The sequence below is a fragment of the Hyla sarda genome, chromosome 4 (genome assembly GCF_029499605.1).
Source record: "Hyla sarda isolate aHylSar1 chromosome 4, aHylSar1.hap1, whole genome shotgun sequence".
NCBI lineage: Eukaryota > Metazoa > Chordata > Amphibia > Anura > Hylidae > Hyla > Hyla sarda.
The window spans coordinates 294,860,834-295,136,522 of NC_079192.1; the positions used below are offsets into that span (position 1 = coordinate 294,860,834).

Sequence of the window (275,689 nt, forward strand, 5' to 3'; positions counted from 1 at the left end):
GAGAAGATGACCCCCGGAGAAGGACAACCCAGACCGGTTCACCCTCCACCCGGAATGCCGCCGGACACTACAGGAAGGATGGATGGCCCGGACCCCCCCCCCCCCATTACGGGTTTAATTTTAAGTTAAATTTTTTTTATTGACTCGGACGATGGGGGAGGGGCCCGACCGGTATAGCGGTATGGGAAAAAATCCATACCGTGGGAGAAAAAAAAACGGTATCCGGTTCATACCGGTATACCGCCCAGCACTATGGTGGGGGGTGCGGTGCAGTGGGTCGGGGGGGGGGGGCGGTCGCAGTGCGGTGCGGCGGGGGGGGGGGGCAGTCACGGTGAGGTGGGGGCGGTGCGGGGGGGCATATATGCTTATAGGCAAGGTCATTGCCGATACCGATAATGCCCAAAATCGTGATTATCGGGCGATAATATCGGCCATACCGATAATTGGTCGATCCCTAATATTAACACTGTATTGTGACTCACAGTACAAGGTAAATATACACAGTGACTTCACAGTACAGGGATAGTGTGCACAGTGATGTCACAGTACAGGGATAATATACAGTGAGTTCACCGTATGGGGATAATACACAGTGATATCACCGTACCGAGATAATACACAGAGATGTCACAGTACAGGGATAATACAAACAGTGATGTCACAGTACAGGGATAATGTACACAGTGATGTCACAGTACAGGGATAATGAACACAGTGATGTCACAGTACAGGGATAATAAACACAGTGATGTCACAGTACGAGAATAATACACAATTATGTCACAGTACAGGTATAATAAACAGAGTGATGTCACAGTACAGGGATAACACACACAGTGATGTCACAGTACAGGGATAATAAACACAGTGATGTCACAGTATGAGAATAATACACAATTATGTCACAGTACAGGTATAATAAACAGAGTGATGTCACAGTACAGGGATAACACACACAGTGATGTCACAGTACAGGGATAATACACACAGTGATGTCACAGTACAGGGATAATACACACAGTGATGTCACAGTGCAGGGATAATACACACAGTGGTATCACAGTACAGGAATAATACACAGTGATGTCACAGTACAGGGATAATACACAGTGATGTCACAGTACAGGGATAATACACACAGTGGTATCACAGTACAGGAATAATACACAGTGATGTCACAGTACAGGGATAATACACAGTGATGTCACAGTACAGGGATAATACACAGTGATGTCACAATACAGGGATAATACACAGTGATGTCACAATACAGGGATAATACACAATGATGTCACAATACAGGGATAATACACACAGTGATGTCACAGTACATGGATAATACACACAGTGGTATCACAGTACAGGAATAATACACAGTGATGTCACAGTACAGTGATAATACACAGTGATGTCACAGTACAGGGATAATAAACACAGTGATATCACAGTACAGGTATAATACACAGTAATATCACAGGACGGGGATAATACACAGTGATGTCACAGTACTGGTATAATAAACACAGGGATATCACAGTACAGGGATAATAAACAGTAATGTCACAGTATAGGGATAATACACAGTGATGTCACAGTACAGGGATAATACACAGTGACATCACAGTACAGAGATAATACACAGTGGCATCACAGTACAGAGATAATACACAGTGGCATCACAGTACCAAGGGGTAGATTTATCAAAATCTGTGCAGAGGAAAAGGTGACCAGTTGCCCATATAAACCAATCAGATTGCTTCTTTCATTTCTGAAAAGGCCTCTGAAAAATGAAAGAACTGATCTGATTAGTTGCTATGGGCAACTGGCCATTTTTTTTTTTTTGCACAGGTTTTCATAAATCTACCCCTAAGTGATTATTTATGGTTTATTTTTATTATCGCTTGCATGTATTATGTTCATGGGGGCCTCATGTCCAAGTTTTGCCTAAGGTCTCAGAAAGTCTAGAGCCGCCTCTGTTTATATACAATCTATGGTTCTATTATGTGCATCACTTTTGCTCCTTTTTAACCCTCTTCTTCTCTCCAGTTATTCTCTTTCTACAAATATCGACATATGCCATCGCAAATATTGATGTAATATCCCTATTATGAAAGCAAACTAAATATTCCAGAAATCAGCCCATAATTGTAGGAAGTTCCTGGAAGTTTAAATGAAAAAACAAACAAGCAGATAGACTGCAGTAACAATATGACTGATATATCTAAAGCCTGGGAATACTTGTAAATCATAACATACACAGTTATTGTGAGAACAGGTTCTGTAAATATCCATCTGTATTTCAATTGCTTCTGCTTAGATAGATAGATATGATATGAGATAGATAGATAGATAGATAGATAGATAAAAAAAAAGGATAAGTTGGCCAGCACATACCGATACCAAACTACTGCATGGAACCGGCATACAGGTTCACGCTGCTAGGCTAAATATACATAAACAGGAGAATATAGCAGCACACTGCTAGCACAAGATACAGATAAAACATGAAATGCTATATTGCTACAATGCAAAAAATGAAAAAATGTAGGTGCTTTGCTCACCATTTGGCAAATAGTTTGGACCATCTCACCGCGATAAGGTGACCTCATTGGGACACACCCTACAATGTCAATGTGCCTCTGTGCAATCAGTTACCATCAGTTTTATCTGTATCCTTGTGCTAGCAGTGTGCTGCTGTATTCTCCTGTTTATGTATATTTAGCCTAGCAGCGTGCACCTGTATGCCGGGTCGATGCAATAGTTTGGTGTCAGTATGTGCTGGCCAACTTATCCATTTTTGTGTTATACATATGGGGGAGTGGCTACCTCCATGTTGGCTCCTGCACCCCACCCATCTTATATGGTGCTGGATGTTCCAGACCTTACAAGCCTGGTAACTGAATGCACAGAGGCACATTCACAGTGTAGGGTCCATCCCAGTGAAGTCACCTTATCGCGGTGGGATGGGCCAAACGGTGAGCAAAGCACCTGCATTTTTTCATTTTTTGCATTGTAGCAATATAGCATTTCATGTTTTATCTGTATCTTTGTGCTAGCAGTGTGCTGCTGTATTCTCCTGTTTATAGATAGATAGATAGATAGATAGATAGATAGATAAGATTCCACATTGTAATGCTAAACTATTGTTACTTTTGGATTATTGAATGATGTCAGGTTAAAACATTTATAGTAGATAGATATTAGAGATGGTTGAGGTTATTACATCATTTCTACATGTGATCCATATACAAAGCAATGTAAAGAAAATATGCTGGAATGTGTAGCTGTGCAACAACTGTTGGCACACTGATATAGATCAAGCTATCCCTGTTGTTCTTAGGTTTACAGGTTAAGGCCCTATGCACACCCAGTAAAAAAAATCCATATATCGCTAAAAACTGTAGATGTACAAAAAATGTATGCAAAACAAAATGGGGCTTTTTATGGTGTATTGCCATGGCCTAAGACTGGGCTCTCACATTATAAAATGAAAAGAAAAAATAAAGCTAACACTGACATGTTATCTTTATTCTGTGGGTTAAAGTGATTAGAATGATACCCATATTTACATAGCTTTTGTATTATTGTACCACATTTTTCATTTTTACACTTTTGTATTTTTGTCCTCCCCTTCTGAAAATCATAACACTTACAATTTTCCACTTACAGACCCATATGCGCGCTTGATTTTTGTGCCACCAGTTTTGATTTGTAATTACATCAATCATTTCACTACAAAATCGACAGAGAAACCCCAAAAAATAATTTGTCCACGCAGTGCACTTTTTGATTAAAATGGCACCTTATATCTGTAGATCTATACGATTAAAATTATACCCTACTTATATAGGTTTGATTTTGTTTTACTTCTGTTAAAAAATATATAACTTTTTGTAAGAATATTAGCATGTTTAAAATTGTCATCTTCTGACCCCTATAACTTTTTCTTATTAATTTTCAATATACAGGGATGTGTGAGGACTAATTTTTTCCCCCATTTTCTCTAGCTTATATCGGTACCATTATTGTATTGATGGGACTTTTTGATCACTTTTTATACATTCTTTTCGGGTATACAAAATGACCAAAAATACGCAATTCTGGACTTTGGTATTTTTTTACGTATATGCCATTGACTGTGCGGTTAAAGCAACATTAGACTTTTATTGTTTGGACATTTATGCACATGGCGATACCACATATATTTATGTTTATTTTTGTTAAAATAATTTTTTATTGGGAAAAGGGGGATGATTTTAACTTTTATTAGGGAAGGGGTTAAATCACTTTTATTAGCTTTATTTTTACTTTTTTTTTTTTTTACACAATTTTATATTCCCCATAGGGGACTATTACATGCAATTTTCAGATTGCATACACTGTTAAATGCTATGCTATAGCATCGAGGGTCAGATCGGATGGCGAGGAGGCAGGTAAGGGCCCTCCTGCCATCCTCTCAACTGAACGGGACACCGCAGTTTCACCACAGTGTTCCCGATCAGCACCGCTGGGCAGCCGGGATGTGGTTTTTAACACTTTAGATGCCGCATCTAAGAGTTTAATGCCATCCATCACCGTCATCGGTGATATCCGGCACTAGACACGGGTCCTGGACCACCCCGCTATGACCCGCGTTCAGCTCCTGAGCACCAGCCATAGAAAGGGAGCGGAACAAGGGTGTACAGGGACTAGAGGTTAATATGCCATCAATAAATTTCTAACACTGAATAATGCTTTGATACTGATAGTCTGCCATGGAACCTTGACACCCTGGTGTGTTTAGGACCAGGCAGCCAGCGCATACAGGTACACTCTGTGTTACCTGCAGGATGGACTTATGTGATCCATCCACTCCCTCCTATATAAGTCTCCTGGCACCGCAGAGACAGTGATTGAAAGCTTTATATGGAGACCAGAGAAAAGCTTGCATTCTATAAGACACATATGTTAGGTATTGTTTATAGGAAATGTCATGTATGAATTTCTAAATTAAATAAAATTGCAGCTAAAGTAATGCGTGGTGTGTTATGTAAACTGAAACCCAATAAACCCCATAAAAGTCAAGAGGGCCCATTCGGTCAATTTGTGTCTGACATGTAAGGTGTGGTCTCCCGATACAGTATTGCATACCGTACCTAGTGTAGAGGTCCCCAAAGGCAGAGTAACTACATTAAGGTAGGGTTCCTCAGGTGGGACAGCCCCTAGTCGCCTCTCCTCAAGTCTATCTCTAATAATAATATATATGTATATATTTAATAATTATATATATTTTATAGTAATGTATAGTACTTACCTTGTTCGGCGTCGCAGGACCTTCGGTATTGTGACCATGCTAATAACCTCTATGTTATGTTGGAGGACCTTTGGAGGTCCTTGGGTCACGTGTTACCCACAAATCTTTGTAATGGTGATTGACATCAGTATGGACCAATTAGCATTAGTCCAGCCGCTGCCCATATAAGGGAGCTGCTTCCAATTATCGCTCTCTTGGGTTGCTGCTCTCATGGATGCCGGACTAACAGGACGGTGCTTCGCAACTTTCAAAAACACGCTAGGCCTCAAAAACCTGCCGGACTCAGCTGAACCAAAACCGTGAGTTCAAATCTTAATACCCGCCAATGCTAGCGTGACCACTGGACCGCAACTAAACCCCTAAATCCAGTGGAATAGCGCACAGTACTAAAATACTCTAAATGCTAAAGTCCCAACCTTTGTCAATCTCCAAGGAAAGCTGTTGTTATGCTGAGAGACTTATGTTATTGAAGCTTGCAGAAAACCTTCAGTAAAAGTTAATACTGTTTCAGAAAACTCTCCAGTTGTGGACAATCTATTCTTATTATCTACCTCCCTATCGCTCTTGGGAAGGGTGGCGGTAGGAAAAGTGTTGTTGTGGAGCCCTCACCCTGGCGTCACGAATAGCAAGGGTTAACAAGCACCCTTTAATTGCTGCACAGCTACACTCCCCATATCCTACATTCCCCAGGCTATCACATAGCTTTTTGGCGTCTTACGAACAGGATACGGGTGTGTGCCTCCAGCTGTTGCCACCAAGTAAAGTGTACTCCCCCTAGGCAAAATACTTTATTGATGTATTGTGAATCTCCTGCTAAACTACGGGACTGTGTTGCTGGTGCGGTGTGCAGAAAGAGAGCACGAAAAGTAAGGGGGGACGCGAAAAATACTGTGGAGCCGCAATTCGCAGCACAAGGGGTTAAGGGCACAGCTAGTCCTTCCCGCGTGCGCGATCCTGAAACTCCGCCCACCGAGGTCTCCGGAGCTGCGGCGGCCATTTTGGCAGAGCCTCGGACAGAAAACCTGCAGAATAGCCTAGCTGGTGCGAAATGGAAACGCAGAGCTGGGCTGAAGACCAAAAGTCTTAAAGAGCCAGTACAGTGTAAAACCCTGAGGCACCAGATCGCTAAGCTGAAGTCTTGGCTGAATTCTATTCAACTCCCGATCGTCGCACCCAAGTTCCAGCTCAGCGCACTCAATTTCCAGATCAATTCACTCAAGTTCCAGATCAAAGAACAGCTACGTCTCTTAAAGGGGCCGGCGTTCCCGAGCTTCATTTAAAGGTACAATTCCGTTTGCCAACATGTCGGATCCAGCAGTTGCAATACCGCTTCCAGGACCTGCTCCACCACCGGATCCTGCTCTGGTACCTTCCCCAGCGTCACCTGCACCCCCTAGTCAACAAGCGGAACCAACACAGCCGGCAGGACAGGTCCAACCGGATTCATCTCCAGCTGCTGCATTAATCTCCAGGACACCTGCTGCCGCACCTGTCTTTCTGGGGAACCCTGTTCTCCCACATTATAGTGGTAATCCGTTTACACTGAGGGACTTCAAGGTGAAGATCTCCAGCCTCTTCGCTTTTTATGCTTTCTCCTCTCATCTACAGGTGCAGTTACTTACTGGACAGCTGCAGGGACCTGCATTAGAGGATTAGAGCACATGGCCATCGGCCGACAAGGCTACAGTGGAGAAAATCTTTGAGGGGCTCTATCAAGTGTTCGAGTCTCACTCCCCCCCCCCGAGGTGCGTCTAGGACTGTATGAGCGACGTCAGAAACCAGGTGAGACTCTTAGGGCCTATGCTGTAGCCCTGCAGAACGCATTAGAAGCGGTACAAAAGCTAGATGGCATCACGCCCGATCAGGGTAACCGGGTGTTAATGGACATATTCATAGATGGGGCCCAGAATTAGTGGGATAAGGTCCAACTCAGGATGTTGGCGGCTCAAAACCCCGATATGGCTTTCCCCGCCTTTAAGAGGTTGGCCATTAAAGTAATTGAGTCAGGGCCCAAAGCCAAAGAAGTTAGTTCCCTTTCTACTGAGTCCTCTGGAGCCCCGGCCCCGGCCATAACTACACCCCAACCTGCCGCTGTGTCATCTCCCTCTAGTCCCTGGGCTAATGACTTACAACACATACGACAGGACATTGACAAGTTAACTAAAGCTGTCAAAGAGTTGCTGGGCAGGGCTAACTCCCCTTCATCCAAAGAGACTGCCCCTCGTCCTTCCAGGCCACCTAATAACCCTCCAGTGTGGCCCCCTGGGACTCAACGGCCTGTTTTTAGCCATTGTAACAAGACTGGACACTGGAAGAGCCAATGTTGGACTTTAAATGGGCATCCCCTGGGGTCGAGGACTGCACCCCGGGAGTAACCACAGGAGGTCCGGAATCAACCAGCACCAACTGTTAGCCTCAATCCTTCAGTGTCACACTCTACCCTTACTAATGTGGTGTGGGAGAGCCACATTAACTCTTTGCCTGCTCGTGATTCTGAGAGGGGTAGAGGCTCTAGGCGAGGAGCAGGACGACATCGCAAGAGTTTCATCTGAGCTGTGACAATTATATTGCTTTAAAAGTTTTTGTTGTCTTCACAGACTTTTCTGCAACAGTTCAAGAAGTGTGCCTAGCAGGACTATGCTAAGACTGTTCAAGCTGTAACATAACCATTAAGCTTTTGTGCCTGGTCCTTAGACCAAGAGACTCCTAGCGGTAGGAGATTTGTAAGTGTGTGCCTGGCTAGAGCTGGTAGCCGTGAAGTTTAGACTCTTAGTGCAGGTGGACTGCTGATCCTTGCACGCTTGTTTACGTGTATATATCTCAATAGTAACGTGACATTCTTCGTGAAAGTTGCACTTATCAGGTGAATGCATCTGAACCCTGTTGGAGTGTTTAATAAATGTTTGTGCTAGAGTAACTAAATGTAAATGGTTCTTGTACACAGAAAAATTAGCCTTGTACATGTGTACATAAAAAAAGTGTAAATAATAGGTAGTAGTTGCTAGTAGATGATTTCCTCAGCTCCTCTGAGGAATAATAATTTTGTCACCCATCACTAACACCTTCTCAAAGGTCCACTCAAGGGAAACTACCCCTAAGGTATCAAGACTGACTTTGCACATAGTACTACACACATAGTACTTCCAAAACAATCACTTAAGTGTACTTACCTCACTTAAACTTAGTACACCCAAAAACAAACAAAAATGTCTCACATTAAAGTAAATGTCTTGGGAATTGTAGCTAATGTAATTTTCCAATTCCTGTTATGTACACTAATTCTCTCTTTTCTTATACGTGTGCGAGATGTTCTGCCTGGCCAGTAGGTACTCTTGCGAGCTAAAAGTAATACACGAAATTAAAGGTAACCTAGGTAAGGTTTATCTGTTGTGTTCTAGGGATAAGAGCGTGTAGCCAATGGACCCTAGTAGCCAGTCTTATTGGTAGAAAGCCTCAGGCAAGCCAATATACCCTCAGTGTACTAAACAGGTAGCTAACATGGCAAAAATGTATAGTGAGATTTAAATTGTCTAGCGAGCTTAGGAAAAATGTTTAGTAGGATGTATCTCATGTGAATAATATCATCCTGTTACTAAATTCATGAACCAATCCTGTTCGTGAGTTTACCCAAACCAATGTATGTACATCAAAGAAAATGTTAAGTAGCTTTCTAGTGTTGTACCCGATCTTCACTTCGTCCCTCTGTCTTAGGGGACTGACGTCGAAGCCGACTTATCTTAAGTAAGGGGGTTTGTGGTGTCTTGGTACAGTATTGCATACCGTACCTAGTGTAGAGGTCCCCAAAGTCAGAGTAACTACGTTCAGGTAGGGTTCCTCAGGTGGGATAGCCCCTAGTCGCCTCTCCTCAAGTCTATCTCTAATAATAATATATGTGTATATATTTAATAATTATATATATTTTATAGTAATGTATAGTACTGACCTTGTTCAGCGTCGCAGGACCTTCGGTCATGTGACCATGCTAATAACCTCTATGGTATGTTGGAGGACCTTTATACCCACAAATCTTTGCAATGGTGATTGACATCAGTATGGACCAATTAGCATTAGTCCAGCCCCTGCCCATATACGGGAGCTGCGTCCAATTATCTTGGGTTGCTGCTCTCGTGGATGCCAGATTAACAGGACGGTGCTACGCAACTTTCAAAGACACGCTAGTCATCAAAAACCTGCCGGCCTCAGCTGAACCAATACCGTGAGTTCAAATCTAAACCCCCGCTAATGCTAGCGTGACTACTGGACCGCAACTAAACCCCTAAATCCAGTGAAATAACACACAGTACTAAAAGACTCTAAATGCTAAAGTCCCAACCTTTGTCAATCTCCTAGGAAAGCCGTTGTTATGCTGAGACTGTTATGTTATTGAAGCTTTCAGAAAACCTTCAGTAAAAGTTAATACTGTTTCAGAAAACTCTCCGGTTGTGGACAATCTATTCTTATTATCTACCTCCCTATCGCTCTTGGGAAGGGTGGCGGTAGGAAAAGCGTTATAGAGGACCCCACACCCTGGCGTCACGAATAGCAAGGGTTAACAAGCACCCTTTAATTGCTGCACAGCTACTGTGGCACCACCATTATTTTTGTTATTCCTATGAAGTAACAACAATATCATGTAACAGCTAAATAAAACAAGAATTTACATTTGTAGCAGGTTACTTTTTTTTTAGCTATTGCATTGGTAGCTCTACCCAATGGTGAATGGAATTATTTACAACTATACATGTAGATGCAAGGTCCTATTATTAAATGTACATAGTCATTGTACATATACAAGTGGTTGTTCTGCCTAATACATTGATTTACAGTACAAGATTTATTTTTACATCCATTAGTAATATGACTTACATAGTCTAAGGAAAAGCTTTACGTCATGAAACCTAATTCCACACATTCAAATGCTTTTTGAAAACCTGGGTCACCGTATTCCAACTAACTGTGCTCTACTGATAGTAGTCCAAAGAAAACCCTGCTGACACTGAAATATGTGAAAAAGATGCCCACTTAGACTAAAATTAAGCCTTACAAAAATATTGAAAACATCTCCTTGGCAACAAAGGTGCACATATGTTTTAGATCTGCTTGGCTCTTAAATGCCTAAATTCAGGATTGAATAATTACACTAAGAAGAAATTTGTCATTATAAGTAAGATACAAAAGTAATATAAAACTCATGTAAAAGGCTGAAATTTAAGTTTTATAATTATTGCCTAATAATGCACATAAAATACTGCACGTATTTGGGGCATTAGGTTTTACTTGTGAAAAGAAAGGGATGTAACAATATTTTTTATCGGAGTATAGGGGTGTGGACTACTCTCAGGACATTGTAAAGTCACACTTAGGAGATCACCAGAATAGGACAATGAGACAACCGGCATAAAACAGCAATAAAGGATTCAAATTGTTAAACTTCAGGTTTAATGGATCCTGGAGTAAACTGATATTTTATTTTCTGGTTCAATATGTAATCCTATTAGTGGAGGAAATAAAGCAAGGTCTAACGTAATAAACAGAATGTAATTAAGGTTCTTCATCCACATTATATTCTCTTTCTTTCCTTCTCCTGTGTATATAGATATAATGATGTAGTCATACAGTCATGTTCTTTTGCTGTCTGTAGCAGTTAGTCATTCAACAATAAACATTTTTGTTTTGATGGTTTGTTGTTATGTATTTGATCAATGTTATACCCTCAGACACCATTTACCAGATCATCTCACGGGAACTAAAGTTTGTCACAGTTCAGAAAGTTTGAGATAATGCTAAATCCAGACTAGAAGCACTGATATGGAAGGGAGAGAGATTGAGAGAGAAATGGCAATTTTAGGTGTAGTACACAGCGACTGTGTGCTGCAGCACTGGTGTGTACAACAAATAAAAAGCCAATAGTTAGAGATGAATGAATCGAAGCTGATGAACTCGAATTCGTTAAGAATTTCAGGAAATATTAGATTTGCAATGAATGCGAACATCGCCACGATTCTATTGCGTAAATCGCTTCATTAAACTCCATTTACTGTGGTGCAGGCTCCAGGGCATCTAAAATGCCTATGATGTCACAACCCTATATAATCGGCAGCCATCTTGCGGCCAGTCACTTCATTACAATACACTGCAATTGCAAGAATCATAGGACACAGAGCCTGTTTGTGTGTGTTACAGCAGAGAAGAGCCCAGTCCAGCAGTGTTTAACATCCTCCTAGTCACATCAGTGTTCTTGTGGACGGAGAGCATTGTTTTTATTACTGAAAAGGATTTTTACTGCAGCTGCAGGCATTAACCTCCCAGTCACTTTCTTCGGCATAGTATTACAGAGAAGGGCAGATAGTTTTGTGTTGCCTCATACATTTCAACAAGCTGCTTCAACTTCATAAACCTTAGCAGAGGAGGCAGGAATAATTTTGTCATCTGCTGGTTATACTAGTCTGTAGACGGTATAATTCACAGCAGTCCATTCCTAATAGTCTTTGACAGAGTGCATTTTTGTGTTTAGTACACAGCTTTTTTTTGGCTGCAGCACTGTTATGTACTGCTGGTGTTTTACAAAGATTCTTTTTTTTTAAGGGTACTGTAGCGTATTTTTCTGCCCTCATAAGTGCATACCGCATACGTACATCTAAGTATTGTACTATTTTGTACCCGTTAACCTGTCAAGGGCCTACATACTGTGAAAGGACAGTCAAAAATAATCAACAGCTGGTGTTTAACAAAAATACAGAGTTTTTAAGCGTACTGTAGCGCATTTTTCTGCCCTCAAAAGTGCATACCGCATATGTACATCAAAGTAATGTACTATTTTTTACCTGTTAATCTGTCAAGGGCCTACATACTGTGAAAGTCCAGGCAAAAGTACTCACCGGCTGCTGTTCTAGACAAATACTGTTTTAAGTGTAGTGAAGCGTATTGTACTCCCCTCATATATGCACTAAGTATGTCAGGCAGAGAAGTGCCAGGACATGCACAGAGGAGTGGCAGAGGCCTAAATCCTTCAGGGAGAGGTCACAGCAGACTAGGGGCGAGTGGCTGCAGGAGTCGCATCGAGAGGCCTGAGCTCCCGTTCTCAGCTAGCGGTCATGTCTTGACCAGCAACCGATCTGCTGTCGTCGATTGGTTAACACGATCATCCACTTCATCACAAGTGACATCTGACAGTCGGTAGGATCCTCAGAAACAACCCTCAGTTGGCATGGCCCGGGAGCAGTCCCTGTCCTCCCATTGCCTCTGTCCCATTCTGTTCCCTCCCCTAAAGAAGTATCTTATGCTTTGGGTTCAGCTCCACTATTCAGTGAAGACGATCTAATAGAGGACAGTCAGCAGCTACTGCCTAGCCAAGAAGTGGAGGAGATATCCGCCGCTTCCTTTGCTAGGCGGGCAAGTAGTGATGATGAGAGTGATGTGGGAGGCGGTGTTGCCAGGGTCCTGAACCAGACACTGTTTAGGAACCTGAGGAGGACATCAGTGACATGCAGACACTTGTTGATGATGATGAAGCCAATTGCAATTGGGAGCCGGGTGCAGAAGGGGCTTCATCATCATCAGGAGAAGAGAGTTGCAGGTTGCCGATGAGGCAGCAGCTGAGCCAGCAAGGTGGTAGCATGGTTGGCAGTGTGGTGGCACAAGTGGAAATTCTGGAGCCAAACGTGCCCGGTGGAGACCCCCTGCTTCGTGGCAGCCTACCTTTCCGGGAGGATGTGGAACAGGGGTTCCTGGAGACGGCGGCAGTAGCAGTCAATTAGTGAGGACTGTTGGTGTGAAAATCAGCTACTTGGCAGTGTGGGAGTTTTTCATCAAGCATCTGGAGGAGGTTCACATAGCCACGTGCAAGATATGTCGGCAGAAGGTGAAGCGTGGCCAGGGTCTCAATGTTGGCATCACGGCCCTGCGTCAACATATGCTTTGCCACCATAAAGCGGCCTGGGAGAACCGTGGCTCCGATGTAGTGGTCCAGCCTGCTGCATCACCCAGTGGCACGCCACTCTCTCTTTCAGCCAGCATAGGCTCCACCACCTCAGCCGAAGGGAGCTGTGTGTCATACCATGTGTGTCATACCCTTCTGTCGCTCCAGATGCTCCTCCTACTTTTAGTCAGCCATTCCGCCAACAATCCATCCGCGAAGCCATGTCCAAGAGACATCAGTATGCGCCCACTCATCCAACAGCGCAAAAGCTGAATTTGCTCATGTCTAAGTTGCTGTTGCTTCAGTCCCTTCCTTTTCAAGTGGTGGACTCTGCACCTTTCAGAGAACTGATGGCTTGTGCCGAGCCGAGGTGGAGAATGCCAAGCTGCCAAGAGTCACACAGGGGAGGAACTGCTAAAAGTAATTCGTAAAGAAATCGGAGCATGGCTTACTCCACGAAAACTGGAAATGGGAACCATGGTGACTGACAACAGGAAGAACATCTTGCATGCGCTGCGACTGGGAAGGCTGAGCCATGCACCCTGCATGGCACACGTGTTTAATCTGGTTGTGAAGCAGTTCCTGAAGTGTTCCCCCCGTTTGCAAGACATCCTAACAATGGGAAGGAAACTTTGCATGCACTTCAGCCACTTGTACACCGCAAAGCACACCCTCCTTGAGCTGCAGTGTCAGAACGGTATGCCACAACATAGTCTGATTTGTGACGTTGCCACACGTTGGAATTCCACCCTCCATATGTTGGACCGACTGTCGCAGGTCTGACTCGGGGGGCCCCCTGCGCTTACCTTCCACTGCCATGGCTGCTGGGGAGGGGAGGGGTGGCAGGAGCACTACCAGCTCCATCAGCAGCAGCCTCAGTCTACATTCGCTGATGAGTAGCTTTCTTCACCCGCATAGTGAAGCAACTTATCAGCAGCAGGTAGACCTGGAGCAGGACCTGAACCAGCAGGTGGTGACATACCTTGACATGACCATGCCAACACACCTTGAAGATCCGCTGGACTTCTGGGAAGCCAAACTTGATTTGTGGTCGCAACTAGCAGAGTTTTCCCTGGAAAACCTGCCCTGCCCGGCCAGTAGTGTGCCATCAGAGCGGGTGTTTAGTGTGGCGGGGGACATAGTCACCGCAAGGAGACCTCGTCTATCCACGAATAATGTGGAGAGACTGATCTTTTTGAAGATGAATCAGGCATGGATCAGCCAGGATTTCCAACCACCAATGCCTTATGCATGAGAGTAGATTGACCATGGTGCCACACAACACTTCACAGGTATGGATAGTGCAAAACAGATTTAAGGTGCTGCTCCCCAGTTACAAACATTCCTCCGCATCAGACCTTTTTTTACCCACCTTCGTCACCGTGTATTGGTATTGCCACCCACGGCACCACTCTGTCACCGGGTCACTTTCAGTACTCCTGATGTTGCTGCTGCCACCTCCAGGTTGTCTCATTCAGCCACTATATGGTCTCTTCTCATGCTTCAGCCAACTCCAGGCTGTGTCATTCAGCCACTATATGGTCTCCTCATGCTTCAGCCACCTCCAGCCTGTGCCATTCATCCAATATATGGTTTACTGATGCTTCAGCCAGCTCCAGTCTGTGTCATTCAGCAACTACATGGTTTAGTGATGCTGCTGGGCCTAGGACATTACCTATACATGTTTATGGTAGCACTAGGTACCATACATATTCAATGGAAATGTCAAAATTCATCTTTTATTCTTAGAGATTGTGAGACCCTATTGTTTCCTCATCTGCCGCCAACTCCAGGCTGTGCCATTCAGACACTATATGGTCTCCTCCTACTGATGCCGCCTCCAGGCTCTGTCATTGTGCTGCCATGTGACATGTGACTCCTTGTTAGATTAGGTCCTTAGTACCCACACGCCGGGGACACTAAAACTTGGGAGTTAAGAGTTCAATTTCAAAACCCTCAATTTCAATAAAAAAAAATCTTAAATTTCTATTTAAAATACTTTAATTTCAATAGTCTTCTCATGCTTCTGCCAACTTCAGGCTGTGCCATTCAGATACAATATGGTCTCCTCATGCGTCAGCAAACTATAGGCTGTACCATTCAGGCAATATGTGGTTTACTGATGCTGCTGGGCCTGGGTCTGGGAATAAAACTTTTGTTATGGTAGCACTAGATACCCAAAATCTTCGGTTTAAATTTCAGAAATCAACTTTTAATCTTAGGGCTTGTGAAGTCCTAGAGTCTACTCATGCTGCTACCAACTCCTGGCTGTGCCATTCAGACACTATTTGGTCTCCTCATGCTTCAGCCAACTACAGGCTGTGTCACTCAGCCAATATATGGTTTACTGATGCTGCTGGGCCTTGGTCTGGGCCTAAAAAAAAATTATGGTAGCACTAACTACCATAAATCTTCAATTTAAATTTAAAAATGTCATCCTTTAATCTTAGGGATTGTGAAGCCCTAGTGTCTACTCATGCTGCTGCCAGCTCCAGGATGTGTTATTCAGCTAATATATGGTCTCCTTCATGCTGTCAACACCTCCACACTGTCATTCAGCCACTATATGGTCTCCTCATGCTGTCAACACCTCCACGCTGTGTCATTCAGCCACTATATGGTCTCCTCATACTGATGCCACCTCCAGGCTTTGTCATTATGCCGCTCTGCGGCAGTTATTCTAAAAGCGATGCCTGTAATCTGCATATCATACAGAATAACAGTATTATTTCACTTCCCCAACACACTCCATATGCGTGTTAGAACACAGCAAAGTGTTCTACACCCCTATTGAGGTTCTCTGTAGGCCAGAAATAGCCGTTTTTAAAATAGATAACATTTTTCAATAGTTCGCTCATCTCTAAACATTATGAAGAATTGTTTCACTGAAGTGTTAGATGCCTTGCATGCATCTCTTCCCCATATGTTCCTGACAGGCCAGCAGGCTTCACAGCACCACTTGAAAGTTCTACAGTTCCCCTTTGCCAACAAGCAAGGTGAAATCTGCATAGTACGAGTTCAAGACATCAGGTCAGTGACCTTACAACCCAATCATCTGGTGTCGTGCACGTCCCAGAGTCGAGAATAGGGACTATCAAGCCCTGCTCGAACCTGTGCAATTGGAATATCATCCTCTTGTTTGAGCTGCGAGAAGCCTTGTCACTGTCACCAACGAGAGAGTCCCAGTTCAGTTAGTAAACCTGTCTGATTCTGCTACTGTCTTACACAAATACACTCTTGTAGTCAGCTGTACCTCCTAAAGTCAAAAGACATTGTGACAGAATGTCTGGTGGCCCAACAGCGTGCAGCTCAAGTGGCCGAAAGATCCAGTGTGAGCCCTCCAGAGCCCTGGTGGGCGCAACGCCAGGTTAGAGATGACACTACCCCAATGGATCAAGTCAATGAAATCATCAAAGCCGTCAAGAGGTACCATGAGGCTTTCAGCAAGCACCCCACAGACTTGGGGCAGACTTCAATAATCCAGCACCGAATCCTCACAGGTGACATCACCTATCAAGGAAAGACACCATCCGGACACACAAGGCATGTATCAGACTGTCAAAAAGATGCTGGCCGACATGAAAGAGAAAGACGTGATTCAAGAAAGTCAGAGCCCCTAGGTGGCGCCACTTGTCCTGGTCAAGAATAAAGATGGAATCATCCACTTCTGTGTCGACTACAGGAAACTAAATAATGTAACACATAAGGACACCAACCCGTTGGCAATGATTGAGGAGTCACTCACTTTTGGTGAAGAAGGTACCAACCCGTCTACGCCGGGCCAAGTGTGATAATGAGCTGAAACGTCTGTGGCAACAGAGGAAGCGACTGTTTGTGTACAAAGGACTGTTGTACTGAAATTCTTTGGCTCTGGTCTCTGGTGATCAACTTCACCAGATTCTGGTTCCCCGAAGAGATGCGACGATGGTCCTCAACACATACCATGACCAGTCGGGACACTTTGGAGTCCAGAAGACTGAAGTTACTCTCAGGTAAAGATTCTATATGATTGGAATGTGGAGTGACATTGAGAAATGGTGCAGCGAATGTGCTGTCTGTAACGTCACCAAGAACGTGCGCAAGGACGCAAGAGCACCTCTCCATTCCATCCAGAGTGAAAGGTCTAACCAGTTGGTTGCACTAGTCCATGTCAAGTTGTCTCCTACCCGGTCACGGTACACTTATGCTCTCACCATGGTGGATTACTACTCTAAATGGGTTGTTGTTCTATCTGTTAAAGGCCTCAAAGCCGAGACAGCGGCCCAGATGTTCTCCAATTGGGTGCAAACCCTTGAGTGTCCGGAGTCTGTTCTAACGGACCGGGGAACGGCCTTTGAGGCCCAACTCTTCCAAGAGCTGTGTCAATTCCATGCCTGCAAAAAACTCTGGAATACTGCTTACCACCCCCAAGGGAACGGGCTTTGTGAGCGCATAAATCAAGTCTTTATCCACATGTTGCGAGCAGCCTCTGTGTCAAGACAAGAAGAGTGGCCCTGAACTATTGAAGATCTATAACAACAGTCCACTGTTCTACGGGGTACACCCCTTTCTACTTGATGATGGGGCGACATGGCAGCTGCCTAAAGACCGAGCATTTGGGCTCCAAGCACCGTTCAACCACTCTCCACAAGCTTCTCTGGAGTGGGTCTCTGACCACCAGAGAAGAATCCACAAGGCCAAAGAAATTGTCAGCAAGAAGATGGGCGAGGCCCAGCAGAGACAACAGGAGGACTATAACCGTCATGCCTCTGTCAAACCACTTCAATTGGGTGATAAAGTCTGGCTGCGGAAGTTTCCAAGGAGACCGAACCATACACGGTGACAGCCGTACCCTATCCGGAATCTTATGTATACGAAGTACAAAAGCCTGGGTACGAGCCGCAAGTTGTTCACCGAAACAGAATCAAGTTATGTCACAAAGAAGATCTACCAGTGCTCCCAGCACCACCTCCTCCAGCTGCCAGATCTGCAAGAGAGTACGTCCCGGGCGAGGGGATCCACCCATCCATGGATTTCCCCATAGTTTCTCCAAGTCTGCCTGCAATCTTCATTGTCTCACCAATAGCGGGCTGGTTCAACACACGCTAGTCTCCACGCCAGTTCAGTCTTGTCACCGTTGGCTCCAGCATATATACCAGTCTCTAGAGTGCCAACCATGTCACCAGCCTCTCCAGCACAGCTGCCAGCAACTTTGGTTCCAGCCAGTCCTGAACTCATACCAGCTCCTAAGTTTGCCGAGGAAGAGCCAGCCGCAGCTCCAGAAGTTCCAAGAGCTCCAGAAGACGCAAGAGTACCAGACTCTCCTGAGGGGGTGTTGCGCAGGTCCCAAAGGTCAGCACAAGGACAAATTCCGGCTAGGTACAATGAGTAAGTCACACTACATTGTATAAAGTTGTACCACATATAGTCAGTATACATATATATATATATATATATATATATATATATATATATATATGTAACTCAGTCTGGTCACATGTAATGTCTAGATTAGATTAGGACTGTAGCCAAGTGTATATTTTCAGTCCACAAGTGTCAAATGTATACATATGTCTAACATCTTTTCCTGTCCATGTGTACAGGGTACTCTACTGGCCAGACGGTTCCCCTGAAAAGCTAAAGTAAGACACGTATAGAGACAGAGTTCAGTATGTAAAGGTTGGTAATGTAATGTTGTTGTACAGCATCACAATATCTATTGAGTTCTGGGGAATAGTGGTTAGTGCCGATGGACCCCTGCAGCTAAGACATTGGGTAGAGAGCCTCCGGCAGCCCAATCCGCAACTTATGTATTTTAGTGTCTCAAGTGTGTTACTAAAGCAGTTACAAAGGTCCATCAACCCCACATGTTTAATACCCTAAAATACAAGAGCCTGTATGGAGATTTTCTGTACGATGCTACATGGACTCGTTTCTATTTTGTTTTCCCCAATCAGACCTGTGAAGGACATTGTGGTGGCCCAGTACGGGAGGTATTACCCTGTACTCTTGCTGCCCTGTCATGCAGCCTCTCTTCCTCTCTTCAGTGTCCCCTGGGCCCCCTTGCATCTGCCTCCCATGTAAATATGTTTATTATGTATTATACTGTGTAATGTGTGAAGAAAGTGTTGTCACTTAAAGACTGTTTACCATGTGATTTGTCATGTGATTGTTACCCAGGTTGTATCAGTGACCAGGTGACTTAAAGGAGTAGTCCAGTGGTGAACAACTTATCCCCTATCCTGAGGATAGGGAATAAGTTTCAGTTCACAGGGGGGTCCGACCGCTGGGGCCCCCCTCGATCTCCTGTACGGGGCCCCTACAGCCCGCTGGGAGACCACTGGACGAAGCGGCGACCGACACACCCCCTCAATACAACTCTATGGCAGAGCCAGAGCACTGCCTTCGGCAATCGCCGGCTCTGCCATAGCGATGTATTGAGGAGGGGTGTCGGCCGCCGCTTCGTGCGGTGGTCGACACCCGCTATCTGGTTGGAGAGCCTGGCCCCCGTACAGAGAGATCGCAGGGGGCCCCAGTGGTCGGACCCCCGCGATCTCAAACATATCCCCTATCCTTAGGACAGGGGATAAGTTTTTCACCACTGGATTACCCCTTTAAGGGTGACCAATGGGACCCCCAGACTCTCCCTCATATAAGCCCTGGGTGGAGCCTCTGCTCTCTCTCTTTCTTCCTGCTGAGGTCCAGTCAATTCGTGCCTAAGTGTGTGTCGAGAGTCATAGGAGGCCTCAAGTCCAGTCCACAAGCTACCAACCTTCAAGTAAGCCACAGTCACAGTCTTGTCAGTCACAAGTCAGTCAAGTTACAGTCATCTGTCTTGTCAAAGTGGCCTGCACTAAATTGTCCACATCTACTACAAGTCCCAGCAAGCCCTTAAGGTCTCTGAAGTCACTGGTCACCTCCATTGGCCTGGCTGAACTGTATAGACTTTTCCACCTGTCTAACCTCAGTAAAGCTACTATTGTCCATAACTTGATGTCGGAGTCATTATTGCCCCCGTGCCTAGCCCAGGATCCAGCGGTATATCTTCGGGTGGTATTGAGCATAAACCACTCCCCTAGGGTAATTCCATCTGCCTTTTGCATCACACCATCTACCACAAGTGTTATCAGACAGGAAAGAGCACAGAGGAGTCCTATCAGAAAGGAGAGAGCACAGAGGAGTCCTATCAGACAGGAGAGAAAGCACAGAGGAGTCCTATCAGACAGGAGAGAGAGCACAGAGGAGTACTATCAGACAGGAGAGAGAGCACAGAGGAGTCCTATCAGACAGGAGAGAACACAGAGGAGTCCTATCAGACGGGAAAGCGCACAGAAGAGTGCTAGCCCACCCTCACTTACTGGACTTTGTCCATGCCTGTGCTTCAGCTTGGATAAAGCCATGATTTTATAAGCCATGATTTCTATAAAAAGGAAATAACATTTTCTTATGAACAGGGCTGCCATCAGAAATTTTGGGGTCCCTTACACAGCTTGTAGTCTGGGCCCCCCCTCCCCACGGCACACACTAGATTTTATCTTAGTATCGGGCTTAGAAACATAAATGTTACGCCGAGCGCTCCGGGTCCCCGCTCCTCCCCGGAGCGCTCGCTACACTTCCCTCACTGCAGCGCCCCGGTCGGTTCCACGGACCCGGGGCGCTGCGTTACCACCTCCGGCCGGGATGCGATTCGCGATGCGGGTAGCGCCCGCTCGCGATGCGCACCCCGGCTCCCGTACCTTACTCGCTCCCCGTCAGTTCTGTCCCGGCGCGCGCGGCCCCGCTCCCTAGGGCGCGCGCGCGCCGGGTCTTTGCGATTTAAAGGGCCACTGCACCGCTGATTGGTGCAGTGGTTCCAATTAGTGTTTACACCTGTGCACTTCCCTATATCACCTCACTTCCCCTTCACTCCCTCGCCGGATCTTGTTGCCCTAGTGCCAGAGAAAGCGTTCCTTGTGTGTTCCTTGCCTGTGATTCCAGACCTTCTGCCGTTGCCCCTGACTACGATCCTTGCTGCCTGCCCCGACCTTCTGCTACGTCCGACCTTGCTTCTGTCTACTCCCTTGTACCGCGCCTATCTTCAGCAGCCAGAGAGGTTGAGCCGTTGCTAGGGGATACGACCTGGTCACTACCGCCGCAGCAAGACCATCCCGCTTTGCGGCGGGCTCTGGTGAAAACCAGTAGTGACTTAGAACCGATCCTCTAGCACGGTCCACGCCAATCCCTCTCTGGCACAGAGGATCCACCACCTGCCAGCCGGCATCGTGACAGTAGATCCGGCCATGGATCCCGCTGAAGTTCCTCTGCCAGTTGTCGCTGACCTCACCACGGTGGTCGCCCAGCAGTCACAACAGATTGCGCAACAAGGCCAACAGCTGTCTCAACTGACTGTTATGCTACAACAGTTACTACCACAGCTCCAGCAATCATCTCCTCCGCCAGCTCCTGTACCTCCTCCGCAGCGAGTGGCCGCTTCTGGAATACGACTATCCTTGCCGGATAAATTTGATGGGGACTCTAAGTTTTGCCGTGGCTTCCTTTCCCAATGTTCATTACACTTGGAGATGATGTCGGACCAGTTCCCCACTGAAAGGTCTAAGGTGGCTTTCGTAGTCAGCCTGCTGTCTGGAAAAGCCCTGGCTTGGGCCACACCGCTCTGGGACCGCAATGACCCCGTCACTGCCTCTGTGCACTCCTTCTTCTCGGAGATTCGAAGTGTCTTTGAGGAACCTGCCCGAGCCTCTTCTGCTGAGACTGCCCTGTTGAACCTGGTCCAGGGTAATTCTTCCGTTGGCGAGTATGCCGTACAGTTCCGTACCCTTGCTTCAGAATTATCCTGGAATAATGAGGCACTCTGCGCGACCTTTAAAAAAGGCCTATCCAGCAACATTAAAGATGTTCTGGCCGCACGAGAAATCCCTGCTAACCTACATGAACTCATCCATCTTGCCACTCGCATTGACATGCGTTTTTCCGAACGGCGTCAGGAGCTCCGCCAGGATATGGACTCTGTTCGCACGAGGCGTTTCTTCTCCCCGGCTCCTCTCTCCTCTGGTCCCCTGCAATCTGTTCCTGTGCCTCCCGCCGTGGAGGCTATGCAGGTCGACCGGTCTCGCCTGACACCCCAAGAGAGGACACGACGCCGCATGGAGAATCTCTGCCTGTACTGTGCTAGTACCGAACACTTCCTGAAGGATTGTCCTATCCGTCCTCCCCGCCTGGAAAGACGTCCGCTGACTCCGCACAAAGGTGAGACAGTCCTTGATGTCTACTCTGCTTCTCCACGTCTTACTGTGCCTGTGCGGATGTCTGCCTCTGCCTTCTCCTTCTCTGCTGTGGCCTTCTTGGACTCTGGATCTGCAGGAAATTTTATCTTAGCCTCCCTCGTCAACAGGTTCAACATCCCGGTGACCAGTCTCGCCAGACCCCTCTACATCAATTGTGTAAACAATGAAAGATTGGACTGTACTATACGTTTCCGCACGGAGCCCCTTCTAATGTGCATCGGATCTCATCACGAGAGGATTGAACTGTTGGTCCTCCCCAATTGCACTTCTGAAATCCTTCTTGGACTTCCCTGGCTTCAACTCCATTCCCCAATCCTGGATTGGTCCACTGGGGAGATCAAGAGTTGGGGGCCCTCTTGTTCCAAGGACTGCTTAAAACCGGTTCCCAGTAAACCTTGCCGTGTCCCTGTGCTTCCTCATGTAACCGGTCTCCCTAAGGCCTATATGGACTTTGCGGACGTTTTTTGCAAAAAACAAGCTGAGACTCTACCTCCTCACAGGCCTTATGATTGTCCCATTGACCTCCTCCCGGGCACTACTCCACCCCGGGGCAGAATCTATCCTCTGTCCGTCCCAGAGACTCTTGCCATGTCTGAATACGTCCAAGAAAATTTAAAAAAGGGCTTTATCCGTAAATCCTCCTCTCCTGCCGGAGCCGGATTTTTCTTTGTGTCCAAAAAAGATGGCTCTCTACGTCCTTGCATTGACTACCGCGGTCTTAATAAAATCACGGTTAAGAACCGCTACCCCCTACCCCTCATCTCTGAACTCTTTGATCGTCTCCAAGGTGCCCATATTTTTACCAAACTGGACTTAAGAGGTGCTTATAATCTCATCCGCATCAGAGAGGGGGATGAATGGAAAACGGCATTTAACACCAGAGATGGACACTTTGAGTATCTGGTCATGCCCTTTGGTCTATGCAACGCCCCTGCCGTCTTCCAAGACTTTGTTAATGAAATTTTTCGTGATCTCCTATACTCCTGTGTTGTTGTATATCTGGACGATATCCTGATTTTTTCTGCCAATCTTGAAGAACACCGCCAGCATGTCCGTATGGTTCTTCAGAGACTTCGTGATAATCAACTCTATGCCAAAATAGAGAAATGTCTGTTTGAATGCCAATCTCTTCCTTTTCTAGGATACTTGGTCTCTGGCCAGGGACTACAAATGGACCCAGATAAACTCTCTGCCGTCTTAGATTGGCCACGCCCCTCCGGACTCCGTGCCATCCAACGTTTTTTGGGGTTCGCCAATTATTACAGGCAATTTATTCCACATTTTTCTACCATTGTGGCTCCTATTGTGGCTTTAACAAAAAAAAATGCCGATCCCAAGTCTTGGCCTCCTCAAGCGGAAGACGCCTTTAAACGACTCAAGTCTGCCTTTTCTTCGGCTCCCTTGCTCTCCAGACCTGACCCATCTAAACCCTTCCTATTGGAGGTTGATGCCTCCTCAGTGGGAGCTGGAGCTGTCCTTCTACAAAAAAACTCTTCCGGGCATGCTGTTACTTGTGGTTTTTTTTCCAGGACCTTCTCTCCGGCGGAGAGGAACTACTCCATCGGGGATCGAGAGCTTCTAGCCATTAAATTAGCACTTGAGGAATGGAGGCATCTGCTGGAGGGATCAAGATTTCCAGTTATTATTTACACCGATCACAAGAACCTCTCCTACCTCCAGTCTGCCCAACGGCTGAATCCTCGTCAGGCCAGGTGGTCTCTGTTCTTTGCCCGATTTAATTTTGAAATTCACTTTCGGCCTGCTGATAAGAACATTAGGGCCGATGCTCTCTCTCGTTCCTCAGATGCCTCTGAAATTGAACTCTCTCCTCAACACATCATTCCTCCTGACTGCCTGATTTCCACTTCTCCAGCCTCCATCAGGCAAACTCCTCCAGGAAAGACCTTTGTTTCTCCACGCCAACGCCTTGGGATCCTCAAATGGGGTCACTCCTCCCATCTCGCAGGTCATGCGGGCATCAAGAAATCTGTGCAACTCATCTCTCGCTTCTATTGGTGGCCGACTCTAGAGACTGATGTGGTGGACTTTGTGCGAGCCTGCACTATCTGTGCCCGGGATAAGACTCCTCGCCAGAAGCCCGCTGGTTTTCTTCATCCTCTACCTGTCCCCGAACAACCTTGGTCTCTGATTGGTATGGATTTTATTACTGACTTACCCCCATCCCATGGCAACACTGTTATTTGGGTGGTCGTTGATCGATTCTCCAAAATGGCACATTTCATCCCTCTTCCTGGTCTTCCTTCAGCGCCTCAGTTGGCTAAACAATTTTTTGTACACATTTTTCGTCTTCACGGGTTGCCTACACAGATCGTCTCGGATAGAGGCGTCCAATTTGTGTCTAAATTCTGGAGGGCTCTCTGTAAACAACTCAAGATTAAATTAAATTTTTCTTCTGCATACCATCCTCAATCCAATGGACAAGTAGAGAGAATTAACCAGATCTTGGGTGACTATTTACGACATTTTGTTTCCTCCCGCCAGGATGACTGGGCAGATCTTCTACCTTGGGCCGAATTCTCGTATAATTTCAGAATCTCTGAATCTTCCTCCAAATCTCCGTTTTTCGTGGTGTACGGCCGTCACCCTCTTCCCCCCCTTCCTACCCCCTTGCCCTCTGGTCTGCCCGCTGTGGATGAAATTTCTCGTGATCTTTCCACCATATGGAAAGAGACCCAAAATTCTCTCTTACAGGCTTCTTCTCGCATGAAGAGATTCGCAGATAAGAAAAGAAGAGCTCCTCCCATTTTTTCCCCTGGAGACAAGGTATGGCTCTCCGCTAAATATGTCCGTTTCCGTGTCCCGAGCTATAAGTTGGGACCACGCTATCTTGGTCCTTTTAAAGTTTTGTGTCAAATTAATCCTGTCTCTTACAAACTTCTTCTTCCTCCTTCTCTTCGTATCCCTAATGCCTTTCACGTCTCTCTTCTTAAACCTCTCATCCTCAACCGTTTTTCTCCTAAATCTGTTCCTCCCACTCCTGTTTCCGGCTCCTCGGACATCTTCTCTGTCAAAGAGATTTTGGCCTCTAAAAAGGTCAGGGGAAGAACTTTTTTTTTAGTGGATTGGGAGGGTTGTGGTCCAGAAGAGAGGTCCTGGGAACCTGAGGACAATATCCTGGACAAAAGTCTGATCCTCAGGTTCTCAGGCCCCAAGAAGAGGGGGAGACCCAAGGGGGGGGGTACTGTTACGCCGAGCGCTCCGGGTCCCCGCTCCTCCCCGGAGCGCTCGCTACACTTCCCTCACTGCAGCGCCCCGGTCGGTTCCACGGACCCGGGGCGCTGCGTTACCACCTCCGGCCGGGATGCGATTCGCGATGCGGGTAGCGCCCGCTCGCGATGCGCACCCCGGCTCCCGTACCTTACTCGCTCCCCGTCAGTTCTGTCCCGGCGCGCGCGGCCCCGCTCCCTAGGGCGCGCGCGCGCCGGGTCTTTGCGATTTAAAGGGCCACTGCACCGCTGATTGGTGCAGTGGTTCCAATTAGTGTTTACACCTGTGCACTTCCCTATATCACCTCACTTCCCCTTCACTCCCTCGCCGGATCTTGTTGCCCTAGTGCCAGAGAAAGCGTTCCTTGTGTGTTCCTTGCCTGTGATTCCAGACCTTCTGCCGTTGCCCCTGACTACGATCCTTGCTGCCTGCCCCGACCTTCTGCTACGTCCGACCTTGCTTCTGTCTACTCCCTTGTACCGCGCCTATCTTCAGCAGCCAGAGAGGTTGAGCCGTTGCTAGGGGATACGACCTGGTCACTACCGCCGCAGCAAGACCATCCCGCTTTGCGGCGGGCTCTGGTGAAAACCAGTAGTGACTTAGAACCGATCCTCTAGCACGGTCCACGCCAATCCCTCTCTGGCACAGAGGATCCACCACCTGCCAGCCGGCATCGTGACAATAAAATAATATCGCTACTCTGTATTAATTTTGCTGTGTAAGGAAATATAACTGTAAGGAAATAAAAGTCACTATACGCAGACCAGTATCACTAATAACACCCCAATACAAGGGACATATAATTCCGCCACACCAAGACCACTACCATGACCACTGACTAATACTCCTATATTGTTATTGAATAAAAACCACTATACAAATACCAATATCCCCCATACAGTGACCATACAGAAATAGATACCGGCTGTACACAGGGGCTGCAGACCATATAAGTTATATAAAGTATAAATTATAGTTACATACTCACGGGGGCGTCTTCTCTGATCTGAGTCGTTCATTTTTCTCTTTCTTCTCCATCTGTCCTGGGTCATCGTGAAGATTTCTCCCGATCACGATTTGTCTTCACCGAATCTGCCAGACAAACATTTTAGGCTTCTCGCTACAGAAAAGTCCTCACCTCTATACAAACCCCCTATATGTATTACACTGCCCCATATAGTATTAGATCCCTCTGTGCAGCTATATACTATTAGGCCCCAACATTGTCCTTATAGATTAGCAGGCCCAAACATTGCCCCCATTCTATTTTATGCCCCTCATATTGCCCCCATAGTATTTTATGCCCCTCACATTGCCCTTTACTGTACATTATGCCCCTCATTTTGCCCCCATTGTATATTATTCCCCTCATATTACCACCAATTGTATATTATCCCCTCATATTGCCCCCATTGTATATTATCCCCTCTCATTTTGTCCCCATTGTATATTATGCTGCTCATAATGCTCCACCTTTCTATATTACCCCCCTCATATTGCTCCCCAGGGGCGTAGCTTGAAACCACAGGGCTTCGATGCAAAAAATGTCCCTGGATAGTGTAGTAGGTAGCTAGCCAGTCAGGTAGGTAGGAAGACAGCCAGGTAGGTACGCAGTTAGGTTGCCAGGTAGTTAGGTAGAGAAATAGCCTGGTAGCCAAATAGGTAGGTTGCTAGGTTGGCAGGTAGTTTGGTAGAAAGATAGCCAGGTAGGTAGTCAGGTATAAAAACAGGTAGGTATAGCCAGGTAGGTAGATAGATTGCCAGGTAGGTATGAAGACATGTAGGTAGGTAGATAGCTAGTTTGCCAGGTAGGTAGGTAGCCAGTTAGTGTACTATGTTGCCCGGTAGGTGGGTAGCTAGGTAACAAGACAGTAAGACAAGTAGATACGTAGGTGGAAATACACTCAGGTAGGAAGGCAGCAGGTTGTGGAATAAAACTCTCAGAAAGTAGCATGGGTAATACAGTGTTTCTCAACCAGGGTGTCTCCAGCTGTTGCAAAACTACAACTCCCAGCATGCCCCGACAGCCAAACGCTGTACGGGCATGCTGGGAGTTGTAGTTTTGATACAGCTGGAGACAACCTGGTTGGGAAACACTGCTCTTTGTTTGTGAAATACTCAATTGGCTAGAACAGTGTTTCCCAATCAGTGTGCCTCCAGCTGTTGCAAAACTCCAACTCCCAGCATACCCTGACAGCCTTTGGGCATGCTGGGAGTTGTAGTTTTGCAACAGCTGGAGGCACACTGGTTGGGAAACACTGTCCTAGCATATTCAGCATGCATACACATTGTGTTAAACCAATGTTTCCCAACCATTGTGCCTCCAGCTGTTGCAAAACTACAACTCCCAGCATGCGCAAAGGCTGTCAAGGCATGCTGGGAGTTGTAGTTTTGCAACAGCTGGAGGCACAGGATGAAGTCGGACAGGAGCTTTGTAAACATTTTTTTTTTTTTTTTTAACCGGTGAGTGGGCGGGCGATAGGGAGGGATTAGTAGTTTGACCTTCCGCCGTCCACTGCAGATTTAAATAGGCAGTGACCGCAGGCATGTGTGGCAGAGGAGCCCTGCTGCATTCTGACTAATTGGCTGACTGTATGTAGTCAGTCTATCAGTCAGCAAGCAGCGTACAGTGGCGGGCCCCCAGCGGTCAGTGAGTGACAGACACGGTCACTCACTGACAAGCAAAAAAAAAAAAAGGACAGGGCCGGCCGGGCTCCCCTGAAGCTCTGGGCCCCTTAAAGGAATATGGGTTGTACCCCCCCTAATGGCGGCCCTGCTTATGAAGTATATTAGAAAATGTATGTTTTGCCAAGATATGCAACATATAAAAAGTTTTTGTACTTGATAGTGCCCATTTAAGAAGTCTTAATCACAGCCCTGTTGAAAACCCTAGTTTCAAATAATATTTAAGAACAGTATTTTATTGGTATGCATTAAAATTGTTATAACACCCAATTGTGATAATTACTCGTGAACACCAAGAACAAAAAATATTATAATAATAATAGTAATAATGAGGTGCTAGACCAATAATAATTCTGTACCTGTTTTTCAATAAATAAAGTCAATCTTGACTAATATTGTGTGGACCAACAGCCGACCGGGACGCTGATCGGGCTGATGTCTCTTTGACAGTCAATAGGAGTAAGGTAGATCTATGCTGAACTTGTGCCAGTTGTAACTCCTGACACTAGTCCCTACCTATGGGACATCCATGTCACATGTTCCTTGACAAATCCCGTCATCTAGGGAAGAAACGCGTCAGAACTATTGGACCATTAAAACTGTAAAGTAGACTTTATCATATCTTTCTCATCAATTTCTGCCCATGAGGTGAATGTGAAAAATTGTACCCTATTTATGGTGAGTTTAGCCCTTTATTGCCTAAACTTAAGTAGCGTTATCTGTCTGAGAGGACATTAAATACATCACGCTGGTAAGTTTGGGCTAATAGAGGGAGTAAGGTGTTACGCTTGTTCTGTCTGTGCAGCTTGGAAGACAGCGAAGCGCTAACCTCTCACCTGTTTCATGATCCTTTGAAATATTAGTCAAGGTTGACTTTATTTATTGAAAAACAGGTACAGAATTATTATTGGTCTCGCACCTCATTATTATTATTATATATATTTTTTTTTGTTCTTGGTGTTCACGAGTAATTATCTCAATTGGGTGTTATAACAATTTTAATGCATATCAATAAAATACTGTTTTTAAATATTATTTGAAACTAGGGTTTTCAACAGGGCTGTGATTAAGTATTTAAGTGACCCTTTGAGCTATCTTTCTGAGTGCTATATACCATTTAAGAAGTCTGTCAGATTTTTGTCCGATTAGCAGCTCAATGGAAGGAAATGTGAAATGAAGACTATTTTGCATTCAGGAACCAAATAACAACAAACAAGGACTAGCACCCTCACTCCTCTTTGAATAAAGAGGAGTGAATAAATTAGTTTGTAATTCTGTCATGTCTAATTATGTATCCCAAAAATTGTAAAGTGTGTAGGGAACAGTTTACACGGTGGGGTCGGCAATGACAGTATTCACACAGGCAGCAGGTTTCAAACGTCCAAGAGGATGTTTTATTTAAATGATTTTAGGCACAAAGCATAGTGCAAACAAAACCTAAACCTGTAACTAAACATCAGGATACCTCATTATCCTACTGTGGGCCTAATGTCTTGCCCCAAGCAAACTCACAAAAATGTCCCGGTAGGTTTGAGCTGCAGTCCTGGCTGTGTTTTTGTTTTACAATCTTTTTATTGGGTTTTCAAAACATAAACATAACAGACATTTATAACATAGAGTTAAACAGTCATAACATCTCTTACATGGGGGATCCGTCACATAATATAATATACATGCATATTACAAGGATATTATTGCAAGATTATGCGTATGCGACAGTCAACCCCTGGCTGTGGCAGCTTCTCATCTCAGTCTCTCTCTAGCAATCAGGCCGGAGGCCTCACCTGAGAAGACCTTACATAAAGGAAACTCGTAGTGGACTAGGGGTGCGGACTGGAGCACTCCCACTTCCAACCTGTGCTCCAGTCCAGGAAATCCAGCCCATGCAACATAAACAAAATAGCCCCAGCAGACTAGGCTCTGCTAAAGCAACATAACCTTCTGGATTTCCTTTATCGTTCCTGGCAGAGGAAACCAGGTGAGATATACACCCCATCCACCACTTTCCCATACACTTTACCACAAGTGCTACAGAATATCTGGACACTATCAGGGAGTTTTTTTTGCTTACAAAAGTCGCACAAAAAGTCGCACCCAAGGCACTCACGGTATTGCGGTTTCTTTTACTTTATTTTCAGTTGGGTCAGAGTAAAAGTTGGCCAATGGGCCGTTTCTCGCTCACAACAGTGCTTTCTCAAGTACTTTCACATTCAGGGCTCCAGGCGGGAAATATGAAATTACATTGCCTTACTTTAATATTTCTGTGAGTCGGCCAGCTCTGCTCCCCAGCCACCCGCCCCCATCTGCCACTTGCCCACTAGCTGTTCAACTACAACTCCTAGCATGTCCTCACTATAAGGGCATGCTGGGAGTTGTAGTCTTGCAACAGCTAGCCCGTGCAACCCGCTAGCTCTTGCAAGACTGCAACTCCTAGCATGCCGTTACAGGGAGGACATGCTGGAAGTTGTAGTTGAAGAAGCTAGTGGGCAGGTGGGAGATGCGGGCGGGTTGCCGGGGAGACATTTTAACACCAGGGTGCCTCCAGCTGTTGCTAAACTACAACTCCCATCATGAGAGCTGTAGTTTAGGAACATTGAGACTCCAGCTGGTGCTTAACCTCTTAAGGACGCAGGACGTAAATGTACGTCCTGGTGCTGTGGTACTTAACGCACCAGGACGTACATTTACGTCCTAAGCATAACCGCGGGCATCGGAGCGATGCCCGTGTCATGCGCGGCTGATCCCGGCTGCTGATCGCAGCCAGGGACCCGCCGGCAATGGCCAACGCCCGCGATCTCGCGGGCGTCCACCATTAACCCCTCAGGTGCCGGGATCAATACAGATCACAGCATCTGCGGCAGTACGCGATTTGAATGAATGATCGGATCGCCCGCAGCGCTGCTGCGGGGATCCGATCATTCATAACGCCGCACGGAGGTCCCCTCTCCTTCCTCCGTGCGGCTCCCGGCGTCTTCTGCTCTGGTCTGTGATCGAGCAGACCAGAGCAGAAGATGACCGAAAACACTGATCTGTTCTATGTCCTATACATAGAACAGATCAGTATTAGCAATCATGGTATTGCTATGAATAGTCCCCTATGGGGACTATTCAAGTGTAAAAAAAAATGTAAAAAAATGTAAAAGTAAAAGTTAAAAAAATGTGAAAAATCCCCACCCCCAATAAAAAAGTAAAACATCCGTTTTTTCCTATTTTACCCCCAAAAAGCGTAAAAATTTTTTTTATAGACATATTTGGTATCGCCGCGTGCGTAAATGTCCGAACTATTAAAATAAAATGTTAATGATCCCGTACGGTTAACGGCGTGAACGAAAAAAAAAAGTCCAAAATTCCTACTTTTTTAATACATTTTATTAAAAAAAATTAAAAAAAAATGTATTAAAAGTTTTTTATATGCAAATGTGGTATCAAAAAAAAGTACAGATCATGGCGCAAAAAATGAGCCCCCATACCGCCGCTTATACGGAAAAATAGAAAAGTTATAGGTCATCAAAATAAAGGGATTATAAACGTACTAATTTGGTTAAAAAGTATTTTTTTTAAGCGCAAAAATAATATAAAAGTATGTAATAATGGGTATCATTTTAATCGTATTGACCCTCAGAATAAAGAACACACGTCATTTTTACCATAAATTGTACGGCGTGAAAACGAAACCTTCCAAAATTAGCAAAATTGCGTTTTTCGTTTTAATTTCCCCACAAAAATAGTGTTTTTTGGTTGCGCCATACATTTTATGATATAATGAGTTATGTCATTGCAAAGGACAACTGGTCGCACAAAAAACAAGCCCTCATACTAGTCTGTGGATGAAAATATAAAAGAGTTATGATTTTTAGAAGGCGAGGAGGAAAAAATGAAAACGTAAAAATTTAATTGTCTGAGTCCTTAAGGCCAAAATGGGCTGAGTCCTTAAGGGGTTAACTGGAGGCTCGGTGGTTAAATTACAACTCACATCTTTCCCAGACAGCCTTGATGGGGGGGTGTAGTTTAGCGACAGCTGGAGGCTCCCTGTTTGGAAAAACCCTACTTTATGGGCGTTCTCCCCAGGGGAGAGTGCCATAAATGTAGTAACCATTTTTTTGTGTTTAAGCACTAAGCTGTAGAGCGACACTGGCACCAAAGTCTTTTGAATAGCAAATTTCCAAAATTCTTCAGACATCAAAGTAAACAATCTCGATAATATGTCTGTATGGCTCGTGTCACACAGTTCACATTGGATGGAAATACCGCAAGGAGAAATGAAATAATGGAGCACTAACCCACATTTGAAGTCTTGAAAGGGTAGTTTTATTCCAGCCTAGGCATCACATTACACGACAAGGAGCGCAGTTGGGGGTACGGACATGAGGCAAGAGGTGGACGGACAGGTGGAGGAGCGACAATTGTTTCACGCTGTGTAGCGCTTCATCGGGCTCCAGACTAACGTCACTACGTTGAAGCACGTATTATATGCAACAGGTAGACGTCACTCAAAATTAGCATACCCAGGTGAGTGAAAAGATAAACACAAATAAATGTATGCGAACAAAGTCAGTGGCATTGCGACCCGGGTGCGGGGGGTGCTGCCCGCATCGGGTGACACCAACCTAATGGGGTGACACCAAGATGCTCCGCAGCACCCCCTATCTGTGCCCGACTGGCTTTGCGTCCTTCAGCAACCCCCCTCCTTCACCTGCGCTGTCCGTCAGGTGCACCGCACAGCGCTGCCTCCTGCTCCTTTTTGTGCCCCTGAAGTTGCTGCCTACTGCTCCTTTTTGTGCCCTGCCCTGCTCCGCTCTGGCTCACCTTCAGTTGGTCCGGGATTTGTATTTCTGCGCGTCACTGCTGTCACATGACCATCATGACGTCACGCTGAATTCAAGGATGCCGGCCCCAGAGCGTGACGTGTCACGTGACGGTACGCGGCTCGCAGGATTACCGTGCTGAGTGAGTGAATGTTATTTCAACCTGCCTACTGGGTCTGGGGGAAGGGGTTAATCTGTGGCACCGTACTATCTTCCTACAGGGGGGAGAGGGTTAATCAGGGGGTACTGCATTCCTACAGGGGGGGGAGGGGGTTAATCTGGGGGGTACTACCTTCCTACAAGGGGGGGGTTAAACTGGGGGTACTACCATCCTACTGGGGGGGTGTAATCTGGGGGTACTACCTGCCTACTGGGGGGGAGGGGGTTAACTTGCCCCCCCAGTAGGCAGGTAGTACCCCTAGATTAATCCCCTCCCTCCAGCAGGCATTTAGTACCCCCAGATTTACCCCCCCCCCAGTAGGACGGTAGCACCCCCAGATGAACCCCCCTCCTGGGTTAATCTGGGGGTACTACATGCCTGCTGGAGGGAGGGGGTTAATCTGGGGGTTACTACCTGCCTACTGAGGTGGGAGGGTTAATCTGGGGGTACTACCTGCCTGCTGGGGAGGGGGTTAATCTGGGGTACTACCGGCCTATCGGGGGGGGAGGGGGTTAATCTGGGGCCCCGAGTAGGCAGGTAGTACCCCCAGATTAACCCCCTCCCCCCAGTAGGATGGTAGTACCCCCAGATTAACCCCCCGGGTAAGAAGGTAGTACCCTCAAATTAACATTCTCTTCCCCCAGTAAGAAGGTAGTACCCTCAAATTACCCCCCTCTTCCTGCCAGTAGGAAGGTAGCACCCCCAGATGCTTGGGGACTCCATGTCTATTTTGCTTTTGTGGGGAACTGTACTGCACCTAATGTGGGGAATTATACTGCACCTAATGTGGGGGAACTATACTGCACCTAATGTGGGAACTATACTGCACCTAATGTGGGGGAACTGTACTGCACCTAATGTGGGGAACTATACTGCACCTAATGTGGGGGGAAACTATACTGCACCTAATGTGGGGGAACTGTACTGTACCTAATGTGGGGGAAACTATACTGCACCTAATGTGGGGAAACTATACTGCACCTAATGTGGGGGAAACTATAGTGCACCTAATGTGGGGGAACTGTACTGTACCTAATGTGGGGAACTGTACTGCACCTAATGTGGGGAACTGTACTGCACCTAATGTGGGGGAACTGTGCTTCACCTAATGTGGAGAACTAAACTGCACCTAATGTGGGGGAACTATACTGCACCTAATGTGGAGGAACTATACTGCACCTAATGTGGGGGAACTATACTGCACCTAATGTGGGGGAACTATACTGCACCTAATGTGGGGGAACTATACTGCACCTAATGTGGGGGAACTGTACTGTACCTAATGCGGGGAACTGTACTACACCTGATGTGTGGAACTGCACTGCACCTAATGTGGGGAAACTATACTGCACCTAATGTGGGGAACTATACTGCCAACCTAATGTGGGGAACTATACTGCACCTAATGTGGGGAACTATACTGCACCTAATGTGGGGGAACTATACTGCACCTAATGTGGGGAACTATACTGCACTTATGTGGGGAACTATACTGCACTTATGTGGGGAACTATACTGCACCTAATGTGGGGAACTATACTGCACCTAATGTGGGAGAACTATACTGCACCTAATGTGGGGGAACTGTACTGCACCTAATGTGGTTGAACTGTACTGCACCTAATGTGGGGGAACTGTACTTCACCTAATGTGGGGAACCATACTGCCAACCTAATGTGGGGAACTATACTGCACCTAATGTGGGGGAACTATACTGCCAACCTAATGTGGGGAACAGGTTTATGTTTACTATTCTATGGTTAGTATGTTATTATGTTTTATCATTTATTTTATGTACATTTTGTACAAAATTTTTTCAATGCCCTTTTGCACATTTTATTTATGTTCAGTAGCTCTTTCTAAGGGAACTTTCTAAAGGTATTTTCATGTTCAGTACTGGGGCGGGTGTGGCGTCAGGCTGGGGGGGGGGTGTAGTCGGGCTGGGGGGGGTAGGAGCACTGGCACCTAATAGAGTACCGGCACCTCTTTTGGTCCACTTAAAGCACTGTGTATGACTCTGTGTGTGTATGTGACTCTGTGTGTGTGTGACTCTGTGTGTGTGTGTGACTCTCTGTGTGTGTGTGACTGTGTGACTTTGTGTGTGTGTTTGTGCGACTGTGTGTGTGTTTGTGTGACTGTGTGTGTGACTGTGTGACTGTGTGTGTGTCTGTCTGTGAGTGTTAGTCTCTCTGACTGTGTGTGTGTGTTTGTGTGTGTGTCTCTCTGTGTTGTATGTGTATTTTTTTTTGTGGGGGGGGGGGTGGTTTGAACCAGCGATCTAATGTGGGGAGACTTTGACCCATTGTGGGGAACCTGCAGCCTAATGTGGGGAAATTACTACCAAATGTGCGGAGTCTGTGCTACCTGATGTGGGAAGTCTATGCTACCTAATGTGGGGAAACTGCTACCTAATGTGGGGAATCTCTGCTACCAAATGTGGGGAGTCTATGCTACTGAATGTGGGGAATCTGTGCTACCGAATGTGGGGAATCTGTGCTACCGAATGTGGGGAATCGGTGCTACCTAATGTAAGGGAAATTGCTACCTAATGTGGGGTAACTGGTACCTACCTAATGTGGGGGAACTGGTACCAAATAAGGGGAATCTATGCTGCCTAATGTGGGGAAAATATGCTACCTAATGTGGGGAAACTGCTGCCTACCTAATGTGGGGGAACTGCTGCCTACCTAAAGTGTGGGAACTGCTGCCTACCTAATGCTACCCCCCTGGCAGTAGCACCCTCATCATCCACCAGCAACACCCCCCCCCCCAGCAGTAGCACCTCCATCAGCAGATCCTGATGGTGGATGATGGTGGTGCTCCTGCCAGGGGATGATCCTGCCGATGGATGATGGGGGTGATACTGCCAGGGGGGATGGCCAGTAGCACCCTTATCATCCTCCAGCAACACCCCCCCTGTAGTAGCACCCCCATCATCCACTAGCAACACCACCAATACCCCCCTCCCGTGGTAATAGCATCAGCTCATGGATGTTGAGGAGTGTTACTGCGGTTGTGGTGTTATATTCAGAGGGTGCACTGTATGGCAACGTTATATTCAGAGGGCGCAGTTTGTGGTAGTATTATATTCAGAGGGTACAGTGTGTGGCGGTATTATTTTCAGGGGTACAGTATGTGGCAGGTTTATATTCAGAGTGTACAGTATGTGTTGGTATTATATTCAGAATGTACAGTGTGTGGTAGTATTATATTCAGTATGTATGGTGTAGGGAAGGTTTATAATCAAAGAGTATAGTGTATAGTAGTATTATATTTAGAGGATACAGTGTCTGGCAGGTTTATAATAATACTTGTTTTCATATAGAGGATGCGAATGCGCTGACATAGTGAGGAGACGTCTGGGCGTCACATTCTGCAGAGAGAAGTTTTAGTTGCAAAAAGTCCTGGCGGTATGTACCATCTGAATTAGATAAGGAAAGACTATAGAGAAGACGTAACCTGTAATCACTGATATCATTTTGTAATCTCCTCACTATAGAGAAGACTTCACCTGTAATCACTGATATCATTGTGTATTCTCCTCACTATAGAGAAGGCGTCACCTGTAGTCACTGATATTATTGTACATTCTCCTCTCTATGTCCTATCAGAGCTGTAGTCGCTTGTCAGTTCTACAGTTATGGTGAGTGAAACTACAACTCCCAGCATAACCTCACCACTGCTCAAAGGGGTACTCTACTGGAAAAAAAAATGTTTAAATCAACTGGTGCTACAAAGTTAAACAGATTTGTAAATTACTTCTATTTAAACATCTTAATCCTTACAGTACTTATTAGCTGCTGTATAAGCAATTCACAGGAAGTTCTTTTCTTTTTTAATTTATTTTCTGTCTGACCACAGTGGTCTGTGCTGACACTCTTTTTTATTATAAAAGTACAAAACTTAACAAAACACAAAACAAGTTCATTTCACTGTAACAAAATTAACAAAAATTAACATAAAAACAAACTATCTGTCTCAAAATAACAACTTAAACCTTCCTAACCGGCCAGCCCAGATAAACCAAAATAAATAAATAAATTTAAAAAAAATTTAAAAAAATCATTACCTACTACAGTCCAACACACACACACACCTAATGAACATAAATAAAGCTTTCTTCGCTGTGATAAAAAACTAAAAATATCCAAACTAGGAAATATAACCTCACACATTTTTTTCCCCCTCCCCGTAACAAAACAAAAATATGGCTAGCTACAGTAACTAAAATAATCCAACTTGGAAAACAATTTTTTTTTTTTTTTTAAACTAAGAATAAAGTGCCCCGATCTCGGCCACCCAGGGTCCTGAATGAACGAAACCTCCCTCTTGACTAGGTTCATTCTGTTCCCCCATAACAGTTGGAAAAACAGGCTGTAGATCCTAGTGTAGTAAGCCTCTGGCAAGATACATACGGCATCCTGGAGCTTACCATCCCAGTTTTTGGTGGGATAATCATCCTGGCCGAATGTGATGCCTAAGACTTTTGCTGATTCTTGGGGCCCTGGGAGGGTGTCCAGGAGATCAAACGAAAATAGTGACATCATCAGCGTACGCCACCACTCTCTGGGTGACATCCAGCTCCGCCAGACTCATCCCGACTCCCACCAATGGTCCACGACTCACCCTCCTAAGGAAGGGATCGATCGCGAACACATATAAGAGCGGGCTCAAAGGACAACTCTGACGGACTCCGGACCCCGCCTCAAAAGAGCGGCCAGACCACCCATTCACCCGCGGGAAACTCTCTGCCCCTGCTTACAAGATCTTAAGCCAATTAACAAAAGTACTCGATAAGCCATATCTCAGGAGGACGGACCAGAGGTACTCGTGGTTCACCTGATCAAATGCTTTGGCCTGATCCAAGGACAGCAAGTACCCCTTCCAGAGACCTGCACTACTCCGCTCCACTGCCTCCCTGACACTAAGGACAGCACTTAAGGTGCTTCGAACTGGAACAGTGCAGTGCTGGGCCTCCGAAAGGAGCCGGGGTGCAAACTTCACCAGCCGATTAAACAGTATCTTGGCCAGAAGCTTCCTGTCCGTATTGAGAAGAGCTATGGGCCTCCAAGTCTCAATACTGCTGGGATCTTTACCCAGAAGAATCGGGGCTTACCTCCTCATTGACTTCGGCAGAGTGCCTGAGGAGAGAGTCATTGAATACCTCAGTCAAGAGGGGAGCTAAAGACTCCTTATAGGTCCTGTACCACTTGGATGTTAAGCCATCCAGACCTGGCGACTTCTTAGGGGCAAGCCCCTCGATCGCCAGTCTCACTTCCTCTTCCCTGATTTCTTCTACCAAAACATCAAGAGAGGGGTCTACCCCTGGCTCAGGAATGGTTTCAGTCAGGAAAACCGACATCTTGTCTCGATCTAGATCTTTCCTCCCCAAGAGGTGTGAGTAGTAGTATCTGACAACCTCCAAGATTCCTGATCTGGACCGATTCAGAGATCCTGTACTATCAATCAGTCCTGAAATTATTTTACTACTCACTGACATCTTACAGTTTCTGTAAGGATCGGGCGAGTGGTACTTCCCGAAATCCCTCTCAAAAACCAAAGATGCGTGCCTATCGTACTGACACCACATCAGCAAGGATTTCACTCTGGAGATATCCTCTCGGCTACCTCCAGTCGAAACGAGAAGCTCGAGTTTCCTCCTCAGACCCTGATACAAGCGATACCTGTTCAGAGACCTGAGGCTTGAGAGCTGGCGGAAGAACCCCGCAACCCGCTTCTTGAACCTCTCCCACCACTCTGACTTACTACTACATAGGCCCAGTAAAGGTACCTGACTGTGAAGAAAATCCTCAAAGGACTGTCTTATCTCCGCTTCCTCCAGGAGGGACGAATTCTGCTTCCAATAACCTTTTCCCATCCGGGGGGTCTCCAAAACATTCGGGGAAAACAAAATCATACAGTGATCGGAGAACTCCACCTCAACCACGGACACTGCGGAAGAGACGGCTTCCTCCTTTAAATAAAACCTATCTATCCTAGACATGCGACTACCTTGATGATAGGTGAAACCCACGTGGCCTGAGGGGCTCCGGATGTGGGCATCCTCTAGGCGAGCTTCTCTAGCTATGCTAATCAGTGCCACACTATCGCAAGTCAGCGGACCATTGGAGCCTCTCCTATCTTGGGACCTTGTGACATTATTGAAGTCCCCTCCAAAGATCACCTGCCGACTCGTAAAAAGAAAGGGCTTAATCCTCATAAAGAGATCTTTACGACCCTGTTTAGTTTGCAGGGCGTAGATGTTAATGAGCCGGAGCTCCTGTCCCTTCATGGAGACATCTAAGATTAGGCACCTCCCCATTTCTAATTCAATAACCTGTCGGCATTCAACAGGAGCGGTAAAAAGGACCGCCACCCCACTATACGGCTCAGCCGCAAGAGACCTGTGGGAGGGGCCGCGCCTCCACTCTCTTCTGGCTTTTACCAGAGAGGCTAGATCTGACAACCTGGTCTCCTGTAAAAAGAAAATGTCGGCTTCAACACGGCCGAGAAAATCAAAGGCTGCGAATCTAGCCGTATCCGACTTTATGCTGGCACAATTAATAGATGCCAGCGTCAATGGGGTGAGTGCCGCCATACAGGGTGATTAAATTAGACGGCCACACCCTTTACCTTTGCTTCCCTTTCTTTTTGGTCCCCTCATCCCCGGAAGAAGATGAGAGGGCAGGACCACTCTTAGTTCTTTTTTTAGATTCAGATTGATCCATATGGTCCCCTTCTCCGTCCGGCCCTGGTCGAGCCCTGCCCTCTGAGGAAGGTGCCTCAACAGGACAGGGCCCAGTTCCCCCCAGAGGCTCCTTCTCCCTTGGCACCTCGCCTTCCCCCTCCAAGGAGGGAGAGGAGATGGTATCGAGGACGAGGTACCGGTTTGAAAGGTCTCAGAGGGGGGGCAGTCAGGCTTCCGTTTTGGACCTGGTCCGCAGTACAAGGAACAGAGGGCTCTGACCTCTTCTTTCTCCCTTTCCTTTTGCCCTTAACTTTCTTTTTGGGTCTCACCCCACTCTCTTCCTCCACACTTTCATAGTGGGAGGAATCAGAAGGGTCGGCCATATTGCCATCCTCTCTGTGAAGTCTCCTGATCTCCTCATCCAGCACATTCTCCTCCAGGGCTTCAGCAATTACAGGGCCAGCTTCAGGAGCAGGGTCCGGAGCTACCCCCCATCACCTGGGCACTCTCCAGCTCCCTACTCCTCCTCCGATTTTCTTCCCGCCTTAGTTTGGCAGGGCCCTTTTTCCTCCTCACTAGCCCTGTTGCGCCCCCATCCCTGCTCGTACCCTCTCCAGCCGAGGCAACTTCACAGCTCTCCTCAGCCGGAGTGGCCGCTGCACGGGCAAAGGCGCTAGGACAACCACACAGGTGGCACCTGATCTGTCTACAGGAGGCGGCCAGATGACCCACCCCACCACACAAAGCGCAGACCTGCACAGCACAGGCTGCGCTAAAGTGGGTGGTTCTGCCACACCTGTGACAGACCTTTGGCGGCCCCTGGTAGAAGGCGGCTGACGGAATGTGGGCAACCGTACTCCCTGAACGCTTGAGTTTGACGGAAAACGTCCAGGCCCTGATCCCGTGCTCATCAAAGTTTTTCTTGGACATGTCCCTCACATCCCCATACCGACCGAGCCAGGTCATGATGTCATAACAAGAAAGCGACTCGTTACGGGTCAAAACGGTCACTTTCTTGACAGAGTTCTGACGGGAAATCGCCTTAACAGCGAAATCACGCCAGCCGGGCTCATTCTTCGCCACTTCGTAGTTTGACCAGAAGAGTTCAAGACCCTCCGGCCGAACGAAACTGACGTCAAACTCAGACGATCCGTAGGGGTGAATCAGGGCAAAGATGTCACTCGCCCTGAATTCCATCTGGAGGAGGAGCTCAACCACTTTAGAGCGAGGTGGACACGCATCCTCGCCCCTCCAAATCAGACGGACCACATTCCTACGGTTATTGTCCTGCCCGGGTGTCAGGAGGGACCAGACCACCTTCCCATTCTGCTCTCGTAAAGCCCCCAAACCGTGCCTCTCTATCCAGAAAGACAGGTCGACCTCACCCCTTCCCTCTACCTGGATCGACCTGTCACCCCTGCGTAGAGCCTCCAGGAGGCCCCCAGGGCCGGACAGAGATGGGGACCCCCCTGAACCCCCGGCAGTGACATTATCATAGCTCCTAGGAGCAGTCACTACCAGGGGGGGGCAGCCGGACCAGACCCAGAACCTGACCCAGAACCACTAATAACACCATTCACAACACTACTCTCATCATCTTTCTTCCTATCCATACCAGACTTTCCATTCATACCACTACTACTCCAACCATCATTCACTGCACTGACACTCCCGCATACACTCCTCTCATCCGCAACACTTCCACACTTAGCATTCTCACATCCTGCACTCTTATCCTGACTAACAGATTCTGGGCTGGCTGGGACTTGTGGTGTTGCAGGTTTTATTACACTCTTCTTTACTGGCTTAGCTGCCGGGGTTGATGCTGGTGGTTCCTTCTCCATAGCTGAAGTCACTTCCGGAGTCTGGGGCTGCCCCTCCGGGCGCACCCCAGCTCCTCCCACAGTGCCAGCACCCGTTTTGCCCGACTGCACGGGTTCTGGGGATGATGCCGGCGCCCGGACATTCCCCCCCCCCCCTCACAGAGGAGTGCCCCGCAGCGCCCACAGAATACACAGTACTCGGAGGACTGCCCCCCAAGCACACAGACCTACCACTCTGCTCCACCGGCACCCGGACACTCCTCCCCCCCCCCCTCACAGGGGAGTGCCCCGCAGCGCCGGTAATGCCCACAGCACTCGGGGAACCGCCCCCCAAGCACACAGAAGCATAGCTTACCTCGCCACTGCCCACCATGAGCCCATCCTGCCCCTCCCTACTGGCAGGATGCGTGGGCTTCACATCTATTGCATCCACAGCTTTACATGCTAGCTCCATTCCACCACAGAAACGGGGTCTGGCAGTCTGGGGGCCCAGCCTTCTGAACCAGCTTTGCAGCTGGCCCAGACTGCTGGAAAGGAACAAACACATATTTTATGGATTCCTGGATCTTCTGCCTCTTTGACCTGAGCTTTACTGCCACATCCTCGCACAGGTCATCACCAAAAGTAAAATTCTGGAGGTGGGCTGGGGACTCCTGCATCACTATAGCCCTCAGCAATCCCCCAGCCTCACTCTCCATATCTTCCTCTTCGCTTTCACTAAGCGGCAGCGCCACCTGTGCCGGCTCGATGTAACTGTCCTGAGTCCGGGTGTCACAGGGAGCAGGGACAGGCAATGTGTCCTTATCTTCCACAACCTTCACACTTTCCCCCAACTTCTCCTCCTCCTCCTTTACACCATCACCACCATCCTCCCTTTCTTCACCGACACTTCTCTCCCCAGCCTCCACCTTACCTGGGGATTTCATGGCGGCAAACCGGTCTCTATTCTCCAATTTCTCTCAGAAGAGACTGCTCCCCTCCAGGATCTCTGCCCTGCTTTCCTCCAACTTCACGATTTCACTTTTCAGTGCCGTGACTCTTCTCTTCAACTCAGGCCGGTTCTTTTTGGAACACGTGTTTGCAAGATTCTGTGCCCCATGCAGGTCCTCTCTGGCCAGCCTGAGCTCTTTACCACACTGCTCATAGTCCGCAAACCGTGCGGTCATGCAGGAGCAGTATGTCGCACTTGTTTCCTTGGGTCCTCTTTCAGCCCACAACTCCAAGCTTTTCCTCCTTGCCTTCCTTCCACCGCCGGATCTCTGGCTGGCACCCATTGCTGGGGGAGCAGAGCCTGCATTACTGCAGACTCTGCCAGATCTTCTCCCCCCGGCCATAAAGGCTGTTGCTGTTTGCTCTACACCCCCCGACAGCCTTGAAGAACGGGAGGTGGAGGCCAGGGACGCCATGCAGGGAGGCTTTCCCGAGGAGGCTGCCACACTTCTGGGGAGGCTGATGAAACACCTGCTCTGGTCTGCTGGAAGTCTCTGGAGTACACACAAAGAGACACACCCGTATGAGCTGCACACTGAACTGCTCTGAACTACAGGATGTGCTCTGTGCTGACACTCTTTTTTATTATAAAAGTACAAAACTTATACAAAAACGCAAAACAAGCTTAACCAGCTATAACATAAATAAGAAATATACTGGTACCAAAGAACAAAAACAAAACCCTGCCTAACCGGCCAGCCCAGCTTTACAAAAACCTAAAATATGCCAACCCACCTAACCGAACCAAACAACACACTCACACGCATACCAAAAATGAACATAAAAATAGCACTTGGCTTATCAAAATATGAAAATAAAATTTAGCACTACCTGGCTACAACTCAAAACCATCCATATTCGGGAAACACAACAAGAAAAATAAATAAATAAAAAAAATAAAAAAATGCACAATTTGGCAAAATATAAACATAAACATAAAATTTAGCACTACCTGGCTACAAAAAAAAATAAAAACTCAAATAAACAACGTAACAACATATAATAAACTCAAATAAACCACGTAAACCATGTACCATAATAACTGGTCCGACTGCCATAACTACTGTAATGCTGTAATATAAAAAATAATATATATATATATATATATATATATATATATATATATATATATATAAACAATATACATACAAAATCACATGAACATAATAATATAGTATTTAACTAAAAATAAATATATATACACTACACAAAACCTACAAAAACAATAGAAAACCCTACCAAAATCCCTACACTAAAACTGTACCCTCTCCCACACCACCCCTCCTGCACATGGGTCAGAGTCCATACCGTTCGTACACAAAGTCCTGTCCCTAACTGACCCATGTCAGGTCCCCAAAAGAAAAGCAAAACACCACCACCCACAAATACACCCTCCCCACCTAGCACTCCTCCCAACCAACTTACACACAAACTTATACATACTAACATATACACACTGAACCAAAGCTACCTTAGGCCCAAGTTCGGTCGCCTGTAAGCCCTTCATAGCATATCAGCTTAAAACAAAACAAAAAGCTAGCGTGCACATGCATTAGCCCTCCACCAGGAACAAGGATGGCAGACTTGATACATGAAAATTTTAAACTCATTCCCTAACTCCCCCCCTACAATTTTCCCTAATTGTATCCCTCCATTAAAACTGACCCTGCTCTCACCCTATCACTATCCCTATAACACTGCCCCTAACCAAAATAAAGGAACTCTACCTAAAAAGGTCTAGTACCTAGGGCACATCAAAAGAAAAACCTCTCCACAGGAGAGAAGCCCTACTGGTACCAAGACTGCCATACTCCAAAGACCAGATCTTCCGGAGGTCACCGGTGATGTTCATACAGACCTCCACCTCAGAGAGGATTTTCTGTTGGGTCGACACTAAACACCGTGCATTCCACGTTTAGTACCTAACCACTAAACTAACTAAGAATAAAGTGCCCCGATCTCGGCCACCCAGGTTCCTGAATGCCCCATAAGCCCACTCCGGATAGGTTAGGCCGGCAAGTTGACTCCAGCCGATGGAAGCACCCACCCTGTTGTAAACCCCTATATTAAAGGGACAATGAAGCAGGAAGTGGTCCATGCTTTCCAGCGTGTCCCTGCACTCTTCTTGGGGACATCCCCGGTCATCAGAGTTCCTGCACTTCAGGTTGTCCCTTACATATAGCTTCCCCTGAAAGCAGCGCCAGGCCAAGTCCCAAAACTTCTGGGGGATCCTTTTCATGTTTAAAAGGTACAACCCCACCCTCAGATCCCGACCTGGGCAGTCCCTGAGCGCCAGAGGCTTCTGGAAATGGGTCAACAGAACCCGTTTGTCAAGGAAATGCCTTGACTGGGTCCTGATCTCCCACACTCCCAGACCCCACCGACGTATCACCTTCAGAGTCGGGGTAGCGTAAGCCGGAAGATATCCATGGGGCGTACGGAGGTCCTTCACTTGCCCTCCTGTCTCCCATTCCTGGAAGAAAGGCCGAAACCATTCCCTGCAGGAGATTACCCACGGAGGAGCCCTCTCTTTCCAGAGGTTTGCGATGTTAGCTTTAAAGAAGGTGTTCGTAAAGAACACCACAGGGTTTACCATAGATAAACCCCCTAGTCTCCTCGTGTGGTACGTAACCTCCCTCTTGACTAGGTTCATCCTGTTCCCCCGTAACAGTTGGAAAACAGGCTGTAGATCCTAGTGTAGTAAGCCTCTGGCAAGATACATACACTGCCCAGATAGATAAACAAGGGGAGCAGGTACGATTTGATAAGGTGTACCCTTTCCCTGAGGATCATAGACCAACCCTTTCACTGGTCCACCTTCTGAGCGGCATCCTGGAGCTTACCATCCCAGTTTTTGGTGGGATAATCATCCTGGCCGAATGTGATGCCTAAGACTTTGCTGATTCTTGGGGCCCTGGAAGGGTGTCCGGGAGATCAAACGTGGGATCCCCCCCTCCCAGCCAGAGACTCTCACACTTATCCCGGTTGATCTTAGACCCGGATGCCTCCAAGTAGCGGTCCACCTCCGACATCACCACATCGACCTCCTCTCTCGAGGAGACGAAAATAGTGACATCGTCAGCGTATGCCACCACTCTCTGGGTGACATCCAGCTCCACCAGACTCATCTCGACTCCCGCCAACCGCCCACAATCTACCCTCCGGACGAAGGGATCGATTGGGAACACGTATAAAAGCGGGCTCAAAGGACAACTCTGAAGGACTCCGGACCCCACCTCAAAAGAGCGGCCAGACCAACTGTTCACCAGCGGGAAACTCTCTGCCCCTGCATACAAGATCTTAAGCCAATTAACAAAAGTACACAGTAAGCCATATCTCAGGTGGACGGACCAGAGGTACTCGTGGTTCACCCGATCAAACGCCTTGGCCTGATCCAGGGACAGCAAGTACCCCTTCCAGAAACCCGCACTACTCCGCTCCACTGCCTCCCTGACACTAAGGACCGCACTTAAGGTGCTTCGGCCTGGAAAAGAGCAGTGCTGAGTCCCTGAAAGGAGCCGGGGTGCAAACTTCACCAGCCGATTAAACAGTATCTTGGCCAGAAGCTTTCTGTCCGTATTGAGAAGAGCTATGGGCCTCCAATTCTCAATTCGGCTGGGATCTTTACCCTTTGAGAGAAGAATCAGGACTGACCTCCTCATTGACTTTGGTAGAGTGCCCGAGGAGAGACACTCATTGAATACCTCAGTCAAGAGGGGAGCTAATGACTCCTTAAAGGTCCTGTACCACTCGGATGTTAAGCCATCCGGACCTGGCGACTTCTTAGAGGCGAGCCCCTCGATCGCCAGTCTCACTTCCTCTTCCCTGATTTCTTCTGCCAAAACATCAAGAGAGGGGTCTACCCCTGGCTCAGGAATGGTTTCAGCCAGGAAAGCCGACATCCTGTCTCGATCTAGATCCTTCCTTCCCAAGAGGTGCGAGTAGAAGGATCTGACGACCTCCAAGATCCCTGATCTGGACCGATTCAGAGATCCCGTACTATCAATCAGTCCTGAAATGACTTTACTACTCACTGACATCTTACAGTTTCTGTATGGGTCGGGTGAGCGGTACTTCCCGAAATCCCTCTCAAAAACAAGCGGTACCTGTTCAGAGACCTGAGGCTCGAGAGCTGGCGGAAGAACCCCGCAACCCGCTTCTTGAATATCTCCCACCACTCTGACTTACTACTACATAGGTCCAGTAAAGGTACCTGACTCTGAAGAAAATCCTCAAAGGACTGTCTTATCTCCACTTCCTCCAGGAGGGACGAATTCAGCTTCCAATAACCTTTTCCCATCCGGGGGGGGGGGTCTCTGAAACATTCAGGGAAAACAAAATCATACAGTGGTCGGAGAACTCCACCTCAACCACGGACACTGTGGAAGAGACGGCTTCCTCCTTTAAATAAAACCTATCTATCCTAGACCTGCGACTACCTTGATGATAGATGAAACCCGCGTGGCCTGAGGGGCTCCGGATGTGGGCATCCTCTAGGCGAGCTTCTCTAGCTATGCTAATCAGTGCCACACTATCGCAAGTCAGCGGACCATTGGAGCCTCTCCTATCTTGGGACCTCGTGACATTATTGAAGTCCCCTCCAAAGATCACTTGCCGACTCGTAAAAAGAAAGGGCATAATCCTCATAAAGAGATCTTTACGGCCCCGCTTAGTTTGCGGGGCATAGATGTTAATGAGCCGGAGCTCTTGTCCCTTCATGAAGACATCTAAGATCAGGCACCTTCCCATTTCTAATTCAATAACCCATCGGCATTCAACAGGAGAGGTAAAAAGGATCGCCACCCCACTATACGGCTCAGCCGCAAGAGACCAGTGGGAGGGACCGCGCCTCCACTCTCTCCTGGCTTTTACCAGAGAGGCTAGATCTGACAACCTGGTCTCCTGTAAAAAGAAAATGTCGGCTTCAACACGGCCGAGAAAATCAAAGGCTGCAAATCTAGCCGTATCCGACTTAATGCTGGCACAGTTAATAGATGCCAGCGTCAATGGGGTGAGTGCCGCCATACAGGGTGATTGAATTAGATGGCCTCACCCTTTATTTCTTTTTACCCTTCTTTTTAGCCCCCTCATCCCCCGAAGACAACGAGAGGGCAGGACCACTCTTACATCTTTTTTTCGACTCTGATTGGTCCATAAGGTCCCCGTCTCCGTCCGGCCCCGGTCTAGCCCTGCCCTCCGAGGAAGGTGCCTCGACAGGACAGGGCCCAGTTCCCCCCAGAGGCTCTTTCTCCCGAGGCACCCCGCCCTCACCTTCCCCCTCCTAGTAGGGGGAGGAGATGGTATCGAGGACGAGGTACCGGTTTGACAGGTCAATCAGAGGGGGGGGGCAGTCAGGCTTCCGTTTTGGATCTGGCCCACAGTACAAGGAACAGAGGGCTCTGACCTCTTCTTTCTCCCTTTCCTTTTGCCCTTGTCTTTCTTTTTGGGCCTCTTCCCACTATCCTCATCCACACTTTCATAGTGGGAGGAAACGGAAGGGTCGGCCATATTGCCTTCCTCTCTGTGAAGTCTCCCGATCTCCTCATCTAGCACGTTCTCCTCCAGGGCTTCAGCACCCCCGCCACCTGAGCACTCTCCAGCTCCCTACTCCTTCTACGATTTTCCTCCCGCCTTAGTTTGGCGGGGCCCTTTTTCCTCCTCACTAGCCCTGTTGCGCTCCCATCCCTGCCTGTACCCTCCCCAGCCGAGGCAACTTCACAGCTCTCCTCAGCCGGAGCGCCCGCTGCACAGGCGAAGGCGCTAGGACAACGGCTAAAAGGGTGCCCGAGGACACCGCACAGGTGGCACCGGATCTGCCGACAGGATGCGGCCAGATGACCCACCCCACCACACAAAGCGCAGACCTGCACAGTACAGGCTGCGCTAAAGTGGGTGGGGCTGCCACACCTGTGACAGATCTTAGGTTGCCCCTGATAGAAGACCTGAATCCTATCACATCCAAGGAAGGCGGCTGACGGAATGTGGGCAACCGTACTCCCTGAACGTTTGAGTTTGATGGAAAACGTCCAGGCCTCGGACCAGATCCCGTGCTCATCAAAGTTTTTCTTGGGCATGTCCGTCACATCCCCATACCGACCGAGCCAGGTCATGATATCATAACAAGAAAGTGACTCGTTACGGGTCAAAACGGTCACTTTCTTGACAGAGTTCTGACGGGAAATCGCCTTTACGGAGAAATCCCGCCAGCCGGGCTCGTTCTTCGCCACTTCGTAGTTTGACCAGAAGAGTTCAAGACCCTCCCGCCGAACGAAACTGACGTCAAACTCAGACGAACCGTAGGGGTGAATCAGGGCAAAGATATCACTCGCCCTGAATTCCATCTGAAGGAGGAGCTCAACCACTTTAGCGTGAGGTGGGCACGCATCCTCCCCCCTCCAAATCAGACGGACCACATTCCTACGGTTATTGTCCTGCCCGGGTGTTGGGAGGGACCAGACCACCTCCCCATTCTGCTCTTGGAAAGCCCCCAAACCGTGCCTCTCTATCCAGAAAGACAGATCAACCTCACCCCTTCCCTCTACCTGGATCGACCTGTCACCTCTGCGTAGAGCCTCCAGGAGGCGCTGTTGCAAGTGGCCTCCAGAGCAGGACGGAGACGGGGACCCCCCTGAACCCCCGGCAGTGACATTGGCATAGCTCCTAGGAGCAGTCACTACCAGGGGGGCAGCCGGACCAGACACACACCTAGACCCAGAACCAGAACCATTAATACCACCATTCACACCACTACTCTCATCATCTTTATTTCCTTTCATGCTAGACTTCCCATTCATACCTCTACTACTACTACCACCAACATTCATTCCACTGACACTCCCACATACACTCCTCTCATCCACAACACTACTACACCCATCATTCTCACATCTTGCACTCATAGCATCCTGCCTAACAAATTCTGGGCTGGCTGGGACTTGTAGTGTTGCTGGCTTTAAATAGATTTTCTGTTCTGGCTTAGCTGCTGGGGTCAACGCTAATGGCTCCTTCTCCATGGGTGATGTGAATTCCGAAATCTGGGGCTGCCCCTCCGAGCGCACCCCAGCTCCTCCCACAGTGCCTGGACTTAGTTTGCCCAGCTGCATGGGCTCTGCCGCTGATCCTTGCGCCCGGACACTCCCCGCCCCTCAAAGAGGAGTGCCCCGCAGCGCCCGCAGAACACACAGTACTCGGGGGACTGCCCACCGAGCACATGGACCCACCGCTCTCTGCCACCGGCGCCCGGACACTCCCCCCCCCTCACAGGGGAGTGCCCTGCAGCGTCGACAATGCCCACGGCACTTGGGGAACCGCCCCCCGAGCACACGGCAGCATAGCTTGCCTCGCCACTGCCCACCATGAGCCCATCCTGCCCCTCCCTACCGGCAGGATGGGTGGGCTTCACATCTATTGCATCCACAGCCTTTCCTGACGCCATGCTGTATCCCCCATGCTGGCTCCGTTCCACCACAGAAACGGAGTCTGGCAGTCTGGGGGGCCAAGCAGCCTGAACCAGCTTTGCAGCTGGCCCAGACTGCTGGAAAGGAACAAACACGTACTTCACTGATTCTTGTGTCTTTTGCTTTTTCCTCTTAACTGCCACATCATCACAGAGATCATCACCAAAGGTGAAATGCTGGAGGTGGGCTGGGGACTCCTGCATGACTATCGCCCTTAGCAATCCCCCAGCCTCACTCTCCACATCATCCTCCTCGCTCTCACTTGAAGGAAGAGCCACCTGGGCCGGTTCAATATAGCTGTCCTGGGTGGCCTGGGTGTCACAGGGAGCAGCCACAGACACAGCGTCTTCCTCCACATTCTCATCCTTTTCCTCATCACCACCATCCTCCCTTTCTTCACCGCCACTACTCTCCCCATCATCCCCCTCCACCTTACCTGGGGATTTCGTCGTGGCAAACCGGTCTTCATTAATCAGCTTTTCCTGGAAAAGACCGCTTCCCTCCAGGATCTCATCTCTCCTCACCTCCAGCTTCACAATCTCGCTTTTCAGCGCTGTGATCCTCTTTCTTAGCTCTGGCCTGTTCTTTTTGGACCCCGTGCTCACCAGATTCTGAGCCACACGTAGCTCCTCCCTGGCCATCCTCAGCTCCTTACCGCACTGGTCATATTCCGCAAAGCGTGCGGCTATGCGGGAGCAGTATCTATCGTTCGACTCCTTGGGCCCTCTCTCGACCCACATCTCCACTCTTTTCCTCCTCGCCTTGCTTCCTCCAGATCTCTGGTTGGCCCCCGGTCGCTGTGGAAGCAGAGCCTGCATTGCTGCAGACTCTGCAGGATTTTCTTCCTCCTGCCGGAACAATGGCTGTTGCAGTTTTCTCTCCACCCCCCGCCAGCCTGGAAGAACGGGGAGTGGAGGCTCGAGATTTCCGGGGCTCCATGCAGGGGAGGCTCTCCCCAGGAGTCTGCCACCCTCCTGGGAAAAGCAGTTAGAACACCTGCCTCTGTAGTCCTCTTGGAAGTCCTGGAGAGCTCAAACAGGGACACACCCGCACGCTTCTCACACTGAACAGCTGTGTTTCACAGGATGTGCGCTGTGCTGACACCTCTGTCCATGTCAAGAACTGTCCATAGTAGGAGCAAACCCCCATAGCAAACCTATCCTGCTCTGGACAGTTCCTGACATGGACAGAGGTGTCAGCAAATAGCACTGTGGTCAGACTGGAAAGAACTACACAACTTCCTGTGGAGCATACACCAGCTTATAAGTACTGTAAGGATTAAGATTTTAAATAGAAGTAATTTAAAAATCTGTTTAACTTTCTGGCACCAGTTGATATAAAAGAAAATGTTTTCCAGTGGAGTACCCCTTTAAGTAATTCTGGGAGCTGTATATTTAAATGGTGAAAACTTCTTTAACACTTTCCTATTCTGTGGCAACTGGTATATCTGGTTATTATACTGGAATTTCTCATAATGTGCTACAACAGTGGTGTCTGTCATAACAGGCTAAAAACTTGCTGGGGGGAGGGGGTAAGTATGGGGGTGACACCATTTTCTACCGCACCGGGTGACACCAACCCTAGCCTCGCCACTGAACAAAGTGACTGGTGCAGATAATAGGCAGTGCTAAAACCAATGTTTCAATTCAGCATTTTAAATGACATCTCCTAGCTCATTTTTATCATTAAAGCCTAGAGGTCCCATGGCTTCAAGGCAAATTATCCATTTGGCTTCTGCCTGCAATAGTGCCCTGTGTCTATCGCCGCCTCGCACGGTTGTATCCACCCGTTCGATGACGGCGAATTTTAGACATGATATATTGCCTGCATGGGTATTCCTGGTGTGGTGTATAAGATTTTGCACACCTATCCCTGTTTGGATAGAAAGTAAATGTTCTTTAATACGCACAATCATCTGCCTCTTGGTCTTCCCAATATAGAAAAAACCACAGGGGCAGATAAGACAATACACTACATTAAAAGTCTTGCAAGTTATGATTTGTTTAACTTGTATATAGTTACCTCCCAATTTCAGAATATTATTGGAAATAATATTATTTGTACTGTTAATTAAGTTCCTAAGAGTTTTGTTTCTATGATAGGTAATAATCGTTTTTTGTAAGGAGGCATTCTTCAAATCGTCATCCTGTTCTAATATAAACCAATTTTGTCTTATAGTTTTTCTCATAGGAGAGTTACTAAAAGAGAAGGTGAGAATCTTTGTGGACAATATTTTTGTTATTTGGGATGGGAGTGAAGACGAATTTTCCAATTTTGTGTCCCATCTAAATAAAGTTAATGACGTCAGCATGACCTTTACTTCAGTTTTTAGGAATCTATCGCTTGATTACCTTGATGTAAACATAAGCATTATAGAGAATAAGATCATTACTTCATCTTATAGAAAATTTACCTCCAAAAACACACTGCTGCACTTTGAAAGCTCACACCCAATGCACATCATTAAAGAATTAATAATGATAGGGATACTTTTTTTTAAAACAAGCACAAGAGCTTTCTACTCGCTTCCTAGAACGGGGCTATCCCGCGACAGTGATTAATGAAGCTTTTAAAAAGTGGAATAAAAAAACAGAAAAGAACTTCTACGCAATAACAAAAAAGTTTTTAAAAGTAAAAAACAATCAGACAGATTCACCTTCTCTTTTAATAACTCTCCTATGAATGCAATTATTAGAAAAACTATAAGACGCAATTGGTTTATATTAGAACAGGATGACGATTTGAAGAATGCCTCCTTACAAAAACAGATTATTACCTATCGTAAAAGCAAAACTCTTAGGAACTTAATTAACAGTACAAAAAGAAAGTGTAAACAAAAAAAAGTAACTGGTTAGCCGATTCAAGACCAATAGAAAACATTAAATGTGGCAATTGCTCCCCATGTCATTCTAATATTTCCAATAATATTCTGAAATTGGGAGGTAACTATATACAAGTTAAACAAATCATAACTTGCAAGACTTCTAATGTAGTGTATTGTCTTATCTGCCCCTGTGTTTTTTTCTATATTGGGAAGACCAAGAGGCAGATGATTGTGCGTATTAAAGTACATTTACGTTCTATCCAAACAGGGATAGGTGTACAAAAACTTATACACCACATCAGGAATACCCATGCAGGCGATATATCAGCGAGTCGGCGATAGACACAGGGCACTAATGCAGGCAGAAGCCAAATGGATAATTTGCCTTGAAGCCATGGGACCTCTAGGCTTTAATGATAAAAATGAACAAGGAGTTTTGATTTAAAATGCTGAATTGAAACATTGGTTTTAGCACTGTTTGTTATCTGCACCAGTCACTTTGTTCGCATACTTTTTTTAATGTGTTTTAAATATGTGTTTTTCTTTTCACTCACCTGGGTATGCTAATTTTGAGTGACGTCTACCTGTTGCATATAATACGTGCTTCAACGTAGTGACGTCAGTCTGGAGCCCGATGAAGCGCTACACAGCGTGAAACAATTGTCGCTCCTCCACCTATCCGTCCACCTCTTGCCTCCATTATTTCATTTCCCCTTGCGGTATTTTTTTGTGTTTGTTTTTCTTTTCATTTCCGTTCAGTGTATGCAGAGGACTACTTCAGATTTGGTGGACTACGACGATGACAGGAATGTTTTTTGTTTACTGTTAATAAAATGGTTAACGAAGGCTTGTGGAGGAGTGTTTTTTGGAATAAGTTTTTAAAACATGTTGTGTTTTTTTATTTATTTATTTGACAGGCTTAGTAGTGGAAGTCATCTTTTAGACGGAGTCCATTACTAAGCCAGGGCTTAGCGTTAGCCCCAATTACAGATAGCGCTGTAATGAACTCACCCCACGGAGGAACTGCGCTCGGACGTCCGAGACACCCAGTACGGGAGGTTTATGTGTGCGGCTTAAAACGGAAAGTGGTTTGGATCAGTCAGATAGGGTGTGGAGGTAGGTAACCAGGCATCAATTGGCCAAGTACATGGATGTGTAGTCCGTGGAGGTAAGGAATAAGGTCCAGGGACGCCATACTGTGACATATTTAGCCAATTGATTAGGGGAGTCCGCAAGCAGCTCCTCCATCCTATGTAGGTGCACCACTTCCCAAAGCCAGGGTGGATGGGGGACTTCCACAGACTAGCTAACTTCACAATTCTAGCTGCCAGGTGGAGGAAAGAAATTAGTCTGGCTGTACCCCGTGGCAATTGCGACGGCAGTATGGAGAGGAGCCGGGTTTCAGGTGTATGTGGTAAGTTTATGGACGTAATACGGGATATTATCTATCAAACATGTCTCCAGAAACTAGAGAGTAGGGGGCACGATAACCAGGTGTGGAGTATCGAGCCACCAGTGCCCCCGCACCTCCAGCACGTGTCGGGAACTCCGGGGTAAAATTTATTTTTCATTTATGCTGTAACTGATAAATATAGGGGGAATTTCTGTTAGAACCTATAACTATAGGGGTAATTTATTATTTCCTGCACCAGTGCAGAGTGGCAATTTTGCACAAGTTTTTTTGTGCGTAAGCTCAGTTTTGCGTAACATTTAATGCACAAAGTAGGAATATGCACAATAAGTAGAGGCTTGCGCATAAAATTCTGCACAATTTTCAACTCTGTTGGTGCACGGAGTGTGATATCATATATGACTTTATATATTCTTTATAATCTATGTAGCAGCTGTTACAGCTGCTGATGAACTTATTAAAAAAAGTACATATAGTCAATCATCAGATGGTACGGGAAAGGGAACTTCCTGCAAAAATGATCTACTGTGTGAGACTCATCTCTTTATAATTTTCAGATTTTGACTTTAGAATACAATCTTTACACAAATTATTTGTCGATGAAACTTTAACAAACAAATAAATGAGCAAATTGTAAAGGTGTTTATGGGACTTATATAAAACTGGTCTTTGCCCTAAACGTGTAAAATATTGAACTGTGTCCCAACTAAATCAACATAAAGACTGTGTTTCTGCCCAGTATTGCATTAAATAAATGTTCAATGTATTTCACAAAATGTTCATGTTCCGTAAAAACAAATATTTTATGTCATTAAAGCAAACAATGGACAATAATTCACTTGCATTTTACTTAAAATAATTATATTCCTACTAAAGTGACAGAATACATGTTGCATCATTTAGTAAAAAAAAAAAAACCCCAGGATATGTTTTTCTAAGGAGAAGGAAGCAAACCAGATGAAAAAGAAAATAAAGGAAATTTGCAAAGGTTTGCAATATGTGGCCTTTTGTTAATCTAGACTATGTTTATAAAGAAGCAGTGAGTATGTCTGATGTCTCTGTTTGTCCACAGTCTTCTGTAGACCAACTATAAAATAGCCAATCTGCATATCATTCAATGTCTTGAAAATTTCTGTGCTGAAGACTAGCCAGGATAATACCTAGAGATCAAAAGAGAAGCACTCCATGGTGTGACAACTTCCAAGCAGATGAGTGAGCCAGTTTTGAAGCCACTTATAACCTCATGCACAACAATGGTACTCATATGTAGAGGCAGGGGCATTGTGAAGGGGAGGGGGGGGGGCTAACAGGGCTATAGCCCCAGGTGTCAGGCCAATAGCCCTGGGTTTCAGGCCAGAGCTTTTTTTTATTTATTTATAATTAATGCCCCCACTGCTTTAAGACAGCTTCTGGGATGATAAGACATAGCATGACACGTCAGATGCTGTGCAGGAGCCTCCCTCTGGGCCATTACACTGGCCCCCAAGTCCCATGAGATCGGGATGAGTAGCCTTAGGCAGGGGAATGTGTGACAAAGGAGCCTGTAGGAGGACAGAGGAATCTGGAGGAGGAGGAGGACAGAGGAATCTGGAGGAGGAAAGAGGAGCTGGGAGAAAGATTAAGGTGTCTGTAGGAGGCGGACAGAGGAGTCTGGAGGTACCGGACAGAGGGGTCTGGAGAATGTGGGGGCAGAGGAGTCTGCAGGACGAGGACAGAGGGGTCTGGAGGAGGTGGACAGAGGAGTTCGGAGGTGGTGGACAGAGGGGTCTGGAGGAGGAGGTGGACAGAGGGATTTGGAGGAGGACAAGAGGGGTCTGGGGAAGGGGGCAAAGGAATCTGGAGGAGGCGAAGGACAGAAGGGTCTGAAGGAGGAGGACAGTGCAGGGGTGGGATTTATCCAAGCTAAGAAGAAATAGTGTGTGGCAGTATTATTATTATCATTGTTATTATTAATATGGGTACAGTGTATGGCAGGGGGCACAGTTTCAGGCAGGGTTTTATTCAGGGGTACAGTGTATGGCATAGTTATATTCAGGTGGTACCGTTTCTGTCAGGGTTATAATAATTTTTTTCATACAGAGGATGAGGATCTGCTATCAAAGTGAGGCACCAATGATGTCCAGGTGTCAGACTCTACAGAGAAGATAAAGCTGTAAGAAGTCCTGGTGCCTGGACCAGATAAGAAAAAAAGGAAAGACAACAGAGAAGACGTCACTCAGGTCACTTATACTATTGTGTATTCTCCTGACTGTCCCATCACTGCTATAGTCACTTGTAAGTTCTGCAGTTATGATGGGTGACAATGTACTCCAATCTGTGGCTCCCTAGCTGTTACAACACAACTCCCATAATGCCTGAGGCTCTCCAGGCATGCTGGGAGCTGTAGCTTTGCAACAGCTAGTGAGCCACTTGAACTAAGGTGATCAGTTGCGGTCTCTGCAGTCAGACCCCCACTAAAAGATGACATGTTCATTCTAAAATGCCTATTTCCCAGTCTTACCCTGCCTTGTAAGTCTCTATGACTATTACTTAAGAGGAGTGGAGCACACCACAAACATAACACAGGGACCCAAGGGCATCAGCAGTATGCTCACACTCACCAGTCACAACAGGTACAATGTGACTGTCATATTTTTAGTACTATCACCCACATCATGCTATACCAGTGCTACATGTATCAGTCATACTACTAGTAGTAGTAGGACAGATATTTATAGTGCTGGTAAAGCATGATGTAGATGATAGTAGTAATAGTATGAATGACACATATTGCTCTAGTATAGTATAATGGGATAGTCTACTAATATTATCTCCATTATACTATTGTAGTGCTAGCTGGGTGTGTGTAGTTACATAGTTACATAGTTACATAGTTACATAGTTAGTACGGTCGAAAAAAGACATATGTCCATCAAGTTCAACCAGGGAATTAAGGGGTAGGGATGTGGCGCGATATTGGGGAAGGGATGAGATTTTATATTTCTTCATAAGCATTAATCTTATTTTGTTCCAGGAATGTATCTAATCCTGTTTTAAAGCTGTTAATTGTTCCTGCTGTGACCAGTTCCTGAGGTAGACCGTTCCATAAATTCACAGTCCTCACGGTAAAGAAGGCGTGTCGCCCCTTGAGACTAAACTTTTTCTTCTCCAGACGGAGGGAGTGCCCCCTCGTCCTTTGGGGGGGTTTAACCTGGAACAGTTTTTCTCCATATTTTTTGTATGGGCCATTAATATACTTATATACGTTTATCATATCCCCCCTTAAACGTCTCTTCTCAAGACTAAACAATTGTAACTCCTTTAATCGCTCCTCATAGCTAAGATGGTGTATACTATAGAAGTGCTGGCTCAGTGTGTGTATATATATATATATATATATATATTTATATATATTTAAAAAATTATATATATATATATATATATATATATATATACTGTATATGGCCTGTGGTGGTAAAAATGGTGGTTGTTGTCAGTCTGTCAGTATACTAGGTCCTCCTAAGCTCAGGTGGCAGGCTGATAACGTGTTTACTTCAGAGGTTCTCCCAAAAGTGAAAGTGTTGGTCGCGTGCATGCAGTGTACAGTACAGGGAGACTATTAACCTGTTGGGGACCACGGGCGTATGGATACGCCCTTGAGTCCTGATACTTAAGGACCAAGGGCGTACCTGTATGCCTGTGGAAATTTCGATCCCCGCCACTAGGCGGACGGGCATCGGAAGGGGATGCCTGCTGAAATCATTCAGCAGGCATCCAGTGCAAATGCCTGGGGGGGGGGGGGGGTTCAATTCAGATTGGCGATTCGCGGCTATTCTAGGCTGACCGGAAAATAGGGATGATCGGAGCAGGGGTGCCACTTCCTCCCATCCCCTGCGATTGGCTGATGTGGCCATTCAGCGAATTGCATGGCAGGAGCCGGGGGGGGGGGGGGCGTGCAACGTTCATTTTCCCTGCTCTGCCCGGCCCTGGATGTCGGGGGAGAGCAGGGGAAGATGGCGTCGATGTGCGGGGGCCGTTGCGGGGACAGGAGGCGCAGGCAAAGTAAAGTGATCTTCACTGCTGTATCTAGGAGTTTCAAAACTACAACATCTGGAGGGCCACAGTTTGGAGACCACTCTCCTTCCAGATGTTGCAAAACTACAACTCTCAGCATGCCCAGACTGTCCAGGCATGCTGGGAGTTGTAGTTCTGTAACATCTGGCCCTTCAAATGTTGCCGAATTACAACTCCCAGCACGCTTGGACAGTCTCGGCATGCTGGGAGTTGTAGTTTTGCAACATCTGGATGGGCACAGTTTGGAGACCACTATACAGGGGTGTCGAAACTGTAGCACTCCAGATGTGAATTCAAAGCATGCCGAGACTGTCCAGGCATGCTGGGAGTTGTAGTTCGGCAACATCTGGCCCTTCAGATGTTGCCAAACTACAACTCTCAGCATGCCTGGCCAGTCTGGGCATGCTTGGAGTTGAAGTCTTGCAACATCTGGAGGGCTACAGTTTGGAGACTGTAGCCCTCCAGATGTTGCATAACTACAACTCCCAACATGCCCATCAGCTGTCTGGGCATGCTGGGAGTTGTAGTATTGCAACAACTGTAGGCGCACTGGTTAGGAAACATTGTCTGTTTCCTAACTCGGTGTTTCCCAACCTGTTTGCCTCCTGTTGTTGCAAAACTATAACTCACAGCATGCACTGACAGACCATGCATGCTGGGAGTTGTAGTTTTGCAACAGCTGGAGACACATGGGTGGGGAAACACTGAGTTAGGAAACAGACAGTGGTGCGGAAACACTGCGGTCTGTTACCTAACTCAGTGTTTCCCAATCCCAACCAGTGGGCCTCCAGCTGTTGCATAACTACAACTCCCAGCATGCATGGTCTGTTAGTGCATGCTTGGAGTTGTAGTTCCCCCCCCCCCTCTCCCACATGAATGTACAGGGTACATTCACACGGGAGGGGGTTTACAGCAAGTTTCCCGCTTCAAGTTTGAGATGCGGCAAATTTTTCGATGCAGTGGGAAACTCACTGTAAATCTCCGCCCGCATGAATGTACCCTAAAAATACTACACTACACTAACCCTAAATAAAGAGTAAAACACTATATATACACTACACCCTTACACTGTGCCCCCCCCCCCCCCAAATAAAAATAAAATACATCTTGTACGTCAGTTTTTCCAAAACGGAGCCTCCAACTGTTGCAAAATAACTCCCAGTATTGCCGGACAGCCATTGACTCTCCAGGCATGTTGGGAGTTTTGAAACAGCTGGATGCACCCTGTTTGGGGAAAACTGACGTACAGTATTTTTGGTGGCGGAGGCAAGTGTAACGCTTGCATCCGGGTACACCCCTATGAAAATCCCTAATTTAGGCCTCAAATGCGGATGGCGCTGTCTCACTTCAAAGCCCTGTCGTATTTCAAGGCAACAGTTTAGGGCCACACATGGGGTATCTCCGTATTCGGGAGAAATTGCGCTACAATTTTTGGGGGTCTTTTTCTCCTTTTACCCCTTATGAAAAGGTAAAGTTGGGGTCTACACCAGCACGTTAGTGTTAAAAAAAAATTATTACTCTAACATGCTGCTGTGGCCCCATTCTTTTCATTTTCATAAAAGGTAAAAGGAGAAAAAGACCCTCAAAATTTGTAACACAATACCCCATATGTGGACATAAAATGCTCTGCGGGCGCACAACAAGACTCAGGAGTGAGAGAGCGCCATGTATATTTGGGGCCTAAACTGGTAATTTGCACAGGGGTGGCTGCTGGTTACAGCGGTTCCGACATAAGCGCAAAATAAACTAATACCCACATGTGACCCCATTTTGTAAACTACACCCCTAATGGATCGTAACAAGGGATATAGTGAGCCTTATCACCCCACAGGTGACTGACAGATTTTAAGAATGTAATTGTTCATTTGCACAGCCCACTGTTACAAAGATCTGTCAAATGCCAGTGGGGTGTTAATGCTCACTGAACCCCTTGTTACGTTCTTTGAGGGGTGTAGTTTCCCAAATAGTGTGCCATGTGGGGTGTTTTTTGCTGTTCTGACACCATGGGGGCTTCCTAAATCTGACATGCCCCCCAAAAACCATTTCACCAAAATTCGCTTTCCAAAAGCCCAATGTCACTCCTTCCCTTCTGAGTCCCCTAGTGCACCCGCAGATCACTTTACATCCACATATGAGGTATTTCCTTACTCAAGAGAAATGGGGTTTCAAATTTTGGGGGACATTTTCACCTATTACTCCTTGTGAAAATGAAAAATTTGGGGTAACATCAGCATTTTATAAAAAAATAAAATTTTTCATTTTCACGTCCAACTTCAACGCAAAGTGGTCAAATACCTATGGGGTGTTAAGGCTCACTGTACCCCTTGTTACGTTCATTGAGGGGTGTAGTTTCCCAAATAGCATATCATGTGGGGTGTTTTCCGCTGTTCTGGCACCATGGGGGCTTCCTAAATGAGACATGCCCCCCAAAAACCATTTCAGCAAAATTCGCTTTCCAAAAGCCCAAAGACGCTCCTTCCCTTCTGAGCCATCTAGTGCACCCGCAGATCACTTTACATCCACATATGATATATTTCCTTACTCGAGAGAAATGGTGTATTAAATTTTGGGGGACATTGTCACATATTACCCCTTGTGAAAATGAAAAATTTGGGGTAACATCAGCATTTTAGTGAAAAAAAATAAAATGTTTCATTTTCACGTCCAACTTTATTGAAAATTCGTCAAACACCTGTGCCATGTGGGGTGTTTTTCGCTGTTCTGGCACTGTAGGGACTTCCTAAATGCGACATGCCCCCCAAAAACCATTTCAGCAAAATTCGCTCTCCAAAATCCCATTGTCGCTCCTTCACTTCTGAGCCCTCTAGTGCACCCACAAAGCACTTTACATCCACAAATGAGGTATTTTTCTTACTCGAGAGAAATTCAGTTACATATTTTGGGGGCATTTTCTCCTTTTACCCCTTGTAAAAATAAAAAATATGGGTCTACAAGAACATGTTAGTGTAAAAAATTAAGAATTTTGCTGCTATTCCTGTGAAACACTTAAAGGGTTAACAAACTTTCAGAATATCATTTTGAATATGTTGAGGAGTGTAGTTTTCATAATGGGGTCCATTATGGGGTATTTCTAACATAATGACCCTCAAATTCACTTCAAAACTGAACTGGTCCCTAAAAAAATTCACATTTTGAAATCTACTAGAAAAATTGGAAAATTGCTGCTGAGCTTTGAAACCCTCTGGTGTCTTCAAAAAGTAAAAATATGTCAACTTTATGATGCAAACATAAAGTAGACATACTGTATATGTGAATCAATATATAATTTATTTGGTATGTCTATTTTCCTAACAAACAGAGAGCTTCAAAGTTCTAAAAATGCTACATTTACTAATTTTTCATGACATTTTTGCATTTTTCACCAAGAAATGATTCAAGTATGGACGAAAATTTACCACTTACATAAAGTAGAATATGTCACGAAAAAACTATCTCTGAATCAAATTCATAAGTACAAGCATCCCAGAGTTATTAATGCTTAAAGTGACAGTGGTCAGAATTGCAAAAAATGATCTGGTCCTTAGGGTCAAAATGGGCTCGGTCCCCAAGGGGTTAAATAAGGAGATTGGGTGTGGTTAGGGGGCATGCTTGAGGGTGTTGTTAGGGGTATGGCTGAGGGTCTGGTTAGGGGTGTGGCTGAGGGCATGGTTAGGGGCATGGCTAAGGGTCTGGTTAGGGGTGTGGCTGGGCTTTGGGCTCTAGACCTGAGTCTTTTGGAGACCTAGCAACACCCCTGTGTAGAGGTATACTTGGGTCCTATCTGCATCCTTCCTGCTCAGAGTATATACAGGAGCAGAAAGGAACTTCACAACCAATGAAGGAATATTTCATCGCTGTCCAAGATCAACGCCTGAGGAAGCTGTCCATGGGCAGTGAAACGCATTGCATGACGAAAAATGTAAGTTTATTCTACCATTCCTGATGCGTTGGTCCTGGTCAGCGCCGAAATATGCCCTAGCTTTGACTCACACCCTAATCGTCATACCATCCAGGACATAATCATTTCCAACTGCAGCATCCTGTTATTCCCTGCTAAAGCACAGTCTAAGATAAAGTGTATGAAGTGAGGGCGAGACTTGCACTCATCAATGCTTACTACTAGAGATGAACGAATTTTTCGCCAAATTTTCCCCCAAAATTTGTTTTGGTCCGAATTTATTCGCGGTGACTTGCGATTAAAAACAGCTATTTCTGGCCTACAGAAAGCATCAACAGGGGTGTATAACTCTTTGCCTTGCTGTAACACGCATAGGGTGTGTGCAGGGTTAGTGAAATAATACTGTTATTCAGTATGACATGCAGGTCAGAGGTGTCGCTATTAGAATTACTGTCACAGAGCGGCACAATGACAGAGCCTAGAGGTGGCATCAATATGAGGAGACCATATAGTGGCTGAATGACACAGCGTGGAGGTAGTGGCAGCAGGAGGAGACCATATAGTGGCTGAATGACACAGTGTGGAAGTGACAACAGCATGAGGAGACCATATAGTGGCTGAATGACACAGTGTGGAAGTGACGACAGCATGAGGAGACCATATAGTGGCTGAATGACACAGCATGGAGGTAGTGGCAGCAGCATGAGAAGACCAAATAGTTGCTGAATTACACAGCCTGGAGTTGGCGGCTGCATGAGGAGACCATATATATTTGCTGAATGACACAGCCTGGAGTTGGCGGCAGCATGAGAAGACCATACAGTGGCTGAATGACCCAGCGTGGAGGTGGCGGCAGCATGAAGAGACCATATAGTGCCTGAATGATACAGCGTGGAGGTAGCGGCAGCACGAGGAGACCATATAGTGGCTACATGACACAGCGTGGAGGGGGCATCAGCATGAGGAGAACATATAGTGGCTGAATGACAAAGCCCGGAGTTGGCGGCAGCAGGAGGAAACCACATAGTGGCTAAATGACACAGCCTGGTGTTGGCGGCAGCGTAAAAAGGCTGAATGACAGAGCCTGGAGTTTATGGCAGCATGAGGAGAACATATAGGGGCTGAATGACACAGACTGGAGGTGGCAGAAGCATGAGGAGACCATATAATGCCTGAATGACACAGCTTGGAGGTGGCTGCAGCATGAGGAGAACATATAGTGGCTGAATGACACAGCCTGGAGTTGGAGGCCGCATGAGGAGACCATATGGTGGCAGTATGAGACAGCTTTGAGCTGGCATTAGCATGAGGAGAAGATTTGGTGGCAGAATGAGACAGCTTGGAGCTGGCATCAGCATGGGGAGAACATATGGTGGCAGAATGAGACAGCCTGGAGCTGGCAGCAGCAGCATCAGGAGTCTTGAAAGTGACCCAGTGACAGAGTGGTGCGGTGGGTGGCAATACCAGTACCCGGTGACGAAGGTGGGTGAAAAAAGGAGAACTTGGCATCAGATGTGTGGCATCAGGTGGGTGGCAGGATTAGAACAGTAGCTAAGGCAGGTATGCAGAAGAAAACGGTTTCTTTTGTAAAAGTGTTAGTGTGCACAAGTAAGTATTCAGGATATAAAATAAAGTAACACAATTCTAACCCTATACCTCAAGGGGAATACCAGGGTTACTGGAACATGATAGAAATTATAGAAATATTAATGTATGAGACTGTGCTTCAATTAATGTATTTTATTAAAATTAAATATGTGTAAAGTTAGTGCCTCCTATCACAGGGCCTTTGTGGCAGGGATAAATGCACAACTATAAATACACATATTAGTACATAAAATAACAGAACAAAAAATTAAAAGGACACTTAATTAGAATCCAGCGTGAGCAAAAATGAAGAGTTCTATAAATTATCCTGATAAATAGTTCATATGCAGGAGTTTCCCCTATCAATGGTATTAGTAATTGTCTGCCGATATTACCTGCAGAGTTAGATGCCCCGTATGAAGAGATGGTGTTAGTAGCTTAGTTCGGCACGCTGGATAGTGCTGGCGGGCGCAGCTGAGGTTTATTTAGGATCCAACCGCAGCTGCGCCCGCCAGCACTATCCATCCAGCGTGCCGAACTAAGCTACTAACACCATCTCTTCATAGGGGGCGTCTGATTCTGCAGGTAATATCGGCAGACATTTGAGGTATAGGTGTAAAGCATAGTACACCTTGGAGAATTAATTGTGAGCTGCACTCCCCCCAAAAACTTTCTTTTAGTATTGGGGATATGCATTACATAAAAAGGTAACTTTTAACAATATGCTTAGGATAAAATATATTGACCCCCAAATTTTTCTTTTTTTAATCAAACAAAAGGAAAGGTGTGCAAAAAACACCACGTGCCACCTACACCATCAAGTATTGATGTGATGCAAAGACCTCTAAAAGGTGGAAGGAAACAACGTATGGTCCATTTAACCGATGGGGGTAAAAACTTCCCCTGTAAGGCCCTGCTTTCGCATTATTAATTCCCTTCTTGGCAAGTGTTACTCGCCCTAAAAAGGGTGGCCCCACACAGGAACCTCTCCCTATTTCCACCTACAAACACTGCCATTTCCCAGGGTTTTTAGATGGAAATAGGGAGAGTTTCCTCTTTGTGGACACCCTTTTTAGGGCGAATAACACTTGCCAAGAAGAGAATTAATAGGGCAAAAGTAGGGCCTTACAGGGGAATTTTCACCCCCACCTGTTACAATGGACAATACGTTGTATTACTCGTGTTACTCGTCTTAAAAAGGTTGGTCCCACACAGGAACCTCTCCTTACTTCCACCTAAATACCCTGGGAAGTGTTTGTAGGTGGAAATAGGGAGAGGTTCCTTTGTGGGCCCACCCTTTCTAGGGCGAGTAACACTTGCCAAGAAGGGAATTGATAATGCGAGAGTAGGGTCAAACAGGGGAAGTTTTTATCCCCACCAGTTAAAATGAACTATACAATGTTCCCTTCCATCTTTTAGAGGTCTTTGCATCACATCAGTACTTGATGGTGTGGCAAGTATTATTCGCCCTAAAAAGGCCGGGCCCCACTTAGGAACCTCTCATTATTTCCACCTACAAACACTGCCATTTCCCAGGGTTTTTAGATGGAAATAGGGATTGGTTCCTGTGTGGGGCCGCTCTTTTTGAGGCGAGGAACACTTTCCTTGAAAAGGAGGAAGGGAACAACGTATTGTCCATTAAAGCAGGTGGGGGTAAAAACTCACCCTGTAAGGCCCTACTCTCGCCCCTTTTAATTCACTTCTTGGCAAGTGTTACTCATCCTAAAAAGGGCAGCCCCACACAGGAAACTCTCTCTATTTCCACCTACAAACCCTGGGAAATGGCAGTGTTTGTAGGTGGAAATAGGGAGAGGGTTCTATGTGGGGCTGCCCTTGTTAGGGCGAGTAACACTTGCCAAGAAGGGAATTAATAAAGCGAGAGAAGGGCCTTACAGGGGAAGTTTTTACCCCCACCAGTTACAATGGACCATACGTTGTTCACTTCCACCTTTTAGAGGTCTTTGCATCACATCAATACTTGATGGTGTAGGTGGCACATGGTGTTATTTGCACACATTTCCTTTTGTCTGTCCCTATCTATTTCTCTGCAGTGAAAGGCTGAAATGACTGGCCACAATATGGCTGCCAATTATATAGGGCTGTGACATCACAGGGGTGACTGGCTGGTGATAAGGCTGCATGTGATTCAGGGTCATCCTGCCTACCCTTGTTCCAGCCTTCCCAGGATTCCTTGCCCAATGTCCTTACATGTGGAACTGACATTTTTGATGCCCTGGAGCTTGGACCGCACTAAATTGAGTTTAATGAAGCGATTAGCACGATTGAATTGCAGCGATATTCACATTCGTTGCAAATGTATAAATATATAATATATATATATATATATATATATATATATATATAAAAGTATTAAATAAAAATATATGTAAAATAAACAATAAATAGGGATATAGTGTATCGCAAATATATATGTAAAATATAGAGAGGGATTACAGATGCATAAAATATTCAAAGTATAATATATAGAGAAAGGGACCACAGATATATGGAACCTATATATGTGCTATATAAAGTATTATAAAGGTAATTATGAACCAAATACAAATAGGAGTGAGCAGGTACAATAGATATACAGTAGATCTTAAATGTATCGATGATGGAGGGGGTTGTAAATGCTGTCTTTAGGAAGGCTCGGGTAGACAAATAGATACACATGATAATAATAGGGGTGTGGAGGTACGTAATAAAAAAATTTGAGGAAATATCATAAAGAGCATTCTATAAGCTCATTTAAACCGGCCGGTTCGCAGTTTGTAGATCCAGAAGTTTTCTCTTCTACGAAGCGTTTTAAACTTCTGGGGATTATCTACTGTGATCGCTTCAATGGGAGTTAATAGGATGCACTTGAAATCTTGGTTGTGGTGTTCTGTTACTTGCCTAGATACACTGTGAAGGAGAAAACCATTGGTAGTATTTCTTCTGTGTTTGTTAATTCTTTCTCTAAGGCATCTAACAGTTCTACCCACGTATTGGAGTCCACACAGACATTCAAGCAGGTATATGACTGTCACGATTCGGCAGGCTGGAGGTGGATCCTCTGTGTCAGAGAGGGTTTGGCGAGGACCGTGCCGGTGGACCGGTTCTAAGTAGCTACTGGTTTTCACCAGAGCCCGCCGCAAAGCGGGATGGTCTTGCAGCGGCGGTAGCAACCAGGTCGTATCCACCGGCAACGGCTCAACCTCTCTGACTGCTGAGATAGGCATGGTACAAGGGATAAGGCAAGAGCAAGGTCGGACGTAGCAGAAGGTCAGGGCAGGCAGCAAGGATCGTAGTCAGGGGCAACGGCAGGAGGTCTGGAACACAGGCTAGGAACACACAAGGGAACGCTTTCACTAGGCACAAGGGCAACAAGATCCGGCACGGGAGTGCAGGGGAAGTGAGGTATAAGTAGGGAGTGCACAGGTGGAAACTAATCAAGCTAATTGGGAAGATTGGGCCAGGCACCATCATTGGTGCACTGGCCCTTTAAATCTAGAGAGCTGGCGCGCGCGCGCCCTAGAGAGCGGAGCCGCGCGCGCCAGAGCATGACAGCCGGGGACCGGGACAGGTAAGTGACTTGGGACGCGATTCGCGATCGGGCGCGTCCCGCTGCGCGAATCGCATCCCCGATGGCCATGTCAGTGCAGCGCTCCCGGTCAGCGGGACTGACCGGGGCGCTGCAGGGAGAGAGACGCCGTGAGCGCTCCGGGGAGGAGCGGGGACCCGGAGCGCTCGGCGTAACAGTACCCCCCCCCCCTTGGGTCTCCCCCTCTTCTTGGAGCCTGAGAACCTGAGGATAAGACTTTTGTCCAGGATGTTGTCCTCAGGTTCCCAAGATCTCTCCTCTGAGCACTCAAGTACAAAGGGTCCAAGATAACATGGTCCGAGATTAAAACTGGGGACACGGAAGCGGATATACTTGGTGGAGAGCCACACAAAAACAGGAGGAGTTCTTCTTTTTTCTTCGGCAAGCTTCTTTACCCGGGATGAGGCTAGTATGAGGGACTTTAGAGTCTTTTTCCAGATGGTGGCGAAGCCCCGGGAAACCACATCAACAGCGGGCACACAAGAAGGCGTGGGGGTGGGGAGGGAGGGAAGAGGGTCAAGCTTGGTACGGGGCAGAGTGATAACAGGACGGGGGCTGTGAGGAGGAGACACAGCATAGTCTAGATAGGCCTTGGGGAGACCAGGTAAAGGGGGAGACACAGAGGTTTGACTGACGGGAGTGGGAGCAGACGTGAGACATTTTCTTTGGCAAGAAGCACCCCAGCTCATGATCTCCCCGGTGGTCCAGACAAGGGTAGAGGAGTGGCGTTGGAGCCATGGCAGACCGAGGAGGAGTTCAGAGGAGCATTTGGGCAAAACAAAAAGTTCCATGCTCAAGAGCAGGGGTTCTGTGCGATAACGCACAGTGCAGTATAGAAGTAAATCTTCTTTCTTTCTGCGGCGAGTCCTCTCTTCAGGGGTCAGGCGAGACCGATCCATTTGCATAGCCTCCTCGGCGGGAGGCACAGGGGTGGATTGCAAAGGATACTGTGAGAGAGGTGCTCCGGGCGGTGTGGCACATGGCAGGGCCTTCCCAGGCAGGAGACCACGGCAGAGTCTAGAGTCCCCATCAAATTTGTCCGGCAGGGACAAGCAGGGGTTAGGAGCGGCCGGTCGCTGCGGAGGAGTTGCAGGAGCCGGCGGAGGAGATGGTTGTTGCAGCTGCTGTGTCTGTGACTGAAGTTGCTGTATCTGCGGCAGCAGCTGCTGTATCTGTGACTGAAGTTGCTGTGTCACGGTGGTCAAGTATGCCAGCTGGTGATTTCGTTGGGTGATCATTAGGGATTGCTGGGCGATCACCGTGGAAATGTCGGCAAGACTTGACAGCGGCACCTCAGCGGAATCCATGGCCGGATCTACTGTCACGATTCGGCAGGCTGGAGGTGGATCCTCTGTGTCAGAGAGGGTTTGGCGAGGACCGTGTCGGTGGACCGGTTCTAAGTAGCTACTGGTTTTCACCAGAGCCCGCCGCAAAGCGGGATGGTCTTGCAGCGGCGGTAGCAACCAGGTCGTATCCACCGGCAACGGCTCAACCTCTCTGACTGCTGAGATAGGCATGGTACAAGGGATAAGGCAAGAGCAAGGTCGGACGTAGCAGAAGGTCAGGGCAGGCAGCAAGGATCGTAGTCAGGGGCAACGGCAGGAGGTCTGGAACACAGGCTAGGAACACACAAGGGAACGCTTTCACTAGGCACAAGGGCAACAAGATCCGGCACGGGAGTGCAGGGGAAGTGAGGTATAAGTAGGGAGTGCACAGGTGGAAACTAATCAAGCTAATTGGGAAGATTGGGCCAGGCACCATCATTGGTGCACTGGCCCTTTAAATCTAGAGAGCTGGCGCGCGCGCGCCCTAGAGAGCGGAGCCGCGCGCGCCAGAGCATGACAGCCGGGGACCGGGACAGGTAAGTGACTTGGGACGCGATTCGCGAGCGGGCGCGTCCCGCTGCGCGAATCGCATCCCCGACGGCCATGTCAGTGCAGCGCTCCCGGTCAGCGGGACTGACCGGGGCGCTGCAGGGAGAGAGACGCCGTGAGCGCTCCGGGGAGGAGCGGGGACCCGGAGCGCTCGGCGTAACAATGACATATTGAGTGGAGCAGTTAAGAAATGATTTTATCTGGAAGGACTCTCCTGTAATCTTTGATGTAAATGTTTTACACCAGTTGTTAATGATGGTACAGCATTTGCACTAATACCACACAACTGCTGGTTGTGGATAGAACGTTTGAGCTCTTGGATGCAGTGGTTCTTAGCTGACTGGGGGCTATGATGTGGCGTAGAGTTTTTCCTCTCCTAATGGTGATTGATAGCTTAGGTGGAAGTAGGTCATCGATATAGAGTTCTTGTAATAGTATCTCCCAGTGTTTAGACAAGACCTTTTTAATTTGCCTCTGTTCAGCAGAGAAAGTGGTAATGAAGGATGCCGATCTGTCTTGTTCTGTGTCTCTCTCTCCGCCTTTCACCAAACAATCAGATTGTGAGAGGGCCAATGCTCTATTGTAAGAGGATTCATTTATAGTTTTAGGATATTTTTAAGCCTTAAATCGTGATTTCAGGATATTGCTGTTACGTTATGCGCTCCTGCCACACACTCTGGCCATGAGCGCTTGGTCCCCTTACCTTCTGCTGCCGACGGGGCTGGGACTTGCATCCTGGGAAGCGTCCACATGCGAGCGCCAGTCCGTCATTCTCCGGGTGTTTCTCCTGCCTCTGCCTCTCTACTCCAGTGTGTGTGTCCCCATCCCCTAGGGCTCGAATGCGTCAGAACGTTAAGATTTAAAGGGCCAGTACTCTCATTAGTGTAATCCACCTGTGGCTCATTTACAAATTCCTCCACCCTCCTCAGTTCCCTGCCAGATCTTTGTTGCCTTGTGCCTTTGAGAAAGCCTTCCTCAGTATTGCCTTGCCGTGTATCAGATCTCTTGCTCTTGTGACTTGACCTTGCTCCTCTGCTGCCTGCCTACTGAACTCCTGCTTCACTTTGACTATGCTACTGTGCCGCCTGCCCTGACCTTCTACTATCCAGACTACGAGTTGCCTTATCCCTCCTGTGCCTCGCATTTCCTCAGCCGCCTGTGTGGTCGAGGCCTGCCAGGGGTAGCGACCTGGGTGCCGCCTGCAACAACAAGTCCATCCTGCTTTGCGGCGGTGAAAACCAGAGGCTCCCTGGTATGGTCTGAGTCATCTGCCACACAAGTCCAGCGGATCCACAACTACCGGGGTTCCTGTCTTCAGAAACGTGAGTGCTACAGTTAGATCCGGCCATGGATCCCGCTGAGGTACCCCTGCCTGAAGTCGCGGATCTTCCCTCCATTGTGGTACGTCAGTCACAGCAGTTGGCCCATCAGGAGCAGCAAATTTCTCAACTTTCAGCCATGATGCAACAGCTTTTGGCCTTGCAACAGAAGCAGGTACCACAATCTGGCCCACTCCCACCTCCAGCTCCTGCAGTGTCTTCTGGCTCCCAGCTGCGCCTGCCTTTGTCTTCCAAGTATTATGGGGATTCCAAGTCGTGCAGAGGCTTTGTTACACAGTGCTCCATGCACTTGGAGCTCATGTATGAGCTGTTTCCGACAGACCGTAGTAAGGTGGCCTTTGTCATTAGTCAGCTCTGGCTTGGGCTACACCCCGTAGTGCAATTTGTCGGCATTCTTGGCAAAATTTCGCAGTGTCTTTGAGGAACCCGCACGTGCCTCTTCATCTGAGATGGCGTTGCTGAACCTCTGTCAAGGGAATTCTACCATTGGTGACTACTCAGTTCAGTTCCACATTCTAGCCTCTTAACTTACCTGGAATGATGAGGCCTTGTGTGCCACATTCAAAAAAGGACTGTCAAGCAGGATTAAAGATGCCCGTGATCCTCCATCTTCTTTGACAGAACTTATCCATTTGGCCACACGCATTGATGTGCGTTTTGCAGAGAGACAGGAGGAATTGCGCTTACAGAGGGAACCTGCCCCCCTGACACCAGTGTTTCAACGTCCACCTCTTCAGCTTCTTGCGCCTCTTGCCGAAGAGGTTATTCAAGGAGATTGTTCTCGTCTTAAGCAACAGGAGAGGTCACAACGACACAATGAGAATTTGTTTGTATTGTGCTAGCCCAGAGCACTTTCTCAAGGACTGTACAGTTCGCCCACACCTAGGGTACGTGAGAGAGGCGTCCCTGGGTGTGAATACTACCTATCCACACTTAACTATTCCTGTACAAGTCTTCGCTTCAGCCAAGTCTTCCTTCAGCGCTACAGAATTTTTGGATTCTGGATCAGCAGGTGATGATACGGCTTTAGTCCACAAGTATCTTGTTCCCCTTACTCGGCTTGCCAAGCCGTTGTTCATCTCCTCTGTTAATGGACAAAATCTGGACTGTAAGGTTCACTTCCGTACTGAATCTCTCGTCATGCAAGTGGGATTATCGCATAAAGAAAAGATTGAATTCTATGTTCTGCCACACTGTACTTCTGAGATTCTTCTTGGCCTTCCTTGGCTGCAACGCCATTCCCCACAACTGGATTGGAGAACTGGAGAAATTATTCGCTGGGACAATCCTGTCAAAATGTTTGCCTTTATTTAACAGCCTAAAAAGGTATTTTTTTTTATTTGTACAACTATCACACCAAATATGATTTGCACTAGTGTGACAATGAGCAAGAAAGCTTGCCAGCGGAGTTCCCCTTTTAAGCAGTGGTCCCCAACCAGGGTGCCTCCAGCTGTTGCAAAACACACAGACTGATATATTTCAGCCCTTTGAATACTGTAGTAGTTAGTTGCTTTAAAGAAAAAAAGCTTGCCAGTGGAGTTCCCCTTTCAAGCAGTGGTCCCCAACCAGGGTGCCTCCAGCTGTTGCAAAACACACAGACTGATATATTTCAGCCCTTTGAATACTGTAGTAGTTAGTTGCTTTAAAGAAAAAAAGCTTGCCAGCGGAGTTCCCCTTTTAAGTAGTGGTCCCCGACCAGGGTGCCTCCAGCTGTTGCAAAACACACGGACGGATATATTTCAGCCCTTTGAATACTGTAGTAGTTAGTTGCTTTAAAGAAAAAAAAGCTTGCCAGCGGAGTTCCCCTTTTAAGCAGTGGTCCCCAACCAGGGTGCCTCCAGCTGTTGCAAAACACATGGACTGATATATTTCAGCCCTTTGAATACTGTAGTAGTTAGTTGCTTTAAAGAAAAAAAGCTTGCCAGCGGAGTTCCCCTTTTAAGCAGTGGTCCCCAACCAGGGTGCCTCCAGCTGTTGCAAAACACACGGATTGATATATTTCAGCCCTTTGAATACTGTAGTAGTTAGTTGCTTTAAAGAAAAAAGCTTGCTAGCGGAGTTCCCCTTTTAAGCAGTGGTCCCCAACCAGGGTGCCTCCAGCTGTTGCAAAACACACGGACTGATATATTTCAGCCCTTTGAATACTGTAGTAGTTAGTTGCTTTAAAGAAAAAAAGCTTGCCAGCCGAGTTTCCCTTTTAAGCAGTGGTCCCCAACCAGGGTGCCTCCAGCTGTTGCAAAACACACGGACTGATATCTTTCAACCCTTTGAATACTGCAGTAGTTAGTTGCTTGAAGGAACTTAAGTTTTATTCTGGAGTACCCCTTTTAACCAGTGGTTCCCTCCCAACCAGATGTAAGCAAATCTCCAGGGCCGGATGGACTACACCTAAGAGTTCTTAGAGAGGTAAGTCCAGTAATATCTGTACCCTTGTTCATGATATTTAGAGATTCTCTGGTGTCTGGTATTGTGCCAAGGGACTGGCGCAAGGCTAATGTGGTACCAATCTTCAAGAAGGGCTCTAGGTCTTCGCCAGGCAATTGTAGACCGGTAAGTATAACGTGCATTGTGGGTAAATTGTTTGAAGGACTTATAAGGGATTACATACAGGAATACATAGGGGATAATAGTATTATAAGTGATAGCCAGCATGGGTTTACTAAGGATAGAAGTTGTCAAACCAATCTAATTTGCTTTTATGAAGAGGTGAGTAGAAGCCTTGACAGAGGAATGGCTGTGGATATAGTGTTTCTGGATTTTGCCAAAGCGTTTGATACTGTCCCTCACAGACGTCTGACAGGTAAGTTAAGGTCCTTGGGCTTGGAAACTTTAGTTTGTAACTGGATTGAACACTGGCTCATGGATCGTACCCAGAGAGTGGTGGTAAATGATTCGTACTCTGATTGGTCCCCGGTTATTAGTGGTGTACCCCAAGGTTCAGTACTGGGCCCGCTGCTGTTTAATTTATTTATCAATGATATAGAGGATGGTATTAACAGCTCTGTTTCTATCTTTGCAGATGACACCAAGCTTTGTAGCACGGTACAGTCTATAGAGGATGTGCATAAGTTACAAGATGACTTGGATAGACTAAGTGTCTGGGCATCCACTTGGCAAATGAGGTTCAATGTGGATAAATGTAAAGTTATGCATCTGGGTACTAATAACCTGCATGCGTCGTATGTCTTAGGGGGGATTAAACTGGCAGAGTCACTGGTAGAGAAGGATCTGGGTGTACTTGTAGATCACAGACTACAGAATAGCATGCAATGTCAGGCTGCTGCTTCCAAAGCCAGCAGGATATTGTCATGTATCAAAAGAGGCATGGACTCAAGGGACAGGGACATAATACTCCCCCTTTATAAAGCATTGGTACGGCCTCACCTGGAATATGCTGTTCAGTTTTGGTCGCCTGTTCATAAAAGGGACACTGCAGAGTTGGAAAGGGTGCAGAGACGCGCGACCAAACTAATATGGGGCATGGAACATCTTAGCTATGAGGAGCGATTAAAGGACAATTGTTTAGTCTTGAGAAGAGACGTTTAAGGGGGGATATGATAAACGTATATAAGTATATTAATGGCCCATACAAAAAATATGGAGAAAAACTGTTCCAGGTTAAACCCCCCCAAAGGACGAGGGGGCACTCCCTCCGTCTGGAGAAGAAAAGGTTTAGTCTAAAGGGGCGGCACGCCTTCTTTAACGTGAGGACTGTGAATTTATGGAACGGTCTACCTCAGGAACTGGTCACAGCAGGAACAATTAACAGCTTTAAAACAGGGTTAGATACATTCCTGGAACAAAATAACATTAAAGCTTATGCAGAATTATAAAACTACATCCCTTTCCCTTATCCCCTTACATCCTTCCCTTCAATCCCCTGGTTGGACTTGATGGACGTATGTCTTTTTTCAACCATACTAACTATGACTAACTATGACTATGATAACCAGGGTGCCTCCAGCTGTTGCAAGACACACGGACTGATATTTGAGCCCTAAAAAGGGCTTTTTTGGGTGCTGTCCTTAAAGCAGATGTTACACTAGTGCTTTGGGAGTAAACTGGACCCTGAATACACCACCTAGCAGCAACCTAGCTATCGCTTTCCCTATACAGCAGGAGCAGCTTCTCTGACCCTCCACTTCCTAAGCCTGCAGCCTGCTGAATGAGGCTAAAATGGCATCCGTGCAAGAGGTAGGAGGGTCTGGAAGGGAGGGACTGCTGCTGATTGGCTATAATGTGTCTGCTGACTCTGACTCACAGGGTCAAAGTTTAACGCAATGTTAAAGTATAGGGGGTGGATCGAACTTCACATATGTTCGCCCGGCAAGGCGATGTATATTGAGTTAAGTGTAGAGTATATGGATATATATTGTGCATTATATTGTATTGATCTGATATGTGCCATATTTAATGGTTTTAGCGTATAGGTACATGAGTGTAATTTACAATCTCTCTAAGCCACAATAGGTCATGTGAATACGCATATTTCTATTTAAGCAGGTTAAGAATATATAATAGAAATGAATTTATTGTACAGAGAGGTCTTTTGTGCAACATAGATGTATATGTTGCCAAGGGAAACGGCACAGGTCAGACGAATGTGTTGCATGTGCATGCACAGATATGTATAGAGCTAGAAAATATGAGGCGCATGCGCAGTGCATGATGTGTTGGTTGGAGCGTGGATGCGCACGCGCATTTCGCGCTTATGAGACTGATTGAATAAGGGGAGCGTGGATGCGCGTGCACGGTGTTGTGCACGTGCATAGTCCGTGTTTTGGATATCATAGATGAAATGCGCACGCATGGATATATGCAATGAATAGAGGAAGTGATGATTTGACCTGGAAGCACAAGCCAGCCATTGCCGCCATTACTGAACGAGGTATGCATGTGTTCACATGATCTACCGGCACCGTCCATATGCTAATTAGACAAGAGGTGTGTATAAGAGATAAGGGTATGGATCAAACCATAACACCCCTGAGGAAGTCACTCTTAGGTGACGGAACGCGTGGGGTTCAGGAGGACACCTGATGCACCATTACTAATTTTACTGCCTCTGGTTCTTGCATTTTCTACTTTCCTACCCTATATATAACTGTGGGACTGCTGATTGCCAGGTCGTTTTATTGGTAACAATTTGATAGTGGGGATAGGATACAATCCTTGTTTTTCTTAGGTATTTATATATTGCATTGAGCCTATAACATTGTTTTGGAGGCAGTGTAGAAGACATTTACATACAGGTGTCCTGGGAGAGGCCTTATGGGTTTCTCCCTGTTGTGGGAGGACACATATGTGTCTTTTAAATGTTTTTAGTGGGGAAACATGTTGTAAATCATGTCTTTTGTTAAAGGACATGTCCGGTGCTCACTTTTCTTATTGTATCTGTTCCGGGCTGCAAAAAAAAAGAAAATAAGCTTTCTCTTGCCTGCCTACGCTCCCCCGGTGCTCCGGTACAGGCGTTTGGTCCCCGGGCTGTATTCTTCTTACTTCCTGTTAGCCCGGCACGTCACACGGAGCTTCAGCCTATCACTGGCCGAGGCGGGACATCGCTGCGGCCGGTGATAGGTTGAAGCTCCGTGTGACGTGCCGGGCTAACAGGAAGTAAGAAGAATACAGCACGGGGAACAAACACCTGTACCGGAGCACTGGTGGAGCCTAGGCAGGTAAGAGAAAATTTGTTTTCTTTTATTTTTCAACCCGGAACGGATAAAATAAGAAAAGTGAGCACCAGACATCTCCTTTAATTCAATAAAGATTGTTATACTTACAAGATTGGGTGTGCGCTATATGGTGCCGCCAGCTGCAGGCTGTGCCATTGAGCCACTATATGGTTTACTGATGTTGTTTGGCCTGGGACATTACCTAAAATAATTTAATGGTAGCATTAGCTACCATAAATCTTCAATTTCAATTTTAAAATTAATCTTTTAATCTTAGGGATACTGAAGCACTATTGTCTACTCATGCTGCCGCCACCTCCAGGCTCTGTCATTGTGCCGCCATGTGACATGTGACTCATTGTTAGATTTGGTCCTTTGTAACCACACTCTGGGGCCGGCACATTAAAACTTGGGAGTGTAATCTAAAATTTAAATTTCCAAATCTTCAATTTCAATTTTAAAATTCATCTTTTAATTTTAGGAATTGTGAATCCCTATTGTCTACTCCTGCTGCTGCAAGCTCCAGGCTGTGCCATTCAGTCACTATATGGTTTACTGATTCTGCTGGGCCTGGGACATTATGTAAAAATATTGCTATGATAGCACTAGCTACCATAAATCTTCAATTTCAATTTTAAATTAATCTTTTAATCTTAGGGATTGTGAAACCCTATTGTCTACTCATGCGGCCGTCAGCTCCAGGCTGTGTCATTGTGCCACCATATGGTCTCCTTATGCTGTTGGCACCTTAAATTATACTTTAAAAATTGTAATATATCTAAAGTCTTCAATTTAACATTTCTAAAATATCTTTAATGTTCTCTATTGAGAGGCCCTATGGTCTTGTCAGGTTGCTGCCACCTCCAGACTGGGTCGTTCTGCCACTATATGGTCTCCTCATGCTGCCACCAATTCCAGGCTGCGTCATTCTGCCAGATTATGGTCTCCTCATGCTTCTGCCACCTCTAGGCTCTGTCACTGTGCCGCCATGTGACTCCTTGTTAGATTGGGTTTTGTGGTCATACAGTATTAGTTCAAAGTAAACACCGGGACATTAAGCTTGGGAATCTAATATGAATCTTACATTTAAATTTAAGTAAATCAATGTAATCTTTCAAGATTGAGGCCCTATGGTCATCTACGTCATATTATCTGTGGAATTATCACAAGAATCCAATGGAACAGCTTGGAGCGATAACAATGAACCATAACTGATTAAATGAAACATTTGCACTTTCATAGTCGGGGGGGGGGGGGGGGGGGCCTGAGAGGCAGGGGCTGGAACCGGTGGTATCTCACCTGGCGAAGGACCAGAATGGGTACTCAAAAAAAATGTATGAATTCAAATAAAATTTAATTAAATTACATAAAAAAATCTCTTTATTCTCTTCAATTTTGACACCATATGGTCTCCCTGCTGCCACATCGACGCTCTGCAGCAGTGATTCTAATAGCAATGCCTGTAATCTGCATGTCATATTGAATAACTGTATTATTTCACTAACACAGTACACTCTCTATGCGTGTTAGGACAAGGAAAAGCGCTCTACACCCCTATTGAGGCACTCTGTAGGCCAGAAATAGACGTTTTTAATAGCGATTTGCCACAAATAAATTTGGTCCGAAACTATTTTTTGGGGAAAATTCGGCGAATTGTCTGAATCAAATTTTTCAAAAGTTTGCTCATCTCTAATAATAACAATACCAAATGTGTGTGTATATATATATATATATATATATATATATATATATATATATATAGATAGATGCAAATCATAACATGTTGCAGTATCTTGTAATACCTTTTATTTATTGGACTAACAGAATTTTGTAGAGACAAACTTTCGGGATTCCTCCCTTTATCAAGTCCAAAGCAAATCTAAGCTCACAAGTAGAAGACACAGGTTACATCTCACAAATATGCAGGGGTTAAGACAATAGATGTGGAGAATACACACTAAGATGGGCCATAAATTGTCCTGTTATGGGAACATAGACTAAATAGATAAGAATGAGAAAAAGGGGGAGGGAGGGGGGAGCAGGGGAGAGACTGATAATTAGCAGGACAAAGTGAGATGCAAAAGAGAATACAGTACAGTACAGGTTATAAGAGAATACAGTACAGTACAGGTTATAAGTAATTTTGATAAATTACTCGTCTTAGTGTGAATTCTCCACATCTATTTTCTTAACCCCTGCATATTTGTGAGATGTAACATGTGTCTTCTGCTTGTGAGCTTAGATTTGCTTTGGACTTGATAAAGGGAGGAATCCCGAAAGCTTGTCTATACAAAATTCTGTTAGTCCAATAAAAAGGGTATTACAAGATACTGCAACATTTTTTGATTTGTATCTGCATCACTGGACTAATACGGCTACTCAAATTTACTTCTTTCCTTCTGGAGAAAGAGTTCTGGCTTGGCATTAATGATGGGTACTCTTTCCTTCTGGAGAGAGAGTTCTGGCTTGGCTTTAATCCCGATTAGCTTTTTATATTCCGTAACTGGAGCTAAGCTGATACCAGGGAACATCGCCTGAAAAGGTGATGTAATGAGCTGATTTGCATATTCCCCTACCCAGAATGCCTGCGGAGTGCTTAGTGGCCCTTGAAAGCTCTGTCACACCAGGAGTGGTGAACTCTCCCTGAGTTAAATACTCATCCCGTTTAGTTGGTCTAAGGCCCCTCATCTCCGCCAAGCCAGTTCACCCTGCTCTGTACTGACGAGGGGCAAGCACCCCGAAACAGCTGTCTGCAGATGGGTACTGTTTCCTTCTGGAGAGAGAGTTCTGGCTTTGCATTAATCCCGATTAGCTTTTTATATTCCGTAACTGGAGCTAAGCTGATACCAGGGAGTCCTGCGGAGTGAAGTTTTGCCTGTGCTCCAGTACACCGCACAGGCCTGGCCTCCCCATACCACCGTTTGCAAGGCCATCACCCGGACAGTGTTTTGCTTCATCTGGGGCAAAATGGACAGAGTCAAGAGGACTGTGATGTACAAGGAGCCCCGCAAGGGTGGGAAGGGAATACCCGATATCCCCACTTTGCTGAGGGCCACCTTTGCATGTGTCACCGTGCAGCGGACTCTTGTTGAAAAGACTGGCTCAGCGGGCAGGTCCATGTCTCGCTTGTTTCTCATGCCCCTCTGGAGACAGCTGGGCTGGAACAAGTGGGACACTCCCTGGTTCTATGGGGATGTTGTCCGGTTTGTGAGGGAGCACCAGCTGGAAGGACTGAAACCCGACCTATGGAAGCCGAAGACAATCTACAAGCTCATCCGAGCTAAGGACTTGACCGAGCTGGTTCCGGGACTCCCGGCAGCCACTGCAGAGACAGTTTGGACTAATGTGGCCTCAAAGCGGCTTACCAATGGACACAAGGACTTGTCGTGGATGGCCGTCAAGGGAGGACTTTCTCTCAGGTCATTCATGCATGCCCGCAATCTGTGCACAACCCGGTACTGCCCCTGGTGCCCCTACGTGGAGGAAACATCTTTTCACGTGTTTTGGCAGTGCCCCTTTGCACAGGTTCTGTTGGACGCCCTGGAACATGAACTCAGAAACTCTGTACCCAGGAGCTGCCTATCGTACCATTCGGTGCTTTACGGTCTGTTCCCTGGGACCCACGACGTGGAGGCCATCCAGGAGGCCTGGCGCCTTATGAACAGTTTTAAGGACGCAGTGTGGCTTGCCAGGAACCACCTCGTGATCAACAGGGAAAACATGTCCGTCCGGAACTGCCGCAGGTTCATCAAGAGCCTGCTTAGAGACTATTCCATCTTGGACAGCCCGGCCGTTGATGAGGAAGAAGAGGAGTGAAGACCCCTCTCCTTCTCCCATGTCTCCCTGAAGATATAGCCCAGCAGTTTGGCCCTGTGATCTGCCCCCCCACATAGTTGCCCACAACCCTACCCCGATCACAGATTATATTGTTTTGTTGTTCGATCTGTTCTGCTTTTCTATTACAGGATTGAGCGGAGTGTTAGAGTAACATGATGTGGGATGTATAGCTTAGGGAACCTTTGCTGTGTATTGTACTGTCATGCTTCGTGTGACTGTAATTTATTGTATGACTTGTAATGACTGAACGGACAATAAAGCTCTTTCAATCACCCCGAAACAGATGTCTGCAGATGGGTACTCTTTCCTTCTGGAGAGAGAGTTCTGGCTTTGCATTAATCCCGATTAGCTTTTTATATTCCGTAACTGGAGCTAAGCTGATACCAGGGAACATCGCCTGAAAAGGTGATGTAATGAGCTGATTTGCATATTCCCCTATAAATTCTTACTGATCTGGCACAATTCATATTTGTATATGTGGCTCATGTTGGACACAGTATGGGTTCATCTCAAATTGTGGTTTATTGCACCCAAATCTCTCACATACTTTACGGCCCAGATTTATCAAACTGGTGAGAACTTTCACTTTTAGCTTTCACTTTACCAGAGCTCTCTAGCGGAGCTGTGATTGGTTGCTGTGGGAAAATCACTCTACTTTTTCTCTCACACGGGTTGATAAATCTGGGCCTACATGATGCATCTTTACCTCATAGCTTAACCACTTAAGGACCCAGGGCATACCTGTACGCCCTGAGTCTGCTCCCTTTCTATACCAAGTCGGGCTCAGCCTCTAACAACAGCCGGGACCCGTGGCTAATAGCGCGCGGCACTGATCGCGGTGCCGTGCGCTATTAACCCTTTAGTCGCGGCATTCAAAGTTGATCGCCGCATTTATAGTGAAACTAAACTGCTGCCGGTTAGCTCAAGTGGCTGTTTGGGATCGCCGCGTCGAAATCACAGCGTCCCAAACAGCTGTAGGACACGAAGAGGGTCCCCCTACCGGCCTCCTGGTGTATGATCGCCAGATGACTGCTCAGTGCCTGAGATCAAGGCATGAGCATTCAAGTGGCAGTATCATTAATCGATGTTATTTTATGGGATAACAAAGATCAATGTAAAAGATCAGTGTGTGCAGTGTTATACCCACTATGGGCGCTATAACATTGCAAAACAAAAAGTTAAAAAAAAATAGTTAATAACGATCATTTAACCCCTTCCCTAATAAAAGTTTGAATCACCCCCCTTTTCCCATTTAAAAAAAGAAAAACAGTGTAAATAAATATTAAAACTAAACATATGAGGTATCGCCGCGTGTGGAAATGTCCGAATTATATCAATATATCGTTAATTAAAAACAGTGTGAATTTGGAAAGAAGAAAAACAGGCATGGTCGCACATCTACAATCTTGTATAATGATCTGATTGCTTCTCAGCATAATATCAAAAACTAACAGGTTGTTAGTATACATTTTTGATCAAAAAGTACAAGCCCACTCGCCATGTCAAGGCCACCTATTTAGAGTGGGTCCCTAACGTCCCTAGCATAAAATGGCGTAGCATCGGGCGGCGACCACCACCGCCGCGACACCAGTGCCCACGGGGGGAACAACCCACTGGCAGAGCGGCCCCAATGCCACTCAAGCCAATCTATGGGTCGCACCTCCCCACAGACACAGCGCCACGGCAGCAACGGACGCCGCACAACACCACACCCGTGTGAACAAGGTGTAATAGCACACTTACCAAGCTCTCTCAGTCAGACTGGGAGGCTGCTTGGAAAGAAATGGCCCTTGTGTAGCTAACTACTACTTATATAGGGTTGGGCTGAGGGGGTGGGGAAGAGTGCAGACACATGTTCATGTGCAGACAAAATGTATACTAACTACCTGTTAGTTTTTGATATTATGCTGAGAAGCAATCAGATCATTATACAAGATTGTAGATGTGCGACCATGCCTGTTTTTCTTCTTACCGAATTCGCACTGTTTTCTATCCCCTCCTTTTTTTTTTTTTTTTTGAACATGGGTCTGCACTCTTACCCACCCCCTCAGCCCAACCCTATATAAATAGTAGTTAGCTACACAAGGGCCATTTCTTTCCTAGCAGCCTCCCAGTCTGACTGAGAGAGCTTGGTAAGTGTGCTATTACACCTTGTTCACACTGGTGTGGTGCTGTGCGGCGTCCGTTGCTGCCGTGGCGCCGTGTCTGTGGGGAGGTGCGACCCATAGACTGGTTTGAGTGGCATTGAGGCCGCTCTGCCAGTGGGTCGTTCCCCCCGTGGGCACTGGTGTCACGGCGGTGGTGGTCGCCGCCCGGTGCTACGCCATTTTATGCTAGGGACGTTAGGGACCCACTCTAAATAGGTGGCCTTGATGTGGCGAGTGGGCTTGTATTTTTTGATCAAAAATGTATACTAACAACCTGTTAGTTTTTGATATTATGCTGAGAAGCAATCAGATCATTATACAAGATTGTAAATGTGCGACCATGCCTGTTTTTCTTATCGAATTCATATCATTAATTAAACCGCACGGTCAATGGCATACGCGCAAAAAAAATTCAAAAGTCCAAAATTGCGCATTTTTGGTCACTTTTTATATCATGAAAAAATTAATAAAAAGCGATCAATAAGTCCGATCAATACAAAAATTGTACTGCTAAAAATTTCACATCACAGCGCAAAAAATGTTGCCCTAATATCCCCCCATACGCGGGTATAGGGGTCAGAAGATGACAATTTTAAACATATAAATTTTCCTGCATGTGGTTATGATTTTTTTCAGAAGTACGACAAAATCAAACCTACATAAGTAGGGTATCATTTAAACCGTATGGACCTACAGAATAAAGAGGAAGTGTCATTTTTACCGAACAATGTACTGTATAGAAATGGAAGCCCCCAAAATTACAAAATGGCCTTTTTTCTTCAATTTTGTCGCACAATGATTTTTTTTTCCATTTTGCCATAGATTTTGGGGTAAAATGACTGATGTCATTACAAAGAAGAATTAGAGGTGCAAAAAAATAAGCCATCATATGGATTTTTAAGTGCAAAATGTAAAGAATTATGATTTTTTAAAGGTAAGGAGGAAAAAACGAAAGTGCAAAAATGAAAAAAACCTAAAGGGGTTAAACTCTATGAAAGAGGAAAGATGGAGGCTCGTGTCACTGAATGTGGAGACTCCAGGAATTCACCTCAGGCCATATCCACCATTTTCAAAGGATCCATGGGGACACATTTTGCTCAGAAGGATTAACCTATGTGCTAGTGTCTCCAGCAATAAAGATGTGACCCCATCTACAAGTACAACCATAACAACAGCAGTAACCATGGTGGCTATGGTGAATCCTTGTGGTAATGAGGAAGATGGAGGATGTGCCTCACCAGTTCAGCAAGAGTTGGATAAGAAGATAAAGAGAAAGATAATTTATTATTGAGGAGGTATGTTTGTAATTTCTTCCATGTATATGTATATATGTAAATGTATGTTGGCATCTGTGATACAGACTCCATAGCTCCCACTTAAATAGGTTATCCAGGATTAGAAAAACAGGGATGATTTTTTTCAAAAACAGCACCACATCTGCCCTCAGGTTGTTTATGGTATTGAAGCTCATTTCAGTTGGAGCCAATTTGTAATACCACACAAGTATAGGTGTGGCACTGTTTTTGGAAGATATTTGCTATTTTTCCTGTTCTTTATAACCCCTTCCCCCCTCTTGCATTTTTCCTTAAAGAGTAGCTCCCACCATCTGCTTTTTGTTTTCTTCTGTCCCTACCTATTGTTAATCTATCCCTAACCCCCTACCTGCCTTTAAAAAAGAAAATTCGTCACAAACTCGTCATCTTCATCTCTTCTTTCTTGCTGCGCTGTCCTCTCCCGGAAGCCGGCTTCTCCAGCAGACGCGACGTCACTGTCGCCTGCTGGGGGCCGATTTCCGCCCTCACTTCATCTATGCCGCATTCCTGTCGGAAGCGGGCATAGATGATCAGCGAATCGCACGGCAGGCTGCTCGGGTGTCTCCTCCTCCCTGTTTAGCAGTGCATGTGCTACTTAGGGAGGAGGAGTATAGGAGTAGCCTGCCTATAAATATACACCTGCCGAGACCCGGGACCGAGATTTTACATATAATGGTTAGTATTATTTCACTGTCTACACTCTACATTATTTCACTGTCTACACTGTACATGCATAGGCGTGCGCAGCCTATTGCATTAGGGTGTGCACCCTAAAGCACAAACTCACGCCGCGCGCGTGCATATATGTATATATACGCACACATACACACAGTTAGTATAGTTCCCCCACATTAGGTGCAGTATAGTCCCCCCACATTAGGTGCAGTATAAGTCCCGCCACATTAGGTGCAGTATAGTTCCCCCACATTAGGTTGGCAGTATAAGTCCCCACACATTAGGTTGGCAGTACAGTTCCCCCACATTAGGTTGACAGTACAGTTCCCCCACATTAGGTTGGCAGTACAGTTCACCCACATTAGGTTGGCAGTACAGTTCCCCCACATTAGGTTGGCAGTACAGTTCCCCCACATTAGGTTGGCAGTACAGTTCCCCCACATTAGGTGCAGTACAGTTCCCCCGCATTAGGTGCAGTACGGTTCCCCCACATTAGGTTGGCAGTACAGTTCCCCCACATTAGGTTGGCAGTACAGTTCCCCCACATTAGGTGCAGTACAGTTCCCCCACATTAGGTTGGCAGTACAGTTCCCCCACATTAGGTTGGCAGTACAGTTCCCCCACATTAGGTTGGCAGTACAGTTCCCCCACATTAGGTGCAGTTCAGTTCCCCCACATTAGGTGCCACCTAATGTGGGGGAACTGTACTGCACCTAATGTGGGGGAACTGTACTGCACCTAATGTGGGGGAACTGTACTACACCTAATGAAGGGGAACTGTACTGCACCTAATGCGGGGGAACTGTACTGCACCTAATGCGGGGGAACTGTACTGCACCTAATGTGGGGGAACTGTACTGCACCAGTACAGTTCCCCTACATTAAGTGCAGTACAGTTCCCCCACATTAGGTGTAGTACAGTTCCCCACATTATGTGCAGTACAGTTCCCCTACATTAGGTGCAGTACAGTTCCCCTACATTAAGTGCAGTATAGTTCCCCCACATTAGGTGCAGTATAGTTTCCCCACATTAGGTGCAGTATAGTTTCCCCACATTAGGTGCAGTTCAGTCCCCCCACATTAGGTGCAGTACAGTCCCCCCACATTAGGTGCAGTACAGTTCCCCCACATTAGGTGCAGTACAGTTCCCCCACATAAGGTGCAGTACAGTTCCCCCACATTAGGTGCAGTATAGTTCCCCTACATTAGGTGCAGTATAGTTCCCCCACATTAAGTGCAGTATAGTTCCCCCACATTAAGTGCAGTATAGTTCCTCCACATTAGGTGTAGTATAGCTCCCCACATTAGGTGCAGTATAGTTCCCCACATTAGGTGCAGTATATCTTTCCACATTAGGTGCTTTACAGTTCCCCCACATTAGGTACAGTATAGTTCCCCCACATTAGGTGCAGTATAGTTCCCCACATTAGGTGCAGTATATCTTTCCACATTAGGTGCAGTACAGTTTCCCCACATTAGGTGCAGTATACTTTCCCCCACATTAGGTGCAGTATACTTTCCCCCACATTAGGTGCAGTATAGTTCCCCCACATTAGGTGCAGTCTAGTTTCCCCACATTAGGTGCAGTATACTTTCCCCCACATTAGGTGCAGTATACTTTCCCCCACATTAGGTGCAGTATAGTTTTCCCCACATTAGGTGCAGTATAGTTTCCCCCACATAGTTTCCCCCACACCAGCTCGTGTTGGTCACTTACCATTCCGGCCGGCGCGCGCATCCTCTTCCTTGAATCTCCGCTCCTCTGTTGCTATGGGCGCACGCACGGGACGTCAATGACGTCCCTGCGTGCGCTACTTCCCGGCGGCCCCTGTGTTTTGAAAGTTAACACGGGGGCCACTGTAGAAAGGTAACCGGGACATCCTTGTGTCCCGAAAAGATCTTTCGGGACACAGGGATGTCCCGAATGTGACGGGGGGGGTCCTCTGCGGGCTGCTCATGGTGGCCTCGGATGCCTCCCTGGGCTTGATTAGGGTGTGCCTGGGCACACCCGGCACACCCCGTGCACACGCCTATGTGTACATGCCAAGGGCAGGGACGGGCTGCGTGCGAATCCAGTCAGCCAATGAGCGCAGCCTGAAGGAATTAGGAAGGATTGCCTGGCCCGCATCGGTCCGAATTCAGGCGTGACATCACGCCAGGCTGCAGCCGGCCACTAGGAGGGAGACCCCCTAGTGGCTGGTTTTCAAATGTAAAATATACCATGTTAATAAAAAAATTATGAAACTATATTAAAGATATGTTGTAGTACATAAGTACTACAACATATAAAAAAAAAAAAGTTGGTGACAGTGCCCATTTAATGCTAAAGCATTCTATTTCCGCCTTTCTAATAAAGTAATTAATATATATATATTTTTTTTCATTAAAAAGCCTTGTGAGGGTCTTTTGCCTGATAACTTGAACTTTTAAATGCCCCCATTTTGGAATATATATATCCTATTGTTTAATTTTTGTTAATTATTTTATATGCCCTGATTTACTTTTGTAAACCCGACCTGTTTTGTCGAGTTGTGTGCCAGAATTTGGGGCATTGCACCACTAATTGTGTGTGCACCAGAATTTGCGCCAAGAAATGCAAAAACCCAACTAAGTCTCCATTTTACTCAGAAAACCTGAAAAGGGGACGTGGTCTCTGAAAGGGGCGTGTCCCCGACATTTTCAAAAAATCTCAACATATTTACTAAGGTTTCCACAGAAAATGTGGTGGATTTGAACTCTGGAAAACCTCACAGCTCAGAGCATGTGTTAAAAAAAAAAAAAAAGCTAAATGTAGGAAAAAGTGCAAAACATTAGTAAATACCGTGGAAAAATACTTGTAGGGAATTAAAACCCACAATGCTAAATTCACTCCACTCTTAGTAAATCAAGGCCAATGTGCAGGAACTGTCTCCCAATCCTAGAAAAAAGTGTGGGTTTCACGATAACAAATCCCCGCCATCATTTATTTGCATATTGAAGTGTGCCAGTTTTTAGTAGTGCCACACAAATAAGTAGGGAAAAGCAGTGGAAAAAAGTTAATGTAATTTTTCAAAATTCCAAATAAACATGTTTGCGTTCCTTAAGGTTGGACAAGAATAGGATAGAAAAAACAACACCCCTGCCTTGTCTTGTTGGTTGGTGGCAGTACCAGCCCTGTGGGCACCAGCCATGTGCCCAGGCCCAGGACAAGATGCAGTAGCTGACTGTCCTCACACAACTCCTCCTCATCACTATTCTTGTCATTTGCAACTGGGGTGCTGTCTCTTCAGAGAAAAGGTCAGGCCCCAGAGATGATGAATGAGAAGGGCATGCCAAATACAAGTAGAAGCAAATATTTGCCTAGGCCCAATAGTAGAAGCTTTGAGAGAGATTTATCAAAACCTGTGTAGAGGTAGAGTGGTAAAGTTGCCCACAGCAACCAATCACATTGCTTCTTTTATTTTTAAATTGCCTTGGAAAAATGAAAGAAGCTATTTGATTGGTTGCTATGGGCACCTGGTCAACTTTTTCTCTCCATAGGTTTTGATAAATCTCCCCCTTTGTGCTTGGTAGTAGCAGAATCAGCCACAGCTGTCCAGGAAACATGGTATTTCACATGATATGGCTATGGTGGACTGGTTCTCAGTTATCACATGAGATGATAAGAAAAGGCTATGACATTGAGTCAGATGTCAGTGGATTCTTCCTCTTCAACAGTTGTTTGCCACAGTAAAAGAAGCATTTCTGCCCTTTCCAAGTCTGCCTTAGCTATCCCCACCTTTTCTCAGAGGAGACAGCACCCCACGCGCTAAGGACAAGGACAGTGATGAGGAAGAGTTGTGCGGGGACAGTCAGCTTTTGGAGTGTGTTTCAGCAGTGGTGAAGGTGGAAGCAGTGACCAAGACTTGTATCTGTGGTTGTGAGTAGTGTTGGGAGCGAATATTCACAATGCTTCCACCTTCGCGAATTCACGAATATTGCGAATATAGCACTAAATATTCGTAATTATGAATATTCACTTTTTTTTTCACAGTACACATCACAGTGATCATCCCTCCCTGCTTCCAGCTTGTGGTGAAAACAAGGCTCCAATACTAGTTACTGTGTCAGACTGGTGAGTGGCCAAAAATTTGCATATGCCAATATTGGCATATGAGAATTTTCACGCATATTGATCCCTCCTTTCTTTTAGCTCTTTTATCACTCGATATTGCGCATGCAAATTTTATAGCCCATAGTAAAAAAAAAAGGCTGTGAATATTGCGAATATGCAAAGCTTGCGAATCTATGACGAATATTCGTCCATATATTCGCGAAATATCGAATATGGCCTATATGCTCAACACTAGTTGTGAGATTGGTAGAAGATGTGGTCAGGGTGGCAGTCATGAAAGTGGATATGGTGAGGGGGCAAGAAGATCATGAGACATCAATACAGACTGAGAGAAGTGGCATGGATAATGAGGACTCTGGTAATGTGGTTTTGCACAGGACATGGGAACTACGTGACAAGGAGGTGACGTTGTCAGAGCAAGAGGGTAAAGAACACTTGCAGTGATAAAGATCTGAGCCAAAGTAGGACCAAAACATCGGCAAAACATCGCCGAGGTAGGCCGGGTAATATGGTTAGCTCAGGTAAATTTTTTGTACCTTTGATAATTTAGTCACTTCCTGCTGAAACGTGTTTCACCTTTGTCTTACCATTTTCCTTCTCACCCCCAGATCCATAATATTTTTTTATTATTCTATTGACAGAGCTGTATGAGGACTTCTTTTTTGCAGAATTTGTTGTACTTTTTAACAGTAGTTTACACTCTAGTACAAATAACAAGGTAGCTTAGTTCTGCAGGTCAGTGTAATTACAAGAATACCAAATGTAGTTGCATGCTTTGTTTTACTATTTTAAAAAAATAACTAACTTTTTTTTACTAAAAGCATTGTCTCATCATATTCAGATGAGAGCATATTGCTCATTGTATATTTTAGTGGAATATCATAGTAAAGTAATGACATTTTATAAATCACAATAAAAAAGAGGGGAGTTTATATAAGGGGTTTTATACCCTGAGGTCCTTTTGGATCTACAGGGTTTGGTACATAAGTTTCGTTACCCCATTCCCATCCTTGGGCATTTTCTGGCATTATAACATGATTTGCCAAGTTTCTGCAGCATGATCCAAAATGTGTACATAATGCACTATAAACAAACTTTGTTGTCAAGGCTCCTTACGTGACCGTCGAGACTTACCTACTCCAGTAGATAATACTTCTTCGGTGGTTCCTGTAACGAAACTAATTAACACATATATATATATATATGTGCCCAAAAACCGCGACCGAGGGTTAGTCTTAAGTGGGCAAAACATAAAACCTGTGTAGGAATAAAATAATTTGTTGGCATTACAATACCAAGTGGGACATAGGTAGCATAGCAGCCTGGCTTCCATCTGCCTAACTTCTGTATAATGAGCGGAGGAACCTAGTGTCGTGATGCTGCCGATGCTGCCCCAATGCGAACAAGGTGACCTGAGAATTCCCGATGATTATCTCCCCAAGTGGTTATCAATGATCTTGTTTGAGAACGAACTGTAACATGGCAAGAGCAACTTCCCCTCGTGTTCACGTCACGAACGTCCTGCGGACCTGAGAGGGCCAAAACACCTTACCTGGCAGTTAAATAGTAGAAAGCATGAACCTCATTAACACCCCCACCCCCTAACTTCTCTACCCCTGAAACCCTGATACAGACCCTGACAGTGGAATCAACTAACTAATTATGAATGGAGGCTCTACCTAGTGATGGATAACTATGACCACTATACCTTCTCTGAGTAATAAACCAGCCCTGACTCTGGACCATGCTAGCATACAGGCTAACACACTGACAAGTTGTAGAACCAAGGGAACTGATGCTGCCTATCAGGCCTAAACTATACTAACCGGTCCCTATTTCAAAGGCCAAAACCCCAAACTGTTGGCCCATTGACACACGGTAACCTGACCCCATGACCGACCTTGATCGTGATGAGCATATTCACCTATAACCAGGACTAAACTTGAGAACTTACCTGACGACTTCCCAAACTGTCCGGCCATGCCATGAACTACCCACCGACTGTACTTTGAAACATTGGCCTGTTGCAAATAATCAAACCTTACATCCCCATCGTACCTGTAGACAGGCCGGGACTGAGCTTGGACAATGTGCTATCAACTATACTCAATATCCCCCTCCTGGACACTAACCCAACCTCAAACCGCCGAACTTTTGCCTCAAAACTGAACTCCGGGGTGACATGCTGCCGCGATGGGCAGATAACTCCGTATCCAGCTTGCCTCAAACCGTGACAATGCCTTGCCTAATCCACGAAACCTGTAGTTCTATCGAGAACCACCATGCCTGAAGCTTTACAAGGTCTTTTTGTAATAATCATACCTGTGTGACAGTTATCTGCGTACCCTCGTGCCTGTACACGTGACAAGTCCAGCATAACCATCGTTTTTTTTTTTCATATTTGGCATGAAACTGTAACTACGACAGTGTGTTAGTGACAATGACTACGCAGTGTGGCAGGTATGAAGGGATTACAACCCTATGCGCCATGCCGTTGTGACTTTGACAGCGTGTCATTGACAACCACTCAACAGAGCATCCTCCTCCAGCCGTGTTAGATACAAAGAGTGTACAGCTACCTGTATGTCATGCTGTTGTTGCCCTGAAGATGTGTCAGTAACAAGTGCGCAGTGAATTCCTCTGCACACGTGGCAGGTATGATGTATAAACCACCTATGACTACTGTCTATGAGTCGTGATGTTGTTGCTCTGAAATGTGTCGGTAACCACAACTATAAAGTGTATGCCCTGTAGGCATGGCAGGTATGACGGGAATACCACCGCCTATGTGCCATGATGTTATTGCTCTGAGACATGACCATGCAACCACTGCTCAGTGAACTCCCTTGCAGCCAACACACATATGATTGGTATACAACCGCCTATGTGTAGTGAGGTTGTCACTCTGCAAATGTATCAGTAATAGCCACTGTGCAATGAATCCCCCTGCAAAGGTGGCAGGTATGGTGGGTATACCACTGCTTATGTGTCGTCGTGTTATTGAAAACTGGAAACGCAACCACTGCTCAATCACTGCTCAATGAATTCCCCCGCAGCCAAGTCACGTATGATCGATATGCAACCAACCCATGTGCGTTAATCTTGTTACTATGAAAGTGTGTCAGTAACAGCAACTAAGCAACGTATCCCTCTGCAAATGTGGCAGGTATGGTGGGTGTACCAATGTTTATGTTGTCATTGTTACGCCGAGCGCTCCGGGTCCCTGCTCCTCCCTGGAGCGCTCGCGGCGTTCTCCTCTCTGCAGCGCCCCAGTCAGACCCGCTGACCGGGAGCGCTGCACTGACATTCACGATGGGGATGCGATTCGCATAGCGGGACGCGCCCGCTCGCGAATCGCATCCCAAGCCACTTACCCGTCCTGGTCTTCAGCTGTCACGTTCTGGCGCGCGCGGCTCCGCTCTCTAGGGCGTGCGCGCCAGCTCTCTAAGATTTAAAGGGCCAGTGCACCAATGATTGGTGCCTGGCCCAATCAGTCTAATTAGCCTCCACCTGCTCCCTGTCTATTTTACCTCACTTCCCCTGCACTTCCTGGCCGGATCTTGTTGCCTTGTGCCAGAGAAAGCGTTTAGTGTTGTCCAAAGCCTGTGTTCCAGATCTTCTGCTATTGCCATTGACTACGAACCTTGCCGCCTGCCCCGACCTTCTGCTACGTCTGACCTTGCCTCTGCCTAGTCCTTCTGTCCCACGCCTTCTCAGCAGTCAGCGAGGTTGAGCCATTGCCGGTTGATACGACCTGGTTGCTACCGCCGCAGCAAGACGTTCCCGCTTTGCGGCGGGCTCTGGTGAAAACCAGTAGCAGCCTAGAACCGGTCCACCGACACGGTCCACGCCAATCCCTCGCTGACACAGAGGATCCACATCCAGCTAGCCGAATTATAACAGTAGATCCGGCCATGGATCCCGCTGAGGTGCCGCTGCCAAGTCTCGCTGACCTACCCACGGTGGTCGCCCAGCAATCGCAGCAAATTGCCCAACAAGGACAGCAGCTGTCGCAGTTGACCGCCATGTTACAGCAATTTCTGCCACTGCTACAGCAGCAACCATCTCCTCCGCCAGCTCCTGCACCTCCTCCACAGCGAGTGGCCGCTCCTAGCCTCCGCTTGTCCCTGACGGACAAATTTGATGGGGACTCTAGACTCTACCGTGGCTTCCTGTCTCAATGTTCCCTACATATGGAGATGTTGTCGGACCAATTTCCTACAGAACGGTCTAAGGTGGCGTTCGTAGTTAGTCTTCTGTCTGGAAAGGCCTTGTCTTGGGCCACACCGCTCTGGGACCGCAATGATCCTGCCACAGCCACAGTCCAGTCCTTCTTCGCTGAAGTCCGTAGTGTCTTCGAGGAACCAGCCCGAGCTTCTTCTGCCGAGACTGCCCTGCTGAACCTGGTCCAGGGTAATTCTTCAGTAGGCGAGTACGCCATCCAATTTCGTACTCTCGCCTCCGAATTATCTTGGAATAACGAGGCCCTCTGCGCAACCTTTAAAAAAGGCCTATCCAGTATCATCAAGGATGTGCTGGCCGCACGAGAGATTCCTGCCAACCTGCAAGAACTTATCCATTTGGCCACCCGCATTGACATGCGTTTTTCTGAAAGACACCAGGAGCTCTGCCAGGAAAAAGACCTTGATCTCTGGGCACCTCTCTCACAGTATCCTTTGCAATCTACCCCTGTGCCTCCCGCCGAGGAGGCTATGCAAGTGGATCGGTCTCGCCTGACCCATGAAGAGAGGACTCGCCGTAGGGATAAAAATTTATGTCTGTACTGCGCTAGTACCGAACATTTCTTGGTGGATTGCCCTATTCGTCCTCCACGTCTGGGAAACGCACGCACGCACCCAGCTCACGTGGGTGTGGCATCTCTTGGTACGAAGTCTGCTTCTCCACGTCTCACTGTGCCCGTGCGGATTTCTCCTTCTGCCAACTTCTCCTTCTCAGCCGTGGCCTTCTTGGACTCTGGTTCTTCTGGAAATTTTATTCTGGCCTCTTTGGTTAATAGGTTCTGCATCCCGGTGACCCGTCTCGTCAAGCCGCTCTACATTTCTTCGGTCAACGGAGTGAAGTTGGACTGCACTGTACGTTACCGCACAGAGCCCTTGCTTATGAGCATTGGACTGCATCACGAGAAAATTGAATTTTTCATCCTGCCCAACTGCACCTCTGAAGTCCTCCTCGGTCTGCCATGGCTCCAGCATCATTCTCCCACCCTTGACTGGACCACCGGGGAGATCAAGAATTGGGGTCCTGCTTGCCGCAAGAAATGCCTCATGTCTGCTCCCAGTCCCGTCTGTCGGGCCTCAGTGTCTCCTCCTGTGCCTGGTCTCCCCAAGGCCTATCAGGACTGTGCTTTGCCTCCTCATAGCCCCCGTCCTGGTGACACTCTGCCCCGTGACAAGCTTCACCCTCTGCCCCCCCTCCCCATTCCCACTTCTTCTAGATTACCGGCCGCTGATGTAGCTACCCAGGACTTTTTTTTTCCGGAAGGAAACTCAAGAGGCGCCCCCTATGTTCTCTTCTCATTTGAAGGGACAAGGAGACAAAAAGAGAGGGGAGACCTAAGGGGACTGTTACCCCGAGCGCTCCGGGTCCCTGCTCCTCCCCGGAGTGCTCGCGGTGTTCTCCTCTCTGCAGCGCCCCGGTCAGACCCGCTGACCGGGAGCGCTGCACTGACATTCACGATGGGGATGCGATTCGCATAGCGGGACGCGCCCGCGCGCGAATCGCATCCCAAGCCACTTACCCGTCCCGGTCCCCAGCTGTCACATTCTGGCACACGCGGCTCCGCTCTCTAGGGCGCACGCGCGCCAGCTCTCTAAGATTTAAAGGGCCAGTGCACCAATGATTGGTGCCTGGCCCAATCAGTCTAATTAGCCTCCACCTGCTCCCTGTCTATTTTACCACACTTCCCCTGCACTTCCTGGCCGGATCTTGTTGCCTTGTGCCAGAGAAAGCGTTTAGTGTTGTCCAAAGCCTGTGTTCGAGATCTTCTGCTATTGCCATTGACTACGAACCTTGCCGCCTGCCCCGACCTTCTGCTACGTCTGACCTTGCCTCTGCCTAGTCCTTCTGTTCCACGCCTTCTCAGCAGTCAGCGAGGTTGAGCCGTTGGCAGTGGATACGACCTGGTTGCCACCGCCGCAGCAAGACCATCCCGCTTTGCGGCAGGCTCTGGTGAAAACCAGTAGCAACCTAGAACCGGTCCACAGACACGGTCCACGCCAATCCCTCGCTGACACAGAGGATCCACATCCAGCTAGCCGAATCATAACAGTCATCCTGTTATTGAACTGAAGACTTGACCATCACAATAACTGCTCAGCGAAATTACCCTGCAGCCATGTCAAGTAAGATCGATATACAACCGCCTAAGTGTGATGATGTTGCCGCTCTGAAAACGTGTCAGTAACAACCACTATGCAATGGGTCCCCCTGCAGACGTGGCAGGTATAATGGGTATACCATCGACTATGTGTCGTGATGTTTGTTACTTTGAAGACATGTGAGTAACAAGAACTGCACAGTGTGTCCCCCTGCAGAGGTTTCATGTACAAAGGATAAACCAGCCACCTATGTTATTATGTTGTAGCCCTGAATAAGCGTCAGTACCAGCGACTATGCAATGTATCCCCCTGCAGATGTGGCAGGTATGAAGGATACACCCCTAATGTGTTGAAATGTTGTTGCTCTGAAAAATGTGTAAGTAAACAACAAACATCACGATGCATCCCCCTGCATGCGTGGCAGGTACGAAGGGTATACAACCGCCTATGCGACGTTATTCTATTGCTCTGAAAAACATGTCAGTAACGAACAACTATGCAATGTATCCCCCTGCGGACGTGGCAAGTATACTGGGTATACCACCGCCTATGTGTTGTGATGTTGTCACTCAGTAAACGTGTCAGTGGTAACGACTGTGCAATGTATCCCTCTGCAGTCGTGGCAGATATGAGGGCTAAACGCTGGCTATGTGTCGTAATGCTGTTGCTCTGAATATGCATCAGAATTGAACCACCATGTCGACCGACCCCCTGCATAAAGTGGGAGGTATAATGGGAAACAACCATGATACTAAGAATATATAAACTATATAATGCCATGAGCAAAATAAATGCTCTGAGTGTCTAAAAACCAATTCACAAGCGCATGTGCAGCATAAAACACCATGAGTACGCGTACCGCATGACAGCTATGAGTGTGTAAAGAACAGGAGCGTAATAACAGTGTAACTACCCTGATCGGAAGGCCGTAAAACCGCCATAAATGTAAGTGCCGCACGAATGCCACGAGTACTTGCCAGTAACTGCTAAGAATGTATGAACAGTATAGATGCTATGAACGTGTGAACGAAATATGACGAAATGAGTGCCGTGAACATATGATCTGTATGATTGCCAAGAGCATAAGGGCATTATAACTGCCACGAGCGTTATGGACAGTGCCACGCCATGAATGTATAAAACAGTATAAACTGCTATGAGGCTATGAGATGTATATCATGAGCACAATAATCGTGTAAACACCAAAATTGTCTGAACAATATAACTGCCACACGCGTATGAACAGTATCAACGGCCCAATTGGGTCATAACAGGTACTCTAAGCTGGCGGACAAAATGAATACTGTGGGCTAATGAACAGTATGAATGCCATAAATGTGTATATACCATGAGCATATGAAAATTGACAATGCAGTGAGCTTAGAACGGAATGACCACCACAGGCATAAGTAGCCACTCGGCCCTGAGCGAATGAATAGTACGGATGCCATAAACATGTAAATGCCATGAGCGTATGAAAGTATAAATGTGAAGAGCCTGAATGGTATCACCACCACAAGCGTATGTCCCGTATGTGGCCCTGAGTGAATGAATAGTATAGAGGCCATGGGCGTATTAAAAGTAAACATGTCATAAACGTGTGAACATTGTAAACTGGATAAATGAAATTACCGTACTGTAAATGCTATCATGGAAACACACCTTATGACTGCTAAAATAGTTGTGCACATAGATAAATCTATCAATAACCAAATGTATTGCTATTAACAAAATGTAATACCATATCACCATTTATAACATCGAACATGTGGACAGTATGTAGTGCTAGGAACGTGTGTACTGAATACATACCTAAAACCGTGCCCTCCACATGTAACACTGTGTGCCTGTACTGTATGCAACACTATACCTGCAAACACCGTGACAGTATGAACTGTATACCTAGGGCCAGATTTAGGCTGCCCAGAAGACGGAAAACTTCATTATGATGATCCCCCCCCCCCCCCCCCACCGTCTGGGGGCGAAGCGAACAGCGAAAATGCATTCGGGGTAGGTGAGGTGTTCCTACATAGGGTGTATGACTGGGTAAACTGTTGTTTATTATGCTGTGATTCCTTTTCAGTCCCCCTTAATAGAATCCTTTTATACTACTTGTCTCTTTGTGTGTCCCCTGCCCTATTATATTCTTCATACCTGTGCTGTATAGCTGGTTACCCTTTATAATTGAGGGACACACTCTGGAACATGGATTAATTATTGTACCCCTTTTTTTGTCCATTAATTGGAACAAGCTCACCCAGCTTTTCAACGTGTATTCTGATCACCATTCTACTATTTTTGTGATTTTATCAATTATAACGTTTTTACTTAGTGTTTAATAAAGATTATACATTTGTTTAAATACTTTACCTGTATGGCCTCCATTTTTCTGTGAGAATATTGATATATGGCCGAGGTTATTGTGCCATTTGTTGTTTTTTGTTACTAACAATCATAAAATGACTCACAGGAGACATCTTCTCTGTTGTCTTTCCTTTTCTTCTTCATCTGGTCCAGACGCCAAATCTTCTTCCAGCTCCTTCTTACTCTGTAAAGTTTGACGCCTGGACATCATTGGTTCCTCACTTTGCCAGCCGATCATCATCCTCTGTATAAAGACAACAATCATTATAACCCTACAAGAGACTGTGCTTCCTAAATATAATACTGCCAAACTCTGTGTACCCTGTATATTATACTGCCAAACCCTGTGTACCCTGTATATTATACTGCCAAACATCATGCCCTCTAAAAATAATACTACCACACACTGTATCTTCTGTAGTGTGCACAGAGCAGCAGCATCCCATTGAAAACAAGCAAAATTCTGCTGGCGGAAATTCGTAGTGTGGACGAGCCCTAATTCCCCCAGACCCCTAAGTCCTCCTCCAGACTCCTGCTCCCAGAGACCCCTAAGGCTATGTTTCCCCCTTTTTTTTACCTGCAAAAACACTGAAAAACTGCTACCTGTGTTATGGTAATTTTTTGGCATTTTTTTCTTGTACTTTTGCCTTCTCTGGAAACTTAGCCTTATTCCTCCCCTGGTCCTTAAAGGGGTACTCCACCCCTAGACATCTTATCCCCTATCCAAAGGATAGGGGACAAGATGTCTGATATAGCATGCAGCACCCACCTGTATCTGCTTCCGGCAGCGCTGGAAGCTCTGGCTCCCGACCACGAGAACGGAAGATTGTGACGTTACAACTCCGCCCCTGTGTGATGTCACGCCCCGCCCCCTCAATGCAAGTCTATGGGAGGGGGCATGACACTTCCCCCGCAGTAGGTTGCAGTTCCCCCACATTAGGTTGTAGTCCCCCCACATTACGTTGGCAGTGTCCCCCACAGACATACAGCCTCCAGCCATATACAGTGTATGGCTGGAGACTGTATGTCTGTGTACTGCCCCACTTCAGTGCTCCAACCACCACTCCTCTGGTCCGGGGTCATGATCTACTGCTATGGCCTAGGGGCCATAGCAGTAGATCCCGGGACCGGAGGAGCGGTGGTCGGAGCACTGAAGATGATGTGTAGGTAACTTACCATGCGGGCATCCTCGCTGCTCCGCTCCTACAGGCGCTCGCACGGGACCTCCTGGCAGCCCCTGCGTTTTTAAAATAACGTGGGGCCACAGAAAGGTAACCGGGACATCCTTGTGTCCCGAAAAGATCTTTCAGGACACAGGGATGTCCTGCTGAATGTGAGGCGGGGGGGGGGGGGGGAGAGGGGGAATGACAGTATTCATCTGCGTATAACATGCACTGGCATATAACACGCACCCTCATTTTCACAAGAAAATTTGAGGGGGGAAAAATAAATGTAAAATAAATGACTTGGAAGCTCTTAACTATATGCCTTATCATCCCCCCAACTTTGATTCCCTTGATCCTCAGTTTGCCCCCCTCCTTCCTCCCCCTTTTATCAGCCCCTGTGCCATATTTACTCCCCGCCTCCTTTCCCGTGTTTTCCCCTGCTCATCCTCCCCCCCCTGCTCATCATCCCCCCCTGCTCATTGCTCATCATTCCCCCCCACTCATCATCCCCCCCTGCTCATCACCCCCCCCCTGCACTGCTCATCATTCCACCCCCCTGCTCATCATTCCACCCCCTGCTCATCATTCCACACCCCTGCTCATCATTCCACTCCCCTGCTCATCATTCCACACCCACTGCTCATCATTCCACCCCCCTGCTCATCATTCCACCCCCTGCTCATCATTCTCCCCCCTGCCCATCATTCTCCCCTGCTCATCATTCCCCCTGCTTATCATTACCCCCCTGCTCATCATTACCCCCCTGCTCATCATTCTACCTCCTGTTCATCATTATCCCCCTGCTCATCATTCTCCCCCCCTGCTCATCATTCCCCCCTGCTCATCTTTCCCCCCTGCTCATCATTAACCCGCCCCTGCTCATCATTACCCCCCTGCTCATCATTACCCCCTGCTCATCATTACCCCCCGCTCATAATTACACCCCCCCCCCGCTCATCTTCACCCCCTGCTCATCATTACCCCCCCATACTCATCATTACCCCCCCATACTCATCATTACCCCCCCTGCTCATCATTACCCCCCTCTGCCTCATCATCCTACCCCACTCATAATCCTCCCCTGCTCATTGCTCCACCCTCCTCCTGCTTTTTCTATTTTTCAGATTTCCTTACCTGGCCACGCTCGGCACGCTCAGGTGATGTGTCGGGTCTTGTGGGCTGTGACGAATGACGTCTCCTGCGGCTCCTCTGCTCGGCGTCAAGGACATTACTCATCATTTCCTGCAGCCGCGGCCACTACAGGGCACAGTTTTCTTCATTATACCCCAGTGCTGCAGGAAATGAGGAGTGACGTCCCTGACGCCGAGCAGAGGAGCGGCAGGAGACGTCACTCGTCACAGCCCACAAGACCCGACGCATTACCTGAGCCTGCCAAGCGCAGCCAGGTAAGGAAATATGAAAAATTGAAAAAGCAGGAGGAGTCCGGGCCCACAGGAGCCGCCGCTGGTCACTGTTTTAAAGTGGCCGCGGCCAGGCTGCTCTGCGGCCACTTTAAAACAGTTCCCCCCCCCGATCCACTACTGAGCAGCCCGCAGGGATGTCCCAAATGTGATGGGGCCCCCTGCAGGCCCGGGGCCCAGAGCACGTGCTCGAGAAGCGCCCTGTGTATACCGCCATTACGAGTATTAGTACCGTACAGAAACCATGATTGTACCTATTTCACATAACTCTGCAAAGAATGTATCGTAACACCTCATGACTATGCTCAATGTGTATGCTAATTGGAGTGTAAGAATCGTAAAAACAAAACCTTTTCCCTTTTTTTTTTCATCAGAAGTACACGCTATAACATTAAACATTTAACTTTTTTTTCTTTTTTTTTGTACATAACGTGATATCGTGGTAATGATTCTACCTAATTACCTATACACCATAATGCTAAAACCCCTAGTTTTTCTTTTTTTCTTTTTACTTTGTGTGTAACAACTGAATAGCGGTACACGTGCGCAGACAGCGCCACCTAGCACTGTTGTCCGTGTACTGCAGTCAGCCGCACTGGCACTGAAAACACGCCGGGAGCCCTGCAGCCCCCGACACCTAAGGACCCCCGCAAGACTGCCGATACACGATGGTAAGCGAAAGCTACTGGTAAGCGTACCGTAGAAGCCACATATGACCCAACAGCCGGCAGCACCCCAGAGTCAGCGCTGCATCACTCAGCAGCATTGCAGTCCCTCGCCCCCGTCCACCGTGCGATAGCATGGAAGTAAATTAACGGCCCCGAACGCCTTGCCGGACACTGGCACTTACCCAACGCCGCCAGACTCTCACCGGAAAAACCTCTGCCACCAACTCCGGCCTGCTAGAGGGGATGTCCTAGCTACCTGCGTGCTGAGTAAACTGAGACGCCGCCGAACGCAATGCATGCACCTGTGGACAGGGAGCGTGCGCTAAAAGCCAACCCCCCTCCCCCAAGTACGCATGCACCTGTGTGCCGGGGGGGGGGGGGCATGCAAATTATTCTACGCCCCTCCCACAAATACAGCCAAATAGGCTTATCACATACCACAAACCTGCAATAAATCAACTACGTCTGAAATTGGCCTTTAGGCAAATACAAAAATTCTAAATCAGTAGATGGTCCCTTGTGTTTAGTCACTGTTGCTGTGTTTTATTAACAAACCATGTTTCTATCTCCATACGATTAAATGGCAAGCTCTAGTTTCAGCCCTGACTTTTATTTCCTGGAGTTTTGCATTACATCAGCAGGAAACAGGCGCAGAAAGGCAAGCTATGATTAATCAAATTTATCCCATTTGCTGCTCCGATTTGCAATTAGCTTTGCTTGAGCTCTACCCATGCTATTACATATAACATTTCCAGAACTCAAAGTTATGTTTTAGCCATTTGGAAGTGAATTTTAAATTGGTGATTCAAGCCGAATAATGTACTTCAGCTCCTCCGGGAGGCAAAAAGCATAAGTGGTTTGCCAGGGGCAATGCTAAAGTTGAACATGCTAGTATGTGTTGATTAAGAATTCACTGCCTAGATCCCTAAAGATTGAGATGTGAGAAATCTTTACAGTTGGTCAAAGAAACAGCATGTTTTAAATCTGTCTGAAGTGTGTAATGAGTCAATAGTCAGCAGGGGCACCAGACTATGGATTCAGTCCAACATTCTTCCAGCAGACATGTGTTTGGTCTGCGCAGCACATTTGCTTGGTCAAAGAATTCTACTGTATTAGTAGATACAGTTAGTAGGTTAGTGTGATACAGTTTTATCAGATTAAAGGAATCTGTTACCACCATAAGAAGATTTTAGTTTGTACATGCCAGACAGTAATAGACATGCTTAGGAAGAATCCGTGCTTGTCTTAAAGCTAAATGGCTATGTTGTGAGATTACCATAACGCTGTGGCTATCTTTTTGTATACTGGGTATTTCCTGTTGGAGTTTGTTCTCTCAAACTACATGTCCCATGATTCCTTGTTTGTGAGTGTGAGGGGACTTTTCTCTCTCCCACACATCAGCCACCCCACCCTTTGAAACATACCTGTGATCCTTTCCATACAATAGACCATTTTTTTTCTGACCAGAGTGCCTCAAGCTGTTACAAATATTTGCAGAATGATCTCTCACCCAGTAGTCGCTCCACCCATTGAAGCAAAGACAGGCTCCCTCTGATCACCTGACTAGTAATGTAATGTCTCGGGCCACACTGAAACCTGGGAAAACTTGAGACGACACTCATTTTGTATGCTGTTAAATATAGACGTTGGGGCAAACTTCACAGAAGAATTACAAGACCACCGTCACACACAGGTACAGACACTATTTAATGTACTACACTTAGCCCATGTAGCATAGTCAAATAAAAAAAATCCTGGAATAGCCTTTTAACCCCTTCAGGACCAAGCCCATTTTGGCCTTAAGGACCAGAGCGTTTTTTGCACATCTGACCACTGTCATTTTAAACATTAATAACTCTGGAATGCTTTTAGTTATCATTCTGATTCCGAGATTGTTTTTTCGTGACATATTCTACTTTAAAATAGTAGTAAATTTTTGTGGTAACTTGCATCCTTTCTTGGTGAAAAATCCGTAAATTTGATGAAAAATTTGAAAATTTTGCATTTTTCTAACTTTGAAGCTCTCTGCTTGTAAGGAAAATGTATATTATGAATCATTTTTTTTAAATTCACATATACAATATGTCTACTTTATGTTTGCATCATAAAATTGACAAGTTTTTACTTTTGGAAGACATCAGAGGGCTTCAAAGTTCAGCAGCAATTTTCCAATTTTTCACAAAATTTTCAAACTCGATATTTTTCAGGGACCAGTTCAGTTTTGAAGTGGATTTGAAGGGTCTTCATATTAGAAATACCCTATAAATGACCCCATTATAAAAACTACACCCCCCAAAGTATTCAAAATGGCATTCATTAAGTGTTTTAACCCTTTAGGTGTTTCACACGAATAGCAGCAAAGTGAAGGAGAAAATTCAAAATCTTAATTTTTTACACTCACATGTTCTTGTAGACCCAATTTTTGAATTTTTGCAAGTAGTAAAAGGAGAAAATTTTTACTTGTATTTGTAGCCCAATTTCTCTCGAGTAAGCACATACCTCATATGTCTATGTAAAGTGTTTGGTGGGCGCAGTAGAGGGCTCAGAAGTGAAGGAGCGACAAGGGGATTTTGGAGAGTACGTTTTTTTTAAATGGTTTTTGGGGGGCATGTTGCATTTAGGAAGCCCCTATGGTGCCAGAACAGCAAAAAAAAAACACATGGCATACCATTTTGGAAACTGGACCCCTCGGGGAATGTAACATGGGATAAAGTGAGCCTTAATAACTCACAGGTGTTTCATGACTTTTACAAATGTAAAAAAATTTTGCCTAAAATGCTTGTTTTCCCCAAAATTTTACATTTTTAAAAAGGGTAATAGCAGAAAATAACCCTCAAAATTTGAAGCCCAATTTCTCCCGATTCGGAAAAAACCCCATATGGGGGTGAAAAGTGCTCTGCTGGCGCACTACAGGTCTCAGAAGAGGAGTAGTCACATTTGGCTTTTTGGAAGCAAATTTTGCTCTGGGGGCATGCCGCATTTAGGAAGCCCCTATGGTGCCAGGATAGCAAAAAAAAAAACACATGGCATACCATTTTGGAAACTCGACCCCTCGGGGAACGTAACAAGGGGTTAAGTGAACCTTTATACCCCACAGGTGTTTCACGACTTTTGCATATGTAAAAAAAAAAATTTTTTTTTTTACCTAAAATGCTTGTTTTACCAAAAATTTCACATTTTTAAAAAGGGTAAAAGCAGAAAATAGCCCCCAAAATTTGTAACACAATTTCTCCCGAGTACGGCGATACCCCATATGTGACCCTAAACTGTTGCCTTGAAATACGACATGGCTCCAAAGTGAGAGCGCCATGCGCATTTGAGGCCTAAATTAGGGATTTGCATAGGGTGGACATAGGGGAATTCTACGCCAGTGATTCCCAAACAGGGTGCCTCCAGCTGTTGCAAAACTCCCAGCATGCCTGGACAGTTAACGGCTGTCCGACAATACTGGGAGTTGTTGTTTTGCAACAGCTGGAGGCTCCGTTTTGGAAACAGTGGCGTACCAGATGTTTTTCATTTGTATTGGGGAGGCGAGGGGGGCTGTGTAGGGGTATGTGTATATGTAGTGTTTTTTACTTTTTATTTTATTTTGTGTTAGTGTAGTGTAGTGTTTTTAGGGTACAGTCACACGGGCGGGGGTTCACAGTAGTTTCTCGCTGGCAGTTTGAGCTGCGGCAGAAATTTTGCCGCAGCTCAAACTTGCAGCCTTATACTTACTGTAAACCTCCGCCCATGTGAGTGTACCCTGTACGTTCACATTGGGGGGGGGGACATCCAGCTGATGCAAAACTACAACTCCCAGCATGCGCTGACAGACTGTACATGCTGAGAGTTTTAGTTTTGCAACAACTGTAGGCACACTGGTTATGTATCACTGAGTTTGTGACCTAACTCAGTGTTTCACAACCAGTGTGCCTCCAGCTGTTGCAAAACTACAACTCCCAGCATGTACGGTGCATGGTGTACGGTGACTGCTGAGAGTTGTAGTTTGCAACAGCTGGAGGCACACCGGTCGTGAAACACTGAGTTAGGAAAAAAAAACTCTGAGTTTCACAACCATTGCGCCTTCAGCTGTTGCAAAACTACAACTCTCAGCAGTCACCGACAGCCAACGGGCATGCTGGAAGTTGTAGTTATGCAACCAGCAGATGCACCACTACAACTCCCAGCATGCACTTTAGCTGTTTGTGCAAGCTGGGAGTTGTAGTTATACAACAGCTGAAGGTACACTTTTCCATAGAAAAAATGTGCCTCCAGCTGTTGCAAAACTATAAGTCCCAGCATGCCCATAAGGGAATGCTGGGAGTTGTGATTGTCTGCCTCCTGCTGTTGCATAACTACAGCTCCCAGCATGCCCTTTTTGCATGCTGGGAGCTGTTGCTAAGCAACAGCAGGAGGCTGTCACTCACCTCCTACTGCTGCCGCCACACAGGTCAGTCCCTCGCCGCCGCTCCTGGGGCCCCGATCCCAACATTGATGCCGGGGATCGGGGTCCCCAGCTCCCGGGGTCTTCTTCCCGGACCCGCTCACGTCCTCCGGAAGAGGGGCGGAGCGGGTTGCGGGAGTGACACCCGCAGCAGGTGCCCTGATTGGTCGGCCGACGAATCGGGGCGATCGTGAGGTGGCACCAGTGCCACCTCACCCCTGCTGGCTATGGCTGTTCGGGGCCGTTAAAAGTTATATGTTCTATTTATTCTGTAGGTCAATGCAATTCAAACGTGCAATATATATATATATATATATATATATATATATATATATATATATATATAATGTGAATACAAATCTGTATTTTTGGTGTTTGGTATTTTTTTTTACATTTCTGCTGTTTACCAGGCAGGCCATAAACATATTTTAATGGTTAGGATAATTACATTTATTATTATTTTATTTTTTTTATATGTTTTTGTAAAATGAGAAAATAAGGGTGAATTTTTTTTTTATTAGGGATCGGGATTTTATTTGTTTTTTTGTTTTACATTTTTTAAGTCCTTAATAAAGTCTATATATGGGACTTTTACATGCAATTATTAGACTGCATGCACTACAATGCAATAGCATATCATTGAAAAGTGAGAGTGGCACTCCACTAATACAGCCTGGCTCTACCCAGGCTGCATCACTGTAGAGCTGGACAGGCGGCTTGAGACAGGTAAGGGGACCCTCTGCCACCATACTTAAGACACCATGATTGGTATTGATCACGGCATCTGAAGGGTTAAAGGGGTACTCCCGTGGAAAACTTTTTTTTTTTTTTATCAACTGGTGCCAGAAAGTTAAATAGATTTGTAAATTACTTCTATTAAAAAATCATAATCCTTCCAGTACTTTTTAGGGGCTATATACTACAGAAGAAATGCTTTTCTTTTTGGATTTCTCTGATGACATGACCACAGTGCTCTCTGCTTAAAATCCCCATAGCAAACACATGCTGCTCTGGATAGTTCCTAAAATGGACAGCAGAGGTCAGCAAAGAGCATTGTGGTCGTGACATAAGAGAAATCCAAAAAGAAAAGCATTTCCTCTGTAGTATACAGCCCATAAAATGTTTTGGATTTTTTAATAGAAGTAATTTACAAATCTGTTTAACTTTCTGGCACCAGTTGATTAAAAAAAAAAAGTTTTCCACAGGAGTACCCCTTTAATACCGCTGCCTGTCATTAGCGGTAAGTGTCCTGCTGTTGATAATAGCTGACACTCACCACTATGAAGCAAGTGCAGCTCCTGGCTGGCTTCAAAGTTACCTAATGCTCCAGGGCGTAAAGGTACAGCCTGGTGCGTTAAAGCCCAGGAGGTAAGGGAGTATCTGTGTGCCTAATGTCCAAAATGGGTTAAAGGGGTATTCCAGGCAAAACCTTTTTTTTATATATATCAACTGACCTTAATTCCATAGAAAATTTATAGTCAAACTGAAAAAGTATGTATAAGCAAGGAGACCTACCATTCTGAATCCTGAAGGGAGCAATGTAATATTTAAGTTATTCCACAGGATCATAGATAACTAGCTGAATCCTTACCACCAAAACAGAGATCAGTTGCCCAGCCAACACTCCATTTACTCTCTATGGGACTTAGCCGAGTTCAGTTTATGGCAATGCTCGGAAGTCCCTTAGAGAAAGAATGGAGTGGTGGTCAAAAATGTTGGCAACAGCAACATGTCAATAACAATATAGTGGTATTGAAAGCTATTGGGGACAAATTAGTGGGACTGTGACACACAGCTCGCAGAAATGGAATTTATAAAGAGTCCCAATACTATATTAGATCCGGTATTTCAGTGTCTTGTGAAGACCTGAGGCAGCACGGTTCAAAACACTTCTGCATTAACCAGGGGTGGGTGGGAGGGTTTGTTGTCATACTCCGGTTAGTTTGGGTCTACTTATTTATAGAAAACATTTACCATGTCATAGCGACACATCAAAAGTTTTCATCGGTGGGGTCCAGGGGCTAAGTCCACCACCAATCACTAGAACAAGCAGGGAGATGCTCTGAGCTGAGCATGGCTGAAAATAGCTCCATAGAAAATCGGTGGGCTTGTGAATGGGCTTGCTACCTACAGGAAGCTGCTACTTACAGGGAGCTACTGCCTACAGGGGAGGGGATACCTACTTACATAGGGCTGCTATCCACAGGGGAATGCCGCTTACAGGGGCTACTACCTACAGAGGGTTGCTACCTACAGGGTGTTTCTTACTACAAGGGGCTATGATCTACAGAGGAGGGGGATGCTACTACCTACAGGGTGCTGCTACCTGCAGGGAGCTACAATCTACAGAGGGATATTACCTACAGGAGGTTAAATTTGCCATTTCCATTCCCATATAAAGTTACCACATAGTTTAAGAGATTATCCAGGAAAAAAAAAGCAGATCTTTTTCAAGAAAACACCACACCTGTCCTCAGACTGTTAGTGGTATTACATTTGGGCTCCATTTACTTCAATGGAACTGAGCTGCAATATCCCTCACAACTTTAGGGCAGATGTAATATTGTTTTTGTAAAGAAATAAACTCTATTTTTATAATCCTGGATAATCCCTTTAGGATCATTCAGTATTTTCGGACCAGTAAGTAGACTTTCCTAGACAACCTGCAGTTTGCTTTACCACAAAGGCAAAGGCACTCTGTGTCCCACCTCAGACATTCTCACTCGAGCATCCCAGTCATACTATTGCATCTGCTGGGACTGAGCTGCTTTCATACTTTAATTCACCTCCCCAATTACAGCTTGCATGGGGTCTCCAAACCACATAACATTTTCAGCAACAGTCATTCTAAAGAACCCCAACTTTCCTTTTCACCCCTCTCAGATGAGAGACAAGGGGCCCTGCTCTCTATGCCCATAGAAGAGTTTAAATGGGAAGAAGGCATTGGATATCTGTGTGTGGGAGCTCCCTGTAAACTAAGAGAATATGTGCCAGGAATCCCTCCCAGTCTGCCTATAAGGCTGGTATGGTCTAGGTGACTAGATGTTTTACCATAACTAGAGATGAGCGAATTTTTGAAAAATGTGACTAGGCCGATTCGTCGAATTCCCCCCCCCCCCCCCCCCCCCGCCCCCCAAAATGTGTTTTGTTTTGCGAATTTATTTGTAACGTCTATTTCCCGCCTACAAAAAGCCTCAATAGGGGTGTAGAACACTTTGCCTTGCTGTAACACGCATAGGGTGTGTGCTGGGTTAGTGAAATAATACTGTTATTCAGTATGACATGCAGATTCTTTTGGAAATGTCCTTCATGCCATAAGAATGTAATGACAAGAGTTACCTTCCATTCTGGACTTCTTACCTGGCTTTTATGTATCAAAATTATTTATTTAAATTCCATTAAACTTTATTACAAAATTTACAAGTCACTTTTCATAAATTATAAAAAGTCTTTAAACAAAGTCTGCAAACTACAAGGTGATCACATAAGTGCTAAACACTGTTACATGCACATTACAGACAGAGCTTTAGCTAGCTCTATTTGCTCCAACTGGCACATGACATCATGTAACCTGCAACACAAGGCACTGCACTTTTCCAGCATTATCCTCCCCTTTTCCCTACAAAAGACTCCAGCCTCCTCCAAACCCAATGCCACCAGCCTTCCCACAACACACATTAAATTATGATTATTGATTAAATTATGAAACATCTTTAACCCCTTCAGGACGGAGCCCATTTTGGCCTTAAGGACGGGAGCGTTTTTTGCACATCTGACCACTGTCACTTTAAACATTAATAACTCTGGAATGCTTTTAGTTATCATTCTGATTCCGAGATTGTTTTTTCGTGACATATTCTACTTTAACATAGTGGTAAATTTTTGTCGATACTTGTATCCTTTCTTGGTGAAAAATCCGTAAATTTGATGAAAAATTTGAAAATTTTGCATTTTTCTAACTTTGAAGCTCTCTGCTAAGGAAAATGGATATTACGAATACATTTTTTTTTGGTTCACATATACAATATGTCCACTTTATGGTTGCATCATAAAATTGACGTGTTTTTACTTTTGGAAGACACCAGAGGGCTTCAACGGTCAGCAGCAATTTTCCGATTTTTCGCAAAATTTTCAAACTCAGTATTTTTCAGGGACCAGTTCAGGTTTGAAGTGGATTTGAAGGGTCTTCATATTATAAATACCCCATAAATGACCCCATTATAAAAACTACACCCCCCAAAGTATTCAAAATGACATTCAGTCAGTGTTTTAACCCTTTAGGTGTTTCACACGAATAGCAGCAAAGTGAAGGAGAAAATTCACAATCTTCATTTTTTACACTCACATGTTCTTGTAGACCCAATTTTTGAATTTTTACAAGGGGTAAAAGGACAAAATTTTTACTTGTATTTGTAGCCCAATTTCTCTCGAGTAAGGACATACCTCATATGTCTATGTAAAGTGTTCGGCGGGCGCAGTAGAGGGCTCAGAAGGGAAGGAGCGACAAGGGGATTTTGGAGAGTACATTTTTCTGAAATGGTTTTTGGGGGGCATGTTACCTTTAGGAAGCCCTTATGGTGCCAGAACAGCAAAAAAAAACCACATGGCATACCATTTTGGAAACTAGACCCCTCGGGGAATGTAACATGGAATAAAGTGAACCTTAATACCCCACAGGTGTTTCACGACTTTTGCAAATGCTTGTTTTCCCAAAAATTTTTTATTTTTAAAAAGGGTAATAGCAGAAAATACCCCTAAAAAATTTGAAGCCCAATTTCTCCCGATTCAGAAAACACCCCATATGGGGGTGAAAAGTGCTCTGCTGGCGCACTACAGGTCTCGGAAGAGAAGGAGTCACATTTGGCTTTTTGAACGCAAATTTGTCTCTGGGGGCATGCCGCATTTAGGAAGCCCCTATGGTGCCAGGACAGCAAAAAAAAAAAACACATGGCATACCATTTTGGAAACTAGACCCCTCGGGGAACGTAACAAGGGGTTAAGTGAACCTTTATACCCCACAGGTGTTTCACGACTTTTGCATATGTAAAAAAAAAAATTTTTTTTTACCTAAAATGCTTGTTTTCCCAAAAATTTTACATTTTTAAAAAGGGTAAAAGCAGAAAATACCCCCCAAAATTTGTAACACAATTTCTCCCGAGTACGGCGATACCCCATATGTGACCCTAAACTGTTGCCTTGAAATACGACAGGGCTCCAAAGTGAGAGCGCCATGCGCATTTGAGGCCTAAATTAGGGATTGCATAGGGGTGGACATAGGGGTATTCTACGCCAGTGATTCCCAAACAGGGTGCCTCCAGCTGTTGCAAAACTCCCAGCATGCCTGGACAGTCAACGGCTGTCCGACAATACTGGGAGTTGTTTTGCAACAGCTGGAGGCTCCGTTCTGGAAACAGTGGCGTACCAGACGTTTTTCATTTTTATTGGGGAGGGGAGGGGGGCTGTGTAGGGGTATGTGTTTACGTAGTGTTTTTTACTTTTTATTTTATTTTTTGTGTTAGTGTAGTGTAGTGTTTTTAGGGTACAGTCGCACGGGCGGGGGGTTCACAGTAGTTTCTCGCTGGCAATTTGAGCTGCAGCAGAAAGTTTGCGGCAGCTCAAATTTGCAGCCAGATACTTACTGTAATCCTCCGCCCATGTGAGTGTACCCTGTACGTTCACATTGGGGGGGACATCCAGCTGTTGCATAACTACAACTCCCAGCATGCCCGTTGGCTGTCGGTGACTGCATAGAGTTGCAGTTTTGCAACAACTGTAGGCACACTGGTTATGTATCACTGAGTTTGTGACCTAACTCAGTGTTTCACAACCCGTGTGCCTCCAGCTGTTGCAAAACTACAACTCCCAGCATGTACGGTGCATGGTGTACGGTGACTGCTGAGAGTTGTAGTTTGCAACAGCTGGAGGCACACCGGTCGTGAAACACTGAGTTAGGTAAAAAAAAACTCTGAGTTTCACAACCAGTGTGCCTTCAGCTGTTGCAAAACTACAACTCTCAGCAGTCACCGACAGCCAACGGGCATGCTGGGAGTTGTAGTTATGCAACCAGCAGATGCACCACTACAACTCCCAGCATGCACTTTAGCTGTTTGTGCAAGCTGGGAGTTGTAGTTATACAACAGCTGAAGGTACGCTTTTCCATAGAAAGAATGTGCCTCCAGCTGTTGCAAAACCATAAGTCCCAGCATGCCCATAAGGGAATGCTGGGAGTTGTGGTGGTCTGCCTCCTGCTGTTGCATAACTACAGCTCCCAGGAGGCTGTCACTCACCTCCAACGATCCAGACGCTGCAGATCAGTCCCGCCGCCGCAGCTGCTCCTGGGGCCCCGATCCCAACAGGGGCGCCGGGGATCGGGGTCCCCAGCACCAGGGGTGCACGTCCCGCACCCGCTCACGTCCTCCGGAAGAGGGGCGGAGCGGGTGCGGGAGTGACACCCGCAGCAGGCGCCCTGATTGGTCGGCCGGTAATCCGGCCGACGAATCAGGGCGATCGTGAGGTGGCACCAGTGCCACCTCACCCCTGCAGGCTCGGGCTGTTCGGGGCCGTCAGAGACGGCCCCGAACAGCCAGTAATTCCGGGTCATCGGGTCACTGGAGACCCGATTGACCCGGAATCGCCGCAGATCGCTGGACTGAATTGTCCAGCGATCTGCGGCGATCGCCGACATGGGGGGGCATAATGACCCCCCCTGGGCGATATGCCGGGATGCCTGCTGAACGATTTCAGCAGGCATCCGGCTCCGGTCCCCAACCGGCTAGCGGTAGGGGCCGGAATTCCCACGGGCGTATGGATACGCCCTCGGTCCTTAAGGACTCGGGATGCAGGGCGTATCCATACGCCCTATGTCCTGAAGAGGTTAAACAATGGCTGCAATCTACAAGGCGATCACATAAGTGCTAAACATTGTTACATGCACATTGCAGACAGAGCTGTAGCTAGCTCTTCTTGCTCCATCTGGCACAGGACATCATGGAACCTGCAACACAAACATATTAGTATCAGGCTCTGCACTTTTCCAGCATGATCCTCCCCTTTTCCCTACAAATGACTCCAGCCCCCTCCAAACCCAATGCCCCCAGCCTTCCCTCAACACACAATAAATTATGATTATTGGTTACATTTACAAGTCACTTTTAATAAATTATGAAACATCTTTAAACAATGTCTGCAAACTACAAGACTCTTAAAACCAGCCTTACCCCACACAGTGACAGAGGGGTGTACATGGGAAACAGGGGTGTAGAGGGGAGTACATGGGTGACAGAGGGGCATACAGGGGTGACAGAGGGGTGTACGGTGTAACTGTGGGGTGTACAGGGGTGACAGAAGGGTGTAGAGGAGTGCAAGAAGGGTGGGGGTGCACTACTTGAAGCTGAGTAGGCCTTTGACTTCCCTCCCACCTGCCCTGCAGGCCTGTGACTCACAGGCCAATCAAAATACGTTAACGCCATTTTTCCCACCAGAGTGTCCTGGCACCCTGGTTGGGAATCAATGCCTCAGTGAAATGTGTGCTGGACCCCCCTTGCGCCCCCTTGCAACAGCACACCTGAGGCAATTGCCTCACTCACCTCATCAGAGCTACAGCCCTGATTACAGAACATACAAGTGCTAAAAACACAAACTTAAAAAAAACACTAAAATCTGTGATAAAATTGCTATAAAAAAAAGAGGTAGTATTATATGTGACAAGGTCATCAAGGGTTGATTTAAAAAGGAGGCAGTTTAAGATGTAGAAATTTCTGCAACAGTCTGTTCCATAAACCAGAGGGGAACTCTGAGAACAATGCGCTCCAGTACGCTTTAAAAGGTATTTGTGTACAACACTAGCCAGTGTGTACTTTTTCCTGGCCTTTCACACAGGAACAAAATTGTTCACCACTGAGATGTATGTATGTGGTATGCATTTATGAGGGGAGTACAATGCGCTCTAGTACACTTAAATAAGTATTTTTGTGGAGTCGGGGTGCGATGTGAGATGTAGGGGCAGATGGTGTTGCCCAGGGGTCGATGGTGTTAATCCCTTAGTGTTCGTGACACCAGGGCGAGGGTTGCCTATGTAACCACCCGAAGGTAGCACCGCTAGTCCTAGGTTAGGCAGGGCAAATAATAGTCCAAGGCCAAGTTAAGGTTAACGGTAGCTTTTACTGAGGTAGACAGATGGTACAGTCTTTACAGCTCGGCAAGGATCCCAGAGAGGTGACCCGTAACACAGGGGACCTCGCAGCTTGCTGGGACTTGCAGTGACTTGACAGACTTTCCCACAGCCACACTAACTATAACTGATCTAAGTGATCTAAAAGAGTACACTGGCAGCTTTCCGCTTATAACCTTCAAAAAAAAAAACCTAGCAGGGACCATTTGGTCTCTAGCAAATTAAAAACAAAAAAGAAAGAAAACTGTCTGGGTAAAACTTTAAATCCCGGAAACTATCGGTGTGGGACTTGCAAATGGTGCAATTATATTTGCACAGATAAGAATGTCAACATAGGTGGTATCTTACATAGTTTTAAGGATGTTATGTGCTGTAGATCAAATCATGTAGTGTATGCTATAATGTGCTCCTGCAAGAGGTTTTACATTGGATGTACTATTAGGGCACTCCACACTCGCTTTAGGGAAAAGATTTTGTCGGTTAAAACCGCTAAAGGCTCCCCGAGATTTATTGCTCATATTAACGAAGTGCACGGAGGTTCAACTTCAGAACTAATATTTTTTGGTTTGGAAAAAGTTGAATGAGTGGAAGGGATTGATAGACGGAGAGCACTCCTGCAGAGAGAAGCCAAATGGATCTTAACAACGGATGCCCTATGCGGACTCGGTCTGAATGACCGCCTGGATATGAGCGTTTTTAGGTCGGAGCGCCACTAACTATGCCCCCGCATCTCCAAGTAGAAGAATGCCTCCAGCACCTCGTTATTATGTTGTGTTGTCTGTTACGATGAAAAGTACAGGTTAACTATTGTTTTTTTTACATTCTATTGTTTTTACTTCTTTGACTGGTTTAAATAAAGATGTAAACGCCCCTACCCTGGGGTGTCACGTGGTATCAGGTATTTACCTGTTCACTCACCTAAGGGTAGGCGTGGTCTCATGAAGCGCCGAAGATAAGGCGCGATATGGCTATTACCACAGCTTTGATTCTGCTCCGGCGTCCCGCATATGGATATAAGGACATTTTAAGTACTTCGAAATAAAGAAACCTGCACAGCAACGATAATCGTGAGTGCCTTCTATTCTTTCTACTATATGACTAACTATAACTGACTTGACTGAAGATAGTGACAGCAGACAAAGATGACTTGACTTACTGACTTGTGGCTGAAATTTAGGCTTGAGGCCTCCAGATGTGCTGGACACTAGCTCTGAGACGTCTGGACTGGACTCAGGATCTAAGGAAGTGATTGTAGTACCTCCCCCTCGTATAACGGGAGGATGAGCAAGGAGCCCATAGGCTAGCTGCAGGTCATCTGGTCACCTGGTGCTCTCTGGGTAAAAAAACATATGACTTAAACATGTGACAACCATTATCAGGCGACTAACAATCATGTGACCATATCAAAGGTCCTTTACGCTAAATATACAACCGATACACAATATGGGGGAACACTGCAGGAGAGCCCTAAGGACGTTCAGGGACTCAATCTGACAGGACTGTAGGAGCATATCCTGTACTGGGAAATCACATTTGTGTACAACACTAGCCAGAGTGTACTTTTGCCTGGCCTTTCACAGTATCTAGGCTCTTGAAACTTTAAGAGGTACAAAATAGTACACCACTTAGATGTACGTATGTGGTATGCACTTATGAAGGGAGAAAAATGTGCTACAGTACGCTTAAAAAAGTATTTGTGTACAAAACCAGCCGGTGAGTACTTTTGCCTGGCTTTTCACAGTATATAGGCCCTTGAGACTTTAACAGGAACAAAATAGTACACCACTGAGATGTATGTATGTGGTATGCACTTATGAGGGGAGTTAAATGCACTCCAGTACACTTAAAAAAGTATTTGTGTACAACACCAGCCGGTGTGTACTTTTGCCTGACCTTTCACAGTATTTAGGCCAGTGTTTCACAACCAGGATGCCTTCAGGTGTTGCAAAACTACAACTCCCGGAATGCCTGAACAGCCAAAGGCTGTCCAGGCATGCTGTGAGTTGTAGTTTTGCAACATCTGGAGGCACCCTAGTTGGGGAACACTGATCTAGGTCCTTGAGACTTTAACAGGAACAAAATAGTACACCACTGAGATGTAGGTATGTGGTATGCACTTATGAGAGGAGTACAATGCGCTCAAGTATGCTTAAATAAGTATTTGTGTTCAACACAAGCCAGTGTGTACTTTTGCTTGGCCTTTCACAGTATCTAGGCCCTTGAAACTTTAACATGTACAAAATAGTACACCACTTAGGTGTAGGTATGTGGTATACACTTGAGGGGAGAAAAATGCGCTACAGTAGGCTTAAAAAAGTATTTGTCGAAAACACCTGCCAGTGAGTACTTTTGCCTGGCCTTTCACAGTATCTAGGCCCTTGAAACTTTAACAGGTACAAAATAGTACACCACTTAGATGTACGTATATGGTATGCACTTATGAGGGGAGAAAATGCTCTACAGTACGCTTAAAAAAATGTACCGTATTTTCCGGCGTATTAGATGACTGGGCATATAAGACGACCCCCAACTTTTACAGTTAAAATACAGAGTTTGGGATATACTCGCCGTATAAGACTACCTCTCTACTGCAATACTGTACCTTACCATTGTTCCCCCACACTAGGTTGTCAGCATAGTTCCCCCCACACTAGGTAGGCAGCATAGTTCCCCCCACATCAGGTTGTCAGCATAGTTCCACCACATTAGGTTTTCAGCATTGTTCCCCCCACATTAGGTTGTCAGCATAGTTCCCCCACATTAGGTTGTCAGCATAATTCCCCCACATTAGGTTGGCAGTATAGTTCCCCCGACATTAGGCTGGCAGTATAGTTCCCCCCACATTAGGATGTAGTTCCCCCTCATTAGGTTGGCAGTATAGTTCCCCCCTCATTAGGTAGGCAGTGGACCCCACAGACATACAGCCTTCAGCCATATACAGTGTATGGCTGGAGGCTGTATATCTGTGTACTGCCCCCACTTCATGCCATAGCAGTAGGTCCCGAGACCGGAGGAGCGGTGGTCGGAGCACCGAAGATGACGTGCTGGTAACTTACCATGCCCGTGCATCCTCGCTACTCTGCTCTGCTGTTGCTATGTGCGCACGCACGGGACCTCCCAGCGGCCGCCCCTGTGTTTTTAGAGTCACAGAAAGGTAACTGGGACATCCTTGTGTCCTGAAAAGATCTTCCGGGACACAGGGATGCCCCGAATGTGACGGGGGAAGTTAATCTCGGCCGGGATGCCCGAGGTATAGATAAATCATACTCGGGGCGTACTGGCCGACTGCACACCTGACGTATAAGACGACACCCGGCTTATAAGATGACCCCGACTTTTGAGAACATTTTACAGGGTTAAAAAGTCATCTTATACACCGGAAACTACGCTATTTTTGTACAACACCAGCCGGTGTGTACTTTTGCCTGGCCTTTCACAGTATATAGGCCAGTGTTTCCCAACCAGGGTGCCTCCAGGTATTGCAAAACTACAACACCCAGAATGCCTGGACAGCCAAATGCTGTCCAGGCATGCTGGGAGTTGTAGTTTTGCAACATCTCGAGGCACCCTGGTTGGGAAACACTGATCTAGGCCCTTGAGAATTTAACAGGTACAAAACAGTACACCACTGAGATGTACGTATATGGTATGCACTTATGAGGGGAGAAAAATGCACTAGAGTATGCTTAAAAAAGTATTTGTGCACAACACCAGAAGTACACACCAGTGCTGCAGCACAGTCGATGTGTACTACACCCAAAATTGCACTTTCTCTCTCAATCTCACTCCCTTTCCCATCAGTGCTTCTAGGCAGCATTTGTGCTTGAGCTGAATCTCTGCTGTTCTGTGAAACACACTGTGCAACACACTGTTCTCTGTGCAACAGAAAGCTGACTTGGCTAGGAGGGGAATCACTGGTGGCAAAAGCTTTTCTGTGCAACACACAGGGCTGTCTGTCCCAATCTATCTCTCTGCGGTGAAAGGCTGAAGTGAAGGGAAATATGGCTGCCGATTATATAGGGCTGTGACATCACAGGGGTGACTGGCTGGTGATAGGCTGCATGCTGCATGTGATTCAGGGTCATCCCGCCTACCCTTGTTCTTGCCTTCCCAGGATTTCTTGCCCCATGTCCTCACATGTGGATCCGCCATTTGCCCTGGAGCCTGGACTGCACTAAATGGAGTTTAAAGGGGTATTCCAGGAAAAAATACATTTTAATATATATATATATCAACTGGCTCCAGAAAGTTAAACATATTTGTAACGTACTTCTATTAAAAAATCTTAATCCTTTCAGTACTTATGAGCTTCTGAAGTTAAGGTTGTTCTTTTCTGTCTAAGTGCTCTCTGATGACACCTGTCTCGGAAAAAGCCCAGTTTAGAAGAAGTTTGCTATGGGGATTTGCTTCTAAACTGGGCGTTTCCCGAGACACGTGTCATCAGAGAGGACTTAGAAAAGAACAACCTTAACTTCAGAAGCTCATAAGTACTGAAAGGATTAAGATTTTTTAATAGCAGCAATTTACAAATCTGTTTAACTTTCTGGAGCCAGTTGGTATATAAAAAAAAAGTTTTTTCCTGGATAACCCCTTTAATGAAGCGATTTGTGCGATCGAATCGCGCCGATATTCGCATTCATTCACTACGAATCAAATTTTTCCTGAATTTCGTAATTAATTCAGATTCGTCAGATTCGATTCACTCATCCCTAACCATACATTTTGGACAAGGACTCTGTATCAGATCAGAAGTAAATAAGGGCCCCTGATCAGTCAGAATCTAGTTGGGAAACCCTACACGAGAAGAGGCTTAACTGAGCATCGGTACCTTATCAGCCCTGATAGAAGACAATGCCACGGCCTCTGAATATCGACGACCCCCCTTTGCCCCAGTATACCCGCTCCTTATCAAGATCTATAGGAAGCTGTCTAGTTCAGTCTCTCAGTTTCTCTAAGGTTTCATCTACTGGGGCTGCCAGAATTCTGGGTTTTATACCTCAGGGTCATTAATGGGCTGTAGTTTAGAGTCATTAATGTGCTCCAGTTCAAAGTAAACAATCATTGCCCTGATGTATTCCATTTTAAAGACTAATGCATAGGGCATTTTCTTTCTTGTTTCTGTGACACAAATCCACACATGCACCTTCATCAGTAGTAGAGTGATTGTACACGTAGTGGCTGTGTCACAAAAATGCACACAGTCTACCATGTGCTTCACCTGTACTTACCATAAAACAGTGGCAATTAGCAGTAAACCATGTGCAGTTTCACAGCTGCGGGGCAAGTATTGCTACACACGTTCAGTTACTCTATGTACCATAAGTGGAACCCACATGGCAAATGCACATTGCTATAGAGCCCAGAGGTTAAAGGGACCCACTCTGGGAAAAGAACATTCATAGGTAGTAACAAGTTGGTGGCTTTCTTTTTACCAACACTACCACTGGGTTCTCTGATACTGTAAATGCCTCTATTGTCCATACCTTTCATTATTGCTAGTTATGCTTTTAATTGCGTTTCCCGTCAGTCAGTGGAGTGGCCAATCTCATTTTGGTTACAGGGCCCCAATAATTTTAGTTACACCCCTGTAAATTGTGCAATCCAGTGGAGCTTTCTATATACATAGGGTACATTTTCTGCTCAGCAACCAAAGGTTACTTCTGCACTTAACTAGGAACCATTATGACACTGGTAAAAAGTCATATCATACAGCTATAAAATTATATAACTTAAAGGTTAAACATTGTATACAGCTAAGTGCTGTACTATATAAATAGAAAAAAAACAGCTGACTTGAGCTTTCCTAGCAGTAACATGGAATAAATGACATCATAGCCTGCGATCGCCTATTGACAACCAGCTGCTATTATTTAAATGATGCCGTTATTGTTGTTTTATATGCAATTCAAGTTCAACATTTGTCAAATATTTACTATTTCTTGGAATACATTATACATTTCCGATGGCAAGTTATGTGATTTCATATGGTAACCTATTAGGGTTGTTTATAAAAATAGAGAGAGAGAAAAAAATAACATCTGTCATTTCTATAAAAGGCCTACCATATCATATTGCATATTGCGATAAAAAGAAGTCATCATTTTTTCCTGGTAAACTTTTATCACTGTGTACGTCAAACAGCCTGTACTGATTGTTTGCAGAATTCTACCTACATCATGCAGGCTTCATAAAAAAAAGATGTGAGACATGCACGGCAGCAGCCTCCCTCCTGTGAATTTTTTCTTTCTTTCACTATGTCACCAAAGTGAATTCCTTTAAGTAAAAATAAATATGCTTTGTGATCCAGCCCCGCAATACTAAGGTATGATGATGTTATTTGTCAAGCAGCCCAAAAAAAGTCCTTGCTTAAAAAACTTGCCAGAAGAGGGAGAGAGAGAGAGAAAACACAACTGTTCTCCCAGCTGTTTCCTGTCTACAGTGTGTAAATGTAGATAAATGTGAGGATTTTCTGTAAATCCTTCTGTTTGCTAAATCTGACTGTCACTGCTAAAATCAGAGCAGATCCTACGCAATGGAGTAAAGTCCTTATATTCAAATGTGACATAGCTTTGAATATCTCTCTGGATTTCTTTTTTTTTTTTTTTTTCCTTTTTTTCCTTTTTCTTGTTATCAGCTAGCAATCTCATTTGCAGACTGAGTACTTAAAGAAGCTATGGAAAAAAACAACTCTCTCTCATCACAATTATTAAAGTGCCACTTTTGTGATATCTTAAAGGTAACCCATTTCTTATTTCATCTACTTTTAGATTTCTGCTTTAAAGATTTGCTGTGTCTCTTTTATTTCTTAGAATGCTTGAACTATTTTCCCCATCTGTCATTGAGCAGTGAATCTGCAATTTCCAAAATGCTGAATGTGCATTTTTTTTTTCTGCATGTGACTATTTTTCTATCTGCTAGCTGTAAATCAATGGACTAATATCTAAGGCATAGATGCTAATAGATAGAATCTGTTTTAATGTCATATAGGGGCTTTGTAGTATAGTCATTCTGTTGTGTATAGCTTGTGATTATCTGCGAAACAATGCATTTCTGGATTTATTGTATTACTTTGCATGCCTAGTATAGTGTTCTGCAATTGCTATTTATGCATACAGTTTGCTGTCAGATGAACAATAGATTTATGAAAATTGATTAACTCATTTAGGCTTTTTATACTATTATTATACTTAATGATGTCATGCTTTAATAACATATACTTACACCTGCTTTCAGTGTGACTATAGAATATTCAGGTAGTAAAAGTACTTTATTTTAGAGATTTTTTTGCTTGTAGATTTTATCATCATTTCTGTCTATAGATATTTTATTATATCTTTTTTTTCTTCTTTTTATTCACTCACTGCTAACAGGGGATGTCAAGTTGTGTTTGATGAGTTATAATACTATAGAATATGCTTTCAGGTTTTTTTTTTCCATACCATTGAGATCTTTTGTGTTCATGCTTATTTGATCAATGAGGTTTTAGTGACCTTTCTTGCAGTTACTGGCCAGTCTTCAAGTTTCCTTTCTCAGCATTAAAAGTTCTTAGGATTGTTTTTTTTTATATAGCTTGGAATGAGCTCATGATATTGGATCAGCCACTGCAAGTGTTCACTCTAGGCCCAATCCATAAAACATGCAATTGCTGCCCATTTGTAATTTATGTGTTTTAGGCAGAAAGAAAGTGACAAACACATTATAACAAGGATTCAGATAATCTCTCTGTTGGCTGCTAGAATTCGGTATTGTTCTGTTTCTGCATGGGAATTGGGGATGAAATGAACTTGGCTTGACTTTGAGTTCAAAATGTTAATGTGATAGTCCTCGATGGTTGGTTAAGTAAATGTGCTCATTTTCATGCTTAAAATGTATATGCCATAACCACAAAATGAATGGGTCTTCAGAATTGTGTTATCAAATGTTGTGAACATATTGTCTATTTTCAATAAAATAGGGAATATGTGATTTCGAGAAGCCAGTTTGGTTGTTGCCCAGTATGTCTTGACTGGCAATTTTTCAGATGCCTTGTATTGAAAATTCTTTATGACATTTTAGATTCAGAATGAAGACACTTAGAAAAACTTTTATATTAGAGAAACTCTGGTGTATTGAGCATCGATGTTCTATAGTGTAGAATGGGCCATGTAATGTGAATCTAGACTGTAGACATACTGGCTCTGATTTACCATTAGATTTCTATGCAAATTTTGCCTATTTTCCGACCATTCTGGATTTATTTTAGTTTTTTCCCGAAAATGTGGGCGTGGTTTACATTTTTCCGCAATCTGAGGCATTTATTACATTTTTGACTCAGTTTTTGGTTTATTTTCAGGCCGTGATTTTTCATTTTTAACAGGTTAAAAACCTTGGCGCACTTTGGCCCATTGCAGATGCACCAAAGTTTTCCTGGCATGGGTAAACAAATTCATACATTTCAGGGAAAAATTTAACAAAATTCACTAATTCACCTAAAGAGAGGAAAAGGGCAGTTCCTGAAAAACATGCCATTGGGGAGATTCCGTTAAATCCCCCCAACCTTCCACCCCCCCCCCCCCCCCAATATTTGATATGCAGGGTTACTAAGCCCTATGGCCCAAATTACTCTTCCCATCCCCACAGTATAGTGTCAGCTTCTGCAATGTAAATTTGGCATATATTTTAGCAGATTGCGACACTTGGTAAACAACCCTACAAATTGCACTTTTAGCCCTATAAAGTAAAACCCTACAGATTTATTATTGAAACCTAGACAAAAATGCTAAGGTCAGAACAATTCAGCAGAATGATGTAGTTTAAAAATAGCAAAAATGTTTCCTGTGAATGATTTGCTTAAACTTGATTGGAGCACAATGCATCACTTTTATCAGTGATGTAAATGTGCGTCCTGGAGCGTTAAATGACTTTAAAGTGAGCCTTGATGCTGCGCTTGCTTCATAGCATGAGTGTCGGCTACTATCAGGAGCCGGACAATCACCGGTAAAGATGGGAAGTGACGATCCCACCACTCCCAGTCATTAACTGTGATCAATGATGATCATGGCATCTAAAACACTTAATCATGAATGCCAGTTAGCTCAGGGGGCTCACCGGTCCCCCGCTACGTGACCGTGGAGGTCCAATGGGGTGTCAAAATGGGAGTGGAGGGTCCCCTAACCAGCTTAGCCAAAATGTATCAATGGAGCATTATACAGTGAATGCAATCTAATGATTGCACGTAAAAGTCCCCTATGAGGCCTTAAAGGGGTACTCCAGTGGAAAAAAAAAATGTTATAGCAGCTGGTGCCAGAAAGTTAAACAGATTTGGAAATTACTTCTGTTTAAAAAATGTTATCCTTCCAGTACTTATCAGCTGCTGTTTACTACAGAGGAAGCTCTTTTCTTTTTGAATTTCTTTTCTGTCTGACCACAGTGCTCTCTGCTGACACCTCTGTCCATGTCAGGAACTGTCCAGAGCAGGAGAGGTTTGCTATGGGGATTTGCTCCTGCTCTGGACAGTTTCTGACATGGACAGAGGTGTCAGCAGAGAGCACTGTGGCCAGACAGAAAATAAATTCAAAAAGAAAAGAACTTCCTCTGTAGCATAAGCAGCTGATAAGTACTGGAAAAATTAAGATTATTAACTTGAAGTAGTTTACAAATCTGTTAAACTTTTTGGCACCAGTTGGTTTAAAAAAAAAATGCTTTCCACCAGAGTACCCCTTTAAACAGTGTAAAAAATGCTTTTAAAATTATATAAACACCTCTCCCCTAATGAAAACACAAATTCACCCTTCATTTCCCATTTTTACCCCCTCCTCCAACCCAAAAAATACATAAAAATAATAATCATATTTGGTATTGCCACATGCATAATTGTTCAAACTATTAAAAAACATGTTTATGAATCCGCATAGAAAACGTTAGCGTAAAAAAATACCAAACATAAATGATGTTACATTTTTTTTATTTTTTGTCACATTATATATCAGAAACTTTTTTATAAAAAGTGATCAAAAAGTCCCATCAAAACAAAAATGGTACCAATAAAAACTACAGATCATGAAAATGCAAAAATGAAAATTGTCTTTGTCTTCAAGGCCAAAATGGACTTTTCCTTAAGGGGTTCATATCTGTTGAGAAAAACACAGAAAAAATTCAAACAGGAAAAAAAAACTACAAATATAGTAAATCTGTGCCCATGTATGGTATATTCCCTTAATTATTACGTTTTTGTCTTTATAAATGCTTGTGTTTAGGCAAACCATGCTGGGGGGCTCTGTTTTATGTTTATTAGTGATCCTTACTTAAACAGTGTTGTTTATAGATACCATTTAAGGTAAAATTGGTCAGAAAAGGAGATTGACGAGTGTAGCACTGGTCTCGGTGAATATATATATATCTGTACAGAGGCATAACTTGTAGCTTCTGGGCCCTGATGCAGAATCTGCAACAGGGCCCCATCTGCAAATAATAATACTGTTCTCTTATGGGGCCGATGTGCTTTTGGGGCCCCCTTAGGCACCCGGGCCACCCAGTGCGACTGCTACCTCTGCACCCCCTATAGCAACGCCTCTGCATCTGTATATAGTAATCACAATTGTAAATACTGCTTAGTGATGGGATTATTTAAACCATCTGCATGAAATAATATAATAATAATAAAAGGTAACTTTAGCAGGCAAAGAGGAAAATAATTAAGTATCCATTATTTCAACATGTTTGGTTGCCTTATTGTTTGGTTACATTTGGTTTTAGAAAAAACTGAGGCATAGTCTGAAGAAACACCATTATGTTTGCCTTTGAGAGTCTTGTCCCCAAAATGAGCTCCCCCACTGGTGGGGTTATTATGGAGTCGTTCCTTGTACGCCAACATGATTCATTTCAACAATAAGATTAAAAAATATATCTCTATATTGAAGTTAACCTGGTGGAATTAACTTCTAACTCAAAGGCTTTATTGGAATGTAATATTTTACCCTCTCAATTTTCGTTGATCATTGGGTAACGCCCCTCGCCCTTTTATACCCTAAGCACAGGGCTGTAAGTTAAGTAGAAGAATTGACAGTGATACAGGGATGTCTTAAAATCAATACAGGCCTGAAAATAAAAAGGTAAGGGCATGATGTGATAAATGTAGAAAATAGACTTTATGATCATTATTTAAGTTAAGTCACTTGGAAAGTAAATTTGCAAGTGTTGTGTTCAAGGTTCAATGATTCATTTTGGCAGATAGACTTAGACTTAAAGTGGGCAAGGCTTATCGATAATTTAAAAAAAGTAGCAATTCAGTTATTTCGATTCATATACTAAAGGTACTTTAATGTCTTCCCCTTCTTTTGTTCTATTATTTTACTTTTAATCTATAGTTTTTAAACAAAGCATTTCACTCTTTTGACGGTGTCTTCAAATAGCACCGCAACACTCACCAAGGGCAATTATAGGGGAGAACTATTTACATCATGTTAGCCTTCGATCTGGCAACAATGAAGCCATATAATGGAGCAAGAACCAATATGTCCCTAAGAGCTCAAGGCTTCAGTAAAATGTACGTCAATGACAAGTGTTAGCAAGGATTTAAAGTCAACCCTATAAACTTACAAACATTTTAATCGGACTTGTATTGAATAAACTGATTGCAGCAGAAAAATATAAAACATCAGATCTTTCTAAAAGTTCCAAACATCAGAGACATACACATAAAATACATATTTTGGAGATGTTGTATTGAATCTTCTAGAAGTACCTTTTGCAATGGTATAAGCTAATAGAGCCAACACTTTTTAGTTCAATTATTTAAATAAAAAATAAAAAAAACTGTGTTTGAGGAACGTTGTAATGCTGTAATAATAGTAATAGGTTTTGATTTCATGTTTTATAACATGTATTAAGAGTTAAAGGGTAAAAGCAAAACCTTATTGGCTATATTTGTTCACCTTATCATATAGTTTTTCTGGGACTACTTGGCGGTTGCTGTCAATAACTATATGGAGGCTTACTTGTCATTTTAGCAATAAATGGTCTAAACCATGAGTTAAATTAAAGAATGTTTTTTAAAAAGCAATACCTATGCATTTTCCACAAATATATTGTTGGTCTGTTTTGGTTATGAGGCGGTTTGTATCCTAATTAAATCAGGCAGGCCATGGTGGTCCTAATGTTCTGCATAAACAACGGATGTTTCTGAATGTAAAATCTGTAAAGATGGTATGTACACCATGGCTACCCCCGCTCCTCATCTTATTTCTTACGGAAACTTTTTGAGGAAACACCATATATAATCATGTGCTTGCACTGATGAAACGTGTATAGGTAGACACACCTAGTCGTATTGTAAAGTGTACTCTTGGAAAATATATGGGTCCAGATGATATCCCACATTCCATATAATAATATTGGGTTAATATTGGTATAAAGAGATATATAAATATCTTGCAACCCTACTGTTCAGGCTTTAGAGCACTTCTCTAAGCAATGTTATGTCTGTGTTTGTTTTACAGGTGAAGGCACACACAATGTCCTATCTTCATCTCTTTTACCTGGGTTTTTGTCTACTCACTTTAACCCATTCAGCAGCTGCTGGCCAAGAGACACTCTGTGGCGCTGAGTTAGTGGATGCTCTTCAGTTTGTGTGTGGAGAAAGGGGCTTCTTTTTCAGTAAGTTTTTTGTTGATGCTTATATATACTTAAATTATAAACTCAGCTATGTATTACAGATGTACTGCACAAAATTGAACAATGTATTTTTTGTAAGAAGGGTTGTCTAATCACAAGCTACCCTAGCTTATCCTACTGTTGGATATTCCATAATGTGTGTTTGGGGGGGGGGGGGGGACCTTGGCAACAAGTGTGCAATACACCCCCCCCCCCCCCACACACACACACACACACACACTCTCCTCCCAACACCACTGTAGGTTAAATGACTCAGTACACAGTGCACAGATGTGTTGAGTAATTCAGATGAACATTCTGATCTGTGATCTCAGAATACCCTATTTAGAGGTGGGATTTCTAAACCAGGTAACCGGTTAACTTTCCGGATCACCATGCTATATATTTATGGTGGAGAATACCATGGTTGCTGCCAATTCCTCTTCCAATGCACACTGCCAATCAAGTGTTACACTGCATGGGTGAGTCTTAATTTAAGACAAATTAGTTGATGAAGACACCATACCTAAGTGCTCGTACAGATGGTCGTAGATGATTTATGAACACACAACCTTCACGCATTATAAAATGTCCTCTGTCGGGCAGTGTATACATTTTCTCCAGGAGTATCCACTTACATAGGCTCCTTTCAGCTCAATGGGTTTACCCACGGATGCATTCACATACAAACATAACTAGCAATGAATCAAAGGTGTTTTCCCACTACAATAAATTATAACTAATTCATGTAAAAAACTGATCACAGAAATCTATTCCACACCTAAGAAAGCATCCATCACTCTATTTAAACATCTTGGCTTAAGGGTGCTATTACACTGTGGAGTTTTTGCTGCAGCTTTGAAACCAAAACCAGGTGTGGATCCTAATGAATTAGATACAATAAAGAGCAGATGCTATTAATACTCTGTTATAAATCCATTCCTGGTGTGGAATGGATTCAAACAGAACAAACAGAGAAGAAGTTATACTATCTAACTCATTTTGTTTAATGCCTAGTTTCGGCACTAAAGTTGCAGAAAAAACTGCACTGTGTAGGAGCACCCATTCTATTGTGCAGGCACAACCACTCAAATAATTGCTGGATAGTTCTCACAGCATGTTACATGTTTATGTTGCCAGGAGTGTTAACCCACCACACTCAAAGGTAAAGGTTGCCAGTGCCAAGGGCCGGATAAGGAATACTTCAAATTCCAGGTTAAGATAACCACTTGAACTTTACTTGAGCAATTGCAGGAAGGTAATACCGACAGTTCAGTACAACAGATGTGCAATTGTAATGGTGGCTGAAGCAAGAAACCCCAGTTGCTTTTATGAAATTGTTGAGACTTGACTTGACTGGACTTGACTTTGGGAGTTGACTAACACTGCCTTGCGCTGCTTCACAGTAGAAATTCCAATTTTGGTGCTTACCGCCAGGGTGGACTGTAATGGGCAGGTGCGGCCTGAGGATCTTCACAAGTCTATCCTTGGGAGCTATGGGGCCCACCAGTTTCTTCTATAGTCCCCAAAGCTTTGACTTAGACTGGACTGATGAACTGGTCAGTGTAATCTGTGTGAAGAGTGTAGACACTCTTAATTCAAGTTCAGCAACTGGGTTTTGAGCCTGTCCCCATGAAGGAAGAGACAGGTGAAACAGCAGAGGTCTTGCCTCTACCTTCACAGCAAGAAATACAATAAAGGCATTTGCCATGACATAATACATTTTGACATGGAGCTGGAGTGGCAGAAGCCAGCACCATGTAGGGAAATCCACCTGACAGGGCAAGCAGACAAGGGTGTTCTGCTCTGAGACACTACATTATCACCCTTTGTAATAGGGTCCTAAGTTTAATTCATTGCCATAAGTAGAGACCACTTGCTCTCCTGTAAACTAGTGTAAAATGTTCAATCTTCAGAATTGTTGGAGCTCTGACCACTGGGTTAACTGATAGGTCGCAAACTATTGAAGTGGAATAATTATTTAAATTGCAATGTCAATTACTGTGTTCTTGCTGATTGACTAAGACTGGAATTGATCTCATAAGAATCAGCGGCTCTGACCACATAATGGATCCCTAGAATAACATCATTTATCTGTACTATAGGCCCAGAAAATAATGAAAATCCCTTCTTTTCTATCAGTGATAAGTTGCCCTTCTGGATGAATTACGTTGTAGATGGAATTTTTATGTGCAGTAAAGTTACAAGTTACAATGCATCACTATCAAGAAGTATTAAAATAATTACTCCTAGTGGAAGAAGATAATCAAAATGGTACACAGTGACCAAATAACAGCAATATGTATTAACAAAAACATTTGAGGGGGATAATAAAAAAAAACTATCTTTGTTACCCCTAGCAACTACTTAGAGCTGAGCTTTCATTTTACCAGACCTCAAATAAAATATTCAAGTATTTTGGTTGCAATGGGCAAGGAAATATGCGCAAATTAAATATGAAAGTATCCCATGTGCCATTTCATTAATTCCCTCTCCCCTCTGTGCCATTTCATTAACCCCCTCCCCTCCTCCCCCTGTACCAATTCATTAAACACCCCCCCATCCTTCCCCCTGTGCCAATTCATGAACCGCCCTCCCCTCCTCCCCTTGTGCCAATTTATTACCCCCCCCTCCTCTCTGTGCCAATTCTTTAACCCTCCCCCCTGTTCCAATTCATTAACCCCCCTGTTCCAATTCATTAACCCCCTCCCCCCCACTGTGCCAATGTATTAACTCCCCTCCCCCACTGTACCAATTCATTAACCCCCCCTCCTCTCCTCCCTACTGTGCCAATTCATTAACCCCCCCTCCCCTCCTCTCCACTGTGCCAATTCATTAACCCCCCCTCCCCTCTGTGCCATTTAATTAACCCCCCCCCCCCCCCTGCGCTGCTGCCTCACCTTTACACACACTCACCTGGCCTGTGAGTCCAGCAGGCTCAGGTGGTGCACGGTGTCCGCAGTATGCACACGTTCTTCTCTCCTGCGGCGGCCGCGACTGACGTGTGACGTCAGTGACGTCCTCCTGCACGGGTCAGCAGAGGAACGTCGTAGACGCCAGAAAGTTAAACAGATTTGTAAATTACTTATATTAAAAAATCTTAATCCTTTTAGTACTTTTTAGCAGCTGTAAGCAACAGAGGAAATGTTTTACTTTTTGAATTTCTTTTTTGTGTTGTCCACAGTGCTCTCTGCTGACACCTCTGTCCGTGTCAGGAACTGTCTAGAGTAGCATAGGTTTGCTATGGGGATTTTCTCCTGCTCTGGACAGTCCCTCATACGGGCATCAGGTGTCAGCAGAGAGCACTGTGGACAACGCAAAAAAAGAAATTAAAAAAATATTTTCCTCTGTAGCAAACAGCTGCTAAAAAGTACAGAAAGGATTAAGATTGTTTAATAGAAGTAATTAACAAATCTGTTTAACTTTCTGGCACCAGTTTATTTGAAAAAAAAAAAGTTTCCACCGGAGTACCCCTTTAAGTGAATGTTAACAAAATCAGAGATCCTGTGTAGATTCACATCACCCACTGTGGTTTGGGGTCACTCTGAGCTGGGGTTTACTTGTAAATGAGCTTGTATGGACACTCTTTGGACACTAAGCTCTAATTTAGTGCCATGCTGAACCATGAACCTTTTTTAGATAAGCAGCTGTTCTATGTTTCTAAAGTATATATATCATATCTATTTACACAGGTCTAATTCCAATGCCATATACCTAGCAGAAAAGCAGCTAATTGAATTGCTTGTGCTAAGGTATAAGCTTTGTGTGCATCATTTATATGTCTCAGAATTTTTGTATGCCCTATCAGGTAAAGCAGAATATTACAGTATATATATAGCCAATACATTTTTATTTACAACTCTGTAACAGAATTCATAGACATCTTGGAGAAGGGGCTAGGTAATATAGATATGAGCAGACGTAAGGAGGCAAAGGGTGTGTGCTATCTATCATATTCTACAATAACGGATTACACAGTATGGAAATCTAGGGTGGTGGGAATAACAGCTTTGTTTGGTCACATCCTTGCTGCTGCCTTAAATATGAATAATACATTTGAAATTTAAAATGATATCACTTAGATATAATCAGAAAAAGGTGACACTTGCTCTTTCAGCCAAGTATATTGATATAGGAAAATGCGCCACTTTTCCTCTGCACTGGTTTTGATAAATCTCCCCCTATGTCTTTTTTTTTTTAGTAAATACTTGTATTCTTCATAATAGCAATGTTGGAGCACCTCTTGTTAGAACTGCAGTGAGATGTCTCTGTGTCATTCCTTCTCAAACTGTATGAATAAATTGACAACCAGCTAATGCATGTATTGTAACAAATTGTATTGATTTTTACTGCTGCTTATGGGTGACAAAATATGCAAGGTAAACACCACAAATTGTGTCTTTAATTAAATAAATAAAAAGTCTGGAACAATCTTCTCATTCATTTGGAGAAAAAGTTATTGAGTATAAATGGAAAGTTATGGAACAGACCAAAATTGGATTCCTTATTGCCAAACATTATACAGTAACTACACCAAATATCTAGAGAAGTGTCATTCCCATAACAAAAAAATAACTAGATCTCCCTTATAGTACTTGTTTACTATCCCCAAAAGCCATCCCCATGGAGCTATAATTCAGTAATTAATACAAAAAATCTCTGTGGATGCCAGGCCATGTAGGTTGGGTATTAATAATATACTTAAGAATATACTTCCTGACAGAATATCAGATGCTCCAGCATTGTTATTTTATGAGGAATAGAAGAAGTTACTGAAGCAGACATGTCAGGATAGAGTAGACAGGTCCCCTTTAAATGTAGCCGAGACCAACATGATAACTTCTTAAAACTGCAGAGTGTATCCTGAGATATATTTGGCCCCACAATTCCTCGGGCATCCCTTTTATTTATTTTAATACACAAAAAGTCAGACATCAGACCAGACCTGTAAATAAATTAAGACTACAGATTAGACCCCAAAACCTTAGACCCAAGACTAAAACCAAACTTCATTTAGACCTCTGACTACTGTCCAAAATGAATACACAACCCAAACAAACCCCGAAATTATTCCAAACCCTAGGCCTAAATATAATAATAAATTAGCTAAAAAAAAACAAAATATATATTCAAATCAACTGGTAACAGAAAGTTAAACAGATTTGTAAATGCCTTCCATTTAAAAATCTTTTTCCTTCTAGTACTTATCAGCTGCTGTATACTACAGAGAAAGTTGGGTAGTTATTTCAAGTATGACCACAGTGCTCTCTGCTGACACCTCTGTCCATGTCAGGAACTGTCCAGAGCTATAAGGATTTGCTCCTACTTTAAATGGGCACTATCAGATATAGAAACTTTTGATATGTTGTAAAGCATGTATAACCAATAGGTTTTGCAATAGCTTTCATTAGAAAGTTTTCAGTATTTCATACTGAAAAAGCCAGTCATAAGGAATTCATCACCTACTTCATCATCATACTGACAGATAGCCGATCTATCATTAATTCTGTAAAGAGAGCCGTAGTATATATACTGATGCTGTATACATGTAACCCCTCAGAGAGAAATTTTGAAAAAAATACACATAAGAAATATGCTCATAACGGAAACAAATGTATCCATGCAGCTTGTGTTGAACAATACCAGTGTTTTCTGGGAATTTTAGTTACACATCTGTTTATGGAAGAAATGTTTTCATCACATAGATTTTTTTATTTTTTATTTTTTTGCAACTGTGGATTATGGATTTATTTTTTCTGCATTAGCACTTCAAAAATCTGACAGCGCAGATGACATGTCTGATTTCCAGTTATTCAGAATGAGGTCATGTAGAAGACATTCTCTATAATGTCTGTTACTAGGAGAAGAGAGGCAGCTAGGACCTATCGGGTTTAGAAAAGTGCTGCTAGTGAGCCACTATTGTCCAATATTGAGTAGGTAAAGTTTTCAGGTAAGGTTACCTTCCTCACCCTTGCTACTGAAAACCTGACCAGGATACGAGGATACGCCTTTGCTAGCAAACAAGCAATAAGGAAGCAGAACAAAGGTCATATAGTGTGGACACAAATATAAAGACTTTCCATCCTGATGGCAAACCTTGCTACTTGGGGGCACATATGAATCATTGCGATCATGCTCACTCTATTTTAACACTACATATAAACAGGAGCTGTGGTCAGTCCCCCCCCCCCCATTTTATAGCCTCCATTGCCCTGATTTCGATGTTTTTTTATTTGTTGTTACAACCCCCTGTTACTAAGATATAAAGATTTATTTGCCTGTCTATGTATACTTTTACATGAAATAGTCAGATGGGTGGAAACTTTATTGCAAAATGAAATGTAAAATACTATGATGTTCACGGAGGTGTCAAGTTCCTTAACCCCTTAAAGGGGTATGCCGGTGGAAAACTTTTTTTTTTTTTTTTTTAAATCAACTGATGCCAGAAAGTTAAACAGATTTGTAAATTACTTCTATTAAAAAATCTTAATCCTTCCAGTACTTATTAGCTGCTGAATACTACAGAGGGAATGGTTTTCTTTTTGGAACACAGAGCTCTCTGCTGACATCATGACCACAGTGTTCTCTGCTGACATCTCTGTCCATTCTTAGAACTGTCCAGAGTAGGAGAAAATCCCCATAGCAAACATATGCGGCTCTGGACAGTTCCTAAAATGGACAGAGATGTCAGCAGAGAGCACTGTGCTCGTGATGTCAGCAGAGAGCACTGTGTTCCAAAAAGAAAAGAATTTCCTCTGTAGCTTTCAGCAGCTAATAAGTACTGGAAGGATTATGATTTTTTAATAGAAGTAATTTACAAATCTGTTTAACTTTCTGGCACCAGTTGATTACAAAAAAAAAGTTTTCCACTGGAGTACCCCGTTAAGGACTAAGCCCATTTTGAACCTTAAAGGGGTACTCCGCTCTAAACATCTTATCCCCTATCCTATCTGCAAGAGACCCCAGCAATCTCCGGGCCAGCAGCTGCGCGTCCATAACACATAAGCTTGCAGCTTCCGCGTTCATGACGTCACGCCCACCCCCTCTATTCATGTTTATGGAAGGGGGTGTGACGGCTAGTACATAGCTGTCATTCTCACTCCCATAGACGTGAATGGAGGGGGTGTGGGTCAGGCATTGCCAGTCATCCGGCATGAAGTGGAGTTGGCTCCATGCACCTTATGACAGGGGTCCCGCAGCACAGATCGTGGGAGTCCCCAGTGGCAGGACTCTTGCGATCTAACATCTTATCCCCTATCCTTCGGATAGGCAATAAGATGTTTTCAGCAGAGTACCCCGTTAAGGACCAGGCCAATTTTAGATTTTGCACTTTTGTTTTTCCTCTTCCCCTTCTAAAAATAATAACGCTTTCAATTTTGCACCTACAGACCCATATAAGGGCTTGTTTCATGTGTCACCAATTGTACTTTGTAAAACCATCAGTCATTTACCACAAATGAAAAAATTTATATTTGTTGGGTGAAATTGAAAAAAAAACACAATTTTTTAACTTTTGAGGGCTTCCGTTTCTACACAGTGCAATTTTCGGTAAAAATGACACCTTATCTTTATTCTGTAGGTCCATACAGGTAAAGGATACCCATTTTTTGTAGGTTTTATTTTATTTTACTACTTGCACCAAAATTAGTTATCTTCTGACCCCTATAACTTTTTTATTTTTCCGCATACAGGGCTATATGAGGGCTAATTTTTTTTTTATTTTTTTTTTTTGCGCCGTGGTCTGTAGTTTTTATTTGTACCATTTTATTTTTATGGGACTTTTTGATCACTTTTTTTTATAAATTTAATTATGGTATATTAAGTGACCAAAAATGCACAATTTTTTTACGTGTACGCCCATGTGGGGCAAAAAAGTATTTAGTCAGCCACCAATTGTGCAAGCTCTCCCACTTAAAGGGGTATTCTAGGCCAAAACTTTTTTTTATATATCAACTGGCTCCGGAAAGTTAAACAGATTTGTAAATTACTTCTATTAAAAAATCTTAATCCTTCCAATAGTTATTAGCTTCTGAAGTTGAGTTGCTGTTTTCTGTCTAACTGCTTTCTGATGACTCACGTCCCGGGAGCTGTCCAGCTCCTATGGGGATATTCTCCCATCATGCACAGCTCCTGGGACGTGATATCATCATTGAGCAGTTAGACAGAAAACTTCAGAAGCTAATAACTATTGGAAGGATTAAGATTTTTTAATAGAAGTAATTTACAAATCTGTTTAACTTTCCGAAGGCAGTTGATATATATACAAAAAAAAGTTTTTGCCTGGAATACCCCTTTAAAAGGCCTGTAATTTTCATCATAGGTATACCTCAACTACGAGAGACATAATGAGAAGAAAAAACTCCCTTAAATCACAGTGTCTGATTTTTAAAGAATTTATTTGCAAATTATGGTGAAAAATAAGTATTTGGTCAATAATAAAAGTTAATCTCAGTACTTTGTTATATACATTTTGTTGGCAATGACAGAGGTCAAACGTTTTCTGTAAATCTTCCCAAGGTTTTCACACACTGTTGCTGGTATTTTTGCCCATTCCTCCATGCAGGTCTCCTCTAGAGCAGTGATGTTTTGGGGCTGTCGCTTGGCAACACAGACTTTCAACTCCCTCCAAAGGTTTTCTATGGTTTTGAGATCTGGAGACTGGCTAGACCACTCCAGAACCTTGAAAAGCTTCTTATAAAACCACTCATTCGTTGCCCTGGCGGTGTGTTTGGGATCATTGTCATGCGGAAATACCCATTGCTCTTCTTCTCTCCCCCCCCTCCCCCCCCCCCCCCAATGAATTGTCATCCTCAGCGCTCTGTCCCCACATTAGGGAACTAATCATATGTGACCCGCAGGCGCTGCTCTGCTTCCTTCCCTCCCCTCTCCCCCCCCCCCAAAGCAATGTCCCTGCAAGGGTTAAAGAACATCTGCACTGATGAATTTTACATATTCCTGTGCCCAGACTGCAAAAATAAACAAAATAAACTTTGACTCATCTTCCTGCGTTCCCCCGTTGCTACGGTAATGGCCTCATGATCCTCATGCTGCTTCCTGGGGGCTGGAACGTCACATAGCCGTCAGTGTATCACCGGCCGCAGCAATGTCCCACCTCGGCCGGTTATAGGCTGAGCACACTGTCATGTAAGGACCAAGCTTTTTTGCACTTTTGTTTTTTCCTCCTTACCTTTTAAAAATCATCACCCTTTCAATTCTGCACCTAAAAAATCCATATGATGACTTATTTTTTGCGCAACCAATTCTACTTTGTAATGACATCAGTCATTTTACCCAAAAATCTATGGTGAAATGGAAATAAAAATCATTGTACGACAAAATTGAAGAAAAAACGCCATTTTGTAAATTTTGGGGGCTTTCGTTTCTACGCAGTAAATTTTTTTCGGTAAAAATTAAATTTGATCTTTATTCTGTAGGTCCATACGATTAAAATTATATCCTACTTACATAGGTTTCATTTTGTCGTACTTCTGGAAAAAATCATAACTACATGCAGGAAAATTAATCCATTTAAAATTGTCTTATTCTGACCCCTTTAACGTTTTAATTTTTTCGCATATGGGTCTATATGAGGCTCCTATTTTGCGCCGTGATCTGAAGTTTTTATCTGTATCATTTTTGTTTTGATCAGACTTTTTGATCGCATTTTATTCTTTTTTATTCTTTGGAATTTTTTTTCCGCGTACGCCATTGACCGTTAAGTTTAATTAATGATACATTTTTATAGTTCGGACATTTACGCACGTGGCGATACTACATATGTTCATTTTTATTATGTTTATATATTTTTTATATGGAATTTCGGAAAAGGGGGGGGATTTAAACTTTCAATAAGGAAGTGTGTGTGTGTTTTTAAACTTTTTAAAAACTTTTTTTTTTACACTTTTAGTCCCCTTAGGGAACTTTTAGGATGAATCATTTGATTCTTCATATAGATCAATCTGGTTCCATAAAATCACATTGATCTGTGTGCTCTGCGCCCGATTGAAAAAGTCTGGTCCTGCCAGGCTTTATCATTCTCAGCGTAGGAGCTGGCATGGTAGGAGAGGTAAGCCCCCAGGCTACCTCAGAGCAGTGGATCCCCCCCCCCCCCCCTGCGATCGTGCTGCAGGGGGACCACCAGGTACGGGATGAAGGCAAACATATAGACGTCCATGGTCGTTAACCGGTTAAGCAAGAGGTCATTTTCTGATGACACATTCCCTTTAGCAAGAACAAGACTGCCACCTAGGGTAGTTTAGAAGAAAAAAAACATCAACATGCGCCAAATAATACATCTTAATAATCAAATTATTTTAAGAGAATTATGTAATTTAATATATTCACTTAGATGTGCCAAGGCTTCAAGCAGATGTATGAATATGTTGAAATATTCTCAGTCAAATGTTTGAGTCCAGTCAATAACTCTGCAATAACATTGCAATAAACTTTGTAATAAGCCTTGCTGCATTCACTCAGGGGCGTAGCTAGAAACCACAGGGCCCCAATGCGAAAAATTGCCCTGGGCCCCCCTACCACCTGATGACCTACTTCCCCAATCCCGGATGACCCATTACTCAGCCGCACAAAGATATCAGTGAACACAGCACTGATGGGACACAGTCAAGAGACTACACAACTATATAAGTGACTAACAGGCAGGGCCAGACAGACAAAACAGGCATTGAAGAATAAGCAGCCCATTTTTCTGGTGGGGGTCCAACGCATCATTCATACACAGGTCACCACCGGACCCCCCCCCCAACACATGCATAATACATACATACACACACATCATACATACACATTCATCATACATGTCCACATATCATACATACACCCGCCGCCTCCAGATCCCCGATCATAATACATGTCCACACATCATACATACATCCTTCTAGCTTACACACATCATACATACATACATACATCTTGCTTACACAACATCTATCATTCATACACACACATCATTCACATATGAAACATACAGTACATACACACACACATCATTCATACACACACCGCCTCCAGACCTCAAATCTCCCCCCCCCATTCCCGCTCTTCTGAACCCCAAATCTCATATCACCCCCACTCCTCCAGACCCAAAATCCCATAAGGCCAGCCACAGAGCAATACCCCTCTCCTCCTCTGAACCCCAAATCTCATATACCACCCCCCCCCAGACCCCAAATCTCATGAACCCCTCCCCCCACCCCCGCTCCTCCGGACCCCAAATCTTCCTGAACCCCCCGCTGTGCCGCCTCCTCACCTGCACCCGCCATTAAGATCAGTCCATTGTCCATCTTCCATTGGTTCAGGCTAACGCTGGGGGGTGCCTCAAGGGTAGCGCTGGAGGGAGGGGGTGTTGAGGTTAGCGCTCGGGGAACGGGGCGGGGGGTTTGGTCACGTTCTGCGGCTTATGGATTGTGGTTCAGGCTAGCGATGGGGGGGTGCTTTGAGGCTAGCGTTGGAGGGAGGGGGTGTTGAGGCTAGCACTGGGGGAGGGGTGTTGAGGCTAGTGCTGGGGGAGAGGGTGTTGAGGCAAGCGCCGGGTACTGCAGGTTGGGCTGTGCCTGAGGGCCCGACCTGCAGCTGTAGTATAATGTCGTGGCAGGGAGGCCCTGCGGGCCCCCTGTGCCATGGGGCCCAATCACAATGGCAACCTTTGCGACCTCTATAGCTACTCCACTGCATTCACTATATGCAATGCTGCTCACTTTACCTTTACCAGGCTGGATGAAAGAAAACAACCTTTCCAGCAAATGTACAGTGTACAGTAGTGAACACTAATTCATGCACTGAATGCATTGAATCTCACTTTACATTCAGCCATTCATATATAGACATTGTAATCAAATTTCCCCTAAGATGTCTTTTCTCCAAACTAAATAACCCTAAGCTTGATAACCTTTCTTGTAGTAGTACCTGCAGTTAAAGTGCCGCTGTCATGGATTTTAACCCCCATAAACTAGAACCAGGAGGAAAAAGTTGCTATAAATTACAGTTCAGTTCAAGCATAAATTACAGTTCAAGCATAACTTTTGCTGCTTTCTAGCAGCTTTAATCGGGCTAAAAAATGCTTTTTATAAAAGTCAGTAACAGTCGGATATCCCCTGTATTTCAGCGCTGGGACCGCTGTGTGATGGACACACAGGTCCCATCGCATAGGCCCCTTATTCTTATATGTGGGTGGTGAGAAACCTTCACCTGGGGCCTAAGTAATGAGTCAGCAGAGAGGGGAGGTCTTCATAAGGAAGAGACTCAGTGTGAGCTAGGCTCTCCCTAGGAAACCGCAGGCTGGCTGTAAGGGGAGACACAGGCCCTGTTGAGGAAACACAGAGCAGGAGCTGTGAGTGGTCCAAGTACTGGCGTGAACTGTGAGTAGCAGGTTGCAGGAGGCACATGTTTTACTGGCTGAGGGTAGCTCACCAGTTAGTAGTCAGGGCATGCTGATACATCTAGTCAGAGACCAGACAGTCTAGCATTTTATTTTGTTCCTGTGTTGAGTTTGTTTTTGCCTGCAACCTGTATAAATAAAGCTGGCGAGGTGTTGTCTGCTGAGTAATTAAGATGAAATGTGTCTTGTGGCAGTGACCAGGACGATCCCAGAGCTATCCCCGAGGTGGAAACCTTACATTTGGTGGAGGATGCAGGCAAAGACAAACACAACACAGGAACAAAAATAAAATTCTAGACTGTCTTGTCTCTGACTACATGTATCAGCATGCCCTGACTACTAACTGATGAGCTACCCTCAGTCAGTAAAACATGTGCCTCCTGCAACCTGTTACTCACAGTTCAAACCAGTACTTGGACCACTCACAGCTCCTGCTGAGTATTTACTCAACATGGCCCATGTCTCCCCCTACAGCCAATCTGCTGTTTCCTAGAGAGAGCCTAGCTCACACTGAGTCTCTTCCTTATGAAGACATCCCCTCTCTGCTGACTCATTACTTAACCCCAAGGTGAAGGTTTCTCCAGAGTGAGCTAAGGAAATGCACCCTTTCCTTGCCATTTTATCACAATATATATATATATATATATATATATATATATATATATATTATTCCACAAGAGGACCGCACTCCCAGTGGATGATGCAGGTGCAAGCTGGCCAAGCCTGGGTCAAAGGCTCCCACAGATAACCAGTCCAACAGAAACAGCAGCACATTGGTTGAAATGAATATGTGTCAGGTTTTATTCATCAGATGCAGCGATGTTTCAACCGTCTCACACGGTCTTTGTCAAGCAAGTAAAGTGTACAAGGGTTCACATTATATAGGGTGTTCACATGTGCAAAAATTTAGCATAATTAATTGTTACAATACAATAACAATAGGCATTACAGTGATCATAAAACATTGGTTACAAAGTCGTGCATAAAATCCACACTAGGACGCCATAAGGGCAATATCAATAAAACATCCGTCTTTCACATATTGTAGTACAGTGTATAAAGTGCAAATTAATACATAAAAACAAATCAGGGGGAGGAGCTGGTGAGCTGCCTACTCACCAAATTACTGTCATGAATAAAAGTACATCGCACGAGAGACGCAATGGTTACTTCAGGTCTCTGCATTGGAAAGACGCCGGACGCAAAGCCCCGGTCATGTGACCTGTCATGTGATAAGTGGTTAATGCGCAGGCGCATAATGCACCAGGCAGGTGTTTGTGGCTAGAAACATGGTATAGAATGCTCAGTTATCTCGGGCACGCGCGCTATGTTCGAGCTACTTCCACAGCGCCTTATTGAATAAGGGAAAATTCTCTCATAATGCCAATACTTCAGGTCCACATCCATGCAATCCAATCTCGCGGGCACAGCAATCTCCCTCATCCCTGGCCCAGTCCTATAATACCATAGCTCCAGTAACTGGTTGACACAGCATGTCTGAGAATGCCTAGGCAACCAGTTACTGGAGCTATGGTATTATTAGACTGGGCCTGGGATCAGGGTGATGGTTGTGCCCGCGAGATTGAATTGCATGGATGTGGACCAGAAGTATTGGCATTATAAGAAAGTTTTCCCTTATTCATTATGGCGCTGTGAAAGCGGCCCGCAGATAGCGCGCATGCTCGAGATAACTGAGTATTCTATACCATGGTTCTAGCCACAATCACCTGCCTGGTGCATTATGCACCTGCGCATTAACCACGCATCACATGACGGGTCACATGACCGAGGCTTTGCGTCCAGCATCTTTTCAATGCAGAGACCAGAAGTAACCATGGCGTCTCTCTTGCGATATACTTTTATTCATGACAGTAATTTGTTGAGTTGGCAGTGACTATACCTCACCCAGCTCCTCCCCCTGATATGTTTTCATGTATTAATTAGCACTTTATACACAGTACTACAATATGTGAAACACGGATGTATTATTGGTATCGCCTAGTGTGGATTTTATGTACAATTTTGTAACCAATGTTTTATGATCACTGTAATGCCATTTTTTATTGTATTGTGACAATAAAATTAATTATGCTAAATTTTTGCACGTGAACACCCTATATAATGTGAACGCTTGTACACTTTACTTGCTTGACAAAGACCGTGTGAGATGGTTGAAACGTCGCTGTATCTGATGAATAAAGCCTGACACATATTCATCTAGACTGGGGTGCTGCTGTTTCTTTTGGACTGGTTATGTATATATATATATATATATATATATATATATATATATATATATTGTATGTATACTGTATATATTCAAATTGCTACCTTTTCTTTGGTTATTCTCTGGCATTTTGATTAAGGATTAGGTCCAAAAGTGGCCCCTCTTTTCTATGCTGGACCTGCAGGGGTAGTTGCTGCCCCATCTGTTTGTTTTTATTAGAAAGTTTTCTGCTGCTTCCATTATACTTACCAACTTGTAACTATGGGGAGAGACGCGCCACCTGTGTAGTTGTCCTTATATCTATAGACAGATTTAAACATAACTCTGCTTATGTAGGCAAAGATATACATACTTAAAACAAAAAAGGGAAAAGGTATCAGTTCCTGTTTAGTATCAGGACAGAATGTATTCAACAATACTGATCAGTCAAGTAACAGTGTCACAAGGATCTACATTAGTCACTGACTATGTTCTGTAAACTTTGACCATCTATATACATTGCAACATTGCACTGGTGTTGGAAATAAAGATTAATCTTTGAATTAAAGATATATGCTTTGGGTGTTTTTTCGGTGAACAACTGGGCTGATATATCAGATAAAATTCCTTCCAATGTGATGCTAAATTGAGTGGAAAATACAGCACAGAATGATTACTTGACATGGTTATTTAAACTACTGTCAGTTTTATTCAGATTTAACGCATTGTTTAGTCTCTTATTGGCAAAACTCATCTAAAGAAGCACTTGGCAAGCATGGAAATGATTCTTGGCACATGGACTACTTTTACTTTTCTCTAGACCTAAAATACCAAGAAAAACCCTTGAATTACTTGACTTCTGGCAAATTACATCGAGCAATTGGACAGAAGGTTCTTCATATGGTCTTGTGCCCCGGTCTGACATAATGAATTGCTTTGCGATTTCTGATTAGCCGTCTTCATCGCTCGGCCAAGTCATACAGTTGACAGAGACCACACAGTCTTTTAATTGAAATCATTTGCCGCTGTGATCATACGAATAACCAAGTGACCTGCGTAGTGAGTGTTCTGTGGAAAGGGATCAATATTCCACATGTTGGAAGCAAACAATGAATAAAATGAACCCAGTGTTACAATTCCCTTTGTACATGCTGAAATTCTGCAGTAATTCATGACACACAGGGCCATATATCAAAAGACTGAGGCAACAAGAATTAAGTTCCTCTTAAGTACTTTCCAGGGAACATTTGAAATCATTTTTCATGTTGTCAGTCTTTCCTGGAATGTGAGAACTTTAGTGAAAACTGGTATGGAGTGAAGAAGTCTTAGAGCAATGCTCATGAGTTGCTGAGTTAAGACGACTGTTAATGCTTAAAGTGGTACTAGATGGTTAGACAGCTTATATTAAAGCAACTGTGTGACATCATTTTGCGTGTGATCGGTATTGTCAGCCCTAATATGCTTTCCTAAAATCCCCTACTGCAGTCTTGGCAGTAGTTATGGCAAGTGATGTCTAAATGACTTCCGATGGCTGCTTCCCCACAGTGGCAATATGGAGGAAGTGATCGTTTGAGATTCTCATTACATTATAGTGACATCTGTAATTCCCAGGTTTCACGGCTGCAGCTGCTTTAGTGTCCCCTGTTGGGCTCAGTGAGATGATCTCATGTACATTGTTCATGTGATGCTGCAGCCAATCACTGCTGCATACTGGGATATTGTCCAATCACTGCTGCACACTAGAACATTGTCCTATCACTGCTGTACACCATGATATTGTTCAATCACTGCTGCACACTATGACATTGTCCAATCACTGCTGCATACTGGGATATTGTCCAATCACTGCTGCATACTAGAACATTGTCCTATCACTGCTGTACACCATGACATTGTCCAATCACTGCTGCACACTAGGGCATTGTCCAATCACTGCTGCACACTAGGACATTGTCCAATCACTGCTGCACACTATGACATTGTCCAATCACTGCTGCACACTAGGGCATTGTCCAATCACTGCTGCACACTAGGGCATTGTGTAATTACTGCTGCACACTATGACATTGTCCAATCACTGCTGCACACTATGACATTGTCCAATCACTGCTGCCCACTATGACATTGTCCAATCACTGCTGCACACTAGGGCATTGTCCAATCACTGCTGCACACTTGGACATTGTCCAATCACTGCTGCCCACTATGGCATTGTCCAATCACTGCTGCACATCATGACATTGTCCAATCACTGCTGCACACTATGACATTGTCCAATCACAGCTGCACACTTGGACATTGTCCAATCACTGCTGCACACTATGACATTGTCCAATCACTGCTGCACATCATGACATTGTCCAATCACTGCTGCACACTATGACATTGTCCAATCACAGCTGCACACTTGGACATTGTCCAATCACTGCTGCACACTATGACATTGTCTAATCACTGCTGCACACTAGGGCATTGTCCAATCACTGCTGCACACTATGACATTGTCCAATCACTGCTGCACACTATGACATTGTCTAATCACTGCTGCACACTATGACATTGTCCAATCACTGCTGCACACTATGACATTGTCCTATCACTGCTGTACACCATGATATTGTTCAATCACTGCTGCACACTATGACATTTTCCAATCACTGGTGCACACTAGGGCATTGTCCAATCACAGCTGCACACTTGGACATTGTCCAAACACTGCTGCACACCATGACATTGTCCAATCACTGCTGCACACTAGGGCATTGTCCAATCACTGCTGCACACTAGGGCATTGTCCAATCACTGCTGCACACTATGACATTGTCCAATAACTGCTGCAAACCATGATATTGTCCAATCACTGCTGCACACTATGACATTGTCCAATCACTGCTGCACACCATGACATTGTCCAATCACTGCAGCACACTATGACATTGTCCAATCACTGCTGCACACTATGACATTGTCCAATCACTGCTGCACATTAGGGAATTGTGTAATCACTGCTGCACACTATGACATTGTCCAATCACAGCTGCACACTTGGACATTGTCCAATCACTGCTGCACACTATGACATTGTCTAATCACTGCTGCACACTAGGGCATTGTCCAATCACTGCTGCACACTATGACATTGTCCAATCACTGCTGCACACCATGACATTGTCCAATCACTGCTGCACACTAGGACATTGTCCAGTCAGTTCTGAAAGTTTCAGACTGTGTAGGGACACACAGAATTGACAATGGGAACTATAACACTAATTTGTCAGTTTATTCATACATTAATGAAAGTACAGGAAAGTACAGGAGAAAGGACAGGTCCTCTTTAGAGTAACAACAAGGAACACTTGTATGCCTTGTTTTAGCCAACATGAGTGGATGCAATAAACAAACCTTTATTTATGCTTTTTCTTAATTTTGGATTTGCATCTAGCTTAGGCAAAAAAAAAAAATGCATCTGTGAATCAAGCTTAAATGGAATGTATCACTAAATGTTTTTTTCCAAAACAGAGCCAGAAATTGAAACATGTTCTTTTTTTAAATCTGTTTCTCTTTTCTGATTGTCATTTTTTTTTTTTAAACAGTTTTTAACGACATTCAGTGATATGCTGTATGGCAGGACTCAGGGACTAGACAATAATTGACAGGACCTTAAAGGGGTACTCAGGTGAAAAACTATTTTTTTAAATCAACTGTTGCTAATGTTAAACAGATTTGAAAATTCCTTCTATTAAAAAATCTTGACCAGTACTTATCAGCTGCTTTATGCTTCACAGGAAGTTCTTTTCTTTTTAAATTTATTTTCTGTCTGACCACAGTGCTCCCTGCTGACACCTCTGTCTGTGTCAGGACCTGTCCAGAGCAGGAGCAAATCCCCACAGCAAACCTCTCCTGCTCTGGACAGTTCCTTAGACAGACAGAGGTGTTAGCAGAGAGCAGTGTGGTCAGACAGAAAATAAATTTAAACAGAAAATAACTTCCTGTGGAGCATACAGCAACTGATAAGTACTGTAAGGGTCAAGATTTTTAAATAGAAGTAATTTACAAATCTGTTTAACTTGATGGAAATGGTTGATTCCAAATTTTTTTTTTTACCGGAGTACCGTTTTAAACCAACACACAGGGTTATAGTGTGAGTGAAAAGGATTGAAATGAGGTATAACTTATTTCAATTGGTGCCACCATTTAGGAGAGACAAGAAGTATTAGGGTCCATTGTTAACATGCTAATGCCGTCTTTTGCACAATGAAGGTGGATGACGGCAAGCCTAACCACAGTGCGCTCACATAGGTGAATGTTCCTTGAGGTATTTTTATGAGGTGGGTGGGCATATCAGAGTAGAGGGGATAGAGGCAGGGAAGCTCTGTATGTTGGCTTCTGCCTCCATTTTACATTAGCATATTAGCAATGGACCTTAAAGGAAAACTGTCAGTAAGCTCCCCCCGCACTAACCAGAAGTACTGGCTGGTTGGAGTGCAGGGCTCGCTGATCAATTAGCTGCCTACCATGCCCAAATCCGTCCTGCCATTTGCCCGTTATCATCTTTTTTGTGGATATGCAAATCCTCTGCTAACTGACACGGGCGGGGTTACAAGGCACCTTCGGGCACTCTGACGTCAGCACCGCTCATCTGCCGCACCACCTGGCTTATAAATATTAGTCCCCTCCCTCATCAGTGGAGTCCAGTACAGAGCGGGGAGGGGAGGAACAGTTGAAGGGAGGCATGAATATTCATAAGCCGGGTGGTGCGGGGTACGAGCAGTGCTGATGTCAGAGTGTCAGAAGGAGCCTTGTAACCCCACCAGAGTGTGACCCTGCCCGTGCCAGATAGCAATTCATTTGCATATCCACAAAAAACAAGATAATGGGTGAACGGCTGGACGGATCCGGGCACAGTAGACAGCAAATTGATCAGCATCCCCCGCACTACCAGCCAGTACCTCCGGTTAGTGCGGGGGGAGTTTACTGACAGCCTCCCTTTAATACTTCTTGTATCTCCTGAATGGCAGCACAGATAGATTGGAATAAGTTATTTCTCATTTTAATCCACTTCATCCACACTATTACCCTGTGTATTGGGTTTAGTGCAGTGAACCGGCTGACAGTTGCTCTTTCACATAATAACTTGATTTAAACAAAACGTTCATTCTCTGATGACACATTCCCATTAACACTACACACAAAGCCTATGGGGGAGATTTATTAATACCTGTGTAGAGGAAAAGCTGTACAGTTGATCCATAGCAACCAATCAGATCGCTTCTTTCAATTTTCAGAGGCCTTTTTAAAAAGAAAAGAAGCGATCTGATTGGTTGGTATTGGCAACTGCATCGTTCTTCCCCTAGGCAGGGTTTAATAAATTTCCCCCATGTTCACACACTATTTTTGGGCGTACTTTTCTCCCTCTTTTTTAACTATTTTTCTGTTCACATGCAGGTTTTTTTTTTAACTTTTGGTAAATTTTTCAGCCCTTTATGATTAGATTATTAAAAACTGAATTTAGAATATTATCCCACAATAGTGCTGTTCTTGTCCATAGACATGAATGGATGGGGTGTGGTGTGACATCACAAGGGGGCGTGGCATGTCACTCCACCCATTGAAGCAAGGACACCTGACTGCACACCTGACTAGTGAGGTAATGTCTCGGCCACACTGAAACCTGAGCCAACACTCATTATATATGCTGTAAAAATAAATGTAGGGGCAAAAATCACAGAAGAATTGTGAGACCACCATGAAACACAGGTACAGACACTATATTATGAACTACACTAACTTTACAGCCCGTGTAGCATAGCCAAATAAAAATATCCCAGAATACCTGTTACGCCGAACGCTCCGGGTCCCCGCTCCTCCCCGGAGCACTCGCAGCGTTATCTTATTCGCAGCGCCCCGGTCAGACCTGCAGACCGGGTGCGCTGCGATATTGCTCCCAGCCGGGATGCGATTCGCGATGCGGGACGCGCCCGCTCGCGATGTGCATCTCGGCTCCCGTACCTGACCCGTTCCCCGTCTGTGTTGTCCCGGCGCGCGGCCCCGCTCCTTAGGGCGCGCGCGCGCCGGGTCTCTGCGATTTAAAGGGCCACTGCGCCACTGATTGGCGCAGCAGGCCTAATCAGTATCCTCACCTGTGCACTCCCTACTTATACCTCACTTCCCCTGCACTCCCTCGCCGGATCTTGTTGCCATTGTGCCAGTGAAAGCGTTTCCTTGTGTGTTCCTAGCCTGTGTTCCAGACCTCCTGCCGTTGCCCCTGACTACGATCCTTGCTGCCTACCCTGACCTTCTGCTACGTCCGACCTTGCTCTTGTCTACTCCCTTGTACCGCGCTTATCTCAGCAGTCAGAGAGGTTGAGCCATTGCCGGTGGATACGACCTGGTTGCTACCGCCGCTGCAAGACCATCCCGCTTTGCGGCGGGCTCTGGTGAATACCAGTAGCAACTTAGAACCAGTCCACCGACACTGTCCACGCCAATCCCTCTCTGGCACAGAGGATCCACCTCCAGCCAGCCGAATCGTGACAGTAGATCTGGCCATGGATCCCGCTGAGGTCCTGCTGCCAGTTGTAGCCGACCTCACCACGGTGGTCGCCCAGCAGTCGCAACAGATAGCGCAACAAGGCCACCAGCTGTCTCAACTGACCGTGATGCTACAGCAGCTACTACCACAGCTTCAGCAATCATCTCCTCCGCCAGCTCCTGCACCTCCTCCGCAGCGAGTGGCCGCATCCAGCCTCCGATTATCGTTGCCGGATAAATTTGATGGGGACTCTAAGTTTTGCCGTGGTTTTCTCTCGCAATGTTACCTGCATTTGGAGATGATGTCGGACTAGTTTCCAACTGAAAGGTCTAAGGTGGCTTTCGTAGTCAGCCTTCTGTCTGGGAAAGCCCTGTCATGGGCCACACCGCTCTGGGACCGCAATGATCCTGTCACTGCCTCTGTACACTCCTTCTTCACGGAGATTCGAAGTGTCTTTGAGGAACCAGCCCGAGCCTCTTCTGCCGAGACTGCCCTGCTGAACCTGGTCCAGGGTAATTCTTCTGTTGGCGAGTACGCCATCCAATTCCGTACTCTTGCCTCCGAATTATCCTGGAATAACGAGGCCCTCTGCGCGACCTTTAAAAAAGGCCCATCCAGTAACATTAAAGATGTGCTGGCCGCACGAGAAATTCCTGCTAACCTGCATGAACTTATTCATCTTGCCACCCGCATTGACATGCGTTTTTCCGAAAGGCGTCAGGAGCTCCGCCAGGATATGGACTTTGTTCGCCCGAGGCGGTTTCTCTCCCCTGCTCCTCTCTCCTCTGGTCCTCTGCAATCCGTTCCTGTGCCTTCCGCCGTGGAGGTTATGCAAGTTGACCGGTCTCGCTTGACACCTCAAGAGAGGACACGACGCCGCATGGAGAACCTTTGCCTTCACTGTGCCGGTACCGAAAATTTTTTGAAGGATTGTCCTATCCGTCCTCCTCGCCAGGAAAGACGCACGCTGACTCCGCACAAAGGTGAGACAACTCTTGATGTGAACTCTGCTTCTCCACGTCTTACTGTGCCTGTGCGGATGTCTTCTTCTACCTTCTCCTTCTCAGCTATGGCCTTCTTGGATTCCGGATCTGCAGGAAATTTTATTTTGGCCTCTCTCATCAACAGGTTCAACATCCCGGTGACCAGTCTCGCCAGACCCCTCTACATCAACTCTGTTAATAATGAAAGATTCAACTGTACCGTGCGTTACCGCACGGAACCTCTCTTAATGTGCATCGGACCCCATCATGAAAAAATTAAATTTTTGGTCCTCTCTAACTGCATTTCAGAAATTCTTCTTGGATTACCGTGGCTTCAACGCCATTCCCCAACCCTTGATTGGACCACAGTGGAAATCCAGAACTGGGGTACTTCTTGCCACAAGGACTGTCTTAAACCGTCTCCCAGTACTCACAGTCAAGACCCTGTGGTTCCCCCGGTATCTGGTCTTCCCAAGGCCTATCTGGATTATGCTGATGTTTTTTGCAAAAAACAAGCAGAGACTTTGCCTCCTCACAGGCCTTATGACTGTCCTATTGACCTCCTCCCGGGTACTACTCCACCCCGGGGCAGAATCTATCCTCTGTCTGCTCCAGAAACTCAAGCCATGTCGGAGTACATCCAAGAGAACTTAAAAAAGGGGTTCATCCGCAAGTCCTCCTCCCCTGCCGGAGCTGGATTTTTTTTTTGTTTCCAAAAAAGACGGCTCCCTACGCCCTTGTATTGATTACCGCGGACTTAATAAAATCACTGTAAAAAAAACGCTACCCCCTACCTCTTATCTCGGAACTCTTTGACCGCCTACGTGGCACCCACATCTTTACCAAGCTGGACTTAAGAGGTGCTTATAATCTCATCCGCATCAGGGAGGGGGACGAATGGAAGACTGCATTTAACACCAGAGATGGACACTTTGAATATCTGGTTATGCCCTTTGGCCTTTGCAACGCCCCTGCCGTCTTCCAAGACTTTGTAAATTAAATTTTTCATGATCTTCTATATACCTGTGTTGTGGTTTACCTGGACGATATTCAGATTTTTTCTGCTAACCTAGAAGAACACCGCCAGCATGTCCGCATGGTTCTACAGAGACTTCGGGACAATCAATTATATGCCAAAATGGAAAAATGTCTCTTTGAATGTCAGTCTCTTCCTTTCCTAGGATACTTAGTCTCTGACCAGGGACTACAAATGGACCCAGATAAACTATCTGCCGTATTGGATTGGCCACGCCCCTCCGGACTCCGTGCTATCCAACATTTTTTGGGGTTCGCCAATTATTACAGACAATTTATTCCACACTTTTCCACTATTGTGGCTCCTATCGTGGCTCTAACCAAGAAAAACGCCAATCCTAAGTCCTGGTCTCCTCAAGCGGAAGACGCATTTAAACATCTCAAGTCTGCCTTTTCTTCTGCTCCCGTACTCTCCAGACCTGACCCATCTAAACCCTTCTTATTGGAGGTAGACGCCTCCTCGGTGGGAGCTGGAGCAGTTCTTCTACAAAAAAATTCTTCCGGGCATGCTGTTACTTGTGGGTTTTTTTCTAGGACCTTATCTCCGGCGGAGAAAAACTACTCCATTGGTGATCGAGAATTACTGGCCATAAAATTTTCGCTTGAGGAATGGAGGCACCTGCTGGAGGGATCCAAATTTCCAGTTATTATATACACGGACCACAAGAATCTCTCTTATCTCCAGTCTGCCCAACGGCTGAACCCTCGCCAGGCTAGGTGGTCGTTGTTCTTTGCCCGTTTTAACTTTGAAATTCATTTTCGCCCTGCTGACAAGAACATTAGGGCCGATGCCCTTTCTCGTTCTTCAGATGCCTCTGAAGTGGAAGCCTCCCCGCAACACATCATTCCTCCGGACTGTCTGATCTCCACTTCTCCAGCTTCCATCAGACAAACTCCTCCAGGGAAGACCTTCCTTTCTCCACGCCAGCGCCTCGGAATTCTCAAGTGGGGACACTCCTCCCACCTCGCAGGCCATGCTGGCATCAAAAAATCCATCCAACTCATCTCTCGATTTTATTGGTGGCCTACTCTGGAGACTGAGGTTGTTGATTTCGTGCGGGCTTGTACTGTCTGTGCCCGGGATAAGACCCCTCGCCAGAAGCCTGCTGGTCTCCTTCATCCTCTGCCTGTTCCTGAACAACCTTGGTCACAGATTGGTATGGACTTTATTACTGACTTGCCTTTATCCCATGGCAACACAGTTGTTTGGGTGGTCGTTGATCGATTCTCCAAGATGGCACATTTTATCCCTCTTCCAGGCCTTCCTTCGGTGCCTCAGTTGGCGAAGCAATTTTTTATACACATTTTTCGCCTTCACGGGTTGCCCACGCATATCGTCTCGGATAGAGGCGTTCAATTTGTGTCTAAATTCTGGAGGGCCTTCTGTAAGCAGCTCAAGATCAAATTAAACTTCTCTTCTTCTTATCATCCCCAATCCAATGGGCAAGTAGAAAGAATTAATCAGGTCCTGGGTGACTATTTGCAACATTTTGTTTCCTCCCGCCAGGATGACTGGGCAGATCTTCTACCATGGGCCGAATTCTCATACAATTTCAGAGTCTCCGAATCCTCTGCTAAATCCCCATTCTTCGTGGTGTACGGCCGTCACCCTCTTCCTCCCCTACCCACTCCCATGCCCTCTGGTTTGCCCGCTGTTGATGAAGTGACTCGAGACCTTTCCACCATATGGAAAGAAACCCAAAATTCTCGTGACAATACCCCTTTAAGCAATAAACCACACTAAAATGATATGACATGTCACTTTATTTCAGTGCGTTTTCCCGGATCACATTGTAGTTAATGGAAACAGAGTTTTGGGCAGTGACACCGTACCGTTTTGAATTTGGAAAGAAACACGTTTTCCACATTTAAAACTGTGCATTTTATGCTCATGTGAACATATCTTTACTTTGGTTTGTAGGGTCCTAAAATTAACAGAAATTATATGCAAGGCCCCAGTTCTATGACACTTTGACTATAGGGTATTTAAATATAGATGGTTCAGCACTACTTACAAAAAGCCATAAGCTTCTATCTTTTCCACGGCAGTGAACAAAATAAATGTGAATTAGTACTGAAGGCCATATGTATGTTACTTGACACATACTGGATGAGTTATTTTTATATCTTCTTAAGATCCAAAAAGGTTTTTAAAAATTGCTCGGAAACCCAATATAGTAATTATAAAACTACTTGCAATAAGGTTGGAAACCATTTGGCAGTAAAGAAATACTTCTTATATCAAATTTCTTTATTTTAAAAAATTGACGTAGTTTTGATATAAATTAATTTTTCTTGGCCTAACATTTTGGTCCCGTTCCCTATAAAATTGTACTTTACATTGGTGCCAAGATAAAGGAAAGTATTGCATTTTATGATTCCCTACATGTACAAGAAAACATTTAATTTTACCCCATAATAGTTTCTGATGTATTGCACAGTAGTAAGTACACATGCTATATATTCTGCCAAATGAAGAATATTAAAAGGATGCTGCTAGTGAATTGGCCTTAGTCATTAAGTCATTAAAGGCTTTGTATAGCCTTACGTTAACTACTTGTATTGTACTGTTTGATGACAAGTTATCCAAATTTGTGTTTGGAAAACTTGCCTGACCTAGGCCTGCTCTCACAGCAGTTGGAGTTACGACGTAGCCTGGAGCTCATTGCAGGAAGGAAATGATGTGCTGTTTCAGATGTTTAGCATACATTACACTGCTTGCAAAAGTCTAAACTGTTAACAAAACCATAGTTTACATTAGCAGGATTGAATATTCACCTATTTGTCTATAGAGAAGCTCGAATTCGACAAGGTACTAGAAACATTGAAAATGATGGTCCATGCTGATAATATACCATCACATTTTTTTATTTTAAAAAGGAGAAAAAGACGTAAATGAAAGTCGGCACTGCAGAGTACTGCACTAGTTAGTCCCGGTCAGATCAAATGCAGACAACCGTTTCGCACCCATTAGGGATGATTTCTCAAACATTAAGAAAGCATTGCTAACGGGTACGAACAGTCGAACTGCTCTCCCCCTCATTTCTACCCAATCTGCAAAAGTTTTTAAAGGGGTACTCTGGCACTAAGACATCTTATCCCCTATCCAAAGGATAGGGGATAAGATGCCTGATCGCGGGGGTCCCGCCCCCGGGAACCCCCGTGATCTTGCGCGCAGCACTCCATTATAATCAGTCCCCGGAGCATGTTCGCTCTGAGTCTGATTACTGGCGATCACGGGGGACGGAGCATTGTGACGTTGCGCCCCGTCCCCTCAATGCAAGCCTATGGGAGGGGGCGTGACAGCTTTCATGCCCCCTCCCATAGGCTTGCATTGAGGGGGCGGGGCGTGATGTCACAAGGGGGCGGGGCTGTGACATCACAATGCTCCGTCCCCCGTGATCGCCAGTAATCAGACTCGGAGCGAACATGCTCCGGGGACTGATTATAATGGGGTGCTGCGCGCAAGATCACGGGGGTTCCCGGGGGCAGGACCCCCGCGATCAGGCATCTTATCCCCTATCCTTTGCATAGGGGATAAGATGTCTTAGTGCCAGAGTACCCCTTTAAAAACTTCTGCAGAATATATATATATATTTGCGGGGGGGGGGTGCTGGTTTTGGTACCAAGACAAGCAAATACCACCCCTCATCACACAAGGATATTAATAAGTGCCTAGTACCTCAATGCCACCATCCCACCATGCAGGGCCGGCCCAAGACATTGTGCTGCCTGGGTCCGGGAGTGAAATGCTGCCCCTTCTCCACCCAAAAATGTACTATGCCATTGTGTATCAGGAGGACATGATCAAAAAACACCATTCTAGGGGTTTGTATTTTTTTACTTTACCGTACAGGATTAATAGTATAATATTTTCATAGTTTGTATAATTACGCATGCAGTAATACCTAAAATGTTAATTTTTTTATGTTTACATTTTTTTATATGGAAAATGGGAAAAGGGGGTGATAAGAACTTTTAATATGGAAGGTGCTAATGAGTGTTTTTTAAGCTTTATTAAACTTTTTCTTTGTTTACACTTTATTAGTCCCTGAGGGGACTTTTAGGAGGAATCATGAGATTCCTCATAAAGATCAAGGCAGTCCCATAGAATTTCATTGATCCGTGTTCTCTGCAATCATTTGGTAGAGCCTGGTGCTGCCAGGCTCTATCAAATGAAGAGCCATGGACCAAAAAGAAGGCTACCTCTACAGTGGATCGCCCCACCCATAACCCATGCAATCATGCTGCGGGGGGGGGGGATCCCTTTATATAGTAAACACAACTTTTGCAGCGGCAGAGGTAAGAACCTTAAAGGGGTACTCCAGTGCTTAGACATCTTATCCCCTATCCAAAGGATAGGGTATAAGATGCCTGATCGCGGGAGTCCCGCCACTGGGGACCCCCGTGATCTTGCACGCGGCACCCAATTTGTAATCAGTCCCCGGAGCGTGTTCGTTACGGGACTGATTACCGGCGACTACAGGGCGGGCGGTGTGTGACGTCACGCTCCGCCCCTCAATGCAAGCCTACAGGAGGGGGCGTGGCAGTGGCGGGACTCCCGCGATCAGGCATCTTATCCCCTATCCTTTGGAAAGGGGATAAGATGTCTAAGCACCGGAGTACCCCTTTAATAAGAGGAGGAAAAAAAATGTTTTTGCCTAATAAGATATATATTTATATTCACTTGTACTATTGATTTATGCAAGGTTTGCCAAAACAATGTGACCATTATAGCACCTACTGAGCCTACTTTTGGTTAGGGACCTGTCTTAATGACTAAAATAATGTAGCAAAGGGAAACCGGCACTGTAGAAATGACTTCAAGTCAAGTGCTCTGCTCTACAGGTTCAGACTCCAAAACCGTCCATAACATGTCAGATAATAAAAGTGGCACTCCAAGCTTGCAATTAAAGGGTCTTTTATTCACCCATCAAGGTGCAAAGTGCGATGTTTCAGCCTCACAATGAAGCCTTTCTCAAGCAATTCAATAGTGTTACATCACTTCCTTATATATGGTAATCATCTGTGACATCACACAACTTCATTTATATAAATTATGCAAATACACAGAAAAATATATACAATCTCTAATAACAGTGCCTCAATAAAACATGTAAACATTATCGCATCTAGTGAAAATCCATATAGTGTATTCAAATTTTCTCTCACCTATGTGTTCACATAATCAAAACTTGATTGGCTGTTCCCACATCACGTCGTTCATTGACAATGTCCATGCTGTTTGTTGCTTCACCTTGCGTCCAGATCGATGCAAACTACCAGCGCATGCGCATTCGCTGGTCATAAGTTCCGGCTGCCATGTTCATTAAGGGCAAATAGAATAGCTATTGGGTATGTGTTTTCTCACTCCAGAGACTTAAACAGCCATCATAGTTACTGGAAAATAGCCCATAGCATGCTCTATATAATAAACTAATATAAACACAGTAACTATATCTACATCACTATGATAAAACGGACTCAAACCAATTGTCAGACATATCCTATAACTATCACCATCTCCACATATGTCACTGGGTGTGAAAAAAGGTAAGTGGTAACCTATGTGGCAATTAGGGAGCCTCAAACCTACCAGACCCATCCAGAGCAAAAGCAATATATAGAATCAAAAAAATTATATGAAAATACAAAATATATTATAAATTTAATCCGGCTAATAGGGATCCTGTTCATCAGCATCCCAATAAAAGGGAGTATATACATTCATACTGACACACCAAAACTGATATGCGTCAGTACAGGATATATAATCACATACAGCCCGGATATATAAATATATATATTTAGTACTCCTCCCCTATTCGTCCATGGGAAGACCTAACCTCTCAAGCCCATCCATCTGGGTTCTGGAGAGTATATCTATAGGTAGCGAGTGAAGAGAGCCCATATCCAGGCTTCACCACTCAGAACCTACCAAATAAATTTTGCTCATCACACTTATATCATGACCCCTTAACCAAATATAATAGCTCAAGGATCAGGACTGACCACATACTTACAGACCAGGATCTCCTTAGGCCATAACATTTTAACTGACAATTTATGCTAATTCAAACTGGATTGGTCTGACAGGCTAAGAGGCAACCCCAAACAACCAACCAGTTTCCACCCACTTTCAAAACAAACCTCCAGATGTAACGTACTGTTGACAATAGGACATTTTATTCCAAATCTTATATATCTTGTATAATTATATTATGAACAAGGCACAACTCTGCACTCGGTCTGGATGCTTGTATATTCCTTTAAGAAATCATTAAAATTCTTCCATCGACATGACGTATGCCCAGTAGCTGTTCTATTTGCCCTTAGTGAACATGGCAGCTGGAGCTTATGGCCAGCAAATGCACATTCACTGGAAGTTCGCATCGATCTCGACTCAAGATGAAGCAATGAACGGGAGGAGAAATCCGGAGGATGATCGCTCTTCCAGTCCTGTGCTCTACATTTGTTTACAAACGAACAACATGATGTGGGAACAGCGAATCAAGTTTTGATTATGTGAACACATAGGTGAGAGACAACCCACTGACAGATGTATATATGGAAGTACATATGAGATCTGATGTTTTATGATAATCGGCGAGAAAATTTGAATACACAATATGGATATTCACTAGATGCGATAATGTTTACATGTTTTATTGATACATTGTTATAAGAGATTGTATATAATTTTCTGTGTATTTGCATAATTTATGTAAATGTAGTTGTGTGATGTCACAGATGATTACCATACAGTATATAAGGAAGTGATGCAACACTATTGAATTAGATAATGGACATCCTTTACAGACATAAGGCAGAATTCACTATAAGACACCTATGATACATTGCTGGCAGCTTTAGCATGGTGTACAGGGATACAGTGGTACAACATAAGTTTATCAGGAAAGACTTATGTTATTATCATTGTACAATCTCAACTTTTGACAGGTCTGGGCAACATGTCAAAAATTGTTCAGACCTGTCGAAAGTTGAGATTGTACTGGTCTCACTGCTGAGATCCACTGCAATCGAAAGTTATAAACCGGTGAAGTGCGGTGCAGTGCACTTCACTCCCTGGCCAGATCCAACCTTTCACTCCATAGACTTATGAAAACAAAAGGTCGGATTTGATTGACAGCCGGGGAGTGCTGTATGCTTCTCACGGCTGTTACTCACAAAGGCAGCAATCTCAACTTTTGACATGTCAGGTCAACATTTTAAAAGTTGTTTAAAATTACACTAATGTTTTAAATAACTAAATCTAGTCTTAAGGAAAGTAGTGAAAGGGGAGGCATGATCAAAACCTTTGAATATGTTTAAGAGTTACAAAAAGATCAAGATGGAAGAGTTTGTAATGAGAAACTAAACACAAGAACAAGTAGCCACAAACTGAGGTTAGTTGGGTGAAGATCAGAAACAATGTGATAAAATATTATTTTACTGAAAGAATAGTACATGCTTGGGATAAACTCCCAGCAGATGTGGTTGGTATATCTACAGTAAGTTAATCAATACATGCCTGAGATAAACATATATCTATCCTAAGATAAACATAAAAAGAATGTCACGCCGAGCGCTCCGGGTCCCGCTGCTTCCCCGGAGCGCTCGCGGCGTGCTTCTGTATGCAGCGCTCCGGTCGGCACCGCTGACCGCGAGCGCTGCTTCCATGTTCCCGGAGGGGACGCGATCCGAGGTGCGGGACGTGCCCGCTCTCGGATCGCGCCCCGTGTCTCTCACCCACCACGTCCTCCTTCACTGCCCCCCCGGCGCACGCGGCCCCGCTCTCTAAGGCGTGCGCGCGCCGGCTCTATGAAATTTAAAGGGCTAGTGCACCACTAATGGTGCCTGGCTAAATCAGTTTTAAACATATAAAAACCCACCTCCCCTTCCTGTCCTTACCGGATCTTGTTGCCCTAGTGCCCTGAGAAAGCGTTTTGTGTATCCCAAGCCTGTGTATCCAGGTCCTTGCCATTGCCCCTGACTACGAACCATTGCTGCCTGCCCACACCTTCTGCTACGTCCGACCTTGCTCTTGCCTTGTCCTTGTGTACCGCGCCTGTCTCAGCTGTCAGTGAGGTTGAGTCGCTATCGGGTGGAACGACCTGGGGGTTACCTGCCGCTGCAAGTCCATCCCGCTTTGCGGCGGGCTCTGGTGAAAACCAGTAACCCCTTAGATTCCGTTCCCCTGGTATGGCCCACGCCATCACCTCACTGACACAGAGGATCCACCTCCAGTGTCCTCTCTGCATACCAGTCCGGATTCTAACAAAGAAAATAGTAGAAGGGCAGAATAGATGGACCAGATGGTCCTTTTCTATGTTTCTATAGTGTCTGGCACAAGGGATACTAATCTGTCAGTCGTCCTTAACCTGATTAAAGGCAACTTGTCAGCATGTTTACCATGATATAACTGCCAGCAACAGGTAATGGTGGTCATGGATGAGATATGGTAAGAAAAGGGGATGATGTGGGTGCTGTCTGCCTTGTCAGCGGCAGTGGTATGACAGTTCAGATAAGAAAGGGTCTAGGCCACCGAGGGATAAGAGGGAACCGCACCATGGTTCCCCAACTCATCAATCAAATCTTCAGAACACCAGTCAGTGGGGCATGTAGCTGTGCACACTGCCTGTTGATAGAGTGGCAGGTGGTGCGTGGCAGTGTAAGCTCCGCCTCCTCCTCTAGATCGAGCGAATGTCAATCTCCTGTCTTGCTGAGAGTGCAATGCGCACAAAGGGATGGAGGTGAGTACTGAGCCTACTTGTGGTTAGGTACCTGTCATGATGACTAGTTAGCCATAATTTCCATATAGTGTAAGCTGGAATAATAGTTTATTTTCTGAAGTACTACATAATGGACATCCTTTACAGACATAAGATAGAAAACACTAAGACATCTATACTACATTGCTGGCAGCTTTAGAATGGTATACAGGGATACAGTAATGCAACAAAAGTACTGTCTGTATATGGTATGTAAGTGGTTAGCCATATACGAAAGTCCAGATTTAACCAGGGTATAACCAATATAACCAGAAGGGTTTGCATGTGCTATGTAATACCACACTTTCCCTGCAAAGGCTACTGCAGCGAAAATATGTGGTTGGCCAATTCCAATACTTTCCCTGACAATATCAGTTTGCGTTTAGCACCAAGAGCTGAGTTTGATTCTACTAATACATGGATATTCATAATATGCATTATAAGTAAATGAAAGTTGTTGGTGAATGCTGCCATATAGATTACTTCAAATCTCACTTACCATGTCAAACCCATGTGACACCTTTACAAGAAAACCAGATTAAAATCTTATGTCTGGAAGAAAGTAAATTTGACCAGTAATGTGACATAAGTTACGAGTTCATTATAACACACCCCGTCTGGTACTGTGATTTATGTAGACGGATGCACCAGCTGAGAATCTCAGTATTAGGGGATTATACTGTGGGAAAATTTAGCGAAGGGCTGAACACGTATCAGTGTATCCTTAGCAAATGATTTAACAAGCTCGGTGAAGACATTTACAGTCCACAACTCCCTAATGTCAAGCGGCTGATTGAAAATTCAGATTCAGATGTATTTATAGACAGGCACTGATCCATGGCTGGAAAGTCTTATTTTTAGTATACAGTGCATTTGGAAACGTTTTAGACCCTTTTACTTTTTTCTCATTTTGTTACGTTGAGGCCTTGTGCTAAATTAAGAAAAAAATTCAAGTTTTCTCCCATTATTCCCTATAATGACAAAGTGAAAATAGAATGTGAGAAATCTTCGCTCATTTATTGAAAAGGAAGAAAGCTAAAAATATCGAATTCACCCTACTCTAATGCTTCAAGGTTTGCATACCTGGATTTGGGGATTTTCTGCCATTCTTCTCTATGGATCCTCTCAAGCTCTGCCTGGTTGGACAGGGACCATCAGTGGAAGCCATTTTTTGGTCTCTCCAGAGATGTTCGATTGGGTTCAAGTCAGGGCTCTTGGTGTGTCCGACATTCAAAAAGATCCAAGCCACTCCTGTGTTTTCTTTGCTGTGTGCTTAGGGTCATTGAACCTTCAGCCCAGTCTAAGATCCACAGCACACTGGACCAGGTTATGAATGCAAATAACTCTGTACTCTGTAGTAGGGAAAGCTTTGTACTTTGCTCCATTCAGCTTTCGCTTAACCCTGACAAGTCACACAGATATGCTGTCTTAAAACTACGGTTGGTTCTCTTCGGGCTGGGCGGTATACCTGTTCATACCGAATACCAACATTTTTGTGCTGCACGATATGAATTTTAACCCATACCGCAATACCGGTTTGGACCCTCCCCCTCGGCAATGTATGAATTAGCCCAGTGCTGCGCTGTCCCCACATCGGGGAACTACTCACACGTCACCCACGAGCGCTGTTCTGCCCCCCCCCCCCCCCCCCAATTAATTATCAGCCCAGCACTGGGCTGTCCCCATCGGGGTAAATACTCACATGTCACCCGCAAGCGCTGCCCTCCTCTTCCCCCTGTTTGTTGTGGTCGCTGGCGCTGACACTCTATACCAGTGGTCTTCAACCTGCGGACCTCCAGATGTTGCAAAACTACAACTCTCAGCATGCCTGGACAGCCAACAGCTGTCCGGGCATGCTTGGAGTTGTAGTTTTGCAACATCTGGAGGTCTGCAGGTTGAAGACCACTGCTCTATACTGCAAAAAATAAGCAAAATAAACTTTAACTCACCTCCCGCTGGTCCGGTACCAGCCTCACCTGATTCTTGGGGATGGGAACTTTGGAGAGCCGTCAGCCTATCACCGGCTGCAGCGATGTTCCGCCTCGGCCGGTGATAGGCTGAGCCCACTGTCATGTAAGAAGCCGGCCAGAGATCCTTACATGACAGTGGGCTCAGCCTATCACCGGCCGAGGCGGAACATCGCTGCAGCCGGTGATAGGCTGGCTGCTCTCCAAAGTTCCCGTCCCCAGCGTAAGGCCGACTTCAGAACATGCGTTAGTTTATTTTGTTTACCTTTTGCAGCCCGGGCATAGGGATACAGCATAGTATAGAGTGTAAGCGCTGGCGGACGCAACAAACAGGAGGAAGAGGAGGGCAGCGCTTGCGGATGGCATGTGAGTCTTAACCCCAATGGGGCAGTGCTGGGCTGATAATTAATTTTGGGGGGGAGGAGGAGGAAATACCGTTATATACTGTGGAACCGCCAAAAGTTACAAAAATACCGTGATACACACATTTGGTCATACCGCACAGCCCTAGGTTCTCTATTGGGTCAACTGACAGAGATAGAATTCTTAATATAAGTTTCCCTTCCCAGGGTATTGAATATCCCAAATTGGTAGCAGTAAAATAGCTTACTATAGACTGCATATAAGACCCAGACTATAGCTAATTGGGGCTAAGGTCAACCGAAATTAGAATTTCACTTTTGCACTCAGGATAATAATTCTGGATTACTACTGTAGCCATAGGGAGTGATCTCCAAAATACGATTTATGTCTGTGATTTCCTAATATTTTCTGTGGCCATGATGCTGTCTGTCCCTGACACTTTATATTTACTGAGTGATAGAGTAATGTATTGTCCATACAGACATAGAGACGACATGTCACAAGATTGTGCAGGTGACCCTAGTCCAGAATGCTTGAAGTCCCACCAATTAGTTGAATTAATTTCCAAAACTTTACTAAAAGTTGTATTTTGTTTTGTTACTTTATCTCTGTTGTATGACTTTTAGAACTAGTCAACTAGTGAAGCACTTGCCATCGATAAAGGTTCCTACTGGACTTTCTGGGATGGATCTCTGCAGCCATAAATAAAATCTGAACATTGCAATTTGAACATCTTTAAAGTGTAAGAGACCTAACCTCTTCTATGACGTCAAACTAGACACTCAAGGGAAAAGTGTGCAGCTCCAGAAATTATACAATTCATAATACTGACAAAGGCATTATTTATCTATTCAATGTGGAGGCACAGCTAAGCACAGGTTTAAAGACCGAACTGATACAAATCACTCTCGAAATTTATGAGCAGAATTCTCAGCTGTGTCAAAAATCACATTGCAAACCTGTTCTAATTTGCTTGGCAAACAAAGTGAGAGTTTTATAGATCTGTTTAATCTGGAACTGATAAAACATCAGGACCTGTGTTTTTGGAACACCAGGGGAATAGATATTTACTTGGCAATTCATGACTGAGTTTCTTAATCCTGCTGAGCAAGTTTCGCAGACATGATTTAAACATGCAGGACCATTTAAAATCAACATTTGGAACTATAACACTTTTGGCTTCAGGGCAGTGATGTTCATATTATTCAATAAATGTTGAGCAATAGAAGCCGAACTTCAGAATCAGCTGTTCTTCATTGAGTGATATTGTAACAAGTACCTCGGTTATATGTGCACCAATCTGATATTTAGTTAAATTGTGTCATATTTAATTACACTTTTTACTGGTTGTCACAAAAATGAATCAGTAGGCGTCCTTTACCTGATGCCAGCAACAAGCCTCTGCTGTTTCCAGCCATCTATGGATATCGGTTATGTATGTGCAGCCATTCTTTCTTGAAAAATACAGGGGGTCACAAAAGTAAGAAAAGACCAATTTAAAATGTAAATGAGTTGGTGGATTGTGGTCCAATATACCAATAAAACGAAAACTGGCAAACTGAACTGTGTAAAAAAAAAACTATGCCTCATTTATCAAAACTGTCTAAAAGTAAAACTGACTTTGCGACCATAGCAGGATATGATACCTTCTGTGGCAGGTTGCCGTCTCATCCGGCTACTCCGCATCCAGCTACTTGTGACCATAGTAGCCAGGCACAATACAGCTTTCATTACATATTCTGCTCCTGACATACGCAAGCAGCGCTGTTATTGAATGGTGGTTTTTTGGACACATTCTTAAATTTGCCCCACTGATTTGGTAAAAAGTTACCTAGAGTATGACTTGTGTTTGCTTGTTTGTATAAACTATTATTTATTATTTTTTAAACTTAGTATTAGACTGGACTAAGGTTGTACCTAGTCAAAGTGGGGCCTGGGCAAAATGAGACCCCCAAATGCTGAAGTATTGTAGCAAAAACACAATCACATTTAGTGCAGAAGATAGCTGCTTAACTGATCTCTAGCCCTGCCATGCGGTGTTGCTAGAGCCATAAAAGATCAGGACCACAACCCCTAAGGCATGTGAACCCCAACACACACACACAAATGAGATTAATATACATATATTGTTATCAAATAATAGCACTATCGAGACCAAATACGCTTCCTGTCAGTCCCTTTTGTAGCAAGAAGCTGAACATTGTTCATCTCCCTGTTTCCTCCCTGCACTGATGTCTGTGATAGAGAGAGGTACTAAGCATTGTAAACCAGTAGTTAAACAGCTAAACATTCTTTTCCAAGATTAGGTAGAGAGGTTTATAAGCAAAATGCCCAATCACATAGGGCAGAAATCATGTGGTCTGAACAGTAGCAGACTTTGCTTGACCTGGCAGAAGTTTTTTTTACACTGCGTGGCCCTTTTTAATGCTACTATTATCATTACAAAGTTCTATTGTTTGTAAAGCCGTAAAAAGGCATATGTTCATCCAGTTCAGCCTATTACTATTATAGTGTTGATCCAGAGGAAGGGAAAAAAACTAAAGATAGAAGCCAATAGCCCTAATTTTTGGAAGAATGATTCCTAATCTGGATCAACAACTCTTGACCAGAATATATTAACTATAACATAAAATATTATTACTCTCAAGAAATGTCTAAACAATCTGATGCATGGCAGTCCACGTGCTGTAAAGAAAGGCAACATTGAAGGGTTACTGCGCTCCCCAGAATCCAGAACATTGAGTTCCGAACAATGTGTGCAGGCTTCCATGTTCACGCCCGCCTGCCCCCTCAATGAAATTCTATGGGAAGGGGGCACGACGGCTGTCACGCCATCTCCCATAGACTTGCATTGAGGGTTCGGGATGTGACGTCACATGATGGTGCGTGATGTCACGAGGGGGTAGGTGTGAACACGGAAGCCCGCACACAGCGTTCGGAACTCAATGTTCTGGATGCTGGGTAGTGGAGTAACTCTCATCATGCTCTTTCACTATGGTGAATATAAAAATGTAAGGGAACAAAAAGCCAAATACTTAATTAGAGATGAGTGAACTTTTTAAAATTTGGGTTCTGCCGTTTATCTAATACTGATCATAGTAGTTGTGTCCGAAGCTATACTTTATTAATAGCCCAAAAATGTGTCTAAGAGCCCAAAAAGCCCTGTATAACACTGTTGGGTCATCTAGGAGTGTATCTATCTATTTCTGTGCTGTTTTAAGTTAATTTCAGAATAAATGGATATTACCCAATGGTAACTAATAGGTTGAATAAAATACACTGCACTGCACTATTTTTAATGCTTTTTAAAATGAATGTTCAAACATTATCTCTTATCCTTGCCGGAGTTCATATGCACAGAGCGGTACTGAAAGAAGCAATGGCTTTGTCCAAGTGGTCCAAAAAAATATGCCTTTTTTAGGAGTAGCAACAGGTTTTGTGAAATGGAAACTAAAAAAGCAATGGCTTTTCATAAGCGGTGAAAAAAATTTCATAATATGGGGCATAGCAATAGGATTTACACAAATGTGACACAAAACCCTCTATACCCGACTTTATCATGTTTAGTGTAAAACTAATTACATTAATTATATATGTGTGGTCCTACACCTAACTGTGTTGTTGTTTACTGCTTACTGTCCCTCACAGAGATCTTCACCTACTACCTGATATCTCTAAAATGGCTGATGAAGCTATGTGAATAGGTTTTTATTGTGGCTTTAAGATCACTGCTATGCTGTTTCCTGATTGGCCGGGAGAGCTGTTTGAAAGGCATTATGGAATTTTCAGAGTTTCTCCTTCTCCTTTCTGCTACATGGCTTATGCTATTTTAACAGGTTCTGCCAAACTGCCTGAAGTTGGAGTTCTAGCCGAACCAAACTTTTAGCAGAGTTTTGACAAAACTTGTATTGTACGGTTTGGTTTGCTAATTTCTATACCTAATATTACTGTGGTGCCCCAATACAGAATAAGGTGTTGTTCTCTACTCCTGCCCACCCTGTGTGGCAAATGCTGCTTCAATGTCTGTCTTGGGCTCACTCTTCTCAGGACTCTCTATAATTCACTGTAAAATACAATGTTATATAATGGTTAATGTATGAGTATTTTCTATGCACCTGTCACTTTAAAGATCCTGTTGTTATGGACCTTGTTGTTAGGGGATTATGCAAAGGTGAACCAGGTGACTTATCTGGTTAATGAGATCTCACTAAATTCCTCCCATATATATAGTAAGGTCAGAGTTCAGTTCAGTTTCTTAGTGCTCTTGCTGTGGTACAGTTTTGTGAAGTGTGAAGTCTGTCTGTGAGGTAATTCTGAAGGAGGCCTAGTCCAGCAACCACGCATCTACTACAAGTCAACCCCTGCGCCTGGGTGAAAGTGAAAGCCTGGCGGTAAGCACAACAGTCTGGGGGATTTATTTCAAGTCAAGTCCAGCAAGTTAGTCATGTCCAAGTAACTACTACAGTTGCATACAAGTCAAGTTAGTCATATACAGCACAATCAACCATAAGTCCCAGCAAGCCTATAAGCTTTCCAACGTTCACCCTGCATCTCCTTCACACTAATCTGAACTGTAACGGATTTTACCTTCTTTCCAACCTCAGTAAAGCAAACCAGTTATCCGTAACCTTGTGTTGGAGTGATTATTTGCCCCGTACCTGGCACAGGAGAAGCTGGTCTCTATACTCTACCGCTGGTGGTGTATAGGTCAACCACGCCCTGGCATCACGAAACGGTTAATTACCGACACCACATTACCCCATATTACATATAAGAAAGCTAGAAGCACATGGAGGCAGTACACTGATGAGCTCCTGTAAGTCACAACCTTTTACCTCTATAAATACATGGTAAAAACAGTTCACAAGTTGCCTGATTTTATAGTGGTTATCAAGTTTTCTTTTGCATATACCCTATTAGAAAATTCTGAGTTATGAAAGAGGTCCATTGTTCAGGATCCTAATTTATTACGAAAATATTTATCTTGTCCTGCCTTACACAGGCAACCCATTGTAACTGTTACGCCTAGCGCTCCGGGTCCCCGCTCCTCCCCGGAGCGCGTACGGCGTCTCTCTCTCCGCAGCGCCCCGGTCGGTCCCGCTGACCGGGAGCGCTGCACTGTCATGGCCGTCGGGGATGCGATTCGCACAGCGGGACGCGCCCGCTCGCGAATCGCATCCCAGGTCACTTACCCGTTCCCGTCCCCTGCTGTCATGTGCTGGCGCGCGCGACTCCGCTCTCTAGGGCGCGCGCGCGCCAGCTCCCTGAGACTTAAAGGGCCAGTGCACCAATGATTGGTGCCTGGCCCAATTAGCTTAATTGGCTTCCATCTGCTCCCTGCCTTTATCTGACCTCCTCCCATGCACTCCCTTGCCGGATCTTGTTGCCTTGTGCCAGTGAAAGCGTTTTGTGTGTCCAAAGCCTGTGTACCAGTACTTCTGCTATCACCCTGACTACGAACCTTGCCGCCTGCCCCCGACCTTCTGCTACGTCCGACCTTGCTTCTGTCTACTCCCTTGTACCGCGCCTATCTTCAGCAGCCAGAGAGGTTGAGCCGTTGCTAGTGGATACGACCTGGTCACTACCGCCGCAGCAAGTCCATCCCGCTTTGCGGCGGGCTCTGGTGAAAACCAGTAGTGACTTAGAACCGGTCCACTAGCACGGTCCACGCCAATCCCTCTCTGGCACAGAGGATCCACCTCCTGCCAGCCGGCATCGTGACAGTAACTGTGCAATGCTTGGTTTTCCCTGTTGTGACAATACAGGGAAACTGAACACTTTTTACTGCCAGGTTTTCCAAAAAATAAAAAAGGAAACAGCTTATAGTTGTGGGATATGTAGTGGACTGCTTATTCCAAGGGGTCCCTTGTAACAAGAAGTAATTGGCTGAAGCGGAGAACTCATTTAATGGCCTTCATCTCTCTTCCTTGTATCATCTATAACCAAATGTTAAATGGAACCTGTCATTAGTAATAAAAATGAATATGTTGTAGATTAGCCTATTTGAATTAAAACATTTGGAACCTTTTTGTGTTAAATAAACCCCTAACAGCTCGGCAGAAGGGGTCTTCCTTCTGGTCCTGCCTACAGTCCTGCTTGCAGCAGCCTTGCAGGGACAATAGTCAGGAAATGCAGGTGGATTGAGTATAAATAATTGAATATTTCAGTCCCTTTGCAGGTTGCTGGGATAGAGCTGACATACTGTAGAGTTCAGTGCCAAGAGCTGAGGGGGCGGGGGGGGGTGCAGCCTGAGCCAATCTCAGCCCATCTCTCACTAAATTGCTCTTGGTTGTGTGTAGCAGAGTGATAGAGGATGTTCTCCCCAGCACCAGCAGGGCTTCAGATGATGTCACGCCTGATGGGTAACTGGGCGTTTCCTGTTTCCCAGTCTGTAGAGCTCACTGAGAATGAGCAGAAGATACAGAACAATATCAAGGTAGAAAAGTGGAAAAAAAAAAAAATAAATAAAGGCAGGGGATGAACTGGGGGGATTAAAAAAAATTTCAATCTCATGACAGGTACTTCTAAGGTTGTAAACATTCTTCCTGTAAGACAAGAGCCTAATGTACATTATCAAAATCATAATAGGTGTGCCTTAAAGATTTGTATAAGTTTATATAATGTTTATTGAGCAACACAGTTTTGTTACTACAACAAGTTATATTTGGGTGAAATATTTGTAATAGGGATAATATTAGAGTGATTTAGAGATGACAACATGGCACCAAAAATAATCATCAAGTAGCGTCAATAAGATTTTCTGGGACAAGCTTTTATATTAAAGGACAATATATGATTATTTCTTTTGCCTAATTTGAAAGTAAAACTTTTGTAAAAACAAACTCAAACAAAAAGGTCATTGGGAATTGAGAAAGTGCATCCAGGAACCATCTTGAGCTTTGAATTTGTGCCCAGATTTTATTAGTCTTCTTTAGGCTATTATTGAGGCCATAGTGTTTGCTAAGTTTTGTTTCCTTGGAGGTCAGATCAGCTGTATTAATTTATGTGTCTATTTATATGACTGAATTCAGGTTTGTAAATTTCCAAGCAATTTTTAGAACAATATTAGAATTACTTTTATTTAATAGCTGTAATGTGCTTCTAGGGGTAATGTGCTAAACAAAATACAATAATCCCCCAGAGTTTTACAATGGTATAAAACTGAATCATAAAATATCTAATAGTACAATGTTGCCTAATTTACAATTAGTAAACACATAATTGAATTCAAATTGTATTCATTATGAGCATTTAGTTGAGTCAGCTCTGGTAATACGCATGGGGGAGATTTATCAAAAGTTTTGCCGAGGAAAAGTTGACCAGTTGCCCATAGCAACCAATCAGATTGCTTCTTTAATTTTTAAAAAGGCCTCTGAAAAATAAAAGAAACAATCTGATTGATTGCTATGGGCAACTGGACAACTTTTCCTCTGCACAGTTTTTGATAAATCTCCCCCTTAGTCTTTCTCAATTTCCTTCATCTGAGTGATTTAAAGGTGTACTCCATTGCAGATAATCTTATCCCCTATCAATGTCTGCTCGTGCACGGATTACAGTCGATCACCACACAAAGGGGTGGCTGACACGTCCCTCCATGTACTGTAGCTCTATGGGAGAGCTGTAGATACATAGTTCATGTTACGCCGAGCGCTCCGGGTCCCCGCTCCTCCCCGGAGCGCTCGCTTCACTCCCTCCGCTGCAGCGCTCCGGTCACGTCCTCTGACCCGGGGCGCTGCGATCCCGCTGCCAGCCGGGATGCGATTCGCGATGCGGGTAGCGCCCGCTCGCGATGCGCACCCCGGCTCCCCTACCTGACTCGCTCCCCGTCTGTTCTGTCCCGGCGCGCGCGGCCCCGCTCCCTAGGGCGCGCGCGCGCCGGGTCTCTGCGATTTAAAGGGCCACTGTGCCGCTGATTGGCGCAGTGGTTCCAATCAGGGTTTTCACCTGTGCACTTCCCTATATTACCTCACTTCCCTTGCACTCCCTTGCCGGATCTTGTTGCCTTAGTGCCAGTGAAAGCGTTCCTTGTGTGTTCCTTGCCTGTGTTTCCAGACCTTCTGCCGTTGCCCCTGACTACGATCCTTGCTGCCTGCCCCGACCTTCTGCTACGTCCGACCTTGCTTCTGCCTACTCCCTTGTACCGCGCCTATCTTCAGCAGCCAGAGAGGTGAGCCGTTGCTAGTGGATACGACCTGGTCACTACCGCCGCAGCAAGACCATCCCGCTTTGCGGCGGGCTCTGGTGAAAACCAGTAGTGGCTTAGAACCGGTCCACTAGCACGGTCCACGCAATCCCTCTCTGGCACAGAGGGTCCACTACCTGCCAGCCGGCATCGTGACAGTTCAGATATCTGTGGCTTTCCCATAGAGCAGCATGGAGGGGTGTGTTGGCCACCGTTTTGTGCGGTGGTGGAGAGAGACAGGGTTCCAGGCAGGATAAGATGTTCTGCAAAGGAGTACCCCCATTAACTTACTCATTGTTGTTGTAAAAGGCCTCTTAGTGGCCTGTCTCACCAGTACCCTGCTTCTATGGATACGCTGTGCCATATCCTTTATTACATAAAGAGTTTGTCTCTTTAAGATAATATCTTTCCCTGGGGTCCCCCACACAGGATTCCCCTTTTAAGCCAGAGTTGGAACATGTGTATTACATGAACAGATATTTCTTTGAATTTCTGCCATGCAGTACTTATTTCTGAATATAAAAATGTATAGTTACAAAATTAATGTTTGCATTGAGGGTGATACATCACTTAAGACAATAGGTGGTTTCATGGCTAATCAACTATTGGACCATCGACTACATAAGTTTCAGGGGCTTCATATTTGGTATCTTTAATGTAAGCTATAAAAAGATATACAAAACAGCACAAAGCTAATTTCTCCACAGTATATACAGTTGGGAGAGACATGATTAAGTGTTGGATTTAATTTAATCTGTTCAATTCCTAATCAACAGCAACTTCATGAGCGAGTTATTTTCATTCGTATATTTGCTGCTTATTTTTATATCCATTCTTTTTTTCCAAGAGATATATTTTGCTTGGCATAGGGGAATTTGTGACTCACAGCATGTAGAGATTCAGCGGAAAGCTACTGAAAATGGGCTTTATTCCCTTGAGAGTATAAAGTGAAACATGATATTGACATTAAACCGCTTTTCCTTTATGAAATGATGAGCATTATCAGCTGGTACTTATATACTGCAACATTCCTTGCTTCTAAAAATGTTGCCATGTGCACTCTGCAGGTGACAGTGCAGGGTGCTGTCATTTTTTCTAGGTGGTTAAAATTCATCTACCATTTTTACCATTATTCCTGTCGGTGCTCTGTTTCCATCCTCACAGAGACAGGAAATCCCTATTGTGTCATTCTCCATACTTTCCATCAGTAAGGCTGTAGATGGAATGCGACATTAAGACTTTCAAGCAGCTACACTAGTGTTTTTCCATCTCACTTTTCATGTTTCTTAGAATTTGAATGCGTATACTGAATACTTAGAGGACTTGCATGGATAGCTTTTACAGTATCTCACATAAGTGAGTCCACTCCTCACATTTTTCTAAATATTTAGTATATCTTTTTAGGTAGAGGATAAGATGTCTAGCAACGGAGTACCCCTTATAGCCCCTTGGGCATGGAGTTCACCACAGCTTCACAGGTTGCCACTGGAGTCCTATTTACTCCTCTGTGATGACATCAAGGAACTGGTGGATGTTAAAGACCTTGCATCTGTTCGAGGATGCCCACAGAAGCTCAATAGGGTTTAGGTCTGGAGACATGCTTGGCCAGTCCATCCCCTTTACCCTTAACTTCAGCAGTGGTAGTCATGGAGGTCTGTTTGGGGTTGTTATGTTGGAATATTGCCCATCCGGTCCAGTCACCAAAGGGTGGGAATAATGCTCTGCTTCACTATGTCATAGTATATGTTGGCATTTATGGTTCTCTCAATGAACTGTAGCTTCCCAGTACCTGCAGTACTCATGCAGCCCCCACACCATGACACTCCCACCACAATGCTTGACTGTAGACAAGACACACTTGTCATTGTACTCCTCACCTGGTTGCTGCCACACATGCTTGACACCATCTAAACAAAATAGGTTTATCTTGGTCTCATTGGACCACAGGACATGGTTCCAGTAAACCATGTCCTTAGTCTGCTTGTCTTCAGAAAATTGTTTGCAGGCTTTCTCGTGCTATATCTTTAGAAGATACTTCTTTCTGGGATGATAGCCATGCAGACCAATGTGATTTAGTGTGCAGCGTACTGTCTAAGCACTGACAGGCTGTTTTCCCCCCAAGCCTTCAAATTCTGTAGCAAAGCTGCATAGCACTCATACATCTATTTTCCAAAGACAACCTCTGGAAATTATGCTAATCATGTGCACTCAACTTCTTTGGTCATCTGTGGCGAGACCTGTTTTAAATGTGAAACCTGTCCTGTAAAACAACTGTATGGTCTTGCCCACTGTGCTGCAGCTCGATGTTAGGGTCTTGGCAATCTTCTTATAGCACATGCTCTCTTTATATAGAGCAAAAATTATTTTATTCAGATCCTCAAAGAGTTTTTTGCCATGAAGTGCCATATTGAACTCTCCGTGGCCAGTATAAGAGAGCATGAGAGTGATAACACCAAATTGATGACACCCACTAACCATTCACACCTGAGACCTTATAACAGTAACAAGTCACATAACCAGGGGAGGGAAAACGGCTAATTGGGTCCAATTTGGACATTTTCATTTCGGGTATACTGACTTTTGTTGCCATGGTCTTATTTTGAGTGGACACAACATTAAACACTGTCATATAGGCTGTGCACTCACTACTTGTAGCAGAGTGCCATTTCTTCAGTGTTTTCACATGAAAAAATCCAATAAAATAGTAACAAAAATGTAAGGTGTGAACTCACTTACCGTATATACTCGAGTATAAGCCGACCCGAGTATAAGCCGAGACCCCTAATTTCAACCCAAAATCTCAGGAAAAGTTATTGACTCGAGTATAAGCCTAGGGTGGGAAATGCATCATCCCCCCCTGTCATCATCCAGACCCGTCATTAACATCCTCATCATCATCACCGCCTGTCATCATCCAGACCCTCATCATCATCACCTGTCATCATCCCCTTGTCATCATCCCACACATCCCCCCCTTCATCATCCCCTTGTCATCATCCCCACCCCCCTTCATCATCCCCTTGTCATCATCCCCACCCCCCTTCATCATCCCCTTGTAATCATCCCACACCCCCCCCCTTCATCATCCCCTTGTCATCATCCCCACCCCCTTCATCATCCCACACCCCCCTTCATCATCCTCTTGTCATCATCCCACACCCCCCTTCATCATCCTCTTGTCATCATCCGCCCTCAGTGGTCTTCAACCTGTGGACCTCCAGAGGTTTCAAAACTACAACTCCCAGCAAGCCTGGGCAGCCATCGGCTGTCCGGGCTTGCTGGGAGTTGTAGTTTTGAAACCTCCGGAGGTCCGCAGGTTGAAGACCACTGCGGCCTTCGACATCATCCAGCCCCCTCTCACCCCCCTTTAGTTCTGTACAGTACTCACCTCCGCTCGGCGCTGGTCCGGTGCTGCAGGACTGTCTGGAGAGGAGGTGGTCCAGTGGGATAGTGGTTCCGGGCTGCTATCTTCACTGGGGGCGCCTCTTCTCCGCGCTGCGGGCCCGGAATAGAGGCGTTGCCTTGACAATGACGCAGAAGTACGTTGGCAATGAACGTACCTCTGCGTCGTTGTCAAGGCAACGTGACTATTCTGGGGCCGGGCCCGAAGCGCTTAGAAGAGGCCTCCCCGGTGAAGATAGCAGCCCGGAACCACTATCCCACCGGACCACCTCCTCTCCGGACAGCCCTGCAGCACCGGACCAGCGCCGAGCGGAGGTGAGTACTGTACAGAACTAAATGGGGGTGAGAGGGGGCTGGATGATGTCGAAGGCCGCAGTGGTCTTCAACCTGCAGACCTCCGGAGGTTTCAAAACTACAACTCCCAGCAAGCCCGGACAGCCGATGGCTGCCCGGGCTTGCTGGGAGTTGTAGTTTTGAAACCTCTGGAGGTCCGCAGGTTGAAGACCACTGCGGGTGGAGAGTTCACTCGAGTATAAGCCGAGGGGGGTGTTTTCAGCACGAAAAATCGTGCTGAAAAACTCGGCTTATACTCGAGTATATACGGTATGTGAGATACTGTACTTAAAGAAAGGCTACATGGAAGAAGTTGTAATGTTAATCTATAAAGAGTTACTAAGAGTGCTTCCTGTAATTAAATTACCCATTGCATTAGTCAATTGAAATACTAATTTTTTTTTTCCTGTGTCTATATATTATATATGTGTTTCCATTTAATATATATAGACATGTACAAGTCAGCCACATGAATGAATGATTGAATGAATGAATGGTTGAGAATGAATGGCAGTTACAAAGACACAAAAAAATATATCATCAAAAGTCAATAGCAACCTAGAAACAGTAAAAAAAAAATAATAATAATAACAGTTCTTATTGCCCATAACAAATAACAGTGCAGTGTCATTAATTGTTTTCTATTTTTTTTATTTTTTTTTCCAATTTAAGAAAATGTACATTTAAGGGAATAAAATGTGTACTGTCTTTGTTTGCTAAGGGTAATATTGTTAAATAAATATTGATAGATGAGGGCCAGTACTTATCAATGGCACTACGTCCAACTTACTGAGCACTATGTTTCAGCAAGATAGCACTTGAATTAGCAAAACCTAGTTCAAGACAAATTATCATAGGTTGTGTACTGTATAGAGTACAAAACTAAGTCATATTGTAAAAGCTTTTCCTATGTTTATTTCACAGTCAATGAAAAACATGTAAAACAACTGGTGAACACAGAAAATTAAAAATGCAACTAAGAAACTCACAGAAAACTTGAGTTTGATTTAGCGTTGTCAAAAATCCCTTCACAAAAAAAATTCTAAAACGTAACCTTTAATAAACATTAAAATCACAAATTAAAACACCAACAAGGGAATCTCATGTTGCTATGAGAAAAAAACTGAGAATTAATCCAAAATCTCAATCAACAACAACCTGATATGTCAATGGTAAAGATAAAAAAAAAACACAAGTAACTTTTCCCATGATCAGAAGACTTGTAACAAATGCTCCTGCAATCAGTAGACTTACTGAATCCAGGGAAGTACAATTTTCTAGAGGATAAGATGGGGGTGTGTGGGAAGGAGGAGGACAGGAAGGGAGGACCTAGGGAAGTATGAGGCCTGTGGTGAATGGTCACTACCTGATAAGCCCTGTTGCTATGCGCCCTGTGCTACCCCTATTCCTAGGCGGAGTTGAACGTCCTTATAAGGAAGGCCCCGCTCTGGAACCTATCCCTTGAACTCCTTCCAATGCCCTATGATACAGACAAAAAGGAGGCTCCCTGTCTCACTCAACAGTCCCTGTCTGACTGGATTGGGATGGGAGAAGGGTATGGCTTATTGCCAACAGTAGGTCTGCTGTGATGGCAAGTCCTATCCTGGGATCACCCACATAGAGAAGATCTCTTATTGATAGGTCTGCATGCAGATGACCCATAAACCAAATCTCATAATATGCGCAATTGTGATATATACATGATATGCAGATAGAAAATGTTGATATTCTGATTAAAGTAGAAGCACACAGATAACCAAAAAACCAGATCTCATAATATAGATATTTATGGATGATCTATCAATTTGTGTAACACAGACATAAAGAGTGACCAAAAGATGCACAGAGATGCCGGATGTTCCGCAGCCATAGTGGAGGAGGTAACTGCCTGCTCTTTATATGGTACTGACAGTAGTGTTGACCAATCCGGTTGTCTTACCTTGCACTGAATATGCCTTCAATCCAATGAACTCCCTGGACTGTACTTGGATTCAGTAAGTCTCCTGAGCATTTGTTACAAGTCTCCTGATCATGGGAATAGTTACTTGTCTTTTTTTGATCTTTACCAATGACATATCGAATTGTTGGTGATTGAGATTTTGAATTCATTCTCTGTTTTATTCTCATAGTGACATGAGATTCACTCATTGGTGTTACAATTTGTGGATTTAATGTTTATTAAAGGTCAAGTTTTAGTATTTTTTCTGTGAAGGGATTTTTGACAAAACTAAATATTTACAAAGTTTTCTGTGAGTTTGCGGTCTGCTTTAGTGGCATGGCTGGGTGTTTGGATTCAACAGCTAATAACGAGTCATGACTTAGGAGTGCCACATCTGTATTTTCTGATCAAGAGTGGATGCCCTCAGACTCAGAGGTCCCCACATTGAAAAAACTGTTTTCGTGAACACCACCAATGCTATAAAAATAAAATGAAATCCTTGTGGGAAGTTCAGACATTGGAGAATTACATCAAACACAGCATTGTCCCTAAAGGCCTTCGCATTAATATAAGACCAGCTGAAAGATGCCGTACCCCTGCCCTCCTTGAAAGATGGGAAAGGAGGCTACTGAGTGCTCAGTTCGTTTTATGTGGATCCTTTTGGAGGAAGAATCTAACACTCTATCTGCCTCCTCCAAAGTACTAATAGAAGTAGCTCAGAAGGCCTTGACATTTAGGTCCGATCCAGATTATAACCAACAGGAATCTATCCTTCAGGATTCAATAAAAAAAATGTCATAAATACATTTGTGAAAGAAAACACAAACAATTTGTAAGGGATTTGTCGGGTTTAAAAAAAAAAAAAAAAGAAAGCCTATAATTTTGAAAAGGATCCAGCGAGGACAACTAACTCTGCTTCGGAGGTGTCATCCTCTAATTAGGATACCTCTGATACAGAACACAGTAGGTTGCCAAAACCCGGTGGCAGGGGACAAGTAGCAAGGAATCATAAATGGGGGGACAGAGAACCCCCCCCCTGCGCAACCCCAGATGAGGGGCCAATATGAAAGACTTTTCAAACACCAACTGGAGTAGTCTATGCCTCTACTCCTTCCTCCTCTTTTTTTAGAGACGGAGGTGGCACAACATCCACCACAACAAAATCGTCACTAGAGCAGGATAATCTGAAGGTTATCAACTTATCAGGATTTCCGTTATCAGATAATCAAATCAAAGTATTACAGAAAGGCCTATCTTTCATACCTATCAGTAGACTGGACAAGTTTTATTGGGTCAAAGATCTCAATTTGTTTTGTAGAAAGCTCAAGTGGTATAGATTTTTTTAGGCTACATGATAAGAGAGAATGGCTCGACAACAGATCCCACCTTTTGTCATCTTTAAGAGCTTAAAGGGGTACTCCGCCCCTAGACATCTTATCCCCTATCCAAAGGATAGGGGATAAGATGTCAGATTGCCGCGGTCCCGCTGCTGGGGACCCCCGGGATTGCCGTTGCGGCACCCCACTGTCATCACTGCACAGAGCGAGTTCGCTCTGCACATAATGACGGGCAGTACAGGGGCCGGAGCATCGTTACGTCACGGCCCCGCCCCTCGTGACGTCACAGCCCGCCCCCTCAATACAAGTCTATGGGAGGGGGCGTGGCCGTCATCACACCCCTGCCATAGACTTGTATTAAGGGGGCGGGCCGTGATTTCACGAGGGGTGGAGCGATGATGTCACGCTGCTCCGTCCCCTGTATCGCCCGTCAATACGCACAGAGCGAACTCGCTCTGTGCAGTAATGACAGCGGGGTGCCGCAGTGGCGATCCCGGGGGTCCCCAGCAGCGGGACCGCGGCGATCTGACATCTTATACCCTATCCTTTGGATAGGGGATAAGATGTCTAGGGGCGGAGTACCCCTTTAAGAGCTTATTGATGGAGGCTAAACAGAGCCATTTAATTGACTCCAAAGAATTCAACTACCTTTGTCCTAAGTATCCTCGGTTGGCAAAATTTTACTGCCTCCCTAAGATTCACAAATGGGTACAAAAACTCAAAGGAAGGCCAATTATTTCAGGCAATGGTTCCCTGACTGAGGCAATAGGAGTTTATGTGGACAAAATACATGGGAACTTTCTTACATCACTACCTTCTTACGTCAGAGATACAATGGATCTCTTAAAACGCATTGAAGGGGTACAGGTAGATGATTCTGTCCTCCTCATCAGTAACGATGTGGAGGCACTTTATAGTTCTATTTTGCACGAACAGGGCCTAAAAGCAGTGGAATATTATTTAGCTTTCAGAAGTAATTTCTTCCAAGCATATAATAATTTTGTCATCAAACTTGTCGAATATATCTTGACCCACAATGTCTTCACTTTCGATGGGAGGAACTCCCACAGCTCAGGGGGCCCGTGATGGAATTTCTTAATGTTAACCAACTAGGTCTGAAATTTACATACGAGATTGGCCTAAAACTCGCTTCCATGTCTTGATGTCCTTATCCAATAAGGGGAGGAGAGTAATCTAATGACCACACTGTATTGCAAAGACACTGCGACTAACAGTCTTGTACATTGGTCAAGTTTCCACCCTCGAGATCTCAGAAAAGGCATCCCGAAGGGGCAATATCTCAGATTACGTAGAAATTTCTCCTTGGAAGTGGAGTTCCACAATGAAGCCAGAAAATTGCCGAACAGATTTCAGCAACGGGGTTATCCCAACCGTGTTCTGAAACCCGCATTTACTCATGCTCGAGACCAGGTGAGAAAAGATCTCCTAACACCGCGACCACAGGTGCAGGGTAATGGCCTGACCCGAATCATTGCCAGTTTTGATGACCACTCTAGTGAAATGTATAACATCTTATGCAAACACTGGTCCATTTTACAGGCTGATCCTTATTTGGATAAAGTTTTCTCCACACGTCCACTCATCTCTTACCACAAAGGTCAGAGCCTACAGGACCGGTTGTTACACAGCCACTACACTAGACCCCCTTTGGCTTCATATTGGCTTCAACACCGCATATGTGGAAATTTCAAGTTTAGTGGCTGTCGTGCCTGCCCATTTATGTCCAAAACTGTCCCTTGTTCTATGACAGGAATTTCTTACACCATTAGGGACTTTGATAATTGTCGGTCAAGGGGATTTGTTGTGACTGCTGTTTTGACTACATAGGCAAGACGATACGTGAATTCCACAGACATATCTGCAAACTTATAAATGATATCAAACATGCACATGCCACTCCTATATCAAGACATGCTCATGAGTTCCATCAGGGAGATCCCCAATGTCTGAAATTTTCCATTGTGGAAATTGTACGCCCATCCAATCAAGGGGGTGATTTTGACAGGAGAAGAAATGGTGGATCCACAGATTTAAATTGGTGGCCCCACCAAGGCCTTAATGAAATGTTGTCCTTCACTAGTTTTTGTACCGCTGAGCACTCCAGGTCCCTGTCCCTCCCCGGAGCACTCATGGCGTTCTTCTGCCTGCATCGCCCCGGGCAGTCCCGCTGTCCAGGAGCGCTGCTCTGGTGTCCCGGGCGGGGATGCAATCCGCGTGGCGGGACGTGCCTGCCCGCGGGTCGCATCCCGATCCTCTCAGCTGCCCCGTCCTCCTTCGGCTCCGTCCCGGCACGCACGGCCCCGCTCTCTAGGGCGCGCGCGCGCCGGCTCTATGAAATTTAAAGGGCCAGTGCCCCACTAATTGGTGCCTGGCCCAATCAGTGTAATTACCTCCAAACACTACATAAACCGTCTTCCCCTTCCTGTCCTTGCCGGATCTTGTTCCCCTAGTGCCCTGAGAAAGCGTTTTATGTGTATCCCTAGCCTGTGTATCCAGACCCTTGCTGTTGCCCCTGACTACGAACCTTGCCGTCTGCCTTGACCTGCTGCTATGTCTGACCTCGCCTTGCCTTGTCCTTGTGTACCACGCCTGTCTCAGCTGTCAGTGAGGTTGAGTCGCTATCGCGTGGAACGACCTGGGGGGTTACCTGTCGCAGCAAGTCCATCCCGCTTTGCGGCGGGCTCTGGTGAAAACCAGTAACCTCTTAGATTCTGTTCCCCTGGTACAGCCCACGCCATCGCCTCACTGACACAGAGGATCCACTCACGTGTCCTCCCTGCATACCAGTCCGGACCCTGACAGGTTTATTTAATAGCTCATGATTTTAATAGCTGCTACACCGCAATGGCATAATATTGTCTTATGCCTGTTGCATAAGGGTGGTTTAATATTCCAAAAATTCCAGGTCTTGTCTTATTAGCGCTGAATGCGCAAACGACAAATTATTTTTTAACCTTTTTAGGTTACGAGATTTATAGAATCTGAGTTGGCCCTGATCATTATCAGTTGCCTCCCCAGCTCTCCCTGTTTTATCTATCTGTGATTTTTGTTTAACTTTTGTCTCAATTTTTTCACAAGGGTCTACATGTACTCACTCGCAGAGTGGAGGGTCTAAAAATAATGACTTATACTTATCTTACTGACATTGGCACTTACATCATTATTAACAACTATCTGCTTCCTCTAAGTGTTCCCTGTATTTTTACGGGTCCCACTATAATTGTTCATAGATATTGTATTTGTCATTATCTTCATTGTATTAGATATATGAGATCGTGATCATCTCCAATGCTGCGCAACTAACAGGTCGGTCATGTGATGTGCCAGATTGTTGTGGTCATGTGATCTGTTGGACCGCCTTCTGGCTAATGTTCTACCGTTTGGGTTACATGACTTGTAACATCAGCTGACCTCCCATTCAATCCACTACATCGGTGACTGCTTATTGAAGCCGCATCTCTCTGAGTCACATGACACACAGCGTCAGCTGATTATTCAGTATACTATACTGTTGTCTAGGAAGTGACGTTGTACTCGCATAGGTCACGTGTTTGAACATGTGATCGGAGTTAGGAGCTATGCCAAACTGCCTCTTTCCACTGACGGGAGTTCATTGGATTGAAGGCATATTCAGTGCAAGGTAAAACGACCGGATTGGTCAACACTACTGTCAGTACTGTATAAAGAGCAGGCAGTTACCTCCTCCACTATGACTGCTGAACATCCGGCATCTCTGTGCATCTTAGACCAGCCATCATTTCTCATGGTCCTCATCATGAGACCATTAATGACCCCCACTGTCTCCTGATGAATGGGGCAAGAAACGCACTGAGACCTCCTTTTTGTCTATTTGCATGGGCCAGAGAAGTACATATAACTACTAGCTAACTTATGGTACATTCTGTCTGTGTTTTTGAGGCATATCCTGTGTCTGAGCTACATATACCCACATGCTTATTATATTTACCCTCATTATTTGGTGAAACTTTATGTCTGTGTTACACAAATTGATCTGTCATCCATAAATATCTATATTATGAGACCTGTTTTTTTTGTTATCTGTGTGCTTCTACTTTAACCAGAATATCAATATTGGCTATCTGCATATCATATGCAGTTTCATATGCACATTCACCGAACCCCTCTTAAAGGGGTATTCCAGGCAAAAACTTTTTTTATATATCAACTGTCTCCGGAAAGTTAAACAGATTTGTAAATTAAAAAATAGTATTGATTGTGTGCAGCTCACAAAAAACAGGGGACGAGGTTAACTGAGATGCTTTTTCACCAGAAAAGCAAAAATGGTATAAATATAGAAAACAAGAGAGTACTCAGTCCTCAGTCTCCCACCTGTACAAACAGGTATGTGATCGAGGAATGGATTCACTAGACAATAATTATAAAATGTATTTATACAAATATAACCAATCCACAAACCGCAGGGCCCTACGGATGTGGAATGGGATTACAATAAAATATTATATTCAATAATGACTTCTGCCCATATTCAATCATGCAAAGATTCAATTTAAATAATGCAAGTAATAAGCGATAATCTACTAATGACAAGAGAAAAAAAATGAATAAATAAATAAAATAAAATAAAAAAGATTAAAAAATTTTTTTTTAACAGAAAAAATAATATTTTGGTAGCCGTCCTGTAACAAAAAAGAATGATGTGGCAAATCTCTGGATATCGTATATCAGTTTCATAGATAGCTTGTGACAGTTCCGTAGACAATTTATATCCAAGGATAAATTATAACAGTTTTCAATCCTGGAAAGGAAACATATAATATTTCTCCTGTGCGATAATAGTATTAAACTGTATATTTTATGGCACGATCAAGTATATAATCGTCTACGCTATTTAATCCTGAAAAGGAAAACGTTCTCGGCACTGTGTGCCACTCACCACCCTTAAAGTTTGGGGTCCCGGTATCTAGAAGTTCAGTCCAGAAGTTCAGACCTTCTAAACTCTGTGTACGAATTCCCACTTATTTGTATCATCATTAAAACCACCCTTGGAGCTTCTATCTACCTGCCTGTATACGGCTCATACCGGCCCTAGAGGTCAGCTGACTGAAATCAGCTGACCCGTGACATCACACGCCACCGGGGATTACCGAGGAACACGCTGTGAGCAGCGGCTGCATTGAGACACAGTACCTCTGCATCCTCCAGCGTATGGACTGAACTTCTCGATACCGGGACCCCAAACTTTAAGGGTGGTGAGTGGCACACAGTGCCGAGAACGTTTTCCTTTTCAGAATTAAATAGCGTAGACGATTATATACTTGATCGTGCCATAAAATATACAGTTTAATACTATTATCGCACAGGAGAAATATTATATGTTTCCTTTCCAGGATTAAAAACTGTTATAATTTATCCTTGGATATAAATTGTCTACGGAACTGTCACAAGCTATCTATGAAACTGATATACGATATCCAGAGATTTGCCACATCATTCTTTTTTGTTACAGGACGGCTACTAAAATATTATTTTTTCTGTTAAAAATTTTTTTTAATCTTTTTTATTTTATTTATTTATTCATTTTTTTTTCTCTTGTCATTAGTAGATTATCGCTTATTACTTGCATTATTTTAATTGAATCTTTGCATGATTGAATATGGGCAGAAGTCATTATTGAATATAATATTTTATTGTAATCCCATTACACATCCGTAGGGCCCTGCGGTTTGTGGATTGGTTATATTTGTATAAATAAATTTTATAATTATAGTCTAGTGAATCCATTCCTCCATCACATACCTGTTTGTACAGGTGGGAGACTGAGGACTGAGCACTCTCTTGTTTTCTAGATTTGTAAATTACTTCTATTAAAAAATCTCAATCCTTCCAATAGTTATTAGCTTCTGAAGTTTTCTGTCTAACTGCTCAATGATGATGTCACGTCCTGGGAGCTGTGCATGATGGGAAAATATCCCCATAGGAGCTGCACAGCTCCTGGGACGTGAGTCATCAGAAAGCCGTTAGACAGAAAACAGCAAGTCAACTTCAGAAGCTAATAACTATTGGAAGGACTAAGATTTTTTAATAGAAGTAATTCACAAATTTGTTTAACTTTCCGGAGCCAGTTGATATATAAAAAAAAAGTTTTGGCCTGGAATACCCCTTTAATTGGAAAAATAAAATAGGATTTTTTCAAATTCAAAACATAGGAGGCATATATTTAGGTATATATTTATACATAGGTGCACAAAATGAACAAAACCATTGAAGAACAAAACCATTAAGACCCATTAGGCGCAGGCAGTGTTCCCCCACACATTAGGTGCAGGCAGTGTTCCCCTACACATTAGGCGCAGGCAGTGTTCCCCCACACATTATGCGCAGGCAGTGTTCCCCCACACATTAGGCGCAGGCAGTGTTCCCCCACACATTAGGCGCAGGCAGTGTTCCCCCACACATTAGGCGCAGGCAGTGTTCCCCCACACATTAGGCGCAGGCAGTGTTCCCCCACACATTAGGCGCAGGCAGTGTTCCCCCACATTAGGCAGGCAGTGTTCCCCCACATTAGGCAGGCAGTATTCCTCTATCCTACGGTCCTCGGCACCTTCGTTTCTATGGGCGCACGCACGGGACGTCAGTGACGTCCCGGCGTGCGCTATGTCCCGGCGGCCCCAGCGTTTTTAAACTCAACACGGGGCCGCAGGGAGTTAATAGTGATGGGGGGAATTGCCCCGTCGCTACAAGATGGGCAAACACCTGCTCTACTCGGGGCCCCGTGCCAGCTCGGGGTCCCAAGCATTTGCTTGGTTTGCCTGTCCTGTTGGGACCTCCCCCGCCAAACCCGCAAGACTGACTCTCCGAACCCCTGGGGTTCGATCGAACCCAGGTTTAGAACCACTGGCCTAGATACTGTGGAAGGCCAGCCAAAAGTACACACTGGCTGGTGTTGCACACAAGTACTTTTTTAAGCATACTGGAGCACATTGTCCTCCCCTCATAACTGCATACCACATATGTACAAATAAGTGGTGTGCTATTTCGTTCCTGTTAAAGTCTTAAGGGCCTAGATACTGTGAAAGGACAACCAAAAGTACACATCGGCTGGTGTTGAACACAAATACTTTTTTAAGCATACTGGAGCGCATTGTCCTCCCCTCATAACTGCATACCACATACGTACATCATAGTGGTGTACTATTTTGTTCTTGTTAATGTCTTAAGGGCCTAGATACTGGACTGCCAAAAGTACACACCTGCTGGTGTTCTACACAAATACTGTTTTAACTCCTTAATGATGCCGGATGTATATTTACGTCCTGCGCCGGCTCCTGCGATATAACGCGGGGTCACGCAGTTATCCCGCATCATATCGGGACAGTCCCGTCGACCATCAATGGCCAGGACCCGCGGCTAATACCGGATATCACTGATCGCGGTGATGCCTGGTATTAACCCTTCAGACGTGGCGATCAAAGTTGACCACCATGTCTGAAGTGAAACTGAAAGCATCCCGGCAGCTCAGTCGGGCTGTTCGGGACCGCTGCAGTGAAATTGTGGCATCCCGAACAGCTTGCAGGACACCAGGAGGAACCCTACCTGCCTCCTGCATGTCCGATCCCTGAATTACTGCTCCGTGCCTGAGATCCAGGCAGGAGCAGTCAAGCGCTGACAACACTGATCAATGCCATTCTATTGCATGGCAGTGAACAGTGTAAGAGATCAGTGTATGCAATGTTATAGCCCCCTATGTTAATAAATGTGATTTAGAAGGGAATTAATAGGGCGAGAGGAAGGCCTTACAGGGCCTTACAGTTTTTACCCCCACCTGCTACAATGGACAATACGTTGTTCCCTTCCACCTTTTCTAGAAAAGTGTTACTCGTCTTAAAAAGTGCGGCCACATCAATACTTGGTGGTGTAGGCGGCACATGGTTGTTACGCCGAGCGCTCCGGGTCCCCGCTCCTCCCCGGAGCGCTCGCAACATCCTCGCTACGGCAGCGCCCCGGTCAGACCCACTGACCGGGTGCGCTGCGATACCGCCTCCAGCCGGGATGCGATTCGCGATGCGGGTGGCGCCCGCTCGCAATGCGCACCCCGGCTTCCGTACCTGACTCGCTCTCCCTCGGTCCTGTCCCGGCGCGCGCGGCCCCGCTCCCTAGGGCGCGCGCGCGCCGGGTCTCTGCGATTTAAAGGGCCACTGCGCCACTGATTGGCGCAGTGGTTCCAATTAGTGTCTTCACCTGTGCACTCCCTATGTATACCTCACTTCCCCTGCACTCCCTCGCCGGATCTTGTTGCCCTTGTGCCTAGTGAAAGCGTTCCCTTGTGTGTTCCTAGCCTGTGTTCCAGACCTCCTGCCGTTGCCCCTGACTACGATCCTTGCTGCCTGCCCCGACCTTCTGCTACGTCCGACCTTGCTTCTGTCTACTCCCTTGTACCGCGCCTATCTTCAGCAGTCAGAGAGGTTGAGCCGTTGCTAGTGGATACGACCTGGTCACTACCGCCGCAGCAAGACCATCCCGCTTTGCGGCGGGCTCTGGTGAATACCAGTAGTGACTTAGAACCGGTCCACTAGCACGGTCCACGCCAATCCCTCTCTGGCACAGAGGATCCACCTCCTGCCAGCCGGCATCGTGACAATGGTGTTTTTTGCACACCTTTACATTTGTTGGATTAAAAAAAAAAATTTGGGTCGATATCGGCGTATAACACGCTAACATTTTTAGCCTAAAGTCTATGTGCGTGTTATACGCCGATACACCCCCAGGAAAGGCAGGGGGAGAGAGGCCGTCACTGCCCGCTTCTCTCCCCCGGCCTTTCCTGGGGTCTAGAGCCCTGCTGCCGGCCCTTCTCTCCCCCTGGCTATCGGCGCCGCTGACCGTTCTGTCCCCCTGACTATCGGTGCCGGCGCCCCATTGCTGGCGCCGACAGCCAGGGGGAGAGAAGGGGCAGCGGCACCCATTTCCGGCGCCGCTGCCCCGTTGCCTCCCCCATCCCTGGTGGCATAATTACCTGTTGCCGGGGTCGGGTCCGTGCTGCTGCAGGCCTCCAGTGTGCGTCCCCTGCCTCGTTGCTATGCACGGCGTGGCGCACTGACGTCATGCGCCGCGCCGTGCAGCGCATAGCAACGACGCAGGGGACGCACGCCGGAGGCCTGCAGCAGCGCGGACCCGACCCCGGCAACAGGTAATTATACAACCGGGGATGTGGGGAGGCAACAGGGCAGCGGAGCCGGCAATGGGTGCCGCTGCCCCTTCTCTCCCCCTGGCTGTCGGCGCCGCTTCTCTCCCCCTGGCTATCGGCGCCAGCAATGGGGCGCCGGCACCGATAGTCAGAGGGACAGAACGGGCAGCGGCGCCGATAGCCAGGGGGAGAGAAGGGCCTGCAGCAGGGCTCTAGACCCCAGGAAAGGCAGGGGGAGAGAAGCCGGCAGCGACGGCCTCTCTCCCCTGCCTTTCCTGGGGGTGTATCGGGGTACACGCGCACACACGCACCCCCTTATTTTACCATGGATATTTGGGTAAAAAAACTTTTTTTACCCAAATATCCTTGGTAAAATGAGGGTGCGTGTTATAGGCCGGTGCAGGGTATACCCCGATAAATACGGTATTTTATCCTAAGCATATTATTAAAGGTTAAGTTTTACGTAATGCATATCCTCAATACTTACTTGTGCACACTTTTACAAAAGAGACTGTTTTCTTCTGCCTACCTGCCTCTGCTTCTATTCTGATCCTGCCACCTGCCTGATGCCACACATCTGATGCCAAGTTCTCCTTTTTTCACCCACCTTTGTAACCGGGAACTGGTATTGCCACCCACCGCACCACTCTGTCACAGGTAACTTTCAGGACTCCTGATGCTGATGCTGCCACCTGCAGGCTGTCTCATTCTGCTACCATATGTCCTCCTCAGGCTGATGCCACCTCCAGGCTGTGTCATTCAGCCACTATATGGTTTCTTCATGCTGCCACCACCTCCACGCTGTGTCATTCAGCCACTATATGGTCTCCTCACGCTGCCGCCACCTCTATGCTGTGTCATTCAGCCACTATATGGTCTCCTCATGCTGCTTCCAACTCCAGACTGTGTCATTCAGCCACTATATGGTCTCCTCATGCTTCAGCCACCTCCAGGCTGTGTCATTCAGCCACTATATGTTCTCCTCATGCTGCCGCCAACTCCACGCTGTGTCATTCAGCCACTATATGGTCTCCTCATGCTGCCAACACCTCCACGCTGTGTCATTCAGCCACTATATGGTCTCCTCATTCTGCCAACACCTCCACGCTGTGTCATTCAGCCACTATATGTTCTCCTCATGCTGCCGCAAACTCCAGGCTGTGTCATTCAGACACTATATGTTCTCCTCATGCTGCCGCCACCTCCACGCTGTGTCATTCAGCCACTATATGGTCTCCTCATGTTGCCAACACCTCCACGCTGTGTCATTCAGCCACTATATGGTCTCCATATACTGCCGTTACCTCCAGGCTGTGTCATTCTGCCGCCATTTGGTCTCCACTGGCTCATGTCAGTTTTTTATAGCTTTTCGACCAAAATAAATTCATTTCAAACAAAACATTTTCTGAAAATACTGCTAACGGGACAAATGAAAATTTTACTAAAATTCAATCGTTAGTCCTCATATGTTATCTTTGGAATTACCACAAGAATCCAAATAAACAGATTGGAGCAAGAAAATTAAATCATAACTGATTAAATGAAAGATTCAAAGTTTGATACGCAGTACCAGCCGTGCTTACTTAGGCGTGCATGGCTTGACATCTATCGACAAGCATTTGATACCGGCAGGAGCCCTCCTGGGTCAGGCCTGCACCACTGAGAGGGAGTATAAACTGACACATTGCTTTAAAATTGTGCTGCTCTGCAGCCTACATAGGCTGCCGCCACCTCCAGACTGTGTCATTCTTCCGCCCAATGGTCTCGTCATGCTGCTGCCACCTCTAGGTTCGTCATTGTGCTGCCATGTGATCTCCTTGTTATATTGATCTTGCAGTTTGACAGTATCTTTTCAAAGTAAACGCTTTGGGCACCCAGGACATCAGTCATAATCATGGGGGGGGGTTTAAAGGCATGGGCTGGGATAGGCAGTAGATGGCTTCGCGGCAGACCGCTAGCTTGATTTTAAGATACAACTAGTAGCTTTTCCATAGTTTACACTGCAGCAATTATACACTAATGGAGCTAGAATTACCGCGGCTGCTGGCACCAGACTTGCCTTCCAATGGGTCCTCAAAAAAGGTTTTAAAGTTTGCTTGTTCCAGTTACCAGGCTCTGTTATTGTGCTGCTGTGCGGCAGTGATTCTAATAGCAACACCTGTGATCTGCATGTCATACTGAATAACAGTATTATTTCACTAACACAGCACAATCCCTATGCGTGTTACGAGAAGGCACCCCCCTATTGAGGCTCTCTGTATCCCGGAAATAGCTGTTTTTAATAGTGATTGGCCGCAAATAAATTTGGATCAAAATATGCTGATTCATATGGAATTTAATATGGAATTTAAATTGTGAGCCTTAATGAGACAGGGACCAATGTGAGTGAAGACAAGTTCTATACAGCATGTGAAATAAGGTCATGCCATTGTTTTCCGGTACTTGGTGTCATAGCACTGGTCGTAGCTTTTCATCTGTTGTTTCATTTTGCCAGTTGTAGCAATTGAACTTTTGGCACAATATTTTCCTCACACAACTTTGTCCTTGCTACAGCCTTTAAGTATTACAAATATTATTAGTCTTGTCAGCTTTATGACTATAAATTCATATTTCATTATAAAACATTTTCATGGTTGGAAAACAAATCAAAAGGCAAGCCAAGCATGGACTCATGATGAGCGCGCATTTTCACTACAGAGGTCAAAAAAAGCTACAGTTACTGCTTCTTTCTTCTGAGAATTGCATAACTTTCCCAATGTTTTATTGGCTATTAAACACAATCTGGGGCATTCTGATTATTCATTGCCAAGAGCCAAACACAAGTTCCATTAAACAATCCACAAATCATCTATATCATGTGATAAATAAAAAGATAGATGGATAGATAAATAGATAGACAGACTATAAGAAGTAGATTGTAAATTAGTTCCCCAAATATCCAACAGCTTGTAACTCAGCTCTGCTGGTTTCCTGAATAGTGCAGTTTTGGTTCATTCATTCGGGTAAAAAAAAAAGATCAATTTTGTTGACAAGATGGACTGACGTCTCACAGTGGGATTAAGTTATGTGCTGCTTATACAAGTCTATGGAGAGGATAGGGCAGAGGAGGGAGTTGGGACTGGGACTGAATTAAAGGGGTACTCCGCTGAAAAACATCTTTTTTAATCAACTGGTGCCAAAAAGTTAAATTACTTCTTAATCCTTCCAGTACTTATCAGCTGCTGTATACTACACAGAAAGTTCTTTTTTTTTTCTTTTTTACTTTCTGTCTGACCACAGTGCTCTCTGCTGACACCTTTGTCAATGTCAGGACCTGTCCAGTGCAGGAACAAATCCCCATAGCAAACCTATCCTGTTCTGGACAGTTCCTGACATGGACAGAGGTGTCAGCAGAGAGCACTGGGGTCAGACAGAAAAGAAATTCAAAAAGAAAAGCAACTGATAAGTCCTAGAAGGATAAAGATTTTTAAATATAAGTAATTTACAAATCTGTGTAACTTTCTGACCAATTGATAAAAAGAATGTTTTCCAGCAGAGTACCCCTTTAAGAAATAGCAGAGACTACAAAGAAACTGCACAAGAGCTTACTATGAGTATTAGCTCATAGGGTGTATATAAGAGATATAAAAGCAAAAATCCCTTTTTTGTGTGCAGTGTAAGGGAGACAGCATAGTAACTAGTCTCAATCTACTAGTACAGGGACAACTAAATATTAGAGATGAAGCCTGCAGAGAAAAATGCGGTGTAAAAATGCCATATAAGTTATGTTAACTTATATAATGTCCAGAAATAGTGCTTACCCCATGAACACACGCATTCACTTATCCTGAAAAGTTACCTGAAACAATAGGTCCTCTTTTTTACAGTATGGTTCCCAGCCTGCCTGATAAAATAATAAAAACTTTATCTCGCCTTCCTATGGTCCCTTGTAGCTTTGGTATCAGGGCGCTTTGTCCTCAGTTGGTGACACTGGTTTCCCTGAAGCTGCAGAGCAACGCGCCTGCTGTCAGACAAACTGACAGTGCCGCTTGCCAATCACTGGCCGAGGCGGGACACCGATGTGGCCATTGATTGGCTGAAAGATGCTGTGATGAGACCGGCTGCATATGGGGCATCCTGATATCAGAGGCTAAAATGAAAACGAGTAAGATAAGTTATAGTTATTATTATTTTATTAGGCAGGCTGGGGACATTACTGTAAAAGTTTTACACCAGACAACCCCTTTAAAGAGTACTTGTCACCAAACTAAACTTTTAATATATTGTTTCTTGTGTAATTATAAGACACTTTGCTATTTACTTGCTGTTAAAATTCTCAACCTTTATGGCCCAGATTTATCAAGCTGTGTGAGAGAAAAAAATAGAGAGATTTTCCCACATGAACCAATCACAGCTCAGCTTTCACTTTACCTCAACTAGTTACCTGAGCTGTGATTGGTTACTGGGGGAAAATCACTATATTTTCTCTCACACAGTTTGATAAATCTGGGCCTATATGTTTTTAATGTGATTTGGTGGCTCTGTTCTTTTACCTGCGCAAGTCAAACAGTTAGTTTGGTCTCCTTCCGGCCTGGCAGGAGACCAAACTTAGGAAGTGCCTGCTTCAGTGGCGTTGCGCCTGCTGGGGAACGCCCAGTTTCTCCACAATGTAAGCAAGGGGAAAGGTATCATACAGAGCTTAAAGCTCAGAACATTTTTTTTAAAGGGCAGGAGGGGTGTTAGGAGTAGTTAGAGAATATAAATTGAGTTAGTTTAGAAAACATGGTTTAATGACAGGTACTCTTTAAAGAGGTTATCCAGGAATAGAAAACAGAGCACATTTCTTTCAAAAGCCTAGGTGTCTTTAGGTTGGGTGTGGTTCTGCAGCTCAGTTCCATTGAAGTGAATGGAGCCAAGTTGTAAAACCACACCCAACCTGGGGACAGACATAGAGCTGTTTTTGAAAGAAATTAGCTCTGTTTTTCGATAACTCCTTTAATGTTTGCCATAAGGATATATTCACAATTGAACTGTATATTTATAACCTAAATGTGTTGTCTTATATTTAGTTTCCCCAAATTCTGCTTAGTTTTCCTCAATGGTATACACAATATAGAAAAAAAGGAGCAAATGATTTACGAGAGTTACACTAAGGCAATATCCGGACCCCATATTTGACATCACTCAACGCTCTCTAGCTATGAGATCAAGCAGCACCTCACTTGCTGATTTGCCTTGTTACACTCTAAGGGTACGTTCAGACGTGCAGATTTTCGCAGCGTATTTCACTGCGGATCAGCCGCTGAAGGACCTCCTATATGCTGCCTTTATTTGTGCCTGCTTGGAGTGGCAATACGCCGCTACAAGCAGACACACTGTGATGTGCGAGTCGCCGCACGCATGCGCACTATACGCGCACATCACGGCAGCTCACGGCCTAGCTCATTGAGCAGGGGAAGTGGCCTCGATGTGTGCAAGTACACCACGCATGCGCGGCAACTCGTACATCGCAGTGTGTCAGCTCGGAGCACGTATTGCCGCTCCAAGCAGGCACATTTAAGGGCACCATACAGAGATCCTTCAGCGGCGAATCTGCAGCGTAAAATACGCTGTACATCCGCACGTGTGAACGTACCCTAAGGGTATGTACACATAGGCGGATTACCTGTGGAATTTCCGCAGCATATTTGCTGCTCAAAATCCGCAGCGGATTTTGCTACCATTGACTTTGATGGGTCAGCAGAAAATCCACAGTAGAGGCAGATTGCAGACTGTGTGACAGAGGCCCCAATGCGAGCCTCAGATGCATGAGGCCTAATTCCAAATATTATACATTAACTACAGAATATAAGTTGAAAGGGCCACCCTATTAATCACTTCTTGATACAACTGAAACCCTTCCTGCTCTGTGCCATTATAGTACGTTGTGGGATCTACATAGTACCAATAAGCCAACATACTATTACTGCATAGTAATGGCACAGGTACAAAAGCTTTTCCCTGCTATTAACTACAGGTGTCAGCTGTATTATACATTTGATACATATGAAATGTATCTAATGCATCTACATGATTATAAACTGTATGACTGACATGTTGGATTCCCTGTAAATCACATATGTTGAAATTAAGGAATTTTTAACTGGAATGTTTAACAGGGCCCTCTGGCAAGAAGTGCATTCAAGTATGAAGTATGTGCCCAGTATCAGATGTACTAAATTTATAATCCATTGAAATCAAAATAGACCATGATATAGACATCGACAAGCTTAGCCAAACCACCGCTGACTTGTATAAATATAACCGATGATGGACACCGCTGTATGCCTTACACGTGGCATTATTTATATACCCAGAAAATTACCATGGAGCAAAGTGTTTAGTAAATACAAGCAGGAATTGTTTCCACTATCTCAAATTGGTTTTCATAATAGCAGGATTATATTTAATATGTATTTACACTATGTGTGTAACTATGCAGTAGTTTGGGAAAACAACATAATAAACTTTAGCAGGTTGTTTATAGATGGACTTTACAGATTTCTGCTTTACATTTTGCTTTATTTGCAAATGATGTTGAGTTACTTGGGCAGCTTTTGTTTATTTAGTACATAAAGACAAGCACAATGCAACAAAGCATGTAAAATAGTGAATTCTATGTATTACCAAACATTATTTTACTGATATAATATGACCAAATTGGGGCATACATCTACAATACTATGTACTGTAAAAAGCTGTTCAGAACTTGGCAGTCATCCTGTAAGCCATGTGATGTGAAAGAATGTCAACTGTGTGAAAAACAACCAGCAAAGGGACTGCAGTTGTCTTCATAAAATAGCATAAGGGCAAGTAATATTCTACCTGTAGGAGATGTCTATGAGACCGCTATCGCTATGGTATGCCATCACTTTCTGACCATCTATCTGTCAGGACCCCCATAGTTTTAGCGCTGCATCCCCTTTAAGGTTTCTGCCAGCTATATAGGGAGCTCCACCATAACCCCATTTATTAAATGAACATGTGCTGTAACATCCTGCAAGACAGGAGGCAAGAAGTGCCACTGTACAGAGAATAGCTTCCATTCTTCCATCCTTTATATTGGGGGAGGATATGCCATCACTTTTTTTGTGTTGGGAATTACTCTTTAAGGGTAGGGTTACGTGTAATGGATCCGCAGTGTATCCGCCAGTGACCCAACCCATAGTGTGCCTCCAGCTGTTCCCCCGCCTCACCCCGTCCCTGGGCCGGCTTGCAGCGCCATTCTGCCGCTCCGAGCACCCACAGAGAGGCCTGCGAGCCGCAGATATTCGGCTGCGGAATTTCTTATGCGAAAATTCCGCCACAAGCCCCATTGAAGTCAAGAGGGTATGTGGTTCCTTTTCCACAGTGGAAATTATGCAGCCGAAAAATCTGTTATGGACAGCCGCGGAGAGCCTTCCCCCTTTCAAACATGCAGCTGGAAACCCGCAAATAAAACAAGCCCTAATGGTGGTTTTCCAAGTATTTATTATGTTTTATGACTTTTTTTTTTATAGATCAACTGGCTCCAGAAAGTTAAACAGATTTGTAAATTACTTCTATTAAAAAATCATAATCCTTTCAGTACTTATGAGCTGCTGAAGTTGAGTTGTTCTTTTCTGTCTAAGTGCTCTCTGATGACACGTGTCTCGGGAACCGCCCAGTTTAGAAGCAAATCCCCATAGCAAGCCTATTCTCCTCTGTGCAGTTCCTGAGACAAGCAGAGATGTCAGCAGAGAGCACTGTTGCCAGACAGAAAACAACAACTCAACTTCAGCAGTTGATGATTATTGAAAGGATTAAGATTTTTTAATAGAAGTATTTTACAAATCTGTTTAACTTTATGGAGCCAGTTGATATAAAAAAAAAAAAGTTTTTTCCTGGAATACCCCTTTAAAGTTAATGTGTTATTAGCTTCATACCCCTCCCCCATAAATGACCACCACTCCCATAGGGTTATTGTTTTCTGAAAATTACTCTATATTGCAATGGAGGTGGATGGTCCCTGTTTGTTGTCTCTGAAAGTCATGGTGGATGGTTCCTAAACACACATACACATTCTTGCATGTTTACGCCATCACAAGCCAGTTCTAATTCCCCATCTTGGTGAAGTCAGTGAATCAAGACAAGAAAAGTATAGGGATCATTCACATTGACAGATGAGCAGCACCACCTCCATAGCGTACAATGTGTGTCTTTAAATAATCAAAGTGCTCTTTAAATAATGTTTCCAATAATATTTATGGGGTCATGTTCCGATGGGCAATGTGTGTGTGCGTGGGGGTGTTATAGCTAATTCATGTTCCTTTTAATAAATTCCCAAACTTCCTATTAAAATGTTAATATCTTTTTACCAAAGCCACGTAAACATTAGAAAGACTCACAAACACAAAATTCTTAGAAGTTAGAAAAGTTTCTATAAACAAATTGTTCCTATGGGTGTTTTTTCCAATAAATTTGTAAGTTACCAATAGCGGAGTGACCCTTTACTACTAGAATACTACTAATTTCCTGTCTCCTAAGTACAGGGTTGACCCTTCTTAGAGATCCAACTCTGCTCCCAGCTGTGCTTAGCAATAGCTGAGCAATGCACATTTTGATATAGCTGTCAATGTGAAGCTTACTTTCTAATAGTAAATTTGTGTAAATTGCAGTTTAATATAGGACTTCCACGGCCAAGAGGGAAAATCTACCAATATGTTTGTCATGGAGATTGATAACAAAACAAATACGTTTGCATGCTGTCAGCATACATTTGATAATGAGCTCTTCATGTCTACATAAACAAGTGGTGTTGGGTACTGGCATCTTGTAAGGAGGGAACCAGATTGGGTGTATCACATGTCAGTGATCTGAAGCCCCAACATGTATTCCATGTTGTATTAGTGGTCCTAGGAGGGGCTGCTTAGGCTTGAGCTTTTTTAAACTAACAAAAGATAATAAGAAAGCAAGGAGATTTGAGAGACGCGAAGACAGCCAAGCATTTGACGTATCCCAGTAATAAAGTTTAACCACACGAGGAAAAAATCAGATCAGACTTACTCAGGGATTAGTCCTTTAATATTTAATTGCAGGGAAACACACTTTAAAAGGGCTTCACGGAACACACATGCTTTGCGGGCCTGGGCTTACATCTACAAGTGTGCATTCTTTGGACCTTTCCCAATATGTACTTGAATATCATACAACAGCAAAAAATGGGAGCATAGCTAATTTGTGGATTGAAGAAATGACCTTGTGTTTATAGTTAAAGGAACATGGCTGCCAGAGATGCAACAGGGCAATTCCTCCTGAAGTTTTTGAGTTTATATTGAAAATGAAATATAAATTGTTAAGATAATCCTTGATGATTAAATTGTATAGCTTCTCCACAACAGATAGTTAATTGGCATCAGTCCATAACATCTGCAGAAAATCTAAGGGTCGAGGCTCAGATTCCTGGCAATAGTGACTCATCTTTTTTTTTCTGCTGTGATAGACAAAAAAAAAGTCTTCTTTTTCTTTGCTCTGCTTAATAGAAAAGTAATGTGAATGTGTATGAAATGTTATCAATCATTACTTCATATCTGTCACTCACCTGATGCATATTATCTGAAATATATATTTACAGACAAAAAGAAAGCAGCGCTCCTCATAGGGCAGTACATCTGGTAAATGGAGAAAAATAAAAAAGGAAGACCCTCTAGAGGGTCTGCTCACTTTTTTTGGTTGTTTAACAGGCACAACCACTATGCGGGCACAGCATAGGGGGTGCAGCCTTCCGGATTTAGGCATGGAACACAAATCTGTCAAATGGTACAGTGGTCCAGTGAAGGGAAGAAAAACTAGCTATATGGCCCAATCCACCAGTCGAGCAGTGATAGATAATATCACACATTTTTTGTATTGTAGAACCAAACCACTACGTGTTTCTGGGCATGGGAGCCCCTTTGTCAGGTGTACTGGCATGCATTTGCATCTGCTTTTAGTAAAATCAGTGATTGTTTTGAAGCATATTTGGCTTTTCTGAACCCTGAATCTATGGTCTGTTCACACTGCTGCTGGATTCCAGTTTAGCATAGCCTGCAACTATATTAAAAACACCATAATCCCAACAAAAACCTGACATCCCCCTCCATTGTAATTCTAAATCTAAATTAGTTGGGGCTCATTTGAAAACAATACTGTCACAGTAGTCATGGCTCATGTAAGAAGGGAAGCCTCAGATTACTGAAATTTTTCTGGTAATGCCCCTAATATGAGGAATCAGCCAATGATACATGTAATCATTTCAAACAACTGCCATACCTATGTGTACTTCTCATAGGATATGTCGAAGTAAGACCGGACAGCCTATGGTGGGCCTAGGCTCCAGCACTTTAATGAAGCAGATTACTTATTTGCTGCCAAAGCTTATTCTTATGAGCTAATTCATAGATATTACAATGTGTTCAGTGTGCACACTGATAACAGTATAAGGCTCCTTTTACATGGCATTAAAGGGGTTATCCATCATAAAGTGATTTTAGTACTTACCTAGATAGTCATGGACATGCTTAAAGGAGTAGTCCGGCATGCACTTTTCACTTTTTTTCCCCCCGGGCTGCAAAATAAAAGAAAAAAAACTCTCTTACCTGCCAACGAGCCCCGGGAGCTCCGGTACACTCCGGTACAGGTGTTCGGTCCCCGGGCTGTATTCTTCTTACTTCCTGTTATCCCGGCACGTCACACGGAGCTTCAGCCTATCACCAGCCGAGGCGGGACATCGCTGCGGCCGGTGATTCGGTGATAGGACCAAACAGCTGTACCGGAGTCTACCGGAGCTCCAGGGGCTCGTTGGCAGGTAAGAGAAAGTTTGTTTTCTTTTATTTTGCTGCCCGGACGGGATAAAATGAGAAAAGTGCGCACCAGACTACTCCTTTAAGAAGGACCCATGCTTGTCTTGGGGCTAAATAGCTTTGTTGTGAGTCCACTATAATGCTACTGCTATCTCTTTGTGGAATGGCTATTTCCTGTTTGAGTTTCCTCCCTTCAACTACAAGTCACATGATCCTTTGTTTGTAAGTATGAGGTCACTTTTCTCTCTCCCACACATAAGCCACACCACCTATTGAAGCGCAGGAGTGCTGCCTTCTATGCTGTGCTGTAAACAATAGACCCAGCAGTCACTTCACCCATTGAAGCAGACCAGCTCTTTTTATCACCTGACTAGTGATGTAATGTAACCTTGGAAAACCTGAGACGACACTCATTTTGTATGCTGTTAAAAATAAACCTAGGGGCAAAGCTCACATAAGAGACCACTATCAAACACAGGTACAGACACTACAGGGTGGGCCATTTATATGGATACACCTTAATAAAATGGGAATGGTTGGTGATATTAACTTCCTGTTTGTGGCACATTAGTATATGTGAGGGGCAAACTTTTCAAGATGGGTGGTGACCATGGCGGCCATTTTGAAGTTGGCCATTTTGAATCCAACCTTTGTTTTTCAATAGGAAGTGGGTCATGTGACACATCAAACTTATTGGGAATTTCACTAGAAAAAACAATGATGTGCTTGGTTTTAACGTAACTTTATTCTCTCATGAGTTATTTACAAGTTTCTGACTACTTATATAATGTGTTCAATGTGCTGCCCATTGTCTTGGATTGTCAATGCAACCTTCTTCTCCCACTCTTCACACACTGATAGCAACACCGCAGGAGAAATGCTAGCACAAGCTTCCAGTATCCGTAGTTTCAGGTGCTGCAGAATGGGCAAAACAAAAATTGGAACAGGACCCTCAGTTTACGCAGAAGATTTTGTTCAGTGATGAGGCAAACTTTTATGTGAATGGTGAAGTTAACAAACAAAACCACCACTATTGGTCTGACACTAACCCACATTGGATAGATCCCTCCAAAACTGTTGGAACACAAAAATGAACGGTATGGTGTGGTATATGGGGTACAAAGATAGTTGGGCCATTCTTCATCAATGGAAACCTCAAGGCCACTGGATATGCGAAATTGCTACATGATGATGTGTTTCCCTCTTTATGCACTGAAGCTAGCACATTCCATGAGTTTTTCCAGCAAGATGGTGCACCACCACATTATGGGTGTCAGGTCCGAGCATTCCTAGATTAACAGTTTCCTGGAAAGTGGATTGGTCGTCGTGGGCCAGTTGAATGGCCCCCAAGGTCTCCCGGTCTGACCCTCTTAGACTTTTATCTTTGGGGTCATTTGAAGGCAATTGTCTATGCTGTGAAGATATGAGATGTGCAGCACCTGAAACTACGGATACTGGAAGCCTGTGCTAGCATTTCTCCTGTGGTGTTGCTATCAGTGTGTGAAGAGTGGGAGAAGAGGGTTGCATTGACAATCCAACACAATGGGCAGCACATTGAACGCATTTTATAAGTGGTCAGAAACTTGTAAATAACTCATAAAAGAATAAAGTTATGTTAAAACCAAGCACATCATTGTTTTTCTTGTGAAATTCCCAATAAGTTTGATGTGTCACATGTTCCTCTTCTTATTGAAAAAACAAAAGTTGGATTCTAAATGGCCGACTTCAAAATGGCCACCATGGTCACCACCCATCTTGAAAATTTTCCCCCATCACATATACTAATGTGCCACAAACAGGAAGTTAATATCACCAACCATTCCCATTTTATTAAGGTGTATCCATATAAATTGCCCACCCTGTATATTATGAACTACTGTACCTGGAATACCCCATTAAGGAGTGTCAGTCAAACCTACACCTCTGGGAATTGCGGGAAGTGCACATCCGACATAAACTTATGATGGATTCTACTTAATGAGATCTGTCTGAAAACGACTTAAATTAGAATTGTATCTAAAGGTAGATGTACACATAATAGTAACATCAGTCTGATATTAAAGGGGTAGTTCACTACTTAAATTGTATCCCCTCTCTGCAAGATCAGATAGTATCAATAAATGTTATCATCCCCTAATAATATTATTGATACCTATTGATACATATTTTGCTATGGCTACACATTTTGTAAATAATGAGACACGGGGCCAAGCATTGCAGAATTCCTACATGAAGTAGGCATTCATTTTCATACATAGAGTGATCTTTAAACTTTATGAAAGGAAATCATTTTGTGGCTCCTTTGGCAGTAACTTCCCATAATGGCTACTGGAATTGCAAATTAAGTTTCCTTCATCACTGTGTCTATGAGGATTAATGCCCATCACAAGAGCCTCTACAAATCCTGTTTAACAGAAGGAGCAGCTAAGTAACATGCTCATGTGGTAATATCTGGTTATTCTAACTATATTAAAGTGAAGTAGCTGTCAAAAATCCATTATGAAAATAAGCAGTCTTCTGCATTCTCCATTAGATCGCTTCAGGTTTACTTAATGCATTTAACAATTTCACTCTATAATAATGCCAGCGTCTGTTCAAAATGAATGAACTTTGTTTTCAAAAGGAAATGTGTTCTTTTGCCAACCTAAAATCTTAGAACTATATTGTACTGTATTCTCATTATGCAGAGTCTCTTTTACCAGAGCACGTAATTATAGAAATGACACGAAATTATAAAAATGACATATAAGTCACCAAAGGGAACATAACTGAAGTCTATGACAGCAAATCAACTATCCATACAGAGCAACAGGACATGGTTAAATCCATCAGCAACAGTGATTACTTTAACGTAAGCAAAAACATATTCCAAAAATATATCCACATTAACATGAGGGCAAGAAAAGTGATGTGATTAAGTTTGGCACCATTATTGGAACAGAAAGACAATGCAAATAAGTTGGTCACTATTATTGAGAGAAAGGGTGATGTCAGCAAGTTGGCCAAGATATTTGGAAAATAAAAGCGATATGAATTAGTTGGGCACCATTATTGGAACAAAAAGGCGATGTGAATAAGTTGGGTATCATTATTGGAACAAAAAGGTAATGTGAATAAGTTGGGTATCATTATTGGAACAGAAAGGCTATGTAAATAAGTTGGGCACCCTTATTGGACAGAAAGGTAATGTGGATAAGTTGGGCACCATTATTGAAACAGAAAGGTAATGTGGATAAGATGGGCACCATTATTGGAAAAGAAAGGTAATGTGAATAAGTTGGGCATCATTATTGAAACAGAAAGGTAATGTGAATAAGTTGGGCACCATTATTGGAACAGAAAGGTAATGTGAATAAGTTGGGCACCATTATTGGAACAGAAAGGTAATGTGAATAAGTTGGGCACCATTATTGAAACAGAAAGGTAATGTGGATAAGTTGGGCACCATTATTGAAACAGAAAGATAACGTGAATAAGTTGGGCACCATTATTGGAACAGAAAGGTAATGTGAATAAGTTGGGCACAATTATTGAAACAGAAAGGTAATGTGGAGAAGTTTGGCACCATTATTAGAACAGAAAGGTAATGTGGATAAGTTGGGCACCATTATTGGAACAGAAAGGTAATGTGAATAAGTTGGGCACCATTATTGGAACAGAAAGGTAATGTGAATAAGTTGGGCATCATTATTGGAACAGAAAGGTAATGTGAATTAGTTGGGCACCATTATTGAAACAGAAAAGTAATGTGGATACGTTGGGCACCATTATTGAAACAGAAAGGTAATGTGGATAAGTTGGGCACCATTATTGGAACAGAAAGGTAATGTGAATAATTTGGGCACCATTATTGGAACAGAAAGGTAATGTGAATAAGTTGGGCACCATTATTGGAAAAGAAAGGTAATGTGAATAAGTTGGGCACCATTATTGAAACAAAGGTAATGTGAATAAAGTGGGCACCGTTATTGAAACAGAAAGGTAATGTGAATAAGTTGGACACCATTTTTGAGTGAGAAAGGTAATGTGAATAAATTTGACACTATTATTGGGACAGAAAGGTGATGCAAATAAGTTGGGCACCATTATTGGGACAGAAAGGTGATGTGAATAACTTAGGAACTATTCCAGGAGGGTTAAATAAAAAATGTGTTGTATACAAAACTATGCCACCCATATTGTAGTGGGTTGCCAAAAATATATTTTAGGCCCCAGACACTAAAGCTAAACGAGTTTTCGACATTTTCACTGACATGATTGATAAATCTCCTTTACTTTATTTGGACTTTTGCATCCTGATTGTGTAGTGCAGTGGCATGGCTAGAGGGTTGAACCTGAGTTGTGGTGCCAGAGTGGGCTTAAGGTCACCAATCAGATCGCTTCTTTCATTTTTTTTTTATTTTTTTTTTTTAAACGGCCTCTGAAAAATGAAAGAAGCGATCTGATTGGTTGCTATGGGCAACTCACCAACTATTCCTCTGGACAGGTTTTAATAAATCACCCCTATACAGTATTATAAAGGGCAATGTGGCAGGGAGTGGCACTATTGCAGATTTTGTCCAAAAGCTTCTTTATGCCCCTGGTGTAATCCCCCAGAGATAAGTAAGCACAGCAAATAACCAAGGAAAATGGCAAGCTAACAGTGGTATTTGGAACCTGCGTACACAGATAAAACAGGGAAGACATATGGGATAACAGCAGTGATAATATTTATGACATAATCAAGCTGGAAACATTTTAGAAACAAAAGTAGAACAGGACAATGCACAGCAAGCCATACAGTAAATGCATTTAATGTATGAAAGAAAGTTGCTAGAAATCACTATTGGGAGAGCTTGTTAACACACTATACAGGAAACAATAAAAAGCTGATACCAAACCGCAACATCCGATCAAATACAAAACGTAACATAATATGGTGCTGGATCATCTTTTACTTTCTGAACAACTGATACTTAAAAGTAAACCACTGCCGCTACCTCGCCAAGGATGACAACAAGGACAGAGGGGCTGTGCTAATATGGTTATTGCTAACAGCACTTGTGTACACTTCAAGCCAAGGAGAGATATTTTGTGTATTTTGTATATAATTACAACACAGACAAACATGTGACTGCCCAAACCTAAAGAATAGAAAGTTAACCAATTTATTGCTGAAATTATTAGCCGCATATATGACTAATGACATATTTTCTACTGTAAAAATTGGACAGGATAGTTGGTGAGAATTGTGTATACTTTATTAAATGGCTCGTGCCTCATAATAAATCTGGGACTTTTGGAATTCTTACTGAGTTTTTATGTTAACTGGTGCCAGAAAGTTATACAGATTTATAAACTACTTCTATTTAAAAATCTGTATGCTCCAGAGGAAGTTGAATTGTTCTTTTTAGTCTGATAACAGTGCTCTTTGCTGCCACCTCTGTCCGTGTCCGGAACTGTCCAGAGAAGGAGAGGTTTGCTATGGGGATTTGCTTCAACTCTGGACAACTTTCTGAATAATTTTCTGGTACCAGTTGATTTGAAAACATTTGTTTTCCACCGGAGTACCCCTTTAATTTGAACTTAAATGTAGATATGGAGCGTGACCATGCACACTGTTCCCTCCTGCTTAAAGCATATCAGTAATGTCACAGAAAATATAATGCTTCTATATGTTACTCATAAGGTCATGCAGATGCTTTACATTTCTTTTTTGTGTGTCTAGCTTCTGTATGTCGATCCACACAAGTCCTTAAAATAACAATGGGATCATCAAGTGCATTGAGTCTCAGCGTCTTTGAGAATCCCATTGCTATTTGGACAAATCGTTTTAATTGCATTGGATGGGAAGGCTGCAGGGAGATGGAGGTTCGAAGTTGTGTTTGGTCTGCACAATCATCAGTAGCAAGGGCAAAATCCCTTTAAGCGGTAATCTATATTTATGGCAGTACACCATGGAGCGCTTTTAGTTTTTATTATATTTAGCTTCTGTTTTTGGCTCACAAATCCCTCGGTTTTGCTGCTTACTCATTCTGACATCCACTGCTCAGGAAGGGGTGTGTCATGGGCAAGCACTAAGTCTTCCCTCATTCACCATAGATTCTTTTTTTTCATCCAATCACTGCAGGCTGCTCTGTAACACCACTGCTTTTAGACAGAAATCTGAGTCTGGCTGTACAGGAGTGAGCACAGAGGAGTGCTAATCACACCCTAGCTTCCTGGAATTTGTCCTAGCCTGTGCTCCAGCTGGGACAAAGAAGTTTCTGCAGCTAGACAGGATTATGTTTGCATTGGTGTGGGGACCCCTAGTGGTCTTTTTTTTATAAGCCATGTTTTCTATAAAAAGGAGATTAAAATGTTTTATGAAGTACGGTATATTAGAAAGGCTAATGTTTTGCCAAGATGTGCAACATATAAAATGTTTTTTGACAGTGCTTATTTAAATGGTGCAAATTTGGCTTATGAAAGTCACTCCAAAAGCTTACAAAATAAATGTACTTGTTCGCCATGTCACCAAGCCTGCTGTTTTCTTAAATTGTAATTTTTTATGCAATTGTTAAATGCTTATCAAAATAATGTTGTTTAACAGAGAAATGGTTTGATAGGTTTCTATAAGGCTTTACAATGAGCCAGTTAAAGTCTATTGAGAAAACTGCCATACCCAGAGCAGGCCAGTGACCAAATAATTGCCCAAAAAAACACACCACAAACCAAAGAGCTCTGTGTGCACAGGTGTTAATATATTTCAACAGATTATCATCAAACATGTGACCAAAAAGCAACCAAAATTGAAATGATACTTTAAGGCTAAGTTTCCACTTGGTTTTTGTTCCTGTATTTTTTGGTGTGAAAAAAAAAAATGCCAGTAACAACGCCAGAAAAGATGCCAGTGCAATTTCCTGCGTCTGACGTTTTTTCTGGAATTTTTTCTGGCGTTTCTGCATTTGAGTGGAAATAGCATTTTTGGCCCCTTTTTTTTGGCGTTTTTTTTTTTTCAAAATTTGCTGGGCAGCAAAAAAAATAAAATAATTGTATTTAACGAAATTAAATTTTTTATAACAAAATTTTTATTAATTTTTAGTAAAGTGTGTGTTTAACTTTTTTCCTCAATTTTTTACATTTTTTTAGGTAGTATTACTACTCCCAGCATGGAACTGACTGTTCCATGATGGGAGTAGTAGTACCTGTACTAACAGACATATCGCCCCGGGTGTCAGTCCTGAAAACCGATGCGATCATCCATAATTTAGCAGAAATGCGGATTGGCTCTATACAGAGCTCGCATCTCTGCTCTGTATTCCGGCCGGCCAGTGATGTGAATAGAAATTCACATCACTCATTCATATTTTCCGCCCAGAGTTGGGATTGGCGGCATGGTGGCAGCTAATCACCGCTCTCAGCGGGAAATATGAATGAGCGATGTTCTATTCATATCACTGGCCAGCCGGAGTATAGTGCAGGGATGCGAGCGCTGTATAGAGCGGCTCCACATCTCTGCAATAGATAGGACGATCACAGCGGATGTCAGGAGTGACACCCACTGTGATCTGTACTTAACTGCAGGTACTACTACTCCCAACATGGAGCACACTCTGCTATATGCTGGGAGCTGTAGTACCTGCATTAATAGACAGATCGCAGTGAGTGTAATTTCTGACAACTGTTGTGATCTGTCTATTAATGCAGGTACTACAGCTCCCAGCATTGAGCAGAGTGTGCTCCATGTTGGGAGCAGTAGTACCTGCAGTTAAGGAAAGATCACAGCGGATGTCACTCCAGACACCCGCTGTGATCCTCATGTATAATTCATAGATGCGGCTGGCCGCTCTTCTATGATCCCCTGCACTGACGTATATATACGTGATATACCTAGTACCATCTGGCAGGGGACCATAGAAGAGCGGTCGGCCGCATCTATAAATTATACAGAAGGATCGCAACAGACCTGTGGATATCTGTCAAATAGTACAGAGTGTTCCATGCTGGGAGTAGTAGTACTACCTAAAAAATGTAAAAAATTAAGAAAGAAAGTGAAAAACATACACACACTTTTTATTATTGTCGGCTACATGTTTAGTGCCCTGCCTGCACACATAAATTAATAAAAATTTTGTTATAAAAAAAATACATTTCGTGAAATAATTTTTTTTCCATTACTACTGTATCTTTTTTATTATTATTTTTTATGGTACCCTACGAAATTTTATAAAAAAAATGTATCTCCATCAAAAACCGCCTGCAAAAAAATGCCAAAGTTAAAACCCACATGGCGTTTTTCTTGGTGTTTTTTTACTCCCATAGACTTCTATGGGAGAAAAATGCCATAGGCTCAACATGCTGCGACTTTACAAAACCGCCAAGGAGCTGAAAAACGCCAAAAAAGAGTGAAAAAACGCCAAAAGAATAAAAAAATAAAAAAAAACTGGAAAAATAATTTAGCTTTTTTTTCATTGATTTACAGCTAACATCTGACCGCAGCATTTTTTTCAATGAAAATATGCCATGGGGGCCTTTTCGGTGTATTTTTGGGGCAAAACACCAAAAAAACTAAGTGGAAAATTAGCCTAAGAGAATAAAATAAGGCATTAGAATACAATGGGTGATCTTTTTCAAAGGGCTGAAAGTGTAAAACTATTTAAAACTACAAAAAATTACTACATTTTTGGGGGGCATTTATCATTGTCTTTAGTGTTGTTTTTGTGTGTAGATTTGTCTCTATTTAGGCGCTGCACCTAAGGCTATTTTTTGTGCCTTTACGATATACACTTTTTTTTTTTTATTGCGTGCAGTGGTAATGAATTTACTTCTGGTAAGATACAAGCCATGAACACTGAAATGAGTTTACACAATTGTTTCTTAAACCCAAAGACAGTATGGTGCTATTGCATATACACAACAAGAGGTCGATTTCACATATGATATTAAAATTCTTGTAACACACAGTAACATCTTTTGAATTCATCAGAATGGACACGTGCATGAGCTTAATATATACACTGACACTATGGCCTGTTAAAAAAATAAAAAAAAGTAAACTAAGCAGAAAAAACACTATCTAATTTTCTTATCTGAGACCTTGAATAATTTAGTCTGTTTCCTAGAAAAGTGATTTTGTCATACAAAGCATTTTTGTTGCCAACAAAAATTTCTTGGCTGTTGCTCTCACATTCTACCCTGGAATCTGACCTGGTCTAGAGAATAATGTGGTGTTTGAGAGGCTCTCGCCCTCTAGAGCACAATTTTTTTCCAGTTATACACTGCCACAAGCAGACTCCCTAACACACCTCTTTTGTGTCATGCTTACTTTGCTTTGGGTGATTATCTAAGGATGCCACAGAAGTTGATGCCAGGCATGCCCACACATTTAGGTGACTATGCTGGAGTGTATCTGAGGCCATACTTGTGATTTTTCTGTGACATGTAGGGAAGCAAGAGGAAATACATGAGAAAGTAAAACCTTTATAATGTATATTTAAAATAAATAATTAAGATGGATAGATAGATAATAGATATATAGAATATTGTTCTGTTATTAGGATTATACCAAGAACAAATGTTATCCCCTAGCCAAAGGAAAGGTGATAGCTATCTGATTGGGGGGATAGGGCTGCAGGGACCCCAATCAATCAAGAGAATAAAGGACCCTTATCATCTGGGTGAAGTGTTTGGCCATCTTCTCAAGTCCTATAGAGAATGAATGGAGTAGAACTTAAGTATGCCATCGCTCCATTTACCTGGATGTGATCACTGGAAATCCAAGCATCTGATAAGCCAGTTATAATTTATTCTGTGGATAAGTGATAACTGTTAATATCAGGGGAAAAAAACTTACAAAAAAACTTTTTGATGACCATAAAGTTACTTTTTGTAGCCCGTAATAAATGGTATCATGCTTGTGCTATCCCTTCTTAATGACATACTGGAATTGTGTCTCGCTTTCTATACTTTTAACTTAGTCCATCATTTTATCATGTCAAAATTTAATTTATGTAACTTGGTTGAATTTGACAGACGTGTCTTTTTTCAACTGTACCGCTTTCTATGTAACTATATACCTATGTAACTATATACAGTGGGGATCAAAAGTTTGGGCACCCCAAGTAAAAATTTGTATTAATGTGCATAAAAAAGCCAAGGAAAGATGGAAACATCTCCAAAAGGCATCACATTACAGATTAGACACTCTTATAAAATGTCAACAAAAGTTAGATTTTATTTCCATCATTTACACTTTCAAAATAAAAATTGTATCTGCAAAAGTTTGGGCACCCTGCAGAGTTAATATCTTGTACTGCCTCCTTTGGCAAGTATCACAGCTTGTAAACACTTTTTGTAGCCAGCCAAGAGTCTTTCAATTCTTGATTGAGGTATCTTTGCCCATTCTTCCTTACAAAAGTCTTCCAGTTCTCAGAGATTTCTGGGCTGTCTGTCACACACTGCTCTTTTAAGGTCTATCCATAGATTTTCAATTATGTTGAGGTCAGGAGATTGTGAAGGCCATGGCAAAACCTTCAGTTTACGCCTCTTGATGTAATCCCCCGTGGATTTCGAGGTGTGTTTAGGATCATTATCCATTTGTAGAATCCATCCTCTCTTTAACTTCAGCTTTTTCACAGATTTCATCAAGTTAGCATCCAAAATTTGCTGAAATGTTATTGAATCAATTTTTCCTTCTACTCGTGAGATGTTCCCTGTGTCACTGGCTGCAATACAATCCCAAAGCATGATTGATCCACCCCCATGCTTAACAGTTAGACAGAGGTTCTTTTCATTCAATTCTGTTCCCCTTCTTCTCCAAACGTACCTTTGCTCATTCCGGCCAAAAAGTTCAATTTTAACCTCATTGGTCCACAGAACTTGTTTCCAAAATGCATCAGGCTTGTCTATATGTTAATTTGCAAAGTTCAAACGCTGATTTTTGTGGTGAGGGCATAGAAGAGGTTTTCTTCTGATGACTCTTCCATGAAGACCATATTTATACAAGAATCTCTTTATAGTGGAATTGTGTACCACAACTCCAGTGTCTGCCAGATCTTTCTGGAGGGATTGTGCAGTCAAACGTGGGTTTTTAATTGTTTTTCTCACAATCCTGCGAGCTGTTCTGTCTGATATTTTTCTTGGTCTTCCACATCTTGCTTTAACTTCCACTGTTCCTGATGACTGCCATTTCTTAAAGGAGTTCTCCAACTGAAATATTTTATCCCCCACTGTGCCCGGGATGTAAAACTATACATAATAAAATTTCACTTACCTGCCTACAATCCCCCGTTGTTCCGATATCGCCGCCCGTGCTCCGGTCCCTGTCAGCTTCCTCTTCCTGCGGGTCGGTGACTTCACTCTGCACTCAGTCTATCAGCGGCCGCGACGGGACATTGCTGTGGCTGCTGATAGGCTGAGCGCAGAGTGAAGTCACCGACCCGAAGGAAGTGGAAGAGACCGGGACCAGAGAAAGGGATGACGATATCGGAAGAATGGGGGATCGTAGGCAGGTAAGTGAAAGTTTATTATGTATAGTTTTACAGTCCGGGCACAGCGGGGGTTAAAAGTTTTAGCTTAGAGAACTCCTTACATTCCGAACAGAGGATATTGACATCTGAAAACGTTTTGCTATCTTCTTATAGCTTTCTCCAGCTTTGTGAGCGTCAACTATTTTCAGTTTCAGATTTCTAGACAACTGCTTAGAAGAACCCATGGTGCTGATTGCTGGGGCAAGGTCAGATGGGCATTTAAAAGCTTTGAGATTGACATGACCTGGTCTTCCCAGATGATGATTGAGAACAATGACACTGGCAGGTCTCAGCTTTGCAAAGGGGGTAGTGCATGCTATAAATTCTGCAGGATGCCCAAACTTTTGCAGATGCCATTTTTTTGTTTTCTGTTATTTTAAAAGTGTAAATGACGGAAATAAAATCTAACTTTTGTTGACATATTATAAGAATGTCTAATCTGTAATTTGATGCCTTTTGGAGATTTTTCCATCTTTCCTTGGCTTCTTTATGCACATTAATACAAATTTTTACCTGGGGTGCCCAAACTTTTGATCCACACTGTATGACAACCAAGTCAGAGAATACATGGCCTTGTTGATGGCCTAAAATATAGACCTCATCACAATGCAAAAAACTTGAGTGATTTGCCCGTAGCAACAAATCACAGCTCAGCTTTCATTTCTTAATCAGCTCTGGTAAAATGAAAGCTGAGCTGTGATTGGTTGTTATTGGCAAAATCAGAGCGTTTAATAAATCTAGGCCTTTGTATTTTAACCTCTGATGTCAGCCAGTTTGTAAAACTGGGGCGTTTGGGTTAAATATGCACATGACTTGGCTCTGTTGACTAGAAGTATTAAGTCCACTATTATGGAGTAATCAGAAAGTGCACTAAACATAGAGCATTCTGATTACTCCATAATATAATTTTTTTTAACTTTCACAAGAAGATGGATTTTAGGTTAAAAAAACTGCCCCGCAATGGAACATCTGTTGATTGAATGAAAAATCCCTGGACTAATTAGTGAGTCATGTATTCTTTCACTTGGACCCCTTAAGGAGCCACCCCATTTTTACCTTAAGGACCCGGGCATTTTTTTCACATCTGACCACTGTCACTTTAAGCATTAATAACGCTGGGATGCTTTTACTTTTCATTCCGATTCCGAGATTGTTTTATCGTGACATATTCTACGTTATGTTAGTGGTAAATTTTCGTCGATACTTGCATCATTTCTTGGTGAAAATTCCAAAATTTTATGAAAAAAGCATTTTTTTTTTACTTTGAAGCTCTCTGCTTATAAGGAAAATAGACATACCAAATAAATTATATATTGATTCACATATACAATATGTCTACTTTATGTTTGCATCAAAAAGTTGACATGTTACTTTTGGAAGACATCAAATTTTATAATGGGGTATCTCTCTAATATGAAGGCCCCTCAAATCCACTTCAAAACGGAACTGGTCCCTGAAAAATTCAGATTTTGAAAATTTTGTGAAGAATTAGAAAATTGCTGCTGAACTTTGAAGTTCAGCAGCAATTTTCTAATTTTTCACAAATTTTCAAAATCGGAATTTTCCAGGGACCAGTTCAGTTTTAAAGTGGATTTGAGGGGCCTTCATGTTAGAGAGACCCCATTTTAAAAACTCTCCCCTTCAAAGTATTCAAAATAACATTGAGTAAGTGTGTTAACCCTTTAGGTATTTCACAGGAATAGCAGAAAAGTGAAGCAGAAAATTCTAAATCTAAATTTTTTACACTTGCATGTTCTAAGGGGTATAAGGAGAGAAATCACCCTAAGATTTGTAACCCAATTTCTCTAGAGTAAGGAAATATCTCATGTGTATGTCAAGTGCTCTGTGGGTGCACTAGAGGGCTCAGAAGGGAAGGAGTGACCGTGGAATTTTTCTGAAATGGTTTTTGGGGGGCATGTCACATTTAGGAAGCCAGAACAGCAAAAAAAAAATAAAACATTTTGGAAACTACACCCCTCAAAGAACCTAACAAGGGGTCCAGTGAGCCTTAACACCCCACAGGTGTTTGACGACTTTTCATTAAAGTTGGATGTGAAAATTATAATTTTTTTCACAAAAATGTTGGTTCTCCCCAAAATTTAAAATTTTTACAATAGGTAGTAGGAGAAAATGTCCCCCAAAATTTGTAACCCCATCTCTTCTGAGTATGGAAATACCCCATGTGTGGATGCCAAGTGCACTGTGGGGGAACTACAATGCTCAGAAGAGAAGGAGTAACATTTGGCTTTTGGAAAGCTAATTTTGCTGAAATGTTTTTTGGGGGGCATGTCGCATTTAGGAAGCCCCTATGGTGCCAGAACAGCAACAAAAAAAAAAAAAAAAAGAAACACATGGCATACTATTTTGGAAACCACCCCTCAAGGAATGTAACGAGGGGTTACATTTTTCATTTTTTACAATGACATTTTTCATTTTAACGGACCACTGTTCCAAAACTCTGTCAGACACCTGTGGTTGCATAAATGCTCACTGTACCCCTTATTACATTCCGTGAGGGGTGTAGTTTCCAAAATGGGGTCATATGTGGGGGAGTCCATTGTTCAGGCACTATGGGGGCTTTGTAAACACACGTGGTCTTCAATTCCGGACAAGTTTTCTCTCCAAAAGCCTGATGGCGCTCCTTCTCTTCTGAGCATTGTAGTTCGCTCGCAGAGCACTTTACATCCACATATGGGGTATGTTCATACTCAGAAGAAATGGGGTTACACATTTTGAGGGGCTTTTTTCCTATTTTCCCTTGTGAAAATGAAAAATTTACGGTAACACCAGCATTTTAGTTTTCATTTTTTTCATTTTCCCATCCAAATTTAACAAAAATTTGTCAAACACATGTGGGGTGTTAAGCTTCACTATACCCCTTGTTACGTTCCGTGAGGGGTGTAGTTTCCAAAATGGGGTCACACGTGGGTATTTATTTTTTTGCGTTTATGTCGGAACCACTGTCAAATCAGCCACCCCTGTGCAAATCACCAATTTAGGCCTCAAATGTACATGTGCGCTCTCACTCCTGAGCCTTGTTGTGCGCCCGCAGAGCATTTTACGCCCACATATGGGGTATTTCTGTACTCAGGAGATATTTGGGGGCCTTTTTTCCCTTTTACCTCTTATGAAAATAAAAAGTATTGGGCTGCCGATCGCCGATGGTAAGGGACCTCCGGCACCAGTCACCACCGGTTCCTCCGCTCTGCCCGGACAACAGCCGGTGGGAACCGAACTTTAACACCCCCCCCCCCCATCTGTTATTGCTTGGTCGCTTCTGATCAATAATAGGTATAGGAGGGGTTGCACCCCTGCCACATCACGCCTATCCCTTCAGGGTCATCAGGTCACCGGAGACCCGTATGACCCTGAATCGCCGCAGATTGACTTCAGAATTGAGGTCTCAGGACCCCCCAGGGGTTTGCACGGGATGCCTGCTGAATGATTTCAACAGGCATCCAGGTCCAGGAATTCCCAGAGGTGTACAGGTACGCCCTGGGTCCTTAAATACCAAGGAGCCAGGGTGTACCCATATGCCCTGGGTCCTTAAGGGGTTAAACGGGGCCTGTTACTGACCTGATGTAATAAACTCACTGTTTTGTGTGGGATTTTGATAAGATGATTCAGAATTTGCCTACACTATCCTCATCTACTAGAAGAATTTTTCCGTGATGCAGATTGTATACATTTTTGAAAACACTTACTAAGTCAGAGAGTTAGGCTGCATTCACACCACGTTTTGTACATACGGGTGCCGGATCCGGCGAGGGGGAGGGCAAACCGGGCGCTCCCGTCCCCCAGCCGGATCAGCCCGTCACTCCATTTACTTTAATGAGCCGACCGGACAAAAGGGGTGTGAATGCAGCCTTAGCTTGGTTCACAGCCTCCAGCCAATAGCTAACAGTTGCTGACAGTATATATATATATATATATATATATATATATATATATATATTCACACACACACAACAGTGCAAGGTGGGGGATAGTGATTATATAAACTGTGTGGTATGTAGAGGTTAAATTGGCACTTTTTATATGTTGTACATCTTGGCAAAACATTAAACTGATATATTTCATAAGAAAAGTTTATTTCCTTTTTTAAAGTAATCATGGCTTATAAAATCATGGCTTTGTCCAAGCTGAAGCACCGGCATGGACAAAGTCCAGTAAGTGAGGGTGGGCTAGCAATCCTCTGTCCGACAGGACAGGAGAGAGCACAGAGGAGTGCTATTAGACGGGGAGAGTACAGAGGAGTACTATCAAACAGGAGAGAGCACAGAGGAGTGCTATCAGACAGGAGAGAGCACAGAGAAGTACTATCAGACAGGAGAGAGCACAGAGGAGTACTATCAGACAGGAGAGAGCACAGAGGAGTACTATAAGACAGGAGAGAGCAAAGAGAAGTCCTATCAGACAGGAGAGAGCACAGAGGAGTCCTATCAGACAGGAGAGAGCACAGAGGAGTGCTATCAGACAGGAGAGAGCACAGATGAGTCCTATCAGACAGGAGAGAGCACAGAGGAGTCCTATCAGACAGGAGAGAGCACAGAGGAGTACTATCAGACAGGAGAGAGCACAGAGGAGTGCTGTCAGACAGGAGAGAGCACAGAGGAGTCCTATCAGACAGGAGAGAGCACAGAGGAGTGCTATCAGACAAGAGAGAGCACAGAGGAGTACTATCAGACAGGAGAGAGCAAAGAGGAGTCCTAGCAGACAGGAGAGAGCACAGAGGAGTCCTATCAGACAGGAGAGAGCACAGAGGAGTACTATCAGACAGGAGAGAGCACAGAGGAGTCAGTTTTTTTTTTCAATTGATCATCTATGAGTGGAATATAGGGTAACCACTAGTCCAATAGCAGTATACACAAAAATTGTGAGTTTTCCACCTCTGTTCTGCACACATCACGGCGACCAATTTCTGCCCACACAGTCATTTGTAACATATAAGAATGTTAACACAGTAGATTGCTCATGAACATTTGCCACATCAGGACTTTCCACATCAGAATGCCCAAGCTGTACCATACTCTCCATACCACAAGGTGGATGAGGAGTAATAGCTAAAATAAGTGTTCATGTGGTGGCGGGGTGTGTGGTGCAGGACAGATGTTGTTGCCCTAGCGGCAGATTATATTAACCACTTGTATTCGTGACACCAGGGCATGGTTTAGCCTATAACCACCCGAAGGTATACAGCTGGATCCTGGACTAGACACAGGGCAATAAAGACTATGATGCCAAATTACGGACAATGGTAGTTTTACTGAGGGTAGACAGTCGGTAAAGTGTATATAGTGCAGCCAGGGCCCAAGGAGGTGACCATTGATGCAGAGACCTTAAGGGCTTGCTGGGACTTGTAGTAGGTATGGACAATTTGGTGCAGACCATGCTAACTTGACAGATGACAGGGACTGACTTGACTTGACTCATAAAGCTGTGACTTTAATTTGCTTGACTTGATGGTGGCTTGACACATATCTCCAACACTCTGGACCCACACACTAGGCACGACTGCACTGGACCTCAGCTTAGCAGAAGAGCAGAGCTCAAAGAGAGAGAAGCTAGCTCCACCCAGGGCTTATATGGGGGAGAATAGCAGGCAGCCCATAGGTCACTCTTGGGATCACCTGGTCACTGGTACCTCCTGAGTAACAATCACATGACATATCACATAGTATAACTCTTAAAGCAACATTACAGTTTATAACAATTTACATTGTAAAACACATTTACAATGGAGAAACAAGTGCAGGGGGGCTTGGGGACTCTGAAGGAGGCTGCCTGACAGGACAGCAGGAGCACGGGGCAACACCTCCCGTACTGGGCCACCTCATTCATATAAAAGTGCTCAGCAGAATAATATTTCCTAATCAGGCTGGCCCTTCATTAGCACGTAAGGGAGGTCCCATGTTAGACACAGGTTTTTTTTTGTGTACAGGACACAACACTTAAGTGCAGTCCTTAAACAGAGGTTGGGGTCTTTGCCATTGTTCCCTTCAAATCAGGCTTCACTAGGGTGGCTGAAGACTGCATGACCAGTTCCTCTTACGGCCCTACGGGTCTCTGTGAAGCTGCCATCTAACACAACTTGCTCCACTGAAACTCCAGTCATAGTTGTACAGCAGTGACCTCCAAGGGATTCATTCTATGCCTTCATAGTCACCAAATACCCCAAAACGTGGTCACTGCAACATTCCATGCCCTTTCTGTTTCCTCCTTTATTACTGTCTTTATGCTGCTCCCATGGCAGTGCTATGGCATAGCATTTGGCTCTTCAACACTGACTCAGCTTCAGTGTCATTCTCCACAGATCCCGCACAGACACAAACTTGAGCTGCTCATCCTCCTTGCTGAAAGCCAGGGAACCCCATCTGGGACATTGTATGTGTTCATTGGCAACCCCACTTACAGTGGCCTGCCAAACAACGAACAAGCAAACACAAGGAAAAAGACAAAATGAAAATAGTAACTGTAATGAGGATAAACCCCCCTTCCAAGTAAGTAACTGGATTTCTATAGGGTTGCCTGCAGGAGTAAATAGTTGTGATTATGTGCTATTCCTACAGTTACACCAACTATGCAATCTAACAGCTGTAGACAGCAAAGAGGCGAATGCCTTTTTAAGCATCAAGGTCAAAAACAGAGAGCTTAGTTATGTCTGAAGCCATGTTTGGGGTCAAAGGCATTAGCGACAATTGTCAGATTACAGGCATGCTGACGTCACATGCACAGAGTGATGAGTAACAAGCTGAGGCTGACATAATAAGATCAAATAAAATAGCAATATGGAAAACATGAGCAAAAGGACATGTAATTTGGTACACAGAGCCATCATTGCAGGAAGCATTTGCTATCAGGTAGCTAAAATCTAATGTTTGTTCAGCTGACTCCCAATGTGCACCCTTAAGAGTTTGGTTGGAATCACACCTGTAACCTATTTTGAAACAAACCCTACAAGAAACAAACCCTAGAAGAAAATACCTTTTTTCCCAATCTTCTTAAACTTCTTTTATAAATAGATAGGGAGGTTATATCTTCCAGTACTCCACATTAAATAAATTTTACTTTCCATTACTTATAGTGCACCAGAAGAGATGTAGTAGTTAGGTATGGATGGTGAATCTATCATGAATGATCATAGATGCTGCTCACTCGCTCTTTAGCGTCTCAATCCAACACAGATAAAAACTATAATTAAGATTTGCAACTTTTTCTGTGTTTTGGACCCTCTCCTGGTTTTGACTAAAAATACTGACCGAAATACTATGTGTGAACCTAGCCTAAAGCTTTAGGGTGAGTTCACACACTGTAAGTAGCAGCGGGTTTCCCGCTACGGGAAACCTGCTGAGTGTTATTCATTTGAATGGGATCGCGGACAGTCCACAAATCTGACATTATTGCGGTCTATCTGCGGACCCATTTAAAAATGGTAGCGTAACTCAGCGTGGGGAAACCTGCTGCTAGTAACAGTATGTGAACATAACCTTAAAGGGGTACTCCAGCGCTAAGACATCTTATCCCCTATCCAAAGGATAGGGGATAAGATGCCTGATGGCGGGGGTCCCACCGCTGAGGACCCCCGTGATCTTTCATGCAGCACCCCGATACCATCAGCCCCCGGAGCATGATCGTTCCGGGTCTGATGACTGCCGATCAAGGGGCCGGAGTATTGTGACATCATGGCTCCGTGTGACGTCACGCTCCGCCCCCTCAATGCAAGCCTATGGAAGGGGGCATGGATAGGGGATAAGATGTCTTAGCGCTGGAGTACCCCTTTAAAGGTAGACTGGTTTACCCGTACTAAACCTACTACACAGGGTTACAGTACAGAAGAAAATCTTTTTTCTGATCCATGGTCCGTGGTTCCAGAGATACATGCAATTTTAGCCCTTGCTGCTAATATGTTAATAAACCTTCTTTGCGCAATGGAGGCAGAAGTCAGTGTTCTGAGCATCCCTGCTGCATCCGTCCTCTTTACTCTGATATGCCCGCCCACCTTGTGCGTACATGAGTGAAGACTCTATGAATATTTCTGAGGTGGGCGGGCATATCAGAGCAGAGAGGATGGAAGCAGGGAAGTTCAGAACACTAGCCCTGCCTTGTTGATTAACAAGGGGTTGATTAACATACAGTCATGGCCATAAATGTTGGCACCTCTGAAATTTTTCTAGAAAATGAAGTATTTCTCACAGAAAAGGATTGCAGTAACACATGTTTTGCTATACACATGTTTATTCCCTTTGTGTGTATTGGAACTAAACCAAAAAAGGAGGAAAACAAGCAAATTGGACATAATGTCACACCAAACTCCAAAAATGGGCTGGACAAAATTATTGCCACCTTTTCAAAATTGTGGATAAATAAGATTGTTTCAAGCATGTGATGCTCCTTTAAACTTACCTGGGGCAAGGAACAGGTGTGGGCAATATAAAAATCACACCTGAAAGCAGATAAAAAGGAGAGAAGTTCACTTAGTCTTTGCATTGTGTGTCTGTGTGTGCCACACTAAGCATGGACAACAGAAAGAGGAGAAGAGAACTGTCTGAGGACTTGAGAACCAAAATTGTGGAAAAATATCAACAATCTCAAGGTTACAAGTCCATCTCCAGAGATCTAGATTTTCCTTTGTCCACAGTGCGCAACATTATCAAGAAGTTTGCAACCCATGGTAGCTAATCTCCTGGGCGTGGACGGAAGAGAAAAATTGAAGAAAGGTGTCAACGCAGGATAATCCGGATGGTGGATAAGCAGCCCCAAACAAGTTCCAAACATATTCAAGCTGTCCTGCAGGTTCAGGAAGCATCAGCGTCAGCACGAACTATCTGTCAACATTTAAATGAAATGAAACGCTATGGCAGGAGACCCAGGATGACCCCACTGCTGACACAGAGACATAAAAAAAAAAAAAAGCAAGATTACATTTCGAAATGAACTTGAGTAAGCCAAGATCCTTCTGGGAAAATGTCTTGTGGACAGATGAGACCAAGATAGAGCTTTTTGGTAAAGCACATCATCTACTGTTTACCGAAAACGGAATGAGGCCTACAAAGAAAAGAACACAGTACCTACAGTGAAATATGGTGGAGGTTCAATGATGTTTTGGGGTTGTTTTGCTGCCTCTGGCACTGGGTGCCTTGAATGTGTGCAAGTCATCATGAAATCTGAGGATTACCAACGGATATTGGGTCGCACTGTACAGCCCAGTGTCAGAAAGCTGGGTTTGCGTCCGAGATCTTGGGTCTTCCAGCAGGACAATGACTCCAAACATATGTCAAAAAGCACCCAGAAATGGATGGCAACAAAGCGCTGGAGAATTCTGAAGTAGCCAACAATGAGTCCAGATCTAAATCCCATTGAACACCAGTGGAAAGATCTTAAAATTGCTGTTGGGAAAGGCATCCTTCCAATAAGAGAGACCTGGAGCAGTTTGCAAAGGAAGAGTGGTCCAACATTCCGGCTGAGAGGTGTAAGAAGCTTATTGATGGTTATATGAAGCGACTGATTTCAGCTTTTTTTTCCCCAAAGGGTGGGCAACCAAATATTAAGTTAAGGGTGCCAATAATTTTGTCCAGACCATTTTTGGAGTTTGGTGTGACATTATGTCCAATTAGCTTTTTCTCCTCCCTTTTTTGATTTAGTTCCAATACACACAAAGGGAATAAACATGTGTATAGCAAAACAGGTGTTACTGCAATCCTTTTCTGTGAAAAATACTTAATTTATCGCAAATAACGTAAAATAGTAAAATACAGTTACCAGGGTAGAAAAAACATTAAATATTCAGTAACTCCTGTCACATAAGTTCTTGGAAGGGTTATATGTCACTTCATGTTGTGATAACTGGAGCATAAAGGTTGTATTATTTATCATTAACAATCTAGAGCTCTTGGTCTGTATAAAAAATGAAAGTCATAAGGATATACCGTATATGGCCAATAAAAAGACAAAATTAAAATGACCAATATTCAAGGTCTACATATATTGATAATTCCACGAGTACCACTGCTTCCGGTGCTATTACTACTTATGAAGTAAGGCAGTGAAAGACTTTATTTACAAATGAAGGTCCACACTTGTATCCATTTTACGTAAATAAGTTAATAACAATCCTATGAGTTAACAGGATAGCTACAAACAATGTCATTTATAACAGGGTGGACTATTTATGCATTTTTTTGTGGGAATTTTGTCCTTTACTTTCATTTATTTTTTGTTGTCTTTTATAATGAAATTACATTGGGCCTCTGGGGAACTGCACAGTGGTGCCCTTGTTTATAGTTGCTATTTTTGCACTAATGTATTGGTGGGTGTGGTGTGCACGCTGTGTATATGTTGACTATGTTTATTGCTGGACAGCAATCTCTGTGCCAGCAAACCTTTCATGTTGGATCAGTGTGTCTGGCATTGGCAGTGATGATCTTCTATAATAAGCAAAGTCCAAGCTGTGCAAGCCAGCTTACCCCTGCAGTATGACTAAGGCCTGCTAGTTGGCCGAAACACATCACCTTCACTTGTTCTGATGTACCTTGTACGTTTGTATGAATAAAGAAGCATCGTTCTCAAGAAGTTGTAGTGCTGGACATTTTCTCTTTGTATTGTATCTTCTAGACTGAGAAGCACAAGAGTAGGTACAGGTGCCTGCATTGGCTATAAAGGAGCCTGATGCTAGGAAAGGGGAATATCCATGGTGGCTCTGATTCCCCAAACCTTGATGCTAAGTAAAAGTAGTCTTACGAGACATTTAGGAAAATGTTTGCCATCAATAATGGAGTGTGTGAAACATCAATGATAGGTAGATTGAACCATCAATGATAGTGGAGAGTAATGTTGACATGTGTAGAGAAGAAGAGTAGGCCAAAGGCAGAGTGTATAAAGAGAGCAAAAGTAGGATCCAAAGTATTAAATCAACTGGTGCCAGAAAGGCTTGATTAAGACTTGTTGATAAGTCTAAACGCGTTGGTGCGTTTCGTTTGTGATTTTAGCCATCATTTTTTTCTAACTTGGATCTTAATATGTTATAATAAACCTATGAACTTTTATCCAGTCCTGGGAGCCGGATTGACTTTTTCCTTTGCTTGCCAGAAAGTTAAACAGATTTGTAAATTACTTCTGTTTAAAAATCTTAATCCTTCCAGTACTCATTAGCTGCTATATGCTACTGAAGAAGTTGTATAGTTCTTTCAAGTATGACCACAGTGCTCTCTACTGACACCTGTGTCCATGTCAGGAACTGTCCAGAGCAGTAGCAAATCCTGACATGGACACAGGTGTCAGCAGAGAGCACTGTGGTCAGACAGAAAATAAATTCAAAAAGAAAAGAACTTCCTGTGGAGCATACAGCAGCTGATAAATACTGGAAGGATTAAGATTTTAAAATAGAAGTCATTTACAAATCTGTTTAACTTTCTGGCACCAGTTGATTTAAAAAATATATATATTTTCCACCGGAGTACCCCTTTAAGTCTTTCCTTCTGACAATGTTGTGAGGGGATCTTATGGAAGACCATATAATGGCGTAGTAGTTCCAATGGAGGGATATAGCCTTCTATTATTAGAAGGATAGGACTCTCTGAAACCTTGACATACCAATCTATTGGTTAAATGCCATATTGGAGCTCAGCTCCAAATATATATATATATATATATATATATATATATATATATATATATATATATATATATTTATTTATTTATTTTTATTTTTTTATCTTGGACAACCCTCAAAGTGGACCTGTCAGCAGGAAAGCAGGAATTTAACAATGGCCAGGTAGGGCTCCTTATCTGGATTCTGCATATCTTTATCTTTATTTAAAGGGGTATTCCTGGAAAAAACTATTTTTATATATATCAACTGGCTCCAGAAAGATAAACAGATTTGTAAATTACTTCTATTAAAAAATCTTAATCCTTTCAGTACTTATGAGCTTCTGAAGTTAAGGTTGTTCTTTTCTGTCTAAGTGCTCTCTGATGACACCTGTCTCGGGAAACACCCAGTTTAGAAGAGGTTTGCTATGGGGATTTGCTTCTAAATTGGGTGTTTCCCGAGACAGGTGTCATCAGAGAGGACTTAGACAGAAAAAAACAACCTTAACTTCAGAAGCTCATAAGTACTGAAAGGATTAAGATTTTTTAATAGAAGTAATTTACAAACCTGTTTAACTTTCTGGAGCCAGTTAATATATATATATAAAAAAAGTTTTTTCCTGGAATACCCCTTCTTTCCCAGAACCTAGATTTTTCTAATATTTAAAAGAGGCTCAAAAGCCCAGGGGGGCGTTACCCAGCACGGCAAATGCCCAGAAGTCTAGCCCATGTACTCTTATTCTTTTATCCCATTTGACTGACAACCAATAGACAAAGGAATACTGCAGTGTAAGACACTTATCCCTTATCCGCAGAATAGGGAATAAGTGTCTGAACATGGGGGCTCAGCATTGCCACGGCTGTGCGTAGTTAATGCGCGTGTCATCGTTCCCCCCCCTCCCCCACCCCCATACAGGTCTATGCATGAACGCTGCCTGTCCGCCATTCCCATAGAGATACGGGAAGGGGGTGTCGGCCGCAGCGTCATGCGGCGGCCAACTGCCTCCTGCACAAGAGAGCCGCGGCAGAGCCAGGGCCCTAGACAGGAGATCGTGGGGGGTCCCAGCTCTCGGCCCCCCACCCCGCGATCAGCCACTTAACCATGCTAGGGAATGCCCCCTGGCTTTTGAGCCTCTTTTAGATATTAACAAAATGTCTTATATCTTGGCACTGGAGAGGAGTATGGAGATTATAAAGGTATGTCCGGAATCCTGGGTCATGGGTCACACCCCTTGTGATGTTAGGCCACACCCCTCAATTCAAGTATATGGTAGGGGGTGTGACTGCTGTTACGCCCCCTCCCACAGACTTGTATTGGGGAGCATGGCCTGAAATCGCCAGGGGGGGGGGGGGGGCAGACCTCCGCAGCACGCGCACAGCATTCAGAATTAATTGTTCCAAACTCAGACGGAAGCCTGGCCAGAGGAGTAACCCTTTAACTCTGTATTCTATTGCATTAATTTAGCTATTATATAATTTTACTTTGCATAATTCTATATTGTAAAATTTATTTCTCCCTCAGGTAAACCATTAGGTTATGGATACAGCAGTCGGCGAACACAAAACAGAGGGATAGTAGAGGAATGCTGCTTCCAAAGCTGTGATTTAAGAAGGTTAGAGATGTACTGTGCACCTGCCAAGCCAGTGAAATCGGCACGATCCGTGCGTGCCCAACGTCACACTGATATGCCAAAGGCTCAGAAGGTAATCCAGCTCGATAAAAAGACTGTTAGATGCTGAAGGCTGTAATAGAAGAAACACATACATGCTTTCAAATTAAGTTATATACTTATTGAGGAATATTTTTAATCTTAATCTTTCCAGTACTTTTTAGGGTCTGTATACTACAGAGGAAAGGGTTTTCTTTTTGGAACACAGAGCTCTCTGCTGGCATCATGACCACAGTGCTCTCTGCTGACATCTCTGTCCATTTTAGGAACTGTCCAGAGCAGCATACGTTTGCTATGGGGATTTTCTACTACTCTGGACAGTTCTTAAAATGGACAGAGATGTCAGCAGAGAACTCTGTGTTCATAATGCCAGCAGAGAGCTCTGTGTTCACGATGTCAGCAGAAAACCATTTCCTCTGTAGTATTCAGCAGCTAATAAGTACTGGAAGGATTAAGATTTTTTAATAGAAGTAATTTACAAATCTGTTTAACTTTCTTGCACCAGTTGATTTAAAAAAAAAAAGTTTTCCACAGGAGTACCCCTTTAATCTAATCAAAGTTATAATAACACGGCTGCAGGAAGTATTACAAATGTATGCCAAATGTAACTAGTGTAGTTATCCCTGCTCAGCAATCCATGTACATCAATACTCAACATTCTTCAAAAGTCATGTGATCTAAACAATCTTCTGCCATTCATGTAAATATAAATATATATATATATATATATATATATATAGACAAAGTAAATATGATGCAGCACAGGTAGCAAAGAAGGTGGTTTTTATTCCTTCATGTGCATTGACAACGTTTCACCAGTCTCACACTGGCTTTTCCACTTGAAAAAGCCAGTGTGAGACTGGTGAAACGTTGTCAATGCACATGATGGAATAAAAACCACCTTCTTTGCTACCTGTGGAGTGCTGCATCATATTTACTTTGTCTGGATTAAGGAACCGGCGGACCCAGGTTCCAGATATGCGGGCACCCCGAATTTCTTCTTTACTCTGGATATTGGTAGTGCCGTTTTTATGTGATTTATATATATATATATATATATATATATATATATATATATATATAATCATTTTATGTCCAATCTTAGTGTCCAGCATGTTTGATGGTTTCATAGAGTCCTTTTATTCTAAAATTCAATGGGATTTATAATTGGAATCTCTCCTATTGCATGTTTTGCCTTCCCTGGTTTTCACCCATACCATAAAATTACTTTTAACATGATATAATGTTGTAGCTTATTTGTTATGCATTTGAGTAATACAGTATTTCTATATGCTATTAGGAAGTACATCAGAAGAATGCAAGTAGAGGAAACACAGGGAGCCGGAGTTTCAGGATATAATACTAATGCCACTCAAGTCTTGAAGAATGAATGTGCCATCTGCAGGATACATCACTGAAATTGAAAATCAGATAAAACAGGGAAAGACTTTACTTCTCTCAATCAATGGGCATTCTTCCTCTGCGCAATGCAAATACACATTCCAATATAATGTATTCCATACAGAATCAAGATATCTTACATAGCTGATCTAATACTGTGTAATCTTTCACCTGTTTTATACATCCTGCACAAACATTTCTTTTAATAGCCTGTGTCCCCTAGAAGTCCAAAAATAAATGGCCTTCTTGATGGCTCCAATTGCACTATACTTAACTAATGTTTCATGGGTGCTGGAAGAATGACCCAGACATGTCTATATTTGCACTTCTCCTCCTGGGCGGTTTATTATCCAGCGTCCAATAACATTGTTTGCCTGCCCTTCTGTATTTGCACAGTTTAGCTTTTCAGTAGCAGAACATGTTTTTATTCCTCCCTCTATGTTCATGAATCCTATCATCCCAACATATGTTGATTGTGAACCAGGTTTTCACATTTCACCATGGCTTGATCCATCCACCTTTTGCTGAATATGTTATGATGCAACAGTTAAACACGTCTAGACTCATAGAAATCACACATCTCTCTAGGTGATAAGCTAGTTTTTTGTCCAACAGTATACATTTGTGCTCAATTCATTCAATATCTGTATATCACTAATGCACATATATCATTTGGTATGTAGAGCTGTAAAATAGTACAATGGTGCTACCTTATGTTGTAGTGAGTGTTGTATAAGGATCTGGCCACAAATGTTAACTGGTAAAAGCAAAGACATCCCTTAAGGACAAACCAGGGCCGTACTGTAAGTGTCCATGCCGTTTTATTGAGTTTTACCTTTGACTTGGACTGAACTTGAATGAAAGAAATGTGAAAATAAATATACTGATTATTTATCATTGAGAGAGGAAATAGATGTAAAAATCACATTGCTGAAGATACCCTTTTTTCAAAAATATTTTTTTACACACTGCCCACTATTCAGAGTTTATTTTTCTTTTTCTTTTTTTTTTTCTTTACCTATTTAAGGGACTTGTAAAACTATGACAACCCATTCCAGTTAGAAGCCCTCCAGATGATCAGTGGTGATCAACTGGGAAAGCTGTAACCACTGCTAAGGAAATGCAGTATTACATGCCGGCCATTTACACTAAGATCAATAGGTAATAAAAGGAGGTCTTAAGCAGGTTAGCCTTTCTACAAGACCCATATGCTCCATTCTTATTTTCAACTCCTTGAAGCAGTCCTTTAAAGTGTTAACATTGATGTTGAATGGCACACAATGCTTTACATCCTAACATGCAACAAGATGGACAGGGGTATAATTATTGGTTTAACCCAATGTCTTCTCCAGGCTACTGCCATAAATTGTCTGATTCTTGGCTCACAAGTATTAGTGCAGCAAACAATAAGCCTTTGTGCTGATATATTACAAAGCCTTTCAAATTTTTAGCCCCTCGTAGACAAGGAATTTGCCATGTGGACAGCTTGATTATAGGGCTGCGCTGCTTTTCTAACCACACAATGTATAGGAATATTTTCCTAGCAGTTACAAAATATGCTTGTTTTATCTTAACCCCCTTTACTTGTGTGTATTGAAAGGCATTTTTTCAGTATTCAACAATGAAAAAGTGTTAATAGCCACTAACTCGTACCATATGGAAAGAGTTCTTCTCCAAGAGGGTCCTGTCATAATAATAAAATGATTGCTTCAGTCATCTCCCAGTAAAGAATCTCTTCACCATTTAACAGTTTGGTTGTGTTTAATTTGTACAGCAGATGTCAAAAAGGACAAATCCCCTGAGTCAATTTACGTCAGTTCATTGAATCATGACCCTTATTCCATATGTGACTTGAGGAGGAGGTTCACTTAATTTATGGGAAAGGAAACGCCTGCTTTCCTTACATATATAATGCTATTTTCAGAGTTAATAATTCTACCATAAATGAACAGTGTGTCATTTAGATACACTAGTTACTGTTGACCCAATAATGGGAATTACTAAATGAAATCTAAAAAACAATGTTTAACAAATAATAATAACTTATAATGTATTCTCTTTGGACACCAGTCCCAATAAATCCAGGAATAGGTGTCTATGCTTTAACGTAATAGGTAGTTAAGTAGAACAGAATATTCTCTTTCAATTCATAGGCAGGTGACTATGTGTTAAAAGCTTTCCAAGTCTTTCCAGTCAACACTGTGGGGGAGATTTATCAAAACCTGTCCAGAGGAAAATTTGGCCAGTTGCCCATAGCAACCAATCAGATTGCTTCTTTCATTTTGCAGAGATCATGGTAAAAATGAAAGAAGCGATCTGATTGGTTGCTATGGGAAACTAGACAACGTTTCCTCTGGACAGGTTGTGATAAATCTCCCCCTGCATAAGGGTAGGGTCGAAGAGAGGGTAGCATTAAAAATACTTTTCCTTGTGTAAACTAGACAAAAGAATCCTTTACCATCAAGTTTTCCACACAGAATTTCTCAGTTTATGGGATGTAAAATGACTGTTTTGCAGCTCAAAAAGCAGGCTGTTTGTTCAGACACACATTCTTTATGAACATAGTTGTTTTGGGCCAATTTTGTAATGGGCCATTCACAGCTCAAAATACATCTATATATATGACCCAATTTTACATGTATTATGACTCAATCACAAACAGCTACTTTTTGGTCATAAAACAACACAAGAAACATCTAAATGTTTCAGATGTTTTTTGACTGAAAAACGGCCATTACATTACAGTTTAAAAAGCGGTGAGGGAGAATAAGGCTGGGTTCACACCACGTTTTGTTAAATACGGTTCCCGTATATGGCTGGGAGGAGGGGGCGGGGCTTAATTGCGGCGCCCGCACTCAGCCGTATTCGGGAACCGTATTTAATGCATGTCTATGAGCCGACCGGAACCTCAGCCTCCGGTCAGCTTCGTTTTTGTCCGTATGCGGTTTCCCGACCGTAGGCAAAAACGTGATTGGCCACGTTTTATGCCTGCGGTCGGGAAACCGCATACGGCCGAAAACAAAGCCGACCGGAGGCTGCGGTTCACTCCGGTCGGCTCATAGACATGCATTAAATACGGTTCCCGAATACGGCTGAGTGCGGGCACCGCGATTAAGCCCCCCCTCCTCCCAGCCGTATACGGGAACCGTGTTTAACAAACGTGGTGTGAACCCAGCCTAACCTAGAACTGATGTCTGATGTGACAGATGAATCTTAGGTCTCCCCCAGGTACCAGAGCCCAGTTGTGAAAGCTTCCTTATAAACCCCCTAAATCTACACTTCTATTTCAGAATCATTTCTATTACAGCATTCTAATATTAGAGATCACTATAAATGATGTATGTTGCACTGGAGAGTGATGTTTTTGCAAGATTAATGCAAATATATTTTGCTACATTTTGCTATATCATCTTCATCCAATTCATTTTAGTAAAAGAAGCCAACTTAGACTGCTCCTCAATTTTGCACTAGATTTTTTGCTATTACAAAGTATAATACAAGTATGCTAGTAAAAAAAAAACACTAAAATATAAAGGAAACAGTTTAGCCATATACTAAAACATGTTCTTTTTTTCTAATCTGTTTCTGATTTGTGACAGCATTTTACTGCAGCCCCATGGACATAGGAAACAATAGGCTGTAGGGGGTCCTATTGAAATCTGTGGGAAAGTTTTCTAGACATGCTCTGCGACCTGTGCAAAGATCTTTGTGTAGAAGGGGAGGAACTGATCTGTGACCACCACCTATTGTAAATGTCCAGATCCTATTATATCTATAAATTTGTGTCACCTTTCGCTATAATCCTATCTGCGATAAAGAGGACACTCTTGGAAAGTGATCTTTACAGAACAGGAAGTATTAGCTTATTATTAAAGTTAGTGGCCAGGACAATCATTTTATAATCTAGATGGTAAGTTGAAAATGAGAAAGAATATTACCTAAAATTATTTAAAAACATAAAAACGGGATAGGTCAGTTTCGGATTTATGACATTCCTCTATGTAGCTCAATGCAATTTTTTAAAATTTTGATAGGAAAGAAGTGTGCAAACAAATCTTCTTACAAACTAGAAACTGTCAATAAGCTACTGATTAAGTCTTAGGTCTCATGCACATAGCAACACATTGGGGACTATATTCAATACCTTGTGAAATTTCCAAGTGTGTTCATGTTCATGTTAACAGTTACTACTACCACATTTTTAAAAGTGGCATGCACTGCTTTGAAAATTTGATGTTTACGCCACATTGAGATTTTTTGCATCAAAATTTTATTTATTTTTTGGGCAAATTTTTATGAAATTTACTTTTGGGCAGGAAAATACAAATTAAACAATCAATTTATTGCTGTAAGCAGTCAGGTAAATTACCTGTGTCATCTGATCTGAGCTTTCCAGCTACCAATAGTAGTGATATGCAAACCTGTCCACCATCTAAACACTGTAGAACAACAATCATAAAGTTATGTCCCCTGAGGATGAATCAATGAATGCCAATGTTTCCAATACTATGAATTTAAAATTAAAATTGTAAAAAAAACGATCAAAAGAAAACAAATTGGCTACGGCAGCGTAAATTTGGCCCAAAAAAAAAAAATGATTTATGAAAAATATGAAATTTGTGACTTTTTGACACACTTAGCATGGCCAAAAAGGGCCTAAGGTTTCTTAAAGGGGGCATGGCAAAGTTGTCATGGCATATTTATTATGATTTACACTTAAAATGTGTAAATTCATGGCTGAAATCTACACCGGCTTAAAGATGGTGTTAGTCAAAAAGTGCTGCATCAGCAAAGCTGCTCTAAGTTCACCCCTATTAACATACCACAAAAAGCTTAAAAAAAAGGATAGAAACTGAAGGTACCTCTGGTGGCTCTGGTGCCAGCTTATCCCTCCCAGAACAATAGAGTTGGGCAGAAAAAATCCAACTCGCCCAGTTCATCATCTGTTGGTGGAGAGTTGGGAGACCACCACTGACCTTAAACAGTGGGCCAAAGTTGCCAAAGGCAGTAGGTTAAGTGGGTTGAGGTGTATGGACACCTTACCAATTTCTGAAAAATCTGTATTTATTAACTATTTAACATACATAGCATTGCCAAGCCAGGGGCTTTACAAATTTAAAATACCATGGTGTCCTTTCACACACAAAAAAATTCTATGAATAAAATAAGTAAGATTTTCATCATTAGCACATAATGCAAGTTTTGTGACAGAAAAATACACACGTTTAATATTTTTAACTCTGGTAAAAGTCGTGCCACAATTCATATGAAAAACATATTTTTGAGCTTTGAAAATGTCCTACATTAAAAGGATACTCCACCCCTAGACATCTTATCCCCTATCCAAAGGATAGGGGATAAGATGTCTGATCGCAGGGGTCCCCAGTGAGCTCGGCTGCGGCACCCTAGACATTGAATGTAGCCGCCGTAGGCTTGTGACATCATGCCCCGAAAGTGACATCATGGCCATGCTCCCACAATGCAAGTCTATGGGAGGGGTGTGACGGCCATCATGCCCCCTCCCATAGACTTGCATTAATGAGGCGAGACCGTGACGTCGCTCCCAACTCTCTAAACAAATGCCAGGTGCAGCAGGGAGATCACAGGGGGCCCCCAGCGGCGGGACCCCCACGAACAGACATCTTATCCTCGATCCTTTGCATAGGGTATAAGATGTCTAGGTGCGGAGTACTCCTTTAAGTGTAGAAAACTGACGAACGTGGTTTAAAGAACTTAAGATCAAATTATTTTTTGCTGCGAAAGCTTTCAAAAATGTAGTGTAAGTGTAAATTTTGGCATGAAAGTTAAGAATGACTAATTCCCTTTTGAGTATGTCCCACTTGTAAAACGGCATACTGACTCCATATTTTGTCATATTACAAAGCCATAGGCACTCTATGTATTGAAGTACCAAACCACTGTAACACAGCTTGCAATGACACGTGCTACAATTTGTGGTTTCTAAACAAATCATTGATAAAAATGTTCTTTGTGACACCATATAAAGTCCCACACAATGTACAATAGTGGCCCATAGATTCCTACAACAAAGATCAGTAATATGACCATGTGAATGAGCCCTATTGTTTTGTGCCAGTTTAGTTCCTTACAGTTGCTTAGTAAAAAGTAATGAACTGCAAAGTAACCATTTGGATCAGTCATGAATTACTTCAGAATTAAGTTATTAGGTCTTGAATTACAAGAATAAGAACATAGAAGGGATTTGACTAGTCAGCATTACTGCTGCAGGCAGGCATATTCATTGATAGGTAAAGCGGACATTTTTATATAACATTTATTTATTTCCTTATTTGGCGACTAACCAGGAGAATAAGATTTGTGCCTTTTAACGAAGTTAAGTCACCTATGTAGAGACAGCAAATGTTGAACTCATGATTTCACCGTTCTACAGCGAGGGGAATACCGTTATAATAATGCCATGATCTTTTTTAGCACCCCTATATTGCATTGCATAATATACACTGATATGTAGCATATTTGCTTTTACCAGTTACTTATTTGGTCAGGAGTAGTAAAGTGGTGCTATTGTTTTTTTCTTTAAATGAAGTACTTGACTAAAATATAAAAATAAAGCGTATAAAATATATATTTTTAAACAAAGGAAATGACAATCCTTGTGTAAATAGATTACTTATTGAATTGTTTTCTTTTTTTTAATGTCGATATATCTTGAATTTTGTGCCATCTGAAATTTTACTAATGTCATCTTAATGTGTCAGCTGGAGCCAAAGCTTTACAAGGTTCCGAATGTTTCAGATATGTGGACTTTAATGTCTAATATAAGACCAAAAGCTGTGCAAACAGACCTTTTGCCTTTGTTGGTAATGTTTTATTTTTTATTTTTTATATAGTGCTGACCAAGCTTCCTGCACTTTATAAGATATATTTGGAATATAATGTGATTTTGTGGCAGACTGGTAAAGTGAAAAATACAGATGGAATCGGTCTTCTGTCAGTTGTCTTGTATAACCCCATGTATGCCTGGACAGACCACTAGACAAAGATTTTACTGCATTTTAGGTCACATAATACACATTGTGAGTGATCTTATAGTGATTGCTGTGGCTGGATTAAAGTAGATTTTCAAAGAAATTGCTGTTTGTTGAAAACATTGATGTCAATAAAGGGGTTTACCAACTTCATATCATTGATCAGTCGCTGAATATATTCTTACAGATCAGATAAATCTTATAGACCAGGGATACTCAACTGGCGGACCACAGTCCAATTTCAGACCGCGGCCGCCAGTCATGCGGACCGCCTGCCTCTCTCCCCTCATTCATTTGTATAGGTGTTTTTAAATTAAAACACCGATACAAATGAATAGCCGCAGCCGGAACAAGGGAACACTGTACTCCCTGTCTGGCCACCCGGCGCTTTTCCTGTGAGGCAGGCAGCGCGATTAGCACTCCGTGCATCATCTGCTCTGGCCAGGCCTGACAAGAAGAGGCCGGAGCAGCGCAGGATCTGGGACGGGGAGCCTACGCTGTCAGGTGAGCAGTCATTCCCCCACCTGTGACTCTCCAGTTGTTACAGAACTACAACTCCCATCATGACCGTCTGTCTGTGCATGATGGGAGTTGTAATTAGCAGCAGCTGAAGAGTCACAGTGACACAAATTATGTGGTGGTACAGTTACTTCATTTATTCTGGGGGCACAGTGACTTTATTTATTCTGGGGTCACATTGACTTGATTCTGAGGATGCAGTGACTTTATATATTCTGGGGGTGCAGTGACTTCATATATTGTGGGGGCACAGTGGCATCATTTATTCTGGGGGGCACGGTGGCATCATTTATTCTGGGGGCACAGTGATTTCATTTATTCTGGGGGCACGGTGGCATCATTTATTCTGGGGGGCACGGTGGCATCATTTATTCTGGGGGCACGGTGGCATCATTTATTCTGGGTGGCACGGTGGCATCATTTATTCTGGGGGGCACAGTGGCATTATTTATTCTGGGGGGCATGTTGGCATCATTTATTCTGGGGGGCACAGTGGCATCATTTATTCTGGGGGGCATGGTGGCATCATTTATTCTGGGGGCACGGTGGCATCATTTATTCTGGGGGGCACGGTGGCATCAATCATTGTTTTATGGTTCAATTAGGCAGTATTATATTCAGGGGTACAGTGTGTGGCAGTATTATATTCAGGGGTACAGTATGTGGCAGTATTATATTCAGGGGTACAGTGTGTGTCAGTATTATATTAAGGGGTACAGTGTGTGGCAGTATTATATTCAGGGGTACAGTATGTGGCAGTATTATATTCAGGGGTACAGTGTGTGTCAGTATTATATTAAGGGGTACAGTGTTTGGCAGTATTATATTCAGGGGTACAGCGTGTGTCAGTATTATATTCAGAGGTAAAGTGTGTAGTAGTATTATATTCAGGGGTACAGCGTGAGGCAGTATTATTTTCAGAGGTACAGCGTGTGGCAGTATTATATTCATGGGAACAGCATGAGGAAGTATTATATTCAGGGGTACAGCGTGTGGCAGTATTATATTCAGAGGTACAGCGTGTGGCAGTATTATATTTAGGGGAACAGCATGAGGCAGTATTATATTCAGGGGTACAGCGTGCTTCAGTATTATATTAAGGGGTACAGTGTGTGGCAGGATTATATTCAGGGGTAAAGCGTGTTGCAGTATTATATTCAGGGTACAGCGTGTGTCAGTATTATATTCAGGGGTACAGTGTGTGGCAGTATTTTATTTAGGGGTACAGTCTCTGGCAGTATTCAGAAAATACAGAAAACAGTACATTTACATCCTCCAGACTTCAGTCGTTTGCTATTTCCTTCATGGCACTGTGTCCACTAGGTGTGAATCAGGTCTCAGGGCTTTGCTCAGACCTTTACCAGTGGCAGACCTAGGTAAGCGGACCATCACTAAGAATAGTTGAGTACCCCTGTTATAGACGCTCAAAAGCTTAGTTTGGTCATGACAAGAGATGAGCGAATCGAAGCTGACGAACCCGAATTCATTACGAATTTCCTGAAATATTCGATTTGCAACGAATGCGAATATTGCCGCGATTCTATCGCGCGAATCGCTTCATTAAACTCCATTTACTGCGGTCCAAGCTCCAGTGCATCTAAAATGGCGGATCCACATGTCCGTACATGAGGCAAGTAACTCTGGGAAGGTGGGAAGGCAAGGCGGGAAGGGAAGTAGGCGGGATGACCCTGAATCACATGCAGGATGCAGGCTATTGGCAGCCAGTCACCCCTGTGATGTTACAGCCCTATATATTCAGCAGCCATTTTGCGGCTCACCATTTCATTCATTACCACTGCAGAGAGATAGGACGGACATCGCTGTGTGTGTGTTACAAAGAAAAGCTTGTTGTAGCAGCGTTTCACCTCTTAGTCACCTCAGCCTTCTGTAGGACACAGAGCACAGCATTTTTGCACAGAAATTAATTCTTACTGCAGCGATTGACCCATCAGTCACTGTGAACAGCACTGTATTACAGAGAGGGGCAGAGAGCTGTGTGTTGCCACAGCTGCAGAAACGTTTTCATAGGAGGGAGAAATTTTAGGGCAAATCTGTGCCTTTGTTCCACAACAACTGGTCTGCTGGTTATACTAGTCTGTAGACGGTATAATCCATACCCAGCAGTCCATTCCTAATAGTATTTGAGAGCGAGTCTTTTTGCAATTTTGGGTTTAGTACACAGTGATTGTGTGCTCCAGCATTGTTGTGTACTGCTGGTGCCGTGGGCAATTTTATAATTTTTTTTTAGCATACTGTAGCGCATTTTTCTGCCCTCATAAGTGCATACCTACATCTAAGTAGTGTACTATTTTGTACCGTCAATCTGTCAAGGGCCTACATACTGTGAAAGGACAGCCAAAAGTAATCACCGGCTGTTGTCTTACTCTAATATGTTTATTAAGCGTACTGTAGTGCATTTTTCTGCCCTCATAAGTGCATACCACATACCTACATCTAAGTAGTGTGCTATTTTGTACCTGTTAATCTGTCAAGGGCTTCACACTGTGAAAGAACAGCCAAAAGTAATCACCAGCTGGTGTTTTACTCCAATATGTTTTTTAAGCGTACTGTAGCGCATTTTCTGCCCTCATAAGTGCATACCACATATCTACATCTAAGTAGTGTACTGTTTTAAACCTGTTAATCTGTCAAGGGCCTAGATACTGTCCATGCAAAAGCACTCACCGGCTGGTGTTTAACTAAAATACGCTTTTTAAGCGTACTGTACCGCATTTTTCTGTTCTCATAATTGCATACCACATACGTACATATAAGTAGTGTACTATTTTGTACCTGTTAATTTGTCAAGGGCCTAGATAGTGTGAAAGGACAGTCAAAAGTACACACCTTCTGCTGCTCTAGACAAATACTGTTTTAAGCACAGTGAAGCGTATTGTACTCCCCTCATATATGCACTAAGTTTGACAGGAAGAGAAGTGCCAGGACGTGCACAGAGGAGAGGCAGAGGCCTAAATCAGGCAGTGGTTGCAGCAGAGTAAGGGCGAGTGGCAGCAAAAGTCACAGCGAGAGGTTGTGTCTCGACCAGCAGACCATCTGCCATCATCGATTGGTTAACACGGTCATCCACTTCATCACAAGTGGCATCTGATACCCCCAGTCAACAGTCGGTGAGTTCCTCAGACACAACCCTCAGTTGGCATGGCCCGGGAGCAGTTCCTGTCCTCCCATTGCCTCTGTCCTATGCTGTTCCCTCCCCTAAAGAAGTATCTTATGCTGTAGGTTCAGCTCCACTATTCAGTGAGGATGATCTAATTCCACTATTCTACTGACCAGCCAAGAAGTGGAGGATACATCTGCCGCTTCCCCCGCAAGACGGAAAAGTAGTGATGGGGAGAGTGACGTGGGAGGCTGTGTTGCCAGGGTTCAGGGTCCTGAAGCAGACAATGTTGAGGAACCTAAGGGGGACATCAGTGGAGTGCAGACACTTATTGATGATGATGAAGCCGATTACAATTGGGAGCCGGGTGCAGAAGGGGCTTCATCATCATCAGGAGAAGAGAGTTGCAGGTTGCCCATGAGGCAGCAGCTAAGCCAGCAAGGTGGTAGCATGGTTGGGAGTCAGCATGGTGGCAGAAGTGGAAATTCTGGAGCCAAACGTGCCCAGGGGAGACCACCTGCTTCGCGGCAGCCAACCTTCCCAGGAGGTAGTGGAACAGGAGTTCCTGGAGACAGTGGCAGTAGCAGTCAATTAGTGCGGACTGTTGGTGGGGAAATCAGCTATGTGGCAGTTTTTCAACAAGCATCCGGAGGAGGTTCACATAGCCACATGCAAGATATGTTGGCAGAAGGTGAAGCATGGCCAGGGTCCCATTGTCGGCACCACAGCCCTGCGTCAACATATTCTTCGCCACCATAAAGTGGCCTGGGAGAACCGTCCTGTCACTCCAGATGCTCCTGCTTCTCCTACTTTTAGTCAGCCATTCTGACAACAATCCATTGGCGAAGCCATGTCCAAGAGACAACAGTATGCGCCCACTCATCCAATGGCACAGAAGCTGAATGTGCTCCTGTCCAAGTTGCTGGTGCTGCAGTCCCTCCCTTTTCAAGTGGTGGACTCTGCACCTTTCAGAGAACTAATGGCTTGTGCCAAGCCGAGGTGGAGACTGCCAAGCCGTCATTTCTTTACAAAGAAGGTAGTACCAGCCCTGCACAATTTTGTGGAAGAGAAGGTGGGCCAGTCCTTGAGCCTGTCGGTGTGTACCAAAGTGCATGGCAGCGCCGACGTCTGGAGCTGTAACTATGGTCAGGGACAATACATGTCCTTTACGGGTCACTGGGTGAATGTGGTTCCTGCACAGTCACAACACCAACTTGGATAGGTCACCCCGTTTCCTCCTCCACGCTCTCATGCCATTGGTCCTGTGACAGTGTGTGACTAAGCCCCCTCGTCCTCCACCGTGTCCTCAGCCTCCACTGCCCAGACAAGTCTCAGTGGCCCTTAAGCATACCATGTGTGCAGGGCACGGCGGTGTCACGCTGTTCTTCACATGGTTTGCCTTGGCGAACGGAGTCACACAGGGAAGGGACTGCTAAAAGTCATTCGTAAAGAAATCGGAGCATGGCTTCTGCCACAAAAACTGGAAACGGGAACCATTGTGACTGATAACGGGAAGAACATCTTGCATGCGCTGCGACTGGGAAGGCTGAGCCATGCGCCCTGCATGGCAAACATGTTCAATCTGGTTGTGAAGCAGTTCCTGAAGTGTTCCCCCCATTTGCAAGACATCCTAACAATGGGAAGGAAGCTTTGCATGCACTTCAGCCACTCATACACTGCAAAGCACACCCTCCTTGAGCTGCAGCGTCAGAACGGTATCCCCCAACATAGTCTGATTTGTGACGTTGCCACACGTTGGAATTCCAACCTTCATATGTTGGACCAACTGTACGAACAGAGAAAAGCATTCACCGATTTCTTGATGATCCAAATGGATAGGGGTACTCCCCTGTGTAACTTTAATGTGAACTAGTGGCAGCTTATAGGTGACACCTGCCGTTTGTTCAGGCCCTTTGAGGAAGCCACATTATTAGTAAGTCGTAGATTACGGAATGGACAACATCATTCCACTGCTTCATTTCTTACAAGACATGTTGGAAACGATGGCGCCTACATCTTACGAGACATGGTGCCTACTAGTGTTGAGCGGCATAGGCCATATTCGAATTCGCGAATATTCGCGAATATATGGGCGAATATTCGGCATATATTCGCGAATATTCGCATATTCGTTATATTCTCCTTGTATTTTCGTATATGCGAAAATTCGTGTATGCGAAAATTCGTATATGCTAATTTTCGCATGTGCGAAAATTAGCATATGCGAAAATTAGCATATGCGAATTTTCGCACGCCAGTCTCACACAGTAGTATTAGAGCCTTCTTTACACCACACAAGCTGGAAGCAGAGAGGGATGATCACTGTGATGTGTACTGTGAAAAAAAAAAAATAAAAAAAAAAGAATATTCGTAATTACGAATATATAGCGCTATATTCGCGAAATTCGCGAATTCGCGAATATGCGATATTCGCGAATAATATTCGAATTGCGAATATTCGTGAGCAACACTAGTGCCTACATCTCACGGCCACATGAGCCCTGTGGGGGCTGAACAGGAGGAGAAGGGGTACAGTGGAGTAAGGATATGAGGAAGGCGAGACAAAGGACCCAGACACACCGTGGCAGTATGCAGTGGAGATGGAGGAAGGGAGTCCCTCCGAGTTACTTGCACAAATGGCACGGTGCATTCTCACTTGCTTGCGTAGTGACAGCCAAATTGTCACCATTTGGCTGCGGGAGGACTTCTGGATCTCCACCTTATTGGACTCTTGCTACCACCACAAAATAGGGACCTTTTTTTACACCCACTGAGAGGAAGGACAAAGTGACCTACTACAGAGGCATCCTATGTAGTCAGTTGGCCGATGTCTATCAGCGCCATTGTCCATCCTCTTGCAGGTCTGAATCAGGGGGCCCCCTGCGCTCACCTTCCACTGCCATGGCTGCTGGGGAGGGGAGGGGTGGCAGGAGCAGTACCAGCTCCATCAGCAGCAGCCTGAGTCTACAGTCACTGATGAGTAGCTTTCTTCACCCGCATAGTGAAGCAACTTATCCTCAGCAGGTACACCTGGAGCAGGACCTGAACCTGCATGTGGTTGCATATCTTGACATGCCCATGCCAACACACCTTGAAGATCTGCTGGACTTCTGTCCAGCCAAACTTGATTTGTGGCCACAAGTAGAAGAGTTTGCCCTGGAAAAGCTGTCCTGCCTGGCCAGTAGTGTGCGGCGGGGGCCATAGTCACCCCAAGGAGAACAAAAAATGTGGAGAGACTGACCTTTGTGAAGATGAATCAGGCATGGATTAGCCAGGGTTTCCACCCACCAATGCCTGATGCATCAGAGTATGGTGCCACACCAACACTTCACAAATATAAATAGTGCCAAACAGATTTAAGGTGCTGCTTCCCAGTTACAAACATTCCTCCACATCACTGGGTACTGGTAATGCCACCCATCGCACCATAATGCTTCAGCCACCTCCAGGCTGTGCAATTCAGCCACTATATGGTCTCCTAATGCCTCAGCCACCTCCAGGCTGTGCCATTCAGACAATATATGGTCTCCTCATGCTTCAGCCAACTCCAGGTTGTGCCTTTCAGCCACTATATGGTCTCCTCATGCTTCAGACACCTCCAGGCTGTGCCATTTAGCCACTATATGGTCTCTCCATGCTCCACAAACTCCAGGCTGTGCCATTTAGACACTATATGGTCTCTTCATGCTGCCACAAACTCCAGGCTGTGCCATTCAGACAATATATGGTCTCCTCATGCTTCAGCCACCTCCACTCTGTGTCATTCAGCCACTATATGGTCTCCTCATGCTGCCAACACCTCCAAGCTGTGTCATTCAGCCACTATATGGTCTCCTCATGCTGCCAACACCTCCATGCTGTGTCATTTAGCCACTATATGGTCTCCTCATGCTGCCAACACCTCCACGCTGTGTCATTCAGCCACTATTTGGTCTCCTCATGCTTTAGCCACATCCAAACTGTGTCATTCAGCCACTATATGGTCTCCTCATGCTGCCAACTTCTCCACGCTGTGTCATTCAGCCACTATATGGTCTCCACATGCTTCAGCCACATCCAAGCTGTGTCTTTCAGCCACTATATGGTCTCCTCATGCTGCCAACACCTCCACGCTGTGTCATTTAGCTACTATATTGTCTCCTCATGCTGCCAACACCTCCACGCTGTGTCATTCAGCCACTATTTGGTCTCCTCATGCTTCAGCCACATCCAAGCTGTGTCATTCAGCCACTATATGGTCTCCTCATGCTGCCAACACCTCCACGCTTTGTCATTGAGCCACTATATTGTCTCCTCATACTGATGCCACCTCTAGGCTCTGTCATTGTGCCGCTCTGCGACAGTGATTCTAAAGGCGATGCCTGTAATCTGCATGTCATACTGAATAACAGTATTATTTCACTACCCCAGCACACTCCATATGCGTGTTAGAACAAAGATAAGTGTTCTACACCCCTATTAAGGCTCTCTGTAGGCCAGAAATAGCCATTTTTAATATAGATTTGCTGCTAATAAGTTCAGATCGAAAAAAATTTGGGAAAATTCGGCAAATCGGCCGAATCAAATTTTTCAAAAGTTCGCTCATCTCTAGTCATGACTATAAGAAGTGCCAAACAACTTGACCTTCTGTCTTCTGCTACTGTACAGTATATTGCCTATAGGTTATATGTTCTTTCATTCATACTGCTTAAATTGTACCTGTCATTTACCAACGCTTTTGACATGTCACAGATACATAAAAAGTCTTGATCGGTCCACGTCTGAGTGTTCAGATCCCCATGTTCATTGGAACAAGATAAAAGAAGCGTGTTTAACCACATAAGGACCAAGGACGTACGCGTACGTCCTAGTTCCTTGGTACTTAAGGACCAAGGACGTACGTCACAGGGAATTTCGGTCCCTGCCACACGCCGGGCAGGGACCGGACCGGGGTGACTGCTGATATCGATCAGCAGGCACCCCGCGCAAATGCCCAGGGGGGTCATCAGACCCCCCCCCCCCCCCCATGGCGGCGATCGGCGCAAATTGCAGGAGAATTCACACTTGCGATTTGTACCGATTCTGGGTCATTCGGGTCTATGGTGACCCGGTGACTCGGAATATAAGGGTTATCGCGGTTTTCTAAGACACCTACGATCCCCTTGAAGGGATAGGAGTGAGGTGGCAGGGGTGCCACCCCTCCTATCCCTGCTATTGGTCGTCAAGATGCGACGATCAATAGCAGGGGGGTTAACTTTCGCTTTCCCCGTCCTGCCCACAATAGGCAAGGCAGGATGGGGAAACGACAGAGGACCGGGGACGAAGTCCACTTAACCATCGGCTATGGCAGTGGGCAGCGATCGGCTGTGGCAGCAGGCGGCAGAAGAGGATGGCTATGCAGCTCCCTGGATATTACGGAAGTCGGTGAGTTGCCTAGCAACATTTGGAGGGCTACAGTCTGAGACCACTATACAGTGGTCTCTATACTGTAACCCTCCAGATGTTGCAAAACTACAACTCCCAGCATGCCCAGACAGCTGTTTGGGCATGCTGGGATATGTAGTTCTGCAACGGCTGGAGGGCTACAGTTTGGAGATCACTTTGCAGTGATCTTTAGACTATGGCCCTCGCGATCTTGCATAACTACAAGTCCTAGCATGCCCACACAGCTTTTTACTGTCTGGGCATGCTGGGATTTGTAGTTTTGCAACATCTGGAGGGCCACAGTTTGGAGATCACTGTGCAGTGGTCTCTGAACTACAGCCCTCCAGATGTTGCAAAACTGCAAATCCCAGCATGCCCAAACAGCAAATAGCTGTCTTGGCATGCTGGGAGTTGTAGTTGAGTACCTCCAGCTGTTGCATAACTACATCTCCCAGCATGCCCTTTGCCGATCAGTACATGCTGGGAGTTGTAGTTTTGCAACAGCTGGAGGCCCATTGGTTGGAAAATACTGAGTTAGGTAACAGAACTTAACTGAAGGTTTTCCAACCAGTGTGCCTCTAGCTGTTGCAAAAGTACAACTCTCAGCATGCACGGTCTGTCAGTACATGCTGGGAGTTGTAGTTTTGAAACAGCCAGTGCGAATGTACCTTAAAAACACTACCCTACACTACACTAACACAAAATAAAGGGTGAAACAATACACCCCCTTACACATATTGTACGGCAGTGTTTCCAAAACGGAGCCTCCAGCTGTTGCAAAACAACAACTCCCAGCATTTCTGGACAGCCACTGACTGTCCAGGCATGCTGGGAGTTTAGCAACAGCTGGAGGCACCCTGTTTGGGAATCACTGGCGTAGAATACCCGTATGTCCACCCCTATGCAATTCCTAATTTAGTCCTCAAATGCGCCTGGCACTCTCTCACTTCAGAGCCCTGTCGTATTTCAAGGAAACAGTTTAGGGCCACATATGGGGTATTTCCATACTCGGGAGAAATTGCACTACACATTTTTTTTTTTTTTTCTCCTTTTACCCCTTATGAAAAGAAAAGTTGGGGTCTACACCAGCCTGTTAGTGTAAAAATTTTTCATTTTTACACTAACATGCTGATGTTGCCCCATACTTTTTATTTTCACAAGCGGTAAAAGCAAAAAAAGACCCCCAAAATTTGTAACGCAATTTCTCCTGAGTACGGAAATACCCCATATGTGGGCGTAAAATGCTCTGCGGACACACAACAAGGCTCAGGAGTGAGAGTGCACTATGTACATTTGAGGCCTAAATAGGTGATTTTACAGCGGAAATATTATAAAATTGTGTAGCTCACTTTGGATATAGAGATGTACTTGAGGTTAAAGGTGTTGCCTTCACCCAAAAGGCCTTAAAATATTATAGAAATTTAATATAAATAGGGATATTTATATGGACCAGTCCTCGAAAGTACAAAGTAAAAGAAAGAAAAACTAAATAGATAGTAAAGATCCAATATATGACATTTATTAAATAAAATATGTATAATAGGTAAGAATGCTAATAACCAAGCAGGGCCCTTGCATATGATAACAGACATATGATGCGAATAATTATATTGAAAATATAAAAATATAGAATATAAAAATATGTAATCTCTGAATAAAATAAATAATTAGCACCCCTAAAATTATGATATAATCAATATCTGTTATATAAAATCCTTTCAATTCATCGGATATTGGTTCAGAAAGAATGAATGAATCCAAAAATAAGGTCTCAATTGGTTCAAGTTAATTGAGTCTAGTGTGACAATAGTCTCCAGAAAAAGTTCAAAACAGTTCATGAGCAATTCATAAAGTATTTCAGCAGTGAATAGCAGTTGTATCCTTGTAGTTCATACAGGATACATAAGTACTTGGCGTTGCAACTTTTGTTGGATACAATGTGGCAGATGGAAACAATGTAGCAATGTAGCAAGTACTCTTGGCAGGGTTGCAGGATAGTACGAGATGTCGGTGCACAGCACCACTCACCCTCCTTGTTAAACCTCAGATGCGGGCTGGCACGGTTGAATCCGGCCCTTGTGTAGCGATGCCCGGCTGGGCTGTGATCGGGGTGAGTGGCTAGATCTCCGGAGGCTCTCGGTGTTCCTGGGCTGGCACGGAGTGGCGTCCGGCCTTGTGAAGATTGTTGTCCAGGAGTCATTCTGCCGTCCGGGGCTGTGGATGAATGCGGGAGACCGGCGGTACAGCTTGCACGTGTGAATGTAGTAGCGATAGGTATTTCTTCATACCTATCGCTACAGAAGAAAAGGCCCGCGGCCTTGAAACGCGTCTAGCCAATTCACAGCACCTTATCCATAAGTGTATATCACTTCTAAAGAGACTTTATCTGCTATTTCCTACTTGCAACTGCTGGATGCCCACAGTTTTGGGACCACCACAGCGCGTGTGCAAGCTGCACTGCCTGTCTCGGGGAAGTTTGGACTTCCCGTGCCAACCCAGGAACAACGAGAGCCTCCGGAAATCTAGCCACTCACCTGGATCACAGCCCAGCCGGGCATCGCTATACAAGGGCCGGATTCAACCGTGCCAGCCTGCATCTGAGGTTTAACAAGGAGGGTGAGTGGTGCTGTGCACCGACATCTCGTACTATCCTGCAAGCCTGCCAAGAGTACTTGCTACATTGCTACACTGTTTCCATCTGCCACACTGTATCCAACAAAAATTGCAACGCCAAGTACTTACCGTACATATTCGAGTATAAGCCGAGTTTTTCAGCACGATTTTTCGTGCTGAAAACACCCCCCTCGGCTTATACTCGCGTGAACTCCCCCACCCAGTGGTCTTCAACCTGCGGACCTCCAGAGGTTTCAAAACTACAACTCCCAGCAAGCCCGGGCAGCCATCGGCTGTCCGGGCCTGCTGGGAGTTGTAGTTTTGAAACCTCCGGAGGTCCGCAGGTTGAAGACCACTGCGGCCTTCGACATCATCCAGCCCCCTCTCACCCCCCTTTAGTTCTGTACAGTACTCACCTCCGCTCGGCGCTGGTCCGGTCCTGCAGGACTGTCCGGTGAGGAGGTGGTCCGGTGGGATAGTGGTTCCGGGCTGCTATCTTCACCGGGGAGGCCTCTTCTAAGCGCTTCGGGCCCGGCCTCAGAATAGTCACGTTGCCTTGACAACGACGCAGAGGTGCGTTCATTGCCAACGTACTTCTGCGTCGTTGTCAAGGCAACGCCTCTATTCCAGGCCGGAAGCGCGGAGAAGAGGCGCCCCCGGTGAAGATAGCAGCCCGGAACCACTATCCCACCGGACCACCTCCTCACCGGACAGCCCTGCAGGACCGGATTAGCGCCGAGCGGAGGTGAGTACTCAGAACTAAAGGGGGTGAGAGGGGGCTGGATGATGTCGAAGGCCGCAGTGGTCTTCAACCTGCGGACCTCCGGAGGTTTCAAAACTACAACTCCCAGCAAGCTCGGACAGCCGATGGCTGCCCGGGCTTGCTGGGAGTTGTAGTTTTGAAACCTCTGAAGGTCCGCAGGTTGAAGACCACTGAGGGCGAATGATGAGAAGAGGATGATGAAAGGGGGGTGGGGGGTGGGATGATGAAGGGGGGATGTGTGGGATGATGAAGGGGGGATGTGTGGGATGATGAAGGGGGGATGTGTGGGATGATAAGGGGATGATGAAGGGGGGATGTGTGGGATGATAAGGGGATGATGAAGGGGGGATGTGTGGGATGATAAGGGGATGATGAAGGGGGGATGTGTGGGATGATAAGGGGATGATGAAGGGGGGATGTGTGGGATGATAAGGGGATGATGAAGGGGGGATGTGTGGGATGATAAGGGGATGATGAAGGGGGGATGTGTGGGATGATAAGGGGATGATGAAGGGGGGATGTGTGGGATGATGACGGGATGATGAAGGGGGGATGTGTGGGATGATGACAAGGGGATGATGATGAGGATGTTAATGACGGGTCTGGATGATGACAGGGGGGGATGATGTATTTCCCACCCTAGGCTTATACTCGAGTCAATAACTTTTCCTGGGATTTTGGGTTGAAATTAGGGGTCTCGGCTTATACTCGGGTCGGCTTATACTCGAGTATATACGGTATGTATCCTGTATGAACTACAAGGATACAACTGCTATTCACTGCTGAAATACTTAATGAATTGCTCATGAACTGTTTTGAACTTTGACACATTTGAAATTTTTCTGGAGACTATTTTCACACTAGACTCAATGAACTTGAACCAATTGAGACCTTATTTTTGGATTCATTCATTCTTTCTGAACCAATATCTGATGAATTGAAAGGATTTTATATAGCAGATATTGATTATATCATAATTTTAGGGGTGCTAATTATTTATTTTATACATATTTTTATATTCTATATTTTTATATTTTCAATATAATTTTTCGCATCATATGTCTGTCACCATATGCAAGGGCCCTGCTTGGTGATTAGCATACTTACCTATTATACCTATTTTATTTAATAAATGTCATATATTGGATCCTTACTCTCTATTTATTTTTTTCTTGATTTTACAGCGGTTCTGACATAAACGCAAAAAAATAAATACCCATATGTGACCCCATTTTGGAAACTACACCCCTCATGGAACGTAGCAAGGGGTATAGTGAGCCTTAACACCAAACAGGTGTTTGAAATTTTTTCATTAAAGTTGGATGGGAAAATGGAAAAAAAAATGTCACTAAAATGCTGGTGTTACCCTACATTTTTCATTTTCACAAGGGAAAATAGGAAAAAAACTCCCCAAAATTTGTAACCCCATTTTGTCTGAGCAAGAAAATACCCCAAATGTGGATGTAAAGTGCTCTGCGGGTGCACTACAATGCTCAGAAGAGAGGGAGCGCCATTGGGATTTTGGAGAGAGAATGTGTCTGAAATTGAAGGCCATGTGTGTTTACAAAACCCGATAGTGCCAGAACAATGGACCCCCCCCCCCCCACATGTGACCCCATTTTGAAAACCACACCCCTCACGTAATGTAATAAGGGGTACGGTGAGCATTTACGCCCCACAGGTGTCTGACAGATTTTTGGAACAGTCGTCCGTAAAAATTAAAAATTGTATTTTTCATTTGCACAGCCCACTATTTCAAAGATCTGTCAAACGCTAGTGGGGTGTAAATACTCACTGTACCCTTATTCAATTCTGTGAGGGGTGTAGTTTCCAAAATGGGGTCACATGTGGGGGGTTCCACTGTTCTGGCACCATGGGGGGCTTTGTAAATGCACATGGCCCTTGACTTCCATTCCAAACAAATTCACTCTCCAAAAGCTCAATGGTGCTCCTTCTCTTCTGAGCATTGTAGTGAGCCAGCAGAGCACTTGATGTCCAGACATGGGGTATTTCCATACTCAGAAGAAATTGGGTTACAAATTATGGGGGTCATTTTTTCCTATTATCCCTTATATAAATGTAAAATTTTGGGGAAAAGCAGCATTTTAGTGAAAAAATAAATAACTTCATTTACACATCCAATTTTAACGAAAAGTCGTCAAACACCTCTGGGGTATTAAGGCTCACTGTACCCCTTGTTACGTTCCTTGAGGGGTGTAGTTTCCAAAATAGTATGCCATGTGAGTTTTTTTTATGCTGTCCTGGCATCATAGGGGCTTCCTAAATGGGACATGCCCCCCAAAAACCATTTCACCAAAATTTGCTTTCCAAAAGCCAAATGTGACTCCTTCCCTTCTGAGCATTGTAGTGCGCCCGCAGTGCACTTGACATCCACAAATGGGGTATTTCCATTCTCAGAAGAGATGGGGTTACAAATTTTGGGGGGCATTTTCTACTATTTCCCCTTGTAAAAATGTAAAATTTGGGGGGAAAGCAGCATTTTAGTGAAAAAAAATTCATTTACACATCCAAATTTAACGAAAAGTCGTCAAATACCTGTGGGGTGTTAAGGCTCACTGTACCCCTTGTTACGTTCCTTGAGGGGTGTAGTTTCCAAAATAGTATGCCATGTGTTTTTTTTTTCGTTTTTTTTGCTGTCCTGGCACCATAGGGGCTTCCTAAATGTGACATGCCCCCAAAAAACCATTTCAGAAAAACTCACTCTCCAAAATCCAAGTGTCGCTCCTTCCCTTCTGAGCCCTCTACTGCGCCCACGAACACTTTACATACACATTTGAGGTATTTCCTTACTCAAGAGAAATTGGGTTACAAATTTTAGGAAGATTTCTCTCCTTTTACCCCTTGTAAAAATTCAAAAACTGGGTTTACAAGAACATGCTAGTGTAAAAAATTAAGATTTTGAATCTTCTCCTTCACTTTGCTGCTATTCCTGTGAAACACCTAAAGGTTTAAAACACTTACTGAATGTCGTTTTGAATACTTTGAGGGGTGCAGTTTTTATAATGGCGTCATTTATTGGGTATTTCTAATATAAAGGCCCTTCAAATCCACTTCAAAACTGAACTGGTCCCTGAAAAATTCTGATTTTGAAAAAATTGGAAAATTGCTGCTCTACTTTGAAGCCCTCTGATGTCTTCCAAAAGTAAAAACATGTCAACTTTATGATGTAATCATAAAGTAGACATATTGCATATGTGAATCAATATATAATTTATTTGGAATGTCTATTTTCCTGATAAGCAGAGAGCTTCAAAGTTATAAAAATGCAAAATTTCAATTTTTTCATCAAATTTTGGAATTTTTCACCAAGAAATGATGCAAGTATCGATGAAAATTTTACCACTACCATAAAGAAGAATATGTCCCAAAAAAACATTCTCGGAATCAGAATGAAAGGTAAAAGCATCCTAGAGTTATTAATACTTTAAAGTGACAATGGTCAGATGTGCAAAAAACCCTCTGGTCCTTAAGGCCAAAATGGGCCTGGTCCTTAAAGGGTTAAAGGGGCTATACAGGTTAAAATGTATTCCCTATCCACATAATAGGGGATAAGTGTCTGATAGCGGGGTTTCCGACCCATTTTAGCTGGCGATTGGCTGAGCAGGCCATTATTCCAGCACGTGGGGGTCAGTACACTCAGAGGACTGGTGAATTAAGTGGCAAAAGCTGGGACCTGTACAGGAGATGGCAATGGGTCCCAGCGGTCAGACCCACCACCATCGGATACCTTTCCCCTAAATTGCACAATAGGGTAAAAAATGCACCGAAAGAGAAAGTTTGGTGTTTTATACTTCTTTATTGACTCTCAGCTAACATCTGGCCGCAATGTTTTTGGCCCAATAAAGCCATAATCTGAGTATGCCTTTTTGGGGCTTCGTTTCATAAAGAAAGCCAAGTGGAATCGCAGCATAAGTATTTGGAGCCTGTCTAGTGCAACTGGAGATTGCTGCAAGCCAGGGAATAAAACGCTTAAAAGCACTCTTCCAATGCCAAAAGTTTTGGTAAAGGACATCTACACTTTAACAAACGCATAACTTTGAGTTCGGAAGGTGAAGAGGCCTACCTCTTTGAAAGCCCAACTGATTTTGCACAAAATTTTGTGCAAAAATTTTAAGTTCCATTTACATAATGGGATTTTACTAGCAGGTTTTGATGAAGAATGGACATGTCACAGAAATCCCATTAAAATCAGTAAAAGTCTGATTCAAAGCGGAATCCGTGTGGCATTTAACGTGGAATCCACTGTGTGAACTGTCCATTCTATTTCCTACCTACTAACAGGTGCCTATATAACAAGAGAGTCAATAGGGGAGATATATATATATATATATATATATATATATCAAAACCTCTGCAGAGAAACAGTAGACATGTTTCCTTTAGCAAACAGATTCCAGATTTCATATTTTCAGAATTCTTTTTAGAAATTAAAGAGGCAATCTGAGTGGTTGCTATGGTCAACTGCACTCAATTCTGAACAGGTTTTGATAAATATCTTCCAACGTGTTTCAATTCACCTGTCAGTGGTTTTAAAAGGGTTTTTCTGGAAGTCAAAAAATGATTCCTATATGCTGGGATCAGTGTAAAAAAAAAAAAAAAAGGAAAAACAATCCCTAATCTTGGCTTTTTAACGGTGATCTTGTGCTCAGTGGCAGTTTTTCAAAACCGCAGCATGCTGAGACTGTGACATTTTTTCCGGCAAAAGTCGCAAATAAACCCTGCTTGCGCCTTTTTTGCACCGTTTGTAGACACAAAACACAGTCAACAGACAATGAAAAATGTCGGCCAAAATGAGAAAAAAAAATCCATAAAATAACATTGTCTGATTTTTTAAGAATTTATTTGTAAATTATGGTGGAAAATAAGTATTTGGTCAAAGACGAAAGTTCATCTCAGTACTTTGTTATATACCCTTTGTTTGCAATGACAGAAGTGAAACGTTTTCTGTAAGTCTTCACAAGGTTTTCACACACTGTTGCTGGTATTTTGGCCGATTCCTTCATGCAGATCTCTTCTAGAGCAGTGATGTTTTGGGGCTGTCGCTGGGCAACACAGACTTTCAACTCCTTCCAAAGGTTTTCTATGGGGTGGAGCTCTGGAGACTGGCTAGGCCACTCCAGGACCTTGAAATGCTTCTTATGAAGCCACTCCTTCGTTGCCCGGCAGTGAGTTTGGGATCATTGTCATTCTGAAAGACCCAGCCATGTTTCTTTTTCAATGCCCTTGGTGATGGAAGGAGGTTTTCACTCAAAATCTCATGATACATGGCCCCATTCATTCTTTCCTTTACACGGAAAAGACATCCTGGTCCCTTAGCAGAAAAACAGCCCCAAAGCATGATGTTTCCACCCCCATGCGTATCAGTAGGTATGGTATTCTTTGGATGCAACTCAGCATTCTTTCTACTCCATACACGACGAGTTGAGTTTTTACCAAAAAGTTCTACTTTGGTTTCATCTGACCATATGACATTCTCCCAATACTCTTCTGGATCATCCAAATGCTCTCTAGCAAACGTCAGACAGGCCCGGACATGTACTGGCTTAAGCAGGGGGACACGTCTGGCACTGGATGATTGAGTCCCTGGTGGCATAGTGTGTTACTGATGGTAGCCTTTGTTACTTTGATCCCAGCTCTCTGCAGGTCATTCACTAGGTCCCCCCATGTGGTTCTGGGATTTTTGCTCACCATTTTTGTGATCACTTTGACACCACAAAGTGAGATTTTGCGTTAAGACTCAGATTGAGGGAGATTATCAGTGGTCTTGTGTGTCTTCCATTTTCTAATAATTGCTCCCACAGTTGATTTCTTCACACCAAGCTGCTTGCCTATTGCAGATTCAGTCTTCCCAGCCTGGTGCAGGTCTACAATTTTGTTTCTGGTGTCCTTCGACAGCTCTTTGGTCTTGGCAATAGTGGAGTTTGGAATGTGACTGTTTGAGATTGTGGACAGGTGTCTGTTATATTGATATCAAGTTTAAACAGGTGCCATTAATACAGGTAAGGAGTGGAGGACAGAGAAAACTCTTAAAGAAGAAGTTATAGGTCTGTGAGAGCCAGAAATCTTGCTTGTTTGTAGGTGACCAAATACTTATTTTCCACCATAATTTTCAAATAAATTCTTACAAAATCAGACAATGTGATTAATTGGATTTTTTTTCACATTCTGTCTCTCACAGTTAAGGTATACCTATGATGAAAATTACAGGCCTCTCTCATCTTTTTAAGTGGGATAACTTGCACAATTGTGGGCTGAATAAAAACTTTTTTGCCCCACTAGTAATGTATAGCATCAGAGACGGACTGACAACTTATGCCACCCAAATCCCACACACAATGAACTAAAATTTATATATGTAAGAATAACTTTAACATAGGTACATTTCCATGACCAATAATACTGGTATACAAGGAGTAAATATATACCACTACACAATAACTGGATAATACCACGATACTGTACTGAATAAAACCACTATACACAGACCAGTATACTATACAGGATCTGTATACAATATAAATGATTATATACAGGACCATATGGTGGTAGATAACAGCTGTGCACAAGATGTGTATACCATACAAGTGATTACAGTTACATTTTGGGACTCACAATTACATCTTTTCTGATCAGCGGTGTCCTCTTTCCTTTTCTTCTCCGTCAGGATAAGACCGCCATGTGGATCTTAACATCTGCAGGACAAACATGTCAGACTCTTTTTTTTTTCCAGTGCCCTCCCCTCCTCTACACAATCTTTCCATCTATAGGCCCACAAACTGTAATAATGCCCTCCCTGGTGTCCTGCACAGTAAAAGGGCAGGTAGGTAGGTAGCCAGATAAATAGGTAACACAAGAAGGTACGGAGACAGCACAGCCGGAGTAATACCACAGCAAGTGGGTGCAAGCCAAACTTTCAACAGTCCCAGTCGCAGACTGTACAGGTAGACATCCAAAGCAGGTATAAGGCAGCACACCGGGTAGTGTTCAAATAAGGTGCAGTTTATTATCCCATATCCAGATACAACGTTTTGGGAGTATCACACTGCCTTTTTCAAGCATGACAATGTGGGTGCCAGGCTGACTATATATCAGGTCAACAATCAAAGTGCAATCCAATTACAATTAATACATAATTATCAAATATAAATCAAAATACATCCAAAATTCATACTGTGTACAAAAAACATTAATTCATAATATACATGATAAAGTGCAATTCATAATATAAACATGATAAAACCATCAGATTGCATATTAATACCGCAAAGTGTCATATTCTATTAAGTACAGTGCACATGTATATATTAAAAACATAATTGAGGGGGCAGGCTTTCATGACTCACCATAATGTAGTAACAGCGTTCAGTATACAGATCTATGTCGCCGTAGCGACTTCCGGGCGCCGGTGTCATGTGATCGGCGTAACTACGTGTTAGAATCACGTGATGTACGTGTGTTCCGGGTTTGCGCATGCGCCAACAGTACGCAATTCCCAGCGGTATATCTGGGGCATGCGCGTGCGCTGCAACAGCACAGACCGCAGAACGACATCTTGGATAAGGGAAAAGAGTTGGACTATTACATATGTGTATATATATAAGAGAATAAATATAAAGATAGCTGTAGATTGTATGTAAAAGTATCAGTATCTATAAAAGGGAAGTGAACGATGTATAGATTAAATTGAATATAGCAGAGAAGTGTGATATAATGAAAATATATGTGCAAAATAAGAGTGTGTAAATGTGACAAATATATAAAAGAGAATGTATATTAAAAAAAAGTATATGTAGAAAAAAGTGTGTATAAAGAAAAGAATGTAAATAAAATATATATAAAAATATATATAGGAAAATATAAAAAAAATATAAAAATATAAATATATATATATATATATATATAAATAAATACATATATATATATATATATATATATATTTATTTTTTTTATATGTGAGAAAAAATATGTGAGAAAAAATAAATAAAGGAAAAAAAGTTTAGTTATAGTATGTAGTGTGTATGTAGTATCCAAACCTATCACCCCACAGATGTGGTGCGTGCATATGTACACATATAAACACAGTAACATGATGAATACATTGTGTCCATATGTGTGTCGTGCTACATAGCACAAACACACATAATAATCACAAGATGTCACAATAGAACAATTTCGGTTAAAGTGCAATAGTGTTTATTTATTACTACATAGTATCTCAGTGGCGATAGTAAATTAGTTAAAAAACATAAATTAATAATATAATTTGGTGAGTCATCACAGCCGTCCTCAAGATGGTAATGCCAATATAAAAAGCTAGAGAAACATCAGTTACTAATATGTAAGGTAATAAATAAGGTTTTCACAAATAAAATAGCTGACATCCACTATCTGAGGTGACAATCAAGCATTATAGATGGCTGGGGTGACAGTGAAGTCAATATTAAGACCCGATGGTCGCAGGGTGCCCAACTCATAGATCCAATAAAGTTCTCGCCTTTTTAGGCGACTTACCCTGTCACCACCTTTCTTGGAACTCGGAACATGGTCAATTAGTGTATACCTAAGGTCAGATTCCGTGTGACCCGCCTCAATAAAATGTTTTGGCACCGGTAGATCCACACGTCCCTTACGTACCGGTGCTGATTGAGGCGGGTCCGGAGGTCTAATGTCATTTCCCCAACGTACAATAGTTTGCATGGGCATGTTACAACATATACCACATAACTTGATTTACACGTTAGATAAAACTTCAGTTTGTACTGTTTTTTTATTATAGGGTGGCAGAATATTGGTCCCTTATCCATGCGAGGACAGTTGATGCATGTTCTGCATGGAAAGGAACCCTTCTGTGCCACCGTGAGGTATTTTTGTCGGTCACCTTTGGCACCAGATACATCGGCTTTCACCAACTGTCGCGCAAGTTGGGAGATCTACGATATGACATCAGGGGAGGAATTTGGAATTCAGGAATGTTGGTGTAACATTTTTGCACAATGGATCAATGCCTACGTATAATTCTGGCAACATGATTTGAAGCTGTATTGTAGGTGGAAATTAAACTAATGCGGGGTGGTTTTTCCACTTTATCTGTAGGGGTAATCAAACTATTGCGTTCAAGAGAGAATGCTCTTTGTTCACTCTCCTTTAGCAATTTTGGTGGATAGTCCCTTTTAGAGAAATTAGATGACATTTTGCTCAAAGCCGGTTTTATCCTCCCCTCCAGCCCCACGACATGACGTACTCTAGTCATTTGGCTGCAGGGGAGGGACCGGATCATAGGGCGGGGGTGGTGGTTGTCGTACCTCAATACCGAGTTTGAGTCTGTCGGCTTAGTATAGAGATCCGTGACCAATCTCTCGCCATCAAAAATGACCATTGCATCTAGAAAATTGATGGATGTAGTAGAGAATGACAATGTAAATTTAATGTGCTCATGAATACTGTTAAGAAAAGTGGAAAAATCAAGTAATTGTGAGTCTGAACCTGACCAAATGAGGAAGATGTCATCAATGTAGCGCCACCACCCCAGCACATGGCTGAAGGGGTGGCACCCATAGATAGACATCTCCTCCAGGGCCGCCATGAACACGTTGGCATACGTAGGTGCCACATTTGTTCCCATGGCGGTCCCAGTAAACTGTAAATAAAATTTGTCGTTGAAAGAAAAATAATTACAGGTGAGTACAATGTTCAGTTCACATTTTTGTTCAGGTCACATTTTTCTGGCGAGAAATCGGGCATGATCGCTCTCTGTATTGCCTTCACTCCAGCTTGGTGTGGAATGGAGATATACAGAGATGTCACATCAAGGGTGGCTAATATCACATTATTGGGTAAAGCGATATCGCCCATCTTCCACAGAAAATCAGCTGTATCGCGGATGAAGGAACGAGAGGTTTCTGCATAAGGTCTTAAGACTTGGTCTAGGAAAATGGATATGTTGCTGGTTATAGAACCCCTCCCGGAAACAATTGGACGTCCGGGAGGGTCTATCAAAGACTTGTGGATCTTTGGCAATATGTATAAGAAAGGAGTAGTTGGATGTAATACCGTGAGGTAATCAAACAATGGTTTGTCAATCAAGCCTGATTCCAAAGCATTGGTTAAGCAACCAGCAATTTTCCTAACAATATCATGCCTCGGATCCTGTCTCAGTTCAATGTACGTACAGACATTAGTAAGTTGTCGGTTTACCTCTTGAAGATACTTTGTACTGTCCATGACCCCAACTGATCCGCCTTTGTCTGCGGTTTTTATGATCAAGTTGTGGTCATGGACAAGTTGGTTCAATGCTTCCACCTGTTTTTTACTTAAATTAGAACCATGGGTTTTACTGTAATGTTGCTTAACCTGTTCTAGGTCACTCTTAACAAGTTTACAAAAAGTATCAATTACTGCGGAGTAGACCTGAGGGTTAAAGTTACTGTGGATTCCCAAATTGAAATCCACAGTCCTGAAGCCAACAGGTCGGGTCTGTACAGTATTTGGAATTGCAGATATAGTATCAACAGATTTATTAGCAAACCACACCTTCAGTCTCATTTTCCTAAAAAACTGTAAACAGTCCAATTCAATTTCAAACCAGTCTGGTTTGAAAGTAGGGCAAAAATTAAAGCCCTTGGCTAATAGTTGTAATTGATTGTCTGAAAGGGTAATAGATTATATATTTACCACTTATTTCTGGTCTGAATCTTCGTTTGTGTTGCTTTCAGAGTGGGATGTCCCCTGGTCTTGGTATTTGTGCCTGTGGCGCCTGCCTCCTCTACGAGTGGGGCGTCGTTTGGATGAGTGCTGGAATCTAAAAAATCCTGTGGATTGGAATTAGAATTAGTGTCATTGGGTACATTCTTAGTTTTACCATGATGATCAGGTTTGTTGTCTCCTGTTTTCCGTGGGGATTTTTTTGTATTGGATGTTTGACGGCCCCACATGTATACATGGAGTAATAATTTTTATCAAGTAACCACTTATATCTTTTGGTCCCTTCAACATCCGATTTTAGCTTCTGTAAGAAAATATTATGTTTAGTATTAAAGTTCATAAAGTCCTCATCAGACAACGGTGTTTTCAAAGTAGTTTCAGCCTTGGAAATCTTGTCTTTAGTCAGAACAATGTCTTTCTGTAGAAACTCCATGTTTAATAGAATGAGGTCCAAAGAATAGCGGTTAGACAGGGCTTCATATCTAGAGCGAAAGTCTAGATTGTTCATATAGGCATTATCCCTGGGTTGCATTCTCATGCCACGTGGAACACGTTGTGCCTTAAAGTATTCTCCCAACATAGACAGGTGCGAAGTGAGGGAGAGGAGACGTTTAGTCTCGTTCTCAAACAACCTTTGGATGTCTATGGCAGTGGGGGTATGCAAATATGAAAAGTCCCCTTCCACAGCCCCCAATATGCGCCCTATGTCAGCCTCAGAAAAAGCAGAGATATGGGGGTTCGGTAGGTGGATCAGGAAGTCAGATATGTAGGTAGGTGACAAGCCAGGTAAGTAGGGGGTTAGCTAGGTAGTTAGGCAGCCATGTACGAAGGCTAGGTATGTACATAGTTAGGTAGCTGGGTATGTAGGTAGTTAGATAGCCTTGTATGTAGGTAAGTAGTTAGGCATTCAGGTATAACGTAGGTAGCCCTCCTTCCCGGTAGGTATGGGCAGCAGAGTAAACCCCTCCGCCTTCCCTGTAGGTATAACCAACATAGTTAACTCCCCCTTCCCTGTAGGTATAAGCAACAGAGTTGACCCCCCCCCCCCCTTCCCTGTAGGTGTAGACAGCAGAGTTTACTCCTCCCCTTCCCTGTAGGTATAGGCAGAAGAGTTAATCCCCCTTCCACAAAGGTGTAGGCAGCAGAGTTAGCCCCCACCCTTCCCCATAGGTATAGGCAGAATGCTTAACCCCCCTTCCCCATAGGTATAGGCAGCAGAGTTAAGCCCCCTCCCAATTGGTATAGGAACAGAATTAACCCCCCTTTCTTTCTCCTTAGGTATAGGCAGCAGAGTGTCCCTCCTTTCCCCGTAGGTATAGGCAGAGTTAAACCCCCTTTTCCCCATAGGTATAGGCAGAGTTATCCCCCCCCCCCTTTCCCCATAGGTATAGGCAGAGTTACCCCCCCCCCAATTTCCCTACAGGTATAGGCAGAGTTACTCCCCGTTCCCCATAGGTATAGGCAGAGTTACCCCCCCCCCTCTTCCCCATTGGTATAGGCAGAGTTACCCCCCCCTCTTCCCCATAGGTATAGGCAGAGTTTCCCCCTCCCTCTTCCCCATTGGTATAGGCAGAGTTACCCCCTCCCCCCTTCCCCATAGGTATAGGCAGAGTTACCCTCCCTCTTCCCCATAGGTATAGGCAGATTTACCCCCTCTTCCCCATAGGTATAGGCAGAGTTACCCCCCTCTTTCCCATGGGTATAGGCAGTTAACCCCCCCTCTTCCCCATAGGTATAGGCAGAGTTACCCCACATCCCCTCTTTCCCATTGGTATAGGCAGAGTTACCCCGCCTCTTCCCCATAGGTATAGGCAGAGTTACCCCCCTCTTCCTCATAGGTAGAGGCAGAGTTACCCCCCTTTCCCCATAGGTATAGGCAGAGTCAGAGTACCCCCCATTCCCCATAGGTATAGGCAGAGTTACCCCTCCCCTCGTTCCCCATAGGTATAGGCAGAGTAAGAGTGCCCCCCCATTCCCCATAGGTATAGGCAGAGTTACCCCTCTTTTCCCCGTAGGTATAGGCAGAGTTAAACCCCCAATTCCCCATAGGTATAGGCAGAGTTACCCCCCCCCCCTTTCCCCATAGGTATAGGTAGAGTTAAACCCCCTTCCCCATAGGTATAGACAGAGTTAAACCCCCCCCTCTGCCCCATAGGTCTAGGCAGAGTTCTTACCCCCCCTCTTCCCCATTGGTATAGGCATAGTTACCCCCCTCTTCCCCATAGGTATAGGCAGTTAACCCCCCCCCCCCCCTCTTCCCCATAGGTATAGGCAGAGTTACCCCCCATCCCCTTTTCCCCATTGGTATAGGCAGAGTTATCCCGCCTCTTCCCCATAGGTATAGGCAGAGTTACCCCCCCCCCCTTCCCCATAGGTAGAGGCAGAGTTACCCCCCTCTTCCCCATAGATATAGGCAGAGTTACCCCCCCTTTCCCCATTGGTATAGGCAGAGTCAGAGTCCCCCCCCATTCCCCATAGGTATAGGCAGAGTTACCCCCCGTTCCCCATAGGTATAGGCAGAGTATAGGCAGCAGAGTGCCCCTCCTTTCCCCGTAGATATAGGCAGAGTTAAACCCCCCAATTCCCCATAGGAATAGACAGAGTTACCCCCCCCCCCTCTTCCTCATAGGTCTAGGCAGAGTTATTACCCCCCTCTTCCCCATAGGTATAGGCATAGTTACTCCCCTCTTCCCCATAGGTATAGGCAGAGTTACCCCCCTCTTCCCCATAGGTATAGGCAGTTAACCCCCCTCTTCCCCATAGGTATAGGCAGAGTTACCCCCTCTTCCCCATTGGTATAGGCAGAGTTACCCCCTCTATTCCCCATAGGTATAGGCAGAGTTACCCCCCCCTTTCCCCATAGGTATAGGCAGAGTCAGAGTCCCCCCCCATTCCCCATGGGTATAGGCAGAGTTACCCCCCGTTCCCCATAGGTATAGGCAGAGTATAGGCAGCAGAGTGCCCCTCCTTTCCCCGTAGATATAGGCAGAGTTAAACCCCCCAATTCCCCATAGGAATAGACAGAGTTACCCCCCCCCCCCCTCTTCCTCATAGGTCTAGGCAGAGTTATTACCCCCCTCTTCCCCATAGGTATAGGCATAGTTACTCCCCTCTTCCCCATAGGTAAAGGCAGAGTTACCCCCCTCTTCCCCATAGGTATAGGCAGTTAACCCCCCTCTTCCCCATAGGTATAGGCAGTTAACCCCCCTCTTCCCCATAGGTATAGGCAGAGTTACCCCCCCTTTCCCCATAGGTATAGGCAGAGTCAGAGTCCCCCCCCCATTCCCCATGGGTATAGGCAGAGTTACCCCCTGTTCCCCATAGGTATAGGCAGAGTATAGGCAGCAGAGTGCCACTCCTTTCCCCTTAGATATAGGCATAGTTAAACCCCCAATTCCCCATAGGTATAGGCAGAGTCCCCCCCCCCTTTCCCCATAGGTATAGGTAGAGTTAACTCCCCCTCTTCCCCATAGGTATAGACAGAGTTACCCCCCCCCCTCTTCCCCATAGGTCTAGGCAGAGTTATTACCCCCCCCCCCCCGCCCTTCCCCATAGGTATAGGCAGAGTTACCCCCCTCTTCCCCATAGGTGGAGGCAGAGTTACCCCCCTCTTCCCCATAGGTATAGGCAGAATTACCCCCCCCCCCTTTCCCCATAGGTATAGGCAGAGTCAGAGTATCCCCCCATACCCCATAGGTATAGGCAGAGTTCCCCCCGTTTCCCATAGGTATAGGCAGAGTATAGGCAGCAGAGTATAGGCAGCAGAGTGCAACTCCTTTCCCCGTAGATATAGGCAGAGTTAAACCCCCCAATTCCCCATAGGTATAGGCAGAGTTACCCCCCCCCCTCTTTCCCCATAGGAATAGACAGAGTTACCCCCCCCCCCTCTTCCTCATAGGTCTAGGCAGAGTTATTACCCCCCCCCTCTTCCCCATAGGTATAGGCATAGTTACTCCCCTCTTCCCCATAGGTATAGGCAGAGTTACCCCCCTCTTCCCAATAGGTATAGGCAGTTAACACCCCTCTTCTCCATAGGTATAGGCAGAGTTACCCCCACCCCCTCTTCCCCATTGGTATAGGCAGAGTTACCCCCCCTCTTCCCCATAGGTATAGGCAGAGTTACCCCCCCTCTTCCCCATAGGTATAGGCAGAGTTACCCCCCCCCCTTTCCCCATAGGTATAGGCAGAGTCAGAGTCCCCCCCCCATTCCCCATGGGTATTGTCACGATGCCGGCTGGCAGGAGGTGGATCCTCTGTGCCAGAGAGGGATTGGCGTGGACCGTGCTAGTGGACCGGTTCTAAGTCACTACTGGTTTTCACCAGAGCCCGCCGCAAAGCGGGATGGTCTTGCTGCGGCGGTAGTGACCAGGTCGTATCCACTAGCAACGGCTCAACCTCTCTGACTGCTGAAGATAGGCGCGGTACAAGGGAGTAGACAGAAGCAAGGTCGGACGTAGCAGAAGGTCGGGGCAGGCAGCAAGGATCGTAGTCAGGGGCAACGGCAGGAGGTCTGGAACACAGGCTAGGAACAAACAAGGGAACGCTTTCACTAGGCACAAGGGCAACAAGATCCGGCAAGGGAGTGCAGGGGAAGTGAGGTATAAGTAGGGAGTGCACAGGTGGAAACTAATCAAGGTAATTGGAAGATTGGACCAGGCACCATCATTGGTGCACTGGCCCTTTAAATCGCAGAGACCCGGCGCGCGCGCGCCCTAGGGAGCGGGGCCGCGCCCGCCGGGACAGGACCGACGGAGAGCGAGTCAGGTACGGGAGCCGGGGTGCGCATCGCGAGCAGGCGCCACCCGCATCGCGAATCGCATCCCGGCTGGAGGCGGTACCGCAGCGCACCCGGTCAGGAGATCTGACCGGGGCGCTGCAGCAACGAGGATGAGGCGAGCGCTCCGGGGAGGAACGGGGACCCGGAGCGCTCGGCGTAACAGTACCCCCCCCCTTGGGTCTCCCCCTCTTCTTGGGTCCAAAGAACCTGAGGAACAAAAACTCAATTCTTTCGTGATGAGGTCCGATGCACATTAGGAGGGGTTCCGTGCGGTAACGCACGGCACAGTCCAAACTTTCATTGTTAACACAATTGATGTAGAGGGGTCTGGCGAGACTGGTCACAGGGATGTTGAACCTGTTGATAAGAGAGGCCAAAAAAAAATTTCCTGCAGATCCGGAATCCAAGAAGGCCATAGTAGAGAAGGAGAAGGTAGAGGCAGATATCCGCACAGGCACAGTAAGGCGTGGAGAAGCAGAGTTGACATCAAGAACTGTGTCACCTTTGTGCGGAGTCAACGTACGTCTTTCCAGGCGGGGAGGACGGATAGGACAATCCTTCAGGAAGTGTTCGGTACCGGCATAGTACAGGCAAAGATTCTCCATGCGGCGTCGTGTCCTCTCTTGAGGTGTCAAGCGAGACCGGTCAACTTGCATAGCCTCCACGGCGGGAGGCACAGGAACGGTTTGCAGAGGACCAGAGGAGAGAGGAGCCGGGGAGAAAAAACGCCTCGTGCGAACAAAGTCCATATCCAGGCGGAGCTCCAGACGCCATCCGGAAAAACGCATGTCAATGCGAGTGGCAAGATGAATGAGTTCATGTAGGTTAGCAGGAGTTTCTCGTGCGGCCAGAACATCTTTAATGTTGCTGGATAGGCCTTTTTTAAAGGTCGCGCAGAGAGCCTCACTATTCCAGGACAACTCGGAAGCAAGAGCACGGAACTGAATGGCGTACTCGCCAACGGAAGAAACACCCTGGGCCAGGTTCAGCAGGGCAGTCTTGGCAGAAGAAGCTCGGGCAGGCTCCTCGAAGACACCACGGACCTCAGCGAAGAAGGACTGGACTGAGACTGTGGCAGGATCATTGTGGTCGCAGAGCGGTGTGGCCCAAGACAAGGCCTTTCCAGAAAGGAGACCACGGCAGAGTCTAGAGTCCCCATCAAATTTGTCCGGCAGGGACAAGCAGGGGTTAGGAGCGGCCGGACGCTGCGGAGGAGTTGCAGGAGCCGGCGGAGGAGATGGTTGTTGCAGTTGCAGCTGCTGTGACAGTGACAGCAGCTGCTGTAACTGTGACTTCAGTTGCTGTGTCACGGTGGACAAGTATGCCAGCTGGTGATTTTGTTGGGTGATCATCGTGGAAATGTCGGCAAGACTTGACAGCGGCACCTCAGCGGAATCCATGGCCGGACGCTGCGGAGGAGTTGCAGGAGCCGGCGGAGGAGATGGTTGTTGCAGTTGCAGCTGCTGTGTCAGTGACAGCAGCTGCTGTAACTGTGACCTCAGTTGCTGTTTCACGGAGGACAAGTATGCCAGCTGGTGATTTTGTTGGGTGATCATCGTGGAAATGTCGGCAAGACTTGACAGCGGCACCTCAGCGGAATCCATGGCCGGATCTACTGTCACGATGCCGGCTGGCAGGAGGTGGATCCTCTGTGCCAGAGAGGGATTGGCGTGGACCGTGCTAGTGGACCGGTTCTAAGTCACTACTGGTTTTCACCAGAGCCCGCCGCAAAGCGGGATGGTCTTGCTGCGGCGGTAGTGACCAGGTCGTATCCACTAGCAACGGCTCAACCTCTCTGACTGCTGAAGATAGGCGCGGTACAAGGGAGTAGACAGAAGCAAGGTCGGACGTAGCAGAAGGTCGGGGCAGGCAGCAAGGATCGTAGTCAGGGGCAACGGCAGGAGGTCTGGAACACAGGCTAGGAACAAACAAGGGAACGCTTTCACTAGGCACAAGGGCAACAAGATCCGGGAAGTGAGGTATAAGTAGGGAGTGCACAGGTGGAAACTAATCAAGGTAATTGGAAGATTGGACCAGGCACCATCATTGGTGCACTGGCCCTTTAAATCGCAGAGACCCGGCGCGCGCGCGCCCTAGGGAGCGGGGCCGCGCCCGCCGGGACAGGACCGACGGAGAGCGAGTCAGGTACGGGAGCCGGGGTGCGCATCGCGAGCGGGCGCCACCCGCATCGCGAATCGCATCCCGGCTGGAGGCGGTACCGCAGCGCACCCGGTCAGGAGATCTGACCGGGGCGCTGCAGCAACGAGGATGAGGCGAGCGCTCCGGGGAGGAACGGGGACCCGGAGCGCTCGGCGTAACAGGTATAGGCAGAGTTACCCCCTGTTCCCCATAGGTATAGGCAGAGTATAGGCAGCAGAGTGCCACTCCTTTCCCCTTAGATATAGGCATAGTTAAACCCCCAATTCCCCATAGGTATAGGCAGAGTCCCCCCCCCCTTTCCCCAAAGCTATAGGTAGAGTTAACTCCCCCTCTTCCCCATAGGTCTAGGCAGAGTTATTACCCCCCCCTTCCCCATAGGTATAGGCAGTACCCCCCCTCTTCCTCATAGGTATAGGCAGAGTTATCCCCCCTCTTCCCCATAGGTATAAGCAGAGTTATCCCCCTCTTCCCCATAGGTATAGGCAGTTAACCCCCCTCTTCCCCATAGGTATGGGCAGAGTTACCCCCCCCCTCTTCCCCATTGGTATAGGCAGAGTTACCCCCCTCTTCCCCATAGGTATAGGCAGTTAACCCCCCTCTTCCCCATAGGTATAGACAGAGTTACCCCCCCTTTCCCAATAGGTATAGGCAGAGTCAGTCCCCCCCCCCCATTCCCCATAGGTATAGGCAGAGTTATCCCCCGTTCTCCATAGGTATAGGCAGAGTATAGGCAGCAGAGTGCCCCTCCTTTCCCCGTAGGTATAGGCTGAGCTATACCCCCAATTCCCCATAGGTATAGACAGAGTAACCCCCCCCCCCCCCGCCTTCCCCATAGGTCTAGGCAGAGTTATTCACCCCCCCCCCCTCTTCCCCATTGGTATAGGCAGAGTTACCCCCCTTCCCCATAGGTACATGTGGAGTTACCCCCTACCCTCTTCCCCGTTGGTATAGGCAATGATGTCCCACGCAGCGATCTCCTCAGCAGTAGGGGCCGCATCTTCTTCCCTACAAAGTACAGACACCGATGAGTGACGTCATCGGCGCCTGTACTGCGTGCTGCGTGGAGGCGGAGGTCACGTCTCCTCTGTGTAAGCTGTAGATGAGGCTCAGATAGAGGGGACACCTTCTCCTGTATGTGCGTGTATCGCACATACCGGAGAAGGCAGCGCTGTCTGCTGGGGATCTGGGACCAGTGTCCCAGATCCTCACAATGGGCGGCGGCGGAGGGCCCTTAACCCGACTAGGCCCTCGGACAACATCCGAACGGACCGGACGGTCAGTCCGCCCCTGTATAGCATCAAGACTTACCTCTGGTGGCTGTACAGTATTCAGCACAGCATAGTGCAACGCAGGATACTGTCCCTGCTACTAGCCTTTGGCTGTCTGTGAATGCTGGGGGTTGTAGTTTAGCAACACCTGGAGGCTCCCTGTTTGGGAAACACTGCCAGAAAGGGTCTGTTCACATATACATTTTTAGCATGCCTTTTTAAACAAAAAGGTATGGCAAAAAATTCTTGTTGTGAACAGAGTTTTGCTTCTTTACAATCTTTGTTCCTGGCTGTAGCTTCACCTCTAGTGATGTAATCACCAGAGGCGGGGCTACATAGGATGAGCAATGGCAGAAACATGGTGGGTAAGCAAACTTCTGCTCACTGTATACAGCCATTTATATAGATAACTGTATACGGTAAACCCCTACCGCCCCAAGGAGTTAACTAGCGCTAGGATGGAGCATATAATTTATCCCAGCAAGAGGTTACAGTTTAGGGGACAATATACTACAGTGGCTATGGAGTCAATATAGGGATGTGGGTAAAGTTTGCTTTATATTTACCCAAACCAAAGGCTATGGACATTTTTTCTTAACAAAAACCTGTTTAACATGCAAAATAGGAGCAATGGTCGGGCAGCAGGGAAGCAGATAAGAGACTTCCTTCCGTCCTTACAGCTGTTCGGGATGGCGCGATTTCTCCGCAGGTGTCCTGTCAAGCTACCCTAAGCAACTGACAGTAGAATTTCATTGTGGCATCTAAAGGGTTAAAGCCAGACATCAGCCTGATCGGTGATGTCCGGCATTAGCCATGGGCTCCAGCTGCTGATAGCTTCATTCTCCTGCCGCGCTGCTCCTTTTAAAGGTGTTCTGCTGCAAGGGGTTAATTATAACTTCTGGAAAATTGGGTGAAAAGTGATCAAGGAATCCAAAGAATACAAAAAACAAGCCCTCACATAGCTCTGTCAATGGAAAAACAAAAATTATAGGTTTTAGAAACAAATATAAACAATTTATTTTTATATTCTTCCATCTACAAAAACACTAAAACATAAAAATTAAATCAATTTGGATTTCCAGTAATTATATTTTTTTCACCCAAAACATTTTTATAAAAGTGTTTCCCTGCTTTTAAGTGTATCCCAAAATGGTGCCATTAAAAATACATCTCATCTCTCATAAAAAAAAATCACTTTTAAGGCTACATAGACAGAAAAGAGAAAAACCTATGACTCACATGGTACACGGTGATTTAAAAAATAGCTGTGTTTTCAACTCCAAAATAGCTGTCCTGGAGGGTTTATTTTTTTGGGGTGGGGGGGATAAATGAATAGGCTATACATAGTTGTTATCGATGCATCTACAAATACTCAATGATAATTTCAACATATTATTTATCCAACATGGGGATTATTCAGGAGATTATAGAGAGGGGCTGGAGACCAAGCCATCAGGCAGCATTTACTCTGAACAGCACAGAGCAGCCTGCACTGTGTGTAAAAACATGCAGACTACAGAAGAAAGCTGGAAAGACTGAGACATATTTAAAATGAATATATATATATTTATATATATATATATATATATATTTTTTTTTTTTTTTTTTTACAAATAAACATATAATGCATTCAATTAAAAATAAAAAAATAAAAAAGGCACATTTTTTCCTTACATATTAGTTCCAGATACCACAATAAAAATTCTAAATTCAATGTTATCATGGTTTCTATCTGTTTTTGGCTAGACATGAACTGGCCCATAAAAGAACAAATAAATTCCTCTTAGGGCCCCTGAGCTACAGTGGGCTGGAACAGTGATAAGGGAACTACACAGAGGATGTTAGTGGTAATTGTAACTCTGGGGCACACCCTACAAAGTGTCTAGTCTGAGTTATGTGTTCTTTGTGTTTTAGTGTAGGAAGAAAGCCAAACACTGATATTGTAGATGATAAAGCAGTCTTAACTCAACAAGTTAATTCTTCCACAAATGGGAGGAACAGTTTCTTGAATTAAAAAGATGTAACTGTTTTGGCAATGGAAACCTCAAGGCCACAGAATATGCGAAATTGCTACATGATGATGTGTTTCCCTCTTTATGCACTGAAGCTGGAACGTTCCCTGAGTTTTTCCAACAAGATGGTGCACCACCACATTATGGGTGTCAGGTCCGAGCATTCCTAGATGAACAGTTTCCTGGAAAGTGGATTGGTCGTCGTGTGCCAGTTGAATGGCCCCCAAGGTCTCCCGATCTGACCCCCTTAGACTTTTATCTTTGGGGTCATCTGAAGGCAATTGTCTATGCTGTGAAGATACAAGATGTGTAGCACCTGAAACTACGGATACTGGAAGCCTGTGCTAGCATTTCTCCTGCGGTGTTGCTATCAGTGTGTGAAGAGTGGGAGAAGAGGGTTGCATTGACAATCCAACACAATGGGCAGCACATTGAACACATTTTATAAGTGGTCAGAAACTTGTAATTAACTCATGAAAGAATAAAGTTACGTTAAAACCAAGCCCATCATTGTTTTTCTCGTGAAATTCCCAATAAGTTTGATGTGTCACATGACCCTCTTCCTATTGAAAAAACAAAAGTTGGATTAAAAATGTCTGACTTCAAAATGGCCGCCATGGTCACCACCCATCTTGAAAAATTTCCCCCCTCACACATACTAATGTGCCACAAACAGGAAGTTAATATCACCAACCATTCCCATTTTATTAAGGTGTATCCATATAAATGGCCCACCCTGTAGAACAGGGTGATAATACTGTGGTCCGGAATGAGGTGTTTGCTGCATACGCTTTTAAGCATGGTACTTATACAGATAGGAAAATTTACCCAAATCTCCTTAGGCATTGCAATGGGTTTCAAAAACTGACTGATCACATGGCATGTTCTCATACAGTTTTTTTTTATTTTCATGTTATGTAACACACACATGTGATTTTCGCGGGCAAATGAGGTATAAATAAAGGACATCCACACTGCCCAGTCAGATAGCCTGATGAAGAGGGGGTCCCCGCCCCTCGAAACGCGTTGCTGTATTGCATGCTGAAGGAATAAACCTTCTTTTTATTTTCCAAAATACATCCGTGTCCAAGCGGTTTTATTTTACCAAGTTCTCGGAAACTTCCACATACCTGTGACGGACTACATCTGTGACGGAGGTGAGCGCCCACAGAAGCACTTCTCTTTTTTCTCGGGACCACGGGACCGATATTCTTCCACCTCATACAGTTTCAGAGATAGGAGATTTATCGACTAGGAATTGAAGGTGCAGGACAAATATATCCTGTATGGCCAGGGCCAGCCTCTACGTCAGGTTCATACAAAGGTAAGTATAATACGAATAAATAGCACAAAAGACACACCACCCCTCCCAGTGAACCGGAAGGAAGGTGAAGAGTTTAAAATTTGCATATGCAATACAAACTTCCTAAAAAAAACAGCGCATACTAAAAACCTATTCGTCCTATATTCGCAAAATTCGCATATTCGATATATTTGCGGTTATCTTCACATGCGCGTATAACTATCTACCTATCTATCTATATTATCTATCATCTATCTCCTAATATTCTTTAGTGACGATATTCACGAATATGAGGATATTTGCGAATATTCGCATATTCACATATTTGTGAAAATTCGCTCTCCAGACTAATACACTAAATAGTAGAGGAGCCTTCTTTAGACCGCAAGCTGGAAGCAGGGAGGGATGAGATCACTGTAATGTGTTCTGTGGGGGAAAAAAATACAAATATTCATAATTGCAAATATACAGTGCTATATTTACCATATTCGTGAATATGCGAAATTCCCAATAAATATTCGAATTGCGAATATTCGTGCTCAACACTAATAATAAACAAACATACATCCCAAACAAGAATGCACATGTATTACACTCACATGAAACTAGCCTAAAACGTACATATTCACAATTCACAAAGGCATTGCTTATCATTGAATTTAATTGGACATTCGACATAATCATCTGAAAGTAAAAAATACTGCAAAGAACAGATGTGACTATCGCTGTGTGGGATACGCTCTTGTAGTCCTACTAAGTACACACCTTCTCTTTTTAAAGCCAAAAAGAACAACAAAATGTATTGTTCCAAATCTCATGAGACACAGTGGCTGGAAAGCTGAACCTAGATATCCACAGGAATGAACACCTTTGTGAACTCCATGCCCACATGTGGATAAAGAACTTGTGTTATTTGTGACATAACTCAGCATAATACTTTACAAGAAGAGCTTTGTATACACAAAAATATAAAGTAAAACGCAAGATCTGGGGTCAAAAATTGAACTTAAATGAGAAGATATTTTTAGATTGTTTATCACCCACGCTTGCATGAATGTTGCAACACATTAGGGGGATTTATAAAGCTTTTGCTCATGTTTTCTGTCACTTTTTGAACCGTTCTTACTTTATTTGACTTTTGCCCATTTATCCAGCATTTATATTTGCCCATTTATCCAGCATTTCTGCAGTTTTTTGGGACTTTTGGCATGGCTCATCATTTTAGCTCATCGCTTTTTGCATAAAAAGGTGGCATAGTTTGTGTGGTTTTTAGACATATGTATCTGGTCGAGAATAGCAGAAAAAGATAGGACAGGCTTCATCCACTGAGAAGCAAAGGGAATGCAAGCTGCTAATTAAAAAAAATGAAGGGCAAGCTTAAAGGGGTACTCTGGTGGAAAACTGTTTTATTTTTAAATCAACTGGTGCCAGAAAGTTAAACAGATTTGTAAATTGCTTCTATTAAAAAAAATATTAATCCTTCTAATACTTATTAGCTGCTGAATACTACAGAGGAAATTATTTTCTTTTTGGAACACAGAGCTCTCTGCTGACATCACGAGCACAGTGCTCTCTGCTGACATCTCTGTCCATTTTAAGAACTGTCCAGAGTAGGAAAAAATCCTCATAGCAAACATATGCTCCTCTGGTCAGTTCCTAAAATGGACAGAGATGTCAGCAGAGAGCACTGTGCTTGTGATTCAGCAGAGAGCGCTGAGTTCCAAAAAGAAAAGAATTTCCTCTGTAGTATTCAGCAGCTAATATGTACTGAAAGGATTAAGATTTTTTAATAGAAGAAATTTACAAATTTGTTTAACTTTCTGGCACCAGTTGATTTAAAAAAAATAAATAAATAAAAAAGTTTTCCACCAGAGTACCCCTTTAAAGGGAAACTGACAGGCTGTTCACCGACACTAAAACTAACACACTTTTAAGGACGGACCCATTTTCGAACTTAATGACCAGACTCTTTTTTTTATTTGACATGTATCTCTTTGAATGGTAATAACTTTAGAATGCTTTTTCTAAGAGGAGCAATTCTGAGATAGTTTTTTCATGACATATTGTAAATTATATAAGTGGTGCATTTTTGTTGACACAAGCAGAATTTTTTGTGAAAAACTCCAAAATATTGTGAAAAACTGGAAAATTTCTGGCATTTTTTGTAAAAATGTTTTATGGTGTACACTGTGCAGTAAAAGTGATGTTATATTTATCCAGTGGGTAGGTACAATTATGGCAATACCCATTTTATATAGCTTTCTATGTTCTTTTTCCTTTTCTGAGCAAAATTCTTTTTCTGCCATTCATTTTCCAACAGCCGTGACTTTTTTTTTTTTTTGTCCGACGCCATTGATTAAGGGCTTATTTTTTGCGGGATGAGCTGTCATTTTTTACAATACATTCTACCTTTTGATCTTTTTTATTCCACTATTTGCACCAAAATTGGCGAATTTTGCGCTTTGTGTGTTGTTGTTTTTTTTACGGCATTCACCGTGCGGAATAATTTACATTATAGTTTTATAGTACACATCATTACGGATGTGGCAATACCTATTATGCATATGATTTGTGTTTTTGATCTTTTTTGATGATAATACAGGGCTTTTATTGGTAAAGGGGCATTTATTTTATTTTTTTACACTTCATACTTTTATTGAAGAACTTTTTATTTTATTTTTTGCACTTTTTACAGGTTATACTATGCTGCAATACATTTGTACTGCAGCACAGTATGACCCGATCAGCTGCACACTGTACAGCCTGTGCGATCGAGCCTGTGGCTGGATCTCGCAGGCTTCTGTAGCAGGCAGACAGGAGGTCGTGATCTGACCTCCTGCTGCCATAGCAACCAACGACAACCTGTGATCGTATTGCGCCGCCATTGGTGAACAGGGGGAGGGCACTCCCCCTGTCAACACTATAGATGCCATGATCCGGAATGATCACGGCATTTATGGGGTTAATGCTGCTGGGACTGGCGCAATCGTGGCTCCAGCAGCTGCACCATCGATCTCCTGCGCTGCCCGCGGCAGTGTCGGAAATCGCTAGGAAGTATGCATAGTGGATTAAAAATTCTGCCTCCCAATATCCTCCTTGCTATAGCGCTGTTTTGTTCAAAGGAGGCGGGGAGTTGGTTTGCCAAGCTCCCCTGCCTCCTCTATATGCTGCACTATATCCGCCCATTTGATAAATATTATAATTTCTTCACTCTCACTTTCTAGTGACTTGAGAGCCTACTGGAAAAGGAGCATTCCGTTATTGTAGCAGAGCGCAGGCGCTTCACCCATGAAATGTGGTGCAGGATGTCCTACACACACTGCTAAATTGTTAGTGTCCCTCATATTACTATTAGGGGTGACCAGCTGTCATACATAATGGCTCCCCAGAACATTAAATCAGTTGTTGGGGCAGCATAGGCAGAATTAAAGCACAATGCTCAAACCCAACTGCCATCGGATCCCAAACAGAACCTGGATTTGTCACTAGAGATAATACAGTATCAGTCTGTAAAAGTACAGGTTTCTCATTCACAGCACCATTGCAAAGGAAGGCGATAGTGACTGGCTGTCAATGGCAGAACATGTAATTTCCTTCTGCTAAGTATCTAGAAATGGTCCAGGCAGAAACAAAGGGGTGTAAGTAAGGTGCCAACTGTGTCTGTATGGTGGAAAGGAAACTAAGGGAGCTCCTTGTGCTTGTTGGCAGGTCAAATGATCCTTTTTACTGGTTGTCTTTCTGGGCCATCCAGAGCCTCTTCGTCATGTGTGCATGCCCTCAATTAAAGGGGTACTCCAGTGGAAAACTGATGCCAAAATCAACAGATGCCAGAAAGTTAAACAGATTTGTATATTACTTCTATTAAAAAATCATAATCCTTCCAGTACTTCTTAGCGGCTGTATACTACAGAGGAAATTCTTTTCTTTTTGGATTTCTTTACTGTCATGACCACAGTGCTCTCTGCTGACCACTCTGTCCATGTCAGGAACTGACCAGAGCAGGAGAAAATCCCCATTGCAAACATTTGCTGCTCCGGACAGTTCTTAAAATGGACAGGGGTGTAAGCAGAAAGCACTGTGGTCGAGTTCCCAAAAGAAAATAATTTTGTACTATACAGCCACTAATAAGTACTGGAAGGATTAAGAATTTTTAACAGAAGTAATTTACAAATCTGTTTAACTTTCTGACACCATTTTATTAAAAAGTTTTCCACCAGAGTACCCCTTTAACCACAGTTCCCAACACCCCTTAATAGTTTGGTGAGAACAACCTGGTGTTGGGCAATCTCACTTGCAGTTAAATCATGCGCCCCCTCTCAAAATCTATTAACGGAGAAAAATGTCTTTGAGTGCATTGTAGTGGCATGTCTAGCAGTTATCAATCTCTTAGTAAGAAGTACACTGTCCAAAAGTATCCTCCTGAAGCATTTTTATAAGACAAGAGGAAGCACTCTTATGCCGTCTTGTGACAAGTATAACTAACAAAAAATCCCAAAGGATTCCACGGCAAAAATGCACCAACAGCCTTTAGGGGTCACCCCGAGGGGTAAGCCTTAAACTAGAAATCCCCCCTCTAAAAGTCAAACTTTATTGTAAAAACAATTAGTGTCTTATATACTGAGCGTGAGTATCACTTAAAAACACAGCCTATTGTAACGGCAGTGGTGAAGTGGGTCCGCAGAGCCTGTGTGGATGATGGCGTGGGCCGTACCAGGGAGCGGAGTCTAAGATGCCACTGGTTTTCACCAGAGCACGCTGCAAAGCGGGATGGACTTGCTGCTGCAGGCGGCACCCAGGTCGCTACCCCTGATACGATTCGTCCACAAAGGCTGCCGAAGTGAAGTGTGACACAGGAAGGATAGGGTGACTCATAGTCGGGGACAGGCAGGAAGGTCAGGACAGGCGGCACTGGAGTGTGGTCTGGAAATGTAGCCAGGAGGTCTGGTAAACAGTAAGGCAGAAAAAAAGTATGGAATGCTTCCTCTAAGGCTGTGGGACACAAAGATCCGGCAGGGGTTAAAGGAAGTGCAGACATAAATAGAGCCAGGAAACAAAAAGGACCAATTAGTGTCGTACTGGCCCTTTAAATTTCAGAGAGCCGGTGCGCGCGCCCTAGAAGGTGCCGGCAGGCAGGAAGAACAGAGGATACACGGGGACGACGCAGGATGCGAATCGCAGTGCAGATCGTTGAAGGAGTGTGTCCACGGCCAGCATGTCTGGCCGCGGCACGACTCCTAACACCTACGTTCAGATTGTGTTCTCTTGACATCCCATAGTTTAGCAGAATCGCTATTATATGCACCATATACTATGGTTGCTAGAGATGTTTGATATATCTACTTATACTGACAGTTGGCTGCTGTTAAAACCAGATCTCAACCAGATCCCAGGCTTATATGTGCTCCGTTTGTGACGTGCCACAACAAAGCATCACTGTGCGCAGTACAGCCGTCCAATCACCATACTTAACATCAGATCACTTCTCATTAGTGCCTATCAGCTTCATCCACCTCAAACTTGCGTCATCCTCTTTCCGGATATGCATATTTGCAGCGCCGTGTATGCCCGAAAACTTGTCAGTTTCTATCTTCACTCGTTGTATCTGCGCCTGCGCACCTAGGGAGATGTCCATCACCAGTTCCTCTCCTCCCATATGGGGGCCGTCTTGCGCATGACATCGGACTTGTAAACCTCCGGTTCATGCTGTCATCACGGCGTCTGCGCCGGTAAGCTCATGTCTTTGCACATGTCCGTGGACTTAGAATATCACTGCTCCACACTTCAGATCACCATTGTTACATTTGTTCATCATAGTTTATTGTCAATACTGTAGTTATTATACAAATATTCTGATACATAAACTTATCTTGGGATGTGGATTCATTATCCTGTGAGTAGAGATGTATAAAGGGATCTGGGTACCCTATTCTGTTGTAGTATGAAAAGGACATACACTACCCAAAAAAAATAAAAGGAACACTTAAACAACACAATGTACCTCCAAGTCAATCTCACTTCTGTGAAATCACACTGTCCACTCAGGAAGCAACACTGATTGACAATCAATTTCACATGCTGTTGAGCAAATGGAACAGACAAAAGTCGGAAATCATAGGCAATTAGCAAGACACCCCCAATAAAGGAGTGGTTCTTCAGGTGGTGACCACAGACCACTTCTCAGTTCCCATGCTTCCTAGCTGATGTTTTAGTCACTTTAGAATGCTGGCGGTGCTTTCACTCTAGTGGTAACATGAGATGGAGTCTACAACCCACACAAGTGGCTCAGGTAGTGCAGCTCATCCAGGATGACAAATCAATGCAAGCTGTGGCAAGAAGGTTTGATGAGACGCTACCAGGAGACAGGCCAGTACATCAAGAGATGTGGAGGAGGCTGTAGGAGGGCAACAACCCAGCAGCAGGACCGCTACCTCTGCTTTTGTGCAAGAAGGAGCAGGAGGAGCACTGCCAGAGCCCTGCAAAATGACCTCCAGCAGGCTACAAATGTGCATGTGTCCACTGGCACCCTGTGCTCTTCACAGGTGAAAGCAGGTTCACCCTGAGCACATGTGACAGATGTGATAGAGTCTGGAGAAGACGTGGAGAACATTCTGCTGCCTGCAACATCCTTTAGCATGACCGGTTTCTCAGTGGGTCAGTAATGGTGTGGAGTGACATTTCTTTGGGGGGCCGCACACTCCTCCATATGCTTGCCAGAGGTAGCCTGACTGCCATTAGGTACCAAGATGAGATCCTCACACCCCTTGTGAGACCATATGCTGGTGTGGTTGGCCCTGGGTTCCTCCTAATGCAAGACAATGCTAGACCTCATGTGGCTGGAGTGTGTCAGCAGTTCCTGCAAGAGGAAGGCATTGCTATGGACTGGCCTGCCCCCGTTCCCCAGACCTGAATCCGATTGAGCACATCTGGGACATCATGTCTCGCTCCATCGCTGCACCACAGACTGTCCAGGAGTTGGCGGATGCTTTAGCCCAGGTCTGGGAAGACATCCCTCAGGAGACCATCTCATCAGGAGCATGCCCAGGCTTTTTAGGGAGGTCATACGGGCACGTGGAGGCCACACACACTACTGAGCCTCATTTTGACTTGTTTTAAGGACAATGCTACCGCAAGTTACTATAATATAAAATAAAATAAGATGGTGCTACCATAACGTACCACGGTCATCACCGACCTGATAATGTTGCTATATTCTACATGTATACATAATTCACTTATCTCATTGACATATTCTTAAGGGTATGTGGCAATACCACACTTACTGTAACAAGCCATTATAAGTTTAAGATTTACCATTACATGATGTGCTCCTTCCTACATTACCCATCTACACATTCCTCTATTCTTCCATGTATTTGTACCATATGGTTATATTTATTCAAGACCAGCAGGTGACAATCAATCCCCTATGTCGCCCTATGTAATACATCACATTAAACATGTCCACATTTTCATAGATCATAGTTTTGTATTTCTCAGGACGCCCCGGCCAGACACTGTGAATCCTCCATTCACTGCAGAGACTCCCACGATCCACCTCCATTCTGCAGGTAAGTATACAGACACATACACATTCATGGACATGTAAATATGTGTATGACTATGAGCACACATGAGTCTACAAGTGCCATATGGTTATAACTATTCTGAGTTTGTATTTTATAATTATTCCATATTGACCGGTGTAATGTCTACATTACTACAGTGTTCTGAGTTTCTCAGGTGATAAACAGACCAAAGTTATGATGCATAGTCACTTAACCATTACAGATTCTCAAATCAAACCAATGTATGAGGTCCCAATTCTCTTGCGCTCAGTGCAAACTTATACATGACATATGTTCAATTGTTTGAATGTATGTTAAGTCACTCCAAAAATTCTGTGAATGAAAATCCTTCATTAAGGCCCTGTGGGCTTCGGCTTTGCAGTAGATAGATCTATTTTGCTTCCTCTCTGAGCAAGATCTTATCCACATCACCCTTTCTAGGTCCCATTTTGATCTGGCGAAGACTCCAGAATTTAATCTGGTCTATCTGATTGTTATGAACCATCCTTATATGCCTGGCCACAGGAGTATCAGTGTTGGTCCATATCATGCTAATGTGTTTACCAATGCAATGTCTTAATTCCTGTGTGGTTTTGCCCACATATAGTTTTGGGCAGGTGCAGCTCGCTATATATAAGACATTTTTGCTGCTGCAACGCACAAAGTCTAGAATCTTATAGATTGTCCCATCCACCCGATTGGTAAACTGTTTTATCCTAGGAAACACTTTGCATGTGGAACAATGCCCGCATGGGTAAGATCCTGGCGAAGGGTTTAGGTAGCCATGTATGGTTCATAGATACTGTCTCATTCAGATGGCTATGGACCAATAATTTGCGTCCTCTTCTGAACGTAATGTTGGGTCTTGTACCTATCCTATCTGAGAGGTCTGTGTCCGATTGCAGTAAATGCCAGTAAATGTGTAAGATCCTGTTAATCTGTGAGGTAAATGAATCAAAGGTTCCTACCAATCTGATAATAGATTAATCTGATTTGTTGGAATTTGTGGAGCCAAGTTATTCTGTTCTGTTACTACATCGTGCTCTGTTATAAGCAGGGGTCAAGTCCTGGGAAGAAAATTGTGGGAACTCACCCAAGATTTCCACTTAAAGGGGTACTCCGCCCCTAGACATCTTATCCCCTATCCAAAGGATAGGGGATAAGATGTCTGATCGCAAAGGTCCTGCCGCTGGGGACCCCCGCAATCTCCCTGCTGCACCCGGCATTCGTTTAGAGCGTTGGGTGCAGTGCCGGAGGCTCGTGACATCATGGCAACAGCCCCTCAAGGCAAGTCTATGGGAGGGGGCATGACAGCCGTCACGCCCTCTCCCATAGACTTGCATTGAGGGGGTATGGCCGTGATGTCAGGAGCCTCTGCCCCCCTTCGCCAGTCATTCAGCACGGAGCGAAGTTCACTCCATGAACCAGATGTCTGATGTGCCACAGCCAAGAACTGCCGCTGGGGACCCCCACATTCAGACATCTTATCCCCTATCCTTTGGATAGGGAATACGATGTCTAGGGGCGGAGTACCCCTTTAAGAGCTGGTCCTGCAGGACTCTTGCTAATGGGAACTGCGTTCCTGCTGTGGAAAAAGTGCAGGAATTCCGTTCCCATGAGTTCCTGCAGGGCTTGAGCCCTGGTTATAACCCTTTCGCATACAGTAAATCTATAACACAATCCTGATTTTCCCATCGGTACATTTTGCTCTATAATGCCATATACGTAGAATATCTTGGCATGTATAATAATTGGAAGGATCCTGCATGGAATGGTCATATACATATTAACAGAATGGGTCAATCATATCCCATAGTATATCCTTTTCATGCTACAACAGAATAGGATACCCAGATCCCATGATACATCTCCACTCAAAGCATAATGAATCCACATCCCCTGATAAGTTTATATATCAGAAGAACGCTATATCTTTGAAATGCAGGTAATATCAATAACATGAAGCAATCTTGAAGTTTGTTAGATGAGTGAACTCTTGTCCTTAGTCCCATTGCCTACTAGTGAAGTAACCACACAATACAGTCAATAATCATTTCCTAGAAAGAGTGTTTGCTCAGTAAGATAAATGACTCTAAAATCACTGGAACAGAAACCTTGACACTCACATGGAGTCTGTATTTTTCCACAGCCGCAGCAATAGTCAGTAATGTAACAGTGTACAGGATGCCTCTTGTCTGGTTGACAACTTATGTGACGTAAATTATAGGCAGCTGGAAGATGAAAAAAAGAAAACCTGAGGAGTGACATTTTGCAAGATAAACGTTATTGCACTCCTCCGTACAAGTAAGGTTTGACTACAATTCAAAGGGCATTTTACCTACAGCAAAAAGAGCAAATCCATTGTGTACTGAAAAGTTGTACAATTTTAATTATGATATTGACATTTTATGTACTGTAGATAGCACAACACATTAATGTTATGTTGTATAAAAGAAGGTAGCGGTAGGCACTCACCATGCTTCGATAAAAAGTAGACTTAATTCTTCATAAGTGCAAATACATCAGCATGGTCAGGTACAGACGCCAGACTCCAGCCTGGTGAGTGCCTCCTGCTACCTTCTTTTATACAGTCTTGGATGTCTTTGTCTCTTGGGATATGAGCACCACGAAACAGCTTCACCAACCTGCATGCCTTACCCCCCCCCCCCCCCCCCCCCCCTGCACACTTACAGGATAATATTGCAGTTAGTGCCGGTACCTATTTCTACTTGTACGCCATTAATGTTATGTTATTCCTCATGTAGATGTTGACCTCACATTAGGTCTCTCAGATTTTTCGCTCCCCAGAGATCCCCACATTTCGCAATTTTGATCCATATTTGAAACTGTGCGGAGGCTGTATGGAAACTGGATAACAATATCTTCTGTCTTATTATTATTTTTTTATTTTCTGCTATAAATAATCTACCAGAATTATAATTAAATCAGAAGCTGATATAAGGGTTTTGTGAAAGCAACATATACTGTACAAAATGTAATAAACTGGGAAAGACCAATGTGCTGAATACAATTGAGAAAACAAAAATCCCACTTTTTGTGTCCCTTGAAAATACCACACTATGATACCTAGAGTTGTGTCCAATTCTGTGACACAAACAGTGCCACAGAAAATACAAGCTCCACCAGAACCCCCCCCCCCCCCCCGGAATACATTGGGACACATAAAAAAAATATATATATCTGAGTAAGCCATTGCCATCATTGTTTGTAGGAAAGTGCAATCTTTATCTCAGCAGAAAATTGAGAGACCCAAATACACCAAAACAATTACATCTTGGTTTGACATATCTAATCTGTATAGCCAACATAAAAATAAACTTAACAATATTTCTTAAGCTTGATGGGTTAATGCTTCCCATCAAGTTCATACTTTTGGACTTGTTTAGATGTTTGTTATTTTCTGAGTAATCATATTGGAGTACTTTACTCTCTGGATATTAATATTTACCCAGTAGGTACTGTTTTACACATATTAAGAGAGCACTGCCATCTTTATTCTGAATTTGTTTGAGCCCTTGAGTCCAATGACATGCATCATGTAACAATATTGTTACATTTTCTCTTCATTTAAGCAAGTCAAGTGTATCTGTCCAGACAAGCTTGTTAGACATTAATGTTCCCTAAATGAACAGTTCAATGGTTGTTTATAAAATGATAATGTGAACATATATTCTTTTACCAAGACCAAAATAAAAGCCATGGGTCAGTAGGTTAACCTTAGATAGAAGTAGAATATTAAGAAATAGACTTTAGAACATCCAGGAATAGTAGCCCAGGACAATAAACACTCAACATTGCAAAAACCTCTGGTTTCATAGTTAACTAACTATCTTCTTCTCTTAGTAGCTAAATGTATTTTCATCTGAAAGTCAATGATCATAGAACACCATTGACACCATGAAGAAGGATAAGAAGAGTGTTGTATTGTTTATTGTATTGTATATCAATTTTAATAATCCCCAATACCTGAAGAAATGGCAAAATTAATACTATATTCTTCATATGAACAGAATACATATAATTTAAAAAAGAATGCACATGTCACACACAACACTCTACACATGCTGCACAAAAGCCACATATATGTGGTAATCACTGGAATCATGCTGTGGTTGATGATGAGGGTACCTGTCTTTGCCCTAATTGCCATCAAAAATCCCACTGAACTCAATAGGGCTTGAACGGCTGGTCTGTTCGGATGTGGTCTGAGGGCCCGGCCGGGTAAAGGGGCCCCTCCACCTGCCGCTGCTGTTGGGGATCACTTTTCCTAGATGCCCAGACAGGTGGGCGCTGCTTTGAGCTGTATGCGCATCTCACATGCATACAGCTGAAAGCCTCCTCTCTGCGTGAGCTGCATGTTTGGCATGCACCAAGAGGAGACATGACCTCCCCCCACGCTGCACAGTGCAGGTGCCGATTTCGTCATTCATCAGTGCCTGCACTGTGAAGGCTGAAGAATAAAGTCGGTGGTAGAGTTGAGGAGTATCTCTTTTTGTTTTGTTTTTTACTTTTTTTTTCAACCTGGCACAAAGGGGGTTTACCTACCTATATAGCTGGATACCTAACCACTTTCATGGCCCACATACCTGGATGCCTAACTACCTACCTTTATGCCTGGCCTACATACCTGGCTAACAACCTACATACCTGGCTATCTAACTACCTTTATTCCTGGCCTACATACTTGGATGCCTATCTACCTACTTACAACCTGACTACCTACCTAACTTCACACCTGGCCTACATACCTGCTGCCTAAATACATATCTACATACCTCGCTACCCAACTACCTTTATATCTGGCTTACAACCCTGGTTGCCTAACTACCTAACTACAACCTGGCTACCTAACTACCTTCATACCTAGCCTACATACCTGGCTGCCTAACTACCTTCACACCTGGCCTACATACTTGGATCCTAACTGCCTACCTTCAACCTTGGCTACCTACTTACATACCTGGCTACTTAACTACCTTCATACCTGGCCTACATACCTTGCAGCCTAACTACATACCTACATACCTAGCTACCTAACTAC

General features: G+C 44.2%; 1 protein-coding gene across 1 annotated transcript; it reads left to right on the forward strand.

Moving 5' to 3' along the window:
• The first annotated feature begins 119,760 nt into the window (after window positions 1–119,760).
• IGF1 (insulin like growth factor 1) lies at window positions 119,761–224,168 on the forward strand. Its single transcript, XM_056569400.1, has 4 exons — window positions 119,761–119,909; window positions 125,650–125,806; window positions 219,846–220,027; window positions 221,294–224,168. Exons 1-4 carry the CDS (start codon window positions 119,847–119,849, stop codon window positions 221,351–221,353), a joined length of 462 nt encoding a protein of 153 aa, XP_056425375.1. The 5' UTR covers window positions 119,761–119,846; the 3' UTR covers window positions 221,354–224,168.
• The last annotated feature ends 51,521 nt before the right edge of the window (window positions 224,169–275,689 follow it).

What these genes read in the sequence shown, in the direction of transcription:
- IGF1 (XM_056569400.1), top strand. Translation starts at nt 119,847, where the DNA reads ATGGAAAAAAACAACTCTCTCTCATCACAATTATTAAAGTGCCACTTT. An exon ending in ACTTTTGTGATATCTTAAAG is followed by an intron (nt 119,910 to 125,649) that starts GTAACCCATTTC and finishes TTTGTTTTACAG; the next exon opens with GTGAAGGCACACACAATGTC. An exon ending in ATATGCCAAAGGCTCAGAAG is followed by an intron (nt 220,028 to 221,293) that starts GTAATCCAGCTC and finishes ATATGCTATTAG; the next exon opens with GAAGTACATCAGAAGAATGC.